The sequence below is a fragment of the Microcaecilia unicolor genome, chromosome 7, assembly GCF_901765095.1.
Source record: "Microcaecilia unicolor chromosome 7, aMicUni1.1, whole genome shotgun sequence".
Taxonomy (NCBI): domain Eukaryota; kingdom Metazoa; phylum Chordata; class Amphibia; order Gymnophiona; family Siphonopidae; genus Microcaecilia; species Microcaecilia unicolor.
Window position 1 is genome coordinate 54,382,254 of NC_044037.1, and position 288,358 is coordinate 54,670,611.

Below are 288,358 nucleotides of genomic sequence, written 5' to 3' on the forward strand. Positions count from 1 at the left end.
AAGATCAAGAGCCTAAAAACCAGTGGTATCTCTCATAAGATGATCCTGCTAGATTGTATCCTATTAACTGGCTTCTCCAAACCTCACCAGGTATCAGACTTTTTTCATAGGCCCTGGCCCTGAACCTTCAAATCCTTCAAGGCCATTAAAGGAAATGGGCTAAAGTACTTACTTGTGGGCACTCTAAAAATAGTGCTGGAACAGCGCAGGGCTATAACGCCCCTATAACCAAAGCTAATAGCATACAAATTTATGTGTGCTATTAGCTCTGATCATAGGAGTACTTCTGCGGGAAGATTGTGCTGCTATCTATCCGCCCCCTTCCCCCGGCAGCCTACCTCTCCGTAGTCATAGGAGGAGGAAGGAGGGACTAGCTCCCTCTCTCCTCTTTGGGCGCCTTCCCACAATAGTGGTGTCCCGCCCTGACCGGTGCATCCTGGGATGTGCTGGGCGAGGCTTAACTTCCGCATCCCCGGATGCACCGGGCAGGGTGGGATACCACAATTTTGGGAGGGCACCCAAAGAGGAGGGGAGGGAGTGCTAGTCCCTCCCTCCCTCCTTCCACTACTACGACTATGGAGAGGTAGGTTGCCGGGGGAGAGGGGGCGGATAGATAGAGGTCCCACTGGACCACCAGGGTGTTTTTGTTTGAGGGGGTGGGGTGGGAGGGGGAAAGCTGGAGGTCCACCAGACCTCCAGGTTTTGTGTTTTTTTTTGGGGGGGAGAGGAGCTTAGGTTTGACATGTATGGGAGAAAATCCCAGACCTGTCAAACCTCTTCAGTAGGTCTCCCTCATTCCTCCCTTGTTCGCAAACACTAATGCCAGCTCCTAGCTGGCGTAAGGTTGGTTTGCAGTGGTAGCAGCGCCCTTGTTTGGTGCACAGCCCGCTGATCATGAGGGATGAATGCAGGAGACCCTTGTTTGCAAGCATTTGCATGCAATTAGCTTTCAGAGCTGGTGAGCGCATTGGCGGGAGCAACACAGACGCTAGTATGGCGCTATTGGCCTCTAGCGCCCATGTTTTCTTCTGATTAATCGGCCCATTGGACACAATTTTCTCTACATACTTCCATCCTCCCAAGGAGAATCCTTAACCACATCCTCTCCAAAGGATATCACGTGATGTGACACCAGCAAGCCTTCTCCAGATTTCCCCCCATACTCTGGCATGCATTCCTTGAAAGACTTTGCTTAATACAACACTATCTTTACTTCAGCTTGGATTTTCTCCCAAGCCTTTAATAGAAGAAGCAACTAACTAACTAGTCACATAGACAAGGGCTGACACTGACTTCATATACTGTAGCAGGACTTTCTTATCCACTCCTACCCTAGCTGAGATTATGTTCATGCACCTTTCTGGCTGTGCATGCAACTCTTTAAATTAGGCCTTTTTTTGTAACTCCTATTATTCCATCTTATCTGTCTGTGTTCCACCTTTGCTTCTACCTCATGATGTCTGTTCAAATGTTTTATTGTTGAATTGTGTTGACAATTTAAGTATTGTTTTAATATTTTAACTACTGTAATAGTCTGTTGCCTATGTTCAACCTTTTTGTATACTTCTTGGATGAAATTTTTCAAAAAAGGCAGCATGCAAATAATAATAAAAAGGGATGGGGTTCCAAACAGTGTAAACAGAACTGGCGTGTAGGAGGAAGTGTGAAGTTTTCTGAGCAGTTGATCTGTACTTCCTGCAGCCTAAGCAGCATCTATTGGGATGGAAATGGTCACCCAGGAAAAGACTGAGGAAAAGATTTATCTAGAACTCTGGGAATCCATCTGGCACAATCCCATAATGGAGTACCAAAATACTTAGCTCTACTCCCTGAATCCCTTCCAGAATACCACAATCTGGCTGTTCTTTCCCCAACAGCATGACCCACCTGTTCAAGTGTACATATTTATATTATTGTTGATGGACTTACTGCATGATGGCCAGATAGTCTCATTTTAGCTCTAATACTCTGATGTACCCCCTCAGCAATATGTTGAACCAGCCTTTTTTTGCCAACAGATGTTCAACAAAATTGGCCTGCTTTTTCTGAAGTAGTTAGAAGCCAAGAACACTAGAGAAGATAAGGTCTTAAGTGTTCACTCCCAGCCCTTGAGGGCCACCAACAGGTCAGGTTTTCAGGATATCTCTGTTGACTATGCATGAGAGAGATTTGCATACGCTAGGGATATTCTGAAAATCTGACCCATTAGCAGCCTTCAAGCAGGGCCTCACTATGATTTTTGTGTGTCCTAGGCACATTTGCCTTCATGGGCCACTCCCTCAGTCGCATTTAATATATATGAGTCTTTATTTGAATTTTATGTATATTTTTATTTGATTTGTTTATTGTGTATTTGTATTTTGTTGTGTATAATTTTAAAGAAAACATGAGCCCTAGGCACCACCTATTGTGCATGATGGATAAGACTGCCCTGCCCTCGAGGACTGGGAGTGAATATCCTATTCAGTCATGTATTCTACTTCACTTCTTTGCAGCTAGGTATGTTTTGTGATCTCCTCCCTCCTATTCCCATGCATTTTGAATATTCAGATATGCAAACACCCTTGCAGTATCTTCTTATGGTTTTACCCTGGCCTTTGTTCTACCTTCTGGAAGCATTTTGTAAGTCAAATGAGCTTTCCCATAGATACCATCTTAATATGTTGGCAAATACATTCTATTTGCATCTTTACCCCTCTCCTTCCTTAATTATGCAAAAGAATGGATGCCATTTCAACAGCATGGTTTCTGTAAGAGATACTCAGGTGTGTGTTAACACATTGCTATTAGTAAATGAACCACACTGAAAATAATAGCAAACAAACAACAATAAAAACCAGAGCATGCTGTAGTGTGCTATGCATTAGTACAGGGGTGAGCAATTTGTGGCCCACCATTGAATTTTATGCAGCCCACGAGAACATGGGAGGTATACACAGAAAATGTCATTAACCAGAGTTTGGCAATTTTAAATACTGTATTTCATAAATATTTTTAGAATAGCCACTCTACCATTTGGTTTCCATTGTTTTTAGTTACATTTTTACTTTATTATTTATCGCAGAAGGTCTGTTCATTGCCGGCTCTGACATTATGTAATGTTGCGGCCCACTAGGGATAGTCCTGACATTCATGCGGCCTTCTGTCTACAAAATTTGTCTACCCCTGCATTAGCATAGAACCCCAGTCGAGTTCCAGCCCTGTGAGCATTCATACCCTCCTGCTGTTCATTCCTCTCTGCTTTGAACAGCTCTTGCCCAAAGTCATCAGCCCCAGGTGTAAACTTGACCATCCTGAAACTAGCTAGCTTAGATGACTAGACCCCTAAAGATTTTCAAACCCCTGTTATGAATCTTTCTCTCATTGAAAGCAGGTTTGTGTAGTCTATTGTGATTCATGATTCTGAGTTTGGATTGTCATAATTAAATATCTTAGGGGACAGTTTTGAGCGGCTTCTGGTATGTACTTATGCTTTGATTTCCTTAAGAAAAGCATCACTGTATTTAAATGCTTGCAGTTAATGTACAATAAGGACTGTCTCTTTGAAAATGGAATTGTTTTTCCTTATTCTTAGTTATAATGGTAAAATTGTTCATCGTGGGCAAAGCTTTCAGTTCTTGCAATTCACTTCTATTTACATAAATTGATACAACATACACTCACTAGCTGTCTAACTAGAGCAGAATTCAATTATATTGTCTGCTGGTATTGTGCTGAAAGTGGTCATCCGTCTCTTTTGTAGTGCTGGCAGGCTGACTGAGGCATGAGGCTTTTATCCAATCCGATTCCTACTAGTACAAAGGAGCCAATCATTGTTTGAATTGGAGGGAATTTAAAGTTAGGGAGCAGCTGCTTAAATAAGAATATCTGATGTTTAGCCTCACTGTATTTCCATTGACATCTAGTGGCCAAAGGACACAACCATAGGCTTTCATTTATGGTGTCTTGTTTGCTCGCAATAGGGAAATGTGCTTGGAAGTTTCTCTAGCTTAGAATACTCTCAAAGCTTTTGAGTTTCACTACACATGCATGCACTTCCTGCCACTTGTTTCATGAGACCACCTTAGTCTTCACTTTTCCATAGAACTGGTTGGATGCTTGTCATCAGAGCTTGCTTCAAGACTGTTCGTCGAAGAAAGTTAAGTTTGTAAGTTTCTCTTGTTTCCTGTCACTGTTGTGTAGTGCTTTTTTTCCCCCTATAGTATCTTAGGTCTTTCAGTCGCTTTTGTTTCCTTTATTTTCTTTATTTGCCTGGAGTAAACCCTGCAAAAGACATCAGGTTCCCAGCTATTTTTCCAGATGAGATGTTCTAGAAAAAGGTACCAGTGAAGAAGTGTGCCCAGTGCAATAGGACCATATTCAGGGTCCAACCATGATTTTTCCCGTCTTTGTGGTTGAGAAAAGCAGCATGAACACATTTGTGGAGCTGAGAAGTCCAGTACATTGGCATTGGAAGTATTGGGCTCAATGGAACCCACAGCATCATTGGACACTGGAGAGGCATTGGTAGCAAGAGTGCACAATTCACCCTTGACATTCAGGGCTGGTCTTAGCAACTGCGGGGCCATGTGCAGACCAGTTCGGTGGGGACACCCTGCCCCCTGCCTAGCCCCACCCCTTATTGACAAGATGTGTTTTAAAATTTGTTATTTGTGAAATATCAAATAAAGACAAATCAAGCAAAACTTGAACAGAAAAAAACTAATTCAAATAAGCACAATGTTATCATAGGAAACCTAGTTATTAAGCAATGAAAATAACCAGAAATTATTTAGTCCGTCTACTACAGTTAGGAGTTCCAATTCTCATAACATAGAAGAGAATAAAGGAAATATTAATTAAGAAAAGATCCCATTACTGTAACCCACCAATATGGAGAGGCAACACTGGAGATCCCCTAGTAGACAAAAAAAGGTGTCGTGTACAGGTTCCCAAAAAGACATATGTCACTAAAGACAAAATCACAACACATTTACAGGTAGCAAAAGTTTCCCTAAATCAGCTATAGTATCTAGGGAAACCTCAGCAGGTAGAGCTGCCAACTTTTTAACAAAGAAAAACGCAGCACTGCCCAGCTCCAAGTCTCTTGCCACACTTCTATTGCAACCTTCCCTCAACCTGCCCCTCTACAACCAAATGTCCACACCAGGGTTGCTATCTCAGAAGAAAAATTGGCACATGTATGTACATTCGATGATTAATTCACAAACCCTGACTAATGTTAAAACTAAAATTAAAATTTTGTTCTCAGTAAGGCCAACACACATTTCCTCCATTGCAAAACACTAAGCACAAACTCATGCAAAAACACACTCAGAACCTTACTGTACCATAACAGCACTAACTTCCAACACACAAAGAGAAACAACCATATCTGTGAAAAGGCAGCACTATAAATATTACACCTGACCCTAAAACCCCAATACACTAATGAGAAAACAGAACAAATGAGACTGCTAAAGATCTTACACAGAAACTACATGCTAACAGAATAATGCACCTTGCTCACATATGCAAAACACACACAGTCCATCAACAAATATGAAACAAGGAATCACAGACCAGTACTAGAGATATAAAGGCAAAAATCTGAACTGGAAAACTCAAGGAGTCAGACATCGCATATACTGCAATACTAGAGAAACAGAAATGGAAATGCAAGATATCATAAGCACATAAGAACCGCCATACTAAGAAAAGACCAAGGGTCCATCAAGCCCAGCATCCTGTCTCTGACAGCGGCCAATCCAGGCTTGAAGAACCTGGCAACCCCCCCCCCCCCCCCCAAAAAAAAAAAAAATTAATAATGTTCAATGGACTTTTCCTTCAGGAATCTGTCCAAATCCCCCTTAAACTCCGTAAGGCCAGCCACTGCCACCACATTCTCCGGCAACGAGTTCCAGAGTCCAACTACATGCTGAGTAAAGAAAACCTTTCTCCTATTTGTTTTAAATCTACCATATTCTAGCTTCATCTTGTGTCCCCTGGTTCTATTATTGTTTGAAAGTGTAAACAAATGCTTCACATCTGTCCGCTCTACTCCGCTCATTATTTTGTAGACTTTTATCATATCACCCCTCAGCCGCCTTTTCTCCAAGCTGAAGAGCCCTAACCTTCTCAGCCTTTCCTCATAGGGAAGTCGTTCCATCCTTTTTATCATTTTTGTCGCCCTTCTCTGCACCTTCTCCAATTCCTTTATATCTTTTTTGAGATGGGGCGACCAGACTTGGACACAATATTCGAGGTGCGGTCGCACCATGGAGCGATACAACAGCATTATAATATCCTCGTGTTTGTTTTCCATCCCTTTCCTAATTATACGCAACATTCTGTGCGCTTTCTTGGCCGCCGCAGCACACTGAGCAGAGGTTTTCAACGTCTTGTCAATGATGACTCCCAGATCCCTTTCTAGGTCTGTGACTCCTAACGAGGAACCTTGCATGATATAGCTGTAATTCGGGTTTCTCTTACCCACATGCATCGCTTTGCACTTGTCAACCAGCTCTTAAGCCATAGTAATACCCTACCTCTGATCCCATGACTCTCCAGTTTCCTCTGGAGTCTTTCAGAGAGGCATATTTCCCAAAGCTGACATATTCCAACTGATAAATTCAAAATAACTTTTTTTTTCCTACTTTTGTAGTATGAGCATTTTATTTTTCCATTCAATTTGGTCCATGTCTCTTCTGCTTTTCCTGGATCTCCTGTTCATTTCTTCTCTCTCTCTCCCTCTCTCTGTCATCCATCTTCTCTCTGTATTTCTATCTGTCCTATCCAGCATCTCTCCTCTGTGTCCTTGTTCAGCATCTTCCCTCTTAGCTTGCCTATCCACCCCTTTTCCAGCACTGCTGCTGGGAAGACATTAACACAGAGACCTTGAAGTGTCTCAGAATCAATGTCTGCTCCATCAGTGCTTTATCTCTAGTGCATCAGGGGAGGAAGCTCCACCAAGTTATTGGAGACCAACATTGTAATTACGCTTACACCCAAAGAACTGACTTTGATGTCAGTGGGTTAAGACAGACAGAGATCCAGACTTCTCCTCTGGAATAATTTCTGTGTCTCTGAGTGCTCCTGGGACCCTGATTATGAGCCAGATGTCTTCTCTGAAGAGGGTTCAACTGCATCAGACCCATCTCCCCTACGTGAGAGAAGAAAGTCCTGACCAATGACTGCAACCTAAAATGTACAGTGGGGGAAATAAGTATTTGATCCCTTGCTGATTTTGTAAGTTTGCCCACTGACAAAGACATGAGCAGCCCATAATTGAAGGGTAGGTTATTGGTAACAGTGAGAGATAGCACATCACAAATTAAATCCGGAAAATCACATTGTGGAAAGTATACAGTATGAATTTATTTGCATTCTGCAGAGGGAAATAAGTATTTGATCCCTCTGGCAAACAAGACCTAATACTTGGTGGCAAAACCCTTGTTGGCAAGCACAGCGGTCAGACGTCTTCTGTAGTTGATGATGAGGTTTGCACACATGTCAGGAGGAATTTTGGTCCACTCCTCTTTGCAGATCATCTCTAAATCATTAAGAGTTCTGGGCTGTCGCTTGGCAACTCGCAGCTTCAGCTCCCTCCATAAGTTTTCAATGGGATTAAGGTCTGGTGACTGGCTAGGCCACTCCATGACCCTAATGTGCTTCTTCCTGAGCCACTCCTTTGTTGCCTTGGCTGTATGTTTTGGGTCATTGTCGTGCTGGAAGACCCAGCCACGACCCATTTTTAAGGCCCTGGCGGAGGGAAGGAGGTTGTCACTCAGAATTGTACGGTACATGGCCCCATCCATTCTCCCATTGATGCGGTGAAGTAGTCCTGTGCCCTTAGCAGAGAAACACCCCCAAAACATAACATTTCCACCTCCATGCTTGACAGTGGGGACGGTGTTCTTTGGGTCATAGGCAGCATTTCTCTTCCTCCAAACACGGCGAGTTGAGTTCATGCCAAAGAGCTCAATTTTTGTCTCATCTGACCACAGCACCTTCTCCCAATCACTCTCGGCATCATCCAGGTGTTCACTGGCAAACTTCAGACGGGCCGTCACATGTGCCTTCCGGAGCAGGGGGACCTTGCGGGCACTGCAGGATTGCAATCCGTTATGTCGTAATGTGTTACCAATGGTTTTCGTGGTGACAGTGGTCCCAGCTGCCTTGAGATCATTGACAAGTTCCCCCCTTGTAGTTGTAGGCTGATTTCTAACCTTCCTCATGATCAAGGATACCCCACGAGGTGAGATTTTGCGTGGAGCCCCAGATCTTTGTCGATTGACAGTCATTTTGTACTTCTTCCATTTTCTTACTATGGCACCAACAGTTGTCTCCTTCTCGCCCAGCGTCTTACTGATGGTTTTGTAGCCCATTCCAGCCTTGTGCAGGTGTATGATCTTGTCCCTGACATCCTTAGACAGCTCCTTGCTCTTGGCCATTTTGTAGAGGTTAGAGTCTGACTGATTCACTGAGTCTGTGGACAGGTGTCTTTCATACAGGTGACCATTGCCGACAGCTGTCTGTCATGCAGGTAACGAGTTGATTTGGAGCATCTACCTGGTCTGTAGGGGCCAGATCTCTTACTGGTTGGTGGGGGATCAAATACTTATTTCCCTCTGCAGAATGCAAATAAATTCATATACTTTCCACAATGTGATTTTCCGGATTTAATTTGTGATGTGCTATCTCTCACTGTTACCAATAACCTACCCTTCAATTATGGGCTGCTCATGTCTTTGTCAGTGGGCAAACTTACAAAATCAGCAAGGGATCAAATACTTATTTCCCCCACTGTAGGTTTTATGAAATTAGAAGTCTCTGATAATATTTCTTTTCACATTTGAATTTACTAAGCCTTTCTCTTTAGTTTTAGAAGCCCTGACCCTTGAGACAGCAGTGCGAAATGTTAGTAACCATCAGTTTGGGGACTGCTATATTGCCAGAGGAAGCTAGATAAGTGCATCTTATTTTGTTTAAAAGCATATAGAACTGAAGTATATTAATACTTTTGATTGCACTTGTTACATTGAATGTTTGGAGGTATGTTTTTTTTTGCCAGTGATGAAGAGTTTTTAGCTCCAAAGGTGATCTACCTGGAGTTCTTTGAGACTTTTCCTCCCCACCATCATTCTCTATGTATGTACATATGTGAACTTTCATCTGTGACTGTTGTAATAATTGAGGAGTGTGTATAGTATTATAGACTCTGGGATTTCTTCATCCTCAACCCATTTGTTTAACTATAATAAAAATATTGCTACCATCTACAGCTATTGTTAGACAGGAGATTGCGAAGAGATGGAAAATGTCCTCAACTCCTGAAATCCCACTATTCCAGAGGACTTTTTGGGATGCCTACTACTTTAGTAAACTTACGGCCATTAAATATGGGTGAATGGCAATATTTGAAAAAATCTAGGCCTCTTCCTTAACCTGGTATGAGAGAACTGGATCATGCTGGACTTTACCGGTTTGGACACGTGATTGTTATCTTTTCTTGTAATGCTGCGTAGCTGATCGGCTATTATAGTCTGTATACTTGTTATTATGTAGCTGTATTTTTCAGACATATAGTATTTGTAAACTGTGTGGCTCAATCCTTTTCAATCACCCATGTATATTTAACTCTTATTTACCTTTTATTATTAGTACTACATGGTACTATGAGCCCCTTTTACACTGAATGTGAAAAAACCCATGGGAATTGAATGGGCTTCTTTGCATTCAGTGCGCTGCTAAATTAGTAGCGCTGCTTTGTAAAAGGAGCCCTATAGTTGCACATTACCTCTGGTAACTGTGAAGGCTTAGGGGCCCTTTTGCTAAGCTGCGTAAGCATCTACACGCACCCAACGTGCGCCAAAATGGAGATACCACATGGCTACTGCGTGGCCCTTGTGGTAATTTTATTTTTGCTATGCGTACCCGAAAACTATTTTTTATTTTCTGGTGCGCATCAGCTACGCATGCCAAGTGGCATTTGGTGCACATAGGTCATTACTGCCCAGTTACCAGCTAGGTCAATGTCAATGGCTGGTGATAAGGTCTCAGACCCAAAATGGACGCACGGCAATTTTCATTTTGCCACACATCCATTTTCTGCAAAAATAAAAAAAAAAGACCTTTTTTTACAGATGCGCTGAAAAATGGACTGGCACGTGCCGAAACCCGCGCCTACACTACCGCAAGCCATTTTTCAGCGCATCTTAGTAAAAGGACCCCTTAGTTACTGGGGGAGGGGGTGGCGGGAAAGAGGGACTTGGGAACGAGGGGGCAGGAAGTAGGTGGATTGTTTTCTCTGGTGTTGTATTTAAATTTTGTAGATGTGGGGAGGCAGGGCTGGTGGTTGGGAGGTGGGGATAGTGCAGGGCAGACTTATACGGTCTGTGCCAGAGCCGGTGGTGGGAGGCGGGGCAGGTGGTTGGGGGGGCGGGGATAGTGCTGGGCAGACTTATACGGTTTGTGCCCTGAAAAAGACAGGTACAAATCAAGGTAAGGTATACCCAAAAATGGCACATGTGAGTTTATCTTGTTGGGCAGACTGGGTGGACTGTGCAGGTCTTTTTTCTGCCGTCATCTACTATGTTACTCAAGTTACTATGTTCTCTTTGTGTTTATATTTTATAAAATGATTCTTTAAATATAGTTTTAAAAATAAAATAGCAGCACATTTCTTTGGAAAAAAACTCACGTATACAGAGGACAAGAAACTAAAAAATTTAATTTAAGATTTGTTCTACGGCATTTCTAGATTTAATTTCTGTGTGAATGGTGACAGTTTTCAATTAGCACTCATGGTCTTCTGATGCAGAAATGACAAAAACTCACAGTTTTCATTTGCTTCATACATCTTCTGATAGTCCTAGAAGAAGTTTAAATTAATATATGTTACACAAATAATTCCCATTGTCTTATAGTATTCATGTGAAAATGATTACATGGCTACATCCTCTTTCGATATTTGTAAAGAATTAGAATTATACATAAGGAGTTAAGAATGTCTGTCTTGGGGCACAATAACTCTCTAAAAACATAATGAAATGGGATCAAGTTTGGCATGTGGGAAAACTAATGAAAAGACACCTTGAGCTGAAAAATGGGCCAGATTGGGCTGAGAGTTCTAGAGAAATAAGCCCCCCCCCCAAAAAAAAAAGAATGGCCCAATATGTTTCTATGATGAAGCAGTTCTAGCTTCTGCAGCATAGAAACTTGCATACAGTAAAACATGTGTTAGGTACTTGTGACCTGTATTGGCCACTGTTGGAAACAGGATACTGAGCTAGATGGACTGTCGGTGCAACCCAGTATGACTATTCTTATATTCAACTGCATACTACCTCCCTATAACTGCTCCCTCAACCTCAACTAATCCACTCTCAGAACTACCGCTACAATTACCTCCAGCTACCCACACCTCCCAAAATAACTCCCACCAGCTATCCCAAGCCCTCTAAAAGTACCTCCAACTGCTTTCCCCTTCTCTTTTCTAGGTCAAATACACACAAAGAGACAACACAACTACACACACACACATAGTAGTCAGCTCTGTGGGTGCTGAGCACTTCCCAGTATTGAGCAAGCTCCGTGATTGTATCCAGGGAGGGGTAATTTGTATTGTGTTTGGCACCCCCAATCATTTTGAAATGTTGGCACCTATGCACACACATACCTAAATGGATTGTAAAGAATTCCATGAGCCATGCTCCGCAGACTCCCTAACTGAACCATGACATAAAAAACTCTTATTCATGCATTTGTTATCTCACGCTTGGATTACTGTAACTCAATTTTCTGTAGAATTTTGTGCTATCTTCTTCATAGATTACAAGCATTACATAGCTCTGTATCTCGTTTTTTATGTAAAGCTTGAAAATTTGACCACGTAACTCCCATTTTCCTCCAGCTGCACTGACTTCCTGTGCGATTCCGATGTTTGTTTAAGGTTTTATGTTTAACTCATAAAGCTTTGCATCTTGGTACACCAACTTATCTTGCTTCTGTAGTTGTTCCCTACACTCCCTCTCATGCTCTTTGTTCACGTTTTTCTCACCGGCTAGTTCTTCCCTCTCCTAGGGCTGCACACTACAAATCCACCCGTTCTTCTGCCTTTTATTTTCTTGCACCTTCACTTTGGAATTCTCTTCCTCCCTACATTCAGTCTAAACTGTCATTTACTAAGTTTAAGGTTTAATTGAAAATATATTTTTTTGATAAAACCTTTAAACCTTCATTATGATGTTTTGAGGGTATTATGATGGTCTGTATGTCTCAGGAGCTCAATGCGTTCTCCTAGACCACTTTTATTGCCTCCAGAATATGTACTAATATATGAATGATTCTTGCTGTCTAGGCTTTTACTTTCCTATTTTTACTCTGGTGTTCTTTTCTATTTTTTAAACAAATGTGATTATGTTTTAAGTGTTAGCCACTATGACCTGCGATCAGCAATAGCAGGGTATCAAGCTTTTTAATAAGCATAAACATAATAAAATGTTTGACTAACTTGGCCTTTCTGGGGAAGGATATTGAATTTAAAATGTTCTTCAGAAGTTGTTAGTAGAATTGAATGAACTCTGCAAAGTTTATTGAGTGGGGTTTGATTCAGCAAAGTTCCTGTACCATGTAAGTAATCAAATACTTCAGCTATTCAGTCCAGTATATTTTTTTTTCCTGTGCTACAAAAGCAAGATAGAAAAGATGTAATGCAGAAAGGACAAAATTTGCAAAGGCAGTGAGCACCAGCTTCCAAAATGTTTGTATCCAGGGCCTTTCACAACTTACAGTAATGCATGCAAACTTTATAATTACATTCATAATTCCAAAATACAAGATAACTTTGCAGAAGTGTGCTTTGTATGACAGAATAGGCTATTTTCACATAACTTGCAATTTTCCAAAATAGAGTCATTTGTAGTATTACTGCTAGGGCTGATAGCCACATAAGAACATGGGGTATGAGGACTTTTGTGTGTGTGTGGGAGGGGGGGAAGCAGTGTGTACCACTGATATTAGGCCTCTGGGGAGGGGGGCTCCAGAGACCTTCCAAAGTGGGCCATCAAGGTCATTGACATTGTACTGCTGCTGTCCAACATGGGCCGCCTTTTCTTTAAAGTTTAGTATCTTATCACAGCCAGGAACAAAAGACATTCACTGTTGTGGCAAAACATGGAAAATTACTTACAAAATTTAGCTATGGAAAACAGTTGAGCCAGGAGCTCATTTGTATCCTGTATCTAAATTTTGTAAAAATGGTTCTTAGCCCCGGAACATTTTTGCAGGTTATTACATGAGGCTAAAATTAGGCATGTTTGGTTAAAAGTTATGGGATTGATATTTAAAAGGGTTTAACTGGCCAGGAAAGACCCTTCATGGTTAAACCCCACTGAGCTGTCCAACTGCCGATATTCAGTGGCAGTTAACCAGGTTGTGCTGCTGAATATCTCCACCAACTGGCCATTCCCTAACCCACTAATTCCCAAATCTGCCCTGGGGTAATCCCAGCCACTCAGGTTTCCAACCTGACTGGCTGGGGTTCCTCCAGGACAGATTTGGGAATCGCTGCCCTTACTGGCTAGATTAAGAGCGGTCCAGGGGTGGAAATTTGGCAAACTCAGCATTTAACTGTAGCATTTGCACTGGCATTTTGCCCACATAGCTTGATGCTACCTTGTTATTTCATATTACAACAGGAAACCTGATTTTACCAGTTTGGCTGGTAAACAGAAACTACGATTGATATAGAAAGGAGGAAGCTCTACAGTCCTTGACTTCCACAAAAAAAAAGCCTTCTGGTTTCCAGAAATTGTGCTGGCAAATGGCACAATGGTGGTACAGAATGAATAAAATGGATTTGAACAAGGCTGACATGGACAGCAAACATAAGAGAAGGAAGAGGAGAATAGCTGTAAAGTAGGAATGGCTGAGCAGTGGCACAGACAGCACAATGCCCATATCTTTAAGATAGTATATATTTGCTCTTGTGGGATGGTCTCAGCTACCTGTATAGTCACAAAAACAATCCACATAAAAATCTCAAACAAAACCTTTGATTTGAAAAGTTAAATAATGCATATATCTTAAAATGGACTGAGATGCAGGCCTTTCTTTAGGGTGGATTGGGTGAATCGAGGTGACAGCCCAAGGCCCCCACAGTAGTCTTACCTCCTGTAACTGGCCACAAAAGAAGCACTGAGGAGTGGCCAAAGCTAGAATAGTGGACTGAGAACCAGGAAAGGTAGGATTCAAATATAACTTCCTCCCACTGACCCTTCTTGTGCTTTAAGGCCTTCCTGGAGTGGAGGAGTAGCCTAATGGTTAGTGCAGTAGCCTGAAACCAGGCGGAACTAGGTTCAATTCCCACTGCAGCTGCATGCGATTCTGGGCAAGTCATTTAACCCTCCATTGCCCCAGGTACAAAATAAGTACCTGCATATAATATGTAAACTGCTTTGATTGTAACCACAAAAAGGTGGTATATCAATTTCTAGCTCCTTTCCCTTCTCTTTAATGGTCCTTTGCCTAAGGTACAAACTTAGGGGTCTGTTTATAAAGCTGTGCAATAAAAAAGAATGCACTGAGTATATGTATGGATTTGTGCACGTGCATGAATGCAAAACAGGTACATTTCTGGTTATGCCCATAAGTAGGGCTGGATCAATACTATATTGGGCCCTAGGGAAACATACATTTGTGGTCCCCTATCAAAAACTCCCATCTACTTCTCTTATAACTCCTCCCCCCCCCCAGACATATTTACTGATTCTCTGTTCTCCATTTTCGGAATCTTTGTAGATTGCCTTCCCACCCCGCCCCCTCAGGCCACCACACTTCATCTCTCCAGTACTGTGATGTCCTAGTTCTGGGTGTGGTGGGAGTTGCAGGTTGACAATGAACATGGGGACTGTGCAAGCACGTTCTTCAAACACAGTGGCCTAGTGGTTACAGCAGTGTGCTGAGAAGCAGGGAAGTTGGGCAAGTTATTTTCAGTCTCCATTGCCTTTGTTACAAATCAGGGATGCCAAGGGTGAACTGCCCCAAAGAGCAGCCACAGCAAGAATGCCACAATTTTTGGGTGGGCCTCAGTCTAAATTGGGTGGCCCACCTATGGCTATACCACTGGTTTTCACAGAAACCAGTATTCCTTGCCAGTTTGGCTTTTTGAGGGGACAAAACTCACTGGGAGATTAAGGGGGCAACCTCCCCCAAGTAGAGTGCTGCTGAATCGTATCAGTTTGCCAAAATCTAAACATGCTTGGTAACAACTGTAAATCCTGATGTTGATCTGTTAGGATAGGGGTGTCCAACCTCAGCCCTTGCCAGGTCATGTTTTCAGGATTTCCCCAATGAATATGCATGAGATCTATTTTCATACAATGGAGGCAATGCATGCTATATCACATGCATATTCATTGGGGAAATCCTGAAAACCCAAATGTTATGATCCTACTGGGACAGGCAGGGTAGTGACTGGAACTCGATCCTGATTGGCCATGTCAGGGATTGGGCTGATGTCTGAAGCAGCTGACATCAGATGCCAGACCCTATTTAGACATGCCTCTGCCTGGATAGGACGCTCACGTTATCTCCTTTAGCTGTGGCACAGGGTAAATTCTTTGTTATTTGGTTGCTATCTTTTTCCTTGGTCTGTGTTTGTTCTGTGAATCTGTAGCAGCCAGCATCATCTCTGATTAATTTACTACTGTGCAGCTGTGTTCAGCTCAGTTGTTCTGTGTGCCTTGCCTTTCCCTTCCCTACTGTGTGGGCTTCAGTGTTAAGAACTTACTTTCTTTGTTTAGATTTTCCTTTTAACCCTTTACCTGCTGTATCTGTTGCTTGGTTCTTGTGAGCACTGCTCCTTGTTTGACCTGTGTACCTAGAAGAACTCTTTCTCTGTAGTCTGCTTAAACCCTTTACCTGCTGTATTTGTTGCTTGGTTCTTTGAGCACTGCTCCTTGTCTGACCAGTGTACCTAGAAGCAGTCTATTTCTGTAGTCTGCTTTAACCCTTTACCTGCTGCATCTGTTGCTTAATTCTTATGAGCACTGCTCCTCATCTGAGCTGTGTACCTGGAAGCAGTCTCTCTCTGTAGCCTGCCTTACCCTTTATCTGCTGTTTGTGGACTGCTCCTTATCTAGCTGTGTTGCTTTCATTGGTGTCAGTGTATGGTGCTGTGTGAGCGGTCCGTGTGCCAGTCCCTTCCGGGACTTCTTTCTGTTCTTTTCCCTTCCCTTGTGTGTGATTGGGTTCCAGTTCGACCTTGCGGCCCGTATGCTTGGTCTCTGTACATGTGGGTTCCAGTTCAGCCTTGCGGCCCGTATGAGTAGTCTATCTCCCTTTCTGGTGGTGCTCGCTGGTCTCCCTGAGTGTGCTGGGCTTCGTGGCCCTTTATTAGTGTATAACATAAGTGTGGTCTGCCCTAGGCCTCGGCCTAGGTCTGTCTTAGGACTTGGCCTAGTCCCAAGAGCTCACAATCAACCTAACACCAAATGGATTGCGGCCCTTGAGAACTGAGGTTGACCAACCCTGTATTAGGACATCAACATTTATTCCCCTTCTGAAATGGGGAATAAACATATATCTTCTAGGCATGCCCTAGTCCCACCCAAACCATGCCCAGACCACACCTCATAGCCATTTGTACACACTTGGCCACTGTTGTAAGCAGGATACTGGACTAGATGGACCATTGCTCTGACCCAGAATGGTTATTCTTATGTTCTTATATCCCAGCTTTATAAAATGTAACTTAGACATTTATGCAAGATAAATATTTAAGTGCTGCTTTATGTACATCTCAAACATGAATATCTCTTCTAAAATGACCACTGTATTAGCAATGTTAATTCTTTCAGTTCACAGTATTTGGTACATAAGAATAAAACTAGTTTTCTCCTTACTCCACAGTAGTTGTCTCCGTTGAATATCTGAGGTGGCACAGCAGTGGGGTTCCCTGCCTTCTGCCTCATTTCCTTCAGTAAGCTTTCATGAAGTGATACATCTATAAGCTCATATTTAATTTTCTTAGTGTCTAAAATCCGAGCTACTTCAGCTTGTCTCATCTTGACCTAAATAAAGGAGACAGAAATCAAACATGGATGTGTATAAATCAGCTTCAAAAGAGCTTTTCCCCCTTCATTTTCCCTAATGCAAAGCTTCTTTCCTTTTACATTTTGTGATGTACTTATTGTGATGGTCTTCTCCTCCATCTCTATATATTTAAGCCAGGTATGTAACAAACCAATGTACCTGAGAAAATGAGTGCAGATCCATATATATAGATAGATAAATTATATATATATATATATATATATATATATATATATATATATATATATATATATATATATATATATATTGTTAAAAGCTAAAGTCAAACTGAAAACACAAACAAAAAGGCCATTGCAAGCCTTTTGGATTTAGTGGAATATGTATGCAACCCTTGTTTGCCTATTTAGCATCAGGGCAGGCTACGATAAAGTAAATTTCAAGTTTGTTGGTGGGGTCAAGGCCGGGACTAGCAAGAGCTAGGAGGCTGATTGGCATATAGTAATTCAAACTTACAGCACTCTCCTTTCATTCATTAAGTCAGTCTAGGCCAGAAGTTGCAGTTCTGAACCAAAAGGTTTACTAAAACTTCAATGATACAGAAAAATATGGGACAATGTTACCATTAATTAGATACAGTCAGTAGTAGAACAAAATAGTTTCAAACACCTACACTCTTCAATAGAGTTCCTTTTCAACACTCTGTCAAGGTAGAGGGTCTTTGTTTAAGTCCTTTATGGCTTTAGTCTTTCTAGAACTTTCTCCAGAGGAGAGATGCTCTAGTAAGTCTCTGTATGATATGAGGGCTATCTGAACCTTCAGGTACAAAATCTTTGTAGGTGGTCCCTTCCCCACTGGGCACACTGCTACTGGGGTTCTCTGTCCTGTTGTTTCTCCTCCTAGGACTCTCCTCTGCTCCCTTCCTTTTTCTTTGGGCTTGATCTCGTTATTCTTTCTCCCTTTTCCCTTGGCAAGATTTATGGTGGAGGGTTGATTTCCTGTTCCAAAGCTCTCTATGTGCAGATTCAGCAGCTTTATATGTTCTGTTATCTTTCCAGGTACAGTGGTTGTTATAGCCAGACCCTCTTTCCTTTTAGTAGATGTATTTTAGTTGGAGGCAAGAGCCAAGCCTCTCCCCTTGTAGTAGTAGTGTAATGGCTGGGGAGCAGGAGCCAACAATAAGGCTATTTGCACTGGGCTTGGTATTCATCCTAACACAGTTTTCCTTCAGAGGTAGTCTCCTTCTACTAGAAGCTGTGAGAGCTTTCTAAGTCAAAACGTTACATACATTTTTTTTTTTTACTTCTCCACCTCCTCTTTCTTCCCCCCTTTTCTTAATGTGTTTCTAGTTGTGGATAGTTGTTTTTTGAATGTGAGCTCCAGTTTTGCCATGTTTGTAACTGTTGTTTGTTGAACTGTGGCGCGCTCTTGCTTGTATTGTATTATGATAAAATCCAATAAAAGATATTAAATATAAAATGTTACATACCTGATATTGGTGGAGTCACTGGAGGTCTCTGTGGAGCTGTTTCTAGCAAACAGAACCCCTGGGTTTCTACATATATATGGGGAAAGGTTAATAAAGGATCTATGCCACAAAGGGACACTCCATGAAGTTACAATATATTTAAAACAAATAGGAGAAAACATTTTTTTACTCAACGTATAGTTAAGCTGTGGAACTTGTTGACGAAATGTTGTAAAAGCACTTAATGTAGCTCTATTTAATGAAGGTTTAGCCAAATTTAGAACATGGCTGGAGTAGTGTGGTCAACAGGACACTTCTGAAAGAAGACACATGGATGATAATGATATATCAACACAAGTTTATTGCATAAGTGAACTCGACATGGCACTGTGTTTCGGCTAATGTGCTTCAAGTTTGATCATGTTACTTCACTGTTCACGTAACATTATTGGCTTACAGTTCCATATAGGATCCATTTAAAATTGATCATGTTGCATAAAGCTCTGAACTTGGGACCCTTTTGTATTTAGCCTCTCTAGTAACTCCCCTTCTTTCTATTCCCTTCATTCTTCTCTCGACTTTTGACTTGTAATTCTTCCCCTAGTTCAGCATGTCATGAATCCACATGAGATGGGGCATTTTTCTTCTTCGGTCCACTATGTTGGAACTTGCTTTCTTTCCAGCTCCAGTTTGAGACCTCCTATACTAAATTTAAGGCAGCTTTTAGGACCAATTTGTTTTCCAAGGCACATGGAGAGGCCTCCTGTGATGGAAATCTGTAACTAGCATATCTCTACTACTTTTGCCTTCTCTATCTATACAATATAATTACTTATATACTGCAAAAACCAATGTGGAGTTACTTTTAACTGAAATTAAAACTAAAATATAAAATAAAAGCTTCACTTTCAAGAAATCATTTAAACAAGTACTTTTTTCTAAAGCTTAGGTAATCTGGATTCATTCTGAGATATCAGGGCAAATAATTCCATATTTTTGCAGACTGATTTGAAAGCAGAGAAGAATAGAATCATTTACATTTTATGTTCTTAGCTGATGGAAAGTGTATAATTAAGTGATTTATATTGCGGTTGTCTTTGCAGAAGAACATGGATACACTAAAGGATAGATAAGATGGTGCCATGCCATGAATAATTCTAAATATCAGAGAGCAGGTTTTAAACAACGTCTCAGCCTATACTGGCAACCAATGTAGAGATTTTAAGAGAGGGGTAGCTATTTTCAAGCTTTACAGATAAGTCTAGCTGAGACATTTTGCATGGTTTGTAATTGCTTCCTGATCTTCTTGGAACAGCCTGTATAAATTACATTACAATAATTTAATTGGGCCATTATACAAGTTTGAAATATATTTTCTAATTCTGCAAAGTTGTTTTCAGTTTCCAAAAAATCTTTTTTTTCTCAGGAGGTTAACCTGGGATTCTAGAGATAACATTGAATCAATTGCTGTACTTAGAAGTTTTAAAATGAATTCACTGGGAAGAGAGACTATTAAGAGTTAATACCTCACTCGTAGAAGTTAAGGTTGGTCATAAGTACATAAGTATTGCCATACTGGGAAAGACCAAGGTCCATCGAGCCCAACATCCTGTTTCCAACAGTGGCCAATCCAGGTCACAAATACCCGGCAAGATCCCAAAAATGTACAAAACATTTTATACTGCTTATCCCAGAAATAGTGGATTTTCCCCAAGTCCATTTAATAACGGTCTATGGACTTTTCCTTTAGGAAGCCATCCAAACCTTTTTTAAACTCCGCTAAGCTAACCGCCTTTACCATATTCTCTGGCAACAAATTCCAGAGTTTAATTACACATTGAGTGAAGAAAATTTTCTCCGATTTATTTTAAACTTACTACATTGTAACTTCATCGCATGCCCCCTAGTCCTAGTATTTTTGGAAAGCATGAACAGACGCTTCACATCTACCCGTTCAACTACACTCATTATTTTATAGACCTCTATCATATCTCCCCTCAGCTGCCTTTTCTCCAAGCTGAAGAGCCCTAGCCACTGTAGCCTTTCCTCATAGGGAAGTCATTCCATCCCCTTTATCATTTTCGTCGCCCTTCTCTGCACCTTTTCTAATTCCACTATATCTTTTTTGAGATGCGGCGACCAGAATTGAACACAATATTCGAGGTGCGGTCGCACCATGAAGCGATACAAAGGCATTATAACATCCTCATTTTTGTTTTCCATTCCTTTCCTAATAATACCTAATATTCTATTTGCTTTCTTAGCCACAGCAGTACACTGAGCAGAAGGTTTCAACGTATCATCAACGACGACACCTAGATCCCTTTCTTGGTCCGTGACTCCTAACGTGGAACCTTGCATGACGTAGCTATAATTCGGGTTCCTCTTTCCCACATGCATCACTTTGCACTTGCTCACATTAAATGTCATCTGCCATTTAGATGCCCAGTCTCGTAAAGTTCTCTTGTAATTTTTCACAATCCTCCCGCGATTTAACAACTTTGAATAACTTTGTGTCATCAGCAAATTTAATTACCCCACTAGTTACTCCCATCTCTAGGTCATTTATAAATATGTTAAAAAGCAGCAGTCCCAGCACAGAGCCCTGGGGAACCCCACTAACTACCCTTCTCCATTGAGAATACTGACCATTTAACCCTACTCTGTTTTCTATCTTTTAACCAGTTTTTAATCCACAATAGAACACTACCTCCTATCCCATGTCTCTCCAATTTCCTCTGGAGTCTTTCATGAAGTTCTTTGTCAAACGCCTTCTGAAAATCCAGATACACAATATCTAGGGTTACCATATGGCTCTAGAAAAAGAAGGACACATTGATCCAGTCCAGATTTTGCTTCCATTGAAAGCAATGGAAGTAAAACCCTGCCTGACTCAATCTGTCCTCCTTTTTGGACCATAACTTTTTAGTTTTTCCAGAGTTTAATTTTAGGCGTAAGTCTGAGCAGTAATTGCAGGAGTAGTTTTTTTGAGTGTTACTGGTATCAATAAAGTAATGTCATTAGCATAGATATATCTGTCTGTCTTCTGTTTTCTTTTTGCTGTCATAAGGAGTTCGTTTCTAGATTGCTTATGTTAATGTTATTGTACACCATCTTGCTGCATTAATCAAAAGGGGGATATATTAAAAATTGAATAAACATAAACTGTTTTAAGTTGACATAGGGAAAGCCATTGCTTATCACCTGGTGATGGCATGGAATTTTGTTAAGTTTTGGGATTCTGCGAGGTACTTATGACCTGGATTGGCCACTGTTACAGAGTGTTAGGCTAGATGAACCTTTGATCTGATTCAGTATGGCAATTCTTATGTTCTTAAGCTAGTGGTGTTCTAAGTATACCCCAGATAAGCAGGTGAATACCGTTGGGTTGATGTACAATGGTAAAGACCTATGCAGAATTTCGTTATTTTTGGTTTCTCTCAGCAAGCTTTAAACAGTTACAAAGCAGAAAGCATTGTGGGAGAAGAACATGGGCGTAGTTTGGGGGGCAAGGGGGGCATTGTCCCCCCAAATGCAGGGCCGGCGCAAGGCAGCTCTCTGAAGATCCCTCCTTCCCGCCCTCAGCTCCCCGACGGACAGCCCTTCTCTCCGTTCCTTCCCCCCCCCCCCCCCCGGCGCATGTTTAACCCTTTTACTTTCAGACGCAGTGACGGCAGTGAAGACAATACAGCGGGCTCATCTTCAGCTTCTCCCTTTGCTCACACAGTGTCCTGCCCTCGCAGAAACAGGAAATACACCATTGCAGAAGGCAGGACACTGTGTGAGCGAAGGGAGAAGCTGGAGGTGAGCCTGCTGTGTTGTTCTCTTCATTGCCGTTGCTGTGCCTGAAAGTAAAACAGTTAAACGCGCGTGCAGGGGGGGCAGGAAGGAACGGAGAGGAGGACTGTCGGGGAGCTGAAGGAGGGCAGAGAGAATCGCTGGACATGGATGGGAGGGGAGGGCAGGGGAGAGAAGAGATCGCTGGACGAGAAGGGGAGGGCAGGGGAGAAAGGAGAATTGCTGGACATGGATGGATGAATGGGGGCAGGGGAGAGAGGAAATTTGCTGGATATGGGTGGATGGATGGAGGGAGGGAGGGAGGGAGGGAAGAGAAGAGATCGCTGGACATGGAGAGGAGGGGAGGTCAGGGGGAGAGAAGAGATTGCTGGACATGGAGAGGAGGGGAGGGCAGGGGGAGAGAAGAGATCGCTGGACATGGAGGGGAGGGCAGGGGGAGAGAAGAGATCGCTGGACATGGAGGGGAGGGCAGGGGGAGAGAAGAGATTGCTGGACAGGACAGGAGAGGAGGGGAGGGCAGGGCAGGGGAGAGAGGAGACTTGCTGAACATGGATGGATGAATGGAGGGGCAGGGAAGAGAGGAAATTTGCTGGATATGGGTGGATGGAGGAAAGGGCAGGGGAGAATGGAGAGTTGCTGGACATGGATGGATGGAGGGGAGAGAAGTCAGGAAGGAGATGTACTTGGATGGAGGGGAGGGAGGAGAGGAGAAATGCTGGACATGGATGGAGTGGAGGGCAGGGAAGAGAGGAGAAATGTTGGACAAGGATGAAGGGAAGGAAAGACAAAGGAAGGAGATGCACACGGATGGAGGGGAAGGAAGACAGAGGAAGTACATGCACATGGATGGAGAGGAGGGGAGAGAGGAGAAATGCTGGGTATGGATGGAGGGGAAATTGCTGAATTTAAGGGCTGGATTGGAACACTTTGAGGGCAAATGTTGAAACTGGAGAAAGGATAGGGACAGGGCTACAGATGGTAGACAGGATGCATATGGACACAGAAGGATGGTGAACATGGTGAGAGAAAAATTATCAAATGGAAAGAAGACACTACATAAAACAGAAGACACTGGGACCAAAGCGAATAGAAAAATTAAATGATCAGACAACAAAGGTAGAAAAAAGTATTTTATTCAGAATTTATTAATTGGAATATGTCAGCTTTTGGAAATATGCATCTGTGATATTTTGCATGTAAGTTTCAATTTTTCTAGTATTGCTGCATGCTGAGTCTGACTTCTTGAGGTAACTTTCCAGTTCAGTATTTTGCCTTCATATTTTTTTATTTCTAGTTCCTTGTTTCATATCTGTTGTGTCATGTGTTTTTCATGTTTGATCAAGGTGCAGTATTCTGCTAGTGTGTAGTATTTGCAGCCCTTTTTTGTTTTTTTTGTCACTAGGTAGTGTACTGGTGTTTTAGAGCCCGGTGTAATTACAGTGCTGCCTTTCCACGCATCAGGTTGTAGCTCGTCGTGTCCTTGGAATTAGTTCTGTTATGGTTTGATAAGGTTATGAGTGGGTTTTTGCACAAGTTTGTGTATAGTGTTTTGCAGTGGAGAGATTGTGTGTTGGCCTTACTGAGATGGCACCAAAACATCAGAAAGGGTATAGAGCCTAAATCATGACACACTACCTCTTGAAGGATCTACATATAGAGCTTATGCATTTCTAAGGTCTACACAGGCATGGTATGGGAAAGGGGGTGGAAAGAGGGAGTTCTGGATAAGGAGGAAAGAAGGAAGGAAGGAAGGAAGGAAGGAAGGAAGAAAGAGCTGGCTTTTCGGGGAATAACCATAATGAATATGTATAAGATATCTCATACATATTTATTATGGTTATTCCCAAAAAAGCCAGCTTTTCCTTCCTTTCTTCCTCCATATTAGCATATTCATTTGCATATATATATATATATATATATATATATATATATGCAAATGAATATGCTAATATGCCCTGTCCCATCCTTTGTCCCTCCAAATGAAACAGTCAAACTACGCCCGTGAAGAGGAAGTATCTACTAAGGGAAAAGAAAAGGGAATAAGCTCAGCAGCAATGTCACAATGAATAATAATAGTCATATCAGTGTTATCACTAGCTCTGCTACTGGTGTCCTTGTTCTAATTGAGAATTAGAAGCTCATGGCCACTGGAGTATATAATCTTTCTGAACTGCCCTGATCCTATTCAGTGAAGATGGCATAGTTGATTTTGCATCAGTACATGGCAGTAGGAGTTTATGATGGTCTCTGAGAAAACTCTCTGTAGTGCTAAATATTCTCTCTGAGTGGTGTAGAATGAGTAGAAGTAAATCAATTTTTTACTCATTCCAAAAGTACAAAGACTAGGGGACACTCAAGGAAGTTACATGGAAATACTTTCAAAACAAATAGGAGGAAATATTTTTTCACTCAATGAATAGTTGGGCTCTGGAACTCTTTGCCAGAGGATGTAGTGACAGTGGTTAGTGTATCTGGGTTTAAAAAAAAGTTTGGACAAGTTCTTGGAGGAAAAGTCCATAGTCTGCTATTGAGGCAGACATGGGGAAGCAACTGCTTGCCCTGGGATTGGTAGCATGGAATGTTATCACAATTTGGATTTCTGCCAGGTACTTGTGACCTGACTTGGCCACTGTTGGAAACAGGATACTGGGCTAGATGGACCCTTGGTCTGACCTAGTATGGCTACTCTTATGTTCTTAACTGTTGGTGCACTATAAAAAAGCCGATATTACATTGCATTAACCTGGCCAGGAAACACTCCTAGAAACACTGAAACATAAACACAGAAAAATGAAGGCAAAGATCAAATGGCCTATGAATGCCCTATGTATAATCTGTGTCTTACTATTACTACTACATGTAGTGCCAGATGTATTTCACTAGAAACAATAAGCCAAACTTCACCAGTCAGTGTGGGAGTGGGTCCTCACAGCAGACAGACTGAAACTAAATAACATGCTCTACTGATCAGTATACCTGTGGTCTTCTTTGCTGTTGGACTCAGAATGCCTGCAGGATCCCAAATTTAAATAAATATAAATTGAAGCCTGACTGGGACGTGGTCATTCTCATTAGAAGAACAACATGATATGAAGGCTGGCTTTTTATGGTCTCACCAGTCTTTATCATTACTCATTTTGGTCCTTGTTTATTCTAGTTACTTTTTGGAATTTTTTGTTTCTTTCATGGTGCATTCACCTTTTCAATACCATCCTAATATCTCTAACTCTTGCTTAGTTCTCACATGGAAACAGCTGTGCAGCCTGATCTTACCCAGCAAAAGCTGCTCTAAAATGGTATTTGACATGGGGCCAAGCATGTTAAAAGGTATTCCGGCTTCAGCGTTTCTGCTGCCAAACTTTGGAACAGTCTCCCTCTATATATTAGATCTGAATTTTTATTCCTCAGATTCAAATCCTTGCTTAAAGCTCATTCTTTCTCTTGGACTTTTCCTGAACTTCTCCCAGCTAGGCAGGCCTACACTAGAGCCTGCATGTGACTTCCCTCTCTTCTATACTTATCCTTCCCTCATTCTCCTCTCGTGAAATTGTATCCTTTCCTTTCTCCTGTCCTACTTGATCTTATGTTGTCATATTGGTCATGGAAACCATATAGTTTTCTGTCTATGCCCCCCCTCCTCATTTGTATAATTTTGTAAACAGCTTACATACTTGGTTAGAGGTGGTATACAAATAAAAATGAATATGAACAAAAGTCAAGATTTATGTTATTTCTGCTGTAGTACATTGTAAACACAAAGCGGTCCATGTGTGCTTATGATGGACTTTCGGCGGATGTCCCCCTTCCAGATAATCTTCAGATCATGAAGGTCTTGGATCAAAGGGCTTTTGAAAAAAAGAAGTGTGTTCATTGCTCTTTATGTATACACCTTTCCACTTACCTCCCTAGATCCGGAGACACTGGTGTAATAAACTTTAATGTTCATTCCTTTGCTTTCAGGCATGACAAGTGACTTTCTGCGATGGTGGCAGAGTACCACCAAGTCACTTTGCAAGAAGAAATGGGACAGTATATGACCAATAAGGTTTCCAAGCTCCCTTTTCCTGTCTGGAAATTGCTCGGTGTACAATGTCAGAATGTTTCCGAGTTGCTAGGTGATGTTTGTGATTCTATTCCATAGAATTTAGAATTCATATCAGTTGCTATAGCACCTGAAGGCCTCTGCCAGTCAAAGTAAGACCTTTTATCATCTTAGATTCAAAGTTGTGGTACCTTTTCTTGGGCTAATGCAGTGGTTCCCAAACCTAGTCCTGGAGGCACCCCAGCCAAGTCAGGTTTTATGGATATCCACAATGAGAGAGATTTGCATGCACTGCCTCCTTGATATGCAGTGGTTTGGGAGCCACTGAACCAAAGGTGCTGTAGTACACAAACATTCACGGCTACATCACATTGTCATGTATCAACTGGAGATATGAGATCCTTTTCTCTGTTTGAGAATTATTGGGCACAGCATTACCATGTAAAGTGTTTGTGCAGGACACGGCTTTAGTTCTTTCCAAATAGCAAGCAGCAGTTCTTCTTTCTACTCCAGCAGAATCTACCGCATATGCATTTGTTTCACTTTTCTAAAGACTGTGTATCTTCATTGCTCCAAGGTTGTGGATGTTGCTCCCGCGCTGATCTCCTTCTTGCCTCCCTCCTTCCCTGGTACAACCAAGAAGAAAAGCCTGCATAGCTGCATATTGAGCCAATTTTTCCTCCTTTGCCTCCTTGGTCCCAACTGTTCCTGTAAGCCATGCGACTATACAGAGACCTGTGTGGCTCAAAGGAACAGTCAACCCAAGACAGCAAAGGAGGAAGATGCAGCAGCTAGTTATGCATCTCCTCCTCTTGCTGCACCACTGGGGAGTGAGAGAATGACTGTGCCATGGAAGGGTAGAATATAGGTGAATGAGGTAGATGTGTGCCATGGAGGGTGGGTGCTAGAGAAAGATGGATGGAGTGGTCTGTGGCACGGGAAGGGGTAGAGGGTTGCTAAAAGGTGGATGGGGCGCGGTATGCCGAGTGGGAGTAAGTTGTGTCATTGTGGGATGTAGAAAAGTGGATGAGGTGTGTGTATGCCATGGGAGGGTGTGGAGGGCTAAAGAAAGGTAGATGGGGTTGTGTGCCCTTGGGGAGAGAGGAGTTAGAGAATAGAAGATGGGGAGCTGTGTGCTATGGGGGAGGCAGGATTGGGAAAAGGTGGATGAGACAGATGTGTGCATGGGAAGAGGAGGGGGGCTGGAGAAAGGTAGATGGGAGCATGTGTGCCATGGAGGGAGGAGGGTTGGAGAAAGATGGATGAAGGTTTGGAGAGAGAATGGAAGGGCAGAGGAGGCTGAGTAATGGGGAGAGAGAACTGTTTAAGGCAGAGAGCTTGTTAGTGTAGAAAACAGATGAACAGAAAAGGGGGCAGAAAAGGGGTTGGAGGAGGGAGAGAATAATGATAGATATTCATCCTGAGAAAGGCCAGAGAAAGTTAGGGGTTGAACTTATAGGGGACTGGAAGGGAAGGGATACAAGTTAAGAGAGAAATGGTGAAGGTGGAATCTGAGGAGAAAGCTGCTGTGGTGGTGGAGGAGGAGGAGGAGGAGGAGGAGTCAACCCTTGTTATAGGGGAATTCTCCAGAAGAAAGTTACAAATAAAGTTTGCAGAATTTTCAAATACTCTGTGCAGAATTCCTCCAGGAATACTAATTGCAGCTTGTAATAAAGATGTCAGTCAATCGCTTTTTATACTGTTGTACTAGAAGCATTTTTACTTGGGTTGGTTTTAGTTCATGACTTTTCATTAGTAGATCAGTATGACTTATATTCAGGTACAGCAGGTATTTTCCTGTTCCTGGAGGCCTTACAATCTAGTCTATACCTGAGGCAATGGAGGGTTAAGTGAGTTTCCCAGGATCACAAGGGGCAGCAGTGGGATTTGACTCTTGGCTTCCCTAGTTCTTATCCTGCTGATCTAACCATTAGGCTACTCCTCCACTCCTGTAGGTCGTCTATTTGGTTTACAAATAAGAGCCATCACAAGAATGATGCTTAAAATGTTGAAAGTATATTTTGCATGTTCCAAATAGTTGTAAATGGAGGCTGTACTGCAAGATTCTCTGATGTTGATAAGTCATATCAGTAATTCTCTTACTGTTCCTGTGTTTTGATGGAGATCATGCTGAGCACAGTAATAAAGTCCCACTTTGCATTAGTATTGTGATAATATGCAAAGGTTCAATGTAATAATAAAACAAGTGTTTCTAGGATACATGTCTACTTCCCTATATTTGTGCACAATAGCAGATCGGAGAGAAGCAGTCATTGTATATTGAAAGGGAACCACATATAAATGTATTTTTACTTTCCGACTGAGAGACCTGGTATTGGCTTGAGTGATGTATTAAACATATGAAGAGAGGCTTGCTGACCTGAACATGTACACCCTGGAGGAAAGGAAGAACAGGGGTGATATGATACAGACGTTCAAATATTTGAAAGGTATTAGTCCGCAAACGAATCTTTTCCGGAGATGGGAAGGCGGTAGAACGAGAGGACATGAAATGAGATTGAAGGGGGCCAGACTCAGGAAAGATGTCAGGAAGTATTTCTTCACGGAGAGGGTGGTGGACGCTTGGAATGCCCTCCCGCGGGAGGTGGTGGAGATGAAAACGGTAACGGAGTTCAAACATGCGTGGGATATGCATAGAGGAATCCTGTGCAGAAGGAATGGATCCTCAGAAGCTTAGCTGAAATTGGGTGGCGGAGCAGTTGGGGGGAAGAGGGGGTGGTGGTTGGGAGGCGAGGATAGGGGAGGGCAGACTTATACGGTCTGTACCAGAGCCGGTGATGGGAGGCGGGACTGGTGGTTGGGAGGCGGGAAATACTGCTGGGCAGACTTATATGGTCTGTGCCCTGAAAAGGACAGGTACAAATTCAAGGTAAGGTATACACATATGAGTTTGTCTTGGGCAGACTGGATGGACCATGCAGGTCTTTTTCTGCCGTCATCTACTATGTTACTATGCTATGTTACTATGTTACTATGACTCAAACCTTGGCATTTCGGAAGGCAGGGGAGTACATTTAATGAGTTGAACTTTAAAAAAAAAAAAAAAAAAACATTTTCTGGCAAAATCTTCAACCGGTGCAAATTTCAAATGTCATTACTGTTGAATTGTGTTCTAGGAAGGTCATTATATCCCATTTAAGCAAAAGGACTGAGGAATGAAGATCGTTGTCTCCTCCATACGTAAGCTCAAACTGATAACGAGCATCTCCCAGATTCGTGTATAGAGCAAAGCTATACGGAGGATATGATTAATATGCGGACATGGCAATACCTTAGTGTAATCTATGTTGAAACAGAACTTATTGCCTTACTTCATCATGTTTTCTGTGCAGTGGAAGTGAAGCAAGATTGCACGGTTTTGCAATTAGTCTCCTTCCGTTCTTTGATCTCACTTTGTGAGATCAAGGGAGATAATCCGGGATAAATAGCCTGGACTAATTACCCCTTGTTAAACAGTCCAGTCACTTGGGCTAATTACTTCTGGATAAATAGCCTTGGCTAATAACCCTGAGCTACACAGCATAAATGCAAGCTAATTACCCCAGGGAATGTGGGATACATTTCTGGTTGGAGGGGCCAAACAAACCAATTTCAGGCTCCACCCCATGCTTTCTAGTTACTAATGCTGTATTGGGCAAAATATTGGTGGGCCCTGGCCCTAGCAGCTCACCCCACATTCCACTATGAATTACACTGAGGTAAAATGCCCAGGCTAATTACACCAGGGTAAATGGCCCATGCTAAATTACCCCAAGCTAATTAACCTGGGGTACATAGCCCAGGCATATTACACTGCAGTAAATAGACTCATTACCCTTGGGGTTCATAGCCCAAGCTAATTACCCTAAAATAAATAATCACAGACTAAAAAGCCCCCTCCTTCCTCCGTATTTACTATAATATGTGACAAATGTGTAGAAAGTTTTTCTTTTTCTTTCTTTTTATATTTATATTCTTGTCTTATTGTAATCACGAAATCCAAATAACCAACAGTTCAGCAAGAGCATATGTCATTTCACTTATCTTTAAGCTCAGCCGGTCCCGACAGGCACCTGTTTCGCTGCCGCTTTCTCAAGGGACTGTAGCTGGGAACATTATTGGTTGTCTCACTGTTGTCTTCTGTCAGTACTGCTGACTGGGGTTTTTTTGGTCTCTGATTATTTTCAATCACAAAAAAGGGATTGGCTCACATTCGTATCACTATGCAGTGATAAATCCCTGTGATTTAGGAGACCTTTTCCTCCTACCTGAACATCCTCAAGTATATGGATAAAGAAAGCAGAGAACTTACAGTCTACTTTGTTTGATACATGATTTGGACACAGTAGTAGACGATTGAGAGCCATTGGAGATTATTTTATAAGTACCACTTTTTGACAAGGGTTTATTAAGAAGAGGATCATAACAGCACCTCTGTTTTCTCAAAAAATATTTTGGTGTCACATTAGAGCTACTGATGTGTACCTATGACACATGCAGTTTGCCGAAACATGGCTGCGTTAGGTTACTGTTTTGATTAAATTTGTTCCACCATCCATCATTTGAAGGCTTACTTTTAGGTTTTGTCACAGAAACAAAGTGACAAGTTATGTTTCACACAATTGCGGTATCTGCTCTGTTGTGATTTTCTTTTCTTTTTTTTTTTTTTTTCAGAAATCATTTGGGTACGGCAATCCTACATCAGTTTTATTATCCATAGAGCAGAATTGCCAACTTACCCAGTTCCAGGAGGGGAACTTTTTGGCCAGTTTTAGATGAAACTTATATCCCAAAACAGTGTGGGATTTGTAGTGCATGATTCTACCCATTGAGATCAGTACTGAAGGTCCCATAATGCACCAGGATGAGACTGCCAGAAATCCAGGACTAGCCTAAAATGTCCCTTCTGGAAATGGATAACTTGGAAGCTTTGATAGGACATTAGCAAGTTTGGAACAATTAAGAGGAGAGACAAAGGAATGTAGAAGGCCAATTATGCATGCTGTGTTGCTGTGAAAATGATTTACATAGGGGGGGGGGGGGGGGGGGGGGGGGGGGGGGGTCCATGTTTCCAACTTTGAAACTTGCCTGTTTTACACAGCATTCTCATTGGCTTTCTTTGGAACCTTAAGAATAGGGTAACTGGTTGTGGAGTCAGACACATAGTTCATGCAGTCAGGCCTTTCCACTGAACTATTCAATTTAAAGAGGAGGTACTACATTAAAAAAATAAGATGTTCCAAAATGTATTCAAAGGGCAGAGGAGAGTTTTGTACCTGTATATAATGGTAGATACAGTGACCTGCCCAGTCCATAATGCTTTGGTCGTCTTGGCAGTATGGCCGCATCTATTAGTTCATAGACATGGTGCTCCTTTGACCTGATTTAAAATCATAAGGATGCTTAAGAAAGTGTTAGGCATGATTAGACTGGACCCACTAAGTTGAGTATGTTTGTTCTTTGTCAGGATGAGTGAGAAAGGAAAAAGGGACAATTTATGATTGTATGTTCTTCTCTTCTAGGTACTGAGTGGTGAGGTATCAGAGTTCAAATGGACTGAGTTGCAGCAGGCCATTCCTTCATTTTATGGGCGTGTGTCTTTGGCTTTGAGAATTGTAATCCTGCTATTCACCATTGTATGATATGAATAGTGGGAAGCAACAGATTCTTAATCTTGATCTGTTAAATTTAAAAGAATACTTTCTATTGATTCATAACAAAGGGCAACAGGAGATAAGTCAAATGTGTCCAGATATTTCCACTCCTCTGTAAATGTAGTGCTTGTTTTCATTCTCATAAGCCATATAACTTCCTCTATCAGTTGTGAGTCAGGGAATGGCTCTGAGGTTCTGTCTCAGTGACAACTCTTCCTCAAATTTATATATTTATGAATTGTTAATATTTGGTAGGGCTGCTGGATGATTAAAAATTTAAATTGCAATCTCATGATTAAAATTTTTAATCATGAGTTAACTGTACTTGCTGTACTTGCCTGGGTCGTGGGCAGTGTCTGTAATGTAAGCATGCTACATCTGCTGATCCCAAGAGCCTTCCTGCAGTGACAGACACAGGAAGTTGCATCAGAGGAGGTGGGACGTAGCTGCAGGAAGAATCTTGGGACCGGCAGAGGTAGCTTGCTTGCATTGTAGAAACTTCCTGTGACTCAGACAAGTACAATGCTGGATCAAGATTAATTGCAATTAAAATATTTAATCATATAAAAATTACTAATCACATTAAGTTAACTCGATTAATCCATTACTCAAATATTTGCCATCATGAAAGAACAGAGTAAAGAATAAAAAACCAGGAGGAAATTCTATAAGTGGACGCTTCCTTTTAAACACCCCAATGTCATGGGATCAGAATCTATTCTATAACGGCATCTGGTTGCCCAGATTTCACTCTAGAATACTAGCATAACCCAGTATCAGCAAACCTTACATTTAGGTGCCCACAATTACACTTGCCATAGTAAAAATGCAGCACAGGTATGTGTAACTTTTACAGAGCGGTGGTAAGCCCAATGTGGGCTTACTTCTAGTTCTTTTGGAACTACTTCTGGCCCAACGCAGCCACTGTTGGTAGTCCTGCCCTGAGTACACGTCATTTCTGGGGGGAAAAGAAACCCCCCAGAAATGGCTTGTGCGGCGGTAACCCAGCGGTAATCGGGTATCACTGTGTGCTGTCCAGTTACCACTGGGTTACTGCAGGAGCCCTTATCGTCACCTCAATAGGTGGCAGTAAGGGCTCCCCGCCACATGGCCACGTGGTAAGAGTTCTCTCACCAGAGTCCTAGAAAGCTAATGCGTGCTTGTGAAGAGATTCTTTCCTTTATTGCTTGTTTCTTTTAGAGTGCTCACTACCTTTGTCATATGACTTGAAAACATAAATGTCATGTATTAAAATAACTTGACTCTTCATCTCATTCTCCTTCTAGCTGTTCTCTCCGTGTGTGACCTTCATGTGCACTTCAGCATTAAACCACAACCTCCCTCTTTGCAGATCCACATTTAACATCCTGTTTTTGTGACACAGAACTGCTGTTACTTGCAGAACTTCTCTTTTCCTAGACTGTGTGAAGAGGCTGAAATAGAAGTTGTGTGTGTCACAGTCACTATTCATTTTTGTTGGAATGAGCAACAGCTAAATGTAGCAAAGAGCCCCCCAAAAAAGGCTTTTGTGGGGCAAATTTCATTTTTTTATTCCACAGCAGATGATCAGAATCTGAGGATATTCCTCATATCAATTGACCTTTCAGGAAGGTAAGTTTAGCTTTGTCTTTTCTTGTTTATTTATTTTTTTTGTGTGTGTTAAACTGTTTGATATTCATATTTTCATTTAGTAAAGATCTCCTCTTAATTGTAAAATTCAGAACAATGTGAAGGAGTGTGGTAGCCGTGTTAGTCCACTCTTAAGGTTATCAATAGAAATCAAACAAAATAAAACATGGAAAAGAAAATAAGATGATACCTTTTTTATTGGACATAACTTAATACATTTCTTGATTAGCTTGATTGCTTATTTCCGATCTGAGGAAGAAGGGCAACCTTCGAAAGCTAATCAAGAAATGTATTAAGTTATGTCCAATAAAAAAGGTATCATCTTATTTTCTTTTCCATGTTTTATTTTGTTTGATTTCTATTGAGAACAATGTGAGTAAGGCAGAGGAATACACTTACCAGGCAATGAAATAAAAGTTATATATCATTATGGTTGCTTTAATTAATTTTTGTTGCAGTGATACAGATTCAATAAATGGATGTTGCCTGTTAAAGACCCCTAAGTTTTTTTTTCTTCTTATCTAGTAGATCTTGTATTTTGATCTCAAGGAGTGTCATGAAATGCAAGTATGCAAACCACTAAAATAACTGTTTTATCATGATCTAGTTTGAATGCTATTTTAAATATAAGGACGCCAAGCATTGAGGTTTAGCAGGAAAGCCAAATCAATCATTGTGCCGCAGAAGGCAGGTTCTGCTTGATAAAGCTGTTATAACAACATTTATTAGTCATGTCTAGCACACTAAGGGCTAGATTATATATATGGTGCCTGAAAATCTGTGCAGAATAAATTTGTGCCTAAGCGTATTCTATAAGCGGTAAGTGGCGGTAAGGGCTCCTGCGCCGACCTCTTCAAAAAGGCTTACCCCACTGATCCAATCTAAATCCCCACACCCAGCAACACAGCATAACCAATGATCGTACTGGACAATACACAATCTTCAGTCCCTCCGACCTTCATGGTACCTTATACACAACTACCTCATTCGACCACAACATAATCTTGTATTTGTTATCAACTGACTGGCGAACGCCTTTACGATATTATGTAAGCCACATTGAGCCTGCAAATAGGTGGGAAAATGTGGGGTACAAATGCAACAAATAAATAAATAACCCAGATATGACGGCACGCTGGGGTGGGAAGTACCACCGTGCTCCTGCGGTAGCCTGGAGGTACTTCCTTCTTAGGGAGCAGTAAGCCCGTGCTGGGCTTATTGCCGCTTAGTAAAAGGGGCCCATTGTTATCTGCAAACAAAAAAACCCATAGATTTTCATGGTTTTTTTTTCTGCTCATTTTCAGGTTGTAATGACATGGGATATGTTGTTGGCATTTCCTATGTCTTTGCAAACGACAACCCATCCATCTATAATGGAAACTAGTGTCAAGGAAAAAAGGGGCTTGGAAGTAAATGGGAGAGAGACGGAGAGGAAGATGGGATGCTGGGAATAAATTAAGAGAAGGGATGAAAGAAAGAAGAAATTGAGAGCAACTGATGAGGCAAATGAAGGCAGGAGTGAGGGATGAAATAGTAATGTGCAAGGCAGTGAGTGGCCTCCCACTGAGGAGACATCATGTTATGAATAAAATGTATTTGTGTCAGTGGCATTCACTCAGTGAATAAGTAACATTGTTGCTGTGTTCATCCAACATGAATACACATGAATAAAGGTTAACAAATGAAAATATAACATAAGGTGACATCTTTTCATTAGATTAACTTAATGTAGACCATTTTCTTTTTATCAAGCCACGCTAATGGTTTCTATGCAGCATTGCCAACGTAACCCATTCGAAGTGAATGGGCTTTGTCGGCCTTACCGCACCGGGACCCACTAGTGAGGCTTGATAAAAGAGGCCCTATCTAGCTTTAAGGAATTCACACTCTTTTCCTCAGATTAGAACAGAATGTGCAAAAAATTGCATTGCTAGAATATATAAGTGAATCATGAAATGCATTCCGTGTTATACTGTGAAAGGAAAGGGCAGAGGGTCTGACGTGTTAGAGTGATTAAAGGTGACAGGCAATGCAAATTTATGCTTCATAGCATGTTTAAGAAACTCAGATATCTGTTGCATCTTTTCTGGTCAGGTCCAAAGAGTCAGATCATTTTAACTTCAATAGCCTTATGTTCCATTTAGGTACCTGTCCATATTGCCATTGATGTAGTGGTTTGAACCTGAAAAGTGCTTCCCTACATATGTGTCACCTTGGTTTTCTCTGTAGTGTTTGATCTTAGGTCTGTATACGTTTTTTTCTCATCTTTAACATCTGACCTGTCTCACCAACGTAGCATCACATTCTCTGCATCAAATAATATATACAGGCTGAAAATGTCTAGATCAGGTTATGTATATAATCGTATTACTCCCACTAAAAACAGGTGCTAGGCTTCGCACCTAGAAGGAAAAAGGCCTCAAAGATCTCAAAGATAATCAAATCTTAGCAGAGCTGAACAGATCCGTATGATCTTCTAAACTTCCGGAAATCATTAAAAATTAACCTGTTCAAAAAGGCATACCCTACGACCCAACTTAAATGCCTGTACCCTGCAACACAACAAAACCAAAGCTTGTAATGGACATATAATAACTCTTCCTCTCTACGATTCCCTAATGTGTCTGTACACACGAACCTTAATCTACCACAACATTACTGTACTTGTTCATACCGGAATTGGTGAACGCCTTTACTGTACTATGTAAGCCACATTTAGCCTGCAATTAGGTAGGAAAATGTGGGATACAAATGTAACAAATAAATAAATAAATCATTGGCAAAAAAACCCCTTCAAACTCTACTTTTAATTTAATCCTACTTCTTTTGAATAATGTTTCAACACTGATTACAGCAATAGCAAAAGAAATAGGATTAAATTAAAAGTAGAGTTTGAAGGTTTTTTTGGCCAATGATGATGAGAAGATCATACGGATCTGTTCAGCTCTGTTAAGATCTGATTATCTTTGAGCTCTTTGAGGCCTTTTTTCCTTCTAGGTGTGAAGCCTAGCACCTGTATTTAGTGGGAGTAATACGGTTATATACATAACCTGATCTAGACATTCTCATTCTGTGGAAATGTTTGTGTTTTGTGTACTCTTGCGAGTTTCGTTCCGCATCCCGCTTGTTTCAAGTTTTAGTGGCTCAAATAATATATACTGCATGAAAGGAGAAGCATGAGCAGGATCCAGGAGACCCTAGGTTAATGATGTGTGGTATTGAGTGTGGCGGCATATATTACTCGCAGGAGTGAGATGATGAAAGCAGAACCCCTTTTGGTATGACAGCTAAAAATGTAGAGTGGTTAATACAGTGGTGAACTCTTGTGAGTGAGAGATGAGGCTTCAGTGGTCAGTGTCCCCAGTCTTACTGACTCATGTGGAAGGCACTTGTGTGATTGCGAGGCCATGGAAACAATACAGAGACTGAGGATTGCCTGGTGTGGATAAGTTAAAATGGCTAGTGTCCTGTGAGTGCTGTCTATTCATAGCGAGGGCAGATGTAGGTGAAGGATGCAGAATATAGATTGTGTAGATCGGAAACAAATATATATATTTTTTATGTGGGTACATCAGCCTTGTACACCTTCAGTTTTCTTTCTCCTGATCTTGCTTATATACTGGCAGTTTGGTTTTTTTTCTGTAGAGACAGGGGTGTGCTGGTAAATTTTTAACAACAGGCTCTTTCTCCGGATGTAGCCAGCTCTGCAGTTGGAAGGGCCAGGGCTGGCCCGGGGGGCGGGGGGGGGGGGGGGGGGGTGGAGAGCAAAACTTGCCTCTCTCCTCCCTCCCTTCGTGCGGGCACATTCGGCATACCTTTGCTGACAGCCAATAAATGGACTGCCACCACTCCCAACATCTTGCTCTGAGCAGTATGCTGGAACTTCTTTCACATGCTCGAGAAGTCCCAGCCTGCTTGGCTGGCAGGACTCAGCATCCCCACCAGTAAAGTAAAAGAGAATTCAGCAGGGGGCCCAAGCCCACATTTTGGGAGCCAGTTGTTAAAGTAGCCATGGAGGGCCCTACTTTAACAACCGGCTCCCAAAATTCTAAAAAACTTAAGAACCGGCTCTTGCGAGCCTGTGAGAGACTGCTCCAGCACACCACTGTGTACAGAGATGCATGAATGCATGCATATCTCCCTGTCCCTCATCCACCCGGCCCTCCCTGTCTCTCACCTAATCCACCCTCATTCTGTTAGACTATCACTGAAATGCTTTGATGTTTCACTTATATATGCTGTCATCTATCAACATTTGCTTATTTCTGATCTGACGAAGAAGGGCTGCCTTTGAAAGCTAATCAAAAAATGTATTAAGTTAGTCCAATAAAAAAGGTATCATCTTATTTTCTTTTCTATATTTTATTTTATTCTATTTCTATTGATTACCTTTTGTTCTGTAAAAAGCGGTGTTTTCCATGCCAAGGCAAATAAGCATTTCTGAGAATATACAAATGTTTCTTGCCATTAGATCTTGCTGATATGGCTTAAACATACTCAGGGCATGTTTTACTAAGGCGCACTCACATTTTTAGCGTGCGCTAAAATTGTGGGCTCGCTAAATGTTAGAGACGCCCATAGGAATGCATTGGCGTCTCTAATGTTTAGCGCACCAAAAATGTGAGCGTGCTTTAGTAAAAGACGCCCTCAGAGTGGTGTCCTTCATTTTTGGCATAGGTGACCAGCTCAGCTGAGCAAACTTGTATATCCATTAACAAATAATGCATAGGGACATGAGGCAGATAAGTTTGATAGGTCCAGAAAGCTTTCTTAAATTCCCATTTGGTCCTTTTTGTCAACATTTGATCTCCTACATAGACCTTGATTCAATTTTGAATACAGTACTTAACTGGCCTGCCTGAAGAGTTATCCAGGTTTGCATCATGGCATCCCTTTTTGCCACAAAATGAGTAAATTTACCCCAATATTCATAAAATAGGTTTATAAATAGAAATAAAACTAAAAATAGAAAATAAAATAAGAAAATACCTTGTTTTTATTGGACTAACATTAATTGATTAGCTTTCGAAGGTAACACCTTCTTTAGATCAGAAATGAGCAAATGTTGTCAAATATCAGAGGGGGGTCTTTTACTAAGGCGCGCTGGTGTTTTTAGCGCGCGATAAAAATAGGCACACACTAAACACTAAAGACACCAATGTATTCCTATGGGCGTCTTTAGCGTTTAGTGCGTGCCTATTTTTAACGCGTGCTAAAAACATCAGCGCACCTATGTAAAAGACCCCCAGAATATATAAGTAAAACACAAAAGCATTCCAATGACAGTCTCACAGGAAGAGGGTGGGGTGGGTTAGGCGGGAAACAGGGAAAGCTGGGTGGATGAGAGACAGGGAGAGATAGATGGCTGATAAGAGGGTGACAAAGCAGTAGAATTTTATGGTTTGTTAAGTCCTATCTGGTGGGTGTCAAAATAATTTACCATTTTGACTTTAAAGGAACCTTCATGCAATACCATAATGTATTCTTCCTTACCATGTATGCACATGGTATATATATATATATACATATATACCATGATCTGTTCCATGTATGTCATGTTCCAGGTATGTTACCATGTTTGTATGCACCTTAACGCAACACCATTTGTAATTCTGTTACCCGGAAATGGCAACCACCATTACGGCAAATGTAAGCCACATTGAGCCTGCAAATTGGTGGGGAAATGTGGGATACAAATGCTACAAATAAATAAATTATATTCCTGGATTTGCTTAAAATTTCCTTTTAGTATTCTCACCATAAAATCATTGATGCAATGTTCTGGTTTTGTAAAGTGCTGTCCCATGGAGGTGATATCCTGGTTGGCATTGTGATGTTTAATATGATGTCTGTGTAAATTGATCCTCGTCTATAGCATCTGGCTTGTCTCTCCAACGCAGCATCCTTTTTCACCACTTTTTGCATTGAATGATGTATTCCACATTTGAAGATGAGCATGTGAAGGATCCCCTTATGCTGAATGTTTTTCCTATGTGAGTGTCTGTGGGATCTTGAGAAATATGTTGTCACAGTTCGCAGTTTGGTATATTGCAGGGACATGCGCCATTCTCTTCTTTTTGAGCGTGTATTGGAAGCTTGCTTTTCAACTAATTTTTGTTTCATAGGTGGTTGTTGAAAGGCCAGCATGGTGGAACTGGGAATATCTTAAAATAGGTTTGAAAGTCTAAATATATTTTAAGAAATCAAACATTTTAAGAAATCAAACATTCTAAGAAATCAAACATTCTAGTGATTCGAGTGGACCTTATTTGCTAATTATTTTTCAGTTATTGTTTGCACTTATATTCTTACTGCAGAAGTGTAAATAAACTACATTAGGATTTGAACCTGGAAGCTAGCCTTGTTTTTTAACTTTGTTTTTTTGTTGCTGCTGCTGCTGTTACTAGTTTGGAGCAGGAGTAGCAACAGCAGCAGAATGGGGGTGGGGGGTGGATCAGATAAAAAGGAGAGTGAGGGGGCACTGGATGAATAGGAGAGAAAGAGGGCAGACATGGAAGGAGGGGACAGGGCAGACAGTGGATGGAAGAAAGAGTAGTGAGAGAGAGGGCAGATAGTGGATGGAAGAGAGAGAGAAGGGCAGACCCTGGATTGAAGGGAGAGAAGGGGCAGATGCTAGATGAGAGAGAGAGAGCAGAGAGTAGTTTGAAGGGGCAGAGAGAGAGAGAGAGGGCAGACAGTGGATGGAAGGGGCAAAGAGAGAGGGCAGATGCTGGATGGAAGGTAGAGAGAGCGAGAGCAAAGAGTGGATGGAAGGGGCAGACAGAGAGAGAGAGAGCGGGAGATGCAGACCGTAGATGGAAGGGAGAAAAAGGGCAGACAGTGGAAGGAAGGGGCAGAGAGACAGAGGGCAGATGCTGGATAGAAGGGAAAGAGAGAGCAGACAGTGGATGGAAGGGGTAGAGAGAGAGAGAGGGCAGACACTGGATTGCAGGGAGAGAGAGGACAGACAGTGGATAGAAGGGGCAGAGAGAGAGAGGGCAGATGTTGGATGGAAGGAGAGAGGGCAGATGCTAGATGGAAGGGAGAGAGTGAAGAGAAGATGAGGAAAGCAGAAACCAGAGACAACAAAAGTAGATAAAATATATTTTTTTCTTTTTTTGCTTTAGGATAAAGTAGTATTATTTTGACCAACTTTTGGAGACCAAAACCCCCTTCCTCAGGTCAGGACAGGACACCGTAACAGCAGTATACTGAGGAAGGAGGTTTTGGCCTCTGAAAGCTAAATATATTAGTCCAATAAAATGGTATTCTCTTATTTTCCATATTTGTTTTATTTCTATTTGTTAATTTGTAAAGTGGTGACTGATATTTGTTAGTTTTTCAAATTTACATCTGCTATCTTTATATTTTGCACAGTACTAGGGGACGTACATCACTATCACTGTTTCTATTTCTGTGGTGTTGCATTGTATGTAGAGCCTGGCTTTGTCTGTGAAAAAGACATGGTTTTCTGTTGGCATTGTCTGTGCAGGATTGACAATCTGTATTATTCTGGCTGGTTTAGTTTTACAATAGGTGTATTGATGTTCTACTGCTCACTGCAAAGTTTAAGATGCTGCCTTTTCCTAGGTACACCCTTGTTGTGTGCCATAGAAGTTACTGCTTATGGTATGGTAGAATTGCTCTGTAGGTCCTGAGTGACATTTGTTGTGTTTTGTATGTATTCTTAGTATGCCTGATACTGGATTGTGGAGGGGGTTGTTAAAAAATGTTCGGCCCTGGGTGTCAAATACCCTAGGTACGCCACTGCATTGCTCTTTTGCCCATGGAAAGGGTTTTAACAATTGCCCTCTTAGGTAGTAGAATTTGAATTTATTTCTTTATATAAATAATAGATGTAAGACATTTGTACAAAGTGCTGTCGACCAGTCTTACAGTAGAGACAGAAGCCTTTGATATATATAGCAACAACAACACTAACAAAAAGAGAATCGAACAATCATCGCTGCAACTTAACACAAAGCAATATTCTCAAAAGTTTTGCCTTTCAGTAGGTGTGACAATTTTTCAACATGTGCAATCTCATGGGATTGGCAATGCTGATTCCTAATATTCAGAAATGATTTCCAAGTATTTACAACTGTGAATCTAATTATTAATAGCATCTAAGAAATTGATCTTTTTGATTTTAGAATACACAACTAATCCTCTCAACAATCCTAGTTCTATAATGAAGTCTATTCTTCTCATGACATTTCATTAAACTCATCCTACCTAATCCACTCAATCTTTGGGCATGTCCATCATATAAGGGGCTAAATTGAGGATTTCATTTAGAGTTGAAGCCTTGACAATAAGTGCTACAGTGCAGATACCAAAGAAAAAAAGAGAGAGAGAGAGAGAGAGAGAGAGAGAGAGAGAAAAGAAACCAATAGATACAATAGAGTAATTTAATCATAGTCCAATCTTCATTAATCTACTAAATCTGCATATTTCGGGCAAGAGGTTCAAACATTGTATTGTCACTTACCACCTCTATCCCTCTCTCTCTCTCCTGTGTGCATTCACCAAGCTACAAGTGACTTATGGGGACTGCCACAAGTGTGATGATTTCCAAGCAGACTCTAAGTTGCCAGTGCCAGTTGCCAGTGCCACCCCCTGCCACCCCAAGGTAATGGAGGGATAAGTGGCTTGTTCAAGGTCACAAGGAGCTGCCATAGGATTTGAACCTGGGCCTTCCATTTTGCGACCTCTATAGTCCTCTGTTTATAGATGTTGTTACTTTACAATAATAATTTTTTTCAAATGTGTTTTTTTTAACATTGGTGCAGTAACAAACACCCTAAGATTTCTTGTAATTCCAAAAATAGGCTTACAAAAGATTTCATCAATAAAGTTGTCACATGCAGTGACAAAGAATGGAAAGAGGAAAGCAAACCCTGTGACTTCCCTAACCAACATCACAAGAGCTTGAAGCTTTATGTACAACAAAAGTCCCTAAAAGTTCTTAATGCTTTACATGTGACAAACTGAGAAATTCAGATGAATAAATATTGTTGATTTTCCTAAGAGGCAAAACAAGGAGAACAAATATCTCACGGATGTACAAGCAGCAGAGAAAAAGTGAGGTTTTAGAGAAGGCGATAAGTGCAAGAGTAAAAGAGTTACTTTTATTTATTAATAGCAGATGAAGGTGAGAATGGTCACTAGAATGTAGAGTAACACTTGGAGAAGCAATTATTGATGTTAATTGGCAATCATTAAAATTTGCATGTGCATCCAGATATGCGCTATTTTATAAGGTAGGGTGCCTAACTCTCATAACGTGTATCCCAAAAGGGGGTGAGGTGATGGGAGGGGCGTAAACATGTCAGGGGCATTCCGAAAAATTATGTGCATAGTTATAGAATACTCCACCCAGGATTTTGTAGACATGTATTGTACCCCCCCTCAGCAATCTCTTCACCAAGTTGAAGAACCCTAATATCATAAGCCTTTCCTCATATGAAAGCTGTTTCAACTCTTTAATCATTTTGGTTGCCCTTCTTTGTACCCTTTCTAATTCCGCTATATATTTTTTGAGATGTGGCAACCAGAACTGCATATAATACTCTAGGTGAGGTTGCACCATGGAGCAATACAGAGGCATTATAATATTCTCTGCTTGATTTTCTTAAGAGTTAATCACATATCAACTCTTATTTCCACCAATGTGTCTGCATCTATAAGGGAGTCATCCCTTGGGAAGGTTCTATCTAGTTCCAATATATGGTTGGTCTCCTTATCCAAAATATATCTAGGAAAAATATACGGCACTGCCAAACAGTGCCATGTGCACAGCCTTTCAGCAGGGGGATATATGGTTTAGATCCAGGGAGGTTTGATTAACAGGTGTACAGGAGACAGGCATGTGACAAGGCGGAAGCCGTCTAAACCCAAAGAGGTTTAATTGCTTCCCTTCGCAGCAGCTGCCATCTTGATACACTCAAAATATATTACTTTGTATGGTGGCAAGATCCGCCTACTGGTTTCAGGCCAGATAATGGGCCAACACCATCTCCTGTCAATTAAACTTCCTTGTATAGATCAGTGGTTTTCAACCCAATCCTCAGGGACCACCTGGCCAATCATGTTTTCAGGATATCAACAATGAATATGTGTGGGTTGAATTTGCATGCATTGTCTTCATGGTATGCTTATCTCTCTCATGCATATTCATTGTGAATATCCTGAAAACCTGACTGACCAGGTGGTCCCTGAGGACTGGATTGAAAATCATTGGTTTAGATGAAATAAGCTATCCCCTTTGTGAAAGAAACTGATGATAGCAGTGTTTTGGAATAAGGAACAATATTAGCAATACATACTTATAAAAAAGATATGTAAGAGACATGAGATAACAACAGCTTTGTATGACTTTGTTTGAAGTAACCATTGGATGATAGCTAATGATAACTTTTAAGCTATTTGTTTGATGTCTCTTCTAAAATAGGATAGCAATAGTTATGAAGCGTGCTACATAAAAAAATTGTACACGCTTTTTGTATGTCCTGGTGAGAGGTTCTTTATATGGGTTTTTGACCCTCCTACACAGGCCATATTTGTGGAGTAATCTTGAAATTGTCAACATTTGCCCCATTCTCAGCCAAAAACATCTGTAGTTCTTTTAAAATAATCTTAGATTTCATAGTGACTTTCCTCAGTAATTTCCTTAAGTCATGGCTAGTAACTTTTGAGGAATGACTTGCTTGACAAGGACCTCTTTTACCAAACTGTGCTAGCAATTTCTGCCTAGCAATACCGACAAAACCCATTCAAAGTGAATGGACTTTGTTGGCATTGTCGCATCAGGAATCACTAGCGTGATTTAGTAAAAGGAGCAAGTGACTTGTTAGTGCCAGTTTCCATTTTACAAAACTGCATGTTACAAATTTCTAAAAGGCATCTATCTTGAACCATGACAAATTATTGTAAAAGTAGCTAAATTCATCTTGAACCAGAACTACTTCAGTCATAGATCACGGGTACTACTTAATGGCTTCAGGATGGCACTTTTTCAGGGCAGAACTAGGAGAGACACTTTTGAGTGGATTTTAAACCAGGCCTTTCAAACATTACCAATATGTCAATGACATACTTATGATTCTGACAAAGGGAGAAGAGATCTTAAATGATTTTACATTTTTTAAAATTCATTTCATCCTTCAGATAGAAAGAGCTAACTTTTTGATACAACAGTCTCAGTTAACAATGACCATTTAGAAACATCTGTTTACAAAATAAACAATTGACATATTTATTTGTTTGAATTTTGCACACACCTTTTCAGTAGTAGCTCAAGGTGAGTTACATTCAGGCACACTGGGTATTTCTCAGTCCAAATCACTATTTTCAAAACCTATTTTCAAGACATTTTTCTATGCAATTCATATGCAGTGCATCCAAATCACAAGGGGGCATGTTGTGGGCGTGTTGTGGAGGGATTTCGGAATTCCCAAAATGTGGACCTTTTTCTGCCATAATAGAACAAAGCAAAAACGTCCATGACTAAAAGCTAGATGTTTTGGTCTAGCCCTGTTTCACGACTAAGTCACAAAAAGGACATATTTCTGCATAAATGGTTTTATAGGCCAGCATACTGAAAAGTAAGTTCAACAAAGTCTTGAAATGTAAGACATTCAAAGTAAAAATGGTCAAACATTTCTGTACTAACATACATTTAGGGAACACACGTGACTGGCTCATGGAATTCTTTCCAACCCCGCCATGTTTGTGTGTAGCTGTGCTGCATCTGTGTGTGTCTGACTTAGAAAAGAGAGGGGAAGAGTCAAATGTGTTCATTGTGGGGAGGAAGGGGGAGGTATGGTAGAAAGGGGGTTGAGAGGTAGATGGGGGTGTGATAGATAAGAATAGCTACAGGAGGTGGGGATGGCTAGGTTGAGGGGAATAGTTTTATGGGGTGGATAAGTAACTGGGAGTTGGAGTAGATATGGAATGGGGTTTATTGTGGGGGTAGTTTTGTGAGATGGGTGTAGATTTGGGAGATTGATGAGGGTCCATAGTTGGGGTAGGGAGTGGTAGTTATGGATGGTTATTTTTGTGGAGCTGTTGTGTGTGTGTGTGTGTGTGTGGGGGGGTAGCTTTTGAAAATGGGGAGAGCTTGAGAGAGGCAGGGTAGATGCATGGGGGTAGTTTTTGGTGGTGGGGCAGTTACCAGCATGGTTTTTGGAGGTGGGTGCTCATGTCAATGCCAACTTGAAAACTGTACTATTGAAGATAAGCATATAGTTACTGAATAGCGTGTGGGCATGACGCCAGCATTTATGTGCATATGTGCACACATAAACATGCAGATTTTAGTATTCAGATCATTTACGCATGTAATTAGAGAGTAAATGTCATTGTATACTTTATAGAATTACCCCCCTCCCGACGGTAAATGTTTTAACAGGGTGTAGGCACCTACTTATTTTATAAAGACAAGCAAGTGCCTACATGTCTTTATAAAACATTAATGTAACATAACATAGTAACATAGTAGATGACGGCAGAAAAAGATCTGCACGGTCCATCCAGTCTGCCCAACAAAACAAACATATGTGTAAACCTTACCTTGATTTGTACCTGCCTTATTCAGGGCACAGACCGTACAAGTCTGCGCAGCAGTACTTCCCGCCTCCCAACCACCAGTCCTGCCTCCCATCACCGGCTCTGGCACAGACAGTATAAGTCTGCCCTCCACTATCCTCGCCTCCCAACCACCAACCCCTCTTCCCTCCACCTGCTCCGCCACCCAATTTTGGCTAAGCTTCTGAGGATCCATTCCTTCTGCACAGGATTCCTTTATGCATATCCCACGCATGTTTGAATTCCGTTACTGTTTTCATCTCCACCACCTCCCGCGTACGTGTATGTGCCAGAAATTATCCTTTAAATGCAGGTGTGGACATTTACACCTGCTTGAGGGCTTACATTAGTATTCTATTACAGTATTTGCATGTGCAATTACCATTATAGAATTCTTGCTTAGTGCACTGTGTCCCAGCACCTAACTTTAAGCAACTTATAGAAAATTACCCCCTTATAGTGCATAAATCTCTAAATCCTGCCTTTACAAAGCTGAGCTATTCATATCTAAAACCAAAAAGTGTTGCTATGGCAAAGGGGCATAGTCTGGGCATCAATTTGGGTCCTTTAAATAAGCTGTGGTAAAAAGAGGCCTTAGTGTCCTCTTACACAGGTTTTTCCCGTACACTAAGGCATAGGAGCCGGCTCAGTAGGTGCTGTAGGTACTTGAGCACCTTCAACGTTGAGAAAATTCCTTGTATGTGTCCAGGAAGGGGTTACTTCCATTGGGCTTAGCACCCCCAATAATTTTGAAAACTTGGCTCCTATGGCTAAGGCAGTTCTTCCCACAGCCAAAAAAACGGCCAATTTTCTATTTTCTGAATTAATGGCCATGAGCTAACTTTGCCGTTAGTGTGTGGCCATTATCAAAAATTAGTGCATGAGCCTATACCACAGTCTATTTTGTAGGCAGTAAGGGCTCACATGTTACTCCCGTGCTAATCATTTAGGGGGTTCTTTCACTAAGCTGTGGTAAAAGAGGGCCTGCACTATCATCAGTGCGTGTTTTTGACGCATGCTGAGCCCCCCTTTTACTGCATCGGGTAAAAGGTTGTCTTTTTGTTTTCTGGAACAGAAATGGCCATGCGGTAAGTGAACCACTTGCCGTGCAGACATTTTGTGGGGGAGCACTTAACACCACCCATTGAGGTGACAGTAAGGGCTCCTACGCTAATCTGGCGGAACTGGGCAGCATATGGCGCTGCCTGATTACTGCTGGGTAAGCACCAGTGCTACAAAAATAGAAAATATTTTTGTAATGTTGGAAATGGCATGCACTGGGGGTGGGAACTACCGCTGGGCTCCTGCGGTAGTTCCATATTGGCATGCGGCAAGTCTGTTGCCGCACGCCAACCCTTTAGTAAAAGGGCCCCTTAGTGCATGATAATATAGTCATACTAACTGATTCATGCTGTCACACCCATTCTCCACCCCCAGACATGCCATCTCTGAGAAAAAAAAAGGAACATCTTTTAGCATGTGGTTTGTTCATGCACATTGGGCTTTTACCGCAAGATGCCTCGGTGTGTCCCATGGTGAGCCTTTAAGTTGTGATAAGTACATACTAGTGCTTACCGCAGCTTAGTAAAAAGAGCCCTTTGGGTGGCACTAGAGCATGCCTGAAAAATAAACATGTATTCCCCATTTCAAAGAGGATATGCATGCCTCTGTCCAAACAGATTGACATTGTGATTTATACCTGCTACTTGAGACATCAAGGTTTCACAAGTGGAAGGCGACAAATATGATATGGGGTTTGCACCAAAAGACGTATGAGAAGAGACTGAAAGACCTGAGTATGTTTATCCTAGAGGAAAGAAGGGACAGGGGAGATGTGATACAGACATTTAAATACTTGAAAGGCAAGAGTTCTTTTGAGGGGGTACTTGGGGGTACTGAGTACGGCACCTTTTCCATTGTCTGCTAAAATTGACCCATGGTCCTCATGTTTTAATGAACGAGCTCAGGCTCTACATACAAATTTGGCTTTTGCCATAGATTCTGTAACTGGTTGCAGGGGGCCTGACTATTGTGGGGTGGGTGCCTCAGTGATCACTCCATCCCTGAAGGGTGGCTTGGCATTTGAGTACCAGCACCTTTTTCACTAGAAAAAATGCACTGTTAAAAGGTATTAATTTAGAAACAAATCTTTTCCAGAGAAGGGAAAATGGTAAAACTAGAGGACATGAATTGAGGTTGCACAGTGGTAGACTAAGGAGTAATGTCAAGAAATGCTTTTTCAGAGAGAGGGTGGTTGAAGCCTGGAATGCCCTCCTGAGGTAGTTGGTAGACAAAAATGGTGACAAAATTCAAAATGGCATGAAATGAACACAGAGGATCTCTAATTATAAAATGGATGGTATAAAAAACCCTAAACTTAAATGGCTGCATGTGTGTGGATGTGTCAAGTGGTGCTTAGAAGGTGATTCCGGCTATGATGATCTAGGAGCGGTGCCAGGCAGACTTGTACGGTCTGTGTCCCATATATGGCAATCTGATTTAGGATGGGCTGGAAAGGGCTTCAACAGTAACTTCAGTTGCTGGAAACTTAGCACAGTGCTGGGCAGACTTTTGCGGTCTCTGTCCCACAAATGACAAGACAGATAGGCCGGAGTGGGCTTTGACAGCAACGCCAGTAGTTGGAACGTAAGGACAGGGCCGGGTGGACTTCTATGGTCTATAGTCCAGAAAAGCCATGATCAAGTATTTTACATCACATTCATTGTTGATTTAATCATGAATTGATAATGAGTGTGAGAGTTGGGCAGACTGGATGGACTGTTCAGGTCTTGATCTGCCATCACTTACTATGTTACTATTATATTACTATGTTACTATCTAAGTTTTTGCATTGAACAGCAGTCCACTGGAAGTATTAGGGGAGGTTGCCCACTTAATCCCCCGGTGGTTGATGTCCCCCCTCCCCCCCTGAATGTAAAACTGGCAAGGAATATCAGACTTAGTGCCAACTTTGGGAATGATAAACATTTATGTTTCTACACTGGCCTGGCAGATATTTATGATCCGTCACATAAACATGTGTGCTGGTATTTCACAGCATACATGTTTATGTACTGGCACATAAAGGTGTAGGTCACCATGTTGTTCCCATTGCTATTTTAGATGTATGTGGTTCCAAACTGAATGCTTCTGTTGTTCTAAAATACTGATGGAACTTGAGATGTTCCAACCTGGACATCTGAATTCTGATTTGTACATCCATTCTAAATGCTGCTCCTAGGAAACAGGCCCCTTACGTTTGTCCAATGAAAAGGTGCCACCTTCTAGTTTTCATTTGTTGACCTTTATCTCCACACACTCAAGAGAACTAACATGGCAACCACATTACCTTATCCTCTGAAACAGGAAATTCATAACCCTATTAGCCAACACAGGATTGATGCATTTCTTTCCAGAATAGATTCTAAACCCACTTTAAATCAGTATTAAACATATTCTATGATAAATAGAGTTTGAATTGCCTTTGACAACTGGATTTAAATCAGTTTCCGCACTCGTTTAGTAGGAAAATGAAATGAAGACTCTGCTGTCCTCTACTGTCTATGGAAAGAATAAAAGCATCCTTTTAATTATTTTGCAGAAGTGGTGTGTTCAGTGTGTCTTAACCACTGTGTTGCATAACTAAAGCATGATTTCAAAAAGTTTTTCCATGATGACACAATGCAAGAAAATCTTGATAAATGTGGCCATAAATACATTAGAGAAGGTCAAACATGAAACAGGAAGCCTCGAAGTACAGATGGAAAAAGTGGACAAGATAAAGTGTGGCTCTATTTTAAGAGACTAGAAAGGAAAGAGCTGAAACAAAAATCTAATGAAAGGAGTGAGCATTGAAAGCCAAGGAAATGAAAGTGCTCTATTTTTTCATCTGATATTTTTGCAGTCATGGTGGTTCTTATTTTCAAGAAATGAGTCTAAGAGAGTTACTGAACTGAATGCGATATCTAGCTTAAAAAGTACGCAATAAGACCAGGAATATTGTACCTCTTTATATTCAAATATCTCAGTAAAACTACAGTATAGACTGCAGTTATTGCAAAACAGAGCTGCCAGATTAATTTTTGATATAAGGAAATATGGTTTCAGGTTTATAAAAAGTTTTCATAAACCTAGTTTACTAAGGTGCGTTAGTGTTTAAATTTAAGGCGTGTTAAACGCTAACACGCCTATACATTTCTATGGGAGCATTAACGTTTAACGCACGTAAACCATTTACGCGCGTTAAAAAAAGCTAATGCGCCCATAGCACACCTTAGTAAACATAGATGCTAGAAGCTTCTTTCTAGGCAGTTTAAAAAGTATAAAAACATTTAAAAGAAAAATTTTAAAGAAAGAAGGGATGAGAAAAAAAGCAGAACTCGATTATCTTATGGAACAGTTAGGGAGGAAAAAGAATAGGGAAGGATACAAGTGACTCTGCTCGCTTGAGACCTGAAATCTGGCCCTGGTCTAGATCTAAGGAAAGGAAACCTATGGGCCACATGCTTCCTGAAACAAAAAAGTTGTAAGTTGGATTCAAAATGTTTGCCAAGCTTGTTCAAGGCGTAAGTAAGTAGGAAGAGCGTTCCATAATATGGGGGCAAATAATACAAAAAATTCTGGGTCGGAATCAAAACAAATTTGTCAAAGAGAAGGAACAACAAGAGAATGTGTTTGGGAGGATCTAAGGGTCCTAGAAGCGTGGAGCTGGAATAACAGAGGCCCAGATGCATCAACCATACGTAAAAAAAAAATCAAAAACGTAAAAGTCCTTACCGAAGTTGAAAAACCGAAGAATGCAGTAAAAAAACAAGTCCCACATGTTCGGTTTGGTAAACGAAAGTCGAATGCATTAAAGAAGTGTAATCCCCGTCGTTAATGTGCCCGTAAAGCATGCGCACAGCAGACAAACGTTATGCTGGCTGCTCTGCGCATGCCAAAAAACGTCAAAGAAGCTGAGGATCGGGAGGGGGCAAAGGCACTCGTCAGGAGCATCCTGTATGGACGCCCTTGCCCCCCCCCACCCAAGGTTGACGCTGCTCCCCGCTTCCCCCTGTATTAAATAAAAAATTAAAACAAAACTCAAAACTGTAGCAGCCACGACTCCCCTCCCTTCCTCTCTCTCTATTTCTTCTTCTACCACACAGCTCCGCCTCCCGCCATCCTCCACCCCCGTGCCCCACCCCCTGAGGCCGTCACCGCCGCTCCCCCCTCCACCTTACTGGGCCCGCGCAGCGCCTCTCACCTCTGTGTAAAGGTGCTGCACGGGCAAGAACAGCTGATCGGTGATCAGTGATGCCTCCTCCGATGTCCCTCCAATCTTCCTGGGCTCGCCCTCCTCTGGGTTTTTTTTTTCAATTTTATGCAGGGGGAAGCGGGGAGCCATGTGTTTGTGTGGGGTTTTTTTATTTTCAAACATGCCAGCTTGGATTTTTATGCTGCAGGGAGAAGCGGGGAGCAGTGTCTGTATGACAGCTCAGGCCTTAACGACAGCTCTGACCTCACGTTAAATATATCACGGTAAATGATTCGTTGCAATCGTTGGTATGGTTAGTACATTGCGAATTGTTCACATTTCAATTGGAAGGGACTTGTTTGCATTCCGTTTTTGTTAGCTGCTAGCGTCCTCGGAAAATGGCCTTTAATGCATGCTACGGTTGAAAATTTCTTTGTTAAACGGTCGTTAAAGGGTCGTTAAAGTTTTGTACATCTGGGCCAGAGTTTATGAACCAAAGTAAGCATTTTACATGTGGTTCAATGGGTGATAGGGAACCAATGTTCATCCCAGGGGGGGAGGGGGGGAGGGGGGGAGTTACATGATCAAACTTCTTATAACTGGTTATTCTAAGTAGTATATACTGTCCATTTTCCAAAGGATTCACAGCAGTTTTACAGAACTAGAATACTCTACAATATAGAGGGATAACAGAAGTTAACATACAGGGTCCCTTTTACTGAGTGGCAGTAATCCCAATGTGGGCTTACTGCTTGCTCTTCCAGGACTACCGCCGACCTATCGTGGCTGTCGGTGGTAGTCCTGCTTCGAGTGCATGCCATTTCCGGGGGGAAAAGAAAACCCCCAGAAATGGCTTGCAAGGCGATAACCTAGCGGTAATCAGGCATCGCCACAGGCTGCCCAGTTCCCGCCAGGTTAGCATAGGAGCTCTTATTGCCACCTCAGTGAGTTCTCTTACCACATGGCCATGTGTGTCCGGGGGCTTTTTTACCCACTGTGCTAAAAGGGCCCTGGCACGCAGGAAAAAAAGGCTCCAGCTGCTAGCGCAGGGCCCTTTTCCCCACAGCTGGTAAAAGGACCCTATAAATTCATCAAATTAAATGTTTTCAGTTACTTATTAGATAAACATTTTTTCAAAGCTTTCCTAAAAGAAAATTAAGAGGAGAGGGATTTCACAGGCAACATGTACCACAGCCTTGCTGCCTGAAAAGGGAAAGAGCCTTCATAAATTGAGTTGAAATAGACATTTTTAAGAGAAGAAAAAGCTAATTTCAAATCCATGAAAAGCCTAAGGGGCCCTTTTACTAAGCCATGGTATAAAGTGGCCTGGGACAGTGCAAGCGCATTTTTTGGGCGTGCACTGAGCCAGTTCTTCACGCATCCTGGAAAAAGGACCTTTTTTAAGGGGCTGGAAAATGGACGTGTGGCAAAATAAAAACCAGCGTGCATCCATTTTCAGCCTGAGACCTTACCACCACTCATTGACTTAGCGGTAAGGTCTCACGTGCTACCTGGGCGGTAGGCATGCAGCTCACACCCACTGCCATTTACCGCCGGGTAAGTGCCATGTGAAAGAAAATAGAAAATATTTTCTACTGCAAAGTTTCAACACATACCAAATTCAGAATTACCGTCCAGGGCACGTGGTAGCTGCGCAGTAATACTGATTTGGCACACGTTGGACACACATAGGGCCTTACGCACCTTTGTAAAGGGCCCCTAAGCTTTTTCCGAGAGAAGGGAATTCAAGCAGTGCACCAAGCCTCAATGAATTCAACCCAAAAATCAATTTAAAAATTAAACAAATTAGCTTATTTATTTATTTATTTACTGATTAGGATTTATTTACCGCCTTTTTGAAGGAATTCACTCAAAGCGGTGTACAGTACGAATATATCAAACACGAGCAATAGGCAATTACAACAGTAAAAATATTCAGATAGCAATACAAAGTAAGCTTAAAATCAATATGTTGGCATACTGACAACCAGTGAGGATCACACAAAACAGGTGATACACCGTCAAACTGACCTAATCCATAAATCAACCTGATTGCAGTGTTCAGTAATAATCGTAGACAATTATTCAACTTGCTTGTAAGCTGAGAATACAATGAATTGTAATAATCTAGTTGGGTCAACAAAAGTGCCTGAGCTAAAATTTTCATATTGTAAATATGACTTTATTGCTCGTAGCTACCTAAGGGGTCCTTTTACCAAGCAGTGGGATAAAGAGCCCTGCACTGGCAGCGGGAGCCATTTTTCCCTGCGTGCCAGGGCCCTTTTTACTGCAGAGGGTAAAAAGACCCCTGCCACATATTTATTTAGATTTCGCTCACAACTTTTACAATAGTAGTGCAAGGTGAGTTACATTCAGGTACACTGGATATTTTTCTGTCCCAGGAGGGCTCACAATCTAAGTTTGTACTTGAGGCAATGGAGGGTTAAGTGACTTGCCCAAGATCACAAGGAGTAGCAGTGGGATTTGAACCGGCCACCCTTGGATTACAAGACTGGAGCGCTAACCACTAGGCCACTCCTCTCTCATGGCTATGTGATGGGGAGCCCTTATTGCCGTCCACTGAGGTAGCGATAAGGGCTCCTACGCTAACCCGGCAACCAGGCAGCATGTAGCAATGTCCCATTACCGCCGGGTTATTTCCACACAAGCCATTTCCAGGGGTTTTCTTTTTCCCCCGGAAATGGCACGCGCTTGAGGCAGGACTACCGCTGGTGGCTGCGTTGGGTCGGTAGTCCCAAAAGAATGAGTGGTAAACCCGTGTTGGGCTTACCGCCACTCTGTAAAAGGGCCCCTAAGGGTCCTGTTTACTAAGTTGCGCTGTCATTCCTAATTCACTTAATTTAAGAAGAAGAACTGAGGAGTCCTATTACTAAGCTGTGGTAAAAGGGGGTCTGCGCTAGCATTGGCATGCTTTGACACACGCTGAGGCTCCCTTTTACCACAGTAGGTAAAAGGCTGTCTTTTTTTCTGGTAAAGAAATGGCCATGCGGTAAGTGAACCACTTACGATGCAGCCGTTTTGGGGGGTGGCAGTAAGGGCTCCTGCACTAACTTAGCGGTAACTGGGCAGCATATAGCACTTCCCGATTACCACCAGGCAGTGGTGTAGCAAGGGCGGGGCGGTGGGGGCGGGTGTCAACGGGTGGGGGGGTGCTCTGCTGGTGAGTCCCTACCAGCTCCATCCACCCGGCAGCTGTGTGGTGCGGCACCTCGCGTCTGCGCTGCTGTAAGAGAAGAAAATCGCCTCGTCGGCCCTTTGTCCCACCCTCGAGGAAATAGGATGTTACATCAGAGGGTGAGATGGGACACAGTGAGGGAAGGGCCGACGAGGCGAGTTTCTTCTTTTACAGCAGCGCAGAGTCGCACGGAGCTGGTAGACAGGTGGGGACTGGGGGGGGGGGTGCCGTGTCGCCGTGTCACGCCGGGGGGATGCCATGTTGCCCTGCAGCCGGGGTGTGTGTGTGTGTGTGTGTGTGTGTGTGCACGCAGCAGCGATCCGCCCCGGGTGGCAGTGAACCACAGTACGCTACTGCCGCCAGGTAAGCACCGGCACTACAAAAATAGAAAATATTTCTGATGCACTGGAAATAGCACATGCTGGGTGAGGGAAATTTGCAGTTTTTCCATCAAATCTATTTTTTAAAGACTCAAACATTTGCTCTACTAATTATTATGTTTGAAATGTTTAACAAGTTTTCTTGCTACATTTTTCTCATTATACCCCCCCTCCCCCTTTTTCAAAGACGCCCAGGCAGCAATGCCAACACAACCCATTCATTTTGAATGGGCTGTGTCAACATTATCGCACCGGCAGCCACTAGCACAACTTTGTAAAAAGGGGTGGGGTGTAACTTTGTACAGTAAACATTTGGGCTTTGTTACATGCTTTCTTACAACTCTTCTCTTGTCTTTTCAGGCTTCTCTGTTGGTCTTTTAGCACTAATCAAGATGTTAGCAGAAGGCTTTCTCACTGGATACCAATATGAAGAAGTGAAACAAGGAGGAAAACATAAGCAACACAATTGTCAGAAAAAAGAAAATGATAAGGAGAACAAGGAAATCTGGAAAGATATTCTTGCAGAAGCCCCAGCAAGAGATGAGCTGGAAAAACAAAATGAATTAATTGCAAAAGGAAGTTTATTGGGATGTAATAAAGAACAGCAAGAGTGGAGGTCTGATGATGAGCGACTTCTTGCAAGAGAACATTTGGTGATATCTTCTCCTGCTCTACAGATAGTAGGACGGGACAGAGACTATGAAAACCAGTTAGACATATATACGTCTTGGTCATGCACAAGTATTTACAAAAACTATCCTGACTTACACATTGGCGGCGACCATATCGGGAATCTAAGTGATTCAGGTTGTGATTTGGATCATGACCGTGAGATCTCTGATGGTCCTCTTTTGGTTTCCATAGATATAGGAGAAGGCCACTCGCCCTTCACTAAGTCTTTAGAGAAACCTTCAACAAAAGTTATGCCAAGTGATGAAAGCAGAGACAGGAGCTTCATGCTTAAGAATCAGCCATTTTCCAACTCTATGCTCAACGGTTACATGGAAAAACATGTGGAAGAACTCTTCAAGCAGTTCTTTGAAGAAAACCTGACCACGTGTGACTCTCTATCAACACTCCTGGCTTCAAGTCTGCTGCATAACTATGCAGCTCAAACAAGCTCACACATTTCACAAGAACAAAATATAGAAGCTTGCAGATCCAGAGAGATGCTGCTACACCATTTGCGAAGTGTGGCTAGCCGAAACAGCTCTGAATTTACCACACCAGTGTTACAGATCTCAGATCTTGAAGTCAAAAAGTATTCAGACTCTTTGGCAAGAAAGCTGTTTAGGGCAAAGCATGTTGCATAAACTAAGGAAGAAAAACATGGTACATCTGCATATGTTCTATCAGTATATTCAAGACTAATTTTGGATGTGTACAAGAAATCAAGCATAATTTAATCAACAAGAGGATGCAATTTTGAATAGTTTACGCCTAATAAATGATTGTATAAAACTCAAACAGATCCACAGTTCCAGGGATAATGGGGGATAGGAAAGTATGGATGTATAATTGAGACTTTTAGGACAGATGTTTATGCTTTATGGTGACTGATTCTGTTCAGCAGTGAGGCAAAGATGTTGTCCCATATATGAAGGCCCTTACACAATTTGATTTATTATGTAATTGTACACTGCTGTATTTGAAAAAATTTGGGATTATGAAATGATTGCGGTAAAGTTCATTGACAACCATCACATTTTGACTCATATCACAGGTTGTAATTGAAATATAATGGTTTAGATCACATTTTATTTAATTAAATGTTTGAGCATCAAAACACCTGTATGTAGTTTTAATGGAGTGGAAAAAACTCTGCCTACTATGTTACTATTGCAAAACATTCTTCAAGTTCAAAATTAAAGTTTGTTGTTATCTGTGATCGTTGTTCCTTCTTAGGATTGATGGCTTATATGCAAAGTTTTCAGCCCATGGGTGAAGATTTCCACTGACCAAATTTGTGAGCAGTTTTAGTACAGCAGGAGCTCTTGATTAAAAATTGTAATCATAACAAGGCACAACATTTGGGAAAAATGAAAATTTTATTATTATTGTAATAGTAATCTACTCTAATAAAACGCACCTCCAACGTTCTGAAGCTGACTCTGAGGCTTCAGTGAAGGGTTCGTAACGGTGTCACATCTCTCTCTGCCCCATCCTCCTCGCGTCAAAACGCGATGACGTCGAGGGTGAGCCCTGCCCTCACGTCAAAACGTTATGACGTCGAGGGCGGGTAATCATTCAGAAGGCAGAAATGAGTGAGGGAACGAACTCGAGACGGCCAGGGCTTTAACGCTGCCACTTCGATGGACCGAATCAGGGAATACAGGACAATCGCTGGGTCGCTGGAGGGGGGGGGCAGGGCACAGATGAGAATCGCATGGTGGCTGAAGGGGGGGCAGGGGAGAGAGGATAATTGCTGGGTGGATGGAGGGGGAGGCAGGGGACACAGGAGAATAGCTGGGTGGCTGGAGGGGGGGCCAGGGGAGATGAGAATCGCTTGGTGGCTGGAGGGGGGGCAGGGGACAGAGGAGAATCGCTGGGAGGCTGGAGGAGGGGCAAGGGAAAGAGGACAATCACTGGGTGGCTGAAGGGGGGCAGGGGACAGAGGACAATCGCTGGGTGGCTGGAGGGAGGCAGGGGACACAGGAGAATAGCTGGCTGGCTGGAGGGGGGCCAGGGGAGACAAGAATCCCTGGGTGGCTGGAGGGGGGGGGGGGGCAAGGAAAAGAGGAGAATCAAAGGGTGGCTGGAGGGGGGCAGGGGACAGAGGACAATCACTGGGTGGCTGAATGGGGGGGGCAGGGGAGAGAGGATAATCGCTGGGTGGCTGGAGGGGGAGGCAGGGGAGAGAGGACAATCACACACACACTCTCTCTCTCACAGACACACTCGCACCCAGTCTCACTCTCTCTCTCTGTCACACAAACACACTCGCACGGTGCTCCAAACCACGTAGAGGGGGTCCTGAGACCACAGGGGAGGGGAGGGAAATGCAGAGGGGGAGGGGGAGGAGATTCTGAGACCAGAGGGGAGGGGATCCTGAGACCAGAGGGAAGGGGGTCCTCATACCAGAGGGGGACGAGGGTCCTGAGACCACAGAGGGAAGGGGGAGGTATCTCTGTCACACACACACACTCTCTCACAGTCAGTGTCTTTCTCTCTCTCACTCTCACACAGTCACTCTCACACACACTCTCTCAAACATATACACTCCCAGGAAAACCTTGCTAGTGCCTGTTTCATTTGTGTGAGAAACGGGCCTTATTTACTAGTATATTAATACTGTCTATGGAATTAAAACACAAAGAAGGAAGACATTTCAGACTTGTGTTGGAAAATTAGTTCTGAACTGTAGGGGAGCCATTTACAAAGCATCGGTAAGCCCAACGTGGGTTTACTGAATGCTAAATCGGGACTACCGCTGGCCCAATGCGGCTACCAGTGGTAGTTCTGCCCCCAGGCGTGCGCCATTTCTGGAGGATAAAGAAAACCCCTGGAAATGGCTTGCATGACGGTAACCCAACGGTAATCGGGCATCGCCACATGCTGCCTGGTTACTGCCACGTTACCGTGGGAGCCCTTACTGCATGGCGAAGTTTGTCTGGGAGCTTTTTACCTGCTGCTGTAAAAAGGACCCTGGTGCACGGGAAAAATGGGGCCATAACAGCTGACTCAGTTTATGCTAAAAAATCGCTCAGTTCAAAGAAGTTAATAAAAATGTCTCGTTATCATATTTTCATTGTATATTTTCACATGTATTCAGTTTAGAGGGAACACTGACTATAATACTATTTTGTTGGCCCCCTCCTGTGTACCTGAACCAATGAGGGGGGTCACTAGAGCTTCTGGGATCTGATGCACTCCAGTGCTTCTGTTAGATTCATTCTGATTGGGGTGGGGGAGGGGTAGAGCACCAGAACAAATTTGGGACTTGATGCCAGTCTCAAATAATCCTTCTTACACAGTGACCAGTGATCCATTCAGAAGATTAATTTGTTGAAACAAATGATCAGAAGTGGTGACTGTCAGTTACAGTGTACAAATTTTCGGAGATGAGTCCTTATGAGAGATGAATCCTATACTCTGTTTTATTCACCTGGCTTAGCACATGACTTCCTAATGCAAGTGTATTACAACCATTTTTCTCTCAGGTGCAGTAAACAGATTTTATATAAATAGGACCTGTGCAAAACTTGTACGCTAACCAGCGAGAGCAGTCTTGACACATGCACACACGATTCATGTGCTATCAGCAGCCATATTGTGTGCACAAATGTTGGGTTTGATCTATGTAGATAGCGGAATGGTCCCAACATTTCAACACAAATTAAAATATAAATATTATTATATTCACTATACAGCTGTTCCATAGCCTGCACCTGCCCCCCCCCCCCCCCAGCTCTGTGCTTTAATTTCAATTTTCTAGACCTCCCCGTCCAACAAAACTGAGTGAGTGTACTTTTTTTTGGATTGGGAATGAAACATATAAAAAAATAATGGAACAAGAAAGCAGTCTATCTAAAGGAGAACCACAAGAATAATGCATGTTATGTGGAGCGCTGAGGGACCTGTAAATAATTTCAAAGTTCTAGAGCCAGCACGTGTAGATGCATCTATATATTGAACATAACTTGTGCATAATTTGGACTTTAGTTTGTGCATAATATTGAATGGCAACTTACATTTGCAGTGGAGGAGTGGCCTAGTGGTTAAAGCCCTAGACTTGCTATGTAGAGGTGGCTGGTTCAAATCCCAATGCTGCTCCTTGTGATCTTGGGCAAGTCATATGGAGGAGCATAATTGAATGGGGTGCCCAAGTTTTCCTGAGGGTGTCCTCGCAGGACGTCCTCAGGAAGGGGTGGGGAAACCCATATTATCGAAACAAGATGGGCGTCCATCTTTCGTTTCGATAATATGGTCGGGGATGGCCAAATCTTAACATTTAGGTCACCCTTAGAGATGGTCGTCCCCGGTTTTCAGCGATAATGGAAACCAAGGACGCCCATCTCAGAAACGACCAAATCCAAGCCATTTGGTTATGGGAGGAGCCAGCATTCGTAGTGCACTGGCCCCCCTCACATACAAGGACACCAACCGGGCACCCTAGGGGGCATTTCAGTTGGCTTCACAAATTGCTCCCAGGTGCGTAGCTCCCTTACCTTGGGTGCTGAGCCCCCCAACCCCCCCCAAAACCCACTACCCACTTGCTGAGTAAAATACAGAGTAGCTATAAGCATATAGCTAAACTACAGCTGAACAAGTAGGGAAAGCATGATGTGCACGACTCGTTGAATTATTTCCAATCTCCCTGGGAGTGTTTATGTACGTGTGTGTGTGTGCATGCATGCAGTGGCATACCAAGGGCAGGGCAATGGGGGTGGTCCGCCCCAGATGCACACTGCAAAGGTGTGCAGGGAGCAGCTCTGCGGCTGTCAGCTCCACTGCTTCCCTGCTCCCTTTGATGTTACTTCCTGTTCCGGGACAGAGAACCTGCAGGAGGTGATGCGCTGGAGGAGTGGCGCCACCTGGAGGTGGTCTGCACAGCAGCAATACGCCCCGGGTGGCTACTGACCTAGGATTGCCACTGCATGCATGCATGTCTGTGTTTGTATCTGTAAGAAGTGCTCACAGAGTAATGGAAACATTTTTTTCAGGACAACTCAGTCCTTGGAGAGAACATTGTATGTGCCAGGGCCGGAGTTAGGGACGGCTTCCCTGGACCCTAAAGCTCTAGGGTGCCTCTGTGGTCTGTCACCATTTCCCTTTCTCCCCACCTTGGTCTGATATCCTCCCTCCCCTTCCCAGTCTACCTTCCAATGCATTTTTCTTTACAGGGGTCGCTGACAGGGCAGCGATTCTGATAGGCTATCTGTTCCAGCCTTGGAGCTTTCCCTTTGCTGTGCCCCTCCTCTGCAAGCTTACTGCATCAACCGTACTCCCAAAGGGATAAACAAGGCTCTCCATTTACAGCCCATCCACTTTGAATGGGCTGTGTTGGCATTGCCGCATGGTAGCCGCTAGCATGGCTTAGTAAACGGGGGGGGGGGGGGGGGGGGAAGAGGTGAATTCATTTTTCTAATCTACATGGTTTATTATACTCCAAAGCCTTGAAAAAACCCCCAGACATGCTGCAGTCAACAGCCACTGAGACCAAAAACAGTTCTGTAGGGAGCCCTAAAAGAAAATTGGAAAATTTCCCCATTGACCCAACAATCTTTGCATAATGCAACTGTATGGCAATTCTGCTTCTATTTTAATCCCACCACGGTCAGTCCCTGATACCGTGTTGTGCTTTGCTACACATGCCTTTCATTACTGGGTTCAAATAGTTCCAAGGATGTCAGTACTATGTACGTGAAAAATAATCCTATATAAGTTTCTGTTGGAACTTGTTACCCCTCAAAGCATGTGGTTCAGTAGCTGGAAGACTAATGGGAGGTCGGTTGGTAAGTTTAGTGCGATGTTGTAAAGGATGCAACACACCTCAACGATGTCTGCTACCTTTTTAGGAGCAAATTGTAATGCCCTTCCAGAATGATCCAAGCAGGTACATTCTATAACTCACCTTGTCATAATGTGTGTTTCATTATATTGCCCCTCTGCAGATGTACGTAGCGCAGGCAGGATGGTTAGCAACCATCACTTGCACATATATCCAGCATCTCCTGTCAATAAAGCATCTTAATTAGAAATAGTTTATATTATGTTTGGGCTTCCATGCGTATGCCAAGCAATGACCCTTCCTGGCTCTATAACACATCAATTGTGTATAATAAAGGTAGCCCTACCCCTCCACTCTGTGACTCCCCAACAAAATTCCCACTAATAAATTGCCATTGTGCTTTTCTCTCCCCCTCCCCTCCCCTATGCTATTCTTTCCCTTGTGCTTTATAGAGGTAAAATTTCACTAAGAGACATTTGCTTCCCTTAGGCCTGGCAAGAAACTGTTGTGCTGTGTGAAACCCAGAAGCCAGCCTTCACCATACTTTCCCTCAGTGAAGTTATGCCCTAATACCAAAGTGGATAAAATATAGGAATCATGGGAACTCCTTGGCAACTTTGAGACCATGTTCAGGATCTTCATTCGTGCATCACAACAACTTGTATATTCAGTGAATAGAATTGTTTTCTGTTGCAAAATGTGATTTTGTTTTATCAGATGGAGGTGTGAGAACATCATTTGCACCCATCACATTTGGCCTACAAGCGACATTGAAAAAGTCCAATTTCTTCTCCTGCCACTGTACTGTGCCTATTGCTTATATAATTCCCAATATGTTTTTTCAAGGCTTGTAATACTTGAAATGGAATGGACCAATTATCTTTTTCCAGATACTTTTTCCAATATTTGGAAAAAGTATCTGGAAAAAGATGATTGGTCCATTCCACGGGCTATTCCAACCGCATTCTAGAATGAGCCGTTGCTAAGGAAATGCACAATACTCCGTAACTTTGCCAACCTTGGTATGGAATGCCTCGAGCTGTGGCCGGATCTGTATCGGTCATTATTTCTTTGTACAGGGACAAAATTGCCTTTCTACACAACTGGTAGGTCCGTACCACATGTCTCTCTAGTATTCCCTTCAGTGTTGCCCTTGGTTGAAATATGCAGTGTCTTGCCTGTCTAGAGGGTCTCATAATGACTTGTGCCTGGTGCTCCTGTCTTCCCCTTTCTTCTGCCTGGTTGCCCTGTTCTCTCCTTTCTTCTGTGTTTTCTCTACATTCTCCTTGTCCAGCCTCCTGTGATTAATAAAAGAAACTGGGGGGGAGGGGGTAACTCACATGTGCATATACATTTCTGTTTTCTAACAAACACAGCAGTCCATAACTACTTCACTTCAAGTCATGTGCTCTGCACACAGCGTTAAGGAACCTGTGTTTTGCTTTCTGATCTTTCTGTCCACTTCTTTGCATCCTGACAAATGGTTTTTAACCTCATTACCATGCCATTATAATAAATAAATACATTAACAAGTGGTTATAATAGGCAAAGCACTGTCATCAGCGTGTGCACTTATGCACAGATTATGCATATGCCAAAATACTTTTTACAATCTTGCAACTGCACATAATCTGTGTAGATGTCGCTCTAACCCTGTGCTAATGTCTGTGCACTTTTGCTGCACTGGCCCCTCTGTCTCTTTTGCTGTATCTGAAAAGTACTTTCTATAGTGCAGCGGACTTTGATCCTGGGGAACTGGGTTCAATTCCCACTGCAGCTCCTTGTGACTCTGGGTAAGTCACTTAACCCTCCATTGCCCCAGGTACAAAATAAGTACCTGTATATATGTAAACCGCTTTGAATGTAGTTGCAAAATACCACAGAAAGGCGGTATATCAAGTCCCATTTCCATTTCCCTTTCTCCAGTTCCTCTGGAATCCTGTTGATGCTGAAAGTACTGTGACCTCCAGCTCCTCAAGGACGATTGCTGGTATTTGGATGAACTGGAAAAGTTTAAAGAAAAATTCCTTCTCTTTCATAGAAGTTCCCCATGGGATACCCAGATTATATTCTGGCAATCCTACACCAGCTTCAAAAATACAGGAGTGAAAGGGAAAAAATGACAATTTTTTTCTTCAGTTTCTCACTTCAAATCTTCTAAAATAGACCCCGGGATAGTAGCTCCTGCCCTATACACAGCAATCCTTTACTGCCTGTGTATCTGTTCCAATTCTCTCTGCAAATACTTGATATACCCTTTTCAAGAAAACTATCTGGATTAGTATCTAAAATCCCAGAAAGCATCATGAGAGCACACCATTGATCTCACTGTGCATTCTAGTCAGTTGGAATGTGTCCTTCTTTTCGAGGCGCATGGACCTAGCAGATCAGTGGGCTCTTATATATTTCTTCCTTCTTCAGCTGCACATCCAACTATTTTGTTTTGAAAGCAATATCTACACTTCAGAATCTGATATATCGCTCATATTTCAAGCTAAGTGGTCCTTTTACTAAGCTGTGCTGAAAGGTGGCCTGCATTATGTCTAGCACACGGGTTTCCCTGCACACTGAGGCCACTGTTACGGGGTCTTTTACTAAAACTTAGCTTCAGTTATCTGCAGCAGGGCCTATTTTATTCCTATGGGCCTTGCTGCAGATAACTTGAGCTAAGCTTTAGTCAAAAACCCCCTTAGTGCAGCTGTAAAATGGTGGATTTTTCAATTCTTCAATTAATGGCCACGTGCTAAGTTCCCAATAAGCATTTGGCCATTAGTGCATGAGCTCATATCAATACCTATTTTGTAGGTAGGTAGGAAGGGTTCACATGCTGATTAGTAGGCATTGCGCAATGTAGCTGCGCTAACCAATTAGCGATGGGCATGTCTATTCTCTGCCCCAAACATGTCCCACATGCTAAAAAATAAAAATATTTTTAGCATGTGGGAAGTAGGCACAGATGCCAGAACTACCTCAGGATGCCTGAGCATGCCCACAGTAGCGCATTTTCCCTACACAATAAGCACGGGTTAGTGCTTACCGTCGCATGGAAAAAGGATGCCTAGATATCACTGAAGATTTAAAAAAATATTGACTGGCAAAATGTTTTCTTTCTAAAGGGGCCCTTTTACTAAGCTGTGGTAAAAAAAGGGCTCTGCACTAGCAGCAGGGCCTGTTTTTGCCACGCGCTGAGGCCCTTTTTACCGCAATGGGTAAAAAGGCCGAAAAAAGACATGGCCATGCTGTAAGATTGCTCTTACCATGTGGCCATGGAAGGGGCATGGGCGGGGCACAGGAGTTCCTGAAAATTATGTGCACTGTTACAGAATATTGGGACTGGGAGGGGGTGTGTGCATACACAGGGGAAGGGGTCTGCTTCACTGGACCACCAGGGAAAATTTATTTAAAGATATTTTTTGGGGGGTGGTAGTCCCAGGGAAATTAAAAAAAAAGATTCAAGGGTGGGGGTGTCAGGGTCCACTGGAGGGCTGTGTGTGTGGGGGGGGGGGGGGGGAGGGGGTCGGGTCAGGATCCACTGGACCACCAGGGAAATTGAAAAAAATTTTTGGATGGGGGGCACCGGAGGTGAGAAGTAGAAAGCACAAGCAGGCAGCCTTTACATTTGCCTGCTTGTGCTTCTTTCCTCTCCAGCTTCTCCAGAGCAGACATAAAATTTGCTCCTTAATTTACTGCTGCTCTGGAGTAGAATACACATTAGAATACTAATGAGCTCATTGTAATACATTTGTATGAGGTTCTTGGTGGCTGCTAACGGCACACGTTAGAGCCACGAATAACCTCTTTGTGCATTACTTGCTACATAATCGCTTGCTTTAGACTGGCTAGAACCAGTCTAAAGCAAACGTTAATAGCACAGTAAGCTTTGTGCATCTGGCCCTAAACTTCTAAAAAAGAAAAAAAACATATACATAACAATATGAACACTAAAAAGTGGGAGCCCACCCATGTCCCATCCATGCTCTGCCCATGTACATACTCCCTTGAAATTCTGTGCCATGCCACTTACATGTCACATGGCACAGAATAGCACCTAGTCACCCTGCTGTCTACTTTGGTGGGTAAGTGACATTATTCTATAGGTTTATGTATTTCCTATTAACTGGGAAATCATGTGCCTCTGTCAATTTAGCAGGGTAGTACTTTTAAAATCCCATCCTCTTATCTAAATATCGTTTCACATTAATAAATAAACATCCAGGAAGAACACATGACTAAATTATTTTCACCACTTAGCAAGTTACAAGAAAATACCCAACAGAGGAATCAGGTGGGAATGAATCCATTAGTAACTGTTTACCTCAAATTTGATTATATCAAGATAGGATTCCATGCTCTACCAAATCTTTATAAACTCTGTCCCTCACGCCAAGCATTCCAATGTTCATCACTGAATGTGGGGTAGCACTGTGGTAACACTCAGTATCTTCTTACTCCAGACAGTGGCTTCGATTGCTGCCAGTGAGAGGACATCTCTGGGGAGATCTGTTAGAGCAAAATGAAGAAAGCAAGGCTTCTAGCTGGAATCCTCAGGCTCTGCTTCCTCATCTCTTTGGTAAAATCACCGCTTGCCACAGCAGGTTCCCAGCAAGTTAATGAAGTGTCAGGAAACAGAAGCAGACTTTATAACCCTGAAGATAGTAGGCGGGAAAGCAAGCCACTGTCGGCGAAGTCCAATCACACTTTCTTTTCCTTGCACTTTCAACATGTCCATGTACCTTTTGAAATAACACTGTGGATTATGCTAGCATCGCTAGCTAAGATAGGTAAGAGAAAACCTATTTCTTTAGATTGAATGCTGAGCATAATATTTTCTTTGCTGAGGAGGGTCTTTCTTTTTTTTTTTTTTTTTGCATTGTTGAAGGGCTGCATGTGCTTTAGGTAATTGGTTACCGTAACCAATGTATTATTAGCCCTGGTTGGGTGATCATAGCATAAAGTTGGGCGCCATGAAAACTCCTTAAATTGTTTAAAAATTAAAATGGCTTTAACATTGCAATGCATCATTGTGGCTCTTACTTTTCGAATATTTGAATCATAAATTTTTACAAGAAGGAATTATATGACATTTCATGGTAATATTTAAGTAAATAGCAGAGAAATTAATTTGTAGTATTCATTTTAAACTGATACTAGATATCCATTTCTGTTTACAGGGGGGAAATGTACCCAACTCACTTTTATCATGGGAAACAGTTTCAGGGCTCTGTGTTTATTTTTGGTCAAATTACTGCCCCTCAAAAAAGAGATCAGCTATTTTTGTGGAATATCTTTTTTTTTTCAGTTTCTTTCTTTAGTTTATGTACAGTTTTGTTTGAACTTCACAACAATTCTTGCACACATTCATAAGTTTAGTGAGTTTATGAAACCAGAGATGCTAACTCACATTTACTTTCTGTCATTTCAAATTAATGCATGTTTTTTTAATACAAGCCCTATTATTCTCAGTGGACTCTATTTATTATCCCCCAAATTCTATATATGTTGTATTAAGTTGTGCATGCTAATTTGGCTGCATGGCCAAATTACACACACAAATTAATTAATTAACAACCCAATCGGTGCTGTATAATTGGCACTTTACAACCAATTAGCAGCACTAATTGGCTTTAATTAGAATTTACGCACATAAATTTGTAGGCATATTTTATAACGCAGTGTGCATAAATTCTAATGCGTGCAGTCAAAAAGGGGTGTGGTCATGGGTGGATTGTGTGGTCGTTTAAAAAAAAACTATGCACACTGCTATGGAATATACCCGATCTGCGCCTAACTTAGGCACAGGTATTTAGGCCTGGTTTTAGGTGGCCTAAATGGGTGTGCCTAAATTTTAGTCACATGAACGGTGCGTGAGCATATTCTATAAACTATGCCTAACTTTAGGTGTAGTTTTTAGAATCACGCTAACCGTGTGGTTTTTCAGTGCCAATTTAAGGAGCCGTTTATAGACCATGGCCCTAAGAACATACCTAAGGGGACCCTTTTACAAAGGTGCAATAGGGCTACCATGCGGGTAGTGCATGCCAGATTGGTCCTACTGCCAGGGTAGTGCAGGAGCCCGGTGGTACGTCTAAAGTTGGTGTACATAGTTTCCCATGGTAGAAAATAATTTTCTATACCACGGGGGTGTTTCCAGCGGTAATGGGCAGTGTGGCCACATTGCCATGTGCTGGCCGATTACCACATGACCCCTTACTGCCAAGTAAATAGGAGGCAGTAAGGGCTCATGTGGAAAAATGGCTTAATGCTTGGCCATTATTTATTTATTTGTGACATTTATATCCCACATTATCCCAAACAAGTTTGAGTTTAATGTGGCTTACAAATAAACAGTATAGGACCCATAACAAAGAATAGTACATAAGAAGGTAATTTGTTGTAAGAATCCAATTTTACAATACAGTATCATAAACATACTGGGATAACTAAGGATGTTTAACATTTAGAAGATCTATTATGAAAGAGAAATTGTACATGAAGCAAAGAGAAAGTTAATGGTAAATAGAGTAATAACCAGTTCAGGTAATAATTAGTTGTTTGAGATATGGTTGTTCTTTATGAGGGTTTGTTTGAATAGAAACAATTTGAGGATTTTGCGGAATCTAGTATATTCCTGTATATTTCTAATTCTGGGTGGAATAAGGAGTTCCACCATTTGGTTTCTAGGTAAGTGAAGTCTGCAGAGTGGACAGTTTTATAGATCATTTTTTTTGCAATTTGGGAGGTGTAGTCTGAGATATTTTCTTGCCTCATATTTAGCGTTTCTTTGAGGTAAGTTTATTAATGGTATCATTTAGTCTGGAGCTGTGCCATTTAGGATTTGAAAGATAAAGGTACATAATTTGAAGGTGATTCTCACTTTGATGGGAAGCCAGTGTAATTTGATTAATAAAGGGGAGGCACTTTCAAAATGAGAGATACTGTATATGAACCTGGCTGCAGTGTTTTGAACTGTTTGGAGTTTTTTTTTCAACAGGTACTCCTTACAGCCAGCATATACGGCATCGAATTGGGATAATGTTAATGATTGTACCAGTAGTCTGAATGTTTCTGATGAGAAATAGGGTCTGATCGTTTTTAGTTTCCAAAGAGACCTGAAAGATTTTGTGATTACTGAGGAAACTTGAGTATCAAATGTTAAATGTTTGTCTATAATTATACCTAGAATTTTTAGATTATTGTTAAAGGGGAATAGAAATTTGGCTTTTTGGCAGACATGCTAAGAAGTGGGTTCGAGCCTGCGGGAAAATCACCTGCTAAAAGTAGCAGAGGCCACTTTTCAGTGTGCCTTTGTAAAAGGGTCCTTAACTATAGAGTGTCTTTTACTAAAGGTTAGCATAAGTTGTCTGCCACAGGACCATTATATTCCTATGGTCCCTGCTGCAGATAAAATTCACTAATTTTTAGTAACAGATCTCCTTAGTGTGCAACACTGCATGAACACACATTGAAACTTTAACACAGCTTAGTAAGGGGCCCTTTTACTAAAGCTTAGCAAATGCTAATTCTAAGGTTTAAAGGGCTAGATTCTAAGCACTATTCTATAAACCTGGCTTAAATTTAAGCACGGTTTATAAAATAGCACTTATGCCTGGGAATCGCGCCTAACTTTAGGAGCGGCCATATATACCAACTGAAATGTAGTGCAAATGTATGCGCCTAAATTAGGTACGTATCCCCCCCCCCTTTTTATAGCAACGCACATAAATGCTAGGAATGACTCCATTCTGCCCATGACTCTCTCTTTTCCATGCCCCTGTTTACTAAGCCACGCTAGCGGCTGTTGTCACTTTGAACAGGCTGTGTCGGCATTGCTGCTTGGCTTAGTAAGCAGGGGGGTTAGTTTGTGGCAACTGTTACACATGCTAATTCACTTTGTAATTTCTTATTGTACTTAAAAATCCCCTTAAGTTTGGCAAAAATAGGGGAGCAATTTTAGGCACCAATTTAGGGACCCTTTCCCAATACCACAGTAGGGCTACCACGGCAATGGCATGCAGCAAGTTGGCCCTACTGGCTGGCTACCGCAGGATCCTGGCGGTAGTTCCGGTGAGCACTGCGTACCATTTCCGGTGCTTGGCAATTATTTTACATTTTTTTTAGTGCCGGGGGCTTATCCGGTGGTCATCGCTGCTTGGTTATCACTTGTTTAGAAGGGAGCCCTTACCGCCTCCTAAATAGGAGGTAGTAAGGGCTTCCCCAGAAATGGCCACGTGGCAAATGCCTAACTTCCCACACGGCCATTTTCTTTTTCTTTTTTTTTTAAAAAGTCTTCTTTTACCCGCTGTGGAAAAAGGGGGCTTTGGCGTGCAGCAAACATGTGCGCTGATGCCACCACAGGTGTCCTTTTAATGCAGCTTGGTAAAAGGACCCCTTTAGTTCATAAATTAGGGGTTCAGTTTTGTTTGAATCTGAGGCCCTTGTTTTGAATGTATATTTTAAAATGCTTTATTGTTTGGATTTCAGCTGTTGTGCTATTTTGTGAGGCAACAACAAACGTTTGGTAAGCGATATTTAAGAATCTGCAAGAAAACGAAAAAATACTGTAACATACATTTCTACTCTTGGGGCCCTGTTTACTAAGGCGTGTTAGCATTTTTAGCGCACACTAATTGCTAGAGACATCCATAGGAATATATGGGTGTCTCTAGCATTAGTGCGTGCTAATTTTTAGAGCGCACTAAAAATGCTAGCGCGTCTACAGCGCGGCTTAGTCAACAGGGCCCTTGGTTTTATCACATTTAACTGAAAAAAATTTAAATTAGATCAAAAGAAAAGCATCACAAGCAACTTATTTATAGATAGCAATTAGATAATTTTGGTGCCTTGCCTAAAGGCAGATGCATCAAATTCTATCTTTATTTTTGCATAGGTTAAGAATATTGTTATGACAAATACACTTTTCCCCAAACAAATGCTGAAACAGAAGCTTATTGTCAGCATAGAAAGTATTGATTTTTTAAAAAAAAAAGTGCTGAATGATGTTGCTACCTGCTCTTACGATTCAGTACACATTGATTTTGATGCCTAATGTTACTGTAAAATACCAGAACATAGATTTTGATTTGTGGTGCCCGCCAAGCTATTCTCAGACATTGGATTTTGGTCTTGATAATCTGCTACCACTTTCCTATTTTTTGGATTATTCTTTAGCCTTTTTTTCAGAACTGCAGCTATTCTCAAAGGCCCCTGTTTACAAAGCCTCACTAGCGACTGGCGGTGCGGTACTGCTGACACAACCCATTCACTTTGAATGGGCTGTGTCAGCATTACCATGCGGCTTTGCAACCATTTATTTTATAATCCCCCCTGTGTACAAAGCCACGTGGCAATGCCGACGCAGCCCATTCAAAGTGTACCGTCAACCGCTAGCACGGCTTTGTAAAAGGGGGCCTAAAACTTGTAAGAAGGACATCAAAATTATCAAAGAGAAACTCTTAAAAGTTGTCAAATAAAAAAGTTAAAATAGTTCGGCTCATGTCTAATCTATTGGGGCGGGTCATTCCATGTAACAATGGAATCATAAGAGAAGGTTGAATCTAGGTGTTGCTTGTAACACTATCCTTTAACAGTAAGAAATATTAACAAAAATGTATTGTATACCTGAGATGAAGAAAAAAATGACTGGGACAAACATTGAATTAATAGATCCGCTGAAAAGTATGTAGTATATGTAAAACAATGCATGCAATTTTAAAATTAATTTGAGCTTTTAAAGGGAGCCAGTGAAGCTTGTGAAGGTATCTCAAAAGCCACACTTAGCCTGCTGTATGTGGGAAAGCGCGGGGTACAAATGTAATCAATCAATCAATCAATCAATCAATCATATTTCTTAATCTGGAAAATTAGTTCAGCCGCTGTATTCTGCATCAGCTGGAGTTTTCTTAATAGTACTGAGTTTAATCCCAGGCTTAACGCAGACTTAGGTGCCCTTTTATTAAGCTGCATAAGTGTCTACATGTGCCCAATGCATGCCAAAATGGAGTTACTGCATGGCTACCACGTGGCTTTTGTAGTAATTTCATTTTTGCCGTGCGTCCGATACGCACATCCGAAAAATAATTTTTATTTTCTGCTGCATGTATCAGATGCGCGCCAAGTGGCATTTGGCATGTATAGGTCACTACCGCCCGATTTCCGTGTGAGACTTTACCGCTAGGTCAATGGCTGGCGGTGAAGTCATTTTGCCGCATATCCATCTTCAGCAAAAATTTAAAAAAGGCCTTTTTTTACAGGTGTGCTGAAAAAATGATTCTGTGCGCGCCCCAAACCCGCGCCTACACTACCGCAGGCCATTTTTCGGCGCACCTTAGTAAAAGGACCCCTCAATGCGGGATCATTTATCGCCTCCCAAATAGGAGGCAGTAAGTGCTCTCGTGTTAATATTTTTGCTAGTCCTGTGCACTAGTGGAAAAGTTAGTGTGGGACCGGCAAAAATAAAAAAGGAAAAAGTTCTATTTTAGAGCCGCAGTAAGAATAGACTTAGGGCTTCTTTTACAAGGCCATGCTAGCGATTCCCACACGGCAAATGAGAGTAAGCCCATAGGAACTGAATGGGCTTCCTCTCATTTGCCACACCAGGAATCAGCAGCACAGCTTTGTATAAGAAGCTCTTAGTGCATGGGAAGTTCAGTGTTAAGATGTGCTAAGCCAATTTTGTACTGTAGCTTTGAAAAAGAGCCCCTCAGCTTGAAATATTTGGAAAACTGAAAAACTGAAACCTAACCAAAATATCAGGGAGACTGCCGAATTGTTGGTTATTTTGCCTATATTGGATGTAGGTTCATCTAGTCTTCAAACCAAAATATTTTTTTTTGTATATTGCTGCTTAGTTGTGGAATGAACTTCCTTGAAGCTTGATTTTGCAATTTAGAAGGCTGAAGGCCTACTTTTTTCTGTTTCATTTTCTTCAATTATGGACTGAATAGTGTTAGGCATTTGGGGGCTAAATTCAGTAAATTGTGCTCACATTTGGGTGCCGAAAAAAATGAATGCTGAGTGCTGTTATGTAAATCGCGCACCAAGTAGGGTGCTGTTTATAGAATAGCATTTAGTGCCGGGTTCCATGTCTAGGAGGATTTCTCCAACTGTAACCTGTTGTAAATCATGCCTAAATTAGGTGCAGCTCCCCCAAATTCTATAATAGTGCACACATCTTTAGTGAATGCCCCTGAATACTCCTCTCAGGGCCACACCCAGTTTTTAGTTCCATGTGGAAAAATGTAGTATGCATTTTTATGGAATAGCGCCTAGCAAGATGTGCGTGTGAACTCAAATTTTTAGATTTGATAGAAGTGTAAACATTAAAATGGGTCTGCTCAATATTCAAAGCTTCTGCCTGCTGAAATTGCTTTGGGCTACTTAACCTCTGATATTCAGCTGCACTGAACTGGCCAGTGCCGCTGAATGTCATCTCTGACCACCCACGTTGAAAGCGGGTAGGACAGGCGCAGAACAAGGGGGTTCGGAACTGGGGAGGAGCTGGCAGTTATGCAAGTGCCTAAAATTTTCAGTGCTAGGACCCACATAGCTAATTGCCTTCCAACCCTCGATGCAGTCCCCCAACCCCCAATCCCTCCTGGTCTGGGTAGACCCCTCCCCCGGGCCTACCTGATATCCTTGGTGGCCCATTGGAGGCATTGGGGGCAGGAACAAAGCCCACTTGCTCCTGCCTCTTGAGGCTGCCTAAACAAAATGGCTACTGCAACCTCTCAAGGCAGCCTGCGGTACTACACAAGTACCGCTGACCGCCGCTGGCTGAATATCACCTGGAGTGTATTTTATGAAACCTGAAAATGTGAACTGAAAATAATATCATTTTTTTTACTTGTAGCTTGATTTCTGTTGCCTCTTTCTTTTGAACAGGGTTTCACCTGTACAGCAAACTTCCATCAATTGTCCCTGAAAGCTGTCTGCTCATAATTGTGGGGCTCATCATGGGAGGAATTATCCATAGTATAAAGGCCAAGTCGTCCCCTGTCATGAGAGGTGACACCTTTTTTCTGTACTTACTGCCACCGATAGTGCTTGATGCTGGCTACTTCATGCCCAATCGACCCTTCTTTGAGAACCTTGGGACGATTCTATGCTATGCTGTAGTGGGAACATTATGGAATGCATTTGGGGTTGGTGTCTCACTTTATGGAATATGCCAGGTGGAGGCCTTTGGCCTGAAGGATATTTCACTGCTCCAAAATCTCTGGTTTGGGAGTCTGATTGCTGCAGTGGATCCAGTGGCAGTGTTATCTGTGTTTGAAGAGATCCATGTCAATGAAAGGCTTCACATTTTAGTGCTTGGAGAATCCCTCCTTAATGATGCTGTTACTGTTGTAAGTACTATGAAATAGAAGACAAATATTAGTTATAATGTCACTTGATATGCTGAAAGAAACAATATAGGGTTGTTGTTTACTAATGCTATAGATCTTGATGCTCCTTCAAAATTTAGGGGTTAATTTATATACTACCCACATAATTGCAAAGGACGTCGGTATGTTTTATCTGCGGGCTTTGAACCAGTTTTCAAAGTGAAACTGTATGCAGACTTTTCACTTTCAAAACTTCTTAATGAAAATCTTCTTGCAGCCATCTATCTGCACCTCCTTTTTCTGCTCAAAATAACGTGTACATTGGAAAATACAAATGTGCACATGATGTTTCAGTCCTTATCCTAACTGTGCCTCAAAGACGCCTCTGCTAAATGTGAGGAAAAGCGTGTAGATTGTGGAACAACCCATACAAACAGGGTGGATATATTTCAAATACCCTTCATCTGCAGGTAGAATGCTGCTCTACCCCAAGGAATGACTTTTAAAATTTCTTTCTCATTTTCCCATCCTCTCTTAGGGGTCGTTTTACTAAGGCGTGCTAAAGGATTTAGTGCACACTAACAATTAGCGAGTGCAAAATGCTAAGATACCCATTATATTCCTATGGGTGTCTTATTTAGCATACACTAATTGTTAATGTGTGCTAAATCCATTAGAGGTCCTTTTACTAAGCTGTAGGAAAAAGAGCCCTGTGGTAGTGGCAGGGACTGTTTTTCCTGTGTGCCAGGGCCCTTTTTACCGCAGCCGATAAAATGACCCCCCCTAAAAAAAAATTGGCCATGCGGTTATATAATTTACCATATGGCCATGTGGTGTGGAGCACTTACTGCCATCCATTGAGGTAGCAGTACGTGCTCCCATGGTAACCCAGCGGTAACCAGGCAGAAAGAGGCGATGCCTGATTACTGCTGGGTTAATGCCACGCTAGGGAAAAACAATTTTCCAGAGCACCAGAATACTGGCATTAACACATGTTCTTGTTGTCTAAATCTACGCATCTCCTTATAGAATTACCCTCATGAAGGGTAGCTCTATAACAGGCACCTAAATATTTGGGTACATCCAAATATGGCCCTGCCCACAGTTGTCCTATTCTATTCTCTAATTTGTTCCCTAAAAGATGTTAGCTCTGCACTTCTCATCCCTCCCCTCCTGGCCCTCACTTGTCCTTTCATTTACGTAGATGAGGAACCTTCAGGTACTGTTGCATATTGTACAGCTGCCCCCTTGTGGCCATCGTTATCTATCCCATTCTAGGTCATGCTTTTCCTTTTCCTGTATCCAACCGCTGTTCTCTCCATCTACTAGGGCAATATATATATTTTTTTCATTTTACTTTTAATTTGCAAATGACCTCACAAGCAGCAGCCACTTGTTACAGAAAAACAGAGATATATAAGGAAGAATTAAATAAGAACTTAATTGAGGGAATTCAATCTCTTCTTTAGACCTCCACATGAGGGAGAGTGTCGCAGATTACAAAGCGGAGAAAATAAAGGTATCAAATCTAGGTATAAGTCATATCACGTTTTATCTTCAAGTTAAAATACTCCTAGTTATTAATACCTCTAGAGATTTTCTTAAGGTCCAGAAAAGCTCTTAATTGAGCTAGAACAAACAAAGGTGTACTTGTTACATAAATAACGAACTAAGCACTTGCTAATAAAAAAGTAGCACCCGAATTCTTTGTCTCAGAACGCATTGCCAAGAACTCCTTTCTTCTATCCTGAGTCACCTTAGTGACATCTGGATATATCCACAGTTTCTGACCACAAAATGTCATTTGAGAATTGCGGAAATACATTTTCATTACGGCATTCAAATCCTGCTTAAACACAAATGACACCAATAGAATAGCTCTTTCCTGAACATCTGATAATGAGTCCTCCAAAACTGCAGATAAATCTTTCAAGGCCTTATCATCGTGAACTTGTTCTTGATGCCCCTCATAAGATTCCATTGTTTATCTTGAGGTATTTGTCAAATAATAAATCTTGTTAAAAGGAGGTATAGCATTTGGTGGAAACTTCAAAATCTCAATTAGGTATTTCTTGAAATACTCATCAGGATCTAAACCAACTGCCTTGGAAAAATTAAGTACAGATAAATTCAATCTCCTTTAAAGTTTTCAAGTTGTTCAAACCTACGTTGTCTTATAGTTCTCTCATTTACTATTGTAGAGACAGTATCTTTAAGTTCTTTAATTTCAGACTGGGTTTGATGGGAAAACCCCATGACTTCTTGTTTAACTTTCTCAACAGTTTGTGATAGCAAGTCAACCTTACCAGCCAAATCATAAATTTCAATTGTCGCTTTGTTGACCATCAAATCCAGCTTTTTCAGGTCCCTGTAAATAACCTCCAGGGTCACCGCTGCTGGTTCTGATGGGCTAACCACTTCCCCTAGCATCTCTCACACAGCAGCTCATTCCATAGCACCCTTGCCTTCCATGCCATAGGGCTCTGACTCAGCAACATTCGCTTCCGGAGGACCTGCAGACAAGGTGCAACTCACTGCTGGACATGGCGGTGTACTGGATGACAGAGGGGACAGAGAAACATCTTACCCCAGTAGTATGGATGCTCCCTCATCCAGACTCACAGCAGGACCCTCTTCTCTCGGCTGTCCTTGAGGTTGTTTGGAGACATACCACTCAAGTGTTTGCTGAACAGGAGAGGAGGTTCGGGTGGCATGGGGAGAGCCTTCAGAACGCCCTTCTGCTTGGTATGAGGCATGATTGAATGAAGAAACAAGGGCAATATTATTTTACATTTCATTAGAAATATTATATTAGTAAAACAAATATGCATGCTGTCTATCCAGCAAGTATTCATCTTCTAATTAAAAGACTTAAAATATGTACATACTTGGCTACTAAAATCTATGCTTTCTGTGCAGTAGACTGGCATCTTCTACTTACATTTAAAAGACTTGAAATGTTATATCTATCTATCTATCTATCTATCTATCTATCTATCTATCTATCTATCTATCTATCTATCTATCTATTTGTTGGTGTCTTGTTGATACATATCTGAGGTTAACATATATCCTTTTAAATGGTATATTAAGGATACAGTCTGCTCAGCAGACTAATTCCTAAATTTTTGATATCAAGAGTAGAGAAAAATGTGTTGTGTGAATTGTTTGAACTATATGCAACTCCTTGAGATACGAGAGAGATTTTTGTTTTGCTTTCTATTGCGATTACCCTGCTAAGGACGTAGTAAAACACTGAAAGGCCAGAAGTCCACAGAGAGCACTCAAACTGCTACAAGCTCTTTAAGTTCCTTTCTGCCATCATTTACCAGCTTATGACACATACTTACTGGAGAAACCTGTACAGTCTGAACTGAGTACGATATATCAGTAACTTTGCAAGAAAATTCACAGTTGATGGCAAGATCTTCTTGTACATGCTAAAACTTGCATGCTGTGCAGAAAAGTCTTAACACTCATTACATTTATTTATTTGCAAACATTTACCCCCTAATTCTATAAAAATCACCAAAAATTGGGCGTGCAAATTTTGGCATGTGCCCAATTTGTGCCTGCAATTTAATTGAATAACAAGCCAATTAGTGCCAATAATTGACTTTTTAACAAGCAATTATTGGTGCTAATAGAATCAATTAAGATGTACTTGCATAAATTTAGGCACGTGATCCACACCTAAATTTTATGCATGTTCTGAAAAAGGGGGAGTAGAAATGGGAAGGTCATGCACGCATCATGGACATGGTTTTGGGTTACACATGCAATTATAGAATAAGGGGTTCTGTACATAAATGTAGGTGGGGGCATTTGCACTATGTTTTCATTGGTGAAAATGGATGTGCCTAAATTTATGTGTGACCCCCCAGGACTTAAGCAAAATAGCACATTTTTTGTTCATACCTTTTGGATTGCATCTAAAGTGGTTAATAAAAATGTTTTTATACTGTCAGCTTTCAAAAATCCACATTAATATTGGTCTAATAAATTAAGCATCTCAACAAAAGACATCATCTGGGTCAACATCATTTTCTCAATCACCTTTGCCAAACTTGGCAAAATGGAAATTGCTTATAATTTGCAACCATTGATGGATCTAATGATTCCTTCCTTAAAACTGGCCTTACAGTTACAATCTTAAGTGAGTCTGGAATAAACCTTTCCCTACAACACAAATTTACTAGTGATGTCAGGGCAGGTATGATCTGTTCTCTTAACCCTCTCAACACAGGCCAGGAATATAGGTCATTCAGAGATTTCATAGGCGTCAACACTCTCAATACCCCAATAATTTCAGCCTCAGCAACTTCCTCAAAATTCTCCCACCTCCCATCCACTATCCCCTACAACTGTTGGGCTACCTACTTTGGAACAAAAAATAGTTATCAAAATCAAGAGTTGTTAAACCAAAAACCATGGGCAATAACTCTTTTCCATCTGTCAAAAAAAAAAAGGATTATACAGTTCCTTCGGTCTATTAACAGCAACTGTTATTTTAGCCCAATAAAACTATTCCTAATATCCTCATTTACTGTTCTATATTCCAACAAATGATAGTCATCAAGATTTCTTGTTTTTTTGGCAGACTCTCTCAACTCACATCACAGCAAGTTGTTATGTAAATTGCCAGTTACCCTAGTATTCTATAATTTCCGATATAAAATTTGCACTTAGTACACAGCATCCTAGCTCCTAACATTCGGTGATCTTTTCAGGATTACTTCCTATATGGAGAGTAATAGGCTGAAAATCCTACTGAATTGCCCAACATTATCCATTTAGCTTTGGAATGAGTTAAAAAGTTATCTGGCTTTATTTAGTTTAGGCCTACGGCAGAAATAGTGCCACCATGATCACTGCATTGTTTGGATATTCAACATTGATACGGTATTTGTTGTTCTCTGTTGGAATTCTCTCTACATGTCAATAAATAGAGATGGCGAAAGATGGCTATTAAACTGCACTTCATAGCTATGCAAATGGTCATATTATTTTCTTGATTCATAGCATTTCCTATATTCTTCCTCCAGGTGCTGCACAAGCTTTTTGAAATCTTCAATCAAATGACTGAAATCAAGTTTGCAGATATTGTTGCTGGAGCAGGACAATTTTTTTTGGTCGTATTCGGAGGGACAGTGATTGGCCTTGGGTTTGGAGTTCTTGCAGCACTGACCACCCGATTTACCAAAAATATCCGTGTGATTGAACCCCTCTTTGTCTTCCTATATAGTTACCTCTCATATCTTACTGCAGAAATGTTCCATTTCTCTGGTATTGTGGCGTAAGTATATATTAACCATTTCCATTCCATACCAAAACAGAGCAAACAATGAAAGAAAATCTTTTAGATTTCACATTTGCTAAATCTTGATGTGTTGGGATATGCCAAATGGAAATATAAATGAAGTCATTCGGGATCTTGATCACATTTAGGAGATTACCTAATCGCTAATGGATAAAGTAATGTAGTTGCCTTATTAGTCTACCTGAATGCACAGAATTAAAGCTTAAATGGACTTTGAGGAGAGTGTGGCATGATGCCATAAGATTTTATAAGAATATATACAACATTATATCACTGAGGAAGCCTAGAGGAGAAACAAAGGCTTCTCTTTGGAGACATTCTTTCACCTATACTCTGCCGCCTTTGTTTAGTTATATGTAGTGCATTTTTCTAGCGAAAAAGGTGACAGTACTCAAATGCCAGGGCACCTTTCAGGGGTGGGGTGATCACTGAGGGACCCACCCCACAATAGCCAGGCCCCCTGCAATCAGTCACAGAATCAATGACAAGGCAGAATTTGTATGTAGACCCTGAGCTCTTTCATTAAAATATGAGGACCAGGGGTCAATTTTAGTAGACAACGGAAAATGTGCAAGTACTCAGTACCTCCAAGTACCCCCTCAAAAAAGCTCTGGTTATATGTGAAAGTGATTCAAAGTCTTATTGTCATACTGTGCTGATTGACCTTGTCACGTCTCCCTGTCACCTTGATGCAGATATATCGCTGCTCCATGCAAGCTGGCTTCATTGAGGGGCATAATCAAACGGCGCCGGCGAAATCGATCACCGGCGATCTATTTTGGCGGCGCCGCAACAGCTGGCTGGAACCGTATTATCGAAAAAGATGTCCGGCCAACTTTTGTTTCAATAATACGGTTGGGGCCGGCCAAATGCCACAGATCACCGGGTTTGAGATGGCCGACTTTGTTTTTCAGCGATAATGGAAACTGGAACCGGCCATCTCAAACCCGGCCAAATCCAAGGCATTTGGCCGTGGGAGGGGCCAGCATTCGTAGTGCACTGGTACTTCTGGATGTTTAGATCTTGCTGATCAGTTATGTTATGACTTACTTGTTCAGGAGTGCTGTATTTTGTGATACTGTTTTGAGAAATGTTCAAGAAAGACTTCATACAAATGAAAAAAGTCCCTGCTGTGCATTTTCCCTTGATAGCCGTCTTTCTCTTGATGGCTGTCTTTCTCTCTGAAAGTGCACTTCTCTTAATGGCCGGCATTCTCCCCAAACAGGGAAATCAAAACAGTTTTTGCTCACAGTTTTTTTTTTTTTAGTAGTAATAGTGGGATTTGAACCAGCCACCTCTGCATTACAAGACCAGTAATGTAACCACTTGGCCACAGCTCCACTTACTTGGATGTCCCTCCCTTTTGATTATACCCCTCCAGGTCTCTCTCAGCCACTCACAGACAGCTTAACGCACTGTGATTGGCTGTGAGAGACCTGTAGGGGTATAATCAAAAGGGAGGGACAGCCAAGTAAGTGGAGCTGTGGCCAAGTGGTTACATCATGGCTCTTGTATTGCAGCGGTTGCTGATTCAAATCCCACTGTTACTACTAAAAAAAAAGCTGTGAGCAAAAACTGTTTTGATTTCCCTGTTTGGAGAGAAAGCCGGCCATTAAGAGAAGTGCACTTTCAGAGAGAAAGACGGCTATTAAGGGAAGTGCACGTCAGGGACGGCCATCAAGGGAAAATGAACTGCAGGGACTTTTTTCATTTGTATGAAGTCTTTCTTGAGCATTTCTCAAAACAGTATCACAAAATACAGCACTCCAGAACAAGTAAGTCATAACATAACTGATCAGCAAGATCCTTTTTTTTTTTTACGAGCTGGCCGACTGGCTTCCCCTCCTAGGAAGGAAATGTTTTAAAGTTTTTTTTTTGGGTGGGAGGAGGTTGGTGACCACTGGAGGAGTATGGGGAGGTCATCCCCGATTCCTTCTGGTGGTCATCTGGTCAGTTTGGGCATCTTTTTGAGACTTGGTCATGAAAATAAATAGACCAAGTAAAACCAGCCAAATGCTCATCATCGCCGGTTTTCTTTTTTCCATTATCAGCTGAAGCCGGCCATCTCGTAAGCACGCCCACATCCCGCCTTCACTACCCTGACGACACGCCCCCTTGAAGTTTAGCCGCCTCCGCGATGGAATGCCGGCGAGTGTATCCAAAAATCGGCTTTCGATTATACCGATTTGGCCGGTTTTAGGAGATGGCCGGCCATCTCCCGATTTGTGTCGGAAGATGGCCGGCTATCACTTTCGAAAATAAGCTGGATTGTCAACTGACAGGTATTGCACCACTTAGATTCAGTATATATAGACAATAATTATGCAGTTCAACATGAAATGGATAGAATCTGGATTAAAATATTTTACAAATATTTTACAGAATTGAGTTATGAGGGGAGACGTTATCAATGTGGGCTACCATTAAGGGATTTTATTATACTGTTAACCCCTATTATTAGTAACTAGGGGCCCAGTTTACTAAGCTGTGCTAATTCTTTAGTGCTCGCTAATGATAGAGACACCCATTATATTCCTAAAGGTGTCTCTAGCATTAGCATGCGCTAAAAAGTTTGCACGCCTACAGCACGGCTTAGTAAACAGGGCCCTTAGTCTCATTGCATAACATGGTACCTGTGCTAAAATAGTACAAGTTAGTGGTAAAATAAAAAGTTTTTCCTGCGCGCCAGGGACTTACCACAGTGGGTAAAAAGACCCCAGGCACACATGGCCATGTGGTAAGAGTTCTCTTACTGCACCCACTAAGGTGGCGATAAGGGCTTCCACACTAACCCGGTGGTAACCGGGCAGCGCGTGGTGATGCCTGATTACTGCTGAGTTACTGCCACGTAAGCCATTTCTGGGGGGGGGGGTTCTTTTTTCCCCAGAAATGGCGCTTGTGTGACCTTCATAGCAGGGGCATAGCCAGACTTCAGCGGGAGGGGGGTCCAGAGCCCGAGTTGAGGTGGTGGGGGAGGGTTGGCGGCGGGAAGGGTGTCGAAGGGGTTGGTGGCGGGGGGGGGGGGGGCAGGGCTTCATAGAATTGTCCCTGAATGTACTTGTACCTTAATGTTTTCTATATTGTTTTCCATTGGCACGAATGAAAAATAAAGGTCTACATTAGAACTGATGGGAAGACTAGTGGCCCAAAACTAAATAAAGCTCTTCTTAAAAGATCATGAAGGTGAACTGCAATAAAAAAGTGTGCTGTCAGCAGAGTGTCCATTTAATGGTAATGGTGTTTCCAGACATCTTCGACAACCATTATTTTCTGTACTTCCTTTCGCTGCATGAAGCTGCATGAACACAGATGTGGGAATAATCCAGTATGCTACCAGTGTATTGCTTACTGTATTTGTTTCTTAAACAAATTCATTAGCATTTAAATAGTTCCAGTAATACAAGCTGTGCAATGCTTAGGGGGGGAGGGGCTTATGAATGTGGTCTACCATTAAGATGGGTTATTTTACCACTAGCTCATGGTATGTTAGCACAGGTCTCATTTTATGCAGTGAGACCTTGTTACAAATAACCCAGGTAACAGCAAAATAACCTGTCTTAGGGGGAAGTTATCAACATGGGCTACCATTAAGACATGTTAGTTATTTCTTTTAACAGGGGATTTCTAAATATTTAGGGAATGATGCAGATTTTTTTTTTCCTGTGAAGCTTCTTTTCTGAAGTCTCAGTCTATCTGATAAACTTTGGATATTACTTGTCTAAAGAATAGCTGGAAAGGATTTTATAACATTTGGTGCCTTTATATTTGTACGTTTGCGTTTTGGGTCATTTGGAAAATCTGAATACATTAACAGAGCTACAAAGGGCAAAGAGTGAGATATTAGACAACATCTACCCCCTCAACAAAAGCCTTCTGAGATTGGTTGTTTAATTATTGCTACTTTACCAATATGCTTTGTCCAGCTAAACAAATTTGCACTTTGTCAGACTATTCTCGATAACATAGCTCAACTATAGAACCAATCAGTATCTGTTGGAGCAAAGATATAATGATCCACTACAAAAAATGAAAAGTGAAATGCAGAAAGCAAGCATCTATCGATGGGTCAACAGGTTTGAGGACAAATTTCAAAGTAATTTACATGAGTATACAGTCATTCATGTGCATAATGTGGCTGTCTGAAAATTTTCTTCCCTCAGTACGACCAAAATTATGCACATACTTTTATCTACAATTAGGGGAAGTGGTCCTGAGGTGTACTTTAAGCAGGATCAGAAAATAACACGTATTAGAGGCAGTTCTATAAAAGACTTTAAAAGTTAGGGACCCAAAATTTAGGTGCTCAGCTAGTATTCAACAATGTCAAATTTGTGCACCTAATCCATCAATTAGGTACCTTATATTTACACTTATACTTGCTTTGTCAGATGTAAATGGGTACACTCAAATGCAGCAGTTAGGTGCCTCAATAAAATGCAATCTTAAATAGTCAGAATGCACCCATGGCTCGTTCATGCCCCTCACGTGTGAATGCCACTTTTGCACTTAAGTGCCAAGTTTTACTAAGCTAGGCACATAAGTTGGAGACCTGCCTATGCCCCTCCCCACTCCACCATGTGTACGCCTCCTTGCAGTTAAATGCAAAGGCACTTACGTACCTAATGGCTAGTGCAGTTGCCTTGGATCTGTGTTCAAATCTCACTGCAGCTCCTTGTGACTCTGGGTAAGTCACTTAACCGTCCACTGTCCCAGATACATAAGTACATAAGTATTGCCACACTGGGACAGCCCAAAGGTCCATCAGGCCAAGCATCCTGATTCCAACAGTGGCCAATCGAGATCACAAATACCTGGTAAGATCCTGAAAAAAGTCTAATACATTTTATGCTGCTTATCCCTGAAATAAGCAGTGGATTTTCCCCAAGTCAGTTTAATAATGGTCTATGGACTTTTCCTTTAGGAAGCTATCCAGACCTTTTTTAAACCCCGCTAAGCTAACCCATCCTTTTTCCCTTATACTTACTTGCGTAAGTGATCCTTTTCTTATCATATGCACAAGGTGCGCATAACTGCAGGCAGCCAGTTATAGAATTCTAAGTAGTGCACTAAAAGTTTGGTGTCTAACTTTGGACACTCAAATGGAAGTTAGGCACCAAAATGGGAGAGAAACGACAGTTGGGTACCTAAGTGCACTTAGGTGCTATTATATAAATTGGCACTTAAGTGCACTTAGGTGCCCAACTGTTGTTTCTCTCCCATTTCTAACCCACCAGGAATGCTGAAACTTAACTTGATTCCTTCACTCTTAACATTAGCCTAAAGTAGCTAAAGCAGCCCTGATGATAACCTTTCCCTACTCCCTATCTTCTGAACACCTCATCAAGGGTCTGCATAGGCATAGGCACCTATGCAACTTAGGGGCCCTTTTACTAATCTGCGTAGGTGCCAATCCAGCTTATAATTGAAAAAGAAAAACGCCTATATTGCGACCCAAATCGGGAGATAGACGTTTATCTCACAAAAACGATTAAATCAGTATAATGGAAACCAAAGTTTCAGTACGTCCGGGTCGCTCGTACGCTCAGAGAGAAACGCCCAAATAAGGGGCATGTCGGGGGCGTGTTAGGGGCAGTGATACGACCTGGTCGTGTACAACGTATCACGGATAGCGAAATGGATCTGGTTGGGCGGGAGCATGGGCGTCATTTGTTGGACCCCAAATAAAAGCGACCAGAGCAAGGGGGAAACGTCTTTAGACCCAATAGCGCTTGTGTGGAGTTGGAAAGTGGCGAGATCGGTGTTGGGAGAGCTGATTTGTTGTTTGCAGAGAGAAAGTTCAGTGTGTTGAGTACCTGGTACGTTCGTCTGTGTGGCCTGCCTCTGTTGTGACTGACCGTTTGACCTTTCCCTACTCCTACTCCTTGCTCTATCAGTACCTTCCCCTTCCCCTCCCCCTATCCCTCTCCAATCACTGTTCCCACCTGTATATTGTATTCCCTGACCTCCGTTTGTCTCTGTGTTGCCTGTGTGAGTGGAAGAGGGCGTGGTGGGTGGCAGTGAGAGGTCTGTGTGTTGTGCGTGTGTTATTACTACTACTACTAATAATACTTGCACTGCTGGGAAAATGGATGCACTTAATGCACTGGTGTCTGGCATGGTAGAGGAAGAGGGCACACACCGCAGGACGTATGTACGGCCCCGAGTCTATAGGCCCCGCACCACCTTCCTACAACTCACTGACCAGCAGTGTCTTACAAGGTTCAGGTTTGATAGGGACACCATTGTGCAGCTTTGTGAGCAGCTGAAACCCCTCCTTCAGCCCCAGACCCGTAGGAATAACCCCATCCCTGTCCATCTCAAAATCACTTCCTCTCTCTCTGTCCTGGCCACTGGGAGTTTTCAATCTGTATTAGCTGCTAACACAGGGCTCACCCAGGCTTCTATTTCACACTGTCTCACCCAGTTCCTGCATGTCTTTCTAATTCACACCTCTCACTACATCACTTTCCCCACCACCCCCCAGGCCCTGCACACCAACATGGCTGCCTTCTATGCTGTTGCTAGATTCCCCTCAGTCATAGGTGTGATTGATTACACACACGTCACCCTCAGACCCCCCAGGGCACACGAAGCCACCTACAGAAACAGGAAGGCTTTTCATTCCATGAACATGCAAGTTGTGTGTGATGCCCAGGGGGAGATATTAGACGTGTGTGCCAGGTTCCCCGGTTCCACCCACGATGCATACATCCTACAGCACTCGGGCATCTACTGCAGATTTGAGCGAGGAGAGTTCACCGGTGGATGGCTACTAGGTCAGTTCAACATGGATGGACCCATACCTATACCTCCTCCACTGGCCAGCCCTCCGCCCTGGCTTCCTCCACCTCACTCCACAACCCACTATCCTTATCCTCCCTTCCCCACCCCCCTGTACCTGCTCCAAGCAATACAAACTCATCTATCTCATTCTGCTTGTCTCCAAAGGTGACCGGGGCTACCCGCAGAGGACGTGGCTCATGACCCCCGTGGTGCATCCACAACCAGGCCCACAAAAAACTTACAACAGGAGACATCGGAGCACCCGGGGGATCATTGAGCGGACTTTTGGAATGGTCAAAAACCGCTTCCGCTGTCTGGACCGGTCTGGAGGCTCCTCTACAGCCCTGAAAAGGTGGCCAAGATGTTTGTTGCCTGCTGCATGCTGCACAATTTGACTCAGCGCAGAGGCCAGCCTCTCCCAGAGGAGGCACAGCCACCAGAGGAGGCCCCAGATGAGCAGGAAGAGGAGCCCCCTCCACCCCCAGCCCACAGAGCAGACCTCAATGCTTACCAGCTTGGCATAAGAGCAAGACAGACTCATTGAAACAAGTTTTGCATGAAAGTAAGTGCACATTTATTGTGTATAACTGCATAAGTTCATAGTGTTCAACCCCCCCACCCCCCACCCTCACCCTCCAGCATGTGATAACATCACTTTCCCCATCCCCTCCCCCGTCCCCTCCTACCCCTCCCAAGGACTTCCTGTGCAGCTGCTGCTGCAGGGGAAGTATCTTCCTCACTCTCTGTGCTGCTCCCACTGTCCTCCTCCTCGGCTTGGGCTACGGAGTGGAAATCTGGCCACTTTGTTGGGTGTAGCCTGGCCACAGGACCCAGAATGGGAGATGGTTTGGTGGTGGGTGCTGCAGTAGGCGGTGCAGAGGCGGCAGATCGCAACGCCCACCTCTTGGCTGGTGGTTGCTGCCCACTGGAGGAGGATGTGGAGGGCAGGTCTTGCTGCTGCAGCACGGCTGGAGTAGGTGGTGGTGGGCATGGAGGGCGCAGCCCTTCAATGGTGTGCTGCAGCTGTTGGAGTTGCTGCAGCACCTCTTGGTGGGCTTCCCGCTGTGCCTGCAGCACCTCTCGGTGGGCTTCCCGGTGCGCCTGGAGCAGCTCTTGGTGGGCGTCCCGCTGCCACTGGAGGGCTTGCCGCTGCACCTGCAGTGCTTCCCTCTGCAGCTGTAGTTTGTCCTGGCGGTACTCCTCCAGGCGCACATTGTGCCTCAGCAACTCAGTGGCCAGCCGCAACAGTTGCCTCCGTTGGCTGGATGGCCTGTGACGAGGAGCCGGCCCCCTATAGGCATACTCATCAGCAGAGTCAACCAGTGGTGGAGGTGCCGCCTCTGCTGGTGGTGCTGGTGGAGGTTCAGCCTCTACTGCTGGTTCAGCTGCAGGTGGTGGTGGTGGTAGAGGCTGTACTGGTGCAGGTGGTGGTGGTGGTGGTAGAGGCTGTATTGGTGCAGGTGGTGGTGGTGGTAGAGGCTGTACTGCTGCTGCAGGTGGTGGAGGGTGAGGCTGTGGTGCTGCTGTAGGCCTTGGTTGGTCTTGCAGGCCACTAGGGCCAGCCTCCTCAGAGTCATCACCTGTATAGCACAAGGGTGAGCAAATGTTGGTGAAAATAACCCACTTTTGTCTTTCAGCATTCATATACATTGGCCCCCAAACTGCTGACCCAGCAAAGAGATGGTGAGGAGGAGGACAGGAATTGACAGCGATGTGAAAGGGAGCCCCACAGCCAGCTGGGTAGAGGTGGTGGACGGCCAGCCAAGAGAAGGACACCGCTCACAACTTTGTGGACAAGCTGTTTGTTGTATATTTGTCAAAATGAAGGACATTTCAGCATGTCTTCTGTTACTACAGACTTGCTAGACTCTCTAGAACTGCATTATCACCCCCATTACAGGCTCCTTAACTTGCATGCATGTGGCCCACACTCAGTAGAGCACAGAGGTGAGAGAAGGAAATAGGCAGGGTTTGGTGATGGGAAAATAGGAGGGAGTAGTAGGGAAGGAAGCGTCCCAAAGTAGTGCCACAGTAGTACCCTACATACACCCATAGGAGCCAACTGTTATGCATTATTGGGGGTGAAGCCGAGTGCACAAAACTCCACCCTGGACACCTACATGATAGTTGCTCAATATTGGGGGTGTTGAAAAACCCACAGCAGCCACAGAGTGTGCTCCTATGACACACCACTACTCAAAGAGACCTTACAATGTAGTTAAGATGCACACACAGGACAAGTAAGAGGGAAGGTAAATGAGTACGGTAGGGATAGAGGGTAATGATACAGTGCAAGTGAGTAGGGGTAGGTAAGAAAGTCAGCACAGCATCATTAAGATGGTCGTTTATTCTACATATTAGCACACCCGCCTGAAACTCTCTCCCGCTTCCCGCTCACCCCACTCCCCACCTCCCACTTCCTGGCCCCAACTTGTAGAACACAGTTTAGTGCAGCGGAACACATAAGCGCAGCTTCATAAAGAATGGTCAACCTACCTGAGTCCTCAGCCTGTGCAGAGGTGTCAAGGGCCCCAATTCCATGGATGCCCTCCTGGGGTAGGAGGGAGTGCACCATCAGCTCCAGGGGGGTGAGGTTGGCAGTATCATGTGGTGGGGGATGGGCACCAGCCTTGCGCCTCACATCCCTCCGGAGCTTGCGCCACTTGCGCTTGCAGTCCTCCACGTCCCTTGCACAATGGAAGACTGCATTGACGCTGTCACGGACTGCCTCCCACTCCCTCTGTTTGGTCGTTGCAGCCAGCCTCTGCCCTGTGGGAGCAAACAGATGTTGGTGGCGTTGCTGGATCTCCTGGACCAGTAGCTCTACCTCGCCATCCGTAAAATTACCCTTCCGGGTTGGTGGTTGACGTGGCGGCATTGTACCAATGGGGTTTTCGAAAATACGGAGTGGGCGTTTATATAGTCGCCAAGAACGCCCATTGACACGGGGGAATAGGCGTGTCTGATATGGGCGTTTTTTTTTCAATTATACACATAATTGCTAAGCGTGCCCAGCTCAGATAGCGATTTGGAGCACATGATTTCGATTATGGGTAGATAATTATGGGCGTCCCCACCTGCCTTCCCTTTCTTCATTGGCAGCTAACCCGCCATTTCCTGCACTGGGACCTTGCCGGTTGTTCTTAAGAATCGTTTACAGGGTTTTACCCTCACTTATAATAAGGTTTGTGTTTGGCAATGTATGTTTGGGTACACCTGTGTATTTGGGGGGGGGGGGGATTATTGCTGGCCCTCAGCCAACACGCCTTCCGTTTCCACTCTTCCACATCCCGTGACCCTCCCTTACTTTCTCCCATTCTCTCTGCCTGCTTGTAACAGGCAGTCTGTGGGCCCGACGATATTCCTATACTCGCACCAAATCAAGCACCCCTCGGTAAGGGACATTTCAATGAGAGAGATGTACAGCTAATGTTCCAGATGATAAAAGGCGCACTACACAGTCTTGAAATAGACGTTCATGGTAAGCTCTCATTTGTCTGCCACCTCTTCTCTTTGTGCTCATAGTCAAGGAGTGTGCATTCACTGTATGTAGTCTGGAGTCTACTCGTAGCTGGCTGTCTTTTCACCAGGTTCCTGTGCACTGTACTGTGGGGTTGGCAGGTCCTCAGTGGTGTGGGCCAGCTGTTGGAGCTGCTGTATTTGTTCCCAGTAGGTTCCATCTTCCTTGTTTATGTGGTGAACCCCAGTCCCCATTTATGCAGTGCCCACCCATTCTGAAGCTGCATAGGAGGGGGAGGGGGAATGATATATGCAATGGATGTGTTTAGCACATTATGGAACACCTTCCTAAATTCCTCCATAGGTAGGGAACAAGAACATTTTGTCACAATTGGTAGCCTGGACAAAATGCTCAAAGTGGCTACAGGTACTGCCATTGAGGCCTTAAGACGTGGTGGTGAGGGAGAGGGTGCTGTGTACAGGTCGCAACCCAAAGTACCTGCAGGTGGCTACAGCCTGGTGGCTGCTGTGGCCTAGTGGTTAGAGCACCAGCCTTATAATCACAAGGTTGCTGGTTCAATTCCCACCTAAGGCAAGTCACGGTTGGCTCAGGGACAAACTTTGAGACAGACCCAGAATACCTGAATGTAACACACCTTGATCTACTACTGGAGACAGTGTCATCACAGCTGCAAATAATTAGCACCATTTTTATTTGTGGCCGTCCGTCTGTAACACAAGTATTACATTGCAACTGTGATGAAGTAACCATCCATCTAATGGGTTTCCCATTGGTTCCCCTTTTCACCTCAGCACTATATACCATAGCTGATGTATTGAATGTGAAAATATGAGCCAGCTGTTTGTAGGTCCTTCTTGGGCCCCCCCACCAATGTGGCTTGTGGATAAGGATGTGTGACCATCAGACAGCAAACACTGTGTATGTGCTACCTGGGGTTATGTGGAAGTGTCTACTTGGCAGATCACACGTGCTACACTATTAATCTCTTATTGATGGCACTCTATGTTGTGGGTCAGTATGGTGGAGGGGAGGGAGGGAGAGAGGCTGGCTGGCCATTTGTATTCATGAACACAAATATCCATCCAGGCTCCCCGGCCCAACCCCCCTGCACATATGGCCTTGCAGGTTGCAATGAACAGGTGGCCTTGTGTATGGCCAACATTCTCAGGCATACATCACCTTCTCATTCACACAGCACATTTAATGCTATGCATATTGCTGCCTCCTTCCTCTCAACTCAACAGCACCATTTGCTTATATGTAATGCACAAGGGAGACAAACACACACACACCCTGATAGTTATAGTGTAACACAAACATTTATTTCCCCCCACCCCCACCCCTACAAAATAACCCCCAACAATGCCCTCCTCCCCCCCACAACTCCCCACAACCCCAACAATTCCCTCCCCCACACACAACCCCAACATTTCCCTCCCCCCCCCACAGAACCCCAACATTTCCCTCCCTCCCCACACAGAACCCCAACAATTCCCTCCCCCCCCACACACAACCCCAACATTTCCCTCCCCCCCACACACAACCCCAACATTTCCCTCCCCCACCCACTCCCCACACCCTCAACAGTCCCCCCCCCAATTTACGTCAAGGGCGGGCACGCCCTCTGACTAAGGCCCTCTGTAGCAGGGCAATGAGCAGGCCCAGCAGTACCCTTAGTGGGCCCTGGAGCTGCTCATTGCCCTGCTGTAGGGCTCTCACCTCCTGCAGCAGCTGGTGCTGGCCAACTACTACCTGCTGCTGGCCATCTACCAGCTGCTACAGGAGGCGCATCATGGCCCCTGCGCCTAGGCCTGCTGGAGGTGGCCCACGGGCTGGAGCAGGCCCAGGGGACGGAGCAGACCCAGGGGACGGAGCAGACCCAGGGGAAGGCGGTGGGGCAGGTGATGGTGCTGCTGCTGCCGCAGGGGATGTGGATGGCTGAGGGGAGGGAGAGGGCTCTGCTGCTGGTACAGGTGGGGAGGGGGCCTCCATATAGTCCTCATCTATGATGAGGACCCCCTCCTCCGAGCCCGATGACTCCTCCTCCTGCGCCTCCTGTGCAGGCGCCGGCGCCTCCTCATCCTCCTCCTCCTCATGGCTTTCCTGCTCCTCCTGCTCCTGCTCCTCCTCCTCCTCCTCTTGCCTTTCCTGCTCCTCCTGCTCCTGCTCCTCCTCCTCCTCCTCGTGCCTTTCCTGCTCCTCCTGCTCCTGCTCCTCCTCCTCCTCCTGGAGGTGGTGGCCCTCCTTATCTGCCCGCTCGGCTTCCTGCTGGTGGAGCCCTGTGTATGTAAAAGGAGTGTGATTGAGATCAGCGCATACAACATGGCTTGCATAGTGCAGTAGCTGGGTGGCGTGAGGCAGGGGATGGGGCAGGGTGTGGTAAGGCGTAGCCTATGCCCATGGGGAATGAGCTGCATCAGATGATGTGACAAAGAATCCTGGAACCTCCTCTGACACACACCACACAGGACATGTTGCCATACCAAATTCATTGCTGACCAGCATGTTTGCATTGTGAGATGCAACGAGGGGTTGATGGGCAGTTGTTGTAGGATTTATTGCGGGGGGGGGGGGGGCAGTGGGAAGGGTGTTGAGCACAAAACTTTTATGTGAGTTAGGCCATGACATGCAGTAAAAGTAGGGCCTCAGGCAGGTCTACCAGGACACACTAATCAGCCACCAGAGAAAGGGGAATAGTAAAGTGAGGCATATCATCTCATTCATCTCGGGGGGATGGTCGGAAGTTGCAGCCACACTCATGGGAGAACCCCTGCAACCTGCATCCTTGATCTGGGACAGATATGTTATTACTTACTAGGTGGCTATTAGGCACATGGGAATTGATATTGTACAACACATTTGCATTATTCAAGAAAAGTATTTACTAATCTGTACAGGTGTCCTGTTTTTGAATACTTACGGCGAGCCCTGAGGTTCCTTCGCACCGCCCGGATGAGGTCGGGCCTCTCCCGCCTCACACGGCGGAACCGCCTCCTGAGGGACTCCAGGTCCCGGTGGACTCTAAACCGTCTGTAAGATATAAGTGTGTAGAGCAGGGGTCAGGGGGGGATGGTCCTTTTTGTCCTCTGCACACATTCATTTGCTATTCAAATACCAGAGAGAGAGGGTCAACGGTGTTGGGGGGGGAGGGGGACCACCTCCATTGGTACTGAATCATAGGAGCCACCTTTTTACCATTTTGGGGGGTGGAACCCCCAGTGGAGATTACCCCTCCCTCCATACATACAAGGCATTTATTTTATATTGGGGGTGGTCAAGCACCCACAGCAGCCACCGAGTTGGTTCCTATGCAGATGATGCCAGAGAGGTGGGCATGAGGCCAGACAGTACCGTTTGTATACATTATAATGTATGCTTCTTAAACTACTTTATATGTGTTATCATGACCATGTTATAAAGTATGGTATACGTTTCATTGGTCTCATGTTTCCACTATTCGGATGCGTTGTAAGCCACATAGAGGCTGCAAAGAGGAGTTGGAAAATGTGGCCTTCACATAACTAATGAAATTGTCACATAACACTAACATAATTGTCACATAACTAACGAAATACATTCTTGTAGGGATGTGGGAATGGTTGTCGTTTCAATAACATACAATTTATTAGTGATTGTGCATGTTCCTATATTACTCATGATCCTTGCATGGACACTCCAGTTACTGGTGGTAACATTGATGACGGAGCTGTTATATGTGTAGGTACAGGAGGGGAGGGGGGTTGGCCCATAACCTTACCTTTCCAGTCTGTCCCTGATGCGGGACCAGGCTCGCATGGCCTGGAGCCTGGGGGGCAGGTGGTGGTGCTGCACAAAGAACCTGTGCCGGTGCCTTAGGCACAGACGCACCAGCAACAGGCTCTCCTCCTGCCCGAAGTTCGGCTCCCATTGCTGCGCCATTTTTCCACGTGTTGGAAAAGAAGTGCCTTACATAGACGACCTTGCGTGAGGGACGTCGTTTCATGCACAGCTCCATATATGGATGACCATTCCATATATGGCCCCTATCAGCACGTGGACGCCCTCGTAAGCATAGACGTCTTTGACGTGCACATGCCTGCACGTGTGTGGAACGTGTCTTATATAGATGAGTATGACGCACCCCACCCGACCCTTTTCACATATACACAATATGCATATAGCTGCATGTTCAGTAGGTGTACAGTGCATGCAGATCCGGACATGCAGATGGGCACATATGATGAAAGTATGGGTGGAGCAGCATGATATGTCTGTAGCTGACACATATACGCGTTCCTCATATTTTCTCGTACCTGGATGGCCAGAACAACATGTACTGTACTTGCGGTACACCTATGTACATTATTTTACACACTTTGTGATTTGGTCATTTGCACCTGCAATAATCGACCGTGTTAGGGTGCCCAATTTAGTCACGCTTATGCGCTCGTCATTTGATTGTTTTCTTACAGGGATAATCGATTATCGAAAAACGCCCACACTATTTTCCGATTATACAGTACATGTCTATTTTTGGACATTTTCATAAGAACGTCCTAATTCGTACTTGGACGATCTTTCAATTATGCCCCTCCAAGCGTGCCCAACATGTGCCAAATTGGAGTTACTGCTCAGTTACTGTGTGGCCCTTGCGGTAATTTCAATTTTGGTGCGCATCTGCTACGTGCGTCTGAAAAATATTTTTTATTTTCTGATGCACTGCAGCTACATGTGTCAAGTGGAATTTGATGCGCGTAGACCATTACTGCCCAGTTACCACATGAGACCTTACTGCTATGTCAATGGCTTGCAGTAAGTCTTGGACCCAAAATGGATGCGTGGCAATTTTCATTTTGCTGCATGTACATTTTTGGCAAAAATAAAAAAAGGCATTTTTTGTAGGTGCGCTAAAAAATAATTCTGCGCGCGCCCAAAACATGCGTCTAAACTACCACAGGCCATTTTTCAGCGCACCTTAGTAAAAGGACCCCTAAGAGGATATCATAAAATTTTTATACGTTGAATAACACACTTAGGTGCTCCGGTTTACTCCCGCCGTTTACCTGGCATAAATGGTCACGCCTAAATTTTGGTGTGCCAGTTCTAGTTTACACTAGAATTTTACAACAGCATCTTGGCATTCAGATGCCATTATAGAATTGGTGCTTAGCCCACAGCATCAGCATGCTTAACTGGAGGTGCCAGGTTGTAGAACTGTATCCAAGGATTGTATTTTCAAGTGTACTCTATGTGCATTATTTTCTATAGAAAAATCTACCTCTGCAGAAAAAGCAAATGTAAAGCATGGAGAAACTTTGCATCTTTGACTAGTTTCAAAGTGAAAATACTTGCCTATGTGGTCTTTGACAGTTGGTGCAAAGTCCATGGGTTACTTTAGAAATTAGGCTTAATCCTCTAACTTAGCTTCATAAATGGCGAGGCAATTATTATTTTTACTTTCTCCCCAGAATTGTCACTTGTTCCCTGAGCATGAAGTATTATGTTGAAGCTAACATCTCTCAAAAATCCCATACTACAATCAAATACTTCATGAAGATGTGGAGCAGTGTTAGTGAAACGCTTATTTTTATTTTTCTTGGAGTATCTACTGTTGGGGAGAATCATGAATGGAACTGGCCTTATATTATCTTTACAGTCATCTTCTGCCTTATATGGAGAGCATTAGGTAATTGGAATGAAATAGAAATAACTATCTGGAAATCAACTGGTAATGTATATTAATGGCTGAGTTTAAGATCAGTACTATCTGCTGATTTAACGTGAGATTTGCTAAGGGCTATAAAGCCTTTAGTAAAACTATTATTAAAACTGGTGACAAATTAAATATGTGGGTATTTCTACCACTGAAAATGGACCAGCATTACTTGTTTCCGTAATGCCACCCCTGATGGGGACTTCATTGAGTGATTTCTCCTCCCAAGTGAAACATGGAAAAGAAAATAAGATGGTACCTTTTTTATTGGACATAACTTAATACATTTCTTGATTAGCTTTCGAAGGTTGCCCTTCTTCGTCAGATCGAAAATAAGCAAATGTGCTAGCTGACAGTGTATATAAGTGAAAACATTCAAGCATTACTATGACAGTCTGACAGGGTGGGAGGATGGGGGTGGGTAGGAGGTATGCATGGGGACATCAAAGCATATCAGTGATATTCTAACAGGATGGGTGTGGATAGGTGAGGAGTGGGGTGATCAACAGAGACATACAGCTTTATGGTTTATAATGGGTTAGGAACCCCAGATCCTTGTTAAGTCCTTTCTGTTGGGTGTTAAAATATTCAATCATTCTGACTTCAAAGGTCTTACGTTCTTGTATGGTTTTAAAGTTACCTTTCAGTATTCTCACTGTGAAATCACTGGTAGAATACAGTGAGAATACTGAAAGGTAACTTTAAAACCATACAAGAACGTAAGACCTTTGAAGTCAGAATGATTGAATATTTTAACACCCAACAGAAAGGACTTAACAAGGATCTGGGGTTCCTAACCCATTATAAACCATAAAGCTGTATGTCTCTGTTGATCACCCCACCCCTCACCTATCCACACCCATCCTGTTAGAATATCAATGATATGCTTTGATGTCCCCATGCATACCTCTGACCCACCCCCATCCTCCCACCCTGTCAGACTGTCATAATAATGCTTGAATATTTTCACTTATATACACTGTCAGCTAGCACATTTGCTTATTTCCGATCTGACGAAGAAGGGCAACCTTCGAAAGCTAATCAAGAAATGTATTAAGTTATGTCCAATAAAAAAGGTATCATCTTATTTTCTTTTCCATGTTTTATTTTGTTTGATTTCTATTGATAACCTTAAGAGTGGACTAACATGGCTACCACACTCCTCCCAAGTGAAAAGCAGAATCTAATATGACCTGAAGTATGCACTCAACCCAAAGTCAAGATCAAGGATCTCCATGGCCCAATCAACCTCTCCCTGGCCATTTGGCCAGGTAAGCTCTCTTCTTACTCATTATGATGGATGGTCACTGAATATGGGTGCAAAGGACTGTAGCACTCCCTAGACTAGGGGTGGTCAATCATGCTCCTTAAGTGTCATAACCCAGCTGAGTTTTCAAGATATCCACAATGAATATGCATGAGATTAATTTGCATGTGCTACTTCCATAGAGTAGTAGAGAGCTTTACTTCATGCCATGCAGATGCTTGATCTGGATGTTGAGGGATGGGCTACTTTTGGTCATATGGATTTATGATTTAAAAGTCGAGGGTTTGGGGTTTTAAGGCCATGCAGACTCTTGATGTGGACTTCAGAAGATAGGGAGTAGGGAAAGGTTATCATCAGGGCTGCTTTAGCTACTTTAGGCTAATGTTAAGAGTGAACTAAGGAATCTAGTTAAGCTTCAGCATTCCTGGTGGGTTAATGCAAATGGAATTTGTTAAAACAATTTGCGCTAACTACAGATTGAATATTAATGAGCTGCTTAAAATACATTTGCCTGATAAGAAGCTCATTTAAATATTCTTCTTGTTATGCATGTCTATTTTGTGTTGACAGAATAAAGTACTAACCAAAAATATGGTGTTAATGAGCTCTTGAGATCCCATAGGAAATGTATGTGATTTTCTTTTAGCCTTAGAGATAATAGAAAATAATCATCATATCTTTTCCTTATAAATATATACTGTAGGGTTTTAGAAAAGTATATATTAAGGTGAAATTGCAAGTGTTGCACTAGCTACTGATTAATTAATTGCCTAGGTTTAAGAAAAATTAAGTTACATGAATGCAGTTGTACGTGGTTAGATGTATCATGATGCCTACAGGCAGAGGACTGATGGAGCGTCTCCCTGAGATTTGAGAGTGGGAGGTCCTGAGCCCCAGTTTTTAGGTATCTTCAGAATTTGGGACACTTGGCACATACCTATGCCTAAATCCAGTCCTGCAGTTCTGATTCAGTGAACATTTGGCAGTCAGAGCCAGTGCAAGGGTGCAGGGTGACCTATTGAAATCTTCAGCCTTTCTACTAGTAATGGCTCCAGCACCCTTCTGCTGCATTGGTGGTTCTGCATTGGTGCCTCCTCCTTTAATGAGTGGCTTTGGCACAACATCCCTCTTCTTACCACCTCAGCATTCAAAAACATAGCACATAAATAGCAATGTCTCAAAATGTGGTAATGTAAAATGTCTGAAAAAAAGTGTATACGAGGGTGCCTATGATGCTGAAAATGACCCACACAAGCTCACCATCATGCCCTACCCCCATAGGAAAAGTTCATAATCTCTGTGATGTCCCCGCTATGTCCCTGGTGTCCACCCCTGGATTCTATGTAGTGTGACCAAAATTGCACATGCGAATCCAGGTGTATTCTGTATTTGTGTGTGTAATTTAATTAAACAAATCAATCAGTGCCAATAATTGCCGCTTAATAGGCAATTATTGATATTAATTGGCTTTAATTAGAATTTGTGCGCACAACTTACTGGACGTATTCTATAAAGTGGTGTGCATAAATTCTAAGGCGTGCAGCCAAAAGGGGGCAAGGTTATAGGTGTGGAATGGGCGGATTGTGGGCATTACAAAAAATTATGTGCATAGTTATAGAATACTCCTGCACCACATCTAACGTAGGTGCCAGTATTTACACCAGGTTTTACTTGGCGTAAATTCCTGCAACTAGGTTTAGGCACGCGTAAGGGCTCTGTGTGTGTTCTATAAACCGTGCCTAAAGTTAGGCGTGGTTTATAGAACACACTTAGGCAGAAATTTTTTCAGTGACGATTTTTCATGCACTATATATAGAATCTAGCTTTTAGTGCCTGCAGGAGAAAACATCTAACGTCACCATGGTGGAAACAAAATGTTTCTTTGTTTTGATCATACTACCCCTCTCCTCAAGTCGCTTCACTGGCTCCCTATCCATTTTCGCATCCTGTTCAAACTTCTTCTACTAACCTATAAATGTACTCACTCTGCTGCTCCCCAGTATCTCTCCACACTCATCCTTCCCTACACCCCTTCCCGTGCACTCCGCTCCATGGATAAATCCTTCTTATCTGTTCCCTTCTCCACTACTGCCAACTCCAGACTTCGCGCCTTCTGTCTCGCTGCACCCTATGTCTGGAATAAACTTCCTGAGCCCCTACGTCTTGCCCCATCCTTGGCCACCTTTAAATCTAGACTGAAAGCCCACCTCTTTAACATTGCTTTTGACTCGTAACCTCTTGTAACCACTCGCCTCCACCTACCCTCCTCTCCTCCTTCCTGTACACATTAATTGATTTGATTTGCTTACTTTATTTTTTGTCTATTAGATTGTAAGCTCTTTGAGCAGGGACTGTCTTTCTTCTATGTTTGTGCAGCGCTGCGTACGCCTTGTAGCGCTATAGAAATGCTAAATAGTAGTAGTAGTAGTAGTTGATCACAAAAAAAAACCCAAAAAGGCACACAACTGCTTACAAAACAGTAGATAAAAAAACAACAAAGCAGTGGAATCAAATGCATTTATTTGGAATAATACCCGACGTGGCCACGTTTCGCCTTCAGGCTGAGTCAGGGGTACAAACTATCAAAAGTGTATATAAGTATATCATATACACTAGTACATCCAAGTGCCTGGATATGGTTGGCATTAAATATCTGGGAATAATGCTGGCAGCAGCTAAAAAAAAACGCTCACTGCCACCAGCTAAATATCTACCCCTCTGCTTGTTTAAAATATTGTCTTTGAGAATTTTTCAGTGACAGAATATCTTTATAATTGCGCCCTTTCTTAGCTTTTCCCTCACCCTGGTTCATACATTTTTCCTGACTGTGCATGGTGTATCTCAGCAGGCTTCATGTCTGTTTAGATATAGGGTCCTAAAGCCTGCAATAACAGCATCACACAGCCTCAAATCAGCAGTGAAGGAGAGAAAATGCAATAAATATATTCAGAAGAGTGAAAGTGTACCTACTACGAGCTCTATCACTTTTTGGAAGCACCCCAGGAAGCTAGGAGCAGACAGTATCAGAAGCTCATAATTGTGGAATAAATGCAAATTACAATTTCTGAAGGCACAGTCTCTTATGGGTAACATCTTTTTCTCCGAGGGATTCAGCTGGGGTTATTATGGTGGCCATGCATATTACATTTAAATTGCACTCATGCTCACTGTAACTTATTATACAGCTTATTACTTGTATTGTATACAAGGCGAGTTGTTAAGTCTTTTTTTTTTTCATTCTGTTTTCATGGTACAGAAAAGAAATTCCTCCATTATTTGAAAACATCACAATTTTTCTCTGCTTTGAGGCTACAGCAAGACATTTTGGCACATAGCGTATGATTTTTGTTTGGCAACCACCTTTTCATTTATATAATATTTGCCCAAAGAGACTAATATGGTGAGTGGAGGGAGAAGGTTCTGGAGTCTAAACATTGCTCAATGGTGACACCTAGTGATCAGAGTTAAGATTTGTGGTTCCTGGCCAAGGGCTGTTTTGGACAGAAGATGTGAGCAAAGTAGTTAAGTACAGCTGGGTTAAACCAAGGAGGAAAATTTAAACCATGATTAACCAGGCAGATTTGGCAAAGCCATTGTTTTTAAGTAATAAGGAATAGATCTTCTTTTTGGGATACTGCTGTGTGCTTGTGGGTACTGGGCTTAATGGACCTTTGCTCCGACTCTGTATGACACATCTTATTAACCTGGGAGTCCTTTTAGAAAGGCGCACTAACGTTTTTAGTGCGCGCTAAAAATAAGCATGCGCTAAATGCTAGAGATGCCCATATATTCCTATGATCGTCTCTAGCATTTAGCATGCTCTAATCATTAGCACGCACTAAAATCACTACCCCATCTTTGTAAAAGACCCCCCCCCCCCCCCGGTTAGTTGCGAGTGAGTCCCTCACTGTCCGGAGTCTGTTCTGACTTGAAGCCACATCTGAATCTTAATCTGGAGTTGTGAATGAAGCTTCAGGACAAAAGATTAACCTACAAAAATTACTTTCAAAACTGTGCACCTCCATAGGCAGGTCCATTCTAACTGCTGTATTTGGTGTTATTTCAAGCCCATTATGAACTGCATTAAAATAGCAAGTGATCCTTTGCCCCGTTTCCTCCTAAGTAAGTTGACAGCACTTGTGCCTGCAAAGCTGAATATTATCCAAACCAATTAATGAGGGAACATAGGACCGTATGTATTTCTGTGTTTGTATTTTTCTGCTGAAGATTTTCCATGATTGTTTTGTATTGTAGGTGTCCTTGTGTTGACTTTTGTCATTAATAAATGGCAGATGAATGCAATCACCAGCAAAGACCAGTTTATCATAGCATATGGAGGGTTGCGTGGAGCTATATGTTTCTCCTTGGTGTTTCTGCTCCCTCCTTTATCCAGAAAGAGGCTCTTCAATGCAGCATCAACAGTTGTTATACTTTTCACAGTGTTTGTCCAGGTAGGCACTAGTATTTCATACTCCATAGACATAATTGAGCTAATATACCACATGGAGTGAACAAGTTGCCTAATAGGCACAGCAGGTTGAGAACCGGGAGGGGGGGGGGCTGGGTTCAAATCCTACTGTGGTTCCTTGTGACCTTGGTCAAGTTACTTAACCCTCCTTTGCCCAGACAGCAAAATATGTCCTATACCTAAATGTAAAGGTGTGAACTAAATGCTTAAAATGAAATAAATGTAAAATTCCCAGGTGGTCTGGCATAACTTTAATGATGTTAATGATCCCCGCAGCACACCCCCTGGCTTGCGGTGAGGGAAGGGTTATTCTTTAGTTGTAGAGAACTTCAAGCACAAAACTGCAGGATTTGTAAACGCTTACAGTACAATGTGAGCCATCAGTGCTGATGATCCAGATATGTGCTGCGAATCCTGGGAAGACAGGCCTAGGATAGTGGTTCTTAAACTGGTCCTGGGGGGGTTCACCAGCCAGTCGGCTTTTCAGGATATCCCTAACGAATATGCATACATAAATCAAGGTTCACACTCAATAACTAGTTGTATCAATATAATCTCAAATTTATTAACAACTGTATATATATTGCAATCTATTTTTCTTTATTAATTCAATTAAATAATACCTAAAATTTTACACCAGGATGTGAGTGTATGTTTGGGATAAGTTGATTTGATTTTATAACAATGTGATACGTTTGGTGTAAAATTTTAGGTATTATTTAATTGAATTAATAAAGAAGAATAGTTTGCAATATATATACTGTTGCAGTGCCGTACCGAGGGTGGCTGAAACCCGGGGCGGGTCACCGCTGCGCACCCCCCCGGGTACAGCACAGCGCACCCCCCCTCAGCGCGCACCCCCGGAGCGCATTCTTACTACCATATGAAAGTGGGGGGTGGGCGGGAATGCCGATCCGCCCCGAGTGCACATCGCTGGGAGCTGCGTCGGCTCTGCTGGTTCCCTGCTCTCTCTGCCCCGGAACAGGAAGTAACCTGTTCCGGGGCAGAGGGAGCAGGGAACCAGCGGAGCCGACACCTCCCCAGCGGCGTGCACCCGGGGCGGACCGCCCCACCGCCCCCCTTCCTACGCCACTGTACAGTTGTTAATAATTTTGAGATTATAATGAATATGCATGAGGCAGATTAGCATACCTGTGACCTCCACTATATACAAACCTTTCCCAAGCATATTCATTAGGGATATCATGAAAACCTGATTGGCTGGTGGTCCTCCAAGACAGGTTTGAGAATCACTGGTCTAAGTAGTTTTGTACCAATGCAGGGGTTCTCAGGCCAGTTCCCAGGACAAACCTAGGCAGTCAGGTTTTCAGGATGAATATGCATGAGATGGATTTGCAAACAATGTAAGCAGTGCATACAGATTTATTTAATGCATGTTCATTGTCAACTTCCTGAAAACCTAACTGGACAGGTGTATCCTGAGGACTGGGTTGGGAACCCTTGGATTAATGGGACCTGTTTAAGGCTTGCAATTGTGCTAGGTTTTTGGATTAGTGATTTCAGCTCTCATGCTATTAGCACTGTTCTAGCACATGCATTTGCTCCCACCCGATGATCAAAGCCGGCGAGCACATGCATGCAAAACAGGGCATTCCCTATTCCTCCCTAATGCTCAGTGGGCAGCACGCCAAACAAGGGCACTGCTCCTGCAGCAAATCCTATGCCAGCTCAGAGTTGACGTTAGGGTTTGCCAGGGCATTGGGGAGGAATGGGGAGACCCTGTCATGCATGCATTTGCATGCTCACAGGCTTCCCCCCCCAAGTAATACCTGGTAGTCCAGCGGGACCCTATTGCCCCCCTCACCCTGGTGGCCTTGTGATGCCCCCCAGGGGCATCACAAGTGGACCTCCAGCCCCCCTCCATACAAACCCTCCCCTATGTGTTCTTACTTTTGATTGGCTGAGAACAGTGATGGCGAACCTTTTAGAGACCGAGTGCCCAAACAGCAACCCAAAACCGAATTATTTATCGCAAAGTGCCGGTACTCATTATGGGCGGGGTCACCACATATGACTCCACCCCTATGATAGCCACACCCCTTACACCAGCCATGGCGCATATAAACAGACATCATTGAAAATATTATACTAGTGTAGGAGAAAAAAATAACATGATTTTCTTCCATTATAAATCATTTCTGTAAGCTGTTACAGCTCCAGTATGCCCAGTGCAAAATAAGACAGCAGATGTAAATTCTCCAATTCGACATATTCCAAACACTAAAATGAAAATAAAATGATTTTTCCTACCTTTGTTGTCTGGTGATTTTGTTTTTCTATCCATATTGGTTCTAGTTGCTGATTCTGCTGCTCTCTATCTGTTCTCTTAACTCCATTTCCAGGGCTTCCTTTCCATTGATTTCTTTACTTTCCTCCTTTCTTCTTTATTTCTTGCCCTCCATCCATGTCCAGCAACCATCCTCTCCCCTCCAGCCACAAATGTCCAGCAGCCCTCCTCTCCCCACTGCCCTACCTCCCAGCACCCGGCAGCACCCACCATCAGGCCTCCTTCCCACCCAGCAGCACACAGACAGCACCAGGCCGGCCTCCCGCCCTCCCTCCAACCCAATGAGCATCAGGCTGCCCACCCGTCCGTCCTCCCTCCCTCCCTCCCAGCACCAGGAACCCCCCTCCTCCTAAAATTTAAAAAGCGTACCTCCTCAGTCGGGGTTGGCAGCGTGCGTCGGCAGCGAAGCGCCTGTGCTTTGCTCGACGCGCCTTCGGTCTTCCCTGTCTCTCAAGCTCTGGTCCCACCCATAGGCGAGACCATAGCTTGAGAGACAGGGAAGGCCGAAGGTGCGTCGAGCGAAGCACAGGCGCTTCGCTGCCACTGCCGACGCACGCTGCCTTAACCCCGACTGAGGAGGTATGCTTTTTAAATTTTAGGAGGAGGGGGGTTCCTGGTGCTGGGAGGGAGGGAAGGAGGGAGGGAAAACGGGCGGGTGGGCGGACTGTTGCTCGTTGGGTTGGAGGGAGGGCGGGAGGAAGGCCGAAGCCGCCGAACTGGGAGGGAGAGTGGGCGGACCAGCGATGGTGACGGCGCACGTGCCAAGGGAGAGGGCTCTGCGTGCTCTCTCTGGCACGCGTGCCATAGGTTCGCCATCACTGGCTGAGAACCTGGAAGTAGGTGTGCACCTGTCAAATCTGACGAATGCTAGTGATATTCACTACTTCCATGCTAAAGGCAAGTTCTTTATTGGCAATTACACAGATTTACACCTAACCTTAGGTTTGAGCAGTTATGCTCCTAACTTTAGGTGTGTAATTGCATATCCCTGACCCGTGCATGCCCCGACCAAGTCCACACCCTCTTGTGGTTGCATGTTCAATTTGTAGAATTTTGGCTAAGGGCGGTTATGCAGATAACAGCAAATTAGTGCCAATTAGTGCTTCTTAACACCAATTAAAACCAATTATTGGTTGTTAATGCCAATTAGCCAACAATTATTAAATTATGTTATGTGCATAACTGACCCTATTCTATAACTTGTGTGCACAACTTTGCATACAGTTTTACAGTGCATATATGTTTTTTTTTTAGCCATCAGTGTCACTGTTAGTTTTCAAGTATTCATAGCTTGCTGGATTGCCAGCATTTATTTGTAATTATTTTCAGAGTAATTTTGTACTCTCCTTAAGCTAGCCCTTAGCACAATTGAATGCAAAACTCAGAGAAAGCCTTCTCAAAGTGCCACCTGGTGGCAGAAAAGCTATATTTGCATGCTTTCAAATTGTTAAAGACATTTGTTTTTTGTGAGGGAAACAATACAACTGCTCTGATAGTTCACTTAGGGGCCCTTTTACTTAAGTGGCGGTAAGCCCACCGCGGGCGCAGTCTGGAGATACCGCCTGCTCAACGTGGGTGCTGGCGGTAGTTCTCTCCCCAGTGCGCGGCATTTCCCGTTCTAGCAGAAATATTCAAAAAATATTTTCGCAGGACGGTAATTGGACAGCGCCGCGCATTACCCGGTTACCGCTGGGTTAGCATGAGAGTCCTTACTGCCACTTCAGTGGATGGTGGTAAGTACTCCCCCCCCCCCGCATGGCCGGCCATGTGGTAAGACCTTACTGCATGACCATGTCTTTTTTTTCGGCCTTTTCACCATAGCTTAGTAAAAAGGCTTCTTAAATAGAGAAATAAAAGTCAATAAACTAGTTGCAGATGACACTTCTTTGATGGATTCACCTCATACACCTGTGGTAAGTTTCAATAATTATCCTGTCACTTGGGCCAGAAGGGAGCAAGATCTTGATTCCGTCACTTCCTGGTGCAGTGAAATGCATAGACTTGATGTCCTGTTCTATAATAAGAGAAGCAGCATATCCCTGTGAATCAGGAGACCCACTAGGCATCTGAGGAGTGGTAAGGGATTCATGCAGATGTGACATGGTTTAGTGCCATGTGTCTCCTGAGTCAGGCAGTGAGATTTGACATCTCTGTGTGCCAAAGATTAATTTTTGATATGTTCCTGGCAGGCTGAATGGCGTGCAATGGAGAGAGCAGCACTTAGACACAGGTTGACAGTTTTAAGATGCAAATGAGGGTCAGGAATTGAAAAGCCCAGGTCTCTTGGCAGGTCTGTTCATGCAGAGACTCAGTGTGGCTTTGATAGAAAAGGTTATTGTGCGGCGGTGCTTCCATTCTGAGGAAACTAAATAAAAGAATTTCCAGGGCTTAGGAAGAGGCTTTTGTGCGATCGAGCAACTCAAAAGCTGATGTAATCTCCGAGTGAACGGATGACAGAGGTAAAAAAAAAAAATCCGTGGGTGCGTGTCAAAGGAATGACCCTTTGACCTTGGTTAATTCAATAAAAACTCAGTCACTGATGAATGGGGGACTAGTTTGATTAAAAACCTGAGCCAAGATGCATCTGACATCATCTGGTTACTGTTGACTGGAGTGACAATAGCTACATGGTTTTATTCTCATTTGCTGGATATGGAACTTAGGGGTCCTTTAACCAAGCTTCAGTAGGGCTACTGACGCTTATTCACGTGCCAATCTGGCACTACTGACATCTCACTACAGGAGTTGGCGATAATGCAGCCCCCAGCATGTGCCTTTTCTGGCATGACAGGAAAATATGGTGTTTTTTTAACCAGGGCATTACCCGTCGGTAATCGGGCAGTGCCGCGTGCTGCCCGGTTACCATCGAGTTAGTGCGGGAGCTCATACTACCTCCTAAATAGATGGCAGTAAGGACTCCCCCTGGAAATGGCTGCATGGCATGTGTTTACTTACCATGCAGCCATTTCCCTTTTTTGGCTTTTTACTTGCTGTGGTAAAAGTGGCTTCGGTGTGCAGCAAATCATAAGCACATATAAGTACATAAGTGTTGCAATAAGTGTTGCGAAGGTCCATCAAGCCCAGTATCCTGTTTCCAACAGTGGTCAATCCAGGACACAAGAACCTGTCAAGATCCCAAAACAGTACAATACATTTTATGCTGCTTATCCCAGAAATAAGCATTGGACTTTCCCAAGTACATTTTAATAATGGCTTATGGACTTTTCTTTTAAGAAGCTAGTCAAACCTTTTTAAAAACCTGCTAAGCTGACTGCTTTTACCACATTCTCTGGCAATGGATTCCAGAGTTTAATTACACGTTGAGTGAAGAAATATTTTCTCCAATTCATTTTAAATTTACTAAAATGAATCTTCATTACATGTCCTCTAATTCTAGTATATTTGGAAAGAGTAAACAAGCGATTCACATTTACCAGTTCCACTCCACTCATTATTTTATATAACTCTATCATATCTCTCCCTCAGCCATCTTTTCTCCAAGCTGAAGTGCCCTAGCCATTTCAGCCTTTCCTCATAGGTAAGTCATCCCACCCCTTTATCATTTTTGTTGCTATTCTCTGTACCTTTTCTAATTCCATTATATCTTTTTTGAGATGCAGTGACTAGAATTGCACACAGTATTCAAGGTGTGGTCTCACCATGAGCGACACAAAGGCATTATAACATCCTTGTGTTTATTTTCCATTCCTTTCCTAATAATACCTAACATTCTAATTGCTTTCTTTGCCGCTGCAGCACACTGAGCAGAGAGTTTCAAAGTATTGTCAACGATGACTCCTAGACCCTTTTCCTGGTCGGTGACTCCCAAGGCGGAACCTTGCAGCACATAGCTATAGTTTAGGTTCCTCTTTCCCATATGCATCAATTTGCACTTGCTCACCTTAAACATTATGTGCCATTTGGATGCCCAGTCTCCCAGTCTAGTAAGGTCCTTTTGCAATTTTTCACAATCCTCTTGCGATTTAACAACTTTGAATAACTTTCTGTTGTCGGCAAATTTAATTACCTCACTAGTTATTCCCATATCTAGATCATTTAAGACATAAGCATCGCCATGCTGGGACAGACCCTGTGGAACCCCTTCTCCATTGAGAATAGACCATTTAACCCTACTCTGTTTTCTATCCTTTAACCAGTTTTAATCCACAACAGAACACTACCTCCTATCCCATGAATTTCCAATTTCTTCTGAAGTCTTGCATGAGGTACTTTGTCAATTACCTTTTGAAAATCCAGATACACAATATCGATCGGCTCACCTTTATCCAACATGTTTGTTCACCCTTTCAAAGAAAAGTAATAGATTGGTGACACAAGATTTCCCTTCACTAAATCCATGTTGGCTTTGTCTCTTTAATCCATGCTTTTGAATATGCTCTGTAATTTTGTTCTTTATAATAGTCTCTACCATTTTGCCCAGCACCGACGTCAGGCTCACTAGTCTATAAAATTTATATCCCACAATAGTGAACATCATACACAAATTACAATAACAAAAACAAAATATGAGGCTCATTTTCAGACAATATAAACTAATACATGTGTGTGTGTGTTTCCCCCCCACCTTTGAGGATTGAATGTAACCTTTTTTTGTGATAGATCAGCTGCATTGTCTCTGGGTTCTTTATCTGCTCTTCTTTTTCTTCTTGTTGGCATTTTAACTATTTTTCTTTCTATGTATTGTTTTAATTTTTGTATAAATGTAAACCTTGTTGTTTTTCCTTCTATATGTTTATGCTTATTCATGAATTTGCTTTATCACACAATTTTGGAAATACCAAGTCCAGGCGATTAGCAAAAGGTGTAGGATAGGGACAACACTCACACAGTATAAAAGAAAAACACAGAAAGTAAAATCCACAAACAGCTCACGCATCTGCCACTATCATCCACCCATCAGTGCTAACCAGTATGAAAAGCCACGGTAAAAATAAGTTTGTAGTTTTGGCTTAAATGCAATAAGAGATTTTTCTAAACATAAAGTCGGGGGCAGATTGTTTCACAGAGAAGGCGCTAGGAACAAAAAAGTGCTGTTTCTTATAGATTCCCATGAGCCTTTTTAGGGGGAAGAAGTACCAGAAAATGGTCACTGAGAGAGTGTAACATGTGTGGGAATATAGGGTATAGTTAAACCGAACAGGGAGCCAATGGAGGTGGTAAAAAATAATAAACTAAACTAAATAGATTTGCTTAAACATTTCAGGATATAATACAAGAATAATCTGCTGAAAAGTACTGAGTAAACAAATATGCCTTTAGATGTTTCTTAAAAGCCTCAGTTGGGGAAGTCATTTTTTTTTTGTTACATTTGTACCCCGCACTTTCCCCACTCATAGCAGGTTCAATGTGGCTTACATATTATATACAGGTACTTATTTGTACCTGGGGCAATGGAGGGTTAAGTGACTGGCCCAGAGTCACAAGGAGCTGCCTGTGCTTGCAGTGGGAATCAAACCCAGTTCCCCAGGACCAAAGTCCACCACTCTAACCACTAGACCACTCCTCCACTCTTGTTCAGCTGGCAGCTTATTCCACACCTGTGGACCTGCTAAGGAAAATGCTCCCGACTAGTCTTGTGCAAAACTTGAATCTTTAAACCAAGGGTGCATTCTAATCTTATAGCTCTGAGGCACTTATATATTCTAAGCATCTGTGTTAAATCTTGTGGCATTATATTCTGTATTGTCTTAAATATTAGAAGAAGCAATTTGAATTTGACTTGAAAAAAAATTGACAGCCAATGGAGGCCCATCAGAATTGGAGAACATACGAACATAAGAGTAGCCATACTGGGTCAGACCAATGGTCCATCTAGCCCAGTATCCTGTTTCCAACAGTGACCAAGCCAGGTCACAAGTACATGGTAGAAACCAAAATCGTGGCAACATTCCATGCTACCAATACCAGGGCAAGCAGTTGCTTCCCAATTTCTGTCTCAATAGCAGAGTATGAACTGTCTTTGGGACACTAGCAGTAAGCTTTCTGGGCCAACTATTGGTTTTGAGAATACCCCAAATACAGAATAATGCAATAATCAAATATTAGCAAAAGCAAAGATTTTAAACAAAGTATTATGGAACCAAATGTATCAGCTAAACACAGGATGTTAAACAGCAATTAGAAAATAGTGCAAAAATGTGGAGAGAAAGACCTCAGTACAGCCTGAATAAACTGGAAATCTGTTTACAAAATAACTGATCTTTAAAGATCAGTTAAAAAATAAATCTACCGGTCAACACACTATCAGGCAAAATGTTTTTGTTTTTGTTTATTTTAACAAAAAATGTCTCAAAACACCAGCTGCTATAAACCAAAAGCAATGCAAACTATGTCTGGAAAATAGACAAAAATGTTCAAATTCCGAGTTATCTGTGCAAGTCCATTGCTACTCCTTAAGGGGTCCTTTTATAAAGGCGTGCTGAAAAATGGCTTGCGGCAGTGTAGGCGCAGGTTTTGGGCACGTGCCGATCAACTTTTTAGCGTGCCTGTAAAAAAGGCCTTTTTTTGCCTAAAATGGACGTACGACAAAATCAAAATTGCCGCGCGTCCATTTTGGGTCTGAGACCTTACCGGCAGCTGTTGACTTAGTGGTAAAGAATCCAGGCGGTAATGACCTACGCACGTCAGATGCCACTTGACACATGTTTGTTACGCGTGGCTGAAAATAAAAGATATTTTTCAGACACATGTATCGGACGCGTGCCAAAATTGAAATTACTGCAAGAGCCACGTAGTAGTCAGGCGGTAACTCCATTTTGACACGGGTTGGGTGCACGTAGATGCTTACGCGGCTTAGTAAAAGGGTCCCTAATTGATGCTTTCACAAGTCATTGTAACTATTCCCAATTTGGATCATGGGTGGAGCATCGTGTTGGGAGTAGCAGTTGCTTTGCTCCTCCTCCTGTCTAGTTGTAGCCTAGCTGATTTCTCCTTGGTGGTACACTCACAGTCCTATCAGTGCTTGATGTGTTTGATGGTCCTGAGCACTATTCCTAAATACAGTTTTTTTCAGCTATTGCTTTCCTGTCCTATTCCTTTTCAGTCACAAACCCAAATGTTCAAATATAGGATGTTGCATTTGTCTCAGATCTGTTCAGGATCTTATTCTTCACTTAGGGGCCCTATTACAAAGGCGAGCTGAAAAATGGCTTGCAGTTGTGTGGACGCATGTTTTGGGTGCATGCAGAATCATTTTTCAGCGCACCTGTAAAAAAGGCCTTTTTAAAAGTTTTGCCGAAAATGGACGTGTGGCAAAATGAAAATTGCCGCTTGTCCATTTTGGGTCTGAGTCCTTACCACCAGCCATTGACCTAGTGGTAAAGACTCATGCGGTAACCGGGTGGTAATGGTCTACACGTGTCAAATGCCACTTGGCGCTCGCCCAATATGCACGTCAGAAAATAAAAATTATTTTTCAGATGCGCATATCGGACAGGCGCCAAAAATGAAATTAGCACAAGAGTCACGCGGTAATCAGGCAGTAACTCCATTTTGGAGCACGTTGGGTGCGTGTAGACACGCAGCTTAGTAAAAGGACCCCTTAGTTGTTTTGGACTGTTGACAATCATGGCTTGTCTCTGCGCCACTGCCTCCTCCTGCTCCTCCATATGCCCTCTCATTGCCATTGGGCTTCCCCTCTTCCCTGCTGTGTCCTCTCATGTCTTCTTTCCTGCCTTACTCTCCCCTCCTCTCCTCCTTCTATGACTGCTGGACTCTCCTGTATAAGTATGTAAAATTATTCTTTTTTTTTAATTGGTGCTTAACAGGGGATGACAATTCGTCCTTTGGTTGAATTATTAGAAGTCAAGAAAAGAAGTGAAACTCCCATTACTGTGAGTGAACAGATTCACATTCGGGTAAGTTGGATTTAAATTTTTTTTATGATACGACTGCAAATTGGCATCAGCTGCAAAAACCCAGTGAAAATTTTGTAACAAGGGATAAATGTGCAGCCTATAGTTGGAGATATAATGAAAGTAGCTAGGAAAATAAACACTTTTGCTATTAACACAATCTGCTATCCTTTTGGGTCAGGGGGGTACAGCGACTGGGTTGAAACTGAGCCAATCAAACATATGGCGTAGTGGTCCTCAGACAGGAAAAAGTTAAACAGCTTTATAGAAAAAATAGTCTAATAGTTATTACTGTTTCCAAGTTCAAAACTAAACTAAAATTAAATCTAATTAGTGTCAATAATTGCTTGTTAAAAAGCCAATTATTGGTGTTAATTAGCTCATTAGTCAATTAAATTACGCAAGCAAATTGGGTGCACGTACAATTTTTGTTGACTTTTATAGAATTAGGGGGTAAGCGTGAATTCTATAATGGCATCTGGGTGCTCAGATTCCATTATAAAATACAAGTTGGCAGCTTTATGGAGCAACTGGTGCAGGAGCCGACGAGAGAAGGAAAAATTCTAGACTTGGTCCTTAGTGGAGCGCATGATCTGGTGAGGGACGTTATGGTACTGGGGCCGCTTGATAACAGTGACCATAATATGATCAGTTTTGACATCGACTTTGAAGTAACTGTACAAAGAAAGTCAAATACGTTAGCGTTTAACTTTAAAAAAGGAGACTATGATAAAATGAGAAGAACGGTAAAAAAAAAACTTAGGGGGCAACTGAGAGAGTAAAAACTGTACAACAGGCGTGGACACTGTTCAAAAATACCATCCTGGAGGCCCAGGCCATACATATTCCGCAAATTAGAAAAGAAAGACGGAAGTCCAAAAGACACCCGGCCTGGTTGAAAAGTGAGGTGAAGGAAGCTATTAGGGCTAAAAGAAACGCCTTCAGAAAATGGAAGAAGGAACCATCTGAAAATAACAAGAAACAGCATAAGGAGTGTCAAAGCAAATGCAAGGCGCAGATTAAGAAGGCCAAGAGGGAGTATGAAAAAAAGATAGCATTAGAGGCAAAAAAACATAGTAAAAATTTTTTTCGGTATATTAAAAGCAGGAAGCCGGCAAAAGAATCGGTTGGGCCGCTGGATGACCGAGGGGTAAAAGGGGCGATCAAGGAAGACAAAGACGTAGCGGAGAGACTGAATGAATTCTTTGCTTCGGTCTTCACCGAGGAAGATTTGGGTGGGTTACCGGTGTCTGAAATGGTATTTCAAGCGGACGAGTCGGAGAAACTTACTGACTTCACGGTAAACCTGGAGGACGTAATGGGGCAGTTCGGCAAACTGAAGAGTAGCAAATCTCCTGGACCGGATGGTATTCATCCTAGAGTACTGATAGAACTGAAAAACGAGCTTGCGGAGCTACTGCTAGTGATATGCAACTTATCCTTAAAATCGAGCGTGGTACCGGAAGATTGGAGGGTGGCCAATGTAACGCCCATTTTTAAAAAAGGCTCCAGGGGAGATCCGGGAAATTATAGACCGGTGAGTCTGACGTCGGTGCCTGGGAAAATGGTAGAGGCTATTATTAAAAACAAAATTACAGAGCACATCCAAGGACATGGATTACTGAGACCAAGTCAGCATGGCTTTTGTGTGGGGAAATCTTGCCTGAACAATTTACTTCAATTCTTTCAAGGAGTGAACAAACATGTGGACAAAGGGGAGTCGGTTGATATTGTGTATCTGGATTTTCAAAAGGCGTTTGACAAGGTACCTCATGAAAGGCTACAGAGGAAATTGGAGGGTCATGGGATAGGAGGAAATGTCCTATTGTGGATTAAAAACTGGTTGAAGGATAGGAAACAGAGAGTGGGGTTAAATGGGCAGTATTCACAATGGAGAAGGGTAGTTAGTGGGGTTCCTCAGGGGTCCGTGCTAGGACCGCTGCTTTTTAATATATTTATAAATGATTTAGAGATGGGAGTAACTAGCGAGGTAATTAAATTTGCTGATGACACAAAGTTATTCAAAGTCGTTAAATCACGACAGGATTGTGAAAAATTACAAGAGGACCTTACGAGACTGGGAGACTGGGCGGCTAAATGGCAGATGATGTTTAATGTGAGCAAGTGCAAGGTGATGCATGTGGGAAAAAAGAACCCGAATTATAGCTACGTCATGCAAGGTTCCACGTTAGGAGTTACGGACCAAGAAAGGGATCTGGGTGTCGTCGTCGATAACACACTAAAACCTTCTGCTCAGTGTGCTGCTGCGGCTAAGAAAGCGAATAGAATGTTGGGTATTATTAGGAAAGGTATGGAAAACAGGTGTGAGGATGTTATAATGCCGTTGTATCGCTCCATGGTGCGACCGCACCTTGAGTATTGTGTTCAATTCTGGTCGCCGCATCTCAAGAAAGATATAGTAGAATTGGAAAAGGTGCAGCGAAGGGCGACTAAAATGATAGCGGGGATGGGACGACTTCCCTATGAAGAAAGACTAAGGAGGCTAGGGCTATACAGCTTGGAGAAGAGACGGCTGAGGGGAGACATGATAGAGGTATATAAAATAATGAGTGGAGTGGAACAGGTGGATGTGAAGCTTCTGTTCACGCTTTCCAAAAATACTAGGACTAGGGGGCATGCGATGAAACTACAGTGTAGTAAATTTAAAACAAATCGGAGAAAATTTTTCTTCACCCAACGTGTAATTAAACTCTGGAATTCGTTGCCGGAGAAAGTGGTGAAGGCGGTTAGCTTAGCAGAGTTTAAAAAGGGGTTGGACGGTTTCCTAAAGGACAAGTTCATAGACCGCTACTAAACGGACTTGGAAAAATCCAAAATTCCAGGAATAACATGTATAGAATGTTTGTACGTTTGGGAAGCTTGCCAGGTGCCCTTGGCCTGGATTGGCCGCTGTCGTGGACAGGATGCTGGGCTCGATGGACCCTTGGTCTTTTCCCAGTATGGCATTACTTATGTACTTATGTACTTATATGTGTCTACATTTAGGCACATCCACTTGTGCTATGACAATAACAGGCGTCAATGTGTGCACTTAACCATATAAATGACAGTATTTTCTAATCTATATGCATAAAGGGCCTTATTCTACAAAGGCTATGCTCCTAAATTTATTCTCTTAAATTACGAGCCTAATCTATGCTCCAAAAGTAGATTACACTTGTAGGAAAATAAATTTAGGAGTGTAAATTTAGGAGCATATATTTTAGGAGTATAACCTTGATAGAATAAGGCCTAAAATGGTGACACACCCGTGCCCCATTCATGCACCTCCCCTGTGAATGCCCCCTTACATTTACGCGCTGAGGACTAGGTTCTGTAAATAGAGCCTAAAACAATCAGTGCTAAATAAAATAGCACTCAGCACTATTCTATAAACCGAGCTTAAAGTTAGGTGCGGTTTATAGAATAGCGCTTAGCACCAGGAACCACAATTCCATTTAGGCGCTATCATTTACACCAATGAAAACCTGGTGTAAATCCCTGCGTGTAAATTAGGCATGGATCCCCCTAATTCTATAACAATGCACATAAATTGCGGCAATGCCCCCAACCTGAAAATGCTCTTCCCATGGCCATGCCCCGTTTTGAGATCACACACTAGAATTTACATGCGCCTCTTTATAGAATACACTTTAAAAGATGCACATGTAAATTCTAATTACTGCCAATTAGTGCTGATAGGGTCCCTTTTACTAAGCCGCATAGGCGCCTACGGGTGCCCAATATGTGCCAAAATGGACTTACCGCCCAACTACCGCGTGGCTCTTGTGGTAATTTCATTTTTGGCGTGTGTCTGATACGCACATCTGGAAAATATTTTTTATTTTCTGGCACGCATAGTGGACCTGCACCAAATGGCATCTGACACACGTAGGTTATTACTGCCCAAATTCTTTACCACTAGGTCTATGGCTGGTGGTAAGGTCTGAGACCCAAAATGGATGCGCGGCAATTTTGATTTTGCCGCACGTCCATTTTCCGGAAAAAAGAGGGCTTTTTTACAGGTGTGCTGAAAAATGATTCTGCGCATGCCCAAAACCTGCACCTACACTACCACAAACCATTTTTCAGTGTGCCTTTTTAAAAGGACCCCATAATTTCTTGTTATTGCCCAATTACAGTTTTGATTGGCTCGTTATTCAATAAAGTTGTGTACGCAAATTGGGCGTGCATCTGAATTTACACACACAACTCAAAGCACCATATATAGAATTTGGGGGTATGCGACTTGCACACTCACATTATAAAATACCGCTGAGCACACACATAGCAGTTACATGCATGAATGTTCCATTCAGGTGCGTAAGTACTAGTATTCTAGAATCTTAGTATGCAAATGGTGCTTCCATTCAGGTACTATGGTCATAGAATAACAGGGAAAATGCCAAGTGTTCCCTGTTGAATTAATTTGGTAAACTTGGTTCATTTCCTATATAAAATTAAAACAGCCTTTAAAATGCTGATGCAAAATCATTATTTGTGACCATCTCTGGGAAAACATGACTAAAGTCACCAGAAAAAGCCCATCCATCCAAAGTACTTAAAAACACTTTGGGTTGATTTTTATTACACAGGAAGTTAGCAAATTGTAGAATAGGGGCTCTTTTACTAAGCTGCAGTATACAGTGAGTCAGGGGCGTAGCCAGACACCCAATTTTGGGTGGGCCTGGGCCCAAGATGGGTGGGCAGAACTCCGTCTTGTCCCACAAGTGATTTGGTCTCTCCCTCTCTCACCTGCATGCCATATGGTTCTCAAACATACCCCCTCCCCTACATACTTTTTAAACAGCAGATTGTCACAAAACTCTGACTGTGAATACACACTGCTCATGTTGGCCCCACAGCCTTCCGTCTGATGCAACTTCCTGTTTCCGCATAGGAGGGAATACATCCGTGGAAAGGCTGGTGCGAGCACTATGTATCAGTTGCTGCTCGCTGCAGGTGAAGATCTGCTATTTAAAAAGTATGCAGGAGGGACAGTTGTTGGGAGTTTTTGGCTGGTGGGGCTTGGGGATCCCTGCCTCTGCCAGCCACATCATAGGTGTGCTGCTACTGGGTGGGCCTGAGCCCAAAGTGGGTGGGCCCGGGCCCATCTGGGCCCACCCTTGGCTACGCCACTGAAGTGAGTGGCCTTAGCATGCTCTAATGCAGTTTTTTCCTGCGCTAAGACCATTTTTACTGCAGCAGGAAAGTGGCCAATTTTCTATTTTTCCTATTAATGACCATGCACTAATGTTGCCATTAGCACATGACCATTAATACAAATTACCACCTATTTTGTAGGTTGTAAGGGCTCACACAGGGCCCTTTTTACCAAGCTGTGGCAAAAGGGGGCCTGTGCTGGTGTCGTCACGTGTTTGTGATGCGCCAAGGCCCCCTTTTACCACAGCGAGTAAAAGGTAGGTCTTTTTTTTCAGGAAATGGCTGTGTGGCAAGTGAAGCACTTACCATGCGGTCATCTCAGGGAGGACCCTTACAGCCACCCATTGAGGTGGCGGTCAGGGCTCCTGCGCTAACCTGGCGGTAACTGGGCAGTACATTACCGCTGAGTACACACCAACACTACAAAAATAAAAATAAAAAGACTTTTTTTATTACAAATATAATTTCTGTGGTGAAATATTTTGTAGTTCCGGATATGACGTGCTCCGGTTGAGGAACTATGGGCTGCTGTGGTAGCCCGGCAGTACTTCCTTTTTAGCGAGCAGTAAACCCGCGATTAGCTTACCACCGCTTTGTAAAAGGGGTCCACAGTAATCCTGTGCTAACCAGTTAGCCCACATTTTTGGTGTGCAGGTAGCATGCGCCAATTTGGAACTTAGCACAGGATGCCTGAGTGTGTCCTGCAGTAAGACATTTTTAAATTGCAGTAAGCGCATACTAGCACTTACTGCAGCTTAATAAAAAGGCCGCTAAGAACAGAACTCATTTTGATTTGGACCATGATGTGAATCAGGGGTGTAGCCAGACACCCAATTTTGGGTGGGCCTGGGCCCAAGATGGGTGGGCAGAAGAACTCCGCCCTGTCCCACAAGTGATTTGGTCTCTCCCTCTCTCGCCTGCATGCCATATGGTGTCTCAAACACCCCCCTAGCCCCATACCTTTTAAATAGCAGATTTTCACTGGCAGCGAGCAGCAACTAATACACACTGCTCATGTTGGCCCCATAGCCTTCCCTCTGATGCAACTTCCTGTTTCCGCATAGGCGGGAATACATTAGAGGGAAGGCTGGTATGCAGGAAGGACAGTTGTTGGGAATTTTCGGCTGGTGGGGCTTGGGGATCTCTGCCAGACACTTCATAGGTGTGCTGCTACTGGGTGGACCTGTGCCGAAAGTGGGTGGGTCTGGGCCCAACCGGGCCCACCCTTGGCTACGCCACTGATGTGAATATCAGCCACTTTCAACGTTTTGGATGTGTGACTTTAGTCATGTTTTGCCAGAGATGGTCATATGTAGGGACCTTTTAATAAGCTGCGGTAAGCACTAACGCATGCTTACAGGTTAAATACACTACTGCAGAGTGTGCTCAGGCATCTTGTGGTAGTTTTTGCGTATGCATGCACTACCCATGTGCTAAAAAATAAAGGGCCCTGTTTACTAAGGTGCGCTAGCATTTGTAGTGTGTAGACATCCATAGGAATTTTATGGGCATCTACACGGATAATGCCTGCTAATATTTAGCGCATACTGAAAATGCATGTGCGCCTCTAGCGCAGCTTAGTAAACAGGGCCCGTAATTTATTTTTTTAGTGCTGGGGCATATTTGGGGGCAGGGTATAGGTGAGGCTATTAGCGTAGCATTAGCACGTGAGGCCCTACTGCCTACAAAATAGGTATCAGTATGGGGTAAGGGTAATGGCCACATGCTAATGGGAAAATTAGTGCGCGTTCATTATTATAGAAATAGGAAACTTAGCCATTTCCCGGCAGTACTAAAAGTGCAAAGTGATGCATGTGGGAAAGAGGAACCCGAATTACAGTTATGTAATGCAAGGTTCCACATAAGGAGTCACCGACCAGGAAAGGGATCCAGGCGTCATCATTGATGATACGTTGAAACCCTCTGCTCAGTGTGCGACGACCGCTAAGAAAGCAAGTAGAATGTTAGGTATTAGTAGGAAAGGAATGGAAAACAAAAATGAGGACAATATAATGCCTTTGTATCGCTCCATGGTGCGACCGCACCTTGAATATTGTGTTCAATTCTGATCACCGCATCTCAAAAGAGATATAGTGGAATTAGAAAAGGTACAGAGAAGGGCAATGAAAATCATAAATAGGATTATGAGGAAAGGCTACAGCGGCTAGGGCACTTCAGCTTGGAGAAAAGATGGCTGAGGGGAGATATGATAGAAGTCTATAAAATAATGAGTGGAGTGGAACGGGTAGACGTGAAGCGTCTGTTTACTTTTTCCAAAAATACTAGGACTAGGGGGCATGCAATGAAGCTACAAAGTAGTAAATTTAAAACGAATCAGAGAAAATATTTCTGCACTCAATATGTAATTAAACTCTGGAATTCGTTGCCAGAGAATGTAATAAAAGCAGTTAGCTTAGCGGGCTTTAAAAAAGGTTTGGATGGCTTCCTAAAGGAAAAGTCCATAGACCATTATTAAAATAGACTTGGGGAAAATCCAGAATAAGCAGCATAAAATGTAATGTATTGTTTTAGGATCTTGCCAGGTATTTGTCACCTGGATTGGCCACTGTTGGAAACAGGATGCTGGGCTTGATGGACCTTCGGTCTGTCCCAGCATGGCAATACTTATGTACTTATGCCCTTAGCACAAGGGAACCCCCCCTCCCCCCTGGGGATAGCGCAGGCTACTTTTAGTGCTGTAGTGCTGTTTAGTAAAAGGGTCCCTTAATTTGAAATGTAATTTTACTGTTTTTATTTTTTTGCTTGTAGTCAATGTGATGTCATGTATTAGTAGTAGATAAAAAGGTAAAAATTAAAGCAGTAAACTTCAAAAATAAATCAAGAGAGAGTTTTTAAAATTGTAACTAATTTTATCATCACTTTCAATTTAGTAGAAAAGACAGATACAATATGCCAAACCATTATGCCTTTTAAGCTATTCAGATAAGCATGGGGAAAATAATGGTTGGAATATGATTTTTCCCTTAGAGACAATAGAAATCATAATTTGAAAAAGACTTTTTTTATTACAAATATAATTTCTGTGATGAAAACTCTTTGCCATGAATTCTCACTAACAAGGCAACAATAGCTATTTTCAAACCTTTATTTTTGAAGAAAAATAAAGTTTAATGATATTGTCTGTACATACTGGCATCAGATCTCCTAGGAATTGCTCAATTATGTTACAGGGTACCATTCAAAGTTAATACAGCGATTCAATAAGATGAAGTGGCTTTTCCTATAACAAAACAGGAAATGGATTCTTCTTTGCTAAGTCATAATAAGGAAACATTGCCTTAAATCCTTTTATGAGACAGTTATTTGAGCTTCAGCCTACTTTCAGCAAATTAAAAATTGCCAGAGTGGCAGTAAAGGCAGGTAAGATGTGAGATCTCAAGAAGGAGGAAATTATTATTATTTTTTCATTTGGATACAATCATTGATGGTCTTTTGGTTGGATATGGGCCGAGCATTGTCATCATCCTTTGCAAGATTCATTACATGGCTACAATAGGCACTCTTCTTGACGTAAAGGCACTCAGGATGACTGTTGAGAGTGGGCTGGGTTTAACGTTACTGCTACATTTGTGAATATGACGTGAATTGTGCCTGACTCTTGGGATAGGGATAATGCATAATGTCATGATTGCTCTTAATGCCTCCCTCCAAGTGCATCCTTCCTAGGTTGAGGGAATCCTACTATCTGTAGATAAGTGGCCCAAATTTTATGTTATTATATTCAAGTGAACACTGCAACTAAACTACATCAATATTCACAGGAAACTGAATATACCAAAACTCACATAGTTTTGTGAGTTTTATTAGTGAGGGTCCCGCAGGTTTCCGGCTCCTTCTACATCTCTCTTTCTCTTGAGGTGTTACAGTGGTGGAAATAAGTATTTGATCCCTTGCTGATTTTGTAAGTTTGCCCACTGACAAAGACATGAGCAGCCCATAATTGAAGGGTAGGTTATTGGTAACAGTGAGAGATAGCACATCACAAATTAAATCCGGAAAATCACATTGTGGAAAGTATATGAATTTATTTGCATTCTGCAGAGGGAAATAAGTATTTAATCCCTCTGGCAAACAAGACCTAATACTTGGTGGCAAAACCCTTGTTGGCAAGCACAGCGGTCAGACGTCTTCTGTAGTTGATGATGAGGTTTGCACACATGTCAGGAGGAATTTTGGTCCACTCCTCTTTGCAGATCATCTCTAAATCATTAAGAGTTCTGGGCTGTTGCTTGGCAACTCGCAGCTTCAGCTCCCTCCATAAGTTTTCAATGGGATTAAGGTCTGGTGACTGGCTAGGCCACTCCATGACCCTAATGTGCTTCTTCCTGAGCCACTCCTTTGTTGCCTTGGCTGTATGTTTTGGGTCATTGTCATGCTGGAAGACCCAGCCACGACCCATTTTTAAGGCCCTGGCGGAGGGAAGGAGGTTGTCACTCAGAATTGTACGGTACATGGCCCCATCCATTCTCCCATTGATGCGGTGAAGTAGTCCTGTGCCCTTAGCAGAGAAACACCCCCAAAACATAACATTTCCACCTCCATGCTTGACAGTGGGGACGGTGTTCTTTGGGTCATAGGCAGCATTTCTCTTCCTCCAAACACGGCGAGTTGAGTTCATGCCAAAGAGCTCAATTTTTGTCTCATCTGACCACAGCACCTTCTCCCAATCACTCTCGGCATCATCCAGGTGTTCACTGGCAAACTTCAGACGGGCCGTCACATGTGCCTTCCGGAGCAGGGGGACCTTGCGGGCACTGCAGGATTGCAATCCGTTATGTCGTAATGTGTTACCAATGGTTTTCGTGGTGACAGTGGTCCCAGCTGCCTTGAGATCATTGACAAGTTCCCCCCTTGTAGTTGTAGGCTGATTTCTAACCTTCCTCATGATCAAGGATACCCCACGAGGTGAGATTTTGCGTGGAGCCCCAGATCTTTGTCGATTGACAGTCATTTTGTACTTCTTCCATTTTCTTACTATGGCACCAACAGTTGTCTCCTTCTCGCCCAGCGTCTTACTGATGGTTTTGTAGCCCATTCCAGCCTTGTGCAGGTGTATGATCTTGTCCCTGACATCCTTAGACAGCTCCTTGCTCTTGGCCATTTTGTAGAGGTTAGAGTCTGACTGATTCACTGAGTCTGTGGACAGGTGTCTTTCATACAGGTGACCATTGCCGACAGCTGTCTGTCATGCAGGTAACGAGTTGATTTGGAGCATCTACCTGGTCTGTAGGGGCCAGATCTCTTACTGGTTGGTGGGGGATCAAATACTTATTTCCCTCTGCAGAATGCAAATAAATTCATATACTTTCCACAATGTGATTTTCCGGATTTAATTTGTGATGTGCTATCTCTCACTGTTACCAATAACCTACCCTTCAATTATGGGCTGCTCATGTCTTTGTCAGTGGGCAAACTTACAAAATCAGCAAGGGATCAAATACTTATTTCCACCACTGTATATAGGTTCTAGCATAGGACATCCTCATCATCTCCCCTCTTTGCTAGTGCCCCTATGCTTGTAGTTAACAAATTCTCTGAAAAAAAAAAAGACCAGCGCTTAGGGACAGAGAAAGTACCTGTATATATTATGTAAACTGCTTTGGTTGTACCACTGAAAGGCGGTATATCAAATGCATGACCCTTACCCATATCCCTTCTTAAATAAAATTGAAGTGTACTATTAAAATATAATGCTGATATTACATGTGTAGCCCGATAGGGCTTATTTACTCATTTTGGGGCCCTTTCACTAAGGCATGGTAGGCCTAACACTGGCTTACTATGTGCTAATAGGGCACTGCCATTGAGTTTCACACTCAATGCATGCTAATCCCACACTGAAAAATATTTTTATTTTCCAGAGCGAGAGACGTGCCCAAGGATAGACAGTAGGCATGCCTGTGCTAATTGGGTAGCACGGGCACATTACCGTGTGTTATCTGATTAGTGTGGGAGTAGTGCAGGAGCCCTTACCACCTCCTAAACAGCTGGTGGTAAGGGTTCCCGCAGTAATGGTCGTATGGATCATTTTGTGAGGAGAATTCATTGGTGTTGAGTTTATCAAAATATCAGGAGGCGGCCTAGTGGCCTGAAAGGTAATTGGGGAAGATAGAGAACAGGAGAGAGGAAGGATTAAGGTTCAGTTTGTGCACTTTAATACTCTTGCTTCAGCCACTCTGTCAATGAAATTTGTTTGACCCCTGAGGCAGGCCTTTGTGCCAAAACATGGCCGTGTTGGGTCTGTTTTATGCCTTTTATTATATAGACTCTTATATTTAAAGGGTCGGTTTGATGCCTTTTATAATGAAGATTTTTATATTTTGATTTCCTCTTTGTGTCCACCTCACTCTTTTGTCTCATTGCTCATGTTTGCGTGAGGGACCTTTCCTCCTTTTTTCTTCTTTTGAAATTAGTGTATAGCCATTGCAAAATAAGTATGGTATTGTGGCCATTTTACCACCATGCTAAAAGTAGCTGCAGTGCATGGAAAACCCATGTGCTGACACCAGCTCCGGCCACTTTTTAGCTAAGTGTGTGTGTAGAGAAAATGCTTAGCAAATAGGTCCCAATAGAAGCAATCGTATAATAGGACGCCATCATTTAGGCACCATAAGAAGGCAGATAATGAGCCTATTCTATATAGACACTTACATGTATAAATGTCCTTATAGAATACTTGCATGGCATTGTTTCAGTTGGTGCAAAATAGGCTCGAATCCTGGGCTTAAGTGCTAGTCTATAAATCACGCCTAACTTTAAGTGCGGCTTATAGAATAGTGCTTTTTTTTGGTGTTGATTTTTGGTACCATGTATAGAATTCATCCCTATGGACCTAATTCTATGTATCGTGCGGAGTAAAAATGCGCAAATCCTGTAACTGCTATGTGCAGTATATAGAATATGCTTACACAGGAAAATGATCATACCGATTTACATGCAATATATAGAATACACCTAAAATGATGTCGATACGTTTGTGCATTGTGACATCATAGCGCTCTTATATGCAGGGACATTTCTAGAAAATGCCTCAGCACAAGAAGAGCAGGATGCCTAATTTTAGTCCTCATGACAATCAATTATTGGCTGCACTGTTCCTCCGAAAGGAGGAAAGGTATTCCTTTATTAGAGAAGGAGCTGGGAAAGGATGACTGCCCTCTACAGCTAAGCAAGAGAAATATGCATGTGACATAGCTGTGAGACCTTGAAAAGCACGTTTGCCTAAAAGGTTAGTGCAAGTTCCTAAAAGAGCTAAGCTCTAAGTCTAAAATACTATAATTAGAATATGCATAAATGCTGAATACATGCTGTAATGAAAGTTGCAGATATTTACGCCAAGAATAACCCGGCGTAAATATATGCACATATATGTACGTGGAAAGCAATGTATTCTATAATTATGTGCAGAATATTGAGGAACGCCCATGTTGAATTATGCGGAATGCCTCTTTTAATCTATAGGGCCCTTTTACAAAGGCACATAGGTGCCTATTTGCATCCAACGTGTGTCAAATTGGCACTACTGCCCAGCCACTGCGTGCCCCAGGTGGTAATTCCATTTTTGACGTGTGCTTACCCGGCGGTAATTGGCAGTGTACACATGCTGCCGCTTACCACCCTATTAGCGTGTGAGACCTTACTGCTAAGTCAATGGACGGTGGTAAGGTCTCAGCCCAAAAATGGATGCATGCTTGTTTTTATTTTGCCGCACGTTCATTTTCTGGCACAAAAAGCGCCTTTTTTCCAGGTGTGCTGAGCAAATGGACCCGCACGCTTCCAAAACAGGTGCCTACACCAGCACAGGCCACTTCTAGGAGCGCCTTAGTAAAAGGACCCCTATGTGCATTAAAATCCAGGCATATTCTATAAACTGCTACGTGCGGAGAACAGTGTGCATAGATTCCAACTAATGCTTATTAGTATTCATAATTGTTTGTTAAATAATTAACTTACGCACGTTGTTTTAGAATACGCTTGGATTTATGCACAGTAATCTATGTGCGCTATATAGAATCCAGGGGTATGTGTGCAGTTGTAGAATACTATCACTTATACATGTAACATGATTGGTTAATTGGCCCTTAATTGGTGCCTAACTGGGGCTAAGTAGCAATGATTGGCATTAACTACCATTAATTGGCAATTATTATCAATTAGGCACATAAGTGCATTTGGCACCTATTCTATAAATTTCTATAGCACACATCTGAAAGGGGGGTTCTTTCATGGTGAGGTATGGGTAGGTCATGGGAGTTGGCGCATGCTTTCTAGAATTCGGTTACTTACAACAGCCGTATATAGGTCTGAATTATATAATTGGCGCTGAAAAAATAGCACTAAGTGCTATTCTATAAACGGTGCTTAAAGTTAGGCACCGTTTATAGAAGAGCACTTAGCGCTGGGAACTGCAACTACATTTTGGGCGTGACCATTCACACCAACAAAACCTTGGTGTAAATCCCTTGCTTAAATTAGGCACAGATTCCCCTTATTCTATAACAATGCATATAAATTCAAGGAACACCCTGATCCACCCATAGACATGCCCCCTTTTTGGACCCATGCGTAAAATTTAGATACCTCTTTATAGAGTTACCTTCTATATCAGGGTGTCTCAACCCAGTCCTCAGGATACCCAAAATGCAGATGCATGAGAATCATTTGCATGCATTTCCTCCATTGAATGTAAATGTATCTCATGCATATTCATTGTAGATATCTGGAAAACCTGATTACTGCCGGCACTACAACAATAGAAAATATTTTTGTAGTGCCAGAAATAGCGTGCTGGGGGGTGGGAACTACTTCCAAGCTGCTGCAGTAGCCCGGCGGTAGTTCCTGTTTGGCACGCAGTAAACCCGTGGTGGGTTTACTGCCAATTAGTAAAAGGGCCCCTAAGACTACAGAGTACCAACTAAGCGCAGTTATGTGCGTAATTGCAAAGTCGTGCCAATTAACATCAATTTTCACCAATAGTTAGCGACATAAATTTATCAGTGAAGTACATGCATACCTGTAGATATTGTATAAGCTGTGCACATAAATTTGCATGCTGAGTGTACAGTTGGGAGCACAGGATTATAGACTGAGTGGGATAGTGCACAGTTTTACAAATACATACAGTATCTGAGCTTATGAAACAAATAGGATCCAATTGGATTGATTGTCATTACATGGCATTTAGAGTTTCAGTTTAGGATCAATATGTTAAAAATACGGTAGGAAAGTCTTTGAGATTGTTCTTCCTGCCAGAAGTTAATGTTTTCTTGTCTATAATCTGATTCATTTTTTATAATCTAAACACAGCATATATACTTATGACACAATATGGATAGTTTCATTTTTCCACTAATGACTTACAATGGCGTTCATAAATGTTAACATATAAGATGGTTTATCCTGTGATATACAAAGCATTAAAATATTCATAACTGCATAGCAATGATTTTCTCTTCTGTTTTAGGTTTTGGATCATTTGTTGGCTGGGATAGAAGACATCTGTGGCCACTGGGGACAGTATTACTGGAAAGACAGGTAAGGATGTACTAATTGTGATGGAATACTTTGGATTTAAATTAGGCTCCTGATATATGTTTACGGCACTTCACAGGCACAATCAGGTGTATATTCAAAAATGTGTTAGTGTAACCTGTAAAATGAGGGAGGAAAATATTAATGTTATAATAGAACTGGTTCTTTTCAACCCAGACAGAAAGAGGTTTTACAGCAGCAAGTATGAATAGCTATTCCGTATTCTCCTGTGACCTACTACTACTACTACTATTTAACATTTCTAAAGCGCTACTAGGGTTACGCAGCGCTGTACAATTCAACATAGAAGGACAGTCCCTGCTCATAGCAGAATCTGTTGTGAGACTGAGGATTGCCCTTTTCATTGAATAGTTATTTATAAACCTCAATAGGCCCTTCCAAAACAGTGTTAATAATATCATTAAAAAAGGAATGTAAACACCCTCCAATCAGGGGCGTAGCTATGGGTGGGCCTGGCTGGGCCCAGGCCCACCCAATTTCAGCCCAGGCCCGCCCAGCGCCAGCCCCAGCACCCATTGCTGGCCACTGCTGCTTTTCCTGTTGAGCAGCAGGGCCGGCGCTACAAAAAGAAGAAGCGCTAACGGCGCTAAGGACGAGAAATGTTTAAAAAAAAAAAAAAAAGCGCGGCACCGGCAGGCACTGTCTCAGCAGCCTTGAGGCATTGGCTGCTGAGGCATTGGCTGCTGGCTCACAGGCTCCTCCCGCAGACGGGAGGAGCCTGCGAGCCAGCAGCCAATGCATCAGCAGCCAATGCCTCAAGGCTGCCGTTGCCGAGACAGTGCCTGCCGGTGCCACGCTTTTTTTTTTTTTAAACATTTCTCGTCTTACGGTCCTTAGCGCCGTTAGCGCTTCTTCTTTTTGTAGCGCCGGCCCTGCACTCAACAGGAAAAGCAGCAGTGGCCGGCAATAGGAGCTGGCGCTGGCATGCAGGGCGGGCCTCGTCGAAGAAAAGAGGGAAAACATGGAAGGATGGGGAGAAAAAGAGGGAAAACATGGAAGGATGGGGAGAAAAGATAGAAAACAGATGGAAGGATGGGGAGAGAAAGAGGGAAAACATGGAAGGATGGGAGAAAGAGGGAAAACAGATGGAAGGATGGTAGAGAATGAGGGAAAACATGGAAGGATGGGGAGAAAGAGGGAAAACATGGAAGGATGGGGAGAAAAGAGGGAAAACAGATAGAAGGATGGCAGAGAATGAGGGAAAACATGGAAGGATGGGGAGAAAGAGGGAAAACATGGAAGGATGGGGAGAAAAGATAGAAAACAGATGGAAGGATGGGGAGAGAAAGAGGGAAAACGGATGGATGGGGAGAGAGACTCTGGATGGAAGGATGGGGAGAGAAAGGGGAGAGACTGGAAGGATGCAGAGAGAAAGGTGAGAGACTGGAAGGATGTGGAGAGAGAAGGGACACTGAACAGAAAAGGGTAGAGTGATACAGAGACACTGGTTAGAAAGAGGGAGAGAGACATTAGATGGAAGGATCAGGAGAGAGGATAGATGGATGGAAGGATGGGGAGAGAAAGAGGGAAGATGCTGGATGGAAGGGTAGGGAGAAAGAGGTGACACTGGACGGAAGGATGCAGAAAGAAAGAGGGGAGACTACTGGAAGGATGGGGAGAGAGAGGGGAGACTGGAAGGATGGGGAGAGAAAGAAGAGAGCTGCTGGATGGAAAAGGAGAGTAGTGAAAGACTGGAGAATAAGAGGAAGGGGCATGGGGAGAACAAGGGTGAGAAAAAGATGAAAAGCCATAAGTAGATGAAGGAAATTAAAGAATGGATAGTAAGAATGAATTAAATCTGGACATAGAGAGAGGCAGAAAAATATTGAAGAAAGCAAAGAAAAAGGAGAGAAAAATGAGAAATGGCCAGGAAACCGTGGCAGAAGAGTTAAGCGAAAACGAAGGAAAGCAGAATCTAGAGACTGGGAGCGACACAATGAGAAAAAGTAAATGGCCATACAAGAAAGGTAAAGAAAATAATTTTATTTTTAATTTAGGATAAAGTAATATGGTACCTGTGTTAATGAAGTTTCAGAGACCAATACTTCCTTCCTTAGGTCAGGCGAGGATACCGTAACAGCATTATACTGACCTGAGGCAGGAGGTTTTGGCCTCTGAAAGCTCATTGAAAAGGGTGTTAGGCTATTAAATAAATTTTCTGAAATCTGATGCACTGAAAAGCAGCACTTTACCCTGTGTGACAAATGCATCTGATTAGCGTGACTAAATTTTGCTGGGGGAGGGGGGTAGAGAGAAAATTTTGTGCCCACCCACTTTGGGTTCAGGCCTATCCAAAATTGGCAGTCTGGCTACGCCACTGCCTCCAATATAAAACATACACACTCATTCAGTCCATTACCCAGTTACTACTACTATTTAACATTTCTAGAGCGCTACAAAGTGTACGCAGCGCTGTACAAACACAGAAGAAAGACAGTCCCTGCTCAAAGAGCTTACAATCTAATAGACAAAAAGTAAAGCATTTAAATTTAAAATATTTAAGCAGTCAAGCACAAGAGAACAGTCACAGAAGGACAGAAGATGTTGAAGGGTGGTCAGTGTGATTAGGTGTAACTCTGGTTGGAGTAGTGGGAGAAGGTGATAGAAGAATAGAAATGGGTGAGGTAAAGTAATGAGTGGGTTGATAGGGAGGTTATATAAGACATGTCACTCTAGGGGTGGGTGGGTAGAGGGGTAGGGTGGGTAGGATTAAGTCTAAAGCAGGAGAAGGTATTCTCTGCAGCCTATCTGTGAGATGGAAAATGCTCTCTGAAGCTGCTGCTATAAGTTGTTAGTTTTCTCTCCCTGAAAGAGATCCAAGCCACACCCACGAAGTTCAAACTGTCAGTGGGGAGGGTGAGGGGAGGAAATGGCAGTGCTTGATGAAAAAGAGAGCTCAGTTTGATAGGAGATATACTATAGGATGTCATTCTGAGGCCAGGCTAAGTCTAAAGCAGGAGAAGGTATTCTCTGCAGCCTATCTGTGAGATGGAAAATGCTCTCTGAAGCTGCTGCTATAAGTTGTTAGTTTTCTCTCCCTGAAAGAGATCCAAGCCACACCCACGAAGTTCAAACTGTCAGTGGGGACGGTGAGGGGAGGAAATGGCAGTGCTTGATGAAAAAGAGAGCTCAGTTTGATAGGAGATATACTATAGGATGTCATTCTGAGGCCAGGCTAAGTCTAAAGCAGGAGAAGGTATTCTCTGCAGCCTATCTGTGAGATGGAAAATGCTCTCTGAAGCTGCTGCTATAAGTTGTTAGTTTTCTCCCCCTGAAAGAGATCCAAGCCACACCCACGAAGTTCAAACTGTCAGTGGGGAGGGTGAGGGGAGGAAATGGCAGTGCTTGATGAAAAAGAGAGCTCAGTTTGATAGGAGATATACTATAGGATGTCATTCTGAGGCCAGGCTAAGTCTAAAGCAGGAGAAGGTATTCTCTGCAGCCTATCTGTGAGATGGAAAATGCTCTCTGAAGCTGCTGCTATAAGTTGTTAGTTTTCTCTCCCTGAAAGAGATCCAAGCCACACCCACGAAGTTCAAACTGTCAGTGGGGACGGTGAGGGGAGGAAATGGCAGTGCTTGATGAAAAAGAGAGCTCAGTTTGATAGGAGATATACTATAGGATGTCATTCTGAGGCCAGGCTAAGTCTAAAGCAGGAGAAGGTATTCTCTGCAGCCTATCTGTGAGATGGAAAATGCTCTCTGAAGCTGCTGCTATAAGTTGTTAGTTTTCTCCCCCTGAAAGAGATCCAAGCCACACCCACGAAGTTCAAACTGTCAGTGGGGAGGGTGAGGGGAGGAAATGGCAGTGCTTGATGAAAAAGAGAGCTCAGTTTGATAGGAGATATACTATAGGATGTCATTCTGAGGCCAGGCTAAGTCTAAAGCAGGAGAAGGTATTCTCTGCAGCCTATCTGTGAGATGGAAAATGCTCTCTGAAGCTGCTTCTATAAGTTGTTAGTTTTCTCTCCCTGAAAGAGATCCAAGCCACACCCACGAAGTTCAAACTGTCAGTGGGGAGGGTGAGGGGAGGAAATGGCAGTGCTTGATGAAAAAGAGAGCTCAGTTTGATAGGAGATATACTATAGGATGTCATTCTGAGGCCAGGCTAAGTCTAAAGCAGGAGAAGGTATTCTCTGCAGCCTATCTGTGAGATGGAAAATGCTCTCTGAAGCTGCTGCTATAAGTTGTTAGTTCAGGTTGGTAACGGTAGTACCATGAGCCTAGTGCAAGAGTTTGCTATTTTGAAATCAGACGCTGCATGAGCAGGAGCAACTGGACATCGGACCTGCCCAGACTACCCCCTAGACCACCAGGGAAGTTGTAAGGTAGGCCCAGGTTGCTTCTGGGTCTGTGTGTGATTTTTTGTGGGAACCGGTGAATGCTGCTGGTGTTCAGAGATTAAAGAGGTGGGTCTATCTTGGGGGGGGGGGGGGGGGGAAGAGATTTGGGAAGGTGGTGCTATTTGTGTTGGGGGGGTTGGGAGGGGTTCTATCTCAGGGGCTGATTTTAGTTTGGGGTGGAACCAGGAAGTGAGTGCTGCTTTTATTGGGGAGAGTTAGGAGCTGGGAGTCTGTGGGAGGGGGGCAGGAGCAATGATTGGAGGGGACTGGAACCAGGGGTAGTGTTGCGGAATCAGAATGGGGATGGGGGTCACAGCAGTGGCAACCTAGAAGTTGTATAAGTGCTGGTTGTTATTAAGTCCTATCTATCTGCTTAGCTATGTGGGAAGCGGCACTGCATATCACTGGTACCTGCATAACTGCCGTCTCTTCTCTGACTCCACTTCCGGACTGCCTTTCTACTGCCTGGATTCCACATATGTGATTAGTTCCGATATTCAGAGGCATTGCCTAGTTAAATGCCACTAAATATTGGTGAAAGCAAACAAGATGAAGATGATTCCCTTGCAAAATTGCTCAAACAAAAGAAAAGAAAAAGAAAATGAAAAAAAGCATTTGTGGACCAATCACTCAAAAACAAGGGTTAAAAAGACAAATTTATTGGTCAGACTTGATGCAACTCTGCATTTCAGACATTATCTTTAATCGTAGAGGCCCCAGCTGCCGGAAGAGTAGCAATTTGTTGGAGCCTCTTATTCATTAAGGAAAAATGTTTGTCAGTCTCTTAAAATTTCACCACAGATTCCTGGGTGAAGGTATAAAGTTGGTGCACTTGAGATCAAATCATGGATTCAGTTCTAGAGACTACTGACCAAATATTTTCAAGAGCAATGTCTTGACTAACCTGGGGGATACAAACATCCACCAAGGTAACGGGAAAAACAACTTTAGGTTTAGCAACCACCAAGATAGAATCCATCTTAGTCCCAGTCACGCCACCATGTACTCCAGCCTCAACAGGAACTGCGTCTTGAGAGACTTCATTAAGGCTGGTATAGGCATAGGAGGGTGAGTCCTTTCCGGCGAACTGATGGAGCCACCTTCAGGAGAGACAAAAGCTGCAGACTGACCACTCTCAACAATAACCAATATTTATCCATTGGGCCCCTCAAGGGTGGCCTGGCATGGCTGGGGAAAGGGTTTTGGGTTAATGGGGAGGGGGGAAGGGAAGCAAGTAGGAAAGAAGGGATTAGAGACTTGGAGGGGTCATAGGTAGGTCTAAGGAGGTTAGAACAGGGATAAGAAAATGGAAGGTAATCAAGGATAGAGAGGGGGAGGGGTAACTACAGTTAGGAAAGAGGGGAAGTCTAAGAGGCAGTGGTTAAGGTGGGTGGAAACTAAGAGTATGAAGAGGGGCATTTGGAAAGGTGCAATCATCATTTTGCCTGCTGCTCCAGCTGCTTACCCACCTCACCCACCCCAGTTTAGGGGAGGTAGGGGTCATGTCATGAAAGAAATCTTGGTGAAACTACAAGACATACTGAGCCAAACTGACAAAGAGTGATAAATCACCTGGACTGGATGGTACTGAAAACTAAAATTGCTGATCTGTTAAATTCTGCTCTTTGCGGTTCCCGATTGAAAACAGCTGTCACAACCTCTAGTAGTAGTGATACCTTGTTGCTGGGGGAGGGGGAGGGGCTGGGAAAATGTGGACACTCTTATGTGGGTCCCGGATCAATATTGGCTGGGACCTGCATAAGTTCCTGTGTCTAGCGCATGCCCAGTGAGACCAGAATTTTTAATTTCAGTGCCCGGACAGGGTCCGGCATTGAATTTCCAGTTCTACTTTAGCCTGTGACGGTCAGTACATAAAAATGCGTTGACTACCATTGGCTGAATATTGACCAGTCTGACTCTAAGTTAAAGTTTTAAAATGTTTGGGTCTACTTTTTTGTATTGAATCAATCCTGAATGGAGAGGGAGTCGGCACTCCATGAGAAAGGACAACAGTGCTCCAGAGGGTAATATTCATCTGTCAGTGTGACTGCAAACTTTTCAGTGTTTCTTCCACTTCTTTTCTTGCACAGATTGGAATCTATCAATGACAAGTACCTACGGAAGATTTTTATCAGGGACCACAACTATCCACATTCCAGCATTGTGCGTCTGTATCAGAAGCTAGAGAAAAAACATGCTATTGAGTTAGCAGAAGCAGGCCATATATCTTATATCCCATCAACTCCATCTTTAAGGTAAGTATCCTTGGCTTGGTGAATATAAGCTGTAGGAATTTTATTGAGAGAGTGGCATCTGGGCAGGCCTGGTAAATCTTACTGTCACTTGCTGCTCAGTTCATGCATAAGTTTACAATGAATTTTTAAATATCTTGTATTTAGACAACTGTATGTACCTGGAGTAATGGAGGGTTCAGTGACTTGCCCAGAGTCACAAGGAGCTGTAGGGGGAAATCAAACCCAGTTCTCTATGGTCAAAGTCTGCTGTACTAACCACTAGGCTACTCCTCTAGGTGTTAGCTGAATGATATTTGTACAGCGCTGCGTAACCCTAGTAGCGCTCTAGAAATGTTAAGTAGTAGTGAAGTTTTTTAGTGATAATAGATTGTTAAGCCTTCTGACAGTCCTTTGGATAGCACTTACTCCCCTCCTAGAGTAATAGTTGATTCATTTTTATCTTTATGCTCACAAAATACGCCCCCCCCCCCCTTTTACAAAGCTGCAGTAGTGACTGCTGGTGTGGTAATGCTGACACAGCCCATGCAAAGTGAATAGGCTGTGTTGGCATTACCATGCAGCAGCCACCAGCACGGCTTTGTAAAAAGGGGGGGGGGGGCGTATTTTGTGAGCATAAAGATAAAAATGAATCAACTATTACTCTAGGAAAATTAGTCCAGAGAGTACTAATACCTGAGTCTTTGACAGATTAAAAATGAACCTATTTGCAGTCATCCAGCTTTTTATTGAATTGAAGCAAGCAAGGAGAAAATCTATAGCGGCAGACTAAATACCCCTACCAGGGTAAAACATTGTAGATTACTGGCGAATAGTCTATATTGTACATCTAAACAGGCTAGTAGTCTTGGAAAAGAAACGGATGAGGGGAGATATGATTGAGGTCTACAAAATCCTGAGTGGTGTAGAATGAGTTGAAGTAAATTGATTTTTTTACTCGTTCCAAAAATACAAAGACTAGGGAACACTCGAGGAAGTTACATGGAAATAATTTTAAAACAAATAGGAGGAAATATTTTTTCACTCAATGAATAGTTAAGCCCTGGAACTCTTTACTGGAAGAGGTGATAACAGCGGTTAGTGTATCTGGGTTTAAAAAAAGGTTTGGACAAATTCCTGGAGGAAAAGTCTCTACTCTGCTATTGAGACAGACATGGGAGGCAACTGCTTGCCCTGGGATTTGTAGTATGGAGTGTTGCCACAATTTAGGTTTCTGCTGGGTACTTGTGACCTGGCTTGGCTACTGTTTTGAAAACAGGATACTAGGCTAGATGGACCATTGGTCTGACCCAGTATGGCTACTCTTATGTTCTTATGTACTGAGATCATATTCATGTTAAAATGTCAGATAAGACCAATTCCTGAGGTACCCCCCAAAATAAATCCTTCATTGTAGAATAATTGCATTCTCACTGACTGAGTAGAGACTACAAATATACTCAGAACTAAGATACTACAGAATTTCATTGTATGTATTCATTAGTCTAGATTGCTAAAAGGTCTTTATACTAAGCTGTGTTAGGTGCTAACGAGTGCCAAACACAGTTATAAATGGAGTACTGTGAGATGTGCTCAGGCATTCTGCAGTATCTTCAAAATGTGTGTGCCACACCTACAAAATGGGTGGCATTAAGGGGCCGATATTGAGACTGCAGGAGGGAGCTCGGCTTACTCCTGTGGTTGGCGATAAACCCAGAAATTCAATGCTGTGGCCATATCAGGTGGCCGGAATTGAATTTCTAGATTTTCTGGCTGCTAAGAACATAGGACCCCTTTTACTAAGCAGCATAGGCGCCTACGCGCGCCCAACGTGCACCAACATGGACTTACCGCCCGACTACTACGTGGCTCTTGTGGTAATCTCATTTTTGGCACATGGCCGCCACGTGCGTCTGAAAAATATTTTTTATTTTCTGGTGGGCATAGTGGGCGCATGCCAAGTGGCATCTGATGCACATAGGTCATTACTGCCCAAATTCTTTACAGCCAGGTCTATGGCTGGCAGTATGGTCTCAGACCTAAAATGGATGTGCGGTAATTTTCATTTTGCCGCATGTCCATTTTCAGGAGGGGGAGGGGAAGGCATTTTTTACAGGTGCTCTGAAAGTTGATTCTGCGGGCGCCCAAAACCCGTGCCTACTCTACTGGAGGCCATTTTTTAGCACACCTTTGTAAAAGGACCCCATAGCCAGTTAAGCTGATATTCATCGGCTGATTGACTAAGTTATATCTGCCAAAGAGAGACCTGCTATTTATGTGGGTCTATCTGGCTGCTAAACTTAGGCAGTCAGCCAATGAATAGTGGCACTAACTGGCTATTTCATGTGATATAGCCAGTGACCAGATTCTATATAGCGTGCTTAGCATTCCTCACCAAAATCCAAGCATATTCTATAATAACATGTGTAACTTAATTGGCTTAACAAGCCATTCAGCATTGTTAACAGCACTTAACAAGCAATAATGAGCAGTAATTTGTAAGAATTAGAATTTACATGCACAACTCCCTAAGCATATTCTGAATCGCGCTGCGCCTAAATGTCAATGTGCTCAGGCAAAAAGGGGCGTGGTTATGGGCAGGGAAATGGGTGTTTCTTGGGCGTTCCAAAATTTGCATGCATTGTTATAGAATATGGCCCTCTGCACTTAAATCTACGCACCAGGATTTTCACCACATTATTGTTGTGTAAATGGATGCACGTAGTTTTAGGTGCTAGGATATCAGCTAAGCATATTCTATATACCACACCTAAATCTAGGCACCACTTATAGAATACACTTAGGTGGAAATGTTTTCCATGTGGAATTTTTAAGCACCATGTATAGAATCTGGCCCTAAGTGGTAATTGTCAGCTGAGATAGCCAGTTATCTTGCACTGAATATTAAGCTATTTAAACAGCCAGGCTGGTTAAATAGTGTTAAATATTGGCCGGTAAGTGCTCATGTGATAATTAAAAAAAATGGCTGTGTGCTAATGGCAATATTTGTGCGTGAACAACAGAAACAAAAGATAGAGTGTGGATTAACAAATTCACTAAAGATAAACTAGTACAAAATAATCCACTAACTGAAAAATAACTCTATCAGAAAAATGTGTTATAATGGTTTTTGAAAGTTGTTTAAAAAAGGAAGGAAAAGCCTCAAAGAGCTCAAAATCTTAACAGATTCAGGGGTATATTTACTAAGGTGCATAAGCATTTTTAATGCGTCTTTAAAGTTAAGGCACATTAAATGCTTATGCACCTATAGATTCCTATGGGCGCACTAGTGTTTAACGTGCGTCAACCATTACATAAGAACATAAGAGTAGCCATACTGGGTCAGACCAATGGTCCATCTAGCCCAGTATCGTGTTTTCCAAACAGTGGCCAAGCCAGGTCACAAGTACCCGGCAGAAACCCAATTAGCAGCAACATTCCAGAACCTCAAAGAGTAACAAAATTCTAGAATCCCCAAGAATAGCAAGATTCCATGTACAACCCCCAAAGAGTAACAAACCTATAGCGCACCTTAGTAAACATACCCCTTAAAAAGCTAAACAGATCCAATAGATCTCTTATTAATCACTGGCAAAACCTTCCAAACAAAAACTTTATATTATTTCTTTATCTTTTTCTTTTCTTTTCTCAGTTTTGACAGTATTCAACATTCATAGTGCAAAAACAAAAAAGCACTTATTTCAAGGAAACTCATATAAAGTGCAGGACTTTTTTTGCCAGTGATGAAGAATAGATCTGTTGGATCTGTTTAGATCAATCTGTTAAGATTTTGAGCTCTTTGAGGCTTTTTCTTCCTTTTTTTTTTGCACTATGAATGTTGAATACTGTAAAAATGAATAAAAGAAAAGATAATACACAGTTTTTGTCTGGAAGCAGGGCCGCCGAGAGGGGGGGTAGGGGGGACAAAATTCCCCCCTGAGTCCGCTGCACCGCAGTCCCCAGTCTCACCCGCCCGCCCTCAGCTCCGTCGACCGTTCACCACTGGGCCAGGCCCCCTGCATTCAAATCACAGCGTCTCACCTCCGTGTGAAAGCACAGCAGTGGCAGATTGCCTGCCTTTGGTCCTTCCCTCCCTGTGTCCTGCCCTTATCTGATGTAACTTCCATGAGGGTGGGACACAGGAAGGGAAGGCCCGAAGGGAGGCGATCTGCCGCTGCTGCGTTTTCACACGGAGGTGAGACGCTGTGATTTGAATGCAGGGGGCCTGGCTTGGTGTCGGACGGAGGGGGGCTGTCGATGGGACCGGGGGTGGGCGGGTGCAGACTGGGGACTGCGGCACGGTGGCCTTGGGGGTGTGGTGACCTCAGGGTGGGGGCGGTGACCTCGGGGGGCAGGGACGGAGCCCCTAGGGTGGCCTTGCCCTGGCTCTGGCCCAGTCTCTCAGCGGCCCTGTCTGGAAGGTTTTTGCCAGTGATGAAGAAGAGATCTATTGGATGTTTACATTTTTAAGAGGTTCTTTTACTAAAGCTTAGCTCAAGTTATCTGCATCAGGGCCCATAGGAATAAAATGGGCCCTGCTGCAGATAACTCAAGCTAAGCTTTAGTAAAAGACCCCCATAATCTGTTAAGATTTTGAGCTCTTTGAGGCTTTTCCTTCCATTTTTAAACAACTTTCAAAAGCCTTTATAATACATTTTTCAGGTAGAGTTATTTTTCAGTTAGTGGATTATTTTGTACTAGTTTATCTTTTACAATATTTGTGCAAGGCCATTAATACAAAATACATTTTAGGGCTGTGGTAAAAATGGCCTTAGTGCACAGGAAAAACCTGTGTAAGAACATGCTGAGGCCACTTTTTGCCACAGCTTTGTACCTCTAAGTGAATAACAATAAGCATTTCGGCAGCGGCAGTAAAGACTTTCTGATATAACTAATACATATAGCTATCCTCCACATTATCATGTTTTTCAGCATACTAGCCTGAACTGACTGTGTCAATCTCTTAGGGCCTCTTTTATCAAGCCGCGCTAGTGGTTTCTGCACAGCAATGCCAATGAAGCCCATTCAAAGTGAATGGGCTTTGTCGACATTACCGCATCAGGAGCCGCTAGGCGCTAGCATGACTTGATAAAAGAAGCCCTTAATGAGCTTAAAGAGAAAGTGCAGAAAACTGAATAGAACAGAGAATAAAAAAAGAAATAAGCAGTTTTATGAATGCATTTGCTGGTCTTGTCATTTGGATACCGATAAAGAGCCTGGTTTCTTTTCCTTTGCTCTACAGGAGCATCCAACACATTTCTGTGCCCACTATAGAACCAGCTCCTATTGAGTCACTTGACAATTTATATGAAATACTGACGAGGAATCTTTATCAAATCAGAAGAACGGTAAGGATTATAGTTCCATGTTGCGTGAGAGAAACTGTGTAACTATTTCACCTTCTCTTATCTTATAATCAAATAGCACACAGTACTGTAGGTGTTGGCTTGATATCTACTTCTTCTACAATGGATCTGGAAAAGGTAAATACACACCGGTCAATATTCAGCCTGTGGCATGGGCTGAGTTAAACTCACATATTCAGTGTTAACTCCTGTCTGTGAACTGGCACTGAATATCCTGGTCTTTTGTTGTGCCCAGGAGTTTTCTGGGTACCTGGCAGTGGCGTACCAAGGGCAGGATGGTGGGGGCGTTCCGCCCTGGGTGCACGTTACAGGAGGGGTGCAGGGAGCACCTGCGTGGCTGTCAGCTCCGCCGGTTCCCTGATCCCTCTGCTGTTACTTCCTGCAGTTGGCTGTTAGGGTCTTAGAAGTTGCTCATAATGCCTGTGGTCTCCTAACACAAAAAGGTCTGTGATAGACAATGCCAAACAAGTTGTCCTCAGATTCCATATCTACAGAGCCTGTTGAGCCACACAATGTTATGTATCACGTGGCAATGGTGTCTTTGTTGGAGTTCCAGAACATCATATACATATGCACAGGTGTGATGAGCATGCCTTTTGGACATGGCCTGGAATACAATGCATGCAACACTTCGTACTGACTATATGTTGAGGCCTTACATTACAGTATAGTGCACTCTGGTTACGTGTAAGACCTTGGGTCCAAAGTTTAACTTGCACATAACTGGAGCATGCATTTAAACAATGCTACCCTTTAATAGTATAATTTCAGTAACTACAAAGAGCCAATGAAGTGATTTATTACTGTTATAGCACAGTCAACAATTTTCTTACAGTGCCAAATGTAGTTATAGATATAAAGCATAGCTAATTTTCTAAAAACATCAGTAAAACTTGGCACGCACAACTGTAGTCAATCTAATCTAATCTGATCTAATCGGGTCATTTCTATTCTGCTTAATCAGAATACGGCTCAGGGTGGATTACAGCTAAAATAATAATGGGACAAATCCCATTTAATTACAATAGAATTAAGAATAGCATAAAATCTCTAATTTAACGCCTGTCAGATATTGAGAAAATAAGTAAGATTTGACAGCTCTCCTAAGTGTATGGTAGCAGGCAGTTTCTCAAATATCACATGGTAATTTGTTCCATAGACTATTTCCTGCCATCAGGTGATTAATAGGTCCCATGGTGCCATTCCATGCTAATCAATATGTGACCCGCTGAACGAAAAGGTACTAAAAATGGGGTATGTGATTTATTTATATCACAAAATAGAGGAACACGAACTGCATAATCCTGCAAAATTTCAGCCTCAGGTATGGACTAACTACATCTTTAAAAATGAGAAATGTTTATCAATGAAAAAGTACACTTTTTGGAAAAATGCATTTGAAAAATAGCAAAATTGAAACATCTATATCTCTGTAATCCAATGGAAGTTACAAATAAAATTTTGTCCTATTTTGACCCTACAGTACGCAAAACTTTAAAAAGTGACAGTTGCCCAAATTTACCCCTCTAAATTTTCATAGCCTTTATCTTTCTTATTTGTAACCCTACTTTTGGTACCTTGTTTTTCAACAGCCTCACACCACCTATCAAACACTGGATGTACGATTTTTGTTTGTAAATTTTATTGTTTTAATCTGTTACTTATGCGATCAGTTATGTTCTAGTATCTTAATTATGCATCTATTGTTGGTTTGCTGTGTATGTATGTACTTATATGAACATCTTGTTACTAGTATCATTATGGTTTATTATGTTTTATTTTCATTTGTTTCTTTTTGTTATTTTTATTTGTTGTAAAGTTTTTGTGACTGCTGATGTAGGCATGAGTAGGGTTATTAAACTCTTCAAGTAGATGGTGTACTATTCAGCTAATAAACATATTTATATATGTAGTAGGGGCACTGTTCTTTTCCTGTGTAACTGATTTCCAGATGAAAAAGAGACTGATGACCAGATATAGAGGTATGTTTACTAAGGTGAGTTAGCGTTTCTAACGCACCTTTAAATTTAAGGCGCATTAAACGCTAACGCGCCTATACATTTCTATGGGTGCAATAGTGTTTAACGCATGTAAACCATTTATATGCGTTAAAAATGCTAATGCTCCCATAGCACACCTTAGTAAACATAGGCATTACATACTTGGTGGTATTGGACAGGGAGGGCTACAAAGTGCCAGTTTTCTCAGGACCCTACAGAGACAGAAGGAATTAAAAGCTATAACCAAATTAAGAGGAGAGACTATCAAGAATAAATGGCTCTTTCCCTTCAGCCCGGCTTTATTGGCTAACAGCAAGCAGTATAAAATCCACATTCAGGAGGAGGTGGTGAAGGCTCAGGTGGAAACAAAAGAAAGGCAAAAGGCGCTAAGAGCAGCATGAAGACTCCAAGTTTCCAGGTTTATTTAAAATTTGATATACTGCCCAATTGAAACCTTCTAGGTAGTTTACAACACTAAAAATCTATTAAAAGGAAGAAGGAACTCCATTTTTTAATAGGACAGGAAAGGACAGAATGAAGAGATAGAAGAAAAAAAGGAGGTAGCCTATATAGTTATGAGTAGCTCAGTAATAATAACAATAATAATAATAATAATAATAATAATACTACAGCAGCAAGGAAAAGTACCAACATATTCAGCGGAGACTAAATATAGAATCTTGAAAGTTATCCTGTGACTCCAGACCACCAAAAGAGGGACAAAGCAGACAAGGAGTAGAAGGAAGAACTCGAGGCATAGGGACAGGGCAAAGAGGCATCAATAATGGCATGAAGACCCCAGAATCTTCAGGCATGGGGTGAAGAAGCACCAAGAGAGTTGGGTCATGGTCACTTTTCTGGGAAAATAAGCCCCTTTTAGGATTTCATGCAGAAATATCTGAGTGTCCTCATTAACAGATTTGTCTGAGAGATTCTAACAGCAAAGCCTGAAAGACCATATAAAAAGACTAGGGCCCCTTGTTTGAAAGTAAGATTGGAACACATCCTAAATATTCATGTATACCATTCCTCTGGCTGTCAGAAAGGAGCTACTATTGACCATTGACAAACACGGTGTCTGGGACAATCAGATCATAAGATGTGAAATCAATAAAGAAATAGTGTCAAGAACAGACCAGTACACTGGGTGTGAGATAAAGTGGCACTAGTATTGGCACAAAGATCCCAGGGTATGGAGGGAAGGAGCAAAGCAGCACAAGCAGCACAAGCAGCACCAACATTGGCATTGAAACACCAAGACAATGAGAATGAAAAATCTGAAAAGTTTATGCACTGGTGTTCGGTAGGGGGTTTATTGCCATTGGAATTCCAAGAGCATGTTATCATTCTAAGTGCCATCAATACTCAAGATAACCTGAGGTCTTGGGCGCATACAATTTTGGAGCTTAGAAAATAGTATCCTGGAGGACATTTGGTAATTGGAGGCTGGGAGATGATGCAGTCATCATTTCTTTCATGTATTATTAAGGGGAGAAAACCCCAAAGGCAGCACAGAAAAGGTTAAATGATGCAGTCATCATTTCCTTCATGTATTATTAAGGGGAGAAAATCCAAAGGCAGCACAGAAAAGGTTAAATGGTAACACTAAAGGTGATTATACTGATCGATAACAGCTAGAGTGGCACTAGCAATAAAACAAACAACAAAATCAGGAGATAATAAAAAAACAAGCTCAATTACAATCAAAAATTTAGTAACATAGTAAATGACAGCAGATAAAGACCTGTACGGTTCATCCAGTCTGCCCAACAAGATAAACTCATTTTCATGGTATGTGATACTTTATATGTATACCCGAGTTTGATTTGTCCTTCCCATTCTCAGGGCACAGACAATAGAAGTCTGCCCAGCACTCTTCTTGTACTAAAGGTTCTGGAGCTAATGCCAAAACCCCTTAAAATTTACACTCAAGCCCATCCATATCTATTCAGTCACGATCAGGGCGTAGACCATAGAAGTCTGCCCAGCACTGGTTTTGCTTCCCAATTACCGGTGATGTCACCCAATCTCCGCTATGATTTCGTGGATCCGTTCCTTCTAAACAGGATTCCTTTGTGTTTATCCCATGCATGTTTGAATTCCATTACTGTTTTTATCTCCACATCTAGTAATATTTAAATTAGATGTGCTCAGAAAAATAATAATAATTGTGCCCAATATATATAGTGCAAAACTATATGGATGGTCTGGCATATTTTTCAATCATTGCACATCAAGATGACATCAAAGCCATCATATAGTACAGACACAATAGTTATCTCTATATGATGTCCATTTTCTTCTTTTTGCCTCTTGATGCAGCTTCATTCATCTGTATATATTCCATCCATAAAATTTATCTTCAAAAACATACATATAAAAACATTCTAGTTGTGAGATAGATCTATGTTTCCCATGATGCTTCTTCAGAGGATTCAATTCAAAACTGCTGAAAGGCAGCTCCTTCTGGTTGGCCTACCTGGGAAACATAGATCTATGTTGGGACTAGAATGTTTTTATATGTATGTTTTTGAAGATAATTTTTATGGATGGAATTTATACAGATGAATGAAGCTGCATCAAGAGGCAAAAAGAAGAAAGTGGACATCGTACAGAGATAAGTATTGTCTCTATACTATACTATATGATGGTTATGTTGATGTTGTCTTGATGAACAATGATTGAATATGCTAGTCCATCCATATAGTTTTGCAATTTATATATTGGGCACAATTATTATTATTATTTTTCTGAGCATATTTAATTTAAATTTTACCAGTCGTATATATTTTTGCTAGCAATAGTACAACAAAACAGCAGATTAACTCCCCTGTTTACAAGTCACACTAGCAGTTCCAGCACGGCAATGCCAACACAGTTATTTTGATGGAAATCCTTCACAGGAGAGTTGATTAGGTTTCTATATTTGCAAAATCAGTGGTATACACTTCTTATCAGGGAATGAATGCACCTGCTACTATGATCTGTTGGCTTTACTTGCTTTTGGTCTTCTGTTCCCTCACCTTGTCCCATCCTGCTTTCCTTTGCTCTTCTGTGGAGATGGGATCTAACAACTGTTCATTTATAACTGCAATGGAAGATGCAACTCTTGGTGCTCTTAAAGACATTTCTCTTTAGCTTGGCTGTGGACTAGATAAAATCATGCTCCTAAAATGCCTCTCGTTTCCTCTATACTCATGCTGCTCCTGGTCCTAGATGTCTCAACTACCTTCCCTCATCTTCAGTCACCATTCCATGCCTTCCCTCCCTAAGTGTTATGACTTGATTGCACTAAATTGTAAGCTGTGTGAAACACGGACTATCTTTTATGTGCCCTGCATAACCTAGTGGCACTTTGGAAATGAAAAGAAGTGGTAGTTGTAGTAGATAATCCTTTTCTGTGCATCCAGAGAGTGAGAAATTTGTACAAATCACTTTTATTCTGTTTATGATGGTTATCTGAGTCACTAAGACCTCTCTGTAATATGCATCACTCTCTAAGTCTCATATTATTATTGAGCAACCAGCCAGGAACCCTAAAAATTTGTGAAAACTCACCTGTTCTGCTCCTGAAGCTGATCTGCTTTAGTCTGAGAACTATGTGCTCGTTGGATGATTTTTTTTACTTTATTTTTTTAATATCTTCTCCAACAAGGAAATATTTTGCTGAAGCACTGGATCAACTATAGGATCTCTTTTCTCTCTGAAACTCTACGAGAAAATGGTGCTCTGCCTTGATCCTGTGGTATCTCCTCCTGCTCAGCTGCTTGACATCACCCATGGCATTTGGATAAGGTGAGCAGGATTACACTTCTTTGGCTGCTTGTCAAAGAGTTTCAGAATAATAAGCTGACATATTTTGTGCTTTTGGCTTGTCCCCCTTCCATTCTTCTTCCAGAGTGGCTTTAATATGTCCATGCCTGCAGCTGCATCTTTGCTGAAAACAAAATGAAATGAATGGCAATTCATTTAAAACTGTGGACCTGTTCATTTGCTTCAGCAATAGAGAAACAAACGCAAAGTGCCTGCATTTGTCACCTTTTCTTATTCATCCGAAAATGAATGCACATTCCTAAATATCATTCTCTTATTGCATGTGTCCTTAGTAAAAAGCATAGGTTGCTAATGCACAAAGACACTGTCAAAACCTATTAAGTTAGAGCAATAGTTCTCAGCCTGGGCCTTCAGTAGATCTTAGCTAATATGGTTTTCAAGGTATCCAGCATGAATATGTTCATGTTTATTTAAAACATTTCTATACTGTCTAATTTGAAAATAATCAAGTCTAGGTGGTTTATAATTTAAATAAAAGAAGAGAAAAGAATGTCATATTAAAAATAGGAAAGACACATTTGAAACAAGATCTCAGACACGTTCAATCAAGGATTATCACAGGAAGGAAAAGAAAAACATATATTTAATAGCTAGATATCCTAGGAAATGTTAAATACAATGTTAAATAGGCAAGTTTTAAGTCTAGCTCAGAACAAAGAGATAAGGACAAATTATTCCACAGGCTGGGTGCTAGAAAGAAAAAAGTGCTATTGTGTATAGATTCGCAGCTCGCTTATGATGGGCCTGGATGCACCAGCCTATGATCAGTCTGAGAATGTAATAAACAGGGAGGACCATAAGGTATAGCTAGACAATGCCAGCCTGCTGACCCGTCGACCTGCACCGGACCCTGGAAACCATGCCGGCCCACTAATTCGCATACGACCAGCCGCCCCACACCCGACCAGCACTCAACTGAGTAGGCAGGACACCACCTACAGCACACTGGGAGACCAGAGCAAAACATGCCTGACAAGGAGCAGGAAGGTAGTAGACAACAATTTAAAAAAAAAAAAAACAACTACCCGACACGTTCAGAATGTTAAAACTAACTATATGCAACAGTGACTTCATGCAATTGTATGCAATAATTGTTATAACCCACTCAACCATCTACACGAGAGAGACACTGGAAAGGTCTAAGCAATGTGGAGATATCTGTGTTTCAATCCCTAGCCTATATTAATTTATTCAGTTGTGTACTGTATGTTCAATCCTAGCCTGAGGACTAAGAGCACTTAACTATTACTGTATATCTCACACCCTAGCCTGTGGACCTAGGGCATTTAGTTTTTAGTGCATTCTTCACTGCCAGTGTCTACAGAAACTGACTCCATGGTGATCTGTGATGCAACTGACTAGCAATTGCTTAGCAGTAACATTTCCTATTAAAATGCTTTAGAATATACTTAATTTTGACTGAACGTTTAAATCTTAGCCTGAGAACTAGGGCATATGTTACATATCCTAGCTGTGGACATAGGGATATTAGCTTTTACCACATATTTCATTTGAGTTTTTAGTTTTTACTGTTATGTCTAAATTCGAGCCTGAGGATTCTAACTATTAGTTCCACTTTATGCTTAAACACTAGCCTGAGGATTCTAACTATTCCACTTTATGCTTAAACCCCAGCCAGAGGACTAAGGGCATTTAGTGCTATTGTATGTTTTAGACTCCATGGTGACTACATTCTATGCTGTGTCCTACATTCATCATTGTCACACAGAAATTGACTTACTGGTTAAATCCTGAACAAAACTATCAATACTTACCATTGTCACACCCACATACACAAAAGGAAGACACAATGCACACCACAAAACTACTTCAAGGCCTCTACACACTTACTCTAATTAATACATCTGGAGCCCTACCACAAGACAACCACAACATCATACCCATATGGTACAACCTACACTATACATCCAAATACACCACCTTCCATTATGTTAAAAACCGATCAAGCAACAGAAAAGATCTACCTAGAAGCCAAACACACCAGACAACAAAAAAGGGACCAAAACAATCCAACAAGTTGTACAAATGACAACTACTACAAATCCCCAAATATACAACAACAGAAGAAAACCATCATCCTCTCCAAGTGGGATATATAAACACCAGATCAGTAGTAAACAAAACAGAAACCATAAAGGACTGGATTACGGAGGAAAACCTAGGTCTAGTATTCATCAACGAAACATGGATTCACAGCAAAGAAGATCCTATAATCCTAGACCTCTGCCCTCCAGGATATACAATTTTACATATGGCCCAGAAAGGGAAAAAAGGGAGGGGGTATCACATTAATTTACAGATCACACTTGGCAACAGAAACTATTGCTGAATCCATAACACCGCAAATCAAAATTGCCTCAATCAGGATAAAAGACAAGTCTTTACTTAACCATCTTTGCTACATCATATTCTACAGACCCATTGGAAACTGCAGAGAAACCCAGACAAACCTCATGGACTTTATTTCAAGCACAAGTATAGCAAACCCAAACATGTTAATAATAGGTGACATTAACCTACATTTAGAAGATCAAAACACAAACTGCACAAGATAGTGCAATGAATTTCTTTAACTGTGAGAATTCCAATGGCCATAGGTGAACCCAACCAACAAAAAAGGTCACGCACCAGACCTGCTAGCATACAAATTCTCGACAGACCAGAACTTTTCAATAAAGAACCAAAAATGGTCAGAAACCCCCTGGTCTGACCACTTCAGACTAAATATAACCCTCTACTGGAAGAAGAAAGGAACTCCCCAATTACAAAGCCAAACCTCTTAAAAAACAAGAGGGAAAATTTACACTAAAACATTCTGGCAATCAATGTATGAAAAGCAATGGTCTTCATCAACTAACTCCATAGAATATGTCATAGAATGGAACAAGAGATGGATCACTACCCTAGACAAAATAGCACCCATGTGAACCAAAACCACACAAAAACACAACATAACCCCATGATACAACGGAGAACTGAAAGAACTAAAAACACAATGCATAAGACAAGAATGATTATGGAGAAAAAAAATGAAAAAAAAAACCCAAAACAATAACCACATGGAAAAAAAACACAAAAGAAGTTCAAACACAAAATAAGAAAAGTCAAAAGAAAATTCTATAAAGAACAAATAGTTCCCGATTATAAGGACTTGAATAAACTATACAAATTAGTGAACAATCTACTAGATACCAAATCAGTGACAACAACAAAGATCTCTCACGTGCAAATATTTAGAGGAAAAAATCATCAACTTATGTAAAAACTTACCCCAGCAGAAAACCAACCTGGAAACTTTATTAGATGAACTAGATCCACACCCAGGAGAAACGTCAGTGGACCAGACCTGGACAATCTTCACCAACCTCTCCACTGAGATAATAGCTCAAGTGATTAAAAAGTTCTCCTAAGCTCACTGCTCTCTAGATACATGCCCTAACTATATTATGAAAACACCCCCCAACCAGTTCATTGATGATCTCACATCCTACCTAAACCTCTTGTTCCATGAAGGAATATTCTCACTGTATAAGGGAAGCATCTTGTTCAAAACAATACCAAAAGACAGCAAGAAAAAAAACCATTGGTATAACAAACTACAGACCAGTCACATCAATACCATTAACAACCAAGATGATGGAAGGTATAGTAGCCAAACAATTAATGGAATACATCAACAACTTTTCCATACTACATGAATCTCAATCAGGCTTTAGATCCAATCATAGTACTAAAACAGTGTTAATCACACTCCTGGCCAAATTCAAACACGAAAGCATGAGGAAAAAATATCTTGTTACTCCAGTTCGACATGTTGAGTGCATTTGACATGGGGGACTACCAAATTCTACTAAGAATACTTGACAAGCTAGGAATTGGAGGGAAGATATTCTCATGGATTAAGGGATTCCTGACCACCGGGTCATACCAAGTTAAGTCAAATTCAAGAATCTCCCCTTCTTGGAAAGTGGAATGTGGAGTCCCACAAGGTTCACCACTCTCACTCATATTATTCAACCTAATGATGATCCTACTAGTCAAGCCAGTATCCAAACATGACCTCAATCCATCCATTTATGCTGATGACATCACGATCTATAGTCCTTTCAAAAATAAACCATCAGAAATCACCTCCGAAATCACAAACAGCATGAACATTATGGAATCCTGGGCATCAGCCTTCAAGTTAAAACAAAACAGGGAAAAACATATTGCCTCATACTCTCATCCCCGCAGAATACTGAACAATTTTCAACCTTCAATGCCTTTGGCTCATCGCTCCCAATCTCAGAGAACCTGAAAATCCTAGGCACCACCATAGACCATGACATGTCACTTGAAAATCAGGCCAATGCCACTACAAAGAAAATGTTCTACACAATGTGGAAACTCAAGTGCATAAAACAATATCTTCCAAGAGACATATTCTGCAACATGATCCAAACCATGGTCCTGGCCTATGTGGATTATTGCAATGGAATCTACGCAGGGTGCAAAGAACAAATCCTTAAAAAATTACAAACAGCACAAAACACAGCAGCTAGACTCATTTTCGGAAAAAACGGATTTGAAAGTGCCAAACTCCTTCTCCAAAAACTACACTGGCTACCGATTAAGGATTGCATAGCCTTCAAGATCTGCTGTCTGGTGTACAGAATAAAGTTTGACCTCTCACATGACCAATCTAATAGACCTACCAATCCGGAATACAAATAAATCAACAAAAGTTTACCTAATCCTCCATTTCCCAATATGTAAAGGCATTAAAAACAAATCAACTTACGCATGCAACTTCTCCTGTGTCTGCACCAAAATTGGGAATACACTATCAAAAGACTTAAAACTCAAAGACAATTATCTAATCTTCCGAAAACATCTGAAGGCCCACCTTTTCAGGAAATTCATTCCCACTGAACCAACAACCATCCAGTTTGCCGAACTGCTTCATTAATAAATATGACAGTGAACAGAAAGGGTACAAGCTTCTGCTTATCAACCCAAACTAAAACACTTAATGCATCTTCTGACATTAAATTAAATCCACTAATCAATCACTATCAGGACACATGAAATTCTTATTGATCCACACAATTTCTAACCTTGTTCAGTACAAAATGTGAAGAACTTACTACAGACTCTCACTGCTTCTCATAAATTGTAACCTGTTCAATACATTCTGTAACCAATTTATCAATGAATCATATAAGCCACAGTACCAATCAGTGGGAAAATGTGGGATACAAATGCAGTCAATCAATCAATAAATGTAAGGCCTTAAAAGTCAAAGTTAGTATTGTAAACGGAATCCTATACTGAATAGGAAGCCAATGTAGATGTAGAAACAATGAAGTAACATGGTCTCAACATTTAGCTCCAAAGGTGACTTGTGCAACTGTATTTTACAGAGATTGAAATATACCTATATAAATGACATTGTAGTAGTCGAATCATGAACTTACAAAGGCGTGATAAAGAGAGTGCAGAACATCAGTATCCAAATTACAAACAGAGTTAAGCTGGTGTAATGCTAAAAAATCTGATTTTAATACTGAGAATATGTGTTGAATAAAAGTTAACTGAATATCAAGGGTAATTCCTAAATACTGAAAAGAATCAACTGGTGATATAAGTTTTCTGAAAAGAATTGGGGTTAAGGAAGTTGTATGATGTGTAATCCAGCGTGTTGTATTTTTCTCAGTGTCGAGCACTAGATGATTTTCTTGTAGCCAATTAGTTACATTGTCAAGTCATGATTATAAGGGACGAAGATCAATAGAAGTATCACTAGTTTAATGGATCAAAAGGATGTGGTCTGCATAAAAATATGCAGAGGTGCCAAATTGTTTGGATTAATTTTGCCAAAGGGGTAAGAAAAATGTTAAACAGGTGAAAAAATAAAACCCTGTGGAATTCCACAGGACAACAGATAAGTAGAAGATACTGAGCCTAGGATGGTAACAGAGAATAAACAGTTTTGAAGGAATGAAGAAAATCAATCAAATACCTGGCTAGAGATACCTATAGAGGATAGTCTACACTCTACACAGTAAAAGAGAATGATTTACTATATGAAATGCCGCTGATAAATTTAAGGAAACAAGAAGAGCAGTGAAACCATGATCTAACTCTCACTGAATTGTTTCGGTACTATGGCCAATACAGAATCTGGACTGCTGAGAATGTGGATGCAAAACTTTCTTGTGCTTCTTCATGAAAACTAGATTAGCTGGGGATGCCCAAGGACTGAGGTGAGTTTCTAAATGTGTGTTGGGGAAGCAGAAGATTTTTCAAAGGATTTGGCTTCTTTGAAGTACCTTAAGAGGCCCTTACAGATACCACAGGCTATAAATTTAGAAGTGATCTGGGATACTTTGGCTCTCTTGTCAGGACAGTTACTGCAATTATCTAAGCAACTGGAGAATCTTCAGATAATACCAAAGCACAAGAGACAGTTATAAAAAAATTATCAACAGTGAATTTTAGAGACTGAAGCTGAGCTGGAAAAAACACACAAATGTAATGCTTGACTGGTAAAGGCAAATTTGCTTTTATAAAATAAAGAGGAAGCTATGAAATGTATGGTCAGGCAGAGGAATATCCTCCTGATAATTTTTCCAAAATCTTGATTTTCTCTGCCTATTGATGTTTTCAAGAGATACCTTACTAATATTCTGAAAATTCCAGAAAAGCCTATTCCACTGATCTCTAAATTATATTATTTTCCTGTCTTGTAAAGAGTCTCGATGGCTCGGGAAGACAAATCTCTACTTCTAATCTCATTCAGAAATTTTAGATATATCAGAGATACTTGAACTATCTACGGAGGAAATTCCTTTCTCTGCAGCTTTAATTGTCTTACACTCTGATAGAGACTTTTTGCTTAGATATTTATTTGATATAAATGTTATATGTGTTGTATAATATAAAAATTTATATGTTTCCTGTTGTAGCCAAAGTTACCCAGGTTAGGAGGTGGAGATTTTTTTTTAAGGCCCAGGCTGCTTCAGTTGGAGGCCTTTGTTGGCTCAATTTTCTCTGTAAGTGCATGATTAAAGTTTAAAGTATGGTTGTTATGATCCTAAACAATTAACCTGATTCCTGTCTCACAAGTCTAATAAGCCACCAGGAATGACCTCCCCTTTCCATATTTCTCCGGTTTAAGTTTTGCGCAGTATGGAGAGGATTACATATCTTACAAGTTTTGCTTTTTCCCTTTTTTTTTGGTATGGTTAATTTTGGCTTTTGTTTCATTCAGATTAACTATTGAGATCTCCATTAATATCTGAGGACATTAATAACACCTGTGGGCTATAGGGACTTGTGCTATTTTCATTATTGGTTTCTTGAATTGTAATATGCACACAAGATCTGTTATCTGTACAAGATTGCTTCCTTGTACTTAAGCTTAAACTTGAATTAAAAAAAAAATTCTCCTCAAAACAGGCACTGCGTTTCTTGCCCTCACAGCAGCCTGTGATACCATCTGTCCTACTGGTCAAGCTGGCTGAGACTCTACTTGTTTGGTTTGTTAAAGCAATAGAACTTCTAATTAGCAACTGTTTATTCAGTGCGCATTTCGGTAACAAAGTGAGCACCTGGAAATGCCAGAAAAATGGACTGCTCCAAGGGTTAATGCTTTCTCCAGCTCTTTTCAATTAATACACTAACAATCTCCCAGTTACCCAGTCCAGAAAATTCATTTATGCAAATGACATATGCCTTGGCTTGCAAGCACACAGCTTCTTGGACCTGGAGGATGGTCTAAATGCTGATATGGCTACGATCCAACAGCACTGCCAAACCTGGCAACTCACTCCAAGTTCCATTCACATCATGCAGATGCAGCAAAAGAACATAACATTTTTTTTTATCTTAGTCAAAGACTGCACTATTAACCGAATCCAGTGTACCTTGAGGACATTTTAGACTGTACCATCACTTTTAAAAAATACTCATCTATGTTGTCAGTTAAACTAATGTTGCCAAACAACCTGATCTCAAAGTTGGCTTCAATAAACTGGGGAGCACTTGCAAAGACTGAGGACGAGCACTCTTGTGTTCTTCTACTCCCTGTGCACCAGTCTGTGCCAAATCTGTACAAGTGCATGTGGTGGACACAGCTAAATTCCACAATGCAAATTGTTAGTGGTATACTGTGACCTTCCAACCCAGTGGCTACCAGTGCTGAGTTATATTACCTGACCCTCATCACTGGAGCACTACAGCAAGTTTACTTACTCGGATACAAGAAATCCGAGAGCTTCCACTTCACTGCAATGTTTACACCTATGATCAAGACATCCAATTTGGGCTCACCTACCCAGACCTGATCATATGTAGTCTCTGCTGAAGAGATATTCAACCAGAAATACACACAACTTTGAACTTTGTTTCGACCTTCCATATGGATTGTGGTCCTAGCTAAACCAATTTCAGTCGTGCTGTAGCCAGTGCACATTTGATGAATTGTGCTGGGGCTTCAGAAGTGATCTGCACTGCTCCTCTGTGGCCAACCAGCATTTCTACCGTGCTTACGCAGTCCCGTGTTAAGGAAGTTTGATTTACAATGGTCTTTTTCAAGACTTGGTTCATGTTTCTGTCTCAAGATTTTTACTTATCATTTGAAACTTCAGATTTTTCATATCGTCAATTCATGTGTTTTTTTGACTACGGTCACAAGACTCCTGATGTAGGCCGCTAGGCCGAAACACAACGTTGTGTCGAGTCATTTTTTTAAAGAATATACTAATGAGTTCTGTTTTAAAGAAAATTAATAAATATTGTTTGTTGGATTTTTAACATTTAGTTTGGTTCCAGTTTTTTGGATAAGCCTGGTTTTTATTCCCACTTCTTTTATTTTCAACCAGACAGTAGAACATATTATCAATATGTGCACTAACACATCTATCTGGTGGACTTAAAGCTTTGCACACTGAATCTGACTCCGCTATCAATTGGCTTGGTTGAGTGACAAGCACCATTTCATAAATCTTCCAGACTTATTAAACCAGTTAATCAGAGTTAAAGTTTTTGCATTTTTCCAAATGGCAGCCATCACCATTTGGGCGGCCAACAATAGCATTTAGACCAATTTCTCTTCAGGCACATTTATTCCATCATTATCTATGTCACATCCAAGCAAAACCAACAAATAATCAGCCCCAATGGGGTAGCCTACTATGCTGTGTATACTTCCCATCCAGAACTTTCATACTTCGATACACTCCCACCACATGTGTTTATATGTGCCTTTCACTGTGCAATCCTTCCAGCAATTAGCTGGAATATTCCTCTACATCTTTTGTAATAATTCTGGAGTCACAAAGTTCTGAAAAAGAATTTTATACTGACTATCTAAGTGTCTGGTACCGATACAGCTCTTCTACACTGTGTGCCATAAGTAATTCTTCTAGTCCCATTGGAGTTGATATGAAGGTTTGCCTATATGCTAATACTTAATTAAGGCCTTATCAAAATTGGACAACAACCTTGTATTTCCTTTTATTTTCAGAAAGATTTGTTCTGTGCTGTTATTGCTTCCTGATGTCTGTGGAGGAAATGTTTAATCTGTAACCACTGATAGAATGGCATAGTCATTCTGGGTTTCAGTTTTTCTAGAGTATGCTTGGCCTTCAATGCCCCATCCTGAACAAAATCTCTCACTGTTACCAATTCTAGATTTCTAGCTTATTGAAGCCCTCCCAGGAGAAAAGTGTCAGTTTTAAATATTAGTGAAAGTAGGGAACATCCAGTCTTATGTTTGTGCCTCGCATTAGGCTCTTCCAAGTAATTTAAGCTGGTTAACTTTATTAGCAGTTAATAAAAACCTCTGGATATTCAATGGTGGATGTCAGAAATGGCCCAGCATTGAATATCTGGGTTTAACACCGGTGGCAAACAGAAAAAGCGCTGCCTACTGCTAGCTGAATATTGGGCCACATGTGCTTGGGAATAAAAAAACATAGTCCTTGTCAACCAAACCCTGTTCTTTCAGCACCATGTAGAGCTCCTCCCATGGACCACTCCACCTGACTCTATCCATCTATCCTTCTCCGGGGACAATACTATATTTGTCTGCCTCCCCCCCCCCCATAATTACCAGGTGGGCGGAAAACTCTAACACATTTTGGAGGATTGTTGCAGTTGCTTTCTTCAGGGTATGCGGTGAGGTCTGCAGTTTGTCTTTATACGGTGGGTTCTTAAACCTGATTGGTTGGGATTTGAAGGCAGGAGACTTCAATGGGAAATTGAGGCGGGAATGTATGTTGGTCACAAATTTGAATTTTGGCAGGAAAGTTCATTGGTCATAATTTTAAATTCTGTCGGGAAATGAGGCTGGAAATTCATTTGAACAGTTTGACTCTGGAGGAGGAAAGAATTTCTGTCTGAAACTTTGGGAGGAGTGAAGAAGACATTTGTCCTCAGTGCCAATCCTTTTTTTTGGTTTAAATTTCTTTTGAATGAGAAGCTGCCATACATTGTTTAAGATGAGCCCTTTGTCTCCATTGAAGTATTAGGATGTCTTGCTATCTCTATTGCCTCTTTGATTCTTCTTGGCCATCAATGATCTTCTTTCTCTGAGGACACCAATCTTAGCATGGAGGGCTACAGCTGATTTTTCTATATTGCACAGCTTGTGGTATCTCTTATGATCTTATAGCCTTTTCTTTACGACACATCCAGTTTTGCCAATGTACAATTGGCTGCACCTGCTTGGGATCTTGTACACATCAGGGGTTTGGAACAGAGGTACCTGCTTTTTCATATGTGTGAGTGTGGATGCCAGGTTGTGTGGTGAACTGAATGCTGTTCTGATATTATTCTTTAGTAGTTTACCTATATGATCCATCACTCTTTGGACATAGGGGAGGCACTACGAGTTTGTGTTCTGTTTTGGGTCTTTATCTAATGGTTGATGGTTATTGTTCATTTCATGGGTTGGGTTGCCCAGAAGTTTTAGGGCTTGAGAAGTGACCATTCTGCTGTAGCTATTAGCTAGTTAGGATAGGCTCTCCACCTGAGTGGCCTAGGGAAAGAAGAACTGAAGCACAAGTCTATCTTTACTGAATGTGTTTAGCTGCTGTTACCTGGCTGAGACCAACCACTATTTCACATCAATCCAGACTCCTGAGGCAGACCTGTGGCCGAAACACAGTACTGTGTCGAGTCTACAATAAAGTTTTTTTATACTAAATCATCATAGTCTCATCTTCCTGGAGTCATTGGTCCACTTCCCACTTTGTTTATCGTAGCTATTAGCTAAGCATGACATGTCCCATGAAATGATTGTCCAGTTTTGGGTTCACATTCATCCACTACACACATTTTTGTCCCCCTAAATTCAGTTTCTACCAGCATCCTCCCTTCCTTTCCCTTCATTTTTCCCTCATCTTGTTGTAGTGTTTCTCCAGATTAAGAGAAGTACTCCTGCACTGTTTGTGCTTCCCAGTGACATATATGCTTTACTCATTGAAGGGGCTTTAAATTTCACTAATTAGTGAGCATCCTGAAGTAGAAACAAATCAGAAAGATGAAGCCTCCAAATTGTTCAGAACCTTTCTTCTCTTTATAGAGGTCTTTAGGCCCCTCACATTTATGGATATTATTTTAATAGTTTTGGTCCCTATCATTGTATCTAAGAATTCTTGTACAAATAATTCACATTACAATAATCCCTTTCTAGTTTCCCATATCCTAGTCCCAGGGTCCCAGCATTCACATAGCCCTCTACATCCTTATTCATCTGTTTCCAACCTGAGACACCCCAGCACACATTCACACTCAGCCATTCCATTCTTATCACTTAAAGGTCTTGTAGTGATCTGCCATCCCCCCTCATCTATCTACCATTGTGAACTGTTGCCTCAGAATTCAGGCAGAAGCAGTCAACATTTTTTTAAAGGCATTGACATTAACCAGCTGAATTTGACCCAGAAATTCAATTTCAAGCCTAATTTGGACACCGACATTGAATATCCAGGTTATAGATGGCTGTCAGAAATTATCTGTGCACCGATGATATACAGACTGGTACCTAGGACAAATGTTTTCTGTTCTAATATTACCCAGATTCTTACATTGTTAGTGGACCCTGTCCCTAGACTATCTCCAGACCACCCCAGCACTAACTAGATAGTGGTTAAGTACTGCTGAAAATCTAGGGATGGCCCACTTAACATAATTTCACTAGGTAGGAGCCAAGGTTCAAGCTTTCTGTGTTTGTAGTTAATGATCCACAGTAGAAATGTCCGTGAGTGATTATCCTGATATGTTCACTGCATTGGGACCCAGTGTCCCCTTCCAAAACCCAAATCATTTGGGAGAGAGGGGTCTGGGAAGAGCTCCTGAAGCACAGCATCAGCAAACTCAGTTGACTTGTAGCTCTCTGGGATCCTGCTATTTTAAGGTTGTTTCAGAGGGACCAGTTTTCTAGGTCACAGACCTTTGAGAAAAGTTGATGGATGTGCACTCAGCTAGCACCCAATTCTTACTTCAAAGTGTGTAGCTTACCCTCTGCAGAGGAGGTTCTTTGTGCTGCCATTTCCATGCTTCCATGCAGTCTACCACCTCCTACAATTCTGTATGTGCTGCTCTCAGCATGGATTGAATGTCAGTTTGAATTTCATAGAGCAGTGTGTCCATCATGGTGGTGGCTGCAGGATTGTATTAAGGTGATTGTGATGCGTTAGGATCTGGTGAGGACCCCTGTGATAATTTTGTAACCTGGCGCCATCTTGAGAGGTAATACGCTCCGGCATTGTTTCCTGCTGGACTATTTTTGCTCCTTTTATATTAAACTCTCTTTATTTTCAATTACAAAATGACAGAACAGCCTGTCTCAGATTAAACAGTCATAAGCATAATTCAGGCACCTACTCAGTACACTGAGAATTACAGCTGTAGTTGAAACAAACAGGGACAGTTTACATTGTACTATTAACAACCCCTCTCCCAATCTCTTCTCAACACAAAACAAACAACAAGACCCTAGCTCTGCAGCAATTTCTACAACAGAGCCAGGGTTATAATTTACATGCTGGCCCTCTGCTCTCCACAGACCAGAGTAACTCCCTTAATTCAACAGATAATAATTTAAAAGCCAGCTGCATGCTCTGTGTGTCCAGAACCCTGATAGGTTCCCATATCTTTTGATTCTTTCACCAGTGCTGTGCTTGATCTCTTGTCATTCCAGTCATTCTCCAATAACTCATAGAAACAGAATGGGAAGGTCAAAGTATAGATGCTCAGAGACAGAGGTTGTAATTTTCAAAACCATTTTCATAGTTAAAATAATGCTTTATCTGTGGAAAGGGGTGTTTATAATGCCTATCTGATATGCGGGTAAAAGAATGCACTTGGTGCCATTTGGAGGTAATTTTATTCATTGTAGATGGAAGCGTTCCTGGGAGCTGAGTTTGGAACTACAACTATACATGCAGGGCTGGTTGTTGGGAGGTGGGGATAGTGCTGGGCAGACGGTCTGTGCCCTGAAAATGACAGTTACAAATCAAGGTAAGGTATACACAAAAAATGGCACATGTGAGTTTATCTTGTTGGGCAGACTGGGTGGACCGTGCAGGTCTTTTTCTGCCGTCATCTACTATGTTATGTTACTATCCAGCTTATAATCAAAAGTAATCGCCGGCTATTTTCCGGCACAAATCGGGATATGGCCGGCGATTTCACAAAAGCGGCGAAAAGCGTATAATCGGAAGCTACATTTGTGATAGCTTCGCCGCTTTCTCTTCGCCTCGCCGGTGAAAGTTGAAAGGGGCGTGTTGGCGGCGAAGCGAAGGCGGGACATGGGCAGGCTTGGGCGTGGCTAGCAGATGGCTGGCTTTCGCGGATAATGGAAAAATAAAACCCGGCGATAAGCAGTATTTCGCCAGGTTTACTTGGTCCTTTTATTTTCACGACCAAGCCTGAAAAAGGTGCCCCAACTGACCAGATGACCATCGGAGGGAATGGGGGATGACCTCCCCTTACTCCCCCAGTGGTCGCCAACCCCCTCCCACACTAAAATTATTAAAATACAAACCTTTTTTACCAGCCTGTATGCCAGCCTCAAATGTCATACTCAGCACCCTGACAGCAGTATGCAGGTCCCTGGAACAGTTGTTGTTGGTTGCAGTGGACTGCAGAAAGGCAGAGCCAGGCCCATCCCCCCCTACCTGTTCCACTTGTGGTGGGTAATGTTGAGCCCTCCCAAACCCCCCAAAACCCACTGTACCCACATGTAGGTGCCCCCCTTCAGCCCTTAGGGCTAGGGTTATGGTGCACACTTGTAGGCAGTGGGTTTTGGGGGGGATTTGGGGGACTCAGCACACAAGGGAAGGGTGCTATGCACCTGGAAGCTAATTTGGTTGTTTATAAAAGATGTTTGAAGTGCCCCCTAGGGTGCCCGGTTGGTGTCCTGGCATGTGAGGGGGACCATTGCACTACAAATGTTGGCTCCTCCCACGGCCAAATGCCTTGGATTTCGCCGGGTTTGAGATCGCCGGCAGTTTTTCCATTATCGCGGAAAAAGAAAAATGGCGATCTCAAACCCGGCGAAATCCAAGGCATTTCGCCGGCCCACACCGTATTATCGAAAAAAAAGATGGCCGGCCATCTTTTTTGAAAATACGGTTCCGGCCAGCTGTTGCGCCGCCGCCAAAATAGATCGCCGGCGACCTATTTCGCCGGCGACGTTCGATTATTCCCCTCCACGTTACATACGAATTTCAAATTGTATATTTTTAGTTAGAAAAGCATTCACATAAGCAAGCAGGTGAAAAAGGTGGAGGTAATTTTCCTCAGCTAATTTTCAAAGTTTGAAAATGCAAGTATACTTTTATTTTGAAAAGCCTTCCCCAGTGTGACCAGTTAGAATGTTACTCTTGTTATGTACACATGTCAAAACTACCATACAATGAAGACACAGAACATTTTTCTGGTGTCTTCAACATTTGCAATGTCTATGAATGCATGTAATCTGAGTCCCCAGCAAAATCAGTATGTTAATGGGGAATTAAAAAAAAAAAAATATATATATATATATATACACACACACAGCAATAATTCTAAAAACCCAAGGACAATAGGTGCGGAGGAGAGAGAGCCATTGAGCACTGAAATTGCATTTAGCAGCATTGTGGGTGCTGTAATCCCAAGTCTGGCACTAGATGGCATCATGAAGCTGATTTGGAAGGTTTGCACTCTGCTGAAAGTAAGCTTTTAAAGATGCAACCCTGTTCTTCAAAGCTGTCCAGAGAAACTGTTTGTGCTTCTCTCTATATTGTTATGCAATGCTATGCTATCTGGGTCTTATAGCCTGCCAAATCTTCACAAAGTAGTTCAAGGCAGGGTAACAAAGAAAAAATATCTGATACAGAACATCCGGATGTGACATCTTTAGTACAACTTGAATCTAAAGCAAAATTAAAACAGACTAATTACCATTGGGAAAAACATATGCTTTTAAAGCTTTCTGAAAAACAAATAAATTAGATAAGGAACGCAACTCAACAGGTAGTCTATTCCAAAGACGAACTGCAGAGAACAAAAAAGATCCAGAAAATAAAGCTTTAAAACGGGTACCTTTAACAGATGGAAAAAACTAATAGCGAAAAATTACATGTCCTCGATAGGACCGAGTTTTTTTTAGAAACTTAAAACTATTTAAAAAATCAGCAGAACAAAGGCCATGTAAATATTTAAATACAAGGCATATTACTTTAAATTTAATTCTAGCTGAGATTGGCAGCCAGTGTAACTTTGCCAGCAATGGAGAGACATTATCATACTTTGAGCAGTGAAATATCAGCCTGGCTGCTGAATTTTGAATCATCTGTAATCTTGACATCTGTTTAACCATAAGACCTATATATGAAGAATTGCCATAGTCTAACAAAGAAAGAATTGATAACTGCACTATAGTTTTATAATGTTCATTTAAAAATAGGAGTGTATCAAGAGTAATTACTTAAGTGTAAAGTAAGCTTTGCATATAATATTCTTTATTTGAGATTCCTTAGAAAGTGATTGAGCCAATATAATACCCAACACTCTTGACTTGTGGTTGACCTGAATTGAAAGTCCTTTGTTGACAATGATAAATTGTGGAATATTTGAGTGGTCCAGACCGAACCAGAGACCTTTTGATTTTTCATTATTCAATTTTAGTCTCGTGGCTTTTGATCAATTATTTTTGACATATAGTTATTAATAAAACTTTAAAAAGAATTTGCTATTCTCTGAACAAGGTTAGTTTAGCTGCTAAATAAATATGGTAACAGAGGGAACAGCCCAGAATTACATGAAATGCTGGGTATTTTGGAGGCTATGTGGGATTAGGGGTACAAGCTATGTTATGGAAGGGGAAATGAGAAACTGGTAAAGGAGAAGAAAGAACCAGAAGGAATGCGACAAGAGGGTAAGGAGTGAAAAGAAAAAAGGGGGAGGTAAAGAAGGAAGGATAATAAAAGGAAAATAAGAAATTGAAAAGAACAGGTTGATAAATGGATTCAAAGAAACTTAGTGGAGATTCAAAAGCAACACTGGTAATTTGTCCCCTGCATTTATTGCACAGGCTTTGCACTTACAGCACCTTAGCATTTGCAGATAAGTACAAAAACTAGCTGTACTTTAGTAAAAGGGCCCCTAAGAGAAGAAAAAAAAATAAGCATATGGAGAAACCCAACATGAATTAAATGTTTCACCAAACTGGCTGTCTCAAGGGAATTATCCCCTCCGCTTCAATTTTCAATAAGATAATCTGCAGAAGAAGAATGCATTCTTCATGCCACTCTCACTTTATCAGCAGAAGTGATCTACTCACTACAGCAGTCACATCTCTTCTGCTCTTCCATTAAAATGGCCAAGATGGCTTTGGCTTTATTTCACAGTCTAAATACAATCCATGTGACCCAGTCAGGCAATCAGGGACTTAGAACAGTGTCATCTGCAGTGAGGGTTCAAAATGGCCACCGATTAGAACGGACGTGTTACAGAGCTCCTGCAATTTTACCTTTTTGGAGGTGGATTTTACCGCTGTTGATTTGTCATAATGCCCAAGAGAAAGGGGAAAGCCGTGGCGGCAGCTTCTGAACGGCCTCTTACCCCAACTTGTGGCGGTCCGATGGATACATTTTTGCAGCGGCTCCAGGACACTAGTACACCGGTGAGTGGCTCGCTGTTGTTCCCTGCGCTAGTTGAAGGCGCACAGGGGAACCTAGAGCTTGAAATATCTTTAAGCCCCGATGACCGAGCACGTCCCCCTCCTCCAGTGCCGCGAGGTCTCAGCTCACCAGGTATGGCGTCTTCAACCTCGAACCCGGAAAGGGAGGTAGAAGGAGGTAGACAAGAGGCGAATAAAGATCAAGGGGGAGCAGGGTCAACTACGCTGGCTGTAACATCGACGGAGGAAAAAAATATCTCAAGTTTGGCTGCAATTTCTTCACAACAAGCGGAGGTAGGAGCCTTTTCATTTGCGGTCTTACAAAATGAACCTCCTGAAGTAACGTTAGACTGTTTATGGACATTAATAGTAGATTTGGGCAAGGCACTTATTCCTCAGATACAACAAGTTAAACAAGATGTTGTCTGTGTAGAAGATAAGGTAAAACAATTAAATGTACAAGTGGAAAAACAAGTTAAAGATATTCAACAATTACAAGAAGTTCAAAATGTAATGCTTAAAGACTTGACTAACCTAAGAAGGGAAAATGAGATTTTGGAAAATTTCTCTAGAAGCAATAACTTGTAATTACTCCAAGGGTTGTCCACAATTTAAGCAGTCAAATCTGTATTACCTACTCTTAATTAGACTACTACTCTTTTCAAAATATTCATATATAACAATTCTTTATTATTACTCACAATCCATCTCTTATTCCTAAACACTCAATAACATTCATACAAATTACCCAATACCCCAAAACAGATCAAGACGGAAAATCTCATGACAAATTCACTTATCTCAAAGTCCACACTGTGAAATATACATCATGATGAAACATGCTTATGTCCACTGTCCATTCCGTGTGTCTTGTAAAGTCATGAGCAAACAACTTTTCCTTCACCAATTCAAACTCAGTCCTGTGATGAAATTCAAACTCATTCCAATGATGAAGTGAGGCGCACTCATTGTCAAACGCCTTTTCTTTATTGACAGGTAAACAAACCCGAATTCTTCTTACAGACAAAAATCCAGTCTGTTTCCACCTCGGGTTTTGGATCACCCTCACTTTCTTTACAAACACAAATCCAGTCTCGGATTTCTGTTTGTAAAGAAAGTGAGGGTGATCCAAAACCCGAGGTGGAAACAGACTGGATTTTTGTCTGTAAGAAGAATTCGGGTTTGTTTACCCGTCAATAAAGAAAAGGCGTTTGACAATGAGTGCGCCTCACTTCATCATTGGAATGAGTTTGAATTTCATCACAGGACTGAGTTTGAATTGGTGAAGGAAAAGTTGTTTGCGCATAACTATACAAGACACACAGAATGGACATTGGAGCTAAGCATGTTTCATCATGATGTATATTTCACAGTGTGGACTTTGAGATAAGTGAATTTGTCATGAGATTTTCCGTCTTGATCTGTTTTGGGGTATTGGGTAATTTGTATGAATGTTATTGAGTGTTTAGGAATAAGAGATGGATTGTGAGTAATAATAAAGAATTGTTATATATGAATATTTTGAAAAGAGTAGTAGCCTAATTAAGAGTAGAAGCAATAACTTGAGATTTATAATTTTTCCCTATGTAATTACTATGACTCCAAGAGAGATGTTAAAATTGTACTTCAAGGAAATTCTCCAGATTATGGAGGAGAATAAACCTCCATTTGCACAAGTCTTCTACCTTCCACCCAGAAATCAACAAATACAAGAAAATCAACCCCTTGATGTAACAGCATTGTTAGAATCTTCAGATACAGAACAAGTAACACCAGCCACATTGGTAGCTATGGTTGTTTTGTCGCCTGATAAAGCTTGGATATTAAAATTGTTTTACAAAAATTGAGATAAACTTTTCAAGGGATTAAAAATTAATGTGTACCCTGATGTGTCGAGGGAAACGCAAGTGCGCCGTAAAAGATTTCTTCAGAAAAAACAAGAAACGATTCAATTGGGAGCGTCTTTTTTTCTTAAATTTCCGTGCAAATGTTTAGTTAACTACCAATCTGAAAAATTTGTGTTTTATGAGCTTTCCCAACTTGAGCTATTCATTACATCTAAAAGGACAGTTGGAACAAGTTCTCCAACTAGTAATACTGCTTGATAGTGAAATATAGAGTCCAGTACATGACCGTTTAATCTTTTTTCTTTTAATCTTTTTGCCTTAATTAGTCTTCAACAGTTTTGAAATTTTGAACTCCCATATGTGGACTTTTGTTGGTATGAGATATATATTTGTAAATGGTAAAATTATTATTTCTTTATTGTAATTCTTTCTCAACTGATTTTCTCAAACAAGTTTATACTTGCAATGTAATGGAAATTTAATAAATAAATAAATAAATAAATAAAAAGATCAGTGTCATCCACTAAGTCTCCGTGTTCAGCCCAAATGGTGTCACAGTATTCAGTAAATATATTCAATATTGTTCCTTCATTTAAATACTGCTCATAATTTCCACCCTCCCACCACACTTGTACTGAATCAATGATTCACCATCTTATATCCACAAGTGTATAATGTTTATCCTGCCAATGCTGAACCAACAGTGCTTGTGCATTTTCATTATGAATAAGGGATTTGTGTTCATTCAGCTGTAGTTTAATAGGATGTTTGCTTCTTCCAAAATAAAGCAAAGCACAGTAGCATAACATCACATATATAACCCATGCAGAGTTACATGTGTTATTGCATATCTTCAATGTGTGTTTAGTCTGAGGATCTTGCCAATTGTGTGCCTGATTCAACACTGCCCAACTTATCCAGATTTTTATAAGAAAAAAAAATTGGCTATAGTTGGAGAACCAGAAAAAAACCCTCATATAATTGTAATACATGCCAATGATCATGAATAATTTAAGCCACTCTGGTTGCCATAGAATAATAAGGTAAAGGAATCTTTCACATCTGAATTCTTATATTGAGGCAATAGTTCATATTGGACAAATCTTGCTCTCAAATATGTCCATTTCACCACTTGTTTAGCATAACCTCTAATGAGGAACCTATTAGTGAGATCCATAAATTCAATAAGAGTAGATCAAATCCGTCTCAAGCGTAAAAATGAGCTAATTGGCAAACTACATTTCAACTTGCAAGGATGAAAACTATGAAATCTCAAATAATTGTTTCCCTCCACCGGTTTTCTATATAAAGTTGTAAAAATAGTAGTTTGAATCTTCTTGATATGTATGTCCAAAAAATTAACCTTCTGTTTATGATACAACATAGCATATTGTAAATTAGAATCCTAAGAATTTAACCAAGTCAAACATTCTTTTAAATGATCCTCAGTGTCCTTCAGAATAAAGAAAATATCATCCAAAAATCTTTTCCAAAAATCATTGACTTATAGTATATAGATATGTTGAATCATTTTTGAAGTAATGAATGATATTTAAAATGGAAAAGAAGGATCAATGAAGAATATTATAGCCTGCTGCTTTTGAGAAGGAGAAAGCTTTGAAAAGCTACAAAACTCTGATGATCCTAAAAATCTATCTATCTATCTATCTATATGACCTCAAATGGTACTTTATTAGTCTGAAGTGGAATGTGAGTTTAGATATTGATAGTGGACATTGTTTTGACCCCATTCTGAGTTTATAATATTACTGATATGATTAGTTTATTAAGAACTATAGGTGCCTATGGAGCTAATTTTCAAAAGAAAAATACGTTAAAAAAGTGGCATAAACCGGCAGATGGGCGTTTTTTTTGCCAAAATGTCCAAATCGGTATTTTCAAAACCCATTTTCCAGATGTTTTTCTATGCTGTTCCTCTGTAGTGCATCCAAATTGCAAGGAAGCATATTAAGGGCAGGATTTGGGTATTCTTAAGACTTTTCAGTCATAATGGAACAAAACAAAAATGCCAAAGAAATAAAAAGGGGGGATATACAACTTCCACAGTAAATAAAAGGAAAAACAAAAAGGATGGAAGAGAAATGTTCCAAGATAATCAGACAAAGAAGAAGTCCATGCTTCAAAAAAAAAAAAAAAAACCTCTTTATTTTTCAGTAAGTAATCAAACAGGTGTACATGAGCCGTGTTTCAGCATAAAGCCTTCCTCAGGGTTCACCATATGTGAAATACAAAATGTGATTATACAAAGCGCCAGACCAAAGATTGATAAAATATCAAAGTGCACGAAAGTGAACGCTTAAACAAAAAGCAACTGACAAGCCATATCCTTAGGATGGATGCCAAGAGTATGTAAATCCATGTGATGTTGCCTATATGCTGTATGCCACTTTTTAAAAGTATTTATTTTGGTGTGCTTCAGAGTCTGATTTACATACTCTTGGTGTCCAGCCTAAGGATACGGCTTGTCAGTCGCTTTTTAAGAGTTCACTTTGGTGCACTTTGATATTTTATCAATCTTCAGTCTGCCACTTTGTATAGTCACATTTTGTATTTCATATACGGTGACCCCTGAGGAAGGGTCATTACTGTTTACTTGCCTCTGACAAGTCAAGACTGCACATCTGTTTGATTACTTACTGAAGAATAAGGATTTTTTTTAGAAGCATGAATTTCTCTTTTGTCTGATTACCTTGGAACATTTCTCTTCCACCTTTTTTGTTTTTCCTACAAAACAAAAACGTCCAGGACAAAAACTAAGATCTTTTGAGCTAGACCTGTTTAAGTGTCCTAAATGACCAGATGATTACTGACCCCCCAACCCCCTCCAAATGTGAAAGAAACAGTATTTACCAGCCTCTATGACAGTTTAAGATGTTATAGCTAGTCTTATTATTATTAGAACAGCAAGCAGATCTCTGGAACAGCTTAGTGATCAGTGCAGTGGACCCAGACCAATAATTCACTCTGTTACACTTGTGGTGGAAAGTGTGAGCCCTCTAAAACCCACCGAAAACCTACTGTACCTATATACAGGTGACACCTGCAGCCTTAAGGGCTATTTTAGAGGTGTATATTTGGGTACAGTAGATTTTTGATGGGTTTTGGAGGGCTCACTATACAAAATAAAGGAGCAAAGGTGAGATGTGTACCTGGGAGTTTTTGGGTGGGCTCAGACTCACTAAAAATTTCATCTCCCTCAGTGTGGTTGGCAAGGATCCCCTAACCCTGCTGTAGGAGCAATGTAAGCACAAACACTATCATCACTATGCCCAGTCATCCATGTGACTATATGGAATTACATGACATACATGGTCCAAAAACATGACATGTCCAGTAGGCAACGTTCTAGTCCTCTGTACATTACAATCAGGTTTGTAATGCTGGATAGTGCCATGTAGGTAGGACCATGCAAACACTATGAGCACTATGCCCAGTCATCCATGTGGCTATATGAACTTACATGAGATACATGGTCCTACCTACATGGCACTAGCCAGCATTAAAAACCTTATTATTAATGTACTGGGGACTAGAACGTTGCCTACTGGACATGTCATGTTTTTGTATGACTGGGCATAGTACTCATAGTGTTTGCACTTGCATTGCTCCTACACCGCCAGACGAAGACCTCCTTCTCACAAATGAGCTTACTGCTTGGGTGGCTGCCAGCACTGTCCCCAAGTTGCTTCTGCTGCCAGCTGCAGGCCCCTCCACCATGCACATGCTCAATTTTCTCAAATGCATGAAATTGAGCATAGGTGGAGGCCAGCGTCTGGCAGCAGCAGTTCTGGGACAGTATCGGCAGCTGCCCAAGAAGTAAGTTTGTTTGGCGGGAAGGGGGTCTTCAGCTGGCAGGGCTTGGGGATCCCTGCCAGTACAGGTATTTCATTTACATTGGTGGGGGGGGGGGGGGTGCTGGGAGGGGAGGCGGACATTAAATTTGGATTGTGCTTTGGGTGGGAGGGGTACAGAGGCAGAGGACCCACATTGACCTCGGGCCCACCCTAAATTGGCTGTCTAGCTACGCTACTGGTTATAATTGCTGTATTTGTCACTGTGCATTCCACCATCTACTTAGTTTTATACATGTATTTTAATATCTCATTTATATTGTATGTTTTTGCTGCCACTCTCTGGAAGACTTCTAACTATAACAGACATACTTTACCTGTGGACATTGGGGCAGAGCAAGCAAAAGAGATCTTGATTCGGCGACGTGAGAGCTTGCAGAGTACTTTCTCTAGGCAAAATTTGGATGGTCTCAAAAAGGAGGTAAAGTACAACTCCCAGGGCTTGACGTTTTCCTATTTTCAGTCTCAGATATAGTTTAACTTCTCACTGAAATCAATAGCAGAATTTCAATCAAAGATGAACATGAGGAAAAAAAAAGCAATTATAATGTTTTCATTAATATGCAGATTTAGCAAATTGTTTAAAGCTACAATATGTATCATTTGTATCAGTAGTGTCCATTGTTGCATATAAAACAATGGACATTCCTGATACAAATGATATCCAGTACTTGGGTTGGTTGCTTTATTGATTATATATTAGGTAGTTATATAGGGCTAGATTTTACATATTATGCCTAACAAATGGGCACAGAAAGAAAATGTGCCTAGGCATATTCTATAAACTGCTTAAATTTAGGTGTAGTTTACAGAATACTCCCAACGCCCATTTTCTGCGACAATATTTAGTCGCAGCCATTTATGCCAATGAAAATCTAGTGTAAATGCTGACACCTAAATTACACGCAGACTGGGCATATTCTATAACAGTGCGCATAAATTCGAGGAATGCCTATGATTGGCTTGTTAAACTAATTATGTTGCTGAAAACCCACCTTTTCACCACTGCTCTTGGCTCCTAGCAACTACTCAATTGCCTCCCCTTGTTCTTTCTCACCCAGTACTTCCCTCGCCCTTAATTGTCTTGTCTGCCTACATTATTTTTAGATTGTAAGCTCTATTGAGCAGGGACTATGTCTTTCTATGTCATGTGTTCAGTGCTGTGTGCGTCTGGTAGTGCTATACAAATGTTAATAATAATAATAATAATAATAATAATAATAATGTGTAAATCCAGAATATGACTGGGTTTGCACATGCAACTCAAGTCGCACTATATAGAATCCAGAGGATATTGTATTAATTTAGTTTTTGTTTTCAGACTGGCTTTATATTTTTTGTTCATACTTGCATTTTTTGTTGTCTGTGTTACTTTATTACTGTATATGTTAGTTGTAAACTACCCAAAATGGAAAACTGGCAGCAAATACATTTTTAAAATATAAATTAAATAAGTGGTAGATCACACTATAGAGGTATTTAAAAGCCACTCTAGGTAGGTAATCCAAAACATAGCAGTCAAGTTATTGACATATAAGAAAAGGAATTCCCATCTAAAGAAACTTTCACTGGCTTCCTGTATCTGTTAGATGGAAATTAAAAATCCTGATGTTGGTCTACAGATGCTGTAATATTGGGACTACGCGGCTGAGGTGTTGTGAGGATATGAGCTTAGATATATGCTTCAATCATTGCAGCACGGTTTGCAAGTCATGTCTTAGCTTGGGCAGATAAACTGGAATCTTCAAGCTGAATCGTATTTGATTTAATGGGCACTTCATTATGGAACCAGCAGCTGTCAGATATAAAAAACATGGCCAGCAACCTATAAGTTCATATATTGCTCAAATTCTGGATTTAAGAAGAAACATTTGAGGGTCAGTAGGATACTTATGTGCACAGCTAAAAAAAAGTTTGATTTGTTGTCAGTTCATTTGGCTTCCCCCCCCAATTTTTAGGTGTTTTGTTTTATGCATTCAATTTAACATCTTTTTTTTTTGTGCCACAAAAGCAAAGCTGCAACTGCCCTCCACCCTCAGACCCATAATACACATGGAATCAAATTGGATAACATTTGTTCTTTTTTACAAATCAGTATCTCACCACAGCAATACAGAAACCATAATTTTTGACCAGTTTCAACCTCCCCCCAAATCCCACCCCCATGAAAACCCACCTGGCTCCATCTCGGACTAACAGTTTATTATTGTTGTTCACACCAAAATTTAGATAAAGTATGTAATGATACAAACAAACCTTCATCTTGATATCTTTTATGAGCTCACATCAATTCCAGAAAAGGTGTCCTTTGAAACATAGGGGCCCTTTTACTAAGCTGCGTAAGTGTCTACGCACGCCCAACATGTGTCAAAATTGGAGTTCCCACCCAGCTACCGCGTGGCTCTTGTGGTAATTTAATTTTTGGCGCGCATCAAATATGTGCATCTGAAAAATAATTTTTATTTTTGGACGCGCATATTGGATGTGTGCCAAGTGGCATTTGACATGCGTAGGTCATTACCGCCTGGTTACCGCATGAGACTTTACCGCTAGGTCAATGGCTGGCAGTAAGGTCTCAGAACCAAAATGGACGCATGGCAGTTTTCATTTTGCCACACGTCCCTTTTGACTGAAATTCAATAAGTTCCTCCCCTGCCCGCTCATTAAGTACCTGAATAATCTTGTGCCAGTAATCTTGGAATTCTGGGCAAACCCACCATACGTGGTAGAAACTCCCCAGCTGCCCTCAGCCCTGCCAACATTTCTTATTTATGGCCTTAAATATCTTATTCAACTTTTTCATAAGTACATAAGCATCGCCATACTGGGCAGATCAAAGGTCCATCAAGCCCACTATCCTGTTTCCAACAGAGGCCAATCCAGGTCACAGGTACCTGGCAAGATCCCAAAACAGTAGAACAGATTTTTTGCTGCTTATCTGAGGAATAAGTAGTGGATTTTCTCAAATCCATCTTAATAATGGCTTATGGACTTTTCTTTTAGAAACTGGTCCAAATCTTTTTTAAACCCTGCTAAGCTAACTGCTTTTATCATATTCCCTGGCCTTGAATTACAGAGATTGTGTCTGGATATGTTTCAGTAAAATGGGCTGCATCAGAGGTCATATAACATATGAATTAATACTATTCATTCAAGTTACAGCAATAAGACTAAGACACAACTGTCACTTCCTCAGAGCAACGTTATCAAACTCCTTTTCACAGACAGACAATCTGAGGAAATGGCAGTTGCTGTGACTTGAGTAAGCAGTGTCCATTCTGATACTATCAGGGGCATTTTTGAAAGAGAAGGGCGCCCATCTTCCAACACAAATCGGGAGCTGGGTGTCCTTCTCTCAGGGTTGCCCAAATTGGCATAATCGAAAATCAATTTTGGGGCGTCCTTAACTGCTTTCCGTTGCGGGGACGACCAAAGTTCACGGGGATGTGTTGAAAGCGTTGCGAAGGCGGGACTGAGGCATGCCTAACACATGGGCGTCCTTGACCATAATGGAAAAAAGAAGGGCGTCCCTGACAAGCATTTGGCCGACTTTACTTGGTCCATTTTGTTTTCACGACCAAACCTCAAAAAGGTGCGCGAACTGACCAGATGACCATTGGAAGGAATCGGGGATGACCTCCCCTGACTCCCCCAGTGGTGACTAACCCCATCCCACCCTGAAAAAATAACTTTAAAAACTTTTTTGCCAGCCTGAAATGTTATACTCAGGTCCATTGCAGCAGTATGCAGGTCCCTGGGAGGGGAGGTATGTGTGTATCAGCGGAGGCATAGCGAAGGCATGGACTTCCTTCTTTCAAACATTTTGGACGTCCTGACCTGCTCCCCCCCCCCCCACAGGGATAGCCAAATTTCAAAGGCAAAGAGTGGCCTAGTGGTTAAAGCACCAGTCTTGCAATCCAGCAGTCCTGAGATGGCCAGTTCAAATCCCACTGCTGCTACTTGTGATCCAAAATCCAAATAAATAAAGGAAGTGTAGCAGGCACCACAGGCATGGATATCCTTCTCACAGAAACATCATATTTTGGACGTACTTCACCCATACTCTTAAAAAAAAAAAAAAAGATGCCCCTGATAAGCACTTGGACATTTTCACCTGGACTTGTATTTTTCTAAGGCTGTAGATGGCAATTTATTTAAGGTTGTAGACAGCTATTATACATGCAGCTTGTCTGCATATATGAAGCCGTCTTTGGCATGCGCAGAGCAGCCACACATAATGCCCGGCTGCTCTGCACTGGCTTTCCCTCTTTAGGAAGGAAATCATATGCAAATGAGCTAACAGCGAGCAGCTCATTTACATGCAATTTCCTTCATGCATGCCCGTTCCTTTCTGAATCGCTAAGGGATCGGTAAGGGAAGGGCTTTTTCCGTTCAGTTAGTGCATCAGTTAGTCCACTGCAGTGCCCCCTAGGGTGCCTGGTTGGTGTCCTGGCATGTCAGGGGGACCAGTGCACTATGAATGCTGGCTCCTCCCATGACCAAATGAATTGGATTTTGTCGTTTTTGAGATGGAAGTCCTTGGTTTCCATTATGGTCGAAAACCGGGAACGACCATCTCAAAAGATGACCATCTCTAAGGTCGACCTAAATGTTGAGCTTTGGGCGTCCCCAACCATATTATCGAAACTAGATGGACGCCCATCTTGTTTCGATAATACGGGTTTCCCGTCCCTTTGCAGGGACGTTCTGTGAGGACGCCCTCAGGAAAACTTGGGCGCCCCGTTCGATTATGCCCCTCCACGTGACCCCCTGATGCAGCCTACTTTGGCAAAATGTGGCCATGTTGGATGCAATTTCTATGTTAAATAAACAATTTACCTCAGATTCTTGGTGTGGCTCTTTTTTGTTTTTGCTGTTGGTGTTACACACACAAAAGGAGAGGCAGGTATCTCTTCCCTCTATCAGTCATGCCACTGTCTGCAATCAAGCCTTTAATATAGTTCTGATCAATGGATTCTCATCTCAATCACTTTTTCATTCAAGCAAACTAGCCAGGGTGAGTCAATAGAATTTCACCTCCCTCTGCTTCACAAAAATCCACAGTTTTTAACCTCCCCTTACTTTCCATTGGACCTTTACTCTAGTTTGTACTGCTAAGGCACAGAACCCTAATCCACTCTTCTCTTTGGCCAATACAATACCCTTCTTGCCACCCAAGGGGGTCTTTTCTTCGATATAAAACTGTTATTTCAGTTGGCGGGATCAGGAACAGGCAAATTAGTCTTGGTAAAATATTCATTTTGCATGTGGCTATCAGGGTTATTTTCAAGAAAAATTGGCTGCCCCTTTCGATTATGCCCCTCTATGTGGCCCAACCATGACAAATTTAGATTGTTTCAGGTATCTGGGTCTAGGAACAACACACAGAATAAAGGCCCATAATTGAGTTCGCACAATTTATCCCATTTTGGCACAATTCATAATCTCAAATACAATCTGAAGACAAAATTGTGTATGGATCCTTTAGCCCTCTGAGAGGGTGTAGCCTGAGATCCTGTTATTTCTCTGTATCTCCTGTAGGGATATGAACAGTTGAATGAATATGACATCATCCACAAATAATCAATTTTAAAACATTCATTCCCCACTTGAAATCCGTGGACATCCACCCTGCTCCTCATGCATACTACAAATGGCTCAATTACTAAATCAAAAAGTAGCAAGTATAATGGGCATCTCTGCCTTGTACATCTTTGCAACTTGGATGCTTCAGAGTATTTATTTTCACCTGTGGCCTCTCATATAATGCTTTTACCTAAGATAGAAACTTGTCCCCTATCCTCACCTTCCTGAACACCTGGGATATAAAGTGTCATTCCACCCAGTCGAAAGCTTTCTCAATGTCAACCGCTAAGAGCACTATAGGATGCTGTCCTGTTTCATCCTCCAAATTAGGGTGAATATTTTTCTTTATGCTGTCACTTGCCTGATGCTCAGGGATTAAACCTGATTGATCTTCATGAACTAAGCCCTCTATCACCACTTGTAAACACTCTGCTAGTACTTTCACGAGCAATTTTGCATCCAGATTTATTAGCGATATTGATCTTTATGAGCTGCAAGCCTAGGGTCTGGATCTGGTTTCGGGATGACTTTTATGACCTCTCTGCTTCACCATCATAGAGTCAGGTAGGTTTCTTTCTTTAATCACTACATTAAAAACTTTCACTAACTGCTCTTCTAATACTCTTTATATATATATATATATATATATATATATATATATATATATATATATAATAAAATGTTACTGAGAGATAATCTAAACCAGGGTCTTTACCATTCTTTAGTGACCTTATGGCCTACAACACTTAAATACCCATTCTATCCAACCATCCTGTATCCCCCAATTGAATCTTAGGTAGCGGGCATTCCTTGAAGTAATGTTCAGGGTCACTGTCTGGAATCCTCACCTTGCACTTGTATAGATCTTCATAGAGTTGTTTAAATTCTTCTTTGGTAGCCTCACTCTCATACAGCATATTCCCCCCTTCCCCTTAAACTTATCTGTTGCTACTCCCTTCTGACTCTTAGCTTATGTGCCAATAACTTAGCACTCTACAACTGCAAGACTATTTCTTGGTTGGTCAGATTGAGGAGCTCTCTCTTCCTCTCCTCTAGCTTTCTAAGGGGGCCCTTTTATAAAGTTGTGGTAGGGCTACCACGTGGGTAGCGTGTGCCAAAACAGCACTACCGCTGGGTACCCCGAGGCGCCTGTCAATAGTTCTGATTTTGGCTTATGCCGTTTCCTGCGGTAGAAGATAATTTTCTATTTTCTACCACGGGGGGGCCTTCCCGGCAGCAATCGGTAGAGCAGCCACATTGCCACACACTGCCTGATTACTGTTGGGTTAGCATGTGAGCACTTATTGCCTACATAATAGGAGACTGTAAGGGCTCACGTTGTAAATGACCAGGTGCTAATTCTGAACTTAGCACCTGGCCATAACATTGACATTCGCACATCATCCAGTCCTCATCTTACAATCTATTGATTTATAAATAATAATACCACAACTCATCATTGGAATTAAATTTTGGCCATAGCTTTATTAACCATATATAAATATATAACTCAATTTTATAACTTAACCTTTACCCAATGCATTAAATTCTTCCATACCAATGTTAGCATTCCCAGAGCGGTTTAACAGTTCAGAGCCATTCGGTAACGAAACTGGCTCTCTGACTTGTCCAAAATTATCCCCTTTATTCTATGTGACTCACGGTGCCGTCAAGCCACATCTCACTCGTGGCGGTTCCGGCCACAAGTTACTTTTTCCATCAAAATATCTTTTAACCAATATCCACTTAACCGCATCTGGTGCCTCTTTATCCCCACTTTTCCGGCTGACTCAAAAGCTGCTACCGACCTCCCATTCCTCACCCAAACTCACATACCCACCATAACCATCCCACAAATATCATTACACAATAAACCCACAACATGTCACTAACTATCCATTGTAATTAAAGACCACACAACACAGGGCGGGTTGGGAAGGGCACAAAATCCTAACCCCTCATCCACCCTCATCCGCTCCTGCCCACCCAAATAATGATTTTAAACCGCCAAAAACCCTTCTGATTACCCACAACCATTCCTATGACAACCACCAATCCTCATCTCCCCTTATCATCCAATTACCCTTCCTCTCCTGTTACTACCCTACCCACACTTCAACATTAACCTTGTCAACTCCTTCTTTCAAACCATTCTATCTTTTCCCTACCCTCACTTCTATAAACTATTTATCTCCCTTTCTTCTGGCTCAGTCAATGTTATTGCCCCAACAGTCTAAACTGTAGGGCCTCCTTATTGCCGTAAATGTAAAAGTGGCATTTTTGCAGCTACGCTAAGAGGTGGCCAGAGCGTGCAGGAAAACCATGCACTACAACTACTACTGGCCACCGTTTAGTGCGCCTTTGTAAAAGGGCCCATTAACAACCTCCCAGCTGTTTGCTTCTTATGTTGTCTTTCTAGTTCTTCAATTTGTACCCTAAAGTACTTTTCTCTCTGTTTTTTCACCCTTTTCTAATGGGCTGCTATTGACAATATTTTCATTCTTAGAATTGTTTTCATGCTATCTCATACCTTTCCCTCGGAGACCTCCCCATTTTCATTCACCTGAAAATATTGGGTTATCTGTTCCTCAATTTAGCCTCAACTATTTGGATTGCCCAAAAAGGACTCATTCACTTCTCTAAAAGTGTAGCAGTTTTCCCCTCTTTCCTAAGCCCAGTGCCATATGGACAAAAATTCACAGGAACAAGAGGGGTGTAATATAGCTGAAATGATTGACATGACAAAGGAGTTGCATAACTGTATTTTGAGCTGTTTGGATTTACCTGAGTAGGGAAAGATGTATCCCAGAATATGTGACATTTCAGTAATCCAGTCTTGAAGCAGTGAGGGCATATGATAGTGTTAACTGCGACAAGGCGTCCAGGTAATACTGCACCATATGAAATTAATGGAGGGTTCTAGTGTCCAGGAGAAAACTTTGCTGTTCCTCTCAAGACATGTTTTATTATGACCTCAGCTTCCTTGTCTGGCGTCTCCATTGCACTCACTTGCACCACTTCCTTCAGGCGCTCACCCTGCACTTTGTGCACATTCTCCTGTAGGTCTGCTTTGTTACCCACATTGGAAAACAGCTACAAATCAAGATTTTCCCTTCTGGCTTCTGTTTAAGCAAGTTCTGGCTGAGTTCCCACTCAACCTGGTACTTTTGTTGCTTACTTATTGCTCTTATGGGGGAGGGGGGGACAGAGATTTACTGTTTGTTGTTGGCTTTGGTGTGGAGCTCCAGCGTTAGCAGGGTGATGTCATTTCATTCATTGATTTTACTATCCTTTTAAATATACATTAGAACTTTTTAATGCATAAAAATTTATTGCACACGCGGAAAATCTTAGGTTAATGCATATTAAATCAATTTTGCATGTACCAACATTTTTAAGGCATGTTAAGAAACCATGTGGTCCTTTTACCAAGCTGCAGGAAAAAGGGCCCTGTGCTAGCGGCGGGGATCATTTTTATCACAGCGGGTAAAAAGCCCCCAGACACACATGGTCATGCGGTAAGAGAACTCTTACTGCATGGCCATGCAGTGGGGAGCTCTTACTGCCACCAATTGAGCGTGCAGCGATGCCCGACTACCACCAGGTTACCACCACGCAAGCCATTTCCAGAGGATTTCTTTTTCCCCTGGAAATGGCATTTGCTCAGTGAGGGACTACCACCAGCGGCCGCATTGGGCCAGTGGTAGTCCTGGAAGAGTGAGCAGTAAGCCCACATTGGGGTGGAGGACTAGCCTAGTGGTTAGTGCAGCAGACTTTGATCCTGGGGAACTGGGTTTGATTCCCACTGCAGCTCCTTGTGACACTGGGCAAGTCTCTTAACCCTCCATTTTCTCAGGTACAAATAAGTACCTGTATTTTCTATGTAAATTGCTTTGAATGTAGTTGCAAAAACCACAGAAAAGTGGTATATCAAGTCCCATTTCCCTTTCCCCTTATTACCACCCTGTAAAAGCCCCCCCCAAATACATTCCTAGAAATGCTTCGCCTAAAGCAAAACTTTCTCTATTTCTGGAAGCAGGTGAAAGCTTATCTCTTCTTCCGTCTTTGATGGAAGAAGCAACTAACTAGATAGTCACACACACAAGCACAAACAGAGGCTGCATTTGCTGCAGCAGGACTTGCTTACTACACATACACATTCTATATATTGCGCCAAGATCTCTGTGCAGAAATCAAAGCCTATTCCATAACAATGTGCATAAGCTACTTGGTTAACAAGCTATTATCAGTACTAATTGGCATTAAATAGAATTTACGCACACTACTTGCTAAGTGTATTCTGTAACGTGATGCGTATAAATTCTAGGTTGCATTGATGAAAAGGGGGCATGGCCATGGGTGTCGAATGGGTGGGTAATGGGCATATCTAAAATCTATGTGCGTTGTTATAGAATAGACCTGCTCCGTGCCTAATTTAGTGTTTTTAGCGTGCACTAAAAATAAGCATGCGCTAAACACTAGAGAGGCCCATATATTCCTATGGGCATCTCTAGCATTTAGTATGTGATAATGATTAGTGTGTGCTAAAAACGCTACTGTGCCCATAATGTGTAAAAAAGAACCCCTAACTAACTAACAAATGCTCATCAGTAAGGTGTAGTCTTTGTCAATTTATTGATGACTGTAAGCTGTAAGTTGAATAATAATAATAATTATTATAATGGTTTTAATTTTGGGCAAGTCTGAGTTGCCCTACTTTTTATTGGACTAACATGAGAATTATCCAGATATGTTGATGTACAGAAGCATTTTGAGACTGCCAAGATCTTATCTTGAGATTTGGAGAAGAGAAAGCCTGGAGTCAAGATATGTAGATGGAGAGGGTACATATAAAAGCATCTTACATGATAAATGAAGTTTGGGAGCTGGTTGGAGGGATGTAGGGATTGATACAAGAGAAGAAGTAATAAAGAACTAAGAAGTGAATGCACTTGTAAGAGAATACAAAAATTCTGAAGCAGATGGGAGTGGTGGGAAGGACAATATAACGTCTTGAGAATAGAAGCTAAATGGTTATAACAGTGTTAGAAGAAGACAGGTCATGCATCTACTGAATTCTAACATGGGTTGCAGGCTGCTATGGTTACATGTCTGAACTAAGGAGGAGTGATATTCTGTGGGTAGTCAAGTTATTATGGCTGAAACATGGGAAATGCCCACAGCTAGAATAATATAGGTAGGGGCAACTAGGCAGACTAGGAAGGCCATATGGTCCTTATTTGATGACTTCTTTTATGTTTCTGTGACTACAGTTAAGTTTGTTGAAGGTACCAAAATACAGTGAAACCTATAATGGGTCTGATTGTGCCAAACAATTAATGGTAGCAAGGGCCATCTCTTGACCCCTGAGAAGATGCATTTTACAGTCAGAAGTGACATAACTACAACTAAAACTGTTCGATCTACCTTTATGACCACTCCCAATACCCAGCCTTATTTCTAATCCATCTGTGTTTTGCTCTCCATAAATGAGGAAAATAAGTTACAAATTCCTTGTTTACAATTTCTGCTAATCTGCACATGCAATCCTATTGAAAGCAGAGTCCCAAAGTTAAATGTCAAGTACATATAACATTTTCCCCACTGTAATAAAGATTTTATTTGAATTGAAAATGCATATTTTGTTTGGGAAATAAAGCCCATGTTGTAGTTATATACTAAACAATGCCATGACATCTAACCACAAGATGGAGCAATTATGTTTCACTGAAGGAGGAGGCATGCATTCACAGTTCTACACTTGTCCCTTGCTGGTATCTTTGTTCTAGCCTACACATCACTGAAAAGACTCATTAACCCTAACAACAGTAGTATCAAATATTCCTGGCTCTCTGGGATGCCAGTGTTTCATTTCAGGAGACAAGAATGTGGGAAAGACAGAGGCACACACACCTCTGACAGATCAGTAATATACTGCATTTTCAGTTCTCTATAGAATGCATTTTTTTCCATAGATGGGGTAGTAAGTTGCTTTAAAAATTAATGTAATTTTGTCCTTTATTGTGACTTTATGAATATTCTCAACAAATTATACTACATTTTTCTATTATTTATTTTTAAACATAGAAGGAGACATCTCTTTTATCACTCAGTGAATCTCACAAAAGGCCCAGACTACACCATTCTCTATCAGGTAAGTTATTAGTGCCATGGAGGGTGGGGAGATCTTAAGACCATTTTCTAGAAAATGACCAGTGTGACATTTTTCTGTTCTTGTAAACTTTGAGGGTCTTTCATGAATACGTTTGAATGAGTGGAGAGTTGGGGGGTGGGGGGTAGGTAAGAGGTTTCTACGAGGAATCTAATTTTAAGGAGAGTGGACAGCAAGTGTACCCTACAGTAACTCACTGATGAGATTATTGTTGTCCAGATCTGTCTGACATAAACTGATAGCGCTCCAAATGCAAAAAAACAAATAAAAAAACGTTGCTTTCCCTACACTTCCCTGGTTAGCAAATTATTAAGGGGCCCTTTTTACTAAGCTGCGTAGGCGCCTATGCACACCCAACACACGTCAATTCAGAGTTACCGCCCGGCTACCTGTGCGTGGCAGAAACCGGGCGGAAATCATCATTCTACGCGTGTAGATGATTACTGCGCAGTTAACGCTCAGTCAATGGGTGGCTGTAAGATCTCAGACCAAAAATGGATGTGCGGCAATTTTTATTTTGCTGCATGTCCATTTTTGCAAAAATAAAAAAGGGCCTATTTTATGGGCACATTGAAAAATGGATCTGAGCACACCCAAAACGTGCACCTACACTAGCACAGCCCATTTTCAGCGCACCTTAGTAAAAGGACCCCTAAAGAAGTTCCTAATAGGTACATCTGTAGGCATGTGGAGGGTAATTTTACATCAGTGTGTCTATGTGTGAAGATCAAAAAAACACCTATTTCTAGCCTATTGTATAAAAACTCTTAGGTGCCTATTGGGCTCATTTTTGAAAGAGAAGGATGTCCATCTTTCGACATAAATCGGAAGATGGGTGTCCTTCTCCCAGGGACGCCCAAATTGGGATAATCAAAACCCGATTTAGGACATCTCCAACTGCACTTCGTCGCAAGGACGGCCAAAGTTCAAGGGGGTGTGTTAGAAGCGTAGCGAAGGCGGGACATGGGTGGGCCTAACACTTGGACATCCTTGACCCATAATCGAAAAAAACAAGGACGTCCTTGACGAACACTTGGATGTTTTCACCTGGACGTGTTTTTCTTACGACTAAGGTGCCCAAAATGACCAGATGACCACTGGAGAGAATCGGGGATGACCTCCTGCTACTCCCCCAGTGGTCACTAACCCCCCAACCTCAAAAACATCTTTAAAATATGTTGTGCCAGCCTCAGATGTCATACTCAGGTCCATGACAGCAGTATGCAGGTCCCTGGAGCAGTTTTAGTGGGTGCAGTGCACTTCAGACAGGTGGTCCCTGCCCCATTTCCCCTCTACCTGTTACATTTGTGGAGGGAACAGCGAGTCCTCCAAAACCCACCACAAACCCACTGTACCCACATCTAGGTGTCCCCCTTCACCCGTAAGTGCTGTGGTAGTGGTGTACAGTTGGGGGTAGTGGGTTTTGGGGGGGCTCAGCACACAAGGTAAGGGACCAGTGCACTACAAATGCTGGCTCCTCTCATGACCAACTGGCTTGCATTTGGTCGTTTCTGATATGGACGTCTTTGTTTTGGAAAATCGCCAAAAATCAGAAACGACCATGTCTAGGGATGTCCAAATCTAGGGATGGCTCTAACCACTACACCACTTATTCACTTCCTTAAACATTCCTTCCCTTTCCACTAAGTCCCTCCAAGTTTCTGTCAGCCAATCACAGCTCATTTACCTGACATCCCTGTCAGCTAAACGAGCTGTGATTGGCTGACAGAAACTTAGAGGGACTTAATGGAAAGGGAAGGAAGTTTTTGCAGCTGAATAAGTAGTGTAGTGGTTGAAGCACAGGTCTTGTAATCAGAAGGTGGCTGGTTCAAATCCCACTATTACTATTGTTTTAATTTGGGCGCCCCTGACTGCACTTGCATGTTTTTTTTTCTTCCGATTTTTTCTCTCTGCATGGGTCCCGTGCAGCACCAACTAAACTAAAATTGCTCCGGGGACCTGCATACTGCTGTCATGGAGCTAGGTATGATATTTGAGGCTGGCATAGAGGCATCTCAGGGGGACCAGTGCACTACGAATGCCGGCCCCTCCCACGACCAAATGGCTTGGATTAGGTCTGTTTTTGAGATGGCCGGCAGCGGTTTCAATTATCGCTGAAAACCGCGGACGCCCATCTCTAGGTCCAGCGATCTCACCATTTGTGTCATCTATCTCGAGTCGACACAAATGATGGGATTTCAGCGGGCCGAACCGTATAATCGAAACTGAAGATGGACGGCCATCTCGTTTCGATTTTACGGTTCGCTCCGCCTCTTCCCGGAGCCGTCTCTGGAGATGGACGTTTTTACACATAGGCGTTTGCGTTCGATTATGCCCCTCTATGGCAAACTGTTTGCCATTGTGACTTAAATGTGAAACCAGTTTCATTCGATGAGACCTCTGAAAGAATAAGTTCCCATCTTTGTGATTTCCAAATGTATGCTGTAATGCAGGAATTACAAGCAAATGCTGGTTCTCAGAGTGTATAGTATATTGGTACACTTTGCTCTCAGTACTGGGTATCACAACATAGCCAGGGATGAATTTATGCGTATTGTGGCCCCTAAGCTGTAAAGTTTAAGAGACATCCTTTGAGTAAGTAGGAAGTACATTTTAGGTGTAATAGACTATAAATACATATACAAAATAAAACAACCATAGTTGATACTAAGAGCAATAAATATGATTATTTAATATTGTAATTTTCATGATTTCCAAATGCATTTAGGGGCCCTTTTTACAAAGGTTTGGCAAGCCTACTGAGGGTTTGCTGCACAGCAATTCGCCACTACCGTCCACCGTGCACCATTTCTGTTCCTTTAACATTTTTTGTATTTTTACTGCTGGGTTAACGCAGGAGCCCTTACCACCTCTTAAACAGGTGATGGTAAGGGCTCCCCCAGGAAATGGCATATGGAACATGCTTAACTTACCACACAGCCATTTCCTTAAAAACAAAAAACAAGCCTTTTACCGACTGCAATAAAAGGGGGCCTTGGTTCATGGCAAATCCACTTGCCGAAGCCACCGCAGGACCCCTTTTACCGCAGCTTGGTAAAAAGGGCCCCTCATTTTTCTTCTAGTGAAGTATGAGGGCTCATATAATGTGAGGTTCTAATCTGTAGCTTGTATGTAAATCCAGCCCTGAACATATGTTCGCTAGCACACATGAGCGCTAATTACGAATGTAGGACCAAGACTGATGCCAAACATTTCAGAGCAGTCGAAGAAATATTTTTCTCTGTACCTCTTGCCTTCATCGCATGATTCCAGAAACAGTTTGCGGGGAAACCGCCTTGTCAGATAATAGAAAAAATGCTAAAGGGAAGCCTTGGATTGGCAGGAGGTGTGATGCCAGTGCACCAGGCAGTGTTAAACCCTATGGTAGGCACCTGCCAAACAAGGGCATTGGGCCCCTCGCTGTAACATAAATACATTTTTTAGACCCCCATTAATGCTAATTTTAGCTACATTGAATTTGCATTGATACATACAATCCAATGTTTACCAAAAAATTGGTTTAGAAATATTATTTGTACTCAGAACCTGAGCACCTTCTTCATACCAAAACATCACTAATTCCCTGGACAGAAACAGCAGCAGCTTTACCTCTGAAAATGCAAAAATGAAAATATTACATCAAGCACTACAATAGCAATACCATCCCCTACTGGGATTATTTAAAACTGTAGCTTCCCCAACAGAAACTATGGGCCCCGCTGCAGATAACTCGAACTAATCTTTAGCAAAAGACCCCCTATATGCCAACAGAATCCCTTATCTTGGTCATGAATGTAAAACAGAGACACTCATTAAATACAGAATGAGTGAATACAAACTAGAACTACAGTCATGGCCGAAAGTTTGTGACCATGCAGTTTTCAACTGTTATGCTGGGCTTTATTGTTACTTATTTCGTTTTAGGCTATGAGCTTAATCATTATTAGTATGGACCATTTCGGGGGGTTTTTTGGCAGCTGCAGCTTCCTTGATAGCTACTGTCATTTATTTTCCTACTGACTTTGTTACATGTTCTTTGATGGATTTGATCATGCTTGGGAATTCCATGTTTCACTGTCAAATGGAAGCTATTAATCCTCTTCGTTCTTTCCATACTCGGTTTCAAATTGAAGATATGGAATCATTAAGGACTCAGTGGCGATCCTAGCCGGCTTGACACCCGGGGCGGAGCGCCGATGCGTCCCCCCCCCCCCCCCCGGCGAAATGACATCCCCCCCGGGTGCACACCGCTGGGGGGGGGAGGGTGCCACGGCGCGCGCCTGTCAGCTGAGTTCGCTGACTTCGCTAACTTCGCTGCAGCTCCCTCTGCCCTTGCCGGAACAGGAAGTAACCTGTTCCGGGGCAGAGGGAGCTGCAGCGAAGTTAGCGAAGTCAGCGAACTCAGCTGACAGGCGCGTTATGCAGTGGTGGACAAATTAAGGGACCCTTTTATTAAGCTGTGTAGATGCGTACGCGCGTCCTACGTGCAACAGGTTTGAACTACCGCCTGTCTACTGCGTGACCCGGGCAGTCATTTCTTTTTTTACGCACATCTGCTAATTTTCCAGCGCGTGGTGCTAACCGGGCAGTAATCGGCATTATATGCATGCTAATGATTACTGCCCGGTTAACACTTGAGACCTGACCCCAAAGTCAATGGATGGCAGTAAGGTCTCAAGCCCAAAATGGACGCACGCCAATTTTCATTTTGCCGCACGTCCATTTTCGGCCCCCCCCCCCCCCAAAAAGGCCTTTTTTGCAGGTGCACTGAAAAATGGTCCTGCATGTGTCCAATACATGCGTCTACACCAGTGCAGGCCATTTTTCGATGCATCTTAGTAAAAGGACCCCTAATTTCTTTAGGTCAAAATGGACCTTTCACTACACTTCTTTCTGCTGATGATCTTGCCTCTTTTTTTCTTGTTCTAAAATTATGCAGTTACAATATGTTCTGCCATCCTGCGCTGTACCCACTTATGATTCTCTCTTTTCTAGCCTCTCCCTTTCCCTTGCATCATATTTTGATGATAATTTTTCTGTCTCACACTCGTGGTCTTCCTGTAATCTTGCAAGTCTTACCTCACTGACACAACTTGTCTCTACTATGAGAACCACCATTTATCCATTAGATCCTATTCCATCTTCTTGGATTAGATTCAATCAACAAGGTTTGATTCCTCTCACTTTAGTTTTTGTTAATGCTAGTTTATCCACTGGACATGTTCCAGCAGGATCTTATATGCCCAACTTTGAAAAAAACCTGCTCTGGATCCAAATGTGGCAGTTACTAGTATTGTAGCAATGTTAATTGAATGTTCTAATTGTGTGCTTATTAGATATACCATCGCTATTATGCTTACATTGTATTATATCTCTGTTATTTGAATTTTAGTGCTGTTAAACATGAATATTTTTGATCATGTTTCATGGTAGTCCTATTATTAGGTCTCAATTTACTGCATTCAAGTTTTCCTCTTTCATTCTGTCTATGTCTGTACTTGTTCATTTTACGATTTTATGCTGTTAACAAAATTGTAAGTTTGATGTTAAACTGTACCCACTGTACACCGCTTTGAGTGAATCTCTTCATAAAGGTAGTTAATAAATCACAACAAATAAATAAATAAATAAATATTTGCCCAAAACGACTTGTTTATCCAAATTGACAGATTAGTTTTTCAATGTGCTCCTTCAATACATGGATGCTTCAAATATATTATATCCCCACCAATAGGGTTTTAGGCTAGGACAGAGTACAAAAACTATAATACTACTTATCATTTCTATAGTGCTACTAGATGTACGCAGCACTGTACACTTGAACATGAAGAGACAGTCCCTGTTCAACAGTGCTTACAATCTAATTAGGACAGACAAACAGGACAAACAAGAGATAAGGGAATATTAAAGTGAGGATGATAAAATAAGGGTTCTGAACAAGTGAATAAGGGTTAGGAGTTAAAAGCAGCATCCAAAAGGTGGGCTTTTAGCTTAGATTTGAAGACGGCCAGAGATGGAGCTTGATGTACCGGCTCAGGAAGTCTATTCCAGGCATATGGTGCAGCAAGATAAAAGGAATGGAATTTGGAGTTAGCAATGGAGGAGAAGGGTGCAGATAAGAGAGATTTACCCAGTGAATGGAGTTCCTGGGGAGGAATGTAGGGAGAGATGAGAGTGGAGAGGTACTGAGGAGCTGCAGAGTGAATGCACTTATAGGTCAATAAGAGGAGTTTGAACTGTATGTAGAAACGGATAGGAAGCCAGTGAAGTGACTTGAGGAGAGGGTTAATATGAGTATAACAACACTGAGGGAATATTAGTCGTGCAGCAGAATTTTGAACAGATTGAAGAGGAGAGAAATGGCTAAGTGGGAGACCTGTGAGAAGCAAGTTACGATAGTCTAAGCGAGAGGTGATAAGAGTGTGCAAAGATATAGTGGAATTGGAAAAGATGCAGCGAAGGGCAACTAAAATGATAGTGGGGATGGGACGACTTCCCTATGAAGAAAGACTAAGGAGGCTAGGGCTTTTCAGCTTGGAGAAGAGACGGCCGAGGGGAGACATGATAGAGGTATATAAAATAATGAGTGGAGTGGAATAGGTGGATGTGAAGCATCTGTTCACGCTTTCCAAAAATACTAGGACTAGGGGGCATGCGATGAAACTACAGTGTAGTAAATTTAAAACAAATCGGAGAAAATGTTTCTTCACCCAACGTGTAATTAAACTCTGGAATTCGTTGCCGGAGAATGTGGTGAAGGCGGTTAGCTTGGAAGAGTTTAAAAAGGGGTTAGACGGTTTCCTAAAGGACAAGTCCATAAACTGCTACTAAATGGACTTGGGAAAAATCCACAATTCCGGGAATAACATGTATAGAATGTTTGTACGTTTGGGAAGCTTGCCAGGTGTCCTTGGCCTGGATTGGCCGCTGTCGTGGACAGGATTCTGGGCTCGATGGACCCTTGGTCTTTTCCCAGTGTGGCATTACTTATGTACTTATGTACTTATGGTAGTGTGTTCAGAAAGGAAAGGGCAAATTTTGCTGATATTATAGAGAAAGAAACGACAGGTTTTAGCAGTCTGCTGAATATGTGCAGAGAAGGAGAGGGAGGAGTTGAAGATGACCCCAAGGTTACGAGCTGATGAGACAGGAAGGATGAGAGTGTTATCCACAGAAATAGAGAATGGGGGAAGAGGAGAGGTTGGTTTAGGGGGAAAGATAAGAAGCTCAGTCTTGGTCATGTTTAGTTTCAGATGGCACTGAGACATCCAGGCAGCAATGTCAGACAGGCAGGCTGATACTTTGGCCTGGATTTCGGCTGAGATTTCTGGTGTGGAGAGGTAGATCTGGGAGTCATCAGCATAAAGATGATACTGAAAACCATGGGATGAGATCAGAGTACTAAGGGAAGAAGTATAGATGGAGAAAAGAAGAGGTCCCAGGACAGATCCCTGAGGTACACCAACTGACAGTGGGATAGAAGTGGAGGAGGATCCACTAGAGTATACACTAAAGGTACGCTGGGAGAGATAAGAAGAAAACCAGGAAAGAACAGAGCCCTGAAATCCAAGTGAGGACAGCGTATCAAGGAGTAGGCTGTGATCAACAGTGTCAAAAACAGCAGATACATTGAGAAGGATGAGGATAGTACAAAAACTATATTAACAGCATTAGTCTCTGAGTTGTATGAGGTACTTGATAGTGGTAAAATAAATTTAGTGGTATCCCTTGATTTAACAGCCACTTTTGATTTAGTGGAGTATAATTTGTTGTTGGCAAGACTAACTGATATGGGACTCTCAGGAACAATATTTCAGCGGTTGAAATATTTTCAAGAGTGAACTTTCTGTTCTATACTTTTGATTTGTTATTTGATGCATTACATCGAGATCTCATTCAGCTTCAGAAGTCCTGGATGCAGTTGCTGTTTGGCTTTGTGAAAACTGGTTGGTTTTCAACCCATCCAAAACAGCACTGTCACGGATTTCTGAAAGAATTACCAACCCTTCTATTGCTCCTTTGAGCAACAGAGTGTGTATTACTTTAGTAGACCAATTCAGATATCTGTGGGTTTACTTGGAACAGCAATCATCATTTGATACTCAGATTAAAATCTTAAGGGCCCTTTTACTAAGCTGTGGTAAAAAGTGACCCGTGGTAGTGTGGACATGTGAAATTACTACTACTACTACTTAACATTTCTAAAGCGCTACTAGGGTTACGCAGCGCTGTACAATTTAACTTGGTGTGCACTGGGCCATTTTTTTACCGTAGCTGGGAAAAAGGCTTTTTAAAATGGGACAGTAAATGGCTGTGTGCTAAAATTAAAAGTAGCATGCATCTATTTACTGCCTGAGCCCTTACCACCACCCATTGACCTAGTGGTAAGGACTCAAGTGCTACTCAACAAGGTAATCATGCAGCATGCGCCAATGTGGCCATGCTGCCGATTACTGTTGGGTATGCCCCCTGTGGCAGAAAATAGAAAATTATTTTCTACCACAGCACGCGCCAACTTCAGAATTACCGCTGGGCACTCGTGCTACCCCGGCGGTAGTGGCATGCACTATCTGAGCGTTAGCCCTACTGCTGCTTAGTAAAAGGGCCCCTTAGTGAAGAATTGACTCTTTGCCCTTCACTGATTCTGAGCAACCTGTCATTACATTGCTAATCATTCTCAATTATCCCTCCTCAATGCTTCAGTTACTTCATGAATGGATTATTACAACATTATTTATTAAAGGCAAAGTAGGCTCTATGCGCATGCAGTGCGCTCCAAAATGAGACTATTGTCAGGCTAGCACGCTCTCCTGGCAGTAATTTCAGATTTGGTGCGCACCCGTACTGCTGGGACAAATTATTTTTTTATTTCCTACCCCGCATGACATTTCCAGTGCTAATCGGCAGTTGGCACACACCGACCAGTCACCGCGCGTGTAGCACTAAGTCCTTACCGCTGAATCAATGGGTGCCTAAAACACATGCCAACACTACCACAGGCCAAATTTTACCACGTCTTAGTAAAAGGACCCCTTAAACATATGCAATCCATACAAAATACTACAATTGATTTCTCTGTTATTGTTACGTCTGGGAAAGTGAGCCCTTGTGCCCCGGCTGAGCACGGTGAAGATGGAGCAGCACCACGCTCGGTCAGGCAGCCAGACAACCCCTAGCTTCACCTGGGAAGTGACCGCCGTTCCCCAGGAGTTGAGCCCCCAGGTGCAGGCGGCCACCAGGACTTCCGGAACCAGCGGGGTGAACAGCCACCAACCAGACAGGCGGGAAAGCTGACACAGTGCAGGAACCAGGAAGGCAGCAACACAGCAGAGTAGTCAGGATAGGGTTACCATATGGCTCCAGAAAAAGGAGGATGGATTGAGCCAGCCGGGTTTTACTTCCATTGCTTTCAATGGAAGTAATTGAGCCAACCGGGTTTTACTTCCATTGATTTCAAAGCAATGGAAGTAAAACCCGGCTGGCTCAATCCGTCCTCCTTTTTCTGGAGCCATATGGTAACCCTAATCAGGAGTCAGTCCAAAGTCTGGGCAGGCAGCAATATAGCAGAGTAGTCAGGAAACAATCCAAGGGTCAAAACACAGGAACACAGGATCATAAGCTAACCAGCAGTAGAACACAGACGAGGACCGCAACTTCTACAGCAATAGAAGCCGAAGCATGGAAGGACTGGTGGCAGGGCTTTAAATAGTGCAGGAATTAGGCTCAAACATGTGCAGCTGTTCCAAGATGGCTGCCTCCATCAGAGGAGATGTCCTACGCCCAAATATGGGCTTCCTTCCTGAAGCCGCCCAACTCCAAGATGGCTGTCACAACCTAAGCCGCCCATCTCCAAGATGGCTGCCCTATCTTGGAGATGCCCAAATCCAAGATGGCCACCACATCCTCAAATGCCAATACCTTGCGCAAGCAGGGTGTACACCTGGAGGAGTGTAACAGAGTGTAACAGTTATGCAACAAAGTGTGATCAAGTCAAGCCACTATTTATTTAGTATCATTGGCTTCCCATTAAGTACCGCATCTAATTTAAGATTCTTATTTAGCATGTAAAGTTTTACATATAGGTACTCCATTATATCTTTCTTTTATGATAATATACTCCTGCAAGAGCTCTGAATTCTCTACAGGATATTGTCTTTATGTTAACTCTGAAGGGACACTGCAAAAGTGGAGAACCGTGTGTCACTACGTAGAAGAAATCCAACAGACGGAGTAGTGAAGGTAGCTACCTGAGAGTCCCATATCAGTTAGTCTTGCCAACAACAAATTATACTCCACTAAATCAAAAGTGGATTTCTTCTACATAGTGACACATGGTCCTCTGCTTTTGCAGTGTCCAGTCCTTGTCTTCCAGACCCTAGCATGGCCTTCCAACAGTCTGATGAGGTCCTTAGCTTCAATGACGACCATCTTCAAAAGATTTTGTTGATTACATCTCTTGTCCCTCTGATAGTTTGTAGAAGAGTCCTGCTACCTTCACTACTCCTTCTGTTACCTCCACCATCATGTACACATATGGAAACCGCTCAGCATCGTACTTTTTAGTGCACTGCACCTTTGCTCTGGAATTTACTCCCGTTGTCATTACAGTTAGACCCATTAAAAAAAAAAAGAGGTTTAGAGCAAAGTTAAAAACTTATTTACCAGGGTGTTGGGGGATATGGCTGTGATTAGAATAACTAATTAGATCATGATAACTGGTGCCTCTGGCCTACTATATTTTATTACTTGTTTTTTCTTCAAACTTTATATTTTTTCTGTCCTATAATGATAGCTTTCTTTTCTAATTAATTTTAGGATGTAAACTGCCTTGATATATATGCCATTAAAGATGGTACAGTAAATCTAATAAACCATAAGCCATAAAAAGGTTATTTGCATTTATGGTATATGTGGTGAATTTTATGTAATTAAAGGTGTTTATTTGCTTTATTATTTTTCTAACTGTAATCCACTCTTTGGTATCGTTAAAACAAGCTTTTGTGGAAGTGTTGGAGCAGTGAGTGATATTAAGGGCTTTTGTGAGTTGGAACTGCTGCGGTGGATTGCTATCATTGGTATATCAAAAAACAAATAAACTTGAAACTTCTCATTTTATCTCTTTTTGTGGCAGCTTTTTGACGTAAAAATGTAATGGTATAGAAGAAAAATTAATGTATGTTTTTCTGACTCTTAGAAATTACTATATCTTGAAGCATCTGTATTCTTATGCTATATTCTATGCTGTCTTTGGTGCAGCACTTATCAGGTTTATGCACTGGTACAGCATCATGATACAAGAGAAAGAACTTACATCAAAGAAATGTGCACAGGTAGTTATTCTATACAAATATCTTATCACTAAGAACAATGGCAAATGACCTGAATGTGGCTTATTCAACAGTCACAGCAACAATCAGGCAAAATCACAAGTAGAACAGTTTTCAATCGCGGGCAAGCTTTGGGTGACCTACGTCTTTCGATATGTGAATGGACAATGCAGTCATAAAGACAATATGTGATAGATTTATTTTGCATACGTGACCAAGGTGAGGTATGTTGTGAACATGTAATTTCTGCATATGAATTTGTAGCTGTCCAGCTTGTTCTCTTCTTCCATTAAGAGGTGCATTCTAAGAACTGGAGTGGCTATTGTGGGAGTGGATACCTGGGTTGTCAGCCCACCCTTTAAGAATTGCCACCCATGTGAGTACAAGCACCTTTTTTGATAGAGAACTGCACCTCTTGCAACCAGTTAGAGGGTGTCTCATTCATACCAGGGCTGGAGCAGCTGATTGAAACACATTTGATAGCTTTGATGGGGGCCTCTCTAATATTTGGGCCCTAGGCATGTGCCTAGTTTACCTATACCTTAATCCAGCCCTGGCAGTGCCTGGTCTCTCTTGAATATCTTCTCTTGGTAACTTGCCTGCTACTTAATGTGACTTTCTGCTCTTCCTGCCTCTCCCATGGGCCACTGTTCAGAACCGCCACAGTAAAGCCAACAATGCAGAACCCATACTGCCAGCATACAGTATAATAACTATTTCGAGCATGTAATAACTATATGAAACACACACATTGATTTGGCTGTGTGTGCTTTATATAGTTATTATACACTGGAAATTTTTGATATTGTTGTGCAACCCGTCCAATAGAAACTCCTGAGGTAGGCCTTTGACCGAAACATGGGATACAATAAAGAATTGGACTTGACAGTGTTGTCTGAATATTTATTGGCACCTTTGCTGTGGTTGTGTGCCTGTGCTGTTTGCATGGGTTGTTTCCTCTGTGTTTTTTCTCTGTTAAGCATTGGCCCACCACTCACTACATTCTGAAAACTTTCAAAGTAACAAGAATTTAATTTGTAAATCTTTACCTGTTATCACTTGGGAACATAAGTTTACAGATTACTTGGTTTTCTTATTTCAAAGATAAGGCATTCAGTAATGAACACTGGAGATGAGACTTGCTCATGTTATAATTATCTTTCGTTAAAATGTATACATTTTTTTATTTATTGTACATATTTGATATACCACACAAGGCCTACACAACCAGGTGATTTACAATAAAACAAGGTGGTTAAAACGACAACGCCTATGGAGAGGCAACTAAGGGGTATGTTTACTTAGGCACGTTAGCGTTTGTAATGTGTCTATAAAGTTAAGGTCCATTAAACGCTAATACGCCAATGCATTCCTATAGGCACGTTAGTGATGAGCGTGTGTTGCTGTTTAACATGCGTTAAAAATGCTATCGTGCCTATAGTGCACATTTGTAAACACAGGCGAAAGTAAATTATGATAAAAGCTAAAAAAGTTTTAAAATAGAGCATACAACAGAAAGCAGGTGAAAAATGACCGACTATGCAGTGTATAAAACAGACAGTGGCGTAGCACACAGAGAAGGTTAGGTAGAGATGAAAAGCAAGTAGAGAATAAGTAATGCATTACTGTGTATTAGCTTGACTGTTCTTTAATGCACAATGAAAAATGGGCTTATTTCCCATACTGTAAAATAATGGTCTGTAATTCTTACTGTTCACAATAGCCGCCCATGGTTCATCTATGAAGTACAACGTAGCAAAGCCTACATCTCAGCACCATGTCAACATACAAATCATTGAGGAAGAGAGAGAAAACATCCCGGAATCCTCCTCAGAAGTGTAAAGCTCAACTTTTCTCCAGAATTACTGGATTGATAACAAAAACGATGACTTTTAAAAACATTTTGGGACGCCCTATTCAATTTATGCTTCTTTGCCTGTGATCTCATAGGAGCTGACTTCCACATCACAATCTTTTCCATGGTAACACATGATGGAATTCTGCATACATGCTATGCCTGTTTTCTAAAATGAATAATAGTCTGTAGTCTTATGTACAAACAGTAATTCAATCTGCATATCAAGGCATGAATATTGATTCTCTCTGGCATTAAGCAAACACAACTGCTCTTACAATGTGTTATGTGTTCTTTTTGGTAAAAGCATTACATTCAACTAATATTACCAGCCTACAAAAATTCATAATCTATGAATCTAACTTTTAACAGCAGAGCCATAAAACACCTCATGTTGCTTGATTATGAAATTGTATCATGATGTCAGATCAATGAACGTGACTTGTCTGAGAACATTTTATCAATATGAGGGAAACCGGCAATACGCCAGTTTCCCAGCTTAGGGGTCCTTCTACTTAGCGGCGCTAAGCACTAACACGCACTTACAGTGTGGGAAGATGCACTACCATGGGGCGTGCCCAGTGCTAATCGGTTAACACAGCTACATTGTCACACGCCAACCAATTAGTACATGAGTCATTACCGTGAGCCCTTACCATGTACAAAATAGGTGTCAGTAAGGGCTCACACGCTAATGGCCACTCGCTAATTAGGAAATTAGCATGTGACCATTAATTGAAAAAATAAAAAAAATCAGCCATTTTACAGTTGTGCTAAAAGTGCCCTCAGTGCACGGGGAAACCCACGCATTAGCCATAGTGCAGCTTAGTAAAATAGCCCCTTAATTTTTTGCTGAATTTAGCTTTAAAATTGGAATTAACTCTCCTACACAATGTCCAACTTAGATCGAGGCAGCTTATATCTTTTATAAGTAAAAACAAGGGGGGTAATATTCAGTCCATGATGGTCAGGAGTTTTTAACATATTGGCCACTGTGGGCTTTTTATACCCAGATATGCAGCACTGGGCTGTACCACTGTCTGAATAGTCGGGTATGCTAATCACATGCTAATCATTTAGCACGTGCCAATGTAGCTGCCTAACTGATTAGTGGAGAACACGCCTACTCTCTTCCCCCCTGACACACCCCAATGCTTAAAAATAAATTCTATTTTGTAGCACGTGGGTAGTGCGTGCTGGTCTTAAAACTACTGTGGGACACCTGAGCATGCCCCATGATAGTACTTACCGCAGCTTAGTAAATGCCTTTATATGCCTTTATAAAATAGACTCCAAAACCCAGCACTAATAGTGTTCAAAGGCTCATACAGAAATTTATACCTTCTTTGAGAGAGGTGTAAATGTGTACATGTACTCTACACACGTACCGGCATAGTCTATAAAATTCCATCTGTGTTTTGCCTAGACTATACCTTTGAGGATGCCTACATGCAGATCATGTAACTGTAGGTGCATTAGTTTTGTGCAAATACCCTGAATTCTATATAGTGCGCCTAGAGATCCGTGCCAAAACTGGCGCAGATTCTATAACAATGCGCGTAACTTGACAAACTAATGAGCGCAGATAACAGCACTGAACAAGCAATAATGAGCACTGATTAGAATTCAGGCAAAGAACTGGCAAACTGTATTCTGTAACAATGTGCACCAAACTTCTAATACACGCAGGCAAAAAGGGGCGTGGTCATGGGCTGGTAAATTGGCATTTCGTGGGCATTCTGAAATGTATGTGCCTAGTTATAGAATATGGCCCAGTGTGCCTAAGTCTATGTGCCAGGATTTACGCCACATTTTCATTGGTGTAAATGGATGCATGTAGATTTAGGCACTGAAATATTAAATAAGCGTATTCTATAATCGGTGCCTGGAAACCCAAATAAATTGCACCACAAAGAAAATGTTTTACTCGATGTGGAGACTCAAACGTATAAAACCTTTCTTTCCTCGAAATGTTTTCCGCAACTTGATACAGTCAATGGTACTGAGCCATCTGGACTATTGTAACGGAATCTATGCAGGCTGCAAGGAACATCTAGTCAAGAAACTTCAGACTGCCCAGAACACAGCGGCGAGACTGATTTTTAGTAAATCTAAATTTGAATCTGCCAAGCCCCTTCGTGAACAATTACATTGGCTTCCCTTCAAAGAACATATTGCCTTTAAGGTCTGCACCCTGATTCACAGGATCATTTATGGTGTAGTTCCCGAATACATGCTTGATCTGGTTGACCAGATCCAGTTCCAGTTCAACCCGATCCTACCTAAATTTACATTATCCTGATTGTAATGACCTTAAATATAAATCTACCTACGCCTCCAACTTCTCCTACATAGGCACACAACTATGGAATGCCTTACCCAAATCCGTAAAATCAACCCAGAACTATCTAAATTGTAGAAAATTATTGAAGACCATCCTGTTCAAGAAGGCTTACTGTCCTGACTCAACCTAACCCACCCATTCCTGGTTTTCAGCAAGATTCATCGACCTTATTAACAAGTAACTTTGTATTATCTTTTGCTACCTTACTTGTTTAAATGATACCTATTTATCTATTACCTTACTCTTACATTGTTTAATTGTACTTTTCTGTACTGTAGTCTTCCCTACGGTTCTATGTAAGCCACATTGAGCCTACAACTAGTGGGAAAATGTGGGGTATAAATGCATTAAATAAATAAATAAATCTAGGTGCCGATTATAGAATATGCTTAATGCCGATTTTTTAGGCACCATATATAGAACCTGCTCCATAATTTTTATGCACATACGCAGTCAGGCAATTTTGTAAAAGCCCTTCTCTGAATGTAAAACATACTTGATCACCTCCTAAAAGTACATATTTTAAATCCATTTACATGAGGAAGATGATGTGACTGAAAGTTACTCTCAGAAAGGCTACAATGCTTGCATGAGGTTCACAAAAAGTGTTTGTTTAGCTGTATTAAAAAAAGAAGGTATTCTAGGGCTTGCTTTGCTTGAGTGAAGTAAAGCATAAATACAAAATGAAATGTTCAAAACTGCACAGCCACATTTTCTATTTTTCTTGTTCTTGCAGAAGCAGAAAGGCCTTGTGGTGCAATTGGTAGGTCACTTGCCTACTGCACCTGTAACCTGAGTTCAAATTCTGTATTGGGATTTCTGTTAGGTAGCGGTAGCCAGCCTCTGGCCAATTCAGCCATCCATCCACATTCAGTGAGTAAATGAGTACCCAGCCTTGGCTGCAGGTACAGATGACTGGGGAAGGCAATGCCAAACTATAACCAATAGGGTAAAAAGAAATAAAATGGGTTTTCTGCTTGACAGATAAAGGCTAAGCTGAAACTATACCTTGTCTTGTGATGGGTGCCTGTAAACAAATTGTTTGATTAGTTGAACATTTATTAGGCAGGACTAAGGCGTCTGTTGTTCTGACTAGGGGCTGCACAGGCTGCAAGATGATTTCTGTTTGTTTCTAGCAGTGGTGGATAGGAGGCAGGAAGCAGTCCTAGCACAGATTGTTTTTCTTTTTTTTTTAAACTGCATCACAGGAGCTCTGCATGAAAACGGAAGCTGGGTGCTGAGCTGCAAGGTTGTAAATGGAAAACTGGGAGAACAGACAGCAGGTTTGGGTTAAAAATTGAATCTTGCGAATGATCTAATAAGAAATTTGAAGCTTGGAGTGCAAGCCTGTGTATATCTGTAAACTGGAAAGCTAAGAATTTCTTTCCTAGACTGAGGAATGTTAAGTTGCATTTGAGATATAGTGCTGTATCTAAGAATTGTTTCTCTGTACTTTAAGGCGCCCTTTTACTAAGCTGCGGTGAAAGGGGCCCTGCGCTAGCGGTGGAGGTCATTTTTGCCATGTGCCAGGACCCCTTTTACTGCAGTGGGTGAAAAGGTCAAAAAATGAAATGGCCATGTGGTAAGTTCACACTTGCTGTTCGGCCATTTCAAGGGGAAGCACTTACTGCCATCCATTGAGATGGCAGTAAGGGTTCCCGTGCTAACCCGGTGGTAACCTAATTACTGCTGGGTAACCCCTGTGCTGGAAAATCAGACCTGATTTTCTGTAACACCAGAAATGGCACACACTAGGGGTGTAACTACCACCAGTGCCCGCGTTAGGCCTGCGGTAGTTCCGGTTTGGCACGCGGCAAGCCCATTTAGTAAAAGGGCCCCTAAGTGAGAAGAAGCAACTGTAGTTGTAAGAAAGCTGCATTATAGATCTGTTTTAAGGAGTTCAGACATGTGCTTGAATATTGAAAGCAAAGCAAGAGATTATAAAAACCTTTACTTAATCTGGGAATGTGTGGAGAAAGCTGGCTCATTGACTAGTCGGATCTATTTTCTGTGAGGCAAATGTAAAGTATCTCCTGTGAGAGAGACTTGTGTGTATCTGAAGTGGAAAGCACCGGTGAAGATTAACACTGAATAAAAAAAAGACATTTTGTTTAGATTAAAAAAAAAAAATCACTCCTTTCCATGGAAATCAGACACAAAAAGAGAAGTCATAAAAGGTAATTTGAAAGGGCCAGATCAATGGTAAACCTTTTGTTTACAGAAATAAAGTGAATGACTTCCTTGAGGTACTGACATCATTATACCATTGAGGCTCCATTATGAGAGAAGCTGTTTAAAAGCCCTGAGGAAAAAAATATATTGCAAACTTATTTGGGCTTGTCTTAGAAATAGAAGAGAAATTTTTTGAGGAAATTAGCTTCTGAAGATTTTAACTGGGAGCTGTGTGACTAAGAAATTCAGGAGAAAAAGGTAAAAGGATGAGATTTGGCTAGCTTATAAATTAAGATAAAATATTTTAACTTCAAAAATTTGCCCCCAAGTTGATTGCAAAATACCAAAGGAAAGCTAAATATTAAGTAGAAGTGAGAGTTTATGGAAGCTTACTTCTCTTGGGCTCTAGGAAGAGGATCCTGTTGCTTGAAACTCCTAGGTAAGGAATAGAAGAACTCTAGCTGCCTGTTGGGAGTGAAGTAGTAAGAATGCTATTGTACTGAAAGTATGCTGTCTGTAAGAAACTTAAGTAAACAAATCTAAAGGTGGGAAAGGGGGGTGTAGATAGGAATCTCCCTTTCTCATTCTATTTTTGGAGTAGTTAGCTTACCATGTATTAGTTTCCTGAAGAAAAAGGCACTCATAGTCAAAAACACACCAGGATAGAGAGATATGTTTTTATTATTGAATTTTATTTTTGAGTTAGAGTAGTAGGTACTCCCTGGATCTGTGGTAGAAGAAGGAAGTGACCGGACTGCATCGGTGATGACCACACAATATCTTCTGTTTTCAATGCAGAAGATGCCCTATGCAAGAAAATCTACAGAGAAGTCAGAGATAAGTGACTGTAACACATTTCCAAAAAGAGCTTTGCTGCTTATTCAATTTAAGCAGAATGCTACAAGATTGAATCTTGTCTTAAGCATCTGGCCTGTTTCTCCAATATAGCATCCTTCGTTACATTTTTTACACTGAATGATATATAGCACATTGGAAGATGAGCATGTAAAATAGTCCTTTATGTTGAATATTTTTCCTTTGTGAATGACTGTGGGGTCTTGTGAAATGTTTTGGCATAATTTGCAGCTGGCTGTTTTACACGGAAATGTGCCCTTTATTTTTCCATCTGTGTTGGAAGTTTACTTCTGATCAGCTTGTGTTTTAAATTTGGTGGCTGTCGGAAGGCCAGCACTGGTGGGGATGGGAATATCTCTTTCAGTAATTCATCTTCCTGGATGCTTAAGACAAGACAAGATTCAATCTGCACAGACATCACATGAAAATAGCCGGTGCCAGTCAAGCCCCCACCCCTGTGGGCCAACACTTCACAAGACCAGAACAATGCACCAGTGATTTCACAGTAAGAATACTGAAAGGTAATTTTAAAACAATACAGGAATGTAAGACCTTTGAAATAGGAATGATTGAATATTTTGACACACAACAAACAGGACTTAATAAGGATCTGGGTTTTCTAACCCATTATAAACCATAAGCTGTATTTCTCTGTTTATTTCTCCTCTCACCTACCAACACCCATTCTGTTAGAATATCAATGAAATACTTTGATGTCCCCATGCATACCCCCACCCTCCCACTCTGTCAGACTGTCAAAGTAATGCTTTGATGTTTCTCTTATATAGACTACCTGCTACCACATTTGCTTATTTCCGATCTGACGAAGAAGGGCAACTTCGAAAGCTAATCAAAAAATGTATTAAGTTATGTCCAATAAAAAAGGTATCATCTTATTTTCTTTTCCATGTTTTATTTTGTTTGATTTCTATTGATAACACTTAAGCAAACTATTGAAAATCACCTTAAAGGCTAGTGCACATGCTAAACAACAGTCAGAAGACTTACAAAATTGCCTCCTGATTCTCTTAAGAGTTGCCTTAATTTAAGCATCTGTTTCTGTAAGAGGTTCTTCTTAATCACGTTGTCTTGAGCTTTTCATCTTCTTCAGTGGAATTTTTGGACATTTATACATCTGCACTTCCCTTGGGTAATAGATAACACATGAATTACCCTTTATATTCTCCATATTACATATAGGCACAGATAAATAACTTAGTGGAGCCTATAGTGGTCTTTATATCATTATAAACTGCAACAGTATAACTCTTGCAAATGCTTCTAAAGATGCTCATCCACTGGCTATAACCAGTTATCAACAGAACAGGTATTTCTATAGATATAGCAAGAAAGAAATGTTCATATATGAAATAATTTAAGTAATGTGAAAAGGTTCATATCACCACACTCTGTGTTGAAAATGTGAAGTCTGCAAATATATAATTCAAAAAATGAACTCACAAGCCACAATGATAACTACCTTCTTAATGTGGATGGCATTTTGACTTACCTGTGCCTGCTTTAGGGGATTTGTACAATCAAAACATATATATATTTTGCAGGTCAGCTACATAATTCTCACATTAGAGTAATGCTGACCTTAACATACTAGTAGAGAACAGCCAGGGGTGGGGTAGAATCTGTGTTGATTAATGCAGGCCTTAATGTATTAGTAGTAGTATCTCTTTTCTTTCCCCATCATTGCCTCTTTGTGCCCTTATCTCTTCCCTTATCTCAGCACGCCATTTATAAAATAGCGCTTAGCACCAGTTCCCATTCCCAACTTTGGCTGCCGGCCTTACATCTGATGAAACCTGGTGTAAATCCCAGCACCCAAGCTGGGTACAGGAATCCAATATTCTATAACACTGCACGCAACATTTTGGAATACCCATGATCTGCCCATGCCCCCTCCCATCCCACAGTCCTTTTGGGTTACACATTATGGGATTTAGGTGCCCAGCGTTATAGAATAACATGTAGTCAGATGGTTGCACAAATCCTAATTGGTGCTAATTAACGTCAATAATTGGGTGTTAGCATCCAGTTATTGACAGTTAACAGCTTGTTATTTATTTTATTTATTTATTGTGAACATTTATATCCCGCATAATCCCACTAAGGCAGATTCTATGTGGCTTACAACGTTTGATGAAAAGTACAACATAATAATTCTAGTGCAAATCAGAGAATAAAGTAGATGAGGGGAAGAGAGGGAAACAACAGGGGAAAGGAAGGCGGGGATGCAGAAGATCAAGCAGCTGTGGAGAAGGATCGATCACATAGGTAGGTCTTTAGGGATTTCTTGTACAGTCTATGATTGGTTGTCTCTTTTAACGTTGATGGTAGAGTGTTCCAGTAGCGGGGACACTGGAAGCAAAAAGAAGAGGCAAAGAGCATTGTTAGCCAATTAAGTTGCACATGCATCTCGGAAGAGTGCCCAAATTTGGGCACCATATATAGAATCTGGAGGTTAGCACATTCTAATTCCTGTGTTAACTGATGTATGCAGTATTGGATAGGGAATGGGTGAGGAAAGGTTGGGGACTATGCCTTACACTTTGGGGGGGGAGGGGAGGGGAGAATTCAATAAATGGTGCTCAAAATTCAGCAGCAGAAAAAAAAATTGGCATTAAACGCTATTCTATGAAGGGTGTGCACCCTTTATAGAATAGAGTGGTTTCCTGCGTCCAACTCTGGACACTGGATCTACACTAGCTGAAACCTGGTGTAAATCCTGGCATGGAAGGTTGGCTCAGATCCCCATACTATGCCCCTGACCCACCCATGGTTACCCCCTTTTGGTTGTGTGCTATGGGATTTGGGCACCCTTTGTTATAGAATAGTGGACAGCCAGATGGTTATGTAAATCCTAATTGTTGCCAATTAACTTGATCGTTAGCATCCAATTATTGACTGCAGTTGGATCGTTGTCCAATTAAGTTGCATGTGCATCTAATCCCTCCTTCCCTCTCCTGCCCCACCTCTAATTTCTTTTTCTCTCTATTCTATGTATTTTTTAAAATTGTTAACCACATTGAAGCCTTACTGGCCGATGTTCAGCCTGTGGTCGGCCCTAAGCCCAGGCATTCAATACCAGGCCATTTTTGATGACCTGCATTGAATAACCAGATTTTTTCCAGCTGGTTTAAACTTAACCGACCTAGTCAATATTCATTGCTGGCCAGTTAAGTTTATAGTGGCCAAAGATAGGACTGCTGTTTAGGTGATCCGATTTGACTGCTAAACTAAACAGTAATATTCAGCAGAGATAACCAGCTATCTCGTGCTGTATATCAGTGCTTAGCCGGTTAAGTGCTATTTAACAGGCCAGGAACCATTCCTGGCCACATAAATAGCACTAAATATCAACCGGTAATTAGTGAATAGTAGTATATCCAAAAATGTGTAAATAAATAAAGAAACAATCAGGATGCATTTGCAAATTCCATTGTTAACTCATTGTGCTCAGATAGCATATTAATTTGGAATTTTCTAATCATATATTTATGTGCAAGTTTTCACATGTGTCACAAGTGTTGGGGTGAGTAAGACCATCTGCTTTTAATAGTTCTTCCACTCCACTGTGAAACTCACACCAGTCAGAAAAAAAAATGCTAATCCATATCCCAAAATAGCCCCTGTCTCTTTATACCCATCCTCACAGCCTGGGGTTAGACTGTACTTTTGCACTTCCCTGTTTACTGAGTGTACCAAACAACTTAGTGCTAAAATGAAGGTTGGAATAGCTGCATTTATTGCAGGGCTTGTCGGGGGCCTTGGCGTGCTCCTATTCCTCATCGCTTTTGCGACTGACTATTGGCTGTTGGCAATTGAGAACTGTGGATACTTGGAATTTGAACATGGATCTGTGCAACTGAATGAGGTAAAAACTGAAATCTGTTTAAACCAACAAAATGTCTGTACTGGAAACAAACGCAAGTCTTGAATGTCTTGTAAAAGTGCAATTAGAAGCTTTAGAGTGGTAATTCTGGTATTATATTACTGGGAATTGCCTGATTTTGGAACATTTGAAGTATGTGTATAGTCAATGCAGCCCTCAGGGTTGTCTGTACCATTTCAAGGAGGTAATAGGCCTGATTCATCAAGGTTTTCTCAACACCCTCACTTATCACCCCTACCACTGCAATTTCCCCACCCCTAGCTGTCTGTTCGTCTGTCTAATTTAGATTGTAAGCTCTGTTGAGCAGGGACTGTCTTTTCATGTTCATTTGTACAGCGCTGCGAAAGTCTAGTAGCGCTATAGAAATGTTTAATAGTAGTAGTAGTAGTTTTCCTTTAGATACACAGTAGGAGAAAAAAGCCTTAGGGAATCAAGTGAAATGCGGTGCAGGCTTAAAGGAGAAAAACTAGTTTCTGTGAATCACTATTTAAACCAAAGGAAAAGGAAGGATTCACATTATGAGAATGCTAAATATATTTGTGCTTTTTAATTATTATCTATAAGTGGAAATGCTTGTGTTTGGGGCCCTTTTACTAAGGTGTGTTAAGCAGCTAATGCAAGCCCACATTACTGTCTACTGCGTTAAGAACTGCAGTGAGCAGTAAAAATGCCTCATTACTGTAGCTGTCTAATGTGGAAGTGGGTCGGAGTTGGGCTTGAGAAGGATGGATGGAAGGCTGTGACACTGCATCTTCAGTACCACATGCTACCTTTCACAACTGCTGATAGCGCAGCTGAACTTACTTGTATTCAAGACCGCTTACTAATTTGGTAGCCGCCCTCTGGACCGACTCCATCCTGTTTATATCTTTCCACAGGTGTGGTCTCCAGAACTGCACGCAATACTCCAAATGAGGCCTCACCAGAGACTTATACAACAGTACTATCACCTCCTTTTTCCTGCTGGTCATACCTCTCTTTATGCACCCAACCATCCTTCTGGCTTTGGCCGTCGCTTTTTCTATCTGTTTGAAAGCTTTAAGGTCGTCAGACACAATCACCCCTAAGTCCCACTCTTCCTTCGCACACTGAAGCACTACATCCCCTATACTGTACCGTTCCCTTGGATTTTTGCGACCCAAGTGCATGACCCTGCATTTTTTGGGATTAAACCTTAGTTGCCAAATATTCGTCCATTCCTCTAGATTCGCTAGGTCCTTCCTCATGTCATTCACACCCTCCAGGGTGTCCACCCTGTTGCAGAGTTTAGTATCATCCGCAAAGAGACAAACCTTACCAGACAGCCCTTCCGCAATATCGCTCACAAAGACGTTAAAAAGAGCCGGCCCCAGGACCGATCCTACTACTACTACTACTATTTATCATTTCTATAGTGCTACAAGGCATACGCAGTGCTGTACACCATACACAAAAAAGACAGTCCCTGCTCAAAGAGCTTACAATCTGGGGCGGGACCAGAGCTGAGAGAGAGAGAAGGGTCGAGCCTGCATGCCTGTTACCGCTGCTGCCGGCCGCCGTAAACTTGACTTTGTAAGTGAAGATGACTTTTAAAATTTGGAGGTAGGGAGCCTGGAACTGGAAGGGAGGGAGGGAGGAAGGGAGGGACGACAACACCCTCATGTGTGTGACGTTGCATTCCGCGGGGGGGATCCTGAAACTCGGACAGAGGGAGGGGGACCCTGAAACTCAGACAGAGGGAGGGGGGACCCTGAAACTCAGAGGGAGGGAGGGAGGGGGGAACCTGAAACTCAGTCCCCTGGAACTCGGAGGGAGGGGACAACCCTGGAACTCAGAGGGAGAGGGGATGACCCTGGAACTCGGAGGGAGGGGGGAAGATCATGGAACTCGGAGGGAGGGGGGATGACCCTGGAACTCGGAGGGAGGGAGGGAATGACCCTGGAACTCGGAGGGAGGGGATGATCCTGGAGCTCGGAGGGAGGGGGAGGACAACCCTGGAACTCGGAGGGAGGGAGGGAGGGGGGATGACCCTGGAACTCGGAGGGAGGGAGGGAGGTAGGGGACGACCCTGGAGCTCAGAGGGAGGGAGGGGACAGACGACCCTGGAACTCGGAGGGAGGTAGGGAGGGGATGGGCGACCCTGGAACTCGGAGGGAGGGGACGACCCTGGAACTCGGAGGGAGGGATGAAGGGAGGGGGGATGACCCTGGAACTCGGAGGGAGGGAGGGGGATGACCCTGGAACTGGGAGGAAGGGAGGGAGGGAAGGGGTGCCCATGGCACACACTCTCATTCTCACACATACACTCTCTCTCTCACAGACACACTCGCACCCAGTCTCACTCTCTCTCTGTCACACATACACACTCGCACATTCACTCTCTCTCTCTCTCACAGTCACTCTTGCACACACTCTCTCAAACATACACACTCCGAGGAAAACCTTGCTAGCGCCCATTTCATTTGTGTCAGAAACGGGCCTTTTTACTAGTAATATTATAATGCCTCTGTATCACTCCATGGTGCAACCTCACCTTGAGTATTGCATTCAGTTCTGGTTGCCGTATCTCCATCCATCTGTTTGTGACATCAGACATCACAGACAGGGATTATACTGGTGAAAGCACACAAAATGAAAACATAAGTGGTGAGGATAAAAAAAATGAAGGTGGGCATAAGGGATGAAAGGTCACTATTAGAAGCAACCTTTTGAGTCAACCTGCAATACCCCTCTGTCACTGTTGCAACTTGAGTTGGCAAGTGAATGCATAATGGGGTCCTATTATTATCTTTTTTCTTGCCTATTTCCTATCTCTTGCCCTTGTTCTCTTATTTAGTAAACCATTCCTTGATGTTGATTTTCTGAGGTGCCTAGGCTGCATTCACTTCATAGGCAACTAGTGTCTCACCTGAGGAGGCTGAGCCTTTCTGATCCTCTTATATTGGGTGTCTATGATTCTTCTCCTCTGCTTCCTGGGACCCAACTCTTGCTTTGAACAGTGTCATAGTGTGCTGTTTCATGTGGTTCAAAGCTTTAGACAGGTTCCAAGATGCATAGCTGGAACATGTGGGGGTCCAAAGCAGCGGTAAGCCCAACTTGGGCTTACCACTCGCTAATCTGGAACTACTGTCGGGCTACCACAGTAGACTGGAGGTAGATTCTACCCCCAGCATAAGCCACTTCCGGGGCTACAAACTTTTTTTATTTTTGTAGCGCCGGTGTTTAGCCAGCAGTAATTGGGCAGTGCCATGTGCTGGCCCAGTTACAGCTAGGTTAGTGTGGGAGCCCCAGTGGCGTAGCAAGGGGGGGGGGGGGCGGTCCGCCCCGGGTGTCAGCTCAAGGGGGGTGCTTCCTGCCAGCTCCCCCCGGGTGCAGCACGATGACACCCCCCACCTCGGCGCATCAACACCCCCAGACCCAGTGCCTACCCTCAGCTCCGTCCAACCAGCTCCTGCACCCTACCTTTAAAGAAATCTTGGAAGCCGTGGCGAGGCAAGGCGCAGCGCCTCGCGCCTGCACGTAAAAGAAGTGTGGATCATCTCATCGGGCCTTCCCTCACTCTGTCCCGCCCTCCGCTGACGCAACTTCCTATTTCCGCAAAGGCAGGACAGACAGAGTGAGGGAAGGCCCGATGAGATGATCCACACTTCTTTTACATGCAGGCGCGAGGCGCTGCGCCTCACCTCACCACGGCTTCTGAGATTTCTTTAAAGGTAGGGTGCGGGAGCTGGTTGGACGGAGTTGAGGAGGGTAGGCACTGGGTCGGGGGGGGGGATGTCATTGTTCTGCACCCGGGGGGGGGGGGGGTGCAACGGCGAACCGCCCCAGGTGGCAGCCCCCCTTGCTATGCCACTGGGGAGCCCTTATCGCCACCTCAATGGGTGGCTGTAAGGGCTCTCCCCAAAATGGCCACATGGCAAATGGTTCACTTGTCGCACGGCCATTTCTTAAAAAATAAAGACAGCCTTTAACCTGCTGCGGTAAAGGGGGCCTCAGTGCGTGCCAAAAACACGTGCTGATGCCAGTGCAGGCCCTTTTTTACCGCAGCTTAGTTAAAGGACCCCTGTATGCTTTCTTCATCTTTCTCTATCTGCAGAACTAATTAGTGACAGTAGAAGAGGAAGGAGCTAGGGGAGCTGAGAACAGGATGGGGGTAAGCTGGGTGATAGGGGGCAGATCAGGTAGGGTGATGAAGATGAGATAGGGTGAGGGGCTCAGCCTTGGAGGGGGGAAGGTGAGAGTATAGAGAGGCTGGGAGGGGTGTGAAAAGATGTAGAATAAAGGCAAAAAAACAACACAAAACAAAATAAATTTAGACCAAGGAAATGAAAACAGATTTAAAAAAAGCAAAAAAAACAAGTCTAGAATTGTCTGGTCGCTACACACTGCCCCTGTTTATATGGCACCCATAAAGTGTGCTCTTCTTAAATTGCCATGCAATTTGAGACTTGTTTTAATCTAAAGAAGATTATGAGTAACTGAGGCTACAGTTCATTGGTGATTTAATTCGTTTGTGTTATTGTTTTCATTGTCCTGTTGTGCTATGGCATGTGTAACCAGGGATTGAAAATGTGGTTTGTATTATATATAATTAAGCATATGCCTTATGCACCATTAATTAGAAAGATTAATAATAGATGGGATAAAGGGAATGGGAGAGCTTATGTAGCCATGAGCAGATTGGTTTAACTTTATTATTTTAATTTATTAGGATATTTTCTGAAGACATTAATTCGATCTCTCATCACCTTCTCCTTGCACTACTGCACTCTGCTCCTCAAAGGTCTCTCAGTGAACCATTCATCCACACTATGTTCAAAATTCGGCTGCACAAGTTACCTTCATTCAGTGCCATTACATTTGTTCCCAGTTCACTTCCACATGCAGTTCAAGCCTCTCCTACTCACCTTTGTAAGTGTATTCATTCTGCAACTGCACATGATCTCTCTTCTCTTATTTCCACCTACACTCATCACAAACTCCATTGATCGGGCAAGCTGCTCTATCTGTGGATCCTTCTCCATTAACAGCTTCCATCTTCTTGTACTTTATTTCTAGAATAGCTTTCCTGAGTTAGTATATCATTTTCTTTCTATGGCCATATTCAAATCCCACGTAAACACCCACCCTTTCGATGCTGCTTTTAACTCTTAACCCCTGGTCATTGTGTCATTGATATTAACCTTATTCCACCTAATATTGAAAACCATTAAACCAGCCAGGAATGGTGCCTGGCATTTAACCAGTTATCCAGCAATATTCAGTGGGAGATCACCGGTTATCTTCCGCTTAATATTGCCGGTTAGCACTTAGCGGATAACCAGTTATATTGCACGATATAACCGCTATCTGCTAATATTCAGCGCATTGTCGGTCAAGTTTGGTGGCCAAATTCAGCCGCTGAAATAGCAGTCCTATCTTTGGCTGGTTTCAATTTAACCGGGCAGTGCTGAATATTGGCTTGGCCAGTTAAGTTGAAAACTGGCCAAAAAAACACCAAGATATTTAATGTTGGTCACTAGAAATGACCCGGCATTGAATACCTGGGCTCAACTCCAACCATGGGAGTCAGCCCAGCTCCCTGTCGCAGCTTAAATATCGGGTCCGTTATCTACAATCAATAATTTTCCTGAAGTCTCATGTCTGTGTGTCTTGTTTTGATTGTATGCTTCAGGAAGCAAACAATCCCTTATGTGATCCTTTATAGCACTCTGGACATTTAAAGGTACTTTTTCTAAGCTGCAGCCAAATGTGGTCTTAGAGTGCACTTACGTGGGTCATTCCCATGTGCTAAGACCATTAGTACTGCAGCCTTAAACTAGCCTATTTTCTATTTTTTTTTTCATTAATGGCCAATCTGTAGTGTAAAGTGAACGAATATCTCCTATAATATATGGAGAAAAAAAGAACTCAGTGGAAAACCAGTCTACAAGGGGACTAAACCCTTAGAAAAAACCACCATCATTGGCAAACACAAAAATGCAAAACAAAAAACAAACAAACAAAAAATTCCATAAATTAGAGCGCTCACAGCAAAAAACAAACAAATGATAAATATCCCTTAGAATCTTTCTTATCTTATCCTTGGGTATTTTCTTGTGATTACTTTTCTCTTCTGATCCCTTGTTTTTCTTATTTTCAACATATGCTAATGTTGCTATTAGCCCAATGCCATTTTAAAAAATTATTGCCACTCATTTTGTAGGTGGTAGAGGCTCATACAGTACCCGTACACTAACCAGGTAGTGTGCAGTAATGAGATGCACTAACCGGTTAGTGCAGGAACCCCCAGTCTCCATCCATAACACACACCCTCAAAAAATTAGAATTTTTTTTTAGCATGTGGTTAGCGTGTGCAGTACTCCATTTGCAGCTGCATTTGTCACATGTTAGCCCCTAACACAGCTTAGTAAAATGGTCCCTTAATATCTATGGCATTTACCTTTATGTTATTGCTTTAACTTTGACAACATTCATTAATATTTTAGACATGGAGAAGTTGTCAAAGCAGTGGTAGATAAAGCCTATATGTATTTGCAGACTCGTAACTGATTGTGTTAATATCTATCTATCTATCTATCTATCTATCTATCTATCTATCTATCTATCTATCTATCTATCTATCTATCTATCTATCTATCTATCTATTTTTTTTCTTACATTGTAGACTGAGTTTGTGAAAGTGTCTGAAAAAGCTGTCCTTACTTTTCACCATGAAGGCTTCTTTTGGAGATGTAGGTTCTTTGGAGATGACTACCAGGAAACCATATGGAACTTCTGGTTCAGTGAGTGCTAATGATCCATTCTACACTCTAATTTACACATATTTACCAGGAGCAAAGGGGCTACCAAAGCGAAAATATTTATTTATTAGGATTTATTTACTGCCTTTTTGAAGGAATTCGCTCAAGGCGGTATACAGTAAGAATCAGACATGAGCAATAGGCAATTACAGTAGTAAAAATATTCAAATAACAAGTATGGCACAGTATACTACTTACAATATCAACACAATACATACTAGAACATTTTAATTGATAGTGAAGGGTATAAGCAAAGATGGAACATATTTAATTTGTCTACTAAAGGGCACTAGGAAATGGGCTTCATACATGCTAATGTAGGACATGCAGGTTCCTTGGAGTCCTGCAGAGCTTACCTGCCCCTCATTGTTAAAAATTCGATAACGAAACAGCACCCCCCTGCTGGCAGAAATATAGATGGAGGACTCCCACTCAGCTTAGACAGAACAGTGGCACTGATCTGTACGTCTCAATTCCTACTTCTATGACCTGTCTAGAATGGTGCTGCAAGGTTATACTGACCATCACATAATGCTAGAGAAAACAGGAAAGAGAAACTAGATCATTCAACTGCTATGAATTTTTTTAAAACTTGGACTTTTATTAGTTGTGTAAGCAAAAAAAAAAAATTATTGATAATACCATGTCCCTAACAATCCTGGGTTAGAAAGGAGTAATTTTCAGTAGGGATGTGCATTTGTTTGAAATGACATGGGAAATGTCATTTCAGGACATTTTTACCCCACAAATGTGCACTATTTATGACATTTCCGGAAACAAAATGCAAAAAATAAGCAAAACAAAAAGAAGATTCCCATAAATGACATGTAAAACTAAACAAAAATGAAAATGTTTGGCCTGCACACCCTTAATATTTTGCATGTTAAATGTCTTTACAGCTAATCAAGCTCATCCCAAACACTGTATTCATGGCTACTTGTTTCCTATGCCAATTGCTACCGGACCACATCCACATCCTTCCTATGATGCAACAGCAGGTTGGTTCCTATTGTAATCAATAGTGCCCTTTTCTGTAGTCTTAGGGCTGTTTGTTTCTGAAGCCTGTTTTTATTCTTTGTGAACATTTCCTAAGCTTTAGTCTGTAATAAATTCCTTGCCCTGTAATGAAGTATCAGTACTCCTCGTCATATGAGGGCGATTCTAAAAATGGGCGACTCCATTTACGCACCTGAAGCTGCGTGGTGAGATCTGACTTATTCTATAACAGCATTTGAGAGCCCAGATTCTATTATAGAATTCTAGAGTAACCCGGCACCAGTGCATTAGCCTTTTTGTGCTTGTAGTTATACAAACCATAGACTTGGTGTAACTGTTGGTGGCTAAATCAGTAAGGGTGCACCTCACTTAGGAGTCCTTTTACTAAGGTGTGCTGAAAAATGGCCTGTGGTAGTGTAGGCATGGGGTTTGGGCACGGGCAAATCCATTTTCAGCACTCCTGTAAAAAAATGCCTTAAAATTTTTTTTTTCCGAAAATGAACGTGCAGCAAAAATGAAAATTGCTGCGCGTCCATTTTGGGTCTGAGACCTTACTACCAACCACTGACCTAGCGGTAAAGTCTCACGCGGTAGCCGGGCAGTAATGACCTACGCGCATCAAATTCCACTTGGCGCGTGTCCAATACACGCATCTGAAAATAAAAATTATTTTTTGGGACGCACATATCAGACGTGCACCAAAAATGAAAATATAGCAAGAGCCAAATGGTAGCCGGGCTGTAACTCCATTTTGGCATGAGTAGATGCTTTTGCTGCTTAGTAAAAGGGCCCCTTACAGTATTCTCTAATTGCCCAGTATTCAAAGCAATTTAAATGGCCCAGAGAGGATCCTGGCCGTTTAAATTGCCTATCCATGGCTAACCATAAAATATTCGCAGCACTTAACCATTAGTGGTGAATTCTATATACGGCTTTCAAAAAATCACCGCAGAAAAAAATGCTATTCTATAAGTCGTGCGTAAAGTTAGGTGTGGTTTAAAAAATAGCACTTAAGCCTGAGAATTGTGCCTAACTTTAGGTGTGGCCATTTGCCCCAACTGAAATGTGGTGCAAATGTATGCGCTTAAATTAGGCGCATATCCCCCCTCATTCTATCAGAAAGCATGTAAATGTTAGGAATGCCCCCATTCTGCCCATGACCCTTCCATTTCCACCCCTCCTTTTTCAACTCACATATAAAAGTTAGGTGGAGATTCCGCACCTAACATTTATGCATGTAAATGTCAATTAAATCTACAGCCAATCGGCACTAATTAGTTCACTATTCAATTAACTTACATGCGCAAATTGGGTTCGCACCCAAATTTACATGTGCAATTTTTTAGTGACTTTTATAGATTTAGGAGGTTAGTGCTGCTGAAAATTCGCAGTTAGCACTCGAGCTGAAACAGGTTAACTTGTAGGCGTTCCATAGGCAAAGTTGGCACTTATTGTATTGTAACATTTATAACCCGCGCTTTCCCACTTGTTAGCAGGCTCAATGTGGCTTACAATAAAACAAAATTTACAGGATAGTACAAAATGGAATTCAATAGGATAAAGCATATTTAAGTTTTGTCAAGTAGTCAGATCCAGGTATCGCAAATGGATTTTTAATTTGTCAAGTCTTATGTGTAGGCTTGTTTGAAAAGGTGAGTTTTAAGTAGCTTCTGGAAGGGTAGATGGTTATTGACTATACGAATCGATCTTGGTAGAGTATTCCAGAGCTTGCTGCCTATAATGGAGAAATTGGATGCATAGTATGTTTTGTATCTGATTCCTTTACAACTGGGAAGGTGTAAGTTTAGATAAGTTCGAGAAGATCTAGAGCAATTCCTGGTAGGAAGGTCAATCAAATTGTACATGTAGGTTGGGGATTCTTCGTAGATAATTTTGTGAATCATCGTGTGGACTTTGAAGTTTATTTGTTCCATAATAAGAAGCCAATGTAGTTTTAAACGGAGAGGTGTTGCGCTCTCATACCGCGTCTTACCAAAAATAAGTCTGGCTGCTGTGTTTTGGGTAGTTTGGAGTTTTTTCAGGACTTGGGCCTTATGCGGTTAAGTGCCTATATTCAGCCCTTAGGTGCATAACATAACTACTTAAATTGGGCCACATAAAAAGCAGTCCTATATTAAGTGGTTAAGGACTAAATATTCACTTAACTGCGTACGTTTTATTTGGCAACATATAACCTGGTGCCTGGCAATGAATATGTGGGATACAGCTGGTGGCGGGCATAAAAATGCTGACTGCCGCTGGCTGAATATAGTCTGGTAAGTAGTGTACATATGTGGCAGCTCTGCCCATGCCCCTATGACACCATCTTCTATTTGCACACTATCAGGGGAAGTCAATAAATGGTGCTTAAAATTGCATGTGCAAATTTGGGCGTGCAATGTAATTAACTAATGAGCCTATTAGCGCCAATAATTGGGCACTAACAATTAGTTATTGGTGTTAATTGACAGTAATTTGGATTTTCACTTGCATCTTGCTAAGCACTATTTTATAAAGATGTGCACGTTATTCCTTTAGTGTGCAACTGAAAAGAGGGTATGGCCATAGGCTATTAGGGAATTCGGGGGATCTGCGCCTAATTAAGGCATGGGGATTTACACCAGGGTTCAGCTGGTGTAAATCCTCGTGCCTAAAAGTTGGACACAGATCCCGGTGTTATGTGCTATTCTATAAATGGCACCTAACTCGGAGCACTGTTTATAGAATAGCGCTCAGCGTACATTTTTCTTGGCGGGCAAATTTGGGCGCCACTTATTGAATTTAGTCCTATGCCACTTATGTGTGCCCTTACAGAATAGTGCTCAGTGAATCTGCTGCCACTAATGCACGAAAGTGTACACTTACCCATGTATACAAATGGAGTGTAAATGCACGCGCCCTGTAATAGAATTAGGGGGATGACGGAAGAAAGCACTGTAGCCTGTGCATTTTGTCTAGCAAAAAAGGTGCTGGTACTCAAATGCCAAGCCACCCTTCAGGGATGGAATGATCATTGAGGGACTCACCCCACAATAGCCAGGCCCCCTGCAACCAGACACAGAATCTATGACAAGGCAGAATTTGTATGTAGAACCTGAGCTCTTTCATTAAAATATGAGAACCATGGGTCAATTTTAGCAGACAGTGGAAAAGGTGCCGGCACTCAGTACCCCCAAGTACCCCCTCAAAAAAAGCCCTGATGTAGCTAACAAGTTTCATGCAATGATTTCTCTTTTGCACAGCTCTTGTTACTAGGGTAGGCAACCTCTAGTTGCCGAGGACTGCAATCTAGTTGGATTTCCATGATATCCCTCATAAATATGTGTTAACAGTACATAGATACAATGGGTAAATAAATTTCAATATAGCTGATAACAAGCTCCAATTTATAATATCCGAACAACTATGATAACATTCAAAAAACTTTATTTTCCAATCAAAAATACTAGTGAAAATTCAGTATCTCAGCATTCTAACATATGCATATTCTAAATTAAATTACATCCTATTGTGCAAAATCACAAAGAGCATGAAACAATTCAAACATATATATCAGATGTAATGCACACTGCCTAAACCTGACAATAATATATAAACTACTAAATACTAAAAAAGGATGTACTTATCTCAATGCTAAATGATGATTTCTTCCAAATCTTGAGTCAATAAAAGTACAGCGAGTTTGTCTTGATTCACAAGGAGCAGGCATCGATCCAGATACATAAATATAATAAAGGTCAAGCTTTGTTACACAATAAGACTGCAGAACTTGTAAAGCAGAACTTGAAAACATCCAATTTTCGATTCCCAAACCCAACCTGGTCCGTGTTTCACAATAATTAGCGTCATCAGGGGTTGGATTCCTAAATATAAACTAACAATTGCAACATGCATATCCCAATGTCTCACTCCTACCTCAAAATAATACATTTATAAAACACTTACAAAACAATCCTTAAAGATATTCAAGGACGGCAGACAGTCAAAGACTCCATCCCATGCCCTCCCATCAAAGCATCGGGTCTCCAAGAGATGCCAACATATGCGTATGGAGCCTCCGAATACCCAACAGTTCAAATAACATGTGACTCCCCACCCTTCATACACTCAACCAGTCCACTTCCTTGTTTAGACTATGGGGTATTAGCATATTCCAAGTAAAAATTAAACGCTGCTCTTTCCTTAATAGCATTAGCGGTATATTCCCACCCCTACCACTTGTAAGTTGACATAGCACTACAAATCTCAAATCTTCAACTGCATGACTTGCCAATATCCAGTGCGTTACAAGGGGGGGGGGGGGGGGGGCTTCCTGCCATTACACATATAAATTGCTTAAGTGTTGGGCTATCCTATATTTGATTTTACATCTAGTATGCCTTATGTACCAGAAACCACAGGGGAAAACAAACCAGCAGATCAGTATAATATCCAAAAAGACTTTATTGAGGATACCGTGTATGAAGCAAATGCCCGACACAGGCCGTGTTTCGCCCAACAATAGGGCTGCGTCAGGGGCTAGTCTGTATCTTTCTTAAATAAGATCGTTAGCAGGCTATTCATTGTCTATCTGGCATCATCCAGGATATTCTATTTTATGCTGCTCAGGCTGGTTTTTTATGAAGAAGGTTCCTTATATCCTTGTTTTGACATATAATTTGATACCCATCTTATTTAAGAAAGGTACAGACTAGCCCCTGACACAGCTCTATTGTTGGGCGAAACACGGCCTGTGTCGGACATTTGTTTCATACACAGTATCCTCAATAAAGTCTTTTTGGATATTATACTGATCTGCTGGTTTGATTTCCACGTTGGATTTTGCAGATCGTTTGCTTTGTTGCTTTCTGGGACCCAGAAACCACAGGGACAGCAAATATCATAAACGCACGTCATTAAATTGCAATCTGTGTATCCAGGTAATTTAAAAGTTCTCCCTGCAGAATGAGGCACAACGATCTCATTCACTTGCAACGCAATATGTGTGAGGTAGATTTGCACACAAGTGAAGTGGAGGAGTGGCCTAGTGGTTAGGGTGGTGGACTTTGGTCCTGGGGAACTGAGGAACTGAGTTTGATTCCCACTTCAGGCCTAGGCAGTTCCTTGTGACTCTAGGCAAGTCACTTAACCCTCCATTGCCACATTGAGCCTGCCATGAGTGGGAAAGTGCAGGCTACAAATGTAAAAAAAAAATAAAAGCAATGTGCATACAAATGTATCTCATTCATATTCATTACTCCATCTCTGATGACTAATACAGTACTTAAATAATATATAATGACCCATTCACAACTATTCATACACTGTTTAAATCACAACCTTCATTACAAAATATTCCCAAATAATCAATTTAAAACTACACCACCTCCCCGCAGCAATTATGCTCATTCACGTAGTTCATATGTCAATGAGTTCATTTTTTCAATACGATTCTTCTTCAAATTACTGTAGATTAATACCAGAGAAGTCCTTGGTGATCTTTCAATAATATAACTTACTTCATAGCTTTCAAAGTTCGGCAGAGCGTCACAACAAGGTCGCCACTCCTTTCCAAGTTGAAATCAAAATTTGCAATCTGGTATACAACTTAGAAAAATCATACGCTGCCTGGGGACCATCGAGTGCCATACACCAACTTTATCCACACAATGCTTGACACAACAATCTTTAGAGTTCTCCAGGTCTCTTAAATCTCTTTAGGTCTCAACAGTGGCCGTGTTTCATAGTAACATAGTAGATGACGGCAGAGAAAGACTGTACGGTCCATCCAGTCTGCCCAACAAGATAAACTCCTATGTGCTACTTTATATGTATACCTGACCTTGATTTGTATCTGCCATTTTCAGGGCACAGACCATAGAAGTCTACCCAGCATTAGCCCCGCCTCCCAACCACCGGTGCTGCCACCCAATCTCTGCTAAGCTTCTGAGAATCCATTCTTTCTGAACAGGATTCCTTTATGTTTATCCCATGCATTTTTTAATTCCGTTACTGTTTTCATCTCCACCACCTCCCTCAGGAGGGCATTCCAAGTATCCACCACTCTCTCCGTGAAAAAATACTTCCTGACATTTTTCCTGAGTCTGCCCCCCTTCAACCTCATTTCATGTCCTCTAGTTCTACCGCCTTCCCGTCTCCAGGAAAGCTTAGTTTGTGGATTAATACCCTTCAAATATTTGAAAATCTGTATTATATCACCCCTGTTTCTCCTTTCCTCCAGGGAATACATGTTCGGGTCCACAGGTCTCTCCTCATACGTCTTGTAACGCAAATCCCATACCATTTTTGAAGTTTTTCTTTGCACCACTTCAATTCTTTTTACATACTTAGCATGATACGGCCTCCAAAACTGAACACAATACTCCAGGTGGGGCCTCACCAACGACTTGTACAGGGGCATCAACACGTCCTTTCTTCTGCTGGTCACACCTCTCTCTATACAGTCTAGCAACCTTCTGGCTATGGCCACCGCCTTGTCACACTGTTTCGTCACCTTCAGATCCTCAGATACTATCTCCCTAAGATCCCTCTTCCTGTCTGTACATTTCACATTACACATACACATATGTCTCCCATGGATTTCTACTCCCTAAATGGATCACTTTGCATTTCTTTGTATTATATTTTAATTACCAAACATTAGACCATTCTTCTAGCTTCTGCAGATCCTTTTTCATGTTTTCCACTTTACCTTCTAACCCTTCAGCAATGTCACTCACAAATATATTGAACAGAGTCGGCCCCAGCACCGATCCCTGAGGCACTCCACTTCCACCTTTCCCTTATCTGAGTGAATTCCATTAACCACCACCCTCTGGCGTCTGTCCGTCAACCAGTTCCTAATCCAGTTCACCACTTCAGGTCCTATCTTCTGCCTGTCAAGTTTATTCAAGAGTCTCCTGTGGGGAACTGTGTCAAAAGCTTTGCTGAAACCTAAGTAGATTACATCTATAGAAAATCCTTGATTCAATTCTCTGATCACCCAGTCAAAGAATTCAATGAGATTCGTTTGGCATGATTAAAACCATGTTGTCTCGGATCCTGCAACTTATTGGCTTCTAGGAAATTCACTATCCTTTCCTTCAGCATTGCTTCCATTACTTTTCCAATAACTGAAGTGAGGCTTACCAGCTTGTAGTTTCCAGCTTTTTCCCGATCACCACTTTTGTGAAGAGGGACCACATCCGCTCTTCTCCAGTCCCACGGAACCTCTCCCGTCTCCAAGGATTTATTAAACAAATCTTTAAGAGGACCAGCTAGAACCTTTCTGAGCTCCCTTAATATCCTGGGGTGGATACCGTCCGGTCCCATAGCTTTGTCCACCTTTAGATTTTCAAGTTGTTCATACACACTCTCTTCTGTGAACGGTGCTATATCCGCTCCATTCTCATATGTACTTTTGCCAGTCAATCGTGGTCCTTCTCCAGGATTTTCTTCAGTGAAAACAGCGCAAAAGTATTTATTTAGCAAATTTGCTTTTTCTTCATCATTATCCACATAGTGGTTTGTAGCATCTTTCAGTCTCTCAATTCCATTTTTAGTCTTCCTCCTTTCACTAATATACCTGAAGAAATTTTTGTCGCCCCTCCTTACATTTCTAGCCATTTGTTCTTCTGCTTGCACTTTCGCCAGACTTATCTCTCTCTTGGCTTTCAGTTTCATCCGGTATTCGTCTCTGTGTTCCTCTTCTTGAGTTTTTCTGTATTTCATGAACGCCAACTCTTTAGCCTTTATTTTCTCAGCCACTTGCTTGGAGAACCATATCGGTTTCCTTCTTCTTTTGCTTTTATTTACTCTCTTTACATAAAGGTTTCTGGCCATATTTATAGCTTCTTTCAGCCTGGACCACTGCCCTTCCACTTCTCATATGTCCTCCCAGCCCATCAGTTCCTTCCTCAGGTATTCCCCCAGTTTACTAAAGTCAGCATTGTATTAATCTACAGTAATTCGAAGAAGAATCTTATTGATAAATGAACTCATTGACATATGAACTACGTGTATGAGCATAATTGCTGCGGGGAGGGGGTGCAGCTTTAAATTGATTGTTTGGGAATATTTTGTAATAAAGGTTGTGATTTTAAACAGTGTATGAATAGTTGTTTAAGTACTGTATTAGTCATCAGAGATGGCGTATTTAATATATTTTGACTAATTATTGAAAATTCAGTCCGTGTATATAATTAAGGTTAGCTTATTCATATTCATTAGGGATACCCTGAAAACCTGAGCAGATTGTTGTTCGCAGGGCCTGGATGTTGCTTATCCCTGCTTGTAACAGCTGTTCTGAAAATGAAATGCTCTCTCTTTCAAGGAATGTGTATGACCCCACCCCACCCCACCAAAAGATGGTAGCAGTTGCAGACTTTAAAGAAGCGTTTTTGTCTTAAATGTTATTTGTTAAGATAATTTTGTTCCCACAATATGAGATTATTTCAAAGCACATTAGTCACATGGAAGATTTTTACATAAAAACTTCCCAAAACTAAAGAAACAGATTTAACATAGATATTGGATCAATGCCAGCTTTTCAATCTTCTCAGTCACACCCATACCATAACCTCTTCCCACACAGTTCTCCTGTGAAGGATTGGAGCCATCTGTCCCTGTATGTCAGTCCTTAAAATACAACAAACTTCTCCACCCACCAACAATCTCTCCAAGGCTGGCTGCTGACAAAGTCTCTACACAAGAGTTTGTGCTGAGTGGTAAAGATTTGTGTGCAAAGACATATCATAACATTTACCTTAGCTGTCATATGAAGTTATAGGGGAGGTACGGTACAAAGAATAAGTTTAAAATCAAATGAATGATGGAAAAGAAAAATACATCTGCCCACTACTGTTAATACATTTACAACATTACATAGAAATCAGCAATTTTCTTGATATGCTCTTTTGCAAAACCATTTTGCAGTAGATATAAGGAGAAACACTTTTGAAAATTGAGCTTATTTATTCAATTTGACTAATTTCGTTCTTGTGGACAAATAAGCCCGATTTATCTAGGGAATATCCCTTTGTTTTCAACAGGGAAAATGCTGGCAAAAAAAAACTAAAAAGTGAACCCCTTAGGGTTTCAGAAGATTGTTTGAACTGTGAATGATTTAAAATCTGCTGCACCTCATAGGGTTCTGTTGACTACAGTGCAGTACATTTTTGCACTTAACACTTTCCCCCGTTTACTAAGCCATGCTAGTGGCTGCCGTGCGCTAATGGGCTGTGTCGGCATTGCAGAGCAGCAGCCGTTAGTGCGGCTTAGTAGACAGTAAACACCAATGTGTGGTAAATGCAAAGGTTATATTACATTATGATCTTATATCCTGCAAAAACCATCAAGTTTGATGCAGGTAGCAATAACGAAGCTGAAGCATACTTCAAAGATTGCAATACAAAAATTCTTCAGGCAGAACAATAGAAAGATATATCATGAATCCAAACCCAGAAAATATTTTTGTAGAAAAACATCTTTAGTAACCTTCTAAATTGACAATAATCATCTGTTTGTCTAAGAAAAAGAGGAAGAGAATTCCGGAATAGTGCTGCTTGTTATGAAAGAAAGGCTTGAAATGTTCTTGCAGCTTTAGCTTTTTGAACTGAGAGGAAACTTAACAAAGATTGATTCCTAGTAGATCTAAAAAATACGTCCATTTACAAAAGAAAAGTGTGTAATCAGGTAAGCAGGGATTTGACCATGTATCACCAAAAAGGCTAAAATAGCAACCTTAAATTGGAATCTTGCCTTTAAAGGTAACCAAATCGAAATTTCTGGTTCGATTATGGTTTTGACGTTTTCATGCTCAACATGTCCATCTCTAAGTACTACTTTTGAGAAAAAAAAGTCCCAGGGTAACATGTAGAAAAACAAGCTATAGGGATGTCTGTCTGGCAGCATTCCTAGTGAACTGGCCACACAGACATCCCAGCAATGTAGAGGGGAAGTCTAGTGGTCCTTGCACTGGACTCCACATAAAGGGTTCCAGGTACAAATCCTACCTAAACTCCTTCATATTGTATGGTGAGCCCTGGCGGACAACCAGTTATATTACGTGATATAACCGGCTATCCACTGATTTGTAAACTGGGTTTGGCGGTCATATTTGGCTGTGTCAAACCCTGGTATATCTTGGATCAGTTTAAAGATAACCAGCTATATCTGAATATCAACATAGCCTGTTATCGTCAAACCGGCTGAAAACCCCCCAGATATTCAATGCCGGTCACCAGAAATGGCCCGGCATTGAATATCCAGGTTCAGTGCAGACCGCGGGAGACATCCCGGTTATCTCCTGTGGTCTGAATATTGGGGTCATGGTAACTGGAAATCTAATGCCATTTAGTAAAAAGACCCCTTAATTCCTTAAATATGTTTTTCAACAAATAATTCGGACACGACAGACTGATGAAGCCCGAATTATGCAGATTTACTTGTGCTTTAAGAGTGCAACTGTATTCTCTTTCAATTTCTTTAGTGTACAGAGGCTTCTGGACTGCATTCATTATCCTGGCTGTTGCTGCCAGTATACTGGGAGGATTCCTGTTGGTATGTGCTGTACCCTTTGTTAGTGCTCGACTCTATAAAATAGGAGGTGGATTCTTCATCGCTTCTGGTAAGTTGCCAAGTCTCAATAATTGGATGCAGCTAGAACCTGGGACGTTGAGGCTTGAGTCAGTGTGTGCAAAGGGTAGAAGCTATATAATAATATGAAAGATTAAAATGAATGAACTCTGTTAAATTATGCGTGAGATTTTAAATACTGAGTTTAGAAGTCAGGTTTCTTTCTTCTTCTGTAAAAATTAACTTTTGTGCTCAGTCAAGCTTTGGAAACATATTAATATAAGCATAAATGATTTTATCTTTCATAAATTTCAGTTGTCTTTTCTTCACATATAATCTAGCTAGTAATTATGAGATGTAAATGCTTACAAGCAGGACGGTTCTGCCTGTTGGTGCTTATTGAGCTTGAAGGGACTTCTGTCAGTCTCCTCGGTAGCACTGAGGTAGATTTAGTTGTTTTTCAAAATAGGAAGAAAACAATACCACACAGCAATGTGCAGAATCATAAATCTAAAATCAGAAATAATTAAACACCATTCTACACTTGGCGTCAGATCAAATCACTGCAGAACAACCCGTTTTCCCTTTTATAATTCTATCATCAATTTTAAGCATACTAAAGGGTACATTTTAAAAGGTTTAAATGGGATTTACTTAGGTGAAAATGAGAGTTAAGCAGGATAAAAGATTGAACTCACCTAAATGGATTTTCATCTAAGAGGTTGATATACAAAAGTGTGAAACTTACAAAAGGTGACTTGCACAAAAATAACTTGAAACTCACAAAACACTAACATTTCAGTTAAGTGCTGTTTTAGTGCAACAAATAATCTTCTATAAAAAGATTTGGAAGTTAGGCACCTTTGCAGCAAACTTTTTTATGTAGTTTACTCACGTGCAAAAATTTATTTCCATTCAACATTGATGAGATACTGCAATGCATAACTGTGCAAAGCAGCTCATGCATGTGAAAAAGGCTTTGCAGGCCAGTTTTTGCAAAAAAAGGTAACTATCTAGCTTATTTTCGAAAGGGAAGGACGCCCATCTTCCGACACAAATCGGGAGATGGGCGTCCTTCTCCCGAGGTTGCCCAAATCGGCATAATTAAAAGTCGATTTTTTGCATCCTCAACTGCTTTCTGTCACAGGGACGACCAAAGTTCACGGGGGCGTGTCGGCAGTGTACTGAAGGCGGGATGGGGCGTGGTTAAGAGATAGACGTTCTCGGTCAATAATGGAAAAAAGAAGGGCGTCCCTCACGAGCATTTGGTCGACTTTACTTGGTCTCTTTTTTTTTCACGACCAAGCCTCGAAAAGTTGCCTGAACTGACCAGATGACCACCAGAGGGAATTGGGGATGACCTCCCCTTACTCCTCCAATGGTCACCCACCCCTCCCAGCCTCTATGCCAGCCTCAAATGTCATACCCAGCTCCATCACAGCAGTATGCAGGTCCCTGGAGCAGTTTTTAGTGGGTGCAGTGCACTTCAGGAAGGCGGACCCAGGCCCATCCCCCCCACCTGTTACACTTGTGGTGGTAAATGTGAGCCCTCCAAAACCCACCTGAACCCCACTGTACCCACATGTAGGTGCCCCCCTTCATCCCTAAGGGCTATGGTAGTGGTGTACAGTTGTGGGGAGTGGGTTTTTTTTTTGGGGGGGGGGTTGGGGGGCTTCACACCGAAGGTAAGGGAGCTATGCACCTGGGAGCAATTTGTGAAGTCCACTGCAGTGCCCCTAGGGTGCCCGGTTGGTGTCCAGGCATGTGAGGAGGACCAGTGCACTACAAATGCTGGCTCCTCCCACGACCAAATGGCTTGGATTTGGTCATTTCTGAGATGGGTGTCCTCGGTTTCCATTATTAACTGGGACGACCATCCCTAAGGTCGACCTAAATGTTGAGATTTGTGCGCCCCTGACTGTATTATCGAAACAAAAGATGGACGTCCATCTTGTTTCAATAATATGGGTTTCCCCGCCCCTTTGCCGGAACGTCCTTATGAGATGGTCGTCCCCGTTCAATTATGCCCCTGTATGGCACTTATTTTTGATGCATATGGATGTCTCAAAATGCAAAAATGGACATCCGTGTGCTTGAAATATCCAAATCCCAAATCAATGGCAGAAAAGGAACGTCCAACACTGCAATACATCCAAATAGTAAGGGAGTGTGTTATGGTTGTGTTTTGGGCAGAACCCCCAAATTTATTTATTTATTTATTGCATTTGTATCCCACATTTTCCCACCTATTGGTAGGTTCGATGTGGCTTACATGGAACAATGAGGGGCAGTTACAAAGTATCAAGCAAGGTTAACAATTCAAGAGAGATAGTGTCTGTAGAGCTTTCTTGTGTACGTGTTGGGCTAGGTTAAGTCCTTAGGAAGTTCAATAGGGTTTGCATGATACGTTGGGAGGTAGTTATAAAGCAGGGGAGTGAAGGTACAGTAAGTCAGATAAGGTTAGAAACATTGGTCGGACAGGGTTACAACTTGGGGTGAAGTGAAAATCAGGATGTCCAACATAGATTACCGAATGGGAAGAAATATCCAAGTCTAAAAAGAAGGATGTCCTAAGTTAGTCACATTCAGGGTACAAAAAGGTGCTCTGATTGAGCATCTGACCACTGGAGTGTTAAAGCATGACACCTCTTTAATCCCCCAGTAGTTGCCTCTATGACAGCTTTAGGTATTATAGGCATTCTTAGCAAAGTAGCAAGGACGTTTGGGGAGTAGCCTAAACGTTTAGTGCAGTGGATGTTAAACCAAGGGACCCAGATTCAGTCTCTACTTTAACTCTTTTTTTTTAATTGTGAGCCCTCCAGAAACAGAAAAATACCTACTGTACTTAAATATATGAGACACCTGCAAGCCTGAAGCCTATTGAAGTGGTACATTCAGGCGTTCAGGTACAGCATGTATTTTTCTTTTCATGGCGGGCCCACAATTACAAAATACAGAGTTAAAGTGGGATTTGAACCTGAGTCCTTTGGTTTAAAGCCTTCTGCACTGACCACTAGGCTGCATTCCAGTGTCTATTTTGCTGTCACAGTGGTGAAGGGACTGAGGCCTGAGGAAAAGCTGCTGGCTAGTTTTATTGACAAGTAATGCCTTATATGAATCTAAAAATGGATTTCTGGTATTTTACCTGTGAAGAGTATATAGGTTGTTCAGCATACAACAGCTACCTAGCAGGGTGAAGGCAGGATTTCTTTCTGCAGGTCCCTCTGAGACTCTGTGTTCAGTGTTTCCTCGGGTTTGCTCACCTAGAGAGAGAAAACGGCTCTTTACTTTTTAAAGAGCTGTTTTTTCTCTCTAGGCGAGCAAACCCGAGGAAACACTGAGCACATGAAACAGGGAGCTCTCCAGTGGTGTGCTGGAGCCGGCTCGCACCGGCTCGCAAGAGCCGCTTGTTAAATTTTGACAGCTCTTGCGAGCCGGTTGATGTTGGGGGCAAGCCGGCTCCATTGCGGGAGGTAAGCATGGCAGGAGGGCGCCATCACAAGCCATGCTTACCTCCCCTGCCGCTCCGAAGCATGTACAACCATATCCTTCACCCCCACCCTCCCCTCCCGCTCCCATCTGTCTTTTTTTAATTACCTCCGTCGAAGTGCACGCTATTTAAAGCCCTGCTGCGTGCTGGCCGTCTCCAGGCTTCCCCTGCTTGCTTCGGATGATGTTCCTGCCTTAGTCCCGCCTTCATTCTGATATCATTTCCTTTTTTCGCGAAGGCAGGACTAAGGCACGGACATCATCCAGCAGGGGAAGCCTGGAGACGGCCAGCATGCAGCAGGGCTTTAAATAGCGCGCGCTTCGATGGAGGTAATTAAAAAAAGACGGATGGGAGCGGGAGGGGAGGGTGGGGGCGAAGGACATCATTGGACATGTTTCAGAGCGGCAGAGAAGGGCAGGGGAGGGAGGAGAATCACTGGGTATGGATGGGTAGAGGGGGCAGGGAAGAGAATTGCATGGATGGTTAGAGGGGGGCAGGGGAGAGACTTGCTGGGCATGGGTGGGTAGAAGGGGGCAGGGGAGAGATTTGCTGAGCATGGGTGGGTAGAGGGGCAGGGGAGAGACTTGCTGGGCATGGGTGGGTAGAGGGGGGCAGCAGGGGAGAGACTTGCTGAGCATGGGTGGGTAGGGGGGCAGGGCAGAGGCTTGCTGGGCATGGGTGGGTAGAGGAGGCAGGGGAGAGTCCTGCTGGGCATGGATGGGTAGAGGGGGGCAGGGGAGAGACTTGCTGGGCATGGATGGGTAGAGGGGGCAGGGGAGAGACTTGCTGGGCATGGGTGGGTAGAGGGGGGCAGGGGAGAGACTTGCTGGGCATGGGTGGGTAGAGGGGGCAGGGGAGAGACCTGCTGGGCATGGATGGGTAGAGGGGGGCAGGGGAGAGAAGAGAATTGCTGGGTATGGATGGATAGAGAGGGGCAGGGAAGAGAGGAGAGTTTCAGGACATGGATGGAGGGGAGAGCAAGAGAAATTCTGGACATGGATGGAGGGAAGGAAGGGAGAGAAAAGAAATGCTGGACATGGAGGGAAGATAGAGGAAGGAGATTAGATGAGGGAAAAGGAAGTGAGGAGAGAAACTGCACATGGATGGAGAAAATAGGCAGAAGCTGGATCCACTGTACAGTCAAGTATGCGGAGGACCAGAAATGAAGAAGAAAGGAGGAAAGAAAAGAAATAAATGGAAAGGAAGCCCTGGAAATGGAGTCAAGGGAACAGATAGAGAGCAGCAGAATCAGATACTGGACCAGCATGATCAGAGAAACAAAGTCACCAGACAACAAAGGTAGAAAAAAAATAATTTTATTTTCATTATAGTGTTTGGAATATGTCCACTTTGAGAATCAGGTGCTGAACGTTAAAAGTTTATGTTTATTTATTTATTTATGGCATTTTATCCCATATTAAACATGAATTAGATTGGAACCTGGGATCATTTAAATTTTTTTTCCTGGAGAGAGTAATGTGTAGGCCGCCCCCCCCCCCCCCGGGTATAGCCAGCTCTGCAATTTTTTTTTTGGGGGGTGCAGTGGTGGACGGGGGGGGGGGGCGCCGAGGTGGATGGGGGGGCGCCGAGGTGGACCGGGGAGAGAGCCTGTTGTTAAAAATTTACCAGCACACCACTGGAGCTCCCCCCCTGAAAGAAGATTCTCTAGAGACTCGGGGGGACCAAACCAAGATCAGTGATCACATAGAGTCTTGTGACCCCTGATGTAGGCAATTCACCCACCGAAATACAGGCCTGTGTCAGGTCTTCCTTTTGGTGCCTAATACATTTTTCAATTTTGTAGTCTCCCACCTGGTCAGTTCACCACAGGAACATTATATATCCTCATTTCAATGTACTTTTCTACAGCAGTGTTTTTCAGGCTATGTTGGTCTTGAACAAAACTAGATTTTTTTGCTGGCCAAGACAGCCTTTGTTAGACCAGCCTGAAAATTTTGGGCCAGTATATTCAATGCTTGGCCATGACTGTGCACTGGGATTTAATATCTGGGTCAATGTAGTTACCTAGAAATTAAACAGGCACCGGACAATATTCAGATCGATGCCTGGTCAGCCGTTTTGCTGTCCTAATTTTATGGGCCTACTTACCCAGTTAACAGACTGAATATTGCCGCTAACCATTTAAGGACTGGATCCATCCCCAGAATGTTCTGGAACTAATCTGATAGTGCTGCAGAGGCTAGAGCAGATATTTAACTCCGTTAGCTAGTTACTGTAAATGCCACTGAATATTGACAGCCAACTTGCTCAACATGATTTACTTAAACCACACACTGAATATTGCCCTCATTGAAAACAAGCTGTTGTGTTTCAGTTTTCAAGATCATAGACATTCCTTTTTTATATATCACTGGCAGAGTTAGGTTTCTGATGCCCCGAAAACAATGTGTTGAGACCAAAGGTTATTATTCTTACTACAGGGTATCATAATCCCACAAGGTGAGAAAGAGAAAAGGCCAAACGTTAATTTTCCAACAATTAGCCCTTCTAAAGAACTTACAGCCCTAATAAGGGGGGAAAAATACAAGGATGTGGAGAGAGAAACAAATTAAGAGTCTGAGCTCATTTTCACAACAATTAGCTCCTACAGAAGGAGCTACCAGCTTTCTGTAAAGAGAGACTGAAAGTTACAGAGTTCAATTTACTTATAATTAACTCTTGTAAGGTGTTTTATTTCATTGATTGGAGAGAATGAGTCAGAGTTCATTGTCTTACAGTTAGTTCCTACATGGTACTACAAACTTATACAAGAGAAGGCAGCAAGGAATTCAGAATTCTTCTTTTTTTGGAGGGTGTTTTTTTTTTTTGTTTGTTTTTTATTTTTGCTATCAGCCCTGCCTTTTGAAGACATCACATTTCTAATCATGATGGAGACTGAATTTCGCAGCTCATACTGTATATTTCTGCCGTGTCCTAATGAACAGAAGCAGAGATAGAAAGAGCAGAGAGGATATGTGCATTTGGACAATCTTCTTTGGCAAGGCTATGAATTAAATTTAGAGAAACTTCACTGGCTCCCACTTAAGGAATGCATTGCGTCCAAGATCTGCACGATTGTACACAAAATCATTCATGCAGACGCCCCAATCTACATGCTAAACCTCGTGGACCTACCTCCCAGAAACGCCACAAGATCATCCCGCAAATTCCTCAACCTGCACTACCCCAGTTGCAAAGGACTTAAATACAAGCTGATGCACGCCACTACCTTCTCTTACAAGAGCACGCAGATATGGAATGCATTACCTACAGACCTGAAAGCAATCAAAGAAACAGCTATCTTTCGAAAATCTCTGAAAACATTCTTCTTCAACAAGGCCTACAATGAGAACCCATAACCTCACTAAGTCACCTCACCAACCCACTCAAATATGAACGCCCACCTTCTATAACTACCCTAAGAACTCTCTTCCTTCTTCCCTCTTCCCTTCCTTAATTGCTACACATTACTAACTGTATCTGATATCCTGATATGACAATGTTACCAAATCTATGTAAGCCGCATTGAGCCTGCAAATAGGTGGGGGAATGTGGGATACAAATGCAATAAATAAAATAATAATAATAATACAAGAACAGCAGTGGACCTACCTGCTGAATGGTGTGATTCCGTAAAGATTCTGGCAACTTTAAGCCATCTCGACAGTGATTCATTTTTATTTTCTGTTTTGGTTTGAGCTTTTCTACCTTTAGTATCAGGTGCAAATACTTCACAGAAGTGGGGACAGAGAGAAGAGATAAAGATCTCATCCCACTGGCCAGAAGGAACCATGTTACAAAACAGTTGACAAAATTCAGCCATTTGTGGTTTCTCAGGTTGCATCATGCCACCCTGCAGAAAAATTCTCTTGAGGGCAATTTTGGCCAATGATGTGGATAAATAGATATTTTTCTGGTAAAATGCTTTAACAGAAAACTGCTCACTTTGTGGCAAAGTCATTACATGTGACTTTCATAGCATGCACATTTTTAGCTGTGGGAAAGAGGCATTCCTGTGAGCGTTTTTAGGAGAAGGAAATAAATTGGCATGTGTACAGGTAATGTGATTCCTCTGTACATCTCCCACCCTGTTACCTGTACAAACCACAAGTGCTAAATACCCAGATGCTTTTAACATGCATACTTTCTATTAGTTAATTTTCATTGTGAAAATGGTTTGCGGCTGTGTGGGCTATTTGAAAATTACCCCTTGTAAATGCAATAATCTTCAGGAGACACTGACCCATGGCAAGATAGCTCTAGACATACCTGGTAACCTCACAGAACACTGCAATCCCCTTTTTATGTCAATCTCACATATATGTACCAGTCAGTGTGAATAAGTCCTGCTTACTTATGTAATATAACATAGAAATGGAGTATATCAGTACTGCATATGCTTATAATACTGATACATTCTTGAGGATCCAACAAGCTATCAATGCATGTTTGACCAGAAGAGAGCTGTTTAATATGTGTTCATTGTGTCTGATATTTTTTTTTGTTGTAATTTGCCATGGGCAGGAGTTAAATGCACAACTAAGGGGTGGGGGGAGTTATCAATGTAGGGGCTATTTACCACTAACTCATTTTATTTTAGCACAGGACCCATTTTAGGCAATGAGACCTAGTTACCTATAATCCAGGTTAGCAGTGAAATAACAGTAGCCCACATTAATAACTTCCCTCCTAAATTAATATGAAAGGTTTTCTATACATGTCGAAAGTATGATGAACACATGTATATCCCATTCTGTGGTCTTTTATGGGGTTGCAGGCTGACATTTTTGTATTGAGAAAAAACCTCTGTTAGAGGCATATTTATCAATACTGACTACTGATAAGATGTGTTATTTTACCACTAATTTGAGCTATTTTATCACAGATCCCATTTTATGCAATGAGATCTACACTAATAAATGTGGTTAAGAGTAAAATAATATGTCTTAATGACAGCCCATGTTGATAATTTCCCCCTTATTTGGACATATTGAGGTACCATTTCCAGTATACTGACTGGAGACTGGAGGAGCAGTAGCTGTTACTCACCGGGACAGTAGTTCAACTGAGTTGGGTTTCACTGAAAAGGAAGAAACTATAGTTTATAGTTTATAATGTATTTCAATTTACTATACCACTCTAACTGTCAGGAAGAGCAGAGCGATTTACATACTACAAATTTAGAGAAAAAAAGGAACTCCATTGATAAAAGTGTGTATAGCATGTAAATGCTGCTATAATGCTATGCACACTTTTACATGCTATACACACGTTTAATCTCATCAATGGTCTTTTTAAAGTCCAGCTTATGTTTGGTTTGAAAGACATATTGCAAAGCATAGATGTGATTGTCTAATATACACATCAGGACTCCTGAGGCAAGCAAGTATGTGCCGAAACATAGTACTGTGTCAAGTCATCTTAAATAATTCTACATTGTTAGTCCATGGTCTGTTTTGAAGAGCCTAATCCAGTTCCCACTCCTTGTTTTTGATTCTGTCTATTCCGTGGGAACTTTGTGCTCGTTCCACTTTTGGTGGTCTTTTAGCTATACCGTGCAACATAGCTACTTAAATAGCGGGCATATCTTTGACTGCTAAAAAGTTAATGGTTAGCATTGAATATCAGTATAGGTTAACTTTTTAGTGGCCAAAATAAACCAGAAAGTACTGGGCCAAAGTGGATGCAGTTTGAAATCCAGCAAGGGGCATAAAATGGGCCATTTTTGAGAAACAGTCTACCACCACCTATATGGTAGTGTAACTATTAGAGTGGGGAAGATCCAAAATGAAATCCATTGCAGTGTGTGTCCATGGCTTCTTAGGTATGGGAAGCGGTTGCAGAAGGCCCCAAGGATAGGCATGGGAGGGTTTCTGGCGAGCACACACACAAGACAGGCCAAAATTAATTCTCTTACATCTTTCTTGAGAGTGAGCCACCAATATAAGCAGGAGATGAGCTCCGTGGTACCTCAGATTCCAGGATGACCAGTGATTCTAGAATTATGCCTCCACTTGAGGATGTGCTCCCAAAGTCGTCTGGGGCAATAGTCTTGCCCGGTGGAACCGGTGTGACAGTAGCGGTCAAGATTCGGACTGGGTCGATGACATGCTGAAGGTCGGATATCTCTTCACCCACTTCCATGGACTGTGACAGTGTATCCACCTTATTATTCTAATTCTCTGGTTGAAAGTGCAATTGGAAGTCGAAACGGGAGAAAAACAAGGACCATCGGGCTTAAGCCGACATGCCTCTTGAAGATATAATAAATTCTTATGGTCAGTCAGTACAATGAAGGGACATTTGTCCCCCTCCAGTAAGTGGTGCCACTCCTCCAGGGCCAATTTTATGGCCAAAAGCTCCTGGTCTCCTATCATATAGTTTCTCTTGGCTGTAGAAAACTTTTCTGAGAAGAAAGCACAGGGAAGCAGTTTCTTGCAGGTATAGGTCTGGGATAGGATGGCACTTGCTCCAATAGCTGGGGCATCTACTTCAACATAGAACCTTTTCTTAGGATCAGGGTTTTGAAGGATCGGAGCAGTCATAAAAGGCTGCTTCAGATGGTCAAACACGGTTATGGCTTCGGGTAGCCAGTCCTGGGGATTTGCCTCCTTTTAGGTGAGAGCCATCAGCAGTGCTGCAATAGCAGAATAATTCAAGTTGAACTTTCAGTAATAGTTGGTTATCAATAGAAATCAAACAAAATAAAACATGGAAAAGAAAATAAGATGATACCTTTTTTTATTGGACATAACTTAATACATTTCTTGATTAGCTTTCGAAGGTTGCCCTTCTTCGACAGATCGGAAATAAGCAAATGTGCTAGCTGACAGTGTATATAAGTGAAAACATTCAAGCATTACTATGACAGTCTGACAGGGTGGGAGGATGGGGGTGGGTAGGAGGTATGCATGGGGACATCAAAGCATATCATTGATATTCTAACAGGATGGGTGTGGATAGGTGAGGGGTGGGGTGATCAACAGAGACATACAGCTTTATGGTTTATAATGGGCTAGGAACCCCAGATCCTTGTTAAGTCCTTTCTGTTGGGTGTTAAAATATTCAATCATTCTGACTTCAAAGGTCCACACCCATCCTGTTAGAATATCAATGATATGCTTTGATATCCCCATGCATACCTCCTACCCATCCCCATCCTCCCACCCTGTCAGACTGTCATAGTAATGCTTGAATGTTTTCACTTATATACACTGTCAGCTAGCACATTTGCTTATTTCTGATCTGACGAAGAAGGGCAACCTTCGAAAGCTAATCAAGAAATGTATTAAGTTATGTCCAATAAAAAAGGTATTATCTTATTTTCTTTTCCATGTTTTATTTTGTTTGATTTCTATTGATAACCTTAAGAGTGGACTAACACGGCTACCACACTCCTCTACTTAAGTAATAGTTGGCAAAGCCCAGAAATCTCTGAAGAGCCCGGCCGGCGGACCAGAGGCCGAGACCAGTCAAGAATGGCAAACAGCTTGGCCGGATCCATTCATAGCTCTTGATCAGAGATACTGTACCTCAAAAAGGGTAATTCAGAGTGTTCAAAGAAACATTTTTCCAATTTGGTGAATAGCTGGTTCTGATGTAGGCAGTGGACCACCATCTTGATATGCTGTCTATGTTGTTCCAACAAACAGGAGAAGATCAGAATGTTGTTGAGATAGACAAGCACCAGGAGCCTTCAAAATAGGGTCACAGTTCCTTTAATCCTTAGTATAGGCTCATTCCTCTCCCAAATAGGGGAGGCCCAGATAAAAGCAGGACCAGTAAGGAGGGAAATGAGTTAGGCCACTTTTGCCCTTTCAGAAATGAAGTCTCTTGCTTGGAATTTGAATATGATTTGACATTGGTTCAAGAACCCACGGCAGGTTTTGGATTCCCATCAAAGTGAGGAGGTGGGGTGACACGGATCCTCATGCCACTGGAAACAACAACTGGTTCCGGTTCTGCAACAGGAGGTGAGGCTGCCACTTGAGGTACATCTGGCCCTTGGATATTGTCCATCCGATGGGTTAACATTTGCATAGCCCGGATAGTTGTTGCAGCTGGAGTGCAAGCTGCAGCAGCAACTGCAAAGCAAGTGACTCTGTCAAGCTCATGGCCTTCACAAGCTGTTGTGATCTTGGGTAGTGAGCCCTAGGACCATAGTTGGGTTCCCAACTATGGCAGACAGGTCACTTCCAGAGTTGAAGGAGAAGAGACGAGCTTGGCAAAGCAGGAAGACAAGGCTGAAGTTTGGCATGGCAGGGACCAGGAGACAAATGGAATTTGACAAAGCAGGAACCAGGAGACAAGTTGGATTTGGCAAGCAGGAAGTGGGAGACAAGCGAAACTTGGCAAAGCAGGAACCAGGAGCCAAGCAGACTTGGCAAAGTAGAAACCAGGAGACAAGTGGACTTTGGAAAAGCAGGAACCAGCTGCGAAGGTACTTGAGGCAAGACTGAGCTCCCTTAAAAGTGCTCAGCCCCATGATGATGCTCAAACTCCCCCCCCCCCCCAATATTCTTCCGTTAGCCATCCAACGGGCTGCAGTGCATGTGCATGCAACAGAAGGGTATATGCAGGTGTGGAATGTCAGGATGATGCTGTCTCACAGGCTGCCCCGACTCCTTTGGGGTCGGGGATGGAACCAGGGCAGAGCCTTGACACCCAAATCAGAACTTTCAAATAACAGAAAGCAACTTCTCTTTTGACTTATTTCATTGCAGAAGACTCTAAGAATGAAACCAGAGACAAAACAGCACTTTATAACCTTCATGCAAAATATGCTGGATAATAGCCATACAGAGCCAGTTCCACCATAAAAAGACAATGAAGAATGTTGGTACTTACCTACCTATGGAGTATATCACTCACAAAAACCAGACTAGATCAGGATTATGTTCAATTTCAGTGCTCAATTTCATGGAATCTCACTCAACAATGTTCTGTTTTCTGGGCCTGACATTTTCAATTGCTTATTATGAGTCTTGATTCACTTCAGAAAGGAACCCATTGCCATAACAGCAGATATCCAGCAAATGTTCCACTGCTTTGTTGTACACCCAAACTACAGAAACTAGTTGAGATTTCTTTAGTAACGTGACAACAACATCAACCAGGTGATTCTGGAATACAGAATGAGAGTTCATGTGTTTGCTAGCAGTCTGTCACCTGCAGTAGCAACCTACGGGCTTAGAAGAACAGCCCAAGAAGGAGAAAGAGAGTACTGCACGGATGCCAGAAGCTTCATTGAAAGATACTTTTATGTTGACAATGGTTTGAAGTCTTTACCTACCGTAGGAGAAGCCATTGATTTGCTAAAGAGAACACAAGCATTGCTGGCCGAGGCCAATCTGAGACCTTTACAAAATTGCCTCCAACAGTCCAGAAGTAATGAGAGCATTTTCTGCCGAGGATCATGCCAAAGATTTAAAGGATTTAGATGTAAGAGTAGACACTACTCTGCTTCAGGGAAGCCTTGGATTACATTGGGACCTAAAAAGAGACATTTTTACCTTTCAATTCTTCACCCAAAAGAAACCATGCACACACAGAGGTGTCTTGTCCTTGGTCAATAGTCTTTATGACAGGGCTGCTGAGAGACGTAGCCCAGGCCTGGGGCAGAACTGGACCAGCACCAGCCACCCCCCCCCCCGCTCACACCGCCACTTCCACCTGCCTGCCCTCTTACCTTTCTGTCTTTGCCTCCAAGGGGGGGGGGGGGGGGCGGGCCCAGTGCTGGAAAGCCATTTCCTGCATGCCTGATCTCATGGTCTGTTCTCTCCTGCTTCTGTCTGTGCCAAGAGTCAGGACCCAAATGATTGCGTTAACCCCATACCACACTAATGCAATCATCTGGATCCTGGGCAGCATGCAGGAGCAGGGGAGGACAGACCCAGAAGCAGGCTGCAAGAAGAAGCTTGCCGGCACAGGGCCTGGGCCCTGGCCCCCCTTGGAGGCCAGGCCTGGGGAATTATGTCCCCCCTGCCCCTCCCCTTCCGCTCGCTGGCCCTTTTGTATGATCCACTGGGGTTTGTGGCTCCAGTCACTATCCAAGGAAGATCCCTACTGAGGGAGCGTTCCCAAACTATTGATGAGTGGGATGTTCCACTGCCACCAGAAATGTGACAAGAATGGGAGAAATGGAAAGATTCTCTAAATACTCTTGAGCAGCTGCACATCCCACACACTTATATCCCTGCAGCACTCAGTGCTACCTGTCACAAAGCGATCTGCATCTTATCTGAAGCTTCTGAAAAAGCCATAGCTGCAATGGCCTACTTCAAAGCTACAAATGAAGATGAGCTACCTTATGTGGGATTCATCTTTGGTAAAGCCAAGTTAGCATCACAACCCAATTATACTATTCCATACTTAGAATTGTGTGGAGCAGAGATGATACTAAGTGAAGTGTTCATTTAAATAGACACAGTCAATTTTTACACTGACAATAAAGTCGTCTTGGGCTACATCTACCATCAAATTTTATATGTAAGTCAGCAACAGAGTTGAGCATATATGGAAGTTAACATGACCAGAAGAGTGGCATTGCATGCCAACTAACCAAAATCCAGCAGACTGTGCCACCAGAGTTGTGTTAGCATCCCATCTAATGAAAACCATGTGGTTATCAGGACCAGATTTTCTTCTAAAACCTGACTACATGTCTCCAGCTATGGAGAACTCCTTTGAGCTTATAGATCCTGACTCTGATACAGAAGTCTGTCCAGAGTCTTGCCACCAACATTGTGTCTTCAGTTTATCGGCCAGATGATGAAAGATCAGACACCTATCACCAATGTGCCATCAGAGATTCAGAACTGCAGATCATCAGCGACAATTTAGCACCACCATGGAGCTTCAACACCAGATTCCCATGGAAGACAGCAAACTTCTTCAGCAGAGCCATCACTGAACCAGTGATCTGCATATTCCATGAAGAGACATGCACTCCGTGGACTGTTGTCCACTCCAGAGACTCAGACACATTTTCTCTCTTTTATGTTGTTATTTTTGTTATCTGTCTCTCATTTCAGTTCCTGTGAGACTGCAAGAGAGAAGTCACCTCAATGACAAGAGAACTTGAGACAAGCAAGGAGTTGTCAGCCTTCAAGATCCAGCTTCATTAAAGGACTTTGCATGCTCATAATTGTTTATCTTTTGCAGGGCCGCCGAGAGACTGGGCCGGGCCCGGGACAAGGCCGCCCCCAGGCCCCTGGCCCAGCCCCCCCTGGGCCCTGCCCCCACTACCACCCCCCAGGTTGTCGCCGCCCCCCCTGGGGGGGCCCGGCGCCACAGTCCCACCCACCTCCGCCACCGGGCCGGGCCCCTTCCACCCGAACCCCCACCAGCAGAAGTGCTGTCTTCTGACTCCGGTGTGCGCGGCCCACACATACGCGCTCCTCTCAGCTGATCTTTGCTGTACTCTGCAGGTCTTCTAGACGCACAGAAGACCTGCAGAGTACAGTGAAGATGGGTGGAAGGGGCCCGGTGGCGTTGGCAGGTGGGACTGTGGCGCCGGGTCCCCCTTGGAGGCCCAGGCCCCGGGAAATTTGTCCCGCTGTCCCCCCTCTCGGTGGCCCTGATCTTTTGAGGATTTAAATAGTGGTATCTACAATACCAGGCAGGAAGTGTCTGCCCCCATTTGTATGGAGACAGGTTGCTTGTTGTTTATGAATATATGTTAATCATTATGGGACTCTCTATTGGCTTGCCTTGTTCTCTGTGCATGCTGGGCTACTTGCCCCCTTCTCTTCCCAACACTGTAAGAGTTAGTCTGCAGCATTCTCCTCTGTGAACTGAAACTGCGTATGCTATCAAGATTTCAACAGTGTAGAATTATAAACAGAGTCTATACTCTGTGTGCTGTTGAATTGCTCCTAGCTTCTTTCTTGCATGGAAGGCAAAAACTATTGTCCAGCACATCTGAACTGTAAGTTATTTTTTTTCTTGTTTGATTACTGCATTAAAGAAGATTTTGGTTGAAGAGCTCTGAGTCTTTTTATAGTGATGTTCTATTCTCTGGTTTAAGCTGCCTATGAATCACACTCAGTGAAAAGGCAGAACGCTTTTATTGGAAAAAATAGATTTACACCATTTCAGAAGAGCATTACATATATTCAAATATCAGAATGCCAGGTGGTGAAAAAAAGATGTGTGTGTATTTAGGTGAATAGGTGTTTATGAGCAATAACTGGAAGTGGAAAGGAGGGTGTTAACGGCAGTTCTATGTTGGCTCCTGCTTCTCCTGTATAATTCAAATATATGTTTTTGCTACAAAAACATTTTTTTTTTGCTCTGTATGTCCCAAGTTTCTCCGTTTACAGTAGCTGCTATTCTGCAAAACCACAATATTTGTTTGGCATTCACACTCCAGAGGCCAAAATAAATTAAGATGAAGGCGACTTCTTTTTAATTCAGTTTACTGCTGCATATAATAACAATACTGTGCAGGATATCACACTGAATTGCCAGTTCTAATTTGCAGTCCAAGCAATAAAGGTGATAATAAAGACCAAGACGCGTAATAATGACACATAACACATGATAACAAAGAGTAGGATACAAAAAAATCCTAGTGAAGCAGGCTGTGAATCAGATGACTGGTATTCCTTTATCGAACTAACTGCTTCCTTCTAGCACATCTTAATGTGTTACTTGGATTTAGATTTACAATAGGTGTCTTGACTGTGTTTTTCATTGCTTTTTTTTTCTCCCGCAGGAGGCTTGTTTCTCATCCTTATCCTTCTGTTTGTCATGTGGAAAGAGCTTGCTGCTGATCTCCAGAAGTACATTCTTCTTGACAGAAGTGAAAGGTGCATGGAGAGCCCCCACGTCAGTACATATTATGGATGGTCATTCATGTTTGCTGGGGCTGGCATGCCCCTAGTGTTACTGTCTGGGTTTCTCTTTTACTTCATAGGCCGAAGCATTCTACTAGCCCAGAAATAAAGAAGCTGTATCCCTGAGGCAGATTACTGAATCAGGCTAGGAATAAGGGCACAACGCAGTTTTATAGGCTGAACATTTTATATATCTGTATTGCCAGACTGACAATTAGTTATTAGTATATATATATCACCAACACACTGATAAATGGCACAAAGGAAAATGTACTTGAAAACTACACTCTCATTTTAGAAACAAGAAGGAATATAATAATAATAATAATAATAACCCAAGCCTCTGCTCTGTTTGTGGAATGTATGCAATTAATTTTTATAAATTAATTTATAGAAAGAGAGAAAATGGTTCCAATGCTTATCATTAATTCCTATGCTTATTTATTCTTATAAACTGTCAGCTTAAGAAGAAAAATTATTTTTCTCGAATGGAAATTGATGTAAAGATAATCTATTTTTTAATCATTTAAAGGACTAGAGTTTTGATAGATAAGAGCAATTGGGCTCTCTGCAATTTCTAAGAATGCTTTAAATATACTTAAAAAGTTGCAAACCTTAAATAAAGATCAGCACCTTGACCCAGATAAACTGAAACAATGTACATGGGCATCTATCTGTAAAAGTTTGAGGTATGCAAAAAAGAAAAAAGAGAAACTTTACAGGAGTAAATTTTACTGCAATACTCGAGTCTGTGCAAGCATTTTTGCTGTGAGAGGAAATACAATAATGTGGCTACATATTTCCAGATACTTGTCCATATCTATAAATCAGAAATTTGGCAAAATGAACCTCAATGAACCCATTTGGATAGATCTCTTAGTCCAGGAAAGCACTTTTCATGCATGTTTAAATGACCCTTAGAGTCTGTGATTTCTCTCTGAATTTGTGCCAAAAGAACTGTTTCCACTTCCAGTGTGGTAGGAAAACCTCATTGTTTTGGGGTGCAAAGTTAAGAGCATCTCTAGGGTTCCCTTGCTTGAGTGTACTGGTCTATATATAAATATTTGTGATACTGCTGTAACATTAAGCACAAATGATAGGTTTTAGTCAGGTGCATAAGATCAAATGTTTTTTGCTTCAGTACTGTGCAGTAATTCACATTAAGAGGCCCTTTTACTAAGTCGTGTATGCGTCTACGTGCGCCCAACATACACCAAAATGGAGTTACCATCCGGCTACCATGCGGCTCTTGCGGTAATTTCATTTTTGGCATGCGTCCAATGCGCGCGGCCGAAAAATAATTTTTATTTTCAGATGCGCACATCAGACATGTGCCAAGTGGCATTTGGCACGTACAGGTCACATCTCAAAAAAGATATAGTGGAATTAGAAAAGGTGCAGAGAAGGGCGACAAAAATGATAAAGGGGATGGGACGACTTCCCTATGAGGAAAGGCTAAAGTGGCTGGGGCTCTTCAGCTTGGAGAAAAGACAGCTGAGGGGAGATATGATAGAGGTCTATAAAATAATGAGTGGAGTGGAACGTGTAGACATGAAGCGTCTGTTTACTCTTTCCAAAAATACTAGGACTAGGGGGCATGCAATTAAGCTACAAAGTAGTAAATTTAAAACGAATCAGAGAAAAATTTTCTTCACTCAACGTGTAATTCAACTCTGGAATTCGTTGCCAGAAAATATGCTAAAGGTAGTTAGCTTAGCGGAGTTTAAAAAAGGTTTGGACGGCTTCCTAAAGGAAAAGTCCATAGACCATTATTAAATTGGACTTGGGGAAAATCCACTACTTCTGGGATAAGCATCATAAAATGTTTTGTACTTTTTTGGGGATCTTGCCAGGTATTTATGACCTGGATTGGCCAATGTTGGAAACAGGATGCTGGGCTTGATGGACCTTTGCTCTGTCCCAGCATTGCAATATTTATGTACTTATGTAGGTCATTACCACCCAGTTACTGTGTGAGACTTTACCACTAGGTCAATGACAGGTGGTAAGGTCACAGACGCAAAATGGATGTGTGGCAAATGACAAATAGACTTTGCCACACGTCCATTTTCAGCAAAAATAAAAAAAGCCTTTTTTACAGGCGCACTGAAAAATGGATTGGCGTGCACCTAAAACCCATGCCTACACTACTGCAAGCCATTTTTCAGTGCACCTTAGTCAAAGGACCCCTAAATTCTTTCTTTTGCTGAGAAGTTTGTATAAGCAAAATTGTTTATAAAATGTAAACAAATATATGGTAAGCTCTGGAAAGTAATTGCTTTTATGTAGTATATACTGTATCCATAGATAGCACAGTACACCTGGTAAACAAATATAACATTGTATCTCCTTTCCAGATGTATAAGAGTTGTGGAGGTTTATTTTCAAAGCACTTAGACATACAAAGTTCCACAAGTTACTATGGGGCTAATTTTTGAAAGAGAAAAATATCCAAAAAGTGTCATAAAGCACCATTTGGATGGATTTCTTCTCAAAACATCCACATTGGTATTTTAGAAACTTGTTTTGCAGACATCCATCTAGGGCGTGATTAGGGCGTGCCTAACAATTGGGTGTTTTACAGCCATAATTGAACAAACCAAAAAATCTAGGGCAAAAACTTCAATGATTTGGTCTAAACCTATTTTTCAAACAAATAATATGCAAAAAGGTGCCCTAAATGACCACTGGAGGGATTCAGGAATGACCCCCCCTTACTCTCCCAGTGGTCACTCTCCCCCTTCCAACACCAAAATATCTGAATAAAAATATTACTCACCAGCCTCTACGACAACCTCAGATGTTATAACCAGGTCCATTAGAGCAACATGTTGGTCCCTGAGTAGTGTAGTGGGGGTGGGTTTGCAGTGCACTGTAGACAAGTGACCCTGACTCATACCTCTCTTACCTGTTAACTTGTGATGGAAACGGTGAGCACTTCAAAACTCATCAGAAACCCACTGTACCTACATATAGGTGCTCCTTCACTCATAAGGGCTATTATAGTGGAGTACAGTTGGGGGGTAGTGGATTTTGGGTGGGTTTTGGAGGGCTCAGCAGACAGGATAAGAGTGCAACAGTGAGATGTGTAGCTGGTAGCATTTATTTGAAGTCCACATGAATGCCCCCTAGTGTACCCCATTGCTCTCCTGGGATGTCTGGGGGACCAGTCTGCTAAAAATGCTGGCCCCTCCTGCATCCCAATGGATTGATTTTCTGTGTTTTTTACTTGTGGTTTTTTTTTTTTTTTGAAAATGGCCTGAAATGATAAATTCACAGAGCACAAGACCTTGTTACAAATGGTATTTTCCCCCAAAAAAAAAAAAAAAGATGTTTTGCTTTTTTCGAAAATGGTTGCATTTGCTAGTTGGATTTGGGATGTTTAGTGCTAAATGTCCAAAGTCCGACTTAGACATCATATAGAAAATGCCCCTCCACGTAACTTTGTTAGGCCAAGTGCTTTGATAAATGTTCCCCATTGTATGTTTATTTGTGACACTTACTGATTGTGATTATAATAAAGAAACCTAACAGGATTATGAAACAATGTTGCACATAATATGAGCTTAGAATTCTCATATGTAAGGAATGCAGAAATCACTGATAATAAAGATTGCACCATATCATATCCATGACTTCTTTTCCAGATGAACCATATACAGTCACATGAGACCCCCCCCCCCCTTCTTTGGGTGTGACTGCAGCCAGTTACACCTAAGGCTTGTTTTCAGGTGAAGCACACCCAATCACACTCAAGGCTTATTGTCAGGTGAATCATGTCCAATCGACCTTGGGGCTCTCACTCTGAATGTGACTGACTGAATCATACAGTAGGGTGCCCTTTCCAAACCACATGCAATTGCAATCTAAACTCTTTTAAAAGGCAAGACTGCATATATTGCTGCACATTTATTTACAAAATTTGATATACCACATAGGCCAAAACGTGGCAAGTGGTTTACAAAACTGGTGGCCAGTTCAAATTCTGCTGCTCCTTGTGATGTTGGGCAAATCGCATTGCCTCAGGTACAAAATTAGATTGTGAGCCTTCCAGTACCCAGTGCAACTGAATGTAACTCACCTTGAGCTACTACTGAAAAAGGTGTGAGCCAAATCCAAATAAATTAATGCTACTAATATTAGGAGTCAAGTTCTCAAAGAAGGCCACATACCCTGTTTTCCCCATGGCCCCACAATTATTCTGGCAACTGATATATGACAACAAATGGTCAACATAAACAGATTCCATACATTATCTCAATCACTGGGAGAATAGATGCAGAAGCGTACTAAATGAAATAGCACCCTTAAAGACAAGAATATCAAGAAGACAAAACTTGATACCATGGTTCAATGATGAATTAAAAAAACTCAAAACACAACCCAGGAAACTTGAATGAGCATGGAAAAAAATAAAAGATGAACATACACTCAATGCATGGAAACAAATACATAGAAAATACACATATGCAATAAGACAAACCAAAAGGTCCTACTACAAAACTAAAATAGGACCGGATTACAAAGATATGAAGAAACTATTTCAACTCATAAATAAGTTATTAGACACCACCCCTATCACCACAACCAACACAGACATCCCACCTGCAGACAAACTTGCTAATTACTTTAACGAAAAAATAATAAAATTACACAGCACACTTCCTCAGCACAACACTGAAATCGAAAACTTCTTCAATGACCTGGACCTAATCCCTGGTGGATTCCCAGCTGACCGCATCTGGTCAACATTTGCCCTCCTCACCACTGAATCAGTTGCACAAGCGACTCATAGGCTCGCCAACACCCACTGCAAACTAGATATATGGTCATCTACTTAAATCCACCCCTGGCCGCTTCACAGTAGACCTCACATCTCACCTAAACTTCATGTTACAACAAGGTCTCTTCCCCATGGAATATGGTAACATCCTACTCACCCCAATACCAAAAGACACTAAGAAAAACACAACCGACCTCACCAATTACCGCCCAGTTGCGTCTATCCCACTAGTAGTCAAACTGATGGAAAGCTTGGTGACCAAATAGCTTACGGAATACATGGACAAGTTCTCAATGCTACACGACTCACAATCAGGATTCCGCCCCAACCATAGTACTGAAACTGTCCTAGTCACTCTCCTGGCCAAATTCAAGCAGGAAATAGCCACAGGTAAAAGCATACTTCTCCTTCAATTCGACATGTCAAGCGCGTTCGACATGGTAAACCACAATATACTACTAAGACTCCTTGGCCACTTTGGGATTGATGGAAATGTACTTAAATAGATTAAGGGTTTTCTAACCACGAGAACCTACCAAGTAAAATCAAACTCAAACATATCACCACCGTGGAAAGCAGCCTGCGGAGTACCTCAAGGATCACCATTATCACCAATACTCTTCAACATAATGATGATCCCATGGCAAAGTCCCTATCCAATCGAGTTCTAAACCTGTTCATCTATGCAGATGATGTTACAATCTACATTCCCTTCAGACATGACTTAACAGAAATAACCAATGAAATCAATGACGGCCTGAACATCATGGACTCTTGGGCAAATTCATTCCAACTGAAACTGAACACTGAAAAAACACACTGCCTCATCCTCTCATCTCAACATAACAAGTACAAACCCACAACCATAAACACCCCAGGACACACCCTCCCTACTTCAGACAGCCTAAAAATACTCGGCATCATAATCGACCACAACCTCACCCTTGAGAGCCAAGTAAACTCCGTAATAAACAAAATGTTCTATTCAATGTGGAATCTTAAATGAGTAAAACCTTTCTTCCTGAGAGAAATTTTTTGAAACCTAATACAATCAATGGTCCTAAACCATGCAGATTACTGCAATGGAATCTATGCGGGATGCAAAGAACAACTCACAAAAAAACTCCAGACCACCTAAAACACAGCAGCCAGGCTGATATTTGCTAAAACACGATTCGAAAGTGCTAAACTCCTCTGGGAAAAGCTGCACTGGCTCCCAATCAAAGAATGGATCATCTTCAAAATCTGCACTCTGGTCCACAAAATTATCTACGGCGTAGTCCTAGGATACATGACAGACCTCATAGATCTACCAACCAGAAACAGAATCGGATCATCACTATCATACCTAAACCTACATTACCCAAATTGCAAAGGACTTAAATACAAAACAACTTACGCATCCTGCTTCTCCTACATAAGGCACAACTATGGAATGGACTCCCAAAAGCTGTGAAAACAATCCATGACCACCTAAACTTCAGGAAATCACTAAAAACCATCCTCTTCAAAAAGACTTACCCCACTGATCCACCTTAAATCCCCACACCCAGCAGCACAGCATAACCAATGATCATACTGGACAATATACAATCTTCATTCCCTTCGACCCTCATGGTGCCTGATACACACCTACCTCATTCGACCACAACATAACCTTGTATTTGTTATCAACCGACTTGGCGAACACCTTTACGGTACTATATAAGCCACATTGAGCCTGCAAATAGGTGTGAAAATGTGGGGTACAAATGTAACAAATAAATAAATAAAATAAAAGTCTACATGGGAGCATCAGGCAACTCATTATCAGCCCAACGCTCCTGGGGAGGAAGGATAACACCAGAACACCAACTCAAAGTTGGTGCTATCTTTCAATGAGTAATGCAATTTGCAAAGTTACTCAATCTGTGTTATTCAATTTCAATGTGCAGCTCATTATTATTTTGTTTATATTGTGCTGCCAAAATCTACATTTAGGACTCAATTCTGTAAATGGTACACAAATTTAGTAGCACTAAATGCTATTCTATAAACAGCACTCAATGTTGGTTTCTGTATATAGAATAGTGCTTAGTGCTGGGATCTGCAACCTGTTTTGGGAGCGAGTCTTTACACCATCTGAACCCTGGTGTAAATTCCTGTACCTAAATTAGGCATGGATCCCCCAAATGCTATCACCTTTTCAGTTTTCACAATTCCCTTAGGATCTTGAACCCAATGCTGTTCTTGTACAGTGATGTAATATTTACAGAGTTTCCAATGAATGAGACATGCCACTTCATTGTGCCTTTCTGTTGAAAAAGTTTCTGCCACCAGCACTTCTCAGCCTGCTACAAGATGAGCGACTCTTTCCAGCTCTTTCTTACAGAGTCCACAAATGTCTGTTCTACCAGTTTTTCCTTTGCTTGCTGTGAACCATCTTGTCCATTACCCGCTGTCCTGGGCTACAACTATCAATCTCTCATCCTTAGGGTTCAATTCTCCTCTTGTTAACCATTCATGTGTCCAGGCTTGATTCACATATGGTTCCGTGAATTTTGCAGTGAAAGAACAGCTATGAGAGGTTTGAAAAAAGAGCCTTTTATTGCCTTGCATTACATCTCCAGCCAGGATACCTTTGTGTTAGGTCTTTGGTGTTATTCAGTGAATAGTTGCTAGCCCAATGTTAGGGAGCAAGTGAGATGATTTTCTTTATTTGTCTTTTGGCTTTGGAAGGAATTTTGTATTAGCTTTCGTTCCTAGTGAAAGAGGAAAGTGATTTCCCAAGACAAAGATGTGGGCTTTCCAGTGCATTTGTTCTAGCAAAAAAGGTGCCGGTACTCAAATGCTAAGCCACCCTTCAGTGGTGGGGTGATCACTGAGGGACCCACCCTACAATAGCCAGGCCCCCTGCAACTAGTCACAGAATCTATGACAAGGCAGAATTGGTGTGTAGAGCCTGAACTCTTTCATTAAAACTTGGGGTTCATAGGTCAATTTTAGCAGACAATGGAAAAGGTGCCGGTACTCAGTACCTACTACTACTACTTAACATTTCTAAAGCGCTACTAGGGTTACGCAGCACTGTACAATTTAACATAAAGGACAGTCCCTGCTCAAAGAGCTTACAATATAAAGGACAAGTGAACAGTCAGTCCGATAGTGGCAGTCAAATTGGGGCAGTCTGGATTTCCTGAAAGGTGAGAGTTAGGTGCCGAAAGCAGCATTGAAGAGGCGGGCTTTAAGCAAAGACTTGAAGATGGGCAGGGAGGGGGCTTGGCGTAAGGGCTCAGGAAGGTTGTTCCAGGCATAGGGTGAGGCGAGGCAGAATGAGCGGAGCCTGGAGTTGGCGGTGGTGGAGAAGGGTACTGAGAGGAGGGATTTGTCCTGTGAACGGAGGTTTCGGGCGGGAATGTAAGGGGAGATGAGGGTAGAGAGGTAGTGAGGCAGACTGAGTGCATTTGTAGGTAAGAAGGAGAAGCTTGAACTGAATGCGGTATCTGATTGGAAGCCAGTGAAGTGACCTGAGGAGAGGGGTGATATGAGTATATCAGTTCTGGCGGAATATAAGATGTGCAGCAGAGTTCTGAACAGATTAAAGTACCCCGAAGTACCCCCTCAAAAAAAGCCCTGGGGCTTTCTATCCCACTAGAAACCGTAAAATTCTACTGCTTTGTCATTCTCTTATCAGCCATCTATCTCTCGTTGTCTCTCTCCCACTCAGCTCTCCCTGTTTCTCACCTAACGTATCCCATCTCACACTCTTCCTGGCAGACTGTCATTGGAATGCTTTTGTGTTTCACTTATATATTCTGATATTGGTCAACATTTGCTTATTTTTGATCTGAAAAAGAAGGGTTACCTTCGAAAGCTAATAAAAAAAAATGTACTGTTAGTCCAATAAAAAAAAGTATCATCTTATTTTCTTTTCTACGTTTTGATTTATTTCTATTTATTACCTTTAAGAGTGGACTAACAGTGCTACCACACCCACTTTACCCAAGAACTAGACAAAATCACATGATTAATCGTGATTACAATTTTAATCAACATGCAGCCCTATTTTTAATGCAATTCAACAGCAAGCACAACGCATTGACCAGTCAGGGCTGTGACCCATGTCACTTCCCTAATGAAATCTAATTCAAACTTGGGTCCGGTAATTAATATAATTCAAGCAAAGATCTTCACACTTATTCAAATAAAGAATGTCTTGACCCTACTTATATATTATCAAAATTTTTTCTCTCTCTTTTTGCTTTCTCAGGCCACCTCAGCGACGCCCATTACCAAAGATTTGAGTATGGCAATGTAACTAGCGTCCACTTCTTCATTGGTTTAGCCAATTTATTATGTTATTTAACTTCAAAAGCTATTTTACTGTTTTATCATTTTAATTACTTATCTTATATAGTCAGACCAGAGGGTTCAGTGCCCGACATGCATGTTTCGCCCTCCATCGAGCTGTGTCAAGGGCTATCCCCTAAAAATAGAAACCCAATGTATTAATAAATTTTCCTAGCACATAGAAAACCTTCCTTCATAAGTTATCAATAGTCTAGGTTATTTCACGCTATAATTATCAAAATCTCTTACCTACAGTCTCTCCCAGCGTCAGCTCTACTTAATTATAGCGGGTTTACCCCTTCTCAAGATGGCGCCGGCGTTCTCATCACTTGCTTAAATATTCAAATTACCTCTGACCTCATGGATCCTCCCCCTGGGCTCTATTGGACCTCCACAATACAGGATACATTGATCTATCCAATCAGTGACATCCATTCTAGCTCAGCATTTAAACCAGCTGGCGATACCGTGTTTAAAGAAAAAATATAAAATTGTTCACGGTAATTTAGCAATTTTTTAACCGAGCCTCCCTCCTCCCCTGTACCTACACATTCCAGAATTCTCCATCGTATTTCCTCTACTGTATGGTTTTTGTCTAGCCAGTGGGCTACTAAAGGAGCCTGCATATTCTGAGTAGTAATTCTGGATTTATGCTCCGTTAAGCGGATCTTAATTGATCTGCCGCTCCGTCCTATGTAAATCAATCCACAAGGGCATATAATACTATATACCACGTTATTCGAATCACATGTAACTCTCTCCCTTAGGCCCATAATTCTATCTCTCCCAGGGGCACACCAGGTAGGACCCATCATTCCTGTTTTACACCACTGGCAATGGCCACATTCTACTTGTTCACCTCTTATTTCAATCCTATTGGAGTGAAGGAATTTTTTCTTTGCTAACACCTCTCCCATTGTTTTTCCCCTGGTGTATGCAATACGGGGGGGGGGTTCTGAAAAACATGGAAATAATTGCAGAATATGCCAATGGGTTTTAATACTTTGTATCAACTTCTGACTCATTCTAGTAAATGGGAGAACACAGGTTAATCTTTCTTCCCGAGTTTCAACATCAGGCATATTCTCTTTCAGCAGAAGGGGTCGTTGAGCAAACCGGGCACGTAGGTAAGCTTTTTTAATCGATGATTTGGGATATCCTCGTGCCTGAAATCTTTGTTTTAAATCTATCGATTGGTCCTTAAATTCCTGAAGAGTGGAGCACACCCTTCTCACTCTCAAAAATTGACTAACTGGCAGATTATACTTTAAATGATATGGATGACAGCTATTAAACTGTAAAAGTGTATTGCGGCTTGAAGGTTTTCGATATAAAGTAGTGGACAGTCCTGTTTCATTCTTGTAAATCAATAAATCCAGAAATTCAATCGATGTCTTATTAGCTGTCATAGTAAATGAAATGTTTGAATCCAATGTATTTAACCAGGCAATAAATTCATGCAGAGATTGTTCAGAGTCCGTCCAAAGGAAAAAGATATCATCCAGATAACGTTTCCACATCTGTACTGGTTTGAAGCGTTCAGATGGATAAATCAACATAGATTCTAATCTGGCTATATAAAGTGTTGCCACTGACGGAGCTAGGGTAGCCCCCATAGCTACACCCTGGGTTTGTAAATAGAATGTTTTATCAAACCAAAAATAGTTCTTCAGAATGACCAATTCTGCCAATTGTACTATAAAATCAGATGCGATCCGCTGGGGTCCATGTCTAGCCTCCACAATCTGTTTAATTATTTCTAAAGCCCCTGACTGGGGAATCCGTGTATATAAAGACACTATGTCAAGCGTAACCAACCAAGAATCTTCTGTCACATTCTCGATTTTTTCCATCTCTCTCAAGAAATGGGAAGAGTCTTTATATAAGAAGGCATATCTTTTACATGATTCTTTAAAAAAAGATCCACAAACTGAGACAAAGGTTCTAAAACAGACAATCTAGTGGAAACTATTGGGCGTCCCGGCGGGTCTTGCATCCGTTTATGAATTTTGGGTAGAAAATATATTTTGGGTGTCTGAGGGTTTCTTTCCATAAGAAAACTTCCTTCCTTAGCTGTGAGCATATTAATTTTTACTGCTTCTGTTACTATATCTTTAATATATGCTTGTAATCCTTCCATCGGATCTGTGGTAAGCACCTTGTATGCTGCCAGATCATTCAAATGTTTCATTGCTTCTTCACGATATTGATGGATATCCCAGATCACAGTGGCTCCTCCTTTGTCTGCTCTTATCACGACAATTGAGGGTTCTTTTTTGAGCTGATGTAATGCAGCCCATTGCCTGGAGGATAAATTTCTCTTTCCCTTGAACCCGCCCTTATTCTGTTCCAGCAGATCCAGATCTCTCAGAATCAAATCTTTGAAGGTAGATATTACTGGATTAGTAGGGCCAGGTGGGACCCATGTAGAGGGTGGCTTTAATATTGACATATCAGCAGTACTAGCATGATCCAGAAAATATATTTTGCATTGTAATTTGCGAAAAAATTTATAGAGAGCTACACGTAGGCGAAACGGGTCATGGTCCGTTGTAGGGACAAAACCCAATCCCAAATTTAACAAACTTATTTCATCTTGTGAGAGAACATATTTAGAGATGTTTACTATTGTTTCCGATATCCCCGAATTCGGGGATTCTCCCGCGGGTTCCGATCTTTGTAACCCTGTCGCTGTTTCTGTTGAGCCACCTTTGCTCTTGTTCTTACAGGTCCCAAGTCTCCTTCTTCCCCCATCCTTCCATATTGATCTTGATCGCTTCCTGTACTTAACTCCTCACTCTCCTCTGTCGATCCTTCAAAAGCTACTCGTTTACGGATATTAGTAGTATATTCTCTCTTATGCCATGTATATATTCTACCTGATAGTCTCGCTCATCTCTCTTCAGCTTCTTAATCTTCATTTGTCTTATTGAGTCTTTCATCGCTTGTACCGATTTCTTCAGGTCTCCCATATGTTTGTCATATTCTTCTGGTGTCTGATTAGTTTTAAGAGTCTCTTCTGCCGTGGAGATTTGTAGTTTAAGATCGACCTCCACCTGCGTTGTGGTCTCAACAATTAGTGCCATAAGATCTCGGCTACATTTATTTAATATTGCTGACCATTTATCCATAAAAGTTCTGTCTGAAACAAAAATTTTTGGTTCTTTTATAATTCGCAATCCACGAGGGATCCATGCTTTTTTCAAATTGCAATAAGAGGTGAACAAGTAGAATGTGGCCATTGCCAGTGGTGTAAAACAGGAATGATGGGTCCTACCTGGTGTGCCCCTGGGAGAGATAGAATTATGGGCCTAAGGGAGAGAGTTACATGTGATTCGAATAACGTGGTATATAGTATTATATGCCCTTGTGGATTGATTTACATAGGACGGAGCGGCAGATCAATTAAGATCCGCTTAACGGAGCATAAATCCAGAATTACTACTCAGAATATGCAGGCTCCTTTAGTAGCCCACTGGCTAGACAAAAACCATACAGTAGAGGAAATACGATGGAGAATTCTGGAATGTGTAGGTACAGGGGAGGAGGGAGGCTCGGTTAAAAAATTGCTAAATTACCGTGAACAATTTTATATTTTTTCTTTAAACACGGTATCGCCAGCTGGTTTAAATGCTGAGCTAGAATGGATGTCACTGATTGGATAGATCAATGTATCCTGTATTGTGGAGGTCCAATAGAGCCCAGGGGGAGAATCCATGAGGTCAGAGGTAATTTGAATATTTAAGCAAGTGATGAGAACGCCGGCGCCATCTTGAGAAGGGGTAAACCCGCTATAATTAAGTAGAGCTGACGCTGGGAGAGACTGTAGGTAAGAGATTTTGATAATTATAGCGTGAAATAACCTAGACTATTGATAACTTATGAAGGAAGGTTTTCTATGTGCTAGGAAAATTTATTAATACATTGGGTTTCTATTTTTAGGGGATAGCCCTTGACACAGCTCGATGGAGGGCGAAACATGCATGTCGGGCACTGAACCCTCTGGTCTGACTATATAAGATAAGTAATTAAAATGATAAAACAGTAAAATAGCTTTTGAAGTTAAATAACATAATAAATTGGCTAAACCAATGAAGAAGTGGACGCTAGTTACATTGCCATACTCAAATCTTTGGTAATGGGCGTCGCTGAGGTGGCCTGAGAAAGCAAAAAGAGAGAGAAAAAATTTTGATAATATATAAGTAGGGTCAAGACATTCTTTATTTGAATAAGTGTGAAGATCTTTGCTTGAATTATATTAATTACCGGACCCAAGTTTGAATTAGATATCTTTACAAGGGACTGGTATAGAGTTTTGTATTAATTAGCCACGTTTTGGTTTTTTGACTTCCCTAATGAAGCCAGAGATGAACCCAGAGCACCAGTAAAGATGGTGCTACATGATCCATTAAAGAACTGAAGAACTTAAGTAATAGAGAAAGTTGGTCCTGTGCCTTGTAAATGAATGATGCAAATGGAAACAGCTGACAGGTATACTCTAAATGTTTCCTTTCACTTTGGAGCCACAGGAAACTGAAAATAAAAAGGAAAAAAGTTAAGGTTCGGAACTACAAAGTGAGTTTGACTTTCACCAACACACAGCAAACGCCTCGGTCTTGACTCCTCCCCTCGTCATTCTGAGCAAAATTTTAAGAGCAAAGCAACAAAGAAATGTGTTGTGTTTTAGTTGTAGGAAGAAAAATTATTCATTGTTTACCAGTGCCAAATGCTGCTATGATAAAAGCTTGTTGTATGGAATATAAAGTTTCACTGAAGTGTAATGATACATACTTTAATTATGTATTTTGTAGTCATATTTTTATAAAGCTGTTTTCTCCTACTTTTAAAGCAGTACTGCTAAACACCTTTTTATTCTTTTATATTCAGTAACTTGAAAAAACAAACATCATGTCTTCCTGCTGTACTAGATATCCCATTTTAATGTTTTGCTTTTGCCTTAACTTTCTGTCATGTGTACCCTTGCTGGAGCCAGAAGGAATACCCAATATGCCACAAAGAAACACTACCCAACAGTAGTTCAGTTCCTACATTTTTCTAAAATCTATGTGCCTTATTCACCCAAATGTGGAAGTTAGGAAAATTTACAGCCAACAATATTTGATAATTATATCCTATGGGGTCCTCTTACAAAGTGGTGGTAAGCTCAACGTGGGCTTACTGCTCGCTAAAAGGAAAGTACCACCGGGCTACCGCAGCAGCCCGGCAGTAGTTCCCATCTGCAGCACGTGTCATATCTGGTGCTACAAAAATATTCTTATTTTTGTAGCGCCGGTGTGTACCTGGCAGTAATTGGGCAGTGCCGTATGCTGCCTGGTTACCGCCGGGTTAGCGCAGGAGTCCTTACTGCTACCTCAATGGATGGCAGTAAGTTCTACTACTACTACTACTTATCATTTCTATAGCGCTACTAGACGTACGCAGCGCTGTACACTTGAACATGAAGAGACAGTCCCTGCTTGACAGAGCTTAAAATCTAAGTTCTCCTCCTCAAAATGGGTGCGCAACAAGTGCTTCACTTACTGCATGGCCATTTCTTGAAAAATAGAAAGATATGCCTTTTACCCGCTGCGGTCAAAAACGTGTGCCGACGTATGTCCCATTTTGCTGCAACTTCATAAAGGGGCCCTATATGTAGACTTTCTATGGGTAAGCAAATAAGCAAAAAAAAGGAGGTAAAAAACCTCACGGTGCCGTGAGATGTGAAACAAGAAAAGTGAGGAGAACCAAGGAGAATACCAAAAATTTTTTATTGAGTATTTAAAAAATGACCCGATACGGCCGTGTTTCGGCCCTAAGGCCAGTCAACATAGCATTGCGAAGTCTGCTGAGTAAGCTTGGGAAGCACCTACGTAAGGAGACACGAACAAGAAGAAAATAGCTGTTAACCTCAAATTGAAGAAACTTGCTGATAGTATTGCTATGGGATTTTTATAGTGTTGCTTATAAAACAGGTTCTGGACTCAAGAACATTGTTCAGATTGATCAAGACCCCTGAGGCAGGCCTTAGGGCTGAAACACGGCCATGTCGGGTCATTTTTTAAATACTCAATAAAGTTTTTTTGGTATCCTCCTTGGTTCTCCTCACTTTTTTTGTTTCACGGACTTTCTCTGGGTACCACTCTGCTGGGGAGGTTTCCTGTAGGAAATCTTGACACCTCATCAGTCAACCACAAGAGGTCATGTGAATGATGAGGAGCTTGTGCTTCAAGGTCCTAGGAGTTGAATGCCTCTTTTCAGTGAAATAAAGTCCTCACACAGTTGTGGTGCTCCAATACAATGTAAACTTTAACGAGCAATATCTTCAATACAGTGCACTCTGGTTAAGGGCAAAGCCTTGGGACTGAAGTTTAACTTGCACATAACTGGAGCATACACATAACTGATATGACCCTTTCTGAACTGTCTCATTTTCCACATGTTACTACTTACACAGCCAATGTAGCACCATTTATGCATTAACAGAAAAGGAATTTTATAAAAACATCATTTAGCTTCACACATTAATGTAGTCAAGACAGTGTAGTGCCGTTTATTAATTAATAAAACATTAGTGATGGCAACACATCAATGAAAGGACATGACGTATTGGGTAGTTGAAAGACCTGACTGAACAAGGGAGGTGGTGGAAAAAAAATATGTGGCGGAATTCAAAAAGGTGTGGGATGAACACAGAGAATCTCTAGAAAATGAATGATATAAAAAACAAAACTTTAAAGAGTTGCATATGTTTTGCATGTGAAGTGGTGCTTAGATGGCAACTCTGGCTGCATCAACTAAGGCTGATGCTGGGCTGCCTTATACGGTCTGAGGCCCACATATGGCGATCCGGTTTAGGATGGGCTGGAAAGAGCTTCGACGGAAATTGCAGTGGTTTGGAATGTGAAGACAGTGCCGGGCAGACTTTTACAGTCGTTGTCCCACAAACAACAAGATGGATTTGGATAGGCTGGAGTGGGCTTTGACAGCAACTCCAGTAGTTGGAACACAAGGACAGAGCTGGGCGGACTTCTATGGTCTATGTCCCAGAAACACCAAAGAAAGACCATGAGTAAGTATAAAATATCATGTTCATTGTTGATTTAAATCTTGAATTGATAATGAATGTGATTGTTGAGTAGACTGGATGGGTCATTCAGGTCTTTATCTGCTTTCACTTACTATGTTACCACATGTTACATAAATGAAGTGTCCGACAAGTGGATGCATATAAACGGGACCAATCAAGTGTGTGCATATAAACAGAGGATGCACTTGCAGTTGGTGTGCTTAACTGAAGCAATTGCTCAAAAGGTCTGTGGTAGAAAAACATGTCCAGCACTCTGTAGTGTAGATAAGCAGAGCATACACTTATCCAATGCGCACATACTTAGAGTGCACTGTATATATAACTTGTCTGCTACATTTCTTTGGTGTGGCTTCCATGATGCACATCTAAGCATTCAATCAATGTTCTGTTCCTTCCTTGAAGAAATGTGATCCTATATGACATGTTTCATTTCTGGCCACCATACCAACATGTTTGTCTGTTTTAAGGTGTCTAATAGGAATTGTACAATGACCTCAAGGCATCCAATGAAACAACTAATAGGCACATTAGAACATTCAACTAATATAGATATGATGCTAATGCTGTTCGTACAATTCAATAAAACATCTTACTATGCAGCCAAGGGGAAAAGTGCAGTTGAGGTATATAGATGGGGACAAGATGGGTAGTAACATTAGTCATTAAGGGGCTCTTCTACTAAACTCTAGTAGGTTTTGCAGTTATCGCACATTTAAAGCAAAAATTAATGTGCAGTAAGTGCACAGCCTGTTTGATGAATGCTGGATGCGTGCCCTGCATCTGCCCTACATTTAACACAAAGGGCACACAGTGAACACAGGGCCTCCAAGTTATCTTCTGTATATGGAAGGATGACCCTTAGTGAGACTATTGCCAGTGCCGTAGCGAGGGCTAATGGCACCCGGGGTGGGTCGCCGCTGCGCACCCCCCCGGGTGTAGCACGGCGCAACCCCCCTGCGGCGCACCCCCCCCCGGAGCGCACCCCCCCGGACCGCATTCTTACTTGCAGGAGGGCCGATCCGCCCGAGTGCACGTCACTCGGAGCTGCGTCGGCCCCGCTGGTTCCCTGCTCTCTCTGCCCCGGAAGTACAGAGGGAGCAGGGAACCAGCGGGGCTGGCACCCCCCGAGCGCGTGCACCCGGGGAGGACCGCCCCTCCCGCCCCCCTTCCTACGCCAATGACTATTGCTAAGGGTCATCAGCACAATTTTGGATTTGGGCACTGACCAGGTGGAGCGGAAGAGTATCGCTGCTGCCCGGCTCCACTGGAACACCAAAGCTGCTGCCGAGTAAGTCTTGAGGGGGAAATTGGGGGTTGGAGGGGAGAATTGGGCTCTGGGGAGATGGGATTTTTAGGTCAAAGGGAGGGGGTTTTGTGAAGGGGCCGGGCTCATTGTGTTGGCACTCCATTATGAATGGGAGTGTCAGGGCTGATGAAGGAGGGTTCAGGGGTATCAAAGTTGTTTCAGGTTGGTGAGTGTTGAGATGATGTCAAGGTGGGGTCTGTGTCAGGGGCAAGGTTACAGTTTCAGGGGGTGCCAGGGTGTTGATCAAGGGTACTTTGACATGTCAGGTGGGTGTTGGGGACTTCATGAGGGCTACTTTGATGTGTCAGAGTGTTGATTCGGGGCTGATTTGATATGTCATGGGGTCACAATGTTGATTGGCAGCTACTTTGATATGTCAGGGGTGCCAGAGGCTTCATGGAGGGCTTCTTTGATGTGTTGGGGAGTTGACTGTGAACTACTTTAATGTGTTCAGGAGGGTGTCAGAGAATTGATCAGGGGCTACTTTGATGTGTTGAGAGGTGTTGATTAGTAGCTACTTTGATGTGCTGGGGGTGTCAGGGTATTGATCAGAGGCTACTTTGATGTGTTAGGGTGTTCATTAGGGGCTACTTTGATGTGTTGGGGACTTCACTGAGAGTTTCAATGTGGAGCATTGTAGCACTAGCATTTACAGCCCACTGCCCTGCTGGACTGCTGATAGTGCAGCTGCACTTAATGCCTCCCCTTGACAGCTAATGAATGGTACTGGTCACACCTCCACTTGCCCATGTCATGCCCAGATCCCTCCCACTCCTGTGTAGGCAGCTAACATGGGATTTTTAATGCAAAGGCTCCCTTTTAGTGCAGAAACAGTAGTGCATTCCTGTGTTACTGTCTACCATGCTGAAAACTCTGCATTAGCTGCTTAACATATCTTAATAGAAAGACCCCTAAATGTAATACAAAAATGACTTATGTGGCCAATTTTTACTTGGTTAAGTAATTCGTGTGGTGTGCAAATGACTTTAGACATAGTTTCTCTGCTAGATGCTGAAATCTTTCACTGACGGGCCCCTGATGTTTAGCTTTCTAAGAAAAATTTTCCATCTTCCATGGGTTGTGCAAAGAGTACAGAGCAACATCTCTCTTGTCATATGAGAAAAAGGGGACAAGTGGTGATGATTGCATTACACCTCTTTGTGAAGTGTACAGAAACATTGGCTCTTAGCTCAAACTTTGAAGACCATGCATATGAATTCTTGGCAGAAATAATGGAAACCAAAACCAGCCACCATGACCAATACGTATTGGCAAGTTCAACAAGCCAAGCCATCTTAATTGCTATTTGTCTGGCAAAAAACATGAATCCTGGGACTGCAATATTCAAAGCAAAGACAAAAACATTGCACTTTGGTAAAAGCAAATTTTAATCAGTTTGAGATTTAAACTGAAGTCATTTCCTGCCTATTTCATAAAAATAAAGAGCAAGGGACATAAGGTACAAACTTTATTTTTGTTTCATGTTCAATATTTTATATGTTCTAGAAACATTTGCAACCAACTTTATTACAAAAATTGGAACAATTTATCCATCAAAAATTGCCCAGTTTCCACATACAAAACAGGGGTATGGAGCCCTCCAATTTATTTTTAATTTTGCTTCATTCAGATGTTTTAAATTTGTCATTAACTGTTTTTACTTCTTCATTTTGTTTCATTTGATTATGCACATAAATTTAGTGTTTACATGCATAAAATCTGTTGAGTCAAGATTCAAAAAAACATACATTTAGGAAAGAATTCTATAAATGGGCACAGGTGGTTACATGCACCTTGCATGCATAAGTGCCACCCTAATTGGCAACTACATGCCAAAATGCACTAGACACCTTTCTATAAAGTACCACCTAAGAACTATGGCATGTAACTGCAAGGGGACGTACAAATAGAATACCATCCAGCTGTGCACTTAGGCATGCCCGCTTACATCAACCTTTGATCTAACTTTTGGAGTACCACAGTGGGTTTACACTAACATTTTATAATGTCTTAGGTGCGACTAAGTGCCATTCTTTCTTCCTTTCTGCATTTCTATCCCACATTTTCCAATTAGTGTTGTTTCCATGTGGCTTACATGGAACTAATAAATACCATAAGATAGGGGATCTGAATTACATAGAATCAAAGTGACTTGAAGAGGGCTAGGGGGTGAAGTGAGGCAAGAGGAAATATGAAGGACAGGGGAAGGGCAGCAGGGTAAGAGTTGATCTATTAGTGGAAGCTAATGCAGGGTTGTGACCAGGCAGTGAATGGAGGGGACATTGCTGAGTAAGAGTGATGACTATTCATAGCTGATTCACAGTGGAGCTTCGTGGAAGGATTTTTTGAAGAAGTGGGCCTTGAGCCATTTACGAAAGATCAGGTAAGTATCTAGGCTCCTCAATGCTTTAGGGAGTGCATTCCAGCAGGGTTGCCAAGGGGGGGGGGGGGGGGGCAGGGAGGCAAAATTCCCCAGGCCTGGGCCTCCAAGGGGGCCTGGCGCCAGGGTCAGGCCGCCGGCGCTGCAGTCCCTGGTCTCACCTGCCTGCCTCCTCGGTTCTGGGCCCCCTGCATTCGAAGCGGCAGTCACAGATCACCTCCCTTCAGTCCTTCCCTCCCTGTGTCCCACCCTCGCAGAAACCGGAAGTTACATCAGACGAGGGTGGGACACAGGGAGGGAAGGCCAGAAGAGAGGCGATCTGCGACTGCCACTGTGAATGCAGGGGGCATGGAGCCGTGGATGCAGGCAGGTGAGACCGCGGACTGAAGCGGCATGGGGAGCGACGGGGGGCGACAGCAGTGGTGGTGGGGGGGAAGAGGTGGGGCGGCCTTGCCCCGGGCCCGGCCTTGTCTCTTGGCGGCCCTGCATTCCAGGTCTCAGTGCATAGGTAGGTGAAACCTGATGAGTAAACTGTCTTGCATCATACACCCTGGCAGTTGGGGAAGTGGAGTGTGAGATAGCTTTATGCTTCCAATACGTATGTTGCATAGCGATAGAGTTATTACGTGCAACGAATATTCCAGAGCCAGACTGAAGATGATTCTGTAAGCTAGTGTATAGAGATTGAAAGTTATCCTTGTCTGCACATGGAGCAAGTGTAAGGCTTACAGCAGTGAGCTGACTCTTTCAAAGCACAATTTTCTGAAGATCAGTTGGGTGGCGGTGTTTTTGCCATTTCAAGTTTTTTTTATAATTGAATCTTTGCAGCCAGCATAGACGCTGTTATAGTAGTCAATGTGTGCATGGGTTAGTGTTTGTGCAAGCATCTGGAAGGCTTCTCTTGGAAAGTAGCTTCTGATGCACTTCAATTTCCACAACATATAAAATATTTTGGCATTCATCACACCCCATTGTGGTACCTAATTTGAGGCCCCAAGTTATAAAATTACTTCTTTAGCAGGTAATTCAATAAGTAGCCATCTAGACTTAGAAACAAAAACAATGTGTGGGGTACAAATGTAATAAATAAATGGTATTTTAGTAATTTACATGTCCATGTGAACACACAAAAAAGATATAGTAGAATTGGAAAAGGTACAGCGAAGGGCGACGAAAATGATAGTGGGGATGGGACGACTTTCCTATGAAGAGAGGCTGAGAAAGCTAGGGCTTTTCAGCTTGGAGAAGAGACGGCTGAGGGGAGATATGATAGAAGTGTATAAAATAATGAGTGGAATGGATCGGGTGGATGTGAAGCGACTGTTCACGCTATCCAAAAATACTAGGACTAGAGGGCATGAGTTGAAGCTACAGTGTGGTAAATTTAAAACGAATCAGAGAAAAATTTTCTTCACCCAACGTGTAATTAGACTCTGGAATTCGTTGCCGGAGAACGTGGTACGGGCGGTTAGCTTGACGGAGTTTAAAAAGGGGTTAGATAGATTCCTAAAGGACAAGTCCATAGACCGCTATTAAATGGACTTGGAAAAATTCCGCATTTTTAGGTATAACTTGTCTGGAATGTTTTTACGTTTGGGGAGCGTGCCAGGTGCCCTTGACCTGGATTGGCCACTGTCGGTGACAGGATGCTGGGCTAGATGGACCTTTGGTCTTTCCCAGTATGGCACTACTTATGTACTTATGTACTTATGTGCTTAAATAACCATTTTCTCTACTTGCTATTCTGTAAGTATATGCCAATATTCATGGCACGTACTTTGCGGGTGGGTTTTTACATGGGTTATATATGTACATTATAAAATACTATCATTTGTGTGCATTCTTTCACAGTTTAGACACTAGCATTCACACCAGCTGTATGGTTGGTGTAAGTGCTGATGCCTAAATTATAGGCACACTTATGACCTGTTATGCTAGTATTCTTTAAAGAAAAGTAGGTGCCTCTTTATAGAATTTCACTCATAAAATTGCCCTCTAAAACAGGTGTTATTTGATAAACTGAAGTAGATGCTTTACCAGCATATGTCTTTAGGGTGCCGTATACCTCCTCATTGATCAACCCAATATTCTTCATTTTTTTCTTTTTTTCTTTTTTATCTTATATTTTAAATTCCATAAAATTCTCTCTTAACAGTTAAATAAGTACTAGATCATCTCACTTTTACTTATAAGTAGTATAGTACTTAACTTTCTTTTAGCAGCAACAATTTTTGCAAACACGCCAAACCTCTGCCAACATGGCCAGGTTTCGAGAATCTTCAGGGTAGAGGTTTGCTGTGAAGAAAGTATATTCCATTAATAATTCCTTATTCCATTCCCCAAAAGAATCATTATTGCTTCCTTAACATACAGCTAGCAGGCTTACCACTTCATTGTCTATTTTGCAACTACAGCAAAAATGGCCGTGGCGTCTAACGCGAGCCACTCCATTAAATAGCTCTCAGCTGATCAAAATCCCTTTCTTCTGATAGGACCACATAGCATTCCTCCCAGCCTATCATATCAATGACCACCAGTCTATCTCTGAATTTAATCCACCCGGACTTAAAGTATGAAGATAATATATCCATCTCTGTTCTTTAAAATTCAATAATTCCAACGTTTCCACCCTCCCTCCCCAACTGGACAAGATCAATAATACGCCATTGAATATCTTCAAGAGTATGTTGGACCATCAGAGCGGATAATACATTATTTTTAATCCTTGATTTGTGTTCATTTAGACGTTGTTTAATAGGCCGACTAGAACGCCCTATATATATTAAACCACAAGGGCATACAATCGCATATACTGTATTACATGTATTACAATTTGTAGAGGAACGTGCAGAAATAGCATAAGAAGATCCCGGTGGTGTCCAACTAATACCCTCAATCGTGTATGTACACCATTGGCACGAACCACATTTCGTATGTCCCATTATGATAGGTGTATCCATTTCATAGTCTAGCCGTTTATATGTCAGTAATTCACCAATGGTTTTACTGCGTTTAAAAGCACAAATGGGCACCCTAAGGATGAGGGACATTGTGTCCATAAGGGATTGCTGCTAAAGATTCTGATGATCCCCATAAAGAACTTATTTCTTCAGCTATATGGAAATTAGATTTATATCATTCATGTAAAAGTGAATGTCTGGGAAATAAGATTACTATAACATATGGAATAATCTCCACATTTATAAAGTTAGGTCGTTTAAATTTTGATTTACCAGCATATGTGGCAGTGAATGTGCCTTCAATGTAGATGTGATCACCTCTACCTTAGGGGCATAGAAATGAGTAGGCTTGGACTCACCCAGATTGGGCTTAGGTCCACCCAGCAGTGGTGCATCCTTGCATGTGGCATTAGGGAACAAGCTAGGCTCCCTCCGCTGGTTTTTTTTCTCCCTCGGCGCCTCTTCAAACGGTCACCAGCAGTGTGTAAGAATCGCTGACACTGATGCTGGCCAGAAGCCTCCCCTCTGCTGCATTCCCCCTAACTCTGATGTAAATTACTGGGAGAAATGTGGCAGAGGGAAGGCTTCAAGGTCAGCCAGCTGCAGTGGCAGTGATTCTTACATGCTGCCAGTGACCCTTTGAAAGTTGATGCACTGGGGTGGAGGGGGTAGGACTAGAGAGAGGGAAAATTTTGTGGCATGGGGGTGGAGGGGAGGGAGAGAAGGAGAGATGCTACATGGGGGGGGTAGGAGAGAGAGAAAATTGTTGAGCATGTGGTAGAGGGGCGGGAGAGAAGGAGAGACACTGCATGGGGGTGGAAAAGAGGGAAAATTGTTGGGTATAGGGATGGAGGAGAGGAAGAGAAGAAGAAATGATTTACTGAATTGATTATATCCATTATGTTACATTTATTTCTTTGTATGTAACCTAATTGTTTACCTACACTTGCATGACACTGGCCATGATGTAATATTGTAAACCACATCGAGCCTGCAAATAGGTGGGAAAATGTGGGATACAAATGCAATAAATAAATAAATAAAATGCTGCATAGGGGGTAGGAGAAAAAATTGTTGGGCATGGGGGTGGAGGGGAGGAAGAGAAGGAAAGATGCTGCATGGTGGGGTAGGAGAGGGAAAACTGGGAGTGGAGGAATGATTGTTGGACATGGGGGGGGGGAGAGGGAAAGATGCTGCAAGGGGAGAGAGAGGGATAATTGTATGATGTAGGGTAAGGTAGGGTGGGGTGGGGATGGAAGGGGAGATGCTGCACAGGAGGGGTGAAGTACAAGAGTGGAAGAAATGTTGGACCTGGAAGAGAAGGAGAGATGCTGCACAGGGGAGAGATGGATGAGGGAAAAATGTTGGACATGGTGACGGAGAGAAGGGAGAAATGGAGAGATGCTGTGTGGAGGGGAGAAGTTAGATTTGGGATGCAAGGGAGAGAGACAGAGATGGTAGACAATGGGAGAGAAGGAAGATGAAAAAGAGAGGCAACTATGTTGGGCATGAGGATGGAGGAGAGGGAAGGAGAGATGCTGCACAGGAGGGGGGAGGAAGGAGGGAGATGTTGGATCTAAGGGTAGAAGGGAGAGAAGGAGAGATGCTGGACTATGGGTAGGAGAGAAGAGAGAGAGAGAGAGAGAGAGAGAGAGAGAGAGAGAGAGAGAGAGAGAGAAATGTTGGCTTGGGTGAGGGGGCAAGAGGAAAAAGAGAAGTGACAGGAAGATGCTGGGAGGAGGTGGAAGGTGGGGAGAAGGAGAAAGAGAGAGCAGATACTGGGCTAGAAGAGTGGAGGGAGAGAGACACTGGGAAAAGTGGAACTATGTGGGAAAGGCCAATGGGGATAGCAAAGAAATGAACGAGAGGATGATAGTGATTACAGGGGGTAGAATTATGATAATGGGGAGTAGAATGAAGATAGAAGGGAATGGAAGGCTTTGGAAGGAGCGAAATGGGGAAGTAGGAGAGCTAGTGGGTGAAAGAAGGAGATGGAAATCTGATAGGTATCTGAAAAGTAAAAAGAAGGAAAAGAATTAGAAAGAGGGTGACATTGGAGTGTACAAAGAGCAGAAAAAAAGAGAGGAAAGAGCTAAAATGGGAAGATCAATATGTTAGAGGCAAGTGTAGTGAGGGAATGGAACGAGAAAGGAAAAAAGACAAATGGACAGCAGCTGCTTGAAGGAGAATTAGCAGTTAGACAGGAAAGTGGAAAAGAGAAATTGGAAGCAACATGATAGAAAAATAAAATGACCAGACAACAAAGGTAGGAAAGGCATTTTATTTTGAATTTATTAACTGAAATATGTTAGCTTGAGAAATGTGCATAGCAGATGTCATTTTACTTTGTTCAGTAGAAAAGGAAATACATTTCTGTTTTTATTTTTCCACTGTTGCACTACATGCCGACATTCCCAGCTCAATTCTTGCTTACATATTTTTATTTCTAATTTGTGATCTCTTGTTCTGTATTTGGTGAGTACCTGTCAGTGCAATTGTAATCAAATACTTAATACGCACCCAAATATTTATTTATGTTGAAGGGAGCTCACATTCTATAAATAAATACTGCTCAACTTCAATCCTATTTTGCGATATATATACTGTATACTCCTAGCTTACTGAGTTCAAAATCACAAAAGTATATATATGTCTATATATAAGGATCTCTCAGACCGGCGTACCTTCCCTTAATAAGGCTAAAATGAGCCTAGCATATATTTCAGAAGGGGGTAACGCATTCGTCATTGATCCTCAGACATTTTTCGTATCTTTTTATATATACATAAAGTATTTTTCAATTTTTTTCTTTAGTACATAATTTATCTCATTTCTTTAGTACTTAGCTTATCTCATTTTCTTAATCGATATTCAATAATTTTTCAATATTCATAAGCTGGAGACCAGATGTCACATCTGGTGTGACATCTGGTCTCCAGCTTATGAATATTGAAAAATTATTGAATATCGATTAAGAAAATGAGATAAGCTAAGTACTAAAGAAATGAGATAAATTATGTACTAAAGAAAAAAATTGAAAAATACTTTATGTATATATAAAAAGATACGAAAAATGTCTGAGGATCAATGACGAATGCGTTACCCCCTTCTGAAATATATGCTAGGCTCATTTTAGCCTTATTAAGGGAAGGTACGCCGGTCTGAGAGATCCTTATATATAGACATATATATACTTTTGTGATTTTGAACTCAGTAAGCTAGGAGTATATATATATCGCAAAATAGGATTGAAGTTGAGCAGTATTTATTTATAGTGCAATTGTAATGGCAGGTGGGGAGATTGGAGGGGAGGCAGGGAGGAGAGAATTAGGGGGGGGGGGGGTGTCTAACACCAGTCCTGACCTTTGCTATAGCTGGTGGGGATCCCCAAACACCATCAACTGAGGACCTCCTCTGAAGGCAGCCAAAACTTCCTTCTACTAAGCTTGGCAGACAGCAGCAACATTCTTGAGCCACTGATAAGTAAGCATGCATGGGGTGCTGGCTTCAGAGGCTCAAGGAGTTGCTGCTGCTGCCTGCCAAGCTGGGTAAAAGGTAGTTCTGACCATCTTTGGAGGAAGTCTTCAGTTGTCAGAGCTTGGGGATCCTCATGAGCTAAAGTACATTTTGAGTTGGGAGGTGTGGAGAGAGTATTCTTATCAAGTTGGACCACAGAATCCAGTATTTTTACAAGTAATACTGTATTGTGATTATATACCTATCAATTGTAATGTGTCCAGATCTCTGTGGGTATGATGGAACAGAAACTTAATAAATGAAATTACAAATTTAAATAAAAAACTTAATATAGGGCCTCTTTTATTAAACTGCGCTAGCAGTGTCCAGTGCAGCAATGCTGACAAAGCCCGTTCATTTTGAATGGGCTTTGTCGCAATTGCCGTGCAGATACCACTAGTGCAACTTGATAAAAGAGGCCTCTAATCTAATCTGGTGCTTTTATACCACTAGGTTCTCACTTGGGGTCTAAAGCATAATATACAAGCTTATTAAATGTTTTCGTGAGAGGGTGGAGGAGGGAAGTAGTTTTGTGATTTACATTTTCAAATGATTGCCACTATAAAAGTTTTAATATCTATATGCATATCATTTTTAAATGTAGATTAATTTTATATTTGTAAATGTTTTGTCGTTTAATCATCTCCATGATGGGCTTCCATATGGGAAACCAGCAAGAAAGGGTGGAACTAGGGAAGGGAAAGAGAAACCATATCCCAGAGAACAAGGCGACAAGCCACTGGTGCCCACTTCCCCTCCCCCTTCCCGTCCTCTGCAACTCTAAAGAGGTCAGACAAGCCAGGGAATGGTATCTGCAAATATCCAGTTGGTTCTCTCTTGGTCTTGGCTTAGTGGTGGGCTGATTGCTTAGCTTGCTGTAGCAAAAAATAATACACCCAACCAGTACTGCTGCAGAGTGCAGAGCAGACACAGTGAAGTCTCTGAGACTGAGAGCTAGCTGACTACTAGTTAGTAGCAGTGACTAATGCTACCATCGCAGGCAGCGGGCGAGCAGCATTACTACTTCCTGGCTGTATGTGGAAGTCTCTGGAAAATTCTCTCAGCTGCACCTGGAGGTCCCCACATGCACGCACCAGTAAACAGGTGACATCTGATGCTGCAGGCCCATGTGTGTCAGACAGTGTGAGCCTACGTCAGCTCAGGCAGAGAGGGCTTAGTTCCGGGGAGGTTTTTCCCTGCAGATTGATTGCAGACTTGCAGAGCAGTGCCAGTCCATCTCTGCCAAGGAACTGCACTAGGTTCTGCAGCCCTGGCAGCTGGAGATAAATGAGGAGTACTAATAGAAGGCTTATGGGCAACTGGGTCAGGCTGCAGGAGCAGGACGTCGCTGAACACAATGTGCACTTGTGAAAACTTCAGTGTATAAGAACCACTTCCTTCAAGTCCTCTGGCTTTAATTGGTGCAGCCACACTAATCTTTTGCTAAATTAGGAGGCGGCAGGTGCGAGTGCCACCTTGGAGGATTCTGGGTAGGTGAGAGGCTCATGGAATTTATGCACATAAAGTTCAATTAAATTTAATTAGTGCCAATAGTTGCTTGTTAAGAAGCCAATTACTGGCATTAATTAGCTTGATATTTAATTGTGTGCGCAAATTGGCAACTTTTACAGAATTAGGGGGTAAGAGTGCATGCTAATTTCCACATTAACCTCTTAATTCATTTTAGTAAAAGACGGCCAAAGAGTTTTGTTGAAGTTTCTCTGATTTATAAGTTCCGATTTTTGGTCTTTTGCACAGTACAGTTTTTTCTGTTGTTCTGTTAAGATATTTTCATGGCAAGCCATTTGTGATATTGCTGTCATGCCATAGTTGGATAATTGCAATGCTAAAATCACGTCACTTACATTGCTGGAGATCAAAATTGGATCTTGCACTATGTTATGCTGTAATCTTAAAACTGCATCACATTCTGTTACAAGGTTTGAACTTTTACTGAGAGGTGCAGAATTGTCCTTTTCGGAGACAGTGCTCCATGAACATTCAGAGCTGCTGTGGATATATTATCCATCAAAATAAATGCATTAACTTCTGAAACAAATTACTGGTAAAAAAAAGCCTCATCCATTACACAAGGAAATAATTACACTGCATGGTGAATATGATTCTGTTCATACTGAAATGAAGACATCACTTGCATTCATCACTTAGTACTTTTTTTTCAACGATAGCCTATCAAATCCGACAAATCATCTATTGAATTAAATACATTGCCTAGTGAGGTGAATACATCATGTACTTCCTCAGATATATCAGATAATTGCTTATTAAACTAGACATGTTGCCTATCAAATCAAATACATTATTATATAAATTCAGGTCACCATTTGCTGGTTCAAATAATCACCTATTAAATCCTCTTGAGTAATGAATTCAGTACACTTTATGTTCCACAAATATTAATATATTGTAAGTATTAGCTTCAGAAACGTTTATTGAAACAAATGAGGATGGAAGAACTGAACTTTGATGGCTATACAACCTGATACATCAGTTTGAGAATGGAAATGAGCGCTTGCAACTGACACAGCCTTTACACTTTTTGGGGCCGATATTCAGACTTCGGGCCAGTTATCTTCTAAGCAGCCAAAGATATCCCACGTATTCATGCAGCCAAATATAGCCGCTAAAGTGGGGATGAAAATCAGCAGATAGCTGGTTATGTCGGCTGATATAACCGGCTATCCGTAGGCTGCTAACCATTGATATTCAACAGGAGGTAGCCACTGAATATTGCCGGGTAGCCGGTTATGGGGCATTTGACCAGCCAGGTGCTGATCCTGGCAATTTAATGCTTTTGAATATCGGGGGGGGGGGGGGGGGGTGTTGTTTTGCTTACCATGCACTTTGACACCCTAACTGTAATGTCAGATACCTGCTAGACAATGCCAATATATACCGTCACAACACTACTATGGTTTCAGACCAGTCATGTCATTCACTACAGACTGAGTTGTATCTTTATTTGATGCTGTCACTGGTAAGAGAAGCAGGATGTCATTCACGTAGGATAATAGTTTATTAAGACCCAGGTGTATAAACCTGCTAGAAAAAGAGGGACAAAAGGAGAGAGAGACTAGATTGGAGGAGGGGGGGAGAGATGCTGGACTCAGGGAGTCCTTACCGCTAAGTCAATGGTTGGTGGTAAGGTCTCAGGCCAAAAATGGGACTCAGGGAGTGGGCATAAAAGGGAAAAGACCGGATTGTGGGAGGGGGTGGAACAGAGGAGTAGAAACACTGAAACCATAAAGGGAATGATGGAGATATGTCATACTGTGAGGGGGACAGGAACCCACGGTGGGGGTGTAAGAGGATGAGAATAGAAAACGGAGGGACAGGGCACAGAGAAATTAAGATATAATAGGGTTCTGAGTGTGTTTTTGTACGTTTATATGTAGTATTTTCCAGTGGTAGGATTGTGTGTTGGATTTTCTGAGAGAACATGAAAACTTTAATATAATATAACATCATACAGTGTTTGTGGAAAAAATCCTAGAACATGTGGCAGACAGTTGGCTGTAGAGGGGTGGGGTTGGGGGAAGTGTGCAACTATAGGTGTGGTAAGGGACTTGAGGAGGGGCATGGGGGCAGGACAAAGGAGGGGTACGAGTAGAGCAAGGAATAGGCGTGGAGCAGGGCAGGTGTTGGGTTTTTCTCTACCAAAAAGTTGGTAACCCTATCTATTGGTAGCAAGAGATGCATTAATAATAGTTCATCTCCTGCTGCCATGGGACGAGTCATGCAATGAGCTCAAAATCTCATAGTTCTTATTGTGAGACTGGTCTTGCAGCAGTGGGAGACCGCCACTGGTAGTCCATGAAGATTTTGTTTTTGCTCGCATTCAGGGTTAAGTTTGATACCCCGTTTATGTACAAATTTCTTATCTACAATTCCTAACTACTTTGACAATATAACTGACATCATAAGACTCCTGAGGCAGGCATGCAGGTGCTGAAATACGGCTGCTGTGTTGAGTCGAATTTGATGTTAATGAAATAAAGCTTTCAATCCATCTACACGTCTCCTTCTTTGCTTGAGAAGAGCTAGTTTCCCTTACTTCTCCTTTTTTGGCTTTGATTGCGATACATAGGGAATCAGTGCCCCTCCACCTCTTTTGTGGTTTCCTTCTTTACCAGAAAAATATGTAAGTCACATTTGGCATTATACCATAACAAATGCTTGGTAGTTTTTAAGACCAATGAATGAAACTTGAACCACAATAGTGACAAAAGAAAAGTTATATGAAGGTATTTTTGTCTAGCGGTTTCTAGGTCTTTTTTCTCCCTTAATAAAACAGCGTGAAGATTAAAATTAAACTACATTTACTCTGTTCTTATTGGAGATTATAGTTTCACAAGAAGACCCTCCCTAAGACTCCCCATCTCCAATTCCAACCCTGACCTTAACTGGGAGTCCTTGGTTTTTAGGTGAGCAGGAGCAATCCCCAGATGTTCATGGTTTCCATGTCCCAATTTGAAAATGGCAGCCATGATTCATAGTTGTAATTGCATGGTATTACCACTAAGAGTCAGGATGCCAAATGCTTTCTAGACTGATTTAAAAAAATTGGCAGCCTGACCCCTAACAGTATACCATGGACAGCATGCAGCCACTGGGGATTACCCCTGTTCACCTAGATTTACGGAACCCCAGAAATACTGGGGTTGGGATTGAGAGGTTGGGATAGCCTTCTTGTACCAGGGGGCATTGGGCAGGAGGAGGGTTCTTGGGGGAAGAATTGGATGGAAAGAGGTTTCCTTGTTTGGGGGGGGGGGGGGGGTCAAGGGGAGTTGGATGATTGGGTGGAGATTTTCTTGTTAGATGATAGACTGGGAAATTTTTTTGGGAGGGATCAGATGATCGAGGTGGGATTAAAGGGGATCTGATGCTGCTGGGGAAGGGGCAGGAGATCAGGGAGAACAATGTCAGTGGAGGAAATTGGGAGGAGGATAGACCTTGAACTTTACATACCTGATTCTTCAGGAAGGCACTTGCATGTGCCTGAGGATGGGTGTAAATTCTGACATCCAGATTTTTTTTTTTTAGATCAGCATGGACTCTCCTTGTAAAATGGGGAGTAGATTAGTGGTTAAAGCACAGGGCTTGACATCCATGGTTGCCTGGTTTAAATCCCACTGCTGCTCCTTGTGACCTTGGGTAAGTGACTAACCCTCCATGCGGGCCAGGGAAATACTAGTGTACCTGAATGTAATTCAAACCAATCTAATTCCAAACCAAGGGCAAACTTTTATTGATATACAACTGACTCGACACAGTCTTGCATTTCAGCGCAAGAACCATCTGCCTCAGGAGTCAAAACAAAATAAAGGTGTGAGCAATATCCAAATAAATAAGTATGCTGGCCCTGCCTTAACCACACCCTCTCCCCTTCCGTACCACACTTCCAAACATGAACATACTTGCTACCCTGAATTAAAAATAAAGTTATAGAGATTTCCTCACTAATCCCCCTTGTTCTAACTACCCAATGTCACCCTCAGACTGCTTCTGGTTAGATGATTTTGATCCAGTACCAAAAAAGTCCAGATATCATCAAAGAGGACCTTCACAAGCATCAATGTCTGCCAAACATACAAAACCTACCAAGAAAAATCCAACTTTGTAAGTAACAAATCTCACTTAACACATTTGCACCAACACTTTCCCCAAATTAACATCTTTCTATTCCAACAACTGTTTGAGCTCAACCAAAACAGAGCACAGCCTAGTCAAAGCCCAGTCAGAGCAGGCACTTCAGCTCCTCTTAATTTTTCTGTAGCGGCACCTATTAATTAGCCGTCAGCATAAAGAGTTTTTTTCCTCTCAGGCTTCTGTTCTTTCTGAATAGCCCCAATGGTGGGTTTCTTTTCCACAAGTTCCAATCACATCAGTTTCACACCTGTCACAGCCTTTACAAAAATTTTCAGACTTTTAATCTATAATTTTCCCACTCACACACTCTCAACTCCCACACAAAGAATTTTTTTCTTCAGGATTAGATAGAATCTGCCAGCAACTGCTCTGAAGCAGCTCAAATGAATCAGTGCTCAAACTCACTTTTACAAAACAAAACAAAAACACAGATTACTGTCAATCTGCACCCACACAATTTTTTCTGCCAACAGTCAACTTTTCAGCACTTTAAAGACCTCTCAGGCCCCTTTCGCCTCAAAGCAACATCGGATGCAGCTTCTCCCCTTGGCTGCTGGTCCCAACCACCAACAGCATTCCTGTGGCACAGCTGTTATTCTCTGGTATGATCTTTTCTTGCAGTTCCCTCATCAGCATGATCCCCTTTCAGAGATACACTGTCTCTCACAGTACACCTGTACTCCCAAGCACTCTTCAACCATTTTTGTTTTACCATGTTCAGCCCTGCAGCCACTTCCTTCACATTTTATTGGTCACCAAGCATCCCCTACCATCCAGACATCTGCTCCAGAATCTTAGATCTCAGTCTGTTCCTCTCCCAGTGTGTCTTTTTCTTCTCACTGCAGCCCCAGACTAGCTTGCCTGCCCTGCACAGATATTGAGAAAGTGTATGCACAGATACTTTAGGTTCTCGGCTGCTGGCAAGTCTGATCTCATTTGCTGTTCCCGGCACTAACACTGCATCCACTGTTGTACTCCATAAGTACATAAGTACATAAGCACCACCATATTGAAAAAAGACCAAGGGACCATCAAGCCCAGCATCTGACAGTGGCCAATCCAGGCTTCAAGAACCCGGCAACCCCCCCCCCCCAAAAAAAAAAAAACTTAATTCTTAATAATGTTCAATGGACTTTTCCCTCAGGAATCTGTCCAAACCCCCTTTAAATTCCGTAAGGCCAGCTGCTGTCACTGCATTTTCCGGCAATGAGTTCCAGAGTCTTAACTACACGCTGAGTAAAGAAAAACTTTCTCCTATTTGTTTTAAATCTACCATATTCTAGCTTCATCTTGTGTCTCCTGGATTTGTTGTTGTTTGAAAGTGTAAACAAACACTTCACATCTGTCTGCTCTATTCCGCTCATTATCTTGTAGACTTCTATTATATCACCCCTCAGCTGCCTTTTCTCCAAGCTGAAGAGCCCTAACCTTCTCAGCCTCTCCTCATAGGGAAGTCATTCCATTCCCTTTATCATTTTCATTGCCCTTCTCTGCACCTTCTCTAATTCCTTTATATCTTTTTTTTGTTGTTGTTACATTTGTACCCCACACTTTCCCACTCATGGCAGGCTCAATGCGGCCTACATGGGGCAATGGTGGGTTAAGTGACTTACCCAGAGTCACAAGGAGCTGCCTATGCCTGAAGTGGGAATCGAACTCAGTTCCTTAGTCCCCCAGGACCAAAGTCCACCACCCTAACCACTAGGCCACTCCTCCACTCTATATCTTTTTTGAGATGCGGCGACCAGAATTGGACACAATATTCTAGGTGCGGTCGCACCATGGAGCGATACAACGGCATAATAATGTCCTCGTATTTGTTTTCCATCCCTTTCCTAATAATACTCAACATTCTGTGCGCTTTCTTAGCTGCCGCAGCACACTGAGCAGAAGTTTTTAACGTCTTATCAACGATGACTCCCAGATCCCTTTCTAGGTCTGTGACTCCTAACACGGAACCTTGCATGACGTAGCTGTAATTTGGGTTCCTTTTACCCACATGCATCATTTTGCACTTGTCAACATTTAACTTCATCTGCCACTTGCACGCCCAGTCTCCCAGTCTCGCGAGATCCTCCTGTAATCTTTCACACTCCTCCTGCGACTTGACGACCCTGAATAGTTTTGTGTCATCTGCGAATTTAATTACCTCACTAGTTACTCCCATCTCTAGGTAATTTATAAATATGTTAAAAAGCAGTGGTCCCAGCACAGACCCCTGCGGGACCCCACTAACTACCCTTCTCCACTGAGAATACTGGCCATTCAGTCCTACTCTCTGCTTCCTATCTTTCAACCAGTTCTTCATCCTTTCTGCCCTTTCAGAGCCACACCTGCCACTATGCACACACATGCATGCATATAGTACCTCCAGGTTTACAATGCTGCTGCACAGCACATCACCTACAATGCGGTGATACTCTTCCCAGCTCTACTGCTCACAGTACTGCCCAAGACAGCTGCAGCACCCCAGGACTATTCTGGCCAAGTCACACTTTATGACATTATTCATGGAACCAGTGGCAGTGGGTTTCATATATATATATATATATATATATATATATATTTTTTTTTTTTTTTTTTTTTTTAATCCACTGGTTCCATGAATAATAGAGGGGTAGGGGTAGGTTGGGACAAAAGTGGATTTCCAAATTGTTGCTGAGTGGTGATATTCATCTGTCAAATGGATAAGGCATACATTTAATTTAGGTCTACCAAATAGCAGGCTTAAAAGGATGGCACCCATATGATGACAGTTATTATCTAAATGTTCAGTGTCATTGCTTATGGTGTTTATTTTAAACGTACTATTCATGTTTTAGATGTGCATAAATCAGCATTTAGAACTATATATTGCATGCATTTCTATATCCAGGTTTTAGAATGCCAGCTACGGTTAGTGTGGATTAAATTATTTGCAGAGACAGGTACATTCTGAACTTCAGAGAATTCTGCACAGATTCTGCATTGTGCAGTTGCACAGAATTCCTCCAGGATTAAAAGCAGCTCATTAACTATTAATGCATAGATTAACTACGTGCAAAATGTGCTTTGTGTTCTGATTTTTGCGAAAAAAAAAAAAAAAGAAAACCTCTATGAAAAGTAATAATCTATTTTGAAACATTTTTGTAGTTATATTTTATATGATATTTTTCTGTGAACATCATTTGCATACATAGATATATAATATAATCCAATAATGCACACAAAAATATAAATATCAGTTTTAAAGTGGTCTTCGTAATGAAACAGGACCCTCAAGTGTGCCTTCTCTGCATTAACAGGAGGAACTTTCTGGGTCCAGGTTCTAGAGATAATGCCACTTGAAGTACTAGAAAGTGGGCTAGTCAATGAAAGGCTCCAGTAGTAGATCTTCCTTAGAACTTGGAGAGAACTATAAAGTTGAGTGTTGGAAGGTGCCCCGGGCCTTCCTTCCTTAGAGGGAGTCCAGTAAAGATGTAAGTGGAGAAGTGGTGGACTTTCCACCTAGGGGCCCATAAAGGATCTTGGTCCTCTAATTCAGAGACCAAAAAAGAAGAGGAAAAAGGGAAAGACCAAGAGTGGGGCCTGTTTCCCATAAGCATGAAGTGTGGAGACAAGGGGTTTAACTTGAGCCACAGCTAAGTCCCTAGACTCAGTGTGCCATTTTTTTCATTCATTCATTTCATTTTATTTATTTATATACTGCTTAGATCTAAGCAATTTACAGCATGGAGGGGATCAGAAGGGAGGATTCCAACCACATAGAGAAGCTATTGCTTGTTTCAGATCTTACCCAGGGAGAAGGGATTGGAAACCAGGAGTGGTGAAAGTATATGCAGATGCCTGGAGTGAGAGCTCGTAAGACCCAAGTCCTGGGTGAAATCCTATTTGGCTTAGTTCAAAGAGCTCTGTTATGTAGTGGATTGAACAGAGAGAATATTCCCAGAGAAGGAAGAAAAGACTTTGTTTGTACAGGGGCAGTGGCGTACCAAGGGGGTGGGGGCGGTCCGTCCCAGGTGCACGCCGCTGGGGGGGGGGGGGGGGGTGCCGCGCGCCGTCAGCTTTGTTTGTTTCCATGCTCCCTCTGCCCCGGAACAGGAAATAACCTGTTCCGGAGCAGAGGGAGCATGGAAACAAACAAAGCTGACCGGCGTGCGGCACCCCCCCCAGCGGCGTGCACCCGGGGGGGTTCTTTCGCCGGGCTGGGGGGTGTCCTTTTACCGGGGGGGGGGGGGGGGGGTCGCGCTGCACCACGGGGGGGGGGGGGCACTGCACCCGGGGGGTGGGGCACATCGGCGATCCGCCCCGGGTGTCAGCCCCCCTAGGAATGCCACTGTACAGGGGCTGCATTGAGAAGAAGGAGAAGGAGCAGTAGAGGAGGTCTGAGTACACTCTTGTTCTATCCTATAATAGCACTAAAAAGCTGAGGAGGAGGGGAACAAGGACTGCCCAAAGTCTGAATTAACTGAGAAGCTCATACAAAGGAGTAGAGAAACTGAGGGTGCCCAACCCTATCCACAGGTGGAGAATGAGAGCTGAGAGATGCAGGAGAACAGGTTTGACTCCGTAGAGCAAAGGAGACCAAGGGATGTTGTTACTGTGAGCAAGTTTGAAACTTTTTTTCAATCACTTTATTTTATTTTTGTAAAAGTGGAGGAGGGGTGAGAGGGGCGGGGAGACCCCAAGACCCCCTTGTGGTTATGTCCCTGGGGGGGAATAGATGCTGGATAGGGGGTGTAATAGAATGAACTGAACTAAAACACGCTCTCTTATACATCCCTGCTTTCACTGGCATAAATAAAATATGTACTGGAATGGCCATGGGATCGAGGTGTGCCAAGGGCGGGGTCATGAAGTAGTGTGGGAAAAACCAAAGTAGAGTGGAGCAAGGCTGGGGCATGTACTGAAATCTCCCTCTCAAAAATCAGGGCCCCTTGGCAGCTCTGGACTCTTTATGTGGACAGGCCTACCTGGATGCATTCTGGCACTTATGACCTATCTTGCTCCATCATCAGCAAGAAATAGGAAGGCCCATTTGGTAAAGTGCAGTAATGAACATAACCATTTTCAAACCAGAAAAATGTCCAACTTTTTGTTTCGAAAATGGCCATTTGCTAGATGTTTTTGTGTTCCCTTGACATGTGGATGGACTGCGGAGCAAAACATTTAAAACTGGGGTGTCAAAAATCACAACTTGGATATTTCTGAGAGAAAAACATCCTTCTGCCACCTTATGATGTTTTTTTGGATATTTTTTTTTAAAAAATGAGCCCCAAAGTGTGTTAATGCATTAACATGCATTTACTGGTTAATGCACTTTAATAAATGAGGCTCATTATACTTTTTATTGTACTAGCCTAATACCCTTATTCCGGAGCTTCATTTCAATTGGAACAAGGGAAGATGGTTAAAAAAAAGCATGCGCTAAATCTGAAATCTTTTTTCCTTACTAACTTTGGAGGGACTGCCTGATTGAGGCTCATTATACTTTTCAATGGAAATACTATAGGCTGTTTAGTAATATATGGTATAAAAAATAAAGTTACACAAATCAATTCTCCAAAATCTTGCATCTTAAATTTTATTTTAAAAATGTCAGAACGTTCTAGTTGTTCGTTTTTGTTTTTCACAATTATAGCTAAGCCAATACATTTGCAAAACCTTTTATAATATTCAAAAAAGTTCTTAAAAATAACATGTCTTTATTAGAAAAAAACAACAAGCCTGTATACTTTCTACATAAAAAAATCTATCTGCAGAAACCAAAGACAATATATTTCCCTATACTTGCCATAAAGATACTATCAGGCTTATTTTCGAAAGAGATCGCCGGCCATCTTCTGACACAAATCGGGAGATGGCCGGCCATCTCCTAAAACCGGCCAAATCGGTATAATCGAAAGCCGATTTTTGGACACACTCGCTGGCATTCCGTCGCGGAGGCGGCCAAACTTCAAGGGGGCGTGTCGGCAGGGTAGCGAAGGCGGGACATGGGCGTGCTTACGAGATGGCCGACTTCAGCTGATAATGGAAAAAAGAAAACTGGCGATGACGAGCATTTGGCCGGTTTTACTTGGTCTATTTATTTTCACGACCAAGTCTCAAAAAGGTGCCCAAGCTGACCAGATGACCACCGGAAGGAATCGGGGATGACCTCCCCATACTCCCCCAGTGGTCACCAACCCCCTCCCACCCAAAAAAAAACTTTAAAACATTTTTTTGCCAGCCTCTATGCCAGCCAGCTCCATGACACAGTATGCAGGTCCCTGGAGTAGATTTAAGGCCAGGTGCACCAAACTGCATAGAAGAGTCCTTCCCTTAACGATCCCTTAGCAAATGGGTAAGGGAAGGGCATGCATGAAAGAAATCATATGCAAATGAGCTGCTCATTTGCAAGTGAATGTCCTTCCCTAGGAGGGGAAGCCTGTCGGCCAGCTGTCGTAAAAAAAAAAAAAAAGGATCTTGCTGATCAGTTATGTTATGACTTACTTCTGGAGTGCTGTATTTTATGATACTATTTTGAGAAATGTTCAATAAAGACTTCATTCAAATTAAAAAAGCCCTTGCCGTGCATTTTCCCTTGATGGCTGTCCCTGATGTGCATTTCCCTTAATGGCCATCTTTCTCCCCGTTCCCTTAATGGCTGTCTTTCTCCCTGAAATGGGGAAAATCAAACTAGCTTTTTCAGTACTAACAGTGGGATTTGAACCAGCCACCTCTGCATTACAGGACCAGTGATGTAACCACTTGGCCACAACTCCATTTAGTTGGATGTTCCCCCCTTTTGATTATACCCCTTCAGTTCTCTCTCAGCCAATCACCGCGCATTTAGCTGTCTACGAGTGGCTGAGAGAGACCTGCAGGGGCATAATCAAAAGGGAGGGACATCTAAGTAAGTGGAGCTGTGGCCAAGTGGTTACATCACTGGGCTTGTAATGCAGAGGTGGTCAGTTCAAATCCCACTGTTACTACTAAAAAAGCAGTTTTGATTTTCCTGTTCGGGGAGAAAGACGGCCATCAACAGAAGGACGGCCATTAAGGGAAGTGCATGTCAGGGATGGCCATCAAGGGAAAATGCATGGCAGGGATTTTTTAAATTTGTATGGTCTTTATTGAACATTTCTCAAAACAGTATCACAAAACACAGCACTCCAGAACAAGTAAGTCATAACATAACTGATCAGCAAGATCTAAATATCCAGAAGTACCAGTGCAGTACGAATGCTGGCCCCTCCCACGGCCAAATGCCTTGGATTTGGCTGGGTTTGAGATGGCTGGTTCCAGTTTCCATTATCGCTGAAAAACAAAGTCGGCCATCTCAAACCTGGCGATCTATGTCATTTGGCCGGCCCTAACCGTATTATCGAAACAAAAGATGGCCGGCCATCTTTTTCGATAATACGGTTCCGGACAGCTCTTTGCGGCGCCGCCAAAATAGATGGCCGGCCATCTTTTGTTTCGATAATACGGTTAGAGATGGCCGGCTTCAGCTGATAATGGAAAAAAGAAAACTGGCGATGACGAGCATTTGGCCGGTTTTACTTGGTCTATTTATTTTCACGACCAAGTCTCAAAAAGGTGCCCAAGCTGACCAGATGACCACCGGAAGGAATCGGGGATGACCTCCCCATACTCCCCCAGTGGTCACCAACGGCCAAATGCCTTGGATTTGGCTGGGTTTGAGATGGCCGGTTCCAGTTTCCATTATCGCTGAAAAACAAAGTCGGCCATCTCAAACCTGGCGATCTATGTCATTTGGCCGGCCCTAACCGTATTATCGAAACAAAAGATGGCCGGCCATCTTTTTCGATAATATGGTTCCGGACAGCTCTTTGCGGCGCCGCCAAAATAGATGGCCGGCCATCTATTTGGCCGGCGCTGTTTGATTATGCCCCTCCACAGAGCTCATTTTCAAAAGAGAAAAATGTCTAAAAAGAGGCATAAAATAGCATTTGGACATTTTTCTCACTTGTAGCTGATAAGGCTAACTTCATCTAGCATAGGGGTTAGGGATGTGTGCCCTGAATGCAGGAGATATAGGTTTGATTTGCACTGTGGGCATTTATTTAATTTTTGTTACATTTGTACCCCACACTTTCCCACTCATGGCAGGCTCAATGCAGCAGGCAATGGAGGATTAAGTGACTTGCCCAGGGTCACAAGGAGCTGCCTGTGCTGGGAATTGAACTCAGTTCCCCAGCGCCAAAGTCCACCACCCTAACCACTAGGCCACTCCTCGGTGCCACTCATTTGATGTCACTGTTTTGCTGCTCCTCACTGGGGTTGAAGTTCTGCTGTAGCAGCTGGTTAGCATACACATTTCACCCAAGTTACCTGGCTAGGGTGAGGGATAGAAAGATAGGGAGAGTAAATTATATGGATGGGCAGACTGGATAGGCTATCTGGTCTTTAACTGCCTATATGTTTCTCTGTTTTACTTTTTCAGTGACTACTTTTGAGAACCAAAGTGAACTCCATTTCCTCTTATTTACTTTCTTTACAAAAAGGGTTGTTGCCTTTACAATAGCTCCTTTCAGTTCGCCCACTCCTTTCCAACTTCTTCCAGATGTTCCCATCCAGACAACAATTCCTTGAGGTAATTCCACATCTGAACAAAGTTTTTTTTTGTTTTTAAAGTCTAGAATCTTCACATTTGAATGAGCCCTCTCCACACCTGTCTTAATATCGAACTACACCACGGGCCTTTAAAAATGGAACAGAGTTCTTTAATGAATAAGCCTTGACAAAAAGACCCGACATGGGCCGTGTTTCGGTGACTAGCACGTCCGTTTGGATACAGAAAGTGAAAGTGCCTTGTTGCTTTGTAGCTTTTACTATATGAGACGTGGGGTAAGGAAATAATATATTGTAGAGGAATATATTCGAGTTATTCCCCGAGTTTTCCATGTCATCACTGTGACCCCTGATGCAGGTGCTAGTCACTGAAACACGGCTCATGTCGCGTCTTTTTGTCAAGGCTTATTCATTAAAGAACTGTGTTCCATTTTTAAAGGCCAGTGGTGCTGTTTTTTTGTTTGGACTTTAGTTTATACTTTGTTCCCTCTCTTTTGCTATATTAATATCGAACTACACCATCTAGTGATAACAAGATGCCAGATGATCACCTACTATAACATCAGAAACACTCTCCCCATTAGTAAGCACTAGTCTAATATGGCCCAATCCTGAGTGGGTTCCATTACCAATTTCTGGAATAGTTTCCCCTGTAGATAATCCAGGATCTGCCTGCTTTAAAAGGCCCTGCAATAGGGATACCTCAAATCAACATCTGACAAATTAAAATCATCTGTTAGTAGTTCTTATTCTCTTCAGCTACATTTTGAATGTCTTCAATTCAATCTCTGTCCACTTCTGTCTGTGAAGGAGGTCTGTATATCACACTAATGTAAATATATTTGCCATTCCCCCTTTCCAGGTTGACCCACAGTGCCTCTTCCTTATCTTGTAGGTCCTGCAATTCTGTGGCTTTAATATTATCTTTAACATATAATGTCACTCCCCCTCCCTTTCTTCCTACCTTGTTTTCCTGAACATATTATAGCCCGGTAAAAACTATATTCCAGTCGTGGTTCTTTATGAACCATGTCTCTGAGATTGCCAATAAATCCAAATCAGCCTCTTCAATCACAGCCTCAAGATGTAAAACCTTATTTCCCATACTTCGGGCATTAGTATATACTGCTCTCTTTAAGTAGCACCGCCATCTGAAACAACCATCCCAAAAGCCTGTTGGGAAAACAGTGTATCTTTAACAGGATCTTAAATTTCTTGTAAGATTCCTCTGCCCAAACAATAACACAAAAATGATTTCTCAGTAAGGGGATAAAACAGAAAAAAGTACATTCTTAGGTAGAGGTCAGGTGAGCCAAAGACGGAGTCGGAATAGTCAATCTAGAGGCATCAACTGAACAGAGTGATCTGCCAGGTACATAAAACTGAATCAATGATTATAGGTAGGGTGGATTCTGTTCATACAATGCCTTATGGGCCAACGAAAGAGTTCTAAACATCACTCTGTATCTCACTGATAACCAATGATAGCAAATAAATAGGGGTGTAACATGCTTATACCACCGTATTCCCCCAACAACTGAATTGCCACTGAAGATGCTTCAAAGAATAGCAACAAACCCCAGCATAGACAATAGAAAGCATGGAGCAGCATTTGCAAAGAGGCTTCATCAAAATAATCCCTAATAGAATGGAGGTGACATAACATAAAAGACCCTTGTACACTACCTCAGAGATCTGTACTGTAAATGACAACCTATAGTCCACTAAACCCCCCAAGTACCTAAAACTTTCCACCACCGGCATTGGTCGACTACATAAAACAGGAGTCAATAATGGTCTAGACAAATGACCAGTAATCCAGTACACCTTATTCTTATTGGCATTCAACACCAAAAGATGGTCTGAGAACCACTGAGACACCACGGTCAGGCAGGATTGAAAAGTAGCTGAATCTGGATCACTCACTGAAGTATAGCTGACCAGCAGTATATTGTCACACAGACATATACCTTCAACTCAAACCCTTGAATAAGGGTAATCAAAGGTGCATGGAAAATGTTAAATAGTACAGTACTTAAAGCAGACCCCTGTGGCACCCCATCTGTTAACCAGTGCTCAGTGCTTCCTATGACATCCATCACAGAACGTGTTTGGGCCATTACAAAGGAGGGGAACCAACACAATACTGTCTCTCATATTGAAGTTAGGAAAGGAACAGCTAATGATCCTGCAAATCAAACGCAGTGGTTAAATCCAAAGAAACCACCAGCACTGTCAACCCCCTATCAAGCTGAACATGGAGATCATTAAGAAATGCCACCAATATGGTCTTCGTGCTGTATCCAGCCCAAAACCCCCCAGGGGCTAAGGGCTGGAAAAGCCTCTATATGATCCACTAACTGTTGAAGAAACACTTCCCATGAACTTGCTGAAAAACAAAAATTAGAAAAAGGTCTCTAACTGGCTAGTGACATACCAGTTGATATTCAGCAGTTAGTGTTTTTTTTTTTACATTAATCAGCAACAAAAAAAGAGAAAAATTGTACAGAAGACAATTTGTGTACAAATATAGACAACTATACACAGCACAGCAATTGTACAGCAGGTAATATGAACCAGGGGCGTAGCTACGTGGGGTCACGGGGGCCTGGGCCACCATAGGTTTGGCACTGGACCTCCCTGCCACGACCCTCTCGACCCCCCTCCTGCCACCAACCCGCCGTCAACCCGCTGTCACCATCTGCTACCTTTGCTGGCGGGGGACCCAATCCCCGCCAGCCGAGGTCCTCGTCTTCCTTCGTTCTGTTTCTGAGTATGACGTCCTGCACGTTGTATGTGCAGGATGTCAGACTCAGAGAAACAGAACGAAGCCCTGCAGATCGCAAAGGTAGGGGACGGCGACGGTGGGGGGAGGGTTGGCGGTGCGAGGGGGGGGTCAAGAGGGTCATCGTCGGGGGAGGGGTCAAAGTTGGCTGCGGGGGGGGGGGGGGGGGTCGGCGCCGCCGGAGGGGGAGTAAAATGTGCCCCCTCACCTCAGGCTCTGGACCCCCCTCCCACCGAAGTCTGGCTACACCCCTGATATGAACAGAAATACTGTATGTACAGGTACAGAACAAAGCAAGGGAAACCATATTTATCAACTTTATATATAGAAATACAGAACCAAGCAGAGCCCCATTTCTCAAGATCATGGTGTTGTCTTCTCCAGTCAAAACCAGTGTGAAGCAGAAATCATGGCATCAGAACCTGAGACGTTCTAAGAGAAGAGGACATTTCTCTGGTAAGTGAACACTATTTTGCTTTGTGCTTTGGGAACTTAAAGATTGGGGTTTAAAGGAGGAATTGTAGATTAGTGAAAGGCAGAATGCAAATATAAAACAGCAAACTTTATCAACTAATTTCCATACTCTTTTTCCCCCTAGTTTTAAAACTTGAACTTTGTACCACAGTATTAACAGATAGCCTCTAGGAGGCACTGTAGGACCTAATTCTTTTTTCACTGTTGGGCAGACTGGATGGACCATACAGGTCTTTATCTGCCATCATTTACTATGTTACTATCAGGGGCATTTTCGAAAGAGAAGGGCGCCCATCTTCCAACACAAATCGGGAGACGGGCGTTCTCTCAGGGTCGCCCAAATTGGCATAATCAAAAGCTGATTTTAGGCATCCTCAACTGCAGTCCATCGCGGGGATGACCAAAGTTCATGGGGGCGTGTCGGAGGCATAGCGAAGGCGGGATTGGGGGCGTGCTTAACACATGGGCGTCCTCGGCCGATAATGGAAAAAAGAAGGGCATCCCTGACGAGCATTTGGTCGACTTTACTTGGTCCCTTTTTTTTCAGGACCAAGCCTCAAAAAGGTGCCCAAACTGACCAGATGACCACTGGAGGGAATTGGGGATGACCTCCCCTTACTCCCCCAGTGGTCACCAACCCCCTCCCACCCAAAATTCTTTTTTCCAGTCTTTATGCCAGCCTCAAATGTCATACCCAGCTCCATCACAGCAGTATGCAGGTCCCTGGAGCAGTTTTAGTGGGTGCAGTGCACTTCAGGCAGGCGGACCCAGGCCTATCCCCCCCTACCTGTTACACTTGTGCTGGTAAATGTGAGCCCTTCAAAACCAACCTGAAACCCACTGTACCCACATGTAGGTGCCCCCTTTCACCCCTTAGGGCTATGGTAGTGGTGTACAGTTGTGGGGAGTGGGTTTTGGGGGGGGGGTTGGGGGGGCTCAGCACACAAGGTAAGGGAGCTATACACCTGGGAGCAATTTGTGAAGTCCACTGCAGTACCCCCTAGGGTGCCCGGTTGGTGTCCTGGCAAGTGAGGGGGACCAGTGCACTACGAATGCTGGCTCCTCCCACGGCCAAATGCCTTGGATTTGGTCATTTTTGAGATGGGCGTCCTCGGTTTCCATTATCGCCGAAAACCAGGGACGACCATCTCTAAGGTCGACCATCTCAACATTTAGGTCGACCATCTCTAAGGTCGATCTAAATGTTGAGATTTGGGCGTCCCCGACCGTATTATTGAAACGAAAGATGGACGCCCATCTTGTTTTGATAATAGCGGTTTCCCTGCCCCTTCGCCGGGACATCCTTAGAGATGAGCGCCCTTAGAGATGGTCGTCCCCGTTCGATTATGCCCCTCTATGTTCTCATTTTATCATAGTCTCCTTTTTGAAAGTTAAACACTAACGTATTGGATTTCTTGCTTACACTTACTCCAAAGCTAATATCAAATCTGGTCATGTTATGCACAAAACAAAATTGGAAGGAATAATGTACACCCTTATTATTAGTGTTTTTTTTTTTTAGTTAGCATGTTATTTGTGTTATCGTGCACTAAAAGAAAACAAAGTTTAATAAACAAAAGAAAAGAAAATCAACAAAATGAAACAGCTGCAATGAAAAATGTTCCCCTGCAGAACCCTAATTAATAAATGTTGAAGAGACACAAACTCTCAAACCACCACAGGGAGCTGCTTAATTTCATTTACACTAAGAGACACTTTCTAATCAGCACTATCCTCAGTGCGGGTATTTCCCATGCGCTAAGGTCACTTTTAACACTGCCGATAAATGGCCGAATTTCCTATGTGTACAATAATGGCCGCACACTAATTTTCCCATTAGTGCGTGGCAATTACCACGTAAGTACATACCGACACCTATTTTGTCGGTGGTAAGGACTCATGCGCTAATCCTGTGCTAATCAGGTACCCCCCCACCCCCGTTTACAAAGCCACGCTAGTGGTTGCCAGTGCAGTAATGCTGACACAGTCCATTCACTTTGAATATGGGCTGTGTCAGTATTGCTGCATGGCAGCCGCTGATGCGACTTTGTAAACTAGGGTGTTAGAGTGCGGCAATGCCCACTCGCTAATTGATTAGAATAGCTACACCCACTCTCCATCCCAAACATGCTCCCAGCACTAAAAAATAAATGTTATTTTTTTAACGCATGAGTAGTGCATGCTGATCCCCAAACTACCGCACGACACTACTGCAGGACATAAGACATAAGCATCGACACACTGGGACAGACCAAAGGTCCATCTAGCCCAGCACCCTGTCTCCGACAGTGGCCAATTCAGGTCACAATCACCTGACAAGATCCACGGAGCAAAGCATTTTGTACTGCTTGTCCCAGGAATAGTGGATTTTCCCCTACGTCCATTTAATAACATTCTATGGCCTTTTCCTTCAGGAAACCGTCCAAACCTTTCTTAAACTCTGCTAAGCTAACCGCCTTAACCACATTCTCCGGCAACGAATTCCAGAGTCAAATTACGCGTTGAGTAAAGAAAAATATTCTCTTATTTGTTTTAAACTAACTGCACTCCAGCTTCATCGCTGGGCCCCTAAGCGTACCGCACTGTACTGCATTTTAAGCTGCTATAAGCACGCATTACTACTTTTCGCAGTGCATCTTTCCCAGCCACTTCTCATTTCAAATGAACCACAGTTGTAAAATCCAGCTCTTCTTAGTCTTTGCAGAGCATATGCTGTTACAGGCATCCGTGTTATGTTTGTTTAATTAATTCAATTTATAGCAACCTGAGAAGAATAAACCAAAACCAATATGTTTGAGGACAGTATTAGCATTAATATGTAGCACTTCAGAGATCAACAGCTTTTAAAGAAACAACAAGATTAAAAGACCCTATTTAATGGGTGCTATGGGCGGCATTTTACTGGCCTGGCTCATTGGTTTCCTTTTAAGGCACAGGTGCAGTTCAAGTTCTGTTTGGTCGGGCTAATGCGATTGCGCCTTATATCCTTGATAGAATGCTGTGGCCCTCTCAATCGAATCTTTTGCAATTGTCACTTGTGAAAGTGATGTGACTACTGTCTAAGAGGAAACAAGTGTTCAGTTATGCTCTAGAAGTCAACAATCTTGTTTGAATGTGCATTGATGAAATGATTTTCCTTTGTACTGTGGTATTGTATGTTAAAGAATTCTTAGTGTAAGATTTTATATTGAAAACTGATGTTATAGAGGTACATGAAATGGAATGAAATATGTTTAATAGTGCTTTGGATGGAAGGTAATACACGAGATCTCACTGTAAGGAGGAAAGAAAAGCAAACTCAACTGGCTACACTCGCATGACTTTTCATCCAGATTTTTGAGTTGAGTACTTGCTGTTTCCTTCAGTGTGGATGCCAATAGCCTTGAACATCAGAGCTGTCAAGTTGCCCAAGTTCCAGGAAGCAGACGTTTTGGCTAGTCCTGGGTTCAGAACTTACAGTACATCCCAAAACACTGTGGCATTTGTAGTCCCTGACTGTACCACTGAAATCAGTGTTTTAGTACGTGAGTCAGGCCTAAAATACCAGTCCTAAAAGCGGTCCATGAACTAACCAACTTCCGGAAACTACTAAAGACCCATCTCTTCGACAAGACTTATCACAAAGACCAAGTTATGTGAAACTCACACTTATACCATGAATGCAAATCAATGCATTCTGTCTCTTACTTTTATGCATTCCATTACCATCCAACACAAACCCTGCTGTAACTCCAAATGCTTAACCTCTTCTCATTTCCACTATCCATGATGTATTGTAAGCCACATTGAGCCTGCAAAGAGGTGGGATAATGTGGGATACAAATGCAATACATAAATAAATAAAAGTCCTGGAATGTGACTTGGCAGCTCTGGGAAAACCCCAGATCATGGTTATTTTGGATTCATTCTTAACTAATATATAGCCCTACAACATTCCTGACCATTCTCCATAAAAGAGCAACAATTTTCATGCCCTGTTATTACATTTGTATACACATAGCCAGTACTCAGTAATGTTCAGATTTGTTTTTATTTATCACATGATATGTATAGCAGATGGCCTTTTGTAAGACCCAAGAGCAAGCAAGAAATAAAATTCCCTTAATAGCCACCGAGCCACCATCCTTAAACTTGCATTTCTGCCACTTTTTTTTAGCTACAAATACTTTTGCTAATGTGCTGTACATATGATAAGAAGCCACTGTGAGCAGCATGCCATCCATACTACCTAGAAACACATGAAGCTGGCATGAGTGATAGTGCTTTAGAAGGGCTTTCTGTTGCACCTTGCCTATCACTGACAATTTACATATCTTAGGAAAACCTTTGTCATCTTCTGTCATTTCTGCACTATTATGTGCCTTTCTGGATAATTACCAGTTAATGTGAAAAAGCAGATGGGGGGAAAAAAAACCTTGAAATTTCAGATAGAGGATCCTCAAACCTCTCCCCTTATCTGTGCAGAGCAGCTTCCTGATTTCAAAAGAAGTTTCAAAACCTTTGTTAAAAATGTCCCCGATTCCCAGTTTGAATGAACCAAATGACATTCAGCTCAAATTATGCAGCATTTCTTTTTTTCACAATTAAATTCCATTATCGTGAACTGTCAAAGTGAAAGGGAAGGTCTCTTAACTAATGTGTTGGTTGTTTGCTTGTACTTTCTGCAAATCACACTGAATAAAGCTGCGTGACTGAAGGGAAAGAAGAACAAACAACAACTAATTTTGCTGCAGTCTGTGGCCACTTCTAGACCCCTCCTTATGCAAATAGAGTTTTCTTTTCAGCAACAACTCAACCAGTATGAAGAATCTGCCAAGCATAAGGATCTTCTCTTCTCTTCCTTGTCATGCCAATATTATCTTTCTTGTTTTTTTTTTCATTACATTGTGGTAAGGAGATTTCAAATTAGCAGAGCTAAAGGCCTGCGAAACTCAATTATTAGGATTTTCAAGCATTATTGTATGTAAAGACAACAGTGAAGGAAGGCGCTGTGTGACATTTTTGTGGCTATGCTTTCCTTTTGTTTTTAAAACAAAACAAAACAAAAAGGACAACTTTTCGCTCTTTTCACTTGGTTTCATTTTAAATATTTCAGGCCCTGATCCACCCAGAAAAATAAATAAATATTCAGCCGGTGGCAGTGAGCATTTTGCTGACCACCGCTGGTATTATTCCCAGATATTCAATGGTGCCCCTATCAATCATCTCACACAACTACCGCAAGGGGTTATGTTTTCTTATAAGAAAACTGTTCCTTATTGAAGTGCAGTAAATATGAGGTAAGATATGCATGCGCTTTCACACTCACATCATTTGCATGTTATTAACACCAGCTGTTAGTACACTTAAAGCTCAGTTTTACATAGCAGGTTGAGGTGGTAATTGAAACATTCAGGCCAAATGCAAAGCCTTTTGTAAAATACTATGACAATAGTTTTACATAGAAGGTTGAGATGGTAATTGAAACATCCAGGCCAAATGCAAAGCCTTTTGTAAAATACTATGATAATGTGCAGGAGTGCACATGTATCTGCCAGCACATCCAGCAGGAGCAGCAATTAAAAAAAAAAAAAAAAGAGCATCCTGCTGTCCTCAAAACTCCACATATCTAGCATTTTAATATTGTTACATCTAATATTCAATGAGCAGCTGAATGACACACGAGTTTTGGTTTGCTTCTACCATCAATTGCTGCCACCATTCAGCTGTTCGTTGACTATTTGATCTAGGAATATACAGTGCAGATTCAGTGATCCCTGAAGCAGGCATTTGTGCCAAAACATGGATCTGTGTAGGGTCTTCTGTGTTTGCGTGTACTATCCTTTGGTGGATTTTAACAGCAACTAGACTAATATTGTTTGCCTACCATTTGTGGAACCATCTTTCTTTGTGGATTAAAAAAAAAACATTATTGGTGCCTTTACCTCTAGTAAGTCCTCCTTTTTGTGGAAATCTATGGATCACCTTACTCTAGTAGGTTTTGGTATAACTTTATGAGAGTCAATTTGGGGGTAATTCTACAAAGCAAGTGTCAACACTTAGGTACCAAGAATGCTCATAGATAATAGAATACCTGAATATACTTGATGACGAGATTGTGAAGTCGGCGTGTATGGTCTAGGACAGACTTAGGGGGTTGATTCTTGATACAGCCTGTGGGAGAAACATGATTCATGTTGGACCTAACCCACCCCCCCCCTGGAGCTGACATTCTTTAAGATAAGTTCTTTGAACTTTTAAACATTCATATTTGAAGTCGTTGAAGCTTGAATTGACTTTAAAACATAAACATTACATTTAGAACATAGATCACTATATTTAGATAAATTTAAAATATTTTCATGGACCAGTGATGATTTGGGAGCAGAAATGTGATGGAGAAAAGTTTATATCTCCTTCTTTTCAATCCCACTACTGAGGTCTTTAAAACATTAATTAACTTTATCTATAAGCCCAGTTTCATTTATTAATTGCATTCTTTTGAAAGACTGCATGCTGTATTGGAAGAGTGTGCACTATTAAAAAAGCTCCAAATGTCATGGTTTTTTCCTGCTTATTTTTGTTTGCCAGTGGCATAAAATAACATAGTTTATGTTATTTGACATGCCCTATGCCATTTTGAATGAATACACATCCCTAATACTTAAAATCAGAACTATCTGAGCAAGTGCCAGCTCTTCTCCAGTTCTGCCCATAGACTGTCCTGGCACCAGATAGTGGCACTGAATATTGGACTCACCAGGGCTTATCTGATTAGCAGGCCATGTCTGGACACTGATATTGAATATCAAGGTTTGACCACACATGTGCTGGCCACTGGGACTACTGCAATACTGCAAAACTACTGCTAAATGTCACGGCAGCAATTTTGAGGCCACGGCTGGCATGGGTAGGAATGATTAGGGATTGCTCCTGCCCCAAACACTTTGCTGGACCACAAAGGAAGGTTATGGTAAGCCTGAGGAACCTACAGGGGTAGAGTGGGGGGTTTCAGGAAGGAAGGAAGTGGTCAATGTTATTTGGGGGGGGGGGGTCAGGGAGGGGAAACTACATGGTGCATCAGGCTGTCACCAGGAAGTTATCTGGACACTGGCCAATATTCAGTGCCGGTGTCCAGTTGGCTAACTGGGAAAATATTTTTATATGGTCCTATGTTACCGGTTAGGTATCTGGACCCTGGCACTGAATATTGCCAGTGTCTGGATACGTTCTGGCTCCACCCAGACTGTAATGTCTCTCTCCTTCCCAGATTTGAGATGGCTGGTTAGTACCAATATTCAGTGGCATTGCAGGGTTAAGTGGTATTGAGTATCAGCAGCTAGCCTGCTGAATGCAATTTAAGTGGACAGGAAACTCTCCTTCCTGCTTAAACCACTTTGAATATTAAACCCCGAATATTCACTGTAGAAAGGTAATTCCACCTTAATTTTTTCCCATTGCTGTTGTTTCTCACATGCTAGAATTTTGCTATTTCCCTTTTAGAATTTGTTTCTGTTACTAATTAAAATCTATAGCTTTTATCTGGAGAAAAGCATTTCCTTCAAAGTGATGAACACAAACAAGACTGCAAACACAGCAATGAAAGGCCTATCTATAAAAAATATGAATGGAAGGATATAAAAAAAAGAACCGCACTAATTTCAATGAACACTTTTTAAAAACCCCAAGCTTGTTTCAGTTTGTTCTTTATTGTTGCTTTCTCATGAGCTCAAACTTTTTAAATTGAAGTCCAAAAGAATTAAATCCAAACTGTTTTCAAATCTGTTTTCTTTTGCAACTTATTGAGGGGGTCTTTTACAAAAGATTAGCTCGAGTTATCTGCAGCAAGACCCATAGGAATAAAATGGGCCCTGCTGCAGATAACTCGAGTTGATCCTTAGTAAAAGACCCCCCTGAATATCTGAAAAGGTTGAAGAAATAATACAACAATGGATATGAAAACTTCTTTAATCTTGGGCATGGTGTTTTACCCAAACTCTACTAGGAAGAACTCAATTAATTGCACTGGTATGGAGGGGCATTTTAGAAAGAATGTCCAACTCAGAATATGGATGTCCAAGTCAGTACATCAAAAAATGGACGTCCATCTCACATACTGCCTGTTATGAAATACATGTGAGATGGACATCTATATATTGGAAATATCCAGCTTGAGCATCCATTTCAAAACTGAAACTTCCAAATTATGAAGGAGGGAGGGGGGAAACAAATAACATAGACGTCTGTATGGCAGCATAGGAATATCCATCTTATAAAATGGCCACACAGACATCCATGCACAGCAAAGGGTTACTCGAATGTATACCACTTCAGTAGCCTTCAGGCTTGAAAGTGTCTCCTATATTGAGGTACAATAGGTATTTTTCTGTCCTTGGAGGGCTACAATTTTAGCTGACGTGGGATTTGAACTTGGTTCTCTTGGCTCACAGTCTACACCATAAAATGATGCTTATGAATAAATTCAATTCATTACTATATTTTGAAGACTTCAGCCAAGTGGAGTCGTACAGCACGTGATTGTTCCAGCAGCCACTCTCCTATCATCACCGGCCTTCGTTAATTTTTATGTTTCATTTTTCTTATAGTGCTTATTTTCTGTACTTCCTTTTGTGAATGCATATAATGTTCCCAATCTATAGCTTTTGGGCAATTTTCAAACATATTAAAAATGATAGTGATTTCAAATTCTTTTACTTATCTTGAATGAGTCAGCTCCGGGGGAATTTTAAATCCGACATGAAATCATGTTTCACCACCTGGCTGTATCAAGGATCCACCCCCCTGGAAAAAGCAAATAAAGATCTGCATTCTATGAACGCTAAAGTAAAAGTCATTAAAACATCTATTTACCAAAGAAGTTTTCCTGCCACCCTTGCTGACAGTACACCTTCCTTGTCAATCAATTGATTGAAAAGTCCACCAATCAGGGCACCTAGGCTATATCAACGTCATCCATTCTAACTCTGTGTTTAGCCCACGTGGTGCAACCATATCTAATGTAAAAATCCAAAACTGTTTGCTATAATTCAATTTCTGTTCCAAGTTGCCTCCCTCCCACCCCTCCTGAATCACATCAGTTATCTGCCATTTCATATCTTTCCATTCATGATGATATTCCTTCCAATGGTTCGATAACGGTGCTTGTAAATTTTCAGTTGTGATACGTGATTTATGCTCGTTTAACCTTATTTTTATAGGTCTGCTGCTACGACCTACATAAATCAATTTGCATGGATG

General features: G+C 42.1%; 4 protein-coding genes across 4 annotated transcripts; 3 read left to right on the forward strand and 1 right to left on the reverse strand.

Moving 5' to 3' along the window:
* Positions 1-10,771: 10,771 nt before the first annotated feature.
* LOC115474989 (SH3 domain-binding glutamic acid-rich-like protein 3) lies at positions 10,772-26,246 on the reverse strand. The gene is made up of 3 exons (XM_030210731.1): positions 26,202-26,246; positions 16,887-17,054; positions 10,772-10,852 (listed from the first exon to the last, which is right to left on the reverse strand). Exons 1-3 carry the CDS (start codon positions 26,244-26,246, stop codon positions 10,772-10,774), a joined length of 294 nt encoding a protein of 97 aa, XP_030066591.1.
* Positions 26,247-33,290: 7,044 nt separating this feature from the next.
* Positions 33,291-56,913, forward strand: LOC115474163 (uncharacterized protein CXorf21 homolog). Its single transcript, XM_030209503.1, has 2 exons — positions 33,291-33,607; positions 55,386-56,913. Exon 2 carries the CDS (start codon positions 55,418-55,420, stop codon positions 56,336-56,338), a length of 921 nt encoding a protein of 306 aa, XP_030065363.1. The 5' UTR covers positions 33,291-33,607; positions 55,386-55,417; the 3' UTR covers positions 56,339-56,913.
* Positions 56,914-65,989: 9,076 nt separating this feature from the next.
* On the forward strand, positions 65,990-171,982 carry LOC115474990 (sodium/hydrogen exchanger 2-like). Its single transcript, XM_030210732.1, has 12 exons — positions 65,990-66,257; positions 73,357-73,820; positions 78,845-79,095; positions 94,831-95,048; positions 100,597-100,793; positions 110,906-110,995; positions 125,640-125,710; positions 132,161-132,325; positions 132,374-132,396; positions 137,576-137,649; positions 166,689-166,820; positions 171,941-171,982. Exons 1-12 carry the CDS (start codon positions 65,990-65,992, stop codon positions 171,980-171,982), a joined length of 1,995 nt encoding a protein of 664 aa, XP_030066592.1.
* Positions 171,983-200,378: 28,396 nt separating this feature from the next.
* On the forward strand, positions 200,379-236,503 carry LOC115474236 (transmembrane protein 182-like). The gene is made up of 5 exons (XM_030209618.1): positions 200,379-200,596; positions 207,261-207,378; positions 208,296-208,394; positions 218,861-218,998; positions 235,155-236,503. The coding sequence occupies exons 1-5, from the start codon at positions 200,444-200,446 to the stop codon at positions 235,382-235,384; spliced, it is 738 nt and encodes a 245-aa protein (XP_030065478.1). The 5' UTR covers positions 200,379-200,443; the 3' UTR covers positions 235,385-236,503.
* Positions 236,504-288,358: the final 51,855 nt, after the last annotated feature.

Excerpts from the sequence above, each read along its gene's own strand:
- LOC115474989 (XM_030210731.1), bottom strand. The coding sequence starts at position 26,246 with ATGAACATTAAAGTTTATTACACCAGTGTCTCCGGATCTAGGGAG. Across the intron at positions 17,055-26,201 it reads GTGTCTCCGGATCTAGGGAG|GTCAAGATGAGACAAGCTGA; the intron begins GTAAGTGGAAAG and ends TCCTTTATTTAG. Across the intron at positions 10,853-16,886 it reads ACGGAGACAACTACTGTGGA|GACTATCAGAAGATGTATGA; the intron begins GTAAGGAGAAAA and ends AACTTCTTCTAG.
- LOC115474163 (XM_030209503.1), top strand. The coding sequence starts at position 55,418 with ATGTTAGCAGAAGGCTTTCTCACTGGATACCAATATGAAGAAGTGAAA.
- LOC115474236 (XM_030209618.1), top strand. The coding sequence starts at position 200,444 with ATGAAGGTTGGAATAGCTGCATTTATTGCAGGGCTTGTCGGGGGCCTT. Across the intron at positions 207,379-208,295 it reads CATATGGAACTTCTGGTTCA|CTAATCAAGCTCATCCCAAA; the intron begins GTGAGTGCTAAT and ends ATGTCTTTACAG. Across the intron at positions 208,395-218,860 it reads TTCCTATGATGCAACAGCAG|TGTACAGAGGCTTCTGGACT; the intron begins GTTGGTTCCTAT and ends CAATTTCTTTAG.
- LOC115474990 (XM_030210732.1), top strand. The coding sequence starts at position 65,990 with ATGAAGAAAGCAAGGCTTCTAGCTGGAATCCTCAGGCTCTGCTTCCTC. Across the intron at positions 125,711-132,160 it reads CAGTATTACTGGAAAGACAG|ATTGGAATCTATCAATGACA; the intron begins GTAAGGATGTAC and ends TTTCTTGCACAG. Across the intron at positions 132,326-132,373 it reads CCATCAACTCCATCTTTAAG|AGAGTGGCATCTGGGCAGGC; the intron begins GTAAGTATCCTT and ends AATTTTATTGAG.